Below are 288,358 nucleotides of genomic sequence, written 5' to 3'. Positions count from 1 at the left end.
AATTAGAAATGTTTAAGTATCTGAAGCTAAAAGGGATTTTGGTAAATCCCTTCAGTTCATGGATTACTGACCAACCTGAGCCAGTAGAAAAGGTTGGAGACGAAAGCCAGAGACAAGAAATAGCGTCACCCCAGATTTAATTAGAGGACCTTTGGCATTTTTCCAAAATGAAACAACAGGGAAACAGGAAACCCAATTACACTCTCAGAAATGTGTCAAGCAGGTTGCAAGTTCTGCTACCACGCATTCCCAGTCTTCTAATGAACAGTTCTGGTTGCCAAAGGCACTGATGCTGGCTTCTTTCACAAAAGGTGTGAAGTGAAATCTCTGTGCTGTGAGAGCGAGACAGCAGCGCTCCCCGGGCTTCACAAGAGCAAAATAAGCAGCGAAACGTCATGCTATCTGTGACAAACTTCACCATCTGCGCCTGCGGCGTGGAGAAGAGGCTGACCGCAAATCTACCCCACATGCTGCGGATCATGCTTTCTGTTAATAACGGCTTTAATTAATGTAAACATGTAATTAGGCAGGTGATGAGCGATATTAGCAGCCAATCACAGGGGGTTGCAGCTTAGACAAAAATCACTGTCAGGTCATTGAAAAATCCTCAATAACCTGCTGTGTGCACAGTATAATAGTTCCTTATCTTTTAATGGCACGTTGCATGCTGGGATAATGAGCAGCTGCCATTCGGGGAAGTTCAGTACAAATGTCATACTGATGAATGAAGAGGGCTGGGACTTGATACTGACGCTAATGGGATGTTTGAGCTACATGTGCTCATCGTTGTTGACTTTTCTGTAGCATCGGAACACAGCATCAACACCGCACAACAATCTAGAAACAATAATAGAAACATATAAAAAATATATGCTAATACTCTATAATTTAAAACACATGTGTACAAATAAATATGTTTAAATAGATCCAGACAGATGAAAAATGCAAGAGTGAACAAAAAAACATGCATCCCTCTGAGCATATGGGAATGCAGCCCACTCTTACCTTGACTTGTATGTCCTGATATTTTTGCACAAATCATTACAACTCTTCAAAGGCTACAAAGTCAACAGATCAAATATCAAAGTGTATGAAATTTAAAATGAGCATATTTTTCCCCCAAATGTACTTTTATGTTGCTGGGATTAATGTCCTGATGTTGTCAGTTTGTGCAAACGTAAAGATATCTGACAAATGGTCTCGCCTTTTACTTTATAGTATTTTAGTAAACAGATGAGTTCATGATCAACTTATTGGTACTAACTCATGTGATCATGAGCTAGTAGCCCTCCTGAGTCCTCTCTCTTTGGTATGAGGGATTTATGCAGACATGATGATCTCTATGTTCATTAAGGTCTTTGCTTTAGACTCATCTGTCAGAAACACATGTTCTTCCCAAAGTCTTGTAAAGTTTTTAAAGGCTAAGGCTTGTGTCTAAGAAAGAGATCATGAGTGCTTTGTTATTTCTCTGAGCATTTTATGATCTGACCTTGGTGTACACTTGCTTGCTTGTCCTTTCCTGGGATGATTGGATGCTATCTTAATGACTTTTGCTGATGATCCCTCTCTGTGTGTGTTCTGCAAATCGAGTCCTTGAGTGCCACTGTTCTGCTACTTTTTATATGCATCTCTGCTCTAAAACATCTGAGTCACATGCTACTACTGCTTTGCAAAACTTGCTGACATCCCAAAAAGGTAATTCAGATGGTAATTCAGTTGTCTGCATAGAGATGCAGAGCAGTGGCAGTCAAGTATTAGAGAGGCTGACCCCTGCTGTAAGATAACTGTGTGGTAAATGTCTTCATAACCCATAACTGTATCTAGAAGATAATTGTTGATATTTTTCCTGCTTCCCAAAAATGTGCTGGTAGACACTTGTATGATATGGACCAGAAAACAACTCACCTTCTGCATTTATAAATTTATAAAGACAATCATATCTAGTTCTCTGCTCTTCATTATGTTGCTGTAGATGAGTCATTCTGTTTCAAAAACTTTTTCAATTCTATGTGTTAATATTCTTAAACTTTATGACCACAAGCTGCAGATCCCGACCATCAAAGACCTGCAGCTTCAGGCTGAACTGTAACTTCACTGCAACAGGTTGTTACAGTGTCTTGCATCAACCAACTGGTGTCATTTCCCATCAAACATTCACGCACACACAAAAAAACCTCCTCTCAGATACTTTAGAGTGGCTCCTGAGTCCCAACACAGATTATGTGATTTTGTCACAAATTTAAAAGCAAACTCTGATGATGAAAGTTCTCCTGGAAAGTTTGGCTTTAAATGTTACAACCAAAATTTAGTGATTTGTGTTTTCCTTGAAACCCCTCAGTGTAATAATTGATTAATCATTCCTTTATTAATTACTTTGGTTCAAAACTTTTTTTTTCCCCTTTTGGCAATATTTTCCTCTGTTATTGTTGCTCAAAAACTTCTGTAAATATTTTCAGTTCACACCAGCGTTGGAAAAGCTTCAGTATACACAAATGTGATTGTGTGATTTTTCCGCATGATAAAGTGTTGCAATCACTCATGACGTGCTGCAACTCCATAATGTAGAGCTGGAGACCTGCTTTAATATTTTCCAAATGAGTGGAACTTAGTGTCGGGAGGGCAGCAGCTTACAAGGTTGATTCACAGCCTGTGATAAATGTAATCACTGTACAGATGGATTTACAGGTTACCTCGACGTCACAGTGCCTCTCCCACTCTGTTTGACACCAAAAAACATCTGGAACAGCCATCAGCGAAACGCTGGTTTCAAACAAGGAACCATAGGTCATTAAATAGGCCTATAAGGCTTTTGAAGAAGGAGTTTGATCAAAGGCGTGTGCAGTGGACTGTCTGGTTTCTTCCCCTGTAGGCTTTTCATCACATCACAAGGACGAGGAGAAGCCTTGGATGGGTAGGAACCTAACTTAGGTTAATTAAAGCAGCAAAACAAAGACAACCCTCCCAGGTGACAAAAAAAGAGACATGTTTCTGGTACTCTTGAAACTTCTCACTTTTTGTTGCATCACAACTCCAAAACTCACTGTAACCAAACAGATGAAGAAAATCCATGTATTTTTAAAACCAAAACTTTTAAATGTTTGGCAGAAATGTGACAAACTAGGGGAAATGTAAAGCAATACTCATGCATTTCCTAGTGTCTGTATCAGTAACTTATGCTGGTTAAAAATACCAACCATAAGAATTGATGAATATAAAGAACTTTTCTCATTTTTCTTTTTAATATTATCTCTTACACTTTATCTTATTAAATCTGAAACGGCTTCCTAAGACTGGACGATTTATGTTTGGTTTTTCCTCTTTCTTAATGCTTTCATCACTTTAAAATTGCAGGAGAATACACTTATTTAGCATAGCAAGCCCACACCTTTTTACAACTTTTAATTTTAAAGGATTAATCTGAAGTAAATGATCTGAGCTTCTTGAGTTTCTCTCCTCTCTTTTTCATGCAAACTTGTTATTGTCTCTGGTTTCCTCTAGGGAAACATGAAGCTCAGTCCAGTTGTGATCTTTCAACACAACCTTGACGTTGTAATGAAGCATTTTGTGACAAATATAAATGCATGAACACTTTCCGTGGGAAAGTGTTAAGGTTAAAAACAAATGAATGTAAGATAAGAAGTTTGACCTTTGCAGCTGTTTAATATACCACATGTTGGAAGAGCTTTTCCTTGAACTCAAAACATTATGATGTTTACATGGCTCAGTTTCAAAAGGTTACCTGCCACTCGAGTTATTGCAAGCTGTGGCTGCTGATGGCAAAAACACTGATTACTTCCTGTGCGACACCAGGTAGCGGGGGCCACAAGTATTAATTCTGTGGTTACACTTCACCAGGTATTCATAAAGGAACACTTCAAGTAATATTGTTGCAAATGCATATAATTAATGTGTTTGCAAGAACTACAATGAATGTCAAGCTGGAAATGAAACATCTGAGTAAAAGTAAGAATTAAGTAGTTTCATCTGAGTGAGAAAAAAGCCATTTTTAGATATTGGCACTTGTGAATTTTAAAGACTTCAAAGACAATCAAGCTTCTAAAGTCTGTTTGTGAGATCTGAGCATTTGGAAGTTTACAGCTATGAGAAATCTAAATCAGTGTGCAATATTAATATAACTTTCTGTTAAATAGTTTATTGTATATATGTTTTATTAGATCATTCTTTGCCACAAAGTCTAGGGAAAGAAGAACATTTTCACTTAGACGAAGGAAAACCAGGAATAAACAGTAATTTATAAATGTGACAATTAACAAAAGGCCATCTATGTTGTGATGGTCCTCCTAACCATCAGCCCAATGTAAAACAGAGACGTTTTTAGATACTTACTCCAAATCTACTGCATGTAGCTTGTTGTGCAGACGCCCTTAAGACTCACTCACAAAGTCCTGCACATCCACCGTATGTTTAGCATTCTGACAGATGTGACATTTTAGCAATCAATTCCAGGCTTGTCACCCTGTTTATCTGCAGCCAGAGCACTTCACAGTATTGATGATAAGAATGCAGAGAGCTCTAATCTGCTGCTTTGTCTTGATTGTTCTTAATCATCTTCTGTTGTGAATCTTTTCAGTCACAAAGACAATCAATGTGAATGGCTCATTGTTTTGGAACTTCTACATTAGCATAACCATAGATATAAAATGAAAACAATTATTAAAGATTTAGTTTAGCCTTTTTTCTGATTTTAGTTCCACCTCTGCTGTTAATCATTCTTGTTTGAATTACACAGCATCAGTAAAAAAAAAAACAAAAAAACATTGTCAATAAGAACTTTCCATATTCCCTGTTTCCATCGCTCTTGACCTTCAGAAAACTTAATTTCAATGTTTTGAACCCACTTTAAGAATCGGTTTGAGTTTTTTGATTGCAGCCGCACTTAAGTGTGATAAGGGGGCTTGAATGCATCACCACAAGTCAGACCCCTCTTGGATCTGGCTGAACGGCTTCCAAAAGGATACTGGACTGCTTGAACCATAAGAAAATGCACTTGGAAAAATCTGAAGTGTGCACTGAAGAGACAAGAGGTAAAGGATTTGAGAGGCCAAGCTTTATGTGAACACAGTATAACTTGTACAGTCCTAAAGACACATTGAATTAGTGGAAAAGTTGAGTTTGGTAGCACTAAAATAATCTTATATTAAGAAAATTATTCAGTTTAGTATGTGTGCTCATAAACAAGGCACACCCATCAACCTAACTTACTGGCTATGCATAATTTACCATCTGGTAAAACAAGTATAAAGATAACTTAATGTCAGAAACCCAAAGAACTCAAACATCTAGTGACAATTATGTTAGTAACTTCTTGAGGAACAACAGCAACATTTCATATATTTACTGAGATTGTCTTTGCAATATATTCAAGTTGCTTGGCTAATTTGAATGTAAGTTATAAACAAAGGAAGTGGGGGGTTGTAATTTTCTCAGAGCTTTGTAAATCAGAATATCGAATGCCTGAATTCAAGGTTTCAGTGGTTTTGGCTTCATTGAAATAAAAATGTGCAGGTGCCTTCTGGCAGTATTAGCTTTCTTACACATGAGAACTCAAGACCTGAATACAGCTGTATTGAATGGATAATGCTTGAATTCATATTGTTTCTGCTGTCTGGGGCAGAGCTGTATGTAATTTTTTCCTCAAGCACATGCTGCGGATGTGTCTGCTGAGTTAGGCTCTGAAAGATGTGTCTGATGTTAATGATGGACAATTGTTTCATAGTTGTTCCCCCCATTAGTCAATTCTGCAAAAGTCTTCCCTGCAACAGACCAACATTGTGTTGCTCTGCCCATGAATTTCCAGTGAATGCCTCATTGTTTGCCCTCTCAATACGTTGATTAGTCCAATTTAATTTGGTGGATTTATTATTGGACTCTGCTGAAGCCCAACAGCAAATGGTGGTGACAGGAGTTGGTTCAGAGACATAAGCATCTACAACACACACACACACACACACACACACACACACACACACACACACACACACCCACGCACACCCACACACACACACACACAAACACACACACACACACACACACACACACACACACACACACCACACCCACACACACACGCACACACACACACATGCACACGCCCACTCACATTGATGTACACTACATTAGTGTTCGTCAGTCCATGCAGTATGATTCAACAGCTGCTTGTGTGTTTATTCTTTGTCTGTGTCAGGATAAACACAAAAGTGTCCTATGAATCTTTCTTTCTAAGCCTCAGCAGCATTCAGACTAAGCCCCCTCATTACCTTTACCAGTAATTCTCACAGGCTTCTATGAAATGTAATAGCTGAGTTTATTACTTTTATAGTCATAAATAAATCTTATAATGAAAAGAATCTCTTGTAAGAGAAGGAAAGAACCAACTTTTGACCTCTGGAAGCTGTTCCAGGTATATTTATACTTCATCGTAAATTTTTAAACATTTTAATGCAGCTTATGTAATAATTGTGAAGTGCACAATTCAGAGACTGAGATCTAGACAAAAGTCAGGGAGCAAAATCACACAACAGAAAGTGACCAAACAAACAACCTCACATTTAAGTATGGGGTTGTTTGTCGGTAGAATATCACCGTACTTTTTCCATTTCTAGGTTGGTGGATTACACAGAGCTCTGTAAGATGTTTAAAGCTTGTTTTATAACATAAATTTGTTCTCTAACATTCTTTAACAAACCTCTGAGACCTTGAGAGAACCATTGCATTTACACTAAAATTTAATCTCACTCACAGGTGAGCCTACTTCACTACCATGGGTAGTTGCAGAGTTTTATTTGTGGGTAATAATGTAAAGGTATCAGAAGACAAATACAGACTTATTTAAATGGATAAATTATTTCAAAAACAGTATAAAATGAGTTTTTCCTCTACTAAATCTTTTTGTTACTCAGTCACATCCAATCAAATTAATCATAGTCTGTAAATGTTTCTGGCATTTGGTATATATTGGGACAATGCAAAACCAAAAGAAGAGCAAAACCTTTTACTAAATATCTTGTCAAGGCAATTAAATGATAGTTGTTAATTCCTGTTTTTGTAAATTATTTCTCATTTCACATCCAGCAGAAAAACCTAAAGAAATCAAGTATTTTCTCAGTTTCAATGGAAAAATTTTGAGGAATTGTTTACTCTTCCACACAATGAGGAACCTTTTGTAAAACAGCATTTTTGTTCTCTGTTTTAAAACAAATTTCTACCATAGCAGACCTGGCAACGCAGGCTTGATGCCAAATTTGATTTAAGTATCGTGCTAATCTTTACATTGATTGTGAATGGAAACACATTTCCCCAGTTGTCTATGATCAAAATAACAGGAAAACATATTGCTTTGATAGAATAGAAACATATTTTTTCTCCCACAGTGGTGAAATTCAGCGATACCAACAAGAGTTAAAGTGAAACAGAAGCATGGATATTCCAACTAACCCTAACATTGATGTTGCACATCTTTTGCAATCGAGTCACATTTTGATATATTTTACAGGTTAGAAAGAGTTTTATGCCAGTGATCCATTTTACCTCCACAGTCAAAAAATTAACTGAACAAAACGTGGTATTTTGTATAAAGGCCTGTTATTATCTCTCCCATTTTCCAAATATTCTTGAACTTCTGGAGTTTTGATAATTATTTAACATTGGCTCAGTGGCTTACTGTTTTTAACGAATCAACGACTGATTCATAGCAACACGACTTCAGCAACAAACATTTTGACGCTACATGAAGAACAAATCTAGATTAATGAGACCACAACATACCAGTAGATAGGTTACCAAAGGTCAGGAAAGATGTGACACCATGTGGGAGGAGAACAGTCTTTTGTCTCCTTTGTCATTCCTCCATCATGTTGGCCTTTCCTTTGTAGTTGCCTCCATTGATGATGCTGTAAACAGCTTCATTATGGCTGCAGTTCTCTGTGGCTGCTGTAACACAGAGGCCTGATTTTTATGACTGAATGTAAAACACTCTAATGAGTCTATCTGTGCATCCAAGCTGTTCAAAATGTAATTTGAAATCTGATCACTATCCTAAATTAAATGGAGCAAAATGAGGTTTTTCAGCCCAATTTCTTCCTAGAAAACGTTTTAAAGTTTCCTAACCCAAAAAACATAAGTACTTTGCATTTCAACTCAGTTGTTCAGAGGAAAACAAAAATATTTGGTTGCAGTTAGAAATCTGGCACTGCTTCAGATTCACAACTGCTGTTTCTCTCTACATAAGCAGTGACCTTCAGATGCTTTTTCTGCACTGAGCAGTTATACTTTTATGAACATAAAAATGAAATAATTAGTATCAGCTCCAATGAACTAAAAACTGTCAAAGTGTTAAAGTTCAGTTCAGCTTCTTTTTTTAACTTACTTAAAATCAGACCCATTCGTCAGCACTTCACCTTGACCATGAAAGGCTGGCATTTCAAGCTTAACAAATTCTTGCATCAAACTTTCTTATCGGGACCAGATAAAGGATTTACAGGGTTGTGGGGGGGTTTAAGAAGTCTCCTTACAGGTTGAGGAGAGACGTTGATCTGTTTGATCAGGACACATTCTGAGCTTAGCTTTTTAAGCTGAGAAATTCTTTATTGCTAATGCCTCAGTTTGAAATCTGCAACAAGATAAAGCGTTTCAAATACAGGTTTCAAGTCTTGCCAATTATCTTCCCTACAATGACGGCTCCTCTCTCTGTCCTTGTGTCTTGGACTGCCATCTGTGCCTCCCTGTCTTTTTCTTTGCTGTGAAACAAAATCAGAAAAACATTCAGATGTGAAATGGAACCCAGTGTAATTAACAAGTGGGTGCAGATGCTTAATTAAAAAACAAAACTTAGACCCTAACCCTAACAAATCCAATTGATTCTGAAATGCATGAACACCGTATCAACATCTGTTGCTAATTTTAGCTCCTGAAAATAAGGCAAACTATAAAAAAGAAACATCTTTCCGACACTCACTTATTACCATAACTGTACATTTGCACTGTTTAACCAAAGCTCTTGCTTACCATTAATGGTATTTGGTTGCATGAACTGATTTATGTTCATAGTTAAAACAATATAAAGGAAGATAAAGGAAAATAAAATAACTGAGAAAATGACTAGAACAGATAAATGGATCAATTCATAGAATGATAGGTGGAGAGGATGATTTAATCTTCAATCTAGAGCCCCTTCAGGGATTTTCACCTTAAACCTCAAACATTTCAATCCTTTTACTGTGGTGTTGAATACAGATTCAACACCACAATGAGATCATAATGAGATCTCAGGCCACAATGCAAGATAAAAATGTCCAACTAATATGCGATAAATCAGGGCTGCCTCACAAATGTGCTCCTTGAAAAATGTTAAAAGTTCCATAAAACACATCTAAAGCTTGTGGAAAACCTTCTGCAGAGTTGAAGACGCTGCAGCTGAAAAATAAGTGCCAAGATCTTATTAAATACTTATGGATTAAGATGGATTATAAGACTACACATTTATGCAAATGTGAAGGTCAATTCACCTGTGCAGCTTAGGGCAGTAAAGAGCTGCAAAATAGTTTGTGTGTTTTTTGTTTTTTTTTTCTTCATCAGAAAAACAGCCTGTTAAATCATATTTTATTACTAATATAATCCAATAACTTATACTCATTCACATTTGTATTCATTTTTCAAATTATCTAAACCTTTCCTATACCACTGAGCTTTTTACATCTATATAAACCCCAGAAACTTTCCTAACTAGAAACCAAAAGAAGAGTCCCTCACTACTGAGGCACCACACCCACCTGCTCTGACCAAAGCTAACAGTGCAGGCTGCTAACAAGTCATACCTCCCTTTCATCTTAAGGCCTTGGGCTGTGGGGGTGGGAATACGGTGAGCTTTTTGGATTTGGGGGGGAAACACTTTGGCATGTGTGTGTGGATGGATTGTGAGAGGCTCAGGCACCCTGACTCGCTTCCTCTGACAGTCATGAAATATGTATGGACACCATGACTCAGGCGAGCCATAATTGATCAGGGTTAGCATTAACCATCCCAGTTCGGCTGCACCTGCGATCCCTACCCCCACCCCGTTCACCATCCCAGCCCCCACCTTTAACGAGCGATCAGACAGAGCGAGGAGGACGGAGATGAAGGGGGGAGACACACCCAGGAGCTCAGTGACAGCCACAGTAATTATTTTCTGTCAGCTGTTATGCTTCTGTCATTAGCATACTGTTGGGCTGATTTTCTACATTTAGGCTCCACTTCAGCAGCCTGAATGCGCTAGTAAACATTAAGTACATTACTGCATGAAAACGCCACTGATGCTAAAAATAAAAATTAATGTTGGACTCTTTCTGCAGCCACTCCCTTCTGTCTGCACCTTTTAAGCAAACTGTAGATGACGCAAGTATAATTTTAATTTGAATACATATAAAACGGTTACCTCACAGTTTTCACCCTTGACTGGTTTTAAATTAAACTGAGATTAATCCATAAAAACAGGGAATATTTGCAGCCACATAAAAATAATAGATAAGGCTAGGAAAGCCATAAAGACCAATAAACCCAAATGTACAATGTGCCTCTTAAAATGATTCATTTATGTGTTTGAACATAATGATATACAGTATTGGCATTTAAATGTTAACTTAAAGAATCTCTGACTGTGGTTCAGCTAAGTGATGGAGACAATTTCCCAGTACAGATAGAGCGGTCCAGGACTCCTCAGGAGAGAGTCTGCAAAGGAGAAATCAATGATCAGTGGAGCGCAAGGTTTGGTGATTTCTCTTTGAGTTAACCTGCAGGCTCATCAAATGCTCTATGCAGGATCAGTTATTGTCCCAGAGAGGGGGTGTGACTTGTTGGGCCTGTGGGGTTGTCAAACAGAACAATACTGCACCATTTTGTGAGTTTTCTGTGTACTTTTTCAAAGATGTTTTGTATTTGCAGCTTAAGAAATTTTATTTAACTGGTCTTTTGTGTGGGATGTGAAACAAAAGATGGTGAAATGCATGATGAGGTTTGTATTCAACAGAAAACCAGCAGTGCAATTAGGAGTAAAATAAATCCTTGTCTATTCTTATTCAGTTGTTTCATATTTGTGAAGTGCAGATACTTCAAATGTAATGCTGGTTATGTGGAGACACAGCGGGGGATGGTACAGCCAGTAGAGAGTGCAACATATTTAGACAGCTGCTGGATATTGATCGGTTTAGAAATTATTAAACCCCCAAGAGTCAGGAAAAGCTGTCAGGCTGAATATTAAACATAAATAAGATCCATAATTATTACAGTGTTGAAACTGACAGTGAAAAGTGATTATTTTGAATCATTATTGTAAAAGAAAGGAGGTATTCAACAGAGACCTTTTTTTTTTTTTAAAGATTTTCAATCAAAGGTTTTGATCACAGTGGGTCAAATAAGTCGTAGACTCTGTTTCTGTGCCTTCACCTCCAAGATACAATCTTCTTTCTCTCACACAATCTTTCAATTTTATGTTTTACTTCCACAACTAAATTCCTCAGATGAAGAACCACATTTTAATATCAGACTGATGTAAGATAATCCAAGTAAATATCAGATGCTGTTTTCAAATGAGTATTTTGTGTGTATTAAGGGACAAATCTACCCAACTCAACCTGGTCACAGGAACGTTTTTGGTCGCTAAGCCTAATAACGTGTGTCAGTCAACCAACCTGGGTGTGAAAATGTGGATTAATTCCAATGAGATGAAATGTGTTTGGATTTTTCCTCTCAATAAAGCATCATTTTAAAACTGCTGTTACTTTTGTTTGATGATCTAAAACATTTATGTTTGACAAAAAAGCAAAAGTAGAAAAATCTGGTGCCAAGTACTTTTTTTTAAAGAACTGCACTTGATTGAATAAAAAAGAAAAAAAGAAAAAAAAACAATTGATGGGTGAAAATGACATTGTATGCAAACAAAATAGTCTTCAAAATTTTGTCTTGGTCTGCAACACGAAATCTCATTCAGGTTTATGGTTATTAGAGAATTCAACACTAGACTTTCTTAATTGCTCAAATTGTAATTAATTTTTTGATGTTGACTTAATTCTTCCAAGGCTTCCCAGTGTTAGAGATTGTATTTGTTTGGATTCATGAGTGACCTCAAAGCAGTGTCACAGAGAGTGGGTTCACCTATCTGCCAAATGTTGATAATAACCTTCTGTCCTCTCCATTTTGATGATTTTGAGATGACATGTTGGCTCCTTTAACCCTGGGGAAATTGTTCTTAACTGGATTTCTTTGTCTTTGTCTGGTTGAGCTTCTGCCTGAAGCAGAGGAGCTCATGTATCTTGGTGTGTCAGTGATGAGCTGAGACAGGATGGAGCAGAAAGTTTATGGCAGGCTTGGGTCTTTTTCACAAACAGAATCGGTGCTGCTTGAAAAAAGTGTGCTTGGTCAAAAAGCAGAGCTTTTAAATTACTGATAAGTCCACATCCCAGATTGTCATGGACCACAACGAGTAATGGATAAGCAGCTTGCATGAACTTCTGTCATCCATGGGGACACCTGAGTTGATCCTCTCTTACCAAATTAGGATACACATAGACTCTTCCCTTTGGAGGCTTTGGTTAAACAGCAGAAAAATGAACATGATGGATAAACAACTTACAAATCAAATTCAATGATAATCATCAATTGAAGCAATTTTATTATAAATAAAAGCTGATTGATGGCATCAAGAGTAACCTAAGAGGACAATTGAAACAAGTTTTTCCAAGAACCTGTCAACATGAAACCTCTTGCTCTTCATAATGTTGAGTGGCAGAGTTGATATTATTGTGAGAACATTTTGGAGTTATCTGTAGAGCCCTTGATAACAGCAACAATCAGTTTCAGTCCCAGATCCAAGTCTCCTCTCTCACAGAACCATTTGCTCTCTGACATTGCAGCACTTGGTTGTGTGTTCAGCAAACTAATCCACTGATTTTCTGAGTGAGTTTTTCAGATGTTGTGGTGCACTTCACGGTGCTGTCTGATTGCAAACTGATTACAGGCTCAGTTTTTCTCACTCTTTTTGTTTATTAGTATTCCGGAGATTAGAGGCCATCACCATGTGCATCCAGTCCTCTCATTTCAGCTTCTCATCCGTGAAATAAAACTTATTAAAAGACTGATCGCTGCATACAAATTGCGCGCTTTTTGATGACAAATGGGGTGAAGCTATTAGAGATAAGTTCAGATTTATCCACATGAAGAAGTTGCCGCTGAAAATAATTAGGTGGCAAAATATGTATGAGCTCCAGATAAATAGAATTTAACAGACTGCTTAAAACGTATGGTGTCCCTTTCCTTTCTCTCTGTCGCTGCTGAACCATGCAGGAATGCTAACAGACTTCCAGAGACAGAAAAGAGACCAAAAGTGATGAATAAGTAGAGGTTAAACATGCTAATATCTACCAATGCTGTAAAGAAACACTAGAAGTAATAGTTCAAAAAACACCATTGCAATAATAAGTAAAGCATGGTTTTATGTTGTCAGTATTAAGGCTACATCATACTCGGTCGTACTGTGGACTTTCTGTGAGACTGCATGCACTGTCCATGGATGGATGGATGGTCCTGATACAGTCACGAGACAAATCCTTAATTGCCCACAATCCAAACAAATTCACAAATACAGGCCTGCTAATTATGAGAGTGATCTTTTAAATTGTTCAGAGAAGCCAAATGCTTTGAAGTCAGGAAAAGAACCAAAACCAAGGATCTAGGTGTCAACTCGACTTACCCAAAGACCGCTATCCACACAGTCACGCATGGTGGTGGAAGCATTATGCCTTGGGGCTGTCTTTCTGTTAAAGGACAGAGGCCAACTTCACCTCAATGCTACAAAATGATTGATGATGATTTTATTTGGTAGGTTTTCCATGTATTCATTTATTGAGCATCATCATTTCTAATGTCCTACTTACAAACTCTCACAGGCATCAAAGATTAGGGGTTTATTGACTGTCTGTTAATATTCTCTGCTGGTGACTGATGCACAAACAGGAACCTCTGCTGCATGTTGCTAACACTTGTAAAGGAGTCGCCCTGTTCGGAACAGCCTGCTTGGACAACAGAGTGGTTAGTCTTGTTTCCATGGGACACGGTTTTAAAATTAGCTCAGGCTGTCTCAGGATTATATTCTTCTTCTGTCATTGTTTGTTGAAAACAACGCAAAACTGGTTGATTAGCATGCCACTGCTCTTTTAAACGTACTGTCACATAACAGGAAATGGACACAAATGCTTGAGGCCATCAGTACAGAAACACACAGACGGGCCCATTGTGTTCTGTAATGACTTGATGTGCCACAGCGACGCCATCTGAACGTCATTGTCTCAAAGGATACTGGGCAACCTACTCATCTCTGACCTACATCTCCCCTTTCATGCCAGGAAGATGCACAACAGTGAAGGTGCATTGAATAATGTAGGAACGCATTGTTTGAAAGGCATGATGCTGCTGGAAAGGTCACAGAGGTGAACAAAACAACAAGTGAGTGGTTAAGGTCCGGTGGGTTTTGTGAAGGTAGAAAAAAAGATGGTGGCTGATATTCAGTTAGTTATGGAACTATGAATCACCAAATGTAGAAACAGTTTTCCTGAAATTTCTGTTGCATTCTAGGGCATATTTCCTCTATCCATTGTCCAGATTTGACATTTCATTGACCCATGTCTCATTAAGAATTCACCGTCTTTCACCATTCTTCCTCCCTGCGCGGAGGCTGAGCACTAAATTGCCGTAGGGGCGTTGAAGAGTCGGCGTGTCTTAATGGGGGACATGAGTGGGTGGTCTGCACTCTGAGAGCCTTCTGCAGCCGCTTACCTTCCTGTAATGACTCACTCAGCTCAACGCAGTCTTTCTTCTGCTCTTTGGTGGATTTTAGGCCCGGAAGTGAACAATGCTGGAGAAAAAGGCAAAAATTGGGCTTTTATTTTCCTTTTGCATCAAATATGAACCAATATTATTTTCTCAATGTTCTCATAGCTGCTGGGAGGTGATTCTTAAATAAAGACAGAAATTATGTTTCAAAGTTCATAATACAAGCTTCTCAGTTAAGATAAATAAACATTTTGATGTGAACATTTAAATACAATTCTAAAATTTTGTTCTTAAATCTTTTTTGAGTTGAAGGAAAACACAAGAAAACAAGTGTAGAAATGTTGTAATCTTGATTTTGTAGCTTCCAATTGTTTTGTGTCAGACTCTTTAGGTGTTTCTCAATTTTTAAAACTGTTTTTTTGTATTGCTTTTGCACTTTTTTACATAGAAATCACAATAAAATCCATGGACTTAATTATTTTTAGATATTTATATTTTGTTTATTAACAATATTTTTAGATCTGCTTAGGCCTTTTGTGTTAAAATAAAGTCAAGCACTAAAACCTACATCTAAATCAACAGTAATGTGGTTGAAAAACGTTCAGGTAAGATAATTTTTCAGGGAAATATGGGCTCATACAAGCAAGGAAATGGCATCATTCACTAAACCTCGCTGGTGGAAGAGGCAACAGAGCTTGAGAAGCTCAGTGGTTATGGCCAGACTGAGGAAAACCTTTGTGGTTGGACGAAAATCCAAGCTGATGTAAGACAGATGGAAATCTAAAGCACTGCAGAACTCAAATGCTCAGTTAATCAGTGACCATGATTCAAATGAGACTGGACAAAAATAGAGTTCTAAGGTTATCAAAAAAAAAAAAAAATTAAAATATCTTGATGACTGACAGGACTTTGGAAAAATATGCAGTTGACTGAAAAGATGAACCTTTTTGAAGGGTTATGTCTCATTAAAACTGATGTAAAACTTACAGCATATCAGAAAAATGAGTCAAACATGGTTTTGGGAGTGTAATGCTTTGCTTGGTTAGGACAGAAACGATGCATCAATAATCGCTGGAACCATAAATTATTTTCTTTAGCAGAAAATCCCGAAGGAGAATGTTCTGGTATGAACTCATTACCTTAATCTCATATTCATATAGGCTATGGAGCAGGATAATTGTCCAAAGCACATCAGCAACTTCAGTTCTAAATGAAATAAGAAAGAAAACAGAATGAAGGTTTTCATGAAAATCTGTAAATCTGAAAAACATGTTGCCACATGACCTTAAGCAATCTATTCCTTCTGAAAACCAGTCTATCTGATTTAAATAATTCTGCAAAGACAAGTGGGTCTTAATTTCTCTGCAGCAATGTAAAAAACTCACTGTTGCCACAAGCAGTTATTACATTCAGGGGGTAATTACTTTTCACTTAGAACCAGGTTGAGTTGGATGACGTTTTTCCATCGAGAAATAAAATTTGGAGTTATTTTGGGTTTAGTAGATCTATTGTATTGCGATAAAACATATTTTATCTGAAACAGTTACAAGAGAAAGAGAAGAAATGAGTAAGAAGGCAAATACATTTTCTCTGGACTACAGCATATTTGTCAATTAAAGTGGCAATGATTGTGAATCACCTGTCAGAGAGCCTGTGTTTTACTTAATACGTAACACATCCCTGTTGTTCTGTATGAATGTGCTAAACACTGTTTACTTCCACAAATAGCAACAGCTCATTTCAGGCTAACGTGCAATTACAAAGCAAACTGGTTGGAGAAGCTGGTTGCTTACTGCACTCCATGGGGTTTGGTGAGGTTGCACAGAGAAGTTGTCTTTATATAAATGTTTGTTTTTAGTTTTAAAAGTTGTTTTTGAGATGAACAAAGTCTTGTTTATCACAGCAGAAATCTACAAATTTCTCCTAATTCTGGGTCATATTAATATGCTTTTGAGGTTATTTATCTTCATTTAGATTTAGAATGAAAAATGGTTAACTTGAAAGAAAATATAGGTTTTAAGTATTATATGATTAAATTATCTTTTTATAAGGAAGTTTTTTGAAGCATGTTTTTCCTGTTTTAAATGTTAAAATGTGTGTTAAAACAGGAAATGGTAGCAATAATTTTAGCTTAAGTTTCCTTCCTAAAGCTAATTATTTTGTCTGTTTATGAGAAAAAATTAATTATTGTTCCTATTAACTGCCAATACAAGTTTAATTATTTGTAAGCTTTTAATTTGTAGTATTTTTAATTTTTAGAAAAATCTGAGATTTTCATCCATTTCTGAAACTTTCCCTCTCCTCCCACTCCAGACCTCTTTTGGTGCAGATCAACGACACAAACATGTTGGAAATGAAGGGCAGGCTCTTTCTGTAGTTCCATTTATATGTTAATCTGTCTGTGGACCTTGGCTTGGATTTGAATGATTCCAGCATAAGGTTTGGTGATGTATTCTACTCGACATTTCCTGACAGCGCTTGAAAAACCTATACATCCTCGTGGTGTCAAAGCAATCTATCATTTGCGCGGTTTGGCACTACGTTGGGACTCTTGAATCCATAACTGTTCCATTTAGTTCAAAGTCTAGTGAAATGTCGGTCGAATGTAGAGCAGAAAGGCAAAATGAGGTTACCTTTCATCATAAATCCAGAAGACAAAGTAGGAATTTGACTTTGTATGACCGACTCTCTTTTTGTTCCTTGACTATTTGCAAACTTATGATGGCAAACGTTTGAAGGAGAAAAAAAAAAAACTAGATTTTTCAAACATGAATGATGCACCGTCACAGCTGTTAAAAGTAATAGGGAGAGCTGAGTGATGGATGGAAGCTGGAGTCTTTGTTTTTACAATGTTGCACAAAGAAAAAAAAGCTTTTGTTTGACAGCAACTGTTGTCTGTTCATTCTGATAAAAGGCTTGACTCACCATGATGCATCTTGAAGTTTTTCAAAGTTCTCCACCTTACTTACCACCATTTCAATTCAAAAATATTTTATTAATATATTAAATGTTACATATACAATGTCATTCCAAGACTTGCAATAGAAGCTGATGGCTGTGGGGAGGAAGGATCTCTGGTTCTTGTATGTATTACATTGTTTCAGAAGAAGCTTATGACTGAAGACACACTTGTTGTATGAAGGTTTCATGACTGTAATTTTCTAGATTTTATGTGTATGTAAAATTTTTTCTTTGCATTATCATCTCCTGCAGTCGTCCCCAGAACAGAACAGAACTTTTAATCGGGTTGGTGAACTTTTTTAGTTCCTGGGTCTGATGCTGTTGTCCCAACAGATGATAGCAGAAGAGATTACATTCTCCAAAATAGACTTGTAGAAACTCTGAAGCATCTTCCTGCAAACATGGAAGGACTTAAACTTCCTCAAGAAGTACATCATGCTCTGGGCTTTCTTGTAGACGGCTTCACAGTTTAGACTCCAGTTCAGTCTGTTTTAAAGATGAACACCACAGAGGTATTTATATTCCTCCACCACCTCCACTTCTTCTCCCATTATAGAGTTCTCTTGAATTTCACTATCATCTCCTTTGTTTAGTTCACATTTAAAATAAGATGATTGTTTCCACATCATACCACAAAGTTGTCCACAAGCTCAAAATACACTGATATTTGTCCATCTCTGCTCCAGCTGCTGACTAGAGGCTTCTGAGTATTTCTGCAGATGACACAAGTCTGTTTTGTACTTCAAGTCTGAGGTGTACCGAGTGAAAAGGAAATGGTGAGAGTACAAGCCCCTGTGGTGCTCCTGTGCTGCTGACCACCTTGTTAGATACACAAACTATCTGTCTCTCAAACTATGGTATTTTTGTCAAGTAGTCATGGGTCCAAGTCTCCATCTGTGTCTTGTGGAGTTTCTGGCAAAGAAAATCAGGCTGAATTGCGTTAAATGCACTGGAGAAATCAAACAATATAACGCTGACAGTGTTGTCTGCTTTGTCCAGATTATAGTGTGTTTGTTGAAGCACAACCTTGATGTATTATATCATAGACTAACACAAACAATTCATGGTAGTTAATGGCAGTCATTTGTTTTAGTTTGATGCCCTTGAGGACCTGCCATGTTCCCAAATGAGGTCAGACTCTTTGGTGCTCGGCGGGTTGAATCAGAAGTACGTGAATCCTGGGTGTAACGGACAGACAGAGGAACAGCAAACAAACCTTCAGAGTCTGTATGGCAGAGCCAGCGGGGGTGAAGAAGCTGTGTAAAAACCGTGTGTGTAGGGCGGTTCCTCTTTGTGCCTTTCACATTTAGAGCAGTCCCTATTTCAAATGTCATGCACTGATTGTGCTGAATGGAAGTTACTTTCAAGGTCTTGTGTCACACACAAAAGCATGGCCTCTGCTGTGAATGGCATTAGGTTTAAGTCCCAGAGCAAGAGCCCTGCAGACACCCATACTATTGCTGTAGCAGCTGTGCAGCGGCTTAGTGTCATACAAATTCATCTCCAGAGCAACAAACATGTTTTTGTTTCATGAACCAAAATCATACAGCAGATGTTGAGCATTTGGATAACCATCCCATTTAAGAAATCCCAAAATGGAGACACTTGGGAACACTGCCAACCTTTCATCTGGAAATTTCTCAATTTATATTCTGTTTTTCTGGCGTCATCACACGACCCTCTAATTTGGGAAACACAAATTAAAGGGTCATAAAAATTTTGCTATTGAGATATCAAGCTAACTAGCACCATAATAAGCCCTATGGTCAAAGAAAGCAGGAAAAAAGAGTTGAATTTGATTTTGCTAAAGCAAAGTTATCATTTTAAGCAGAAAAGATCAAATCATGAATGAACAAAATAACAGACAGCACTTGTGTACAGTTTCTTGCCTGGATTCTATTTGGACTTAGAAAGGCTTTTAAATTTCTTTTCTCCTATAACGATGTTGTCTTGATGTATAGCATAACATTTCATTAAAATACATCACAATTTGTGGCAAATGTAAAAAAGTATGAAATTATACTATTGGAGTCAGTTTGACTCCATCTCCAGTAAGACGTGTTGTTTTGTCACGAAAGATCATGCAAAGCTAATGTTTCACAAATGGTATTTTGGAAGAATATTGATATAAAACAGCAGTGATTATTTGTAGAAATAACTCACTTGCTTCTGCACCTAATTATTGTCACTAAATCTGTGCAGACATAGAGTCTGGAGAGAGGTGGTTAATTTAACCATAGCATCAGAAAACTCTTACTGTCATGTTACACATTAAAGCCAAAAATCATAGCAAAATAAAACGTTACCTGTTAAAAATGTCATTTTTGGTTGAGTCAGTGTTCTTGCTGTTGATTCTCAAGTCATTAACTCAGTTGTAAAGGAGTAGCAGATATTTAATATGTCTTATTGAGGTGGCTGCAGTTTGGCGAGCAAAAAATACATCAGTTTCTTTGGTTTGTAGCAAAATCAAAAAAAAAGCAGAATAAATTCCTTTTTGCAGCATAAATTTGATCTTTGAAGTCTTCTTAAAGTAATATTAAAATCTATTTCTCTCTCATTCTCGTGGCTCAATATTGTGAGCTTTATGTATCGTTACACCCCTACTCTGGTGTGTTATTGTCTATCAGCTTTGATTTGTTCCCTCCTTTGTATCCAAGTCTTATGCAATAGCAAATGTTTCGTAATCCTGTGACAACTGTATTCGACTGTATTTTTGATGAACGAGGAGAACTCTGACCTTTTCTCTCTCTAATCTTTCCCATGTTTCCTGTGCTCTCTACATTTCTTCTGATTCGTCATATTGCTAAAGCCTTCTTTTATCAACCAACCAATCTCGTTCTGAGTTTTTACAGTCACCACACTTTATATATGTTTGCACATATTTATGATGGTGCTCCTTGTGTCTGAAATAATAATTTCACAGTCATTTTTCTGCTTTGAAACATTGTAAATTTCTCCAGCGGATTATGAAGGATTATAAAATCTTTGGCCCTAATTTTTTTTTTTGAAATATTTACATTTTATTTCAATAAGTGTTACTGTGAATAATTTGAACAGAAACCAGAAATACCTTGAGAATGCTCACTGACATCTGCCTGCAAAACTCGGATCAGGCCAAATTTGTTAAGCACTCGTGTCAAGACACATGTAGATACAGATGGTGGAAAGATCAAGAAAGCATATGACAAACTCCAGCCTGGAGGTCTTTATTGTGTGCAACAGTTTGCAGCTTCCATGTGGCATGCAATTTTAATGTTTCTCCCCATGCTGTGTGTGGCAGGAAAACTCATAGAATATCTTTGTTCTCCATCTGTCCCCGGGCCCCGTTCCACCCATGCTTTGGACTCATTGGACAAATGATGTGTGTGTAACAACAGCAGCAGCAGCAGCAGAAGGAGCAGAGCAGGGTTTTGTCCTGAGGTGAACTCTGCTGCAGCCGCCGAGAGAGCTACTGGCAGCTCACAGAGCGGAGAAATGAGACAGCGGGAGCAAAATCCCCGAGAAAAACCAGTGGAAAACAAGAGCAAGACACAGAAAAGATGGGCATGGTAAACAAAAAATGACAAACATCCAGCATAAAGAGGAAGACGCAGACGAAGAAAATATAAAGAAAAGGAATGACAGAGAAAAGTCAGTAATTTAGTGACAAACCAAGGGAAAGAATTAAAGGCATGATTGCAGAAGAACATGGAGGAAAAGAACCCACAGATCTGGAGCCATGAAGTGAGGTCAAGGACCTTTGGCAGCAGTGAAACTTCCTTTCCTCTCTCAATTATAGTTCTGCATAATAAAGTGATTTGGTGGCTAATAAAACACCCAGGTAGTGAGCGATCAATTCTCACATCGGCAAATCTGCTTCTCATCATTCTGTTTGTGCTGCACATATGATGTTCATCAGCAGAAAGACTCTGGCAGAAGATAGCATTGTGTCACTGTGTCTCTCAGCTTAGAGGAGCTTAATGCTGCCAGTATTGTCCCACACAGCCATATCGTTCTGCACTTTGCACTTGTCACATCATCTGCACTTTGCCATAATTGGACCTGCTGCTTCTTCTTTAGTGTAGTTGGAATGCCTTTTAATTAATTTTAGTTGTATATATTGTTATTATTGCATGTTTATTTTATTTATTGTATATATTTGACTTTTTGCACGGGAGCTGCAATAGAAATGTTGTTGAATCCTGTTCAATGACAATAAATTCAATCAATCTATCTATCTAAATGTATGTGACAAGCAAGGCCAACTTATTTTTTATACTACTGCTCGTTAACTTGCAAATTTGTTCCTTAGTATTCATTGTTAGCTTTTGTTGCAACAAAAACAATTAGCCTATTACTTGTCAGTCAATCAAAGCAGTTTTCATACACAAAAAGAAGTGTAGGTGACTTTTATCCCTGTCATGCTTTTATATCTGCCATGCAGTCCGAGCCTGAAGATACCCATCAGCGGTATTTATACTGAAACTACAGGTAGGACACCGTTTCTAATAGTGTGATGTAAGCAGCAACGTTTAAGAAACCAAAGTATTTGTGGTTTATGTGAATGTCATTTTGCTATGCTAAAGGAATAGCAGAGTGGCAGCGTAAACAACAAATAATTAAGCTTGGATGAGATTTGAGAATCTTCAACTCAGATCACAATCAAATTTGAATCTCAGAGATTTTCATGATGGAAGTTGTTTCACCTTGTTTGAATCTGCCTTTTTCAGACCATTTCTAGTCTGATATATCACTTGCTCCCCTCCCAGATCCTATCTTCTATTCACTCTAATATAAATGTCCCAAAAAACTGCACAACCTGTGGGCCATTCTGTAGAGTAGGGGTCTGCAACCTGCGGTAGCAAGTGACTCTTTGGATCTTCCACAATGGCTCTTTATAATTTTGGTTAAAAATAATAAGGAACTGAATAATGTTTTTAAATACAGATATAATAATAAATGCAAGTTTAATTTTTTTTCTTGTAATATATGCATTGAATTTTTACAGGGAATGACACTAAAATACTAGTTATATCTTTGAAACTCTTATTGAATTATTTGGTTATTATGCACATGATGTTCTGCATGTGTGTGCAACGTTCATAAGCCTCTCTAGTTCTGAACTCTTGGTTCAGTTGCAGTTGCCTCTTTTTCTAAAATAAAAAAAATTACTTGATTAAAACCTGAAAGCAGAGTGGTTTTTACCTTAATAAGGATCTTCTGATACATGAGAAGTTTGCTTCTCATGTATCAGATGCATAACATTTAATTTAAAAGTGGTGAAGTGAATGACATGCCTAGTGGTTAGAAATAAATCTTTCATCTTCTGATGCTTAAAAACAGCACTTAATGCTTCTGAATCTGGATTTCCTTCATGCTCTAAAAAAATGATGGTTTTCTCGCTTCCTCATAACTCAGGAGCAGAGATAAAAGCAGAGTGTGGAGTCTTCTGGTTTACAGGCAGCTGCACACATTTCATACCAGAGTTTTGTAGCTTGTGGAGCAACAATCCTTTTATTGTGTTGAGCATGAGTCCATTTATTGTCTTTGGCTTCAAGAGCAGTGATTAATGATGGATAGTATGACCCTTTACACAGAGCAGCCTGAAAGCTATTTTTTAAACTCTTTTTAAAGTCTTTGTTTTCTGCCGTGTTATGAATCCCGCTCAGTGTTTAGTAAAAATCGCCCACCTGCATGCATGCTGGGCTGCTGAGTTGAGTTTTTATAAAGAAGAGAGGCTTTTTAAATGTGAACTGATGAAAGCTTTTCATCCACGCTTCTTGATGAGGGACCACAGGGATTATGTAAACAGGCTACAAAGAGGAGTAAAGTATGTCAGTAATCTCTCATTTTCTAGCTTTGTTGGCAGTGAGGTGCTGCATTGTTGTCGAGTGGAGGCTGCGTTCAAAGCCACAGGCTCTTTTCCAGAATTTTAATTCAACTGTATTAGAGCTGCACTGCAACAGATAAAAGCTTCGGTGAAAATTCATGCAGTTTTCCCCAATCTGAGAGCTTTATGTTGTTTTTCACTGTGTTTAATACGCACAGCCTCTAAACGGCTCGTAAATGCTCGGCCGTGTCCCACAGTGGCGACAGAAATCCAGAGCACGACGACTCCCTGAAGGGAGGCCAAGTTAACTTTAGCAGTCAAGCTAACTTTATCAAAGCTCACTGGCAGTCCAAGACTCCAAAGACTTTATAGCAGATGTAATCAAGATTTATCACAACCAACAGCACAACTGGGGGGGAAAGATAATGTCTCAGATCAATGCAAATGGCTTCATCGTTGCCAGTGGAGTTTTAACACTTCCATGCACGCTGGTGGCATCATCTAAAAGTTAGCTGTAACTAAAATCCCACAGTTTCATGAAGCAGAATCAGCAGGTTGAGACTGACAGAAAGGCCATTTGATGACTGCAGAATGCCCAGGTCCTGCAGCTACAGAATAAACCCTAATCATCTTCTTTCCACCACCTTGCTGTGATGATATGTTCTGCTTTTATGCAAACATGCTGCTGTGCAATGCTGCCAACAATCTATGCTTTGGCGTTATCTGTTGAAGGACATTGTTCCTTAAGATGTGAGGTTCATTCAGATACAATTTTGCAAGTCCAAGTCAGTCTAGCATATTTTTGTAAACTAACATAAGTAAAATAAAATTTACCTCCAAACTATTTTGTTTTTGGGAGAGAGAGAATGAAACAATTTTCAGACAGACAAAAAGCTTGTTGAAAGGTCAAAATAATGCAACTCTCCCATGAAGTAACTTTTTTTTTTTTTTCTGATCAGCTTTTGCTCCAAGCAGTTAGAAAGATATGGCTTCAAGAATGGAAATAATGTTTCAGTGCTTGCGTCACTTGAGGCTGAGAAAATCTTCCTCCTCAAGGACATGACAATATTTTTGATTTCAAAATTACCCTGAGCTCCAAGGGCTGAAAATCTGCAGCTGCATTAATGCAAATGAAGCAAAAGCACTAGAGGATGAAACCCGGCATGCAGGGCAAAGCCAGAGGGTCTAAACAAAAAATGTCTCTGGAACAAGTTGACCTCAAAACTGTCGCCAAGTTATGCATTTTGCGTGGGAGCTTGTTAGCTCTGTATCCAAAACAAGGGCATGGGTGGAGAAGAACCAGATGTGGACATTGGCAGTTGGTCTGCAAAGAACTCGGACAGTGAGAACTGCATGACGTCAGCGCCAGATGGTTTACTCATTAACATTCACCCTGGAAGCATGCAGGGAAATGCTGCGCTGATGGCTGACAAGACGAAATGCCACTTAAACCCCTCTGCTTATTTGATGAAATATTGGTGGAAATTCAGTCCACTGAATTTTAATTCCAGGTCAAGGGGTAAATGGGTGCTCGTGAGGTTAAATGATTCTGAAGGTTTTATTTGGGTAATGCGTCACCTGAGCTAAACAAAGCTTTGTTTTTGCTGAAGCTCTTTCTCAGTTTGTGTTCGGCTGCTACGAACTGAATGAACTCTGGGATAAAATGGGGGGCAGCGATAGCACTTTGGCATGCTCGCCTGTTGTTCCGTTTCAGTTTGATCCATGTGTTTGGATGCCTGCGATGTCCTGGTTTGGCCTCTGCATATCAAATGACCAACACTGAAGTTAAGTATTAACAGTGCAGTGGTTTCACAGCCTCAACACGACGGAAGAATCTCCACAGTGAAGAGAGAAAAAAATCTATATTCTGTTATATACTCAGCGAAAAACTGAGTTATTAACAGATTTCTGATGTAAAAATTCTGCTGACGTTGAAACAAAAGCTTTTGTGTGGCAGAGAAGTCAGGTTTCTTCCTGGAATTAGTAAACCTCACAAATCTCAAGGATAAACTTTATTGCTGTAGATTTTACATTTCACTACTTTAACTGTTTTCTCTGGGTCACTTCAAACTGCGTTTGCTCGATTTTTAGTGCTAACCAGTAACACCTAGTTTGTCTTTTTCTGCAATGGGTTGATACATATTTTACAGAAATACAGTGTTCCAAATTATTATACAAGTGATATTTTCTCAGATTTTCTTAAATGGTCAGTGCAAATGATGGTCAGTATAATTTTCAAGTTATGAACTTGGTCCCCAAAGTCAGTCCTCAAGGGCCGGCACCCTGCATGTTTTAGTTCTCTCCCTGATTTAACGCACCTGGATCAAATGATCTCCTTCCTGGTCGCCACTACCAGGAAGGAGAGAAAACATGCAGGATGCTGGCCCTCGAGGACCGACTTTGGGGACCCCTGTATTACAGTATGAATCAAATGCTACTGAACAAAGCTCTGCATAAGAACAGTATTGATTTCAAAAATAAAAAAAACTCAAAATGCACTGATTTTAAAGTAGCCTAATCACACTACATTGCATTCCAGACACATTTTGGTTTTTCATATCTTGGTGTAATTGAGAAATGGGCAGGACTAATTTTTCAGCAGTAAAGCAAATATGTTTATTAAGCACTTTTAATATACATCAGAAAATTCAGCTTTGTATAATACAGAAATTATTTTAATGAAAGTTAAATGTACACAATAAGCTATTTACAATCCAATCACTGAGTCAAATCAAAGTGGACAGACAGAACAGGTTCGAGACCAACAAGAGAACTGTTTAATAACACTATACATCATGATTTCCTGCCTAAAATCCTTCCATTCGCCCTTCGTGGCACACAGAGAGGTTTCACTGGGGGTTTATAAGTGTTTGTGCATGCGATAAGATTTCTTCTTCCCCCAAAATACCAGCTCTTGGCAAAAATATAGCTCACTGTGAACATTTTGAGAAGCCTGCAAAGATGTGACATAGCCTGTAAATGCTAAAGCAGCTCCGCTCAGTTCATGAGAAACAGATGTTTCAGTTCTCTCCAAGTCATTGCTGACCAAACTCCTCCTCCAAGAGGAGGTGGGACAGTGTATGCTGTTTCAACTTTGGCTCTTGAAAGTCTGCATTTCAAACAATATCACTAACAACTAGGGGCTGTCTTATTGGCTGAACCTTTTTGTGTCACGCCCCTGAAAAGTCCAGCAGAATATAATGAAAATGATACAGAAACAAAGCCAGGGTTCTGTTTGCAGAGCTGCTGAGAAATGCTAAATGAAAACAAAAAAAAAACTGCTGCATTTAGCACCAAAACCTTGCTGACGATACACAACGGTTACTTAAATACTCTTGCACATAAAAACACCACACACACATACAATACAAAAACAGAAAAATCCCATAGGGACGAAATCAAATTTGTTTTACATTATAAATGAACCTCCCTCCTGCTCAGATATTTAAAAGGCAAAAAAAAAGTCCCAAAATGTCTGCAGGCATCTTCTGAACACAGCACCATGATAGAATGCAACACAAATAAAAATGCAACAAAAGTGGCTTGTTTTCCTAAAAAATAAATACACTTTATATCCCAGTAAACTGCTTTTAAAATGTTACACGCAACAAAAGGTTTTAGCACTCTGATCAAAGGTAACACAGATTATTTGGGGTCTCTAGAAAGGCAATGAATGACAACCATGACATCAGTTACTGTCTGTTTGGGACAATGCACCCACTGGTACACTGCTGTCAGTGAGACAAATACACCATACTACAAAATAATAATGGAAGAATTGGCATGTTTTTTCTCAAACAGCTCATAAAACATGAAGGGGATACAAAGTGAAGGGGAAAAACATGTATGTCTGTCAGTTTACTATTTTAAAAGTGCATACACTGCTTATTAAATAGTATAACATTAAATTAAAATGATATTTTGAATGAAAACAGAAGGCTGTAACAGATGTAGGCACATATCAGTTCACATACACTACAGGCAGAGAGTTGTTTTATGGCGTCCCACGGAGGGAGGATGGGGGGATTCAATGTAGTTTTGTGATGCAGACGGAAACTGTTGCTTTGGCACATTTTCCCCAATGTCAGCATGATGGATGGTGGTCAGAACATCTAAAACAGCAAAAAAAGAAAATAATAGGGTTAGTTTTTTTGGTTTTGTTTTGAAGGGGGAAAAATTCTTTGCGCTACTGAAGAAAGAGGTGTGAAAATCCTTGAAATAACACCATCTTTCATAGCAGCAACACAATCTCTTATTGTAAAAATGGAGAAAAATCCATCCTCAAAACTGAGAACAATTATTATTGACAAAACCACTGATTGAGAATTCATTGCTACACCTACAAATACCTTCACAATAAATTTAACAGACGCAATTATTTATAGTCAAGCACAACTTTCACCAAAAGGTGTTTCTTATGTTTATCGCAAATTGTTTTGCATTTTCCAGCTTTGATTTTGTTCACAGCATTGTGTAAAAGCAAAGAACACATGCAGTAAAAATATAAAACATCAGTATCCAATGTCTTGCACTCAATTACCTGCAACTGTAGATTTCAAATGTCTGGAAAAACAGTATATAGGGCTCTATTGAGCATTTTCAGGCAAGGCCACAAAGATCATATGTATTTGCATTTGAAAACACAGAGTGACCTATTATGATGAAAACATGGCAAGCCATCTGGTTCATAAACATGGTCTCAGGACTTTTCATTTTGATGGCACTTTCAATGACATGGAAACTTGCTTTTAATGAATGAACTATCCATTTTTAACAAGTGACACTTATCACACAGGTCATCACCATTGTCTTGTAGTTTGTACTGTTTTGAAGAATATAGTAGCTGTTGCGCAAATGTTAATTGCGGTGTTAGAAATGCACTGAAACAACTAAGAAAAATTATAAAAAGGCCACAGGAACCTTGCTAAAGTCCATGGATTTACCAACTCTTTGACAAACCAAGAGGTTTTAAATAAATATCATACAGACACTAATCAACCTTCTTCCACAGTCATCAGTGGTCCTCCTTAAAGAAAGTTTATACCGAATAATAGTTAATGATTCCTCTCAGTTTGCTCCAACCTTGAAAAAAACATGTTCTACTTTTGGCAAAAGGCATTTGTACAAAGTTTTAACAAGGGTATTAATAATTTAGATCCAAGTGATTTTGAAATTGATAAAGGGACTTAAATCAAAGCTTGGATTTTTCTAAAATTTTCATTTTCTGATTATGATCCTGTCATAAATAATGACCTTCCTTCACAGTGGTGATAAATCTATTCACACCACGTCTTCCATTCAGTGCAAAACATACTGTAAGATCTCTTACCAGCTATAACGGAGTCTCCTTTTTGTAGTTAAACCCTGGGTCGGATCCTTCAATCTGCAGCTTCAGGGCTTGTTTAAGGCTCAGCTCTGTTTCCCCAATGGGGTAGTTCTCTAAAACATCCTGGTGGGCCCTGTTCTGGACAGTCCGTGGAACTGACACTCGACCCAAGAAAACCTGGTTGCCCTGTAGGTGATATTTGGGGTTTGTCATAATCCCATTCCTTTTCTTCTCTGAGCAGCTCTGTGGCTGGATGAAGAACGGGTCTTGGCACTGGCCTCTGTCCTGTTGCATGGAACCACCAATCATGATCTTACAGTGAGGATCCTTCACTGCAATATTGGCAACTGACTGGTTGAAAGCCATTCTCTTGTCAAACTGGGTCATCTCGTACTCCAAAACCTGGCCTTGGCTGGATCCACTGTTTTTTGTTTTCTTTTTGTCTCCCAGAGCTGCTTTGCTATTTTGAGTTCCGCTTCCTGTCTTAGTTCCTTTGGCCGACTTCAGACCTGACTTCAGTTGAGACCATTCAAATTCGTTGGATGGAGATGATGGCTGCTGACTGACGGACTTTGTTGTTGAGCAAGGGGACACAATCGACTGTCTGCTTCGGCTCCGAGGCAGTGAGTGCTGCTGAATCTGCTCTGTGAATGTCATTCCATGGAAACTGTCAATAGGTACAGTTTGAGCTGTAGCTGTGGATGACGTGGTTCTTAAAGAGGAGTTTTTTGAACTCTTGAGGGAATTGTTTGATAGGGATGACTTCTGTCTGTCCACAGTGGAGTCGGGAGATTCTGATGGCGAGCTGAAAGCGTGGACAGGTCCGTCGGGGAGACCGCGTCCAGATGACTGAACGTCTCCCACCCCTGTGCTGCCAGAACTGCTCGATTTAATGGTGAGAGAATGCATTTTGCCAGTCACTGCCAAAGGTGTTTTCTCTTCCATGGTATGCACAGGGGAAGGGTTGCAGCCATTTAATGTTGTGGCTCCATATTTTTCTAGTATTTTAATGATCATTGAGTGGCCGCCTTTGGCTGCCACTCTCATTGCCGTACGGCCAAATTGATCAGCGTGGTTGGGGTCCGCACCGTTTTCCAGCAGTATCTGCACGACATCGATGTGTCCCTCTTGGGCAGCTATACCCAGTGCAGTTGCTCCCTGGTTGCATGTATGATCCACATGCGCTCCGTTCTCTATCAAAAACTGAACCACTTTGGGGTGGCCCTGCCATGCTGCAGACTGGAGAGCGGATCGCTTCTCATTATCGCAGGCGTTCACGTCAGTGTGGTAGTTGATGAGCAGCCTCACCATCTCAATATGTCCCTGCCAGCAGGATACATGGAGGGCTGTCCTGCCCTCCGTGTCGCAAGCTTCAACGTTCGCACCGTTTTCAAGAAAATACTCCGTCATGGCCAGCTGATTTTCAAGTGCCATTATGTAGAGTGTCGGGCGACCATCTGCGTCTTTACAATCTATATCAGCACCATGGCTCAGCAGCAGTTCAACAATGTCTCTGTGGCCTTCAAGTGCAGATACCCTGAGTGCATTCCTTCCATCGTACCCCCTCTGGTCAATGTTCGACTTGTTCTCAAGGAGAATTTGCACACAGTCATAATGTCCTTCTTGTGCAGCCAATATCAGTGGTATTCTACCATCATTATCCACCTCTGAGCAGCGAGCACCTTGTTCAATAAGAGCATCACACACTTGCCGGTGGCCCTCAAACGAAGCCATATGTAGCGGGGTCCAGCCTGCGTCATCCCTGTGGTTCTCATCCAGCCCTCTGTCCAGCAGAGTTCGGACTACCTCCACATTTCCCTGAGCCGAGGCGATGCTCAGCACCGTCCTTCCCTCGCTGTCAATGCTATCCACAGCGGCTCCCCAGAAAAGTAGCGTGTTGACCACAGACGCATGACCCATTGATGCAGCTGCCAGGAGAGGGGTGCGCCCGTTCTTGTCTGTGTGATCCACATCAGCGCCGCCTTCCAAGAGCAAATCAACCACATCCACATGTCCTTCATAGCCAGCCACAAGCAGAGGAGTCATGCAGTCTTTGTCACAGTGATCAACCTCTGCTCCCCTGTCAATCAGAAGGCTCACAACAGATGCATGACCTTTACTAGCAGGAATACAGAGAGCAGCCACAGACAGGGCAGTCCTCCCATCAACATCTTCATGATTAACTTCAGCTCCGTGGTCCAGCTCCCATTTCTCTGTGCCCCATATGCCGCAGCTTTCTTCCTTCATTGTCTGCTTTGTTGACTTCGGCTCCGTGCTGAAGAAGATTTAACACAATATCTTCATGGCCTCCCCAAGCTGCCGCCCTCAGTGCAGTTCTACCATCTGCATCAGCACAGTCCACTTTGGCTCCAGCATAAAGAAGAGCAGACACAACCTCAGAGTGTCCGCCCCAAGCTGCAGAGCGGAGCGCGGTCCACCCATCATGATCCGTGTGGTTTATGTCTGCTTCACAACCAATAAGGCAGTTGACCACTTTGGTATGACCCTGCCTTGCAGCCAGAGTAAGCGCCGTTTGTCCATGGTTGTCTTCCAACTCCATGTTCGACCCTCTAGATATTAGCAAATTAACCACATCAAGATTTCCACTGTATGCAGCATTGGCCAGTAGAGTTCTGCCATTAGAGTCACACTGGTTTACAGAAGCCCCGTTGTCAAGTAATGTTCTTATTGAGTCCTCTCGCTCTAGAGCTTGCTGTACAATGCATGAAGCATGATCATCTTCATTGTTCACATGAGCACCAGCTTTGACCAGAAGCTGCAGAACTTCCTGCTCTCTTGGTATGGAGGTGCTCAGAGAGTCTTTAGTGGGAGTTCCATTCCAGACCATCCAAAGAGCAAGATTACAGGGCTCAATCTGCAAGTTAGAGTTGACAAGGTGCAGAGCAAATTCCTGAACTTCCAGAGGCTTCAGCTGCTTTGCTCTACAGGTGTAGCTCATGGCCAACATCCGATGACCCTCTGCTGCATTGCACAGATACTTCTGGGTGCAGTGCTTCACATCCAGCAACCATTCTGCAAAACTGTAGTGGAAAAGGATTTTAGTACTCCCAAGGCCATCGACCAACAACTTGGAGAGAATGTCCATCTTTTTCTGAAACTCCTCCATAGTCAGTGTCATGTTTTTGGTCCAGACTGCGTGGTACAGTTCTTTGACTGTAAGTGGCCTGCAAGTTGCCAAGATTACATTAAGAATGGGCTGAACCTTGGCAAATTGTTTTCTGACGAACAGCCTTTGACAAAGCCACAGGTAGAGGCCATTGAGAGTGCCTGGGATGTCACGGATCTCCCGAAGCATGATGAAGTTCTCCACTACGCCATCCAGAACACGTTCCAGGTAGAGGAAACAGCCGCTGCTTTTGATGTGAAGCTGGTTGAGCATTTCAGCGGTCTCCTTGGTTAGGTGCTGTCTCAAAGCCTCCTCCTGGTCCAGCCGGTGAAGGATGTACTGCTGCACATCCTTGACGATGTAGGCCTTCCGCAGATCATCGAGACTGATTTTGCGGAATCCTGAAAAAAAAACAGAGTGCATTAGATGAGTGGGGTGATAAATAGAAAAATCTAAAAAGAAAAAAAAATGGGAATGAAGATACAAATAACTTATTTTTGAAAAATACATAGTTAAAGAGTCACTTTTCCCACACTGGTTATAACTAATCTTGAATTCATATCCAGTTTCAACCTGTTGGTCATAAACCTTTAGGTGATTAACTGAAGCAAACCTTTAATTTCCAGAGCAGCTATGTTGTTAAAGACGAGCCTTTTATAACCCCTCTGGCTACTTGAAACAGAAAAATCAGCAGGTGTTTGCAATCAGCTCAAAAGATATAGATGAAAACTAAGCCTCGACAAGTGCTGAAACGTTTAGTTTCTGTTGTAGAGAAAATTTGAGCTCTGATCAGTTAATGCCAAACTTTACAATGAATGTGGCCTAAATATTATATTCAAATATATTCCTTTATGATCATTGCCTAAACACCTGGAGAAAAAAAAATGAACATGGAAGCACAAATCCTAACATCAACAGCCAGTAAATGTTTCACACAAGCCTCACTCCCACATGGATCTTTAAAATCCTACTGTAAAAGTTAATTATCACAATGAGTCCCAATGAATGATTTTAATAGGATTCCTCTGTAAGACATGGGAAAATTGCCTCATAATAGACTTGGCTAATGGACATAAAGTGGACTTTCGTTCATGTTGAAACCATCTATAGTCTGTCCAGCCTGCAGCACTCCAGTATTCTTTTATTTACAGTTCCCATGGTCTTTGAGGTCTACTGAGAAAGGAAAAACATGCTACCCGATGGTCCCTTGGCATAGCTAATGTAGTAAATACTTACAGAAGACACAGTTCCCATAAAGGCTCTATATGCTCCAACATTTGACTCAATTTACATTGAAATATTTACATTAAATTTCTTGTGGTTCAAATATTTATATTTTATTATTTTGGAGAGAAAATGCTAAGTTTAAAAATATTGTAAGCAAAGCAGAACTAAGACATTTGCTCCCATTATAAAACCCATTCTATAACATAATTTAGATCAGAAAGGTTGTTGAAGTTCTGTGTTCATCTTACAGAGTTATTTTTCCAGGCAGAAAAAAAAGTCAGTTTACCCCACTGTGCTGAATGGTGACTACACAGCTGCAAGCCTGATAACTCTGGTGTGTTTAACAGCAGCTCCCAAACACTAACTGGCAGTTTAGTAAACAGATCCTGGTAAACAGACGGAGGACAAGGTTGTCTTTATCACCTGCTCCTGGGTTTGTTCAAGATAAGCACACTCCCCCCAGCAGCGACTCACAATAACAGTTTCACTTTGTCCTTGAAACTTTTGCAAGTTTGCAAAATGTTACTACTTTATTAATATGAAAATGGGCAAAAATGGGCGTCTTTGTTCTGGAAGTCACAAGTCAGTCTCAAGTCGAGTCCAACGTTAAAGCAGCCGATTTTTGATTTTCAAGTGCCAAACTTTGAATTTTGAGGCTTCAATACATGTTATAGTATATTTAGTGTTTTAACTGTTAAAATTAATAGCATTTTCAGAGTGGTCTCTTATGTTATGGTCCATAAACTCTAAACACACATCAACTAAGACTTTCTTAGTTGATGTGTGTTTAGAAATTATACTGTATGTATGTATCTGCATGTTTTACGTAAAAAAAAAAAAAAAAAAAAAAATCAAACAAACAAAAAATAAACTTTAGTAAACACAAGATGTTTTCTAGAATATAGATCTGGAATTCCTAGCCTTCTTACAAGAAACATGAGCAAGTATGACAACTTTAATAATTCTTCATTTAAGGAATTATTCTTTTAAAAATACTCTTCAATAGATTACATGTGACAGGGTGATTAATGACAATATTTCACAACTTTCAAACAGGCATGTTAAAAGACATTCCAGCCTAAATAAGTAAAAAGCAAAAACACCCACTCATAAACTCAACATTAAACAGATATTAGTCCCTAGGGCTGACTTATTCTTTTTGCAACTATAAATGTTAAAGTTGGATGCTTTGGGCTTTCCTGCCCATAATGTTTGACCAATAAATGTTACATAATGCAATTATTGTTTTTAAAACCACTTTGTAAATGTTGTAGGCAATAAACTGACTTCTGCCTGAGTGGTGCTTGATAGCTTTTTGTTTTAATGTCTCCAACTCCAAAGCATCAATGATTAAATCAAAAAATATTTTACTGAGTTACTGAATCCATAATAGTGAAAAGAACTCACTGAGATTTTTGATTTTATCAAAGGCAGACTCTCTCTCCAACACCCCACCATCATTTGACTGTCTTCTGTTGTGTATAAATCAGTTATCAGGAGATTTTCTACCAACCTTCTCTACTGACAAAGACCAGCTCAGAGAGATTTACAGAGCTGGAGCCCCAAACAAATGAGCAATAAAGTTACTTCACTATGTTGTCAGTAAATACGAGGCAAACAATTGCTGCATTTATGTTCACTCATCCGTGCTAAGGAACAATAACACAAGCAGACGAGCTTTATGTTTCTGAAGCTGCAAACATGACAGGAACTGAGAATTAAAAAAAAAAAAAAAAAAAAAAAAAAAACTTTGAGGCTTTTACTTTGTCCCAACACAAAAAAGGGCACATTGCCAATGTTTTGAATTCTTGTACCAAAAATTGTCTCTTCGCAAAAATATACTTTATGACTGATCGGACACTAGAAGTGCTTCAGGACCCAAACCTACTTTCAGTCTTGTGTTTTCATGGAGACCACGTTCTTCTTCTCTGACTTTATGACCTCCTGCTCCGGCTCCCACTGCAGTCCTGGAGTTGGATTCATGGGAAGCATGTAAAGTATCTCAGTGTACCAAAACACCCTGAAGCAATTCTTTCTTTGTCTGACTGAAAACTGTTTATTTTTCAAACCTCTGCTTTAAAAACTTGATTTGCTTCTCAGTTTGGCAATTTTTCAAGAAACAAAAAGGAGAACCGACTCATGTATTAATTTAAGATTTATTTAGAAAGATAGTTGGTGATCGAAAGAATCATATGGTGCTGATGTAGATTCTTATAGTCAATGGTTCAATTTTCATACATAAAAGATCAAATCTAAACCCATGAGGGTGTCAGAAGATTTTCCATGCTTTCTCTTATTTGTCCTCTATTCAACTTTTAAGGTGAAGCCAGCTAATGCACATTTTTCCTTCACTTCACTATTCAGGCTAATGCAGAATACCAAGTACCTCAGTTAACCCAGGAACACAAGTGTAGAAGTGAATTTAGAACTTAGTTTCTTGTCATGCATAGGTATGAGAGCCTCATACTTCTTCCTGACCAACTCTTTCTGGTTTTGCTCTAGCTGGGACAGGAAAGTCGCTCAGAATAGCAAAGAGGCCATTAGAAGGGAAAACTGACAAAAAGAGCCTCCAGAAAATCAAGAGACCTAAAACACAGAAATGCTGCACTACCTTCATTATATTCTCTAGGAAACAGCAAAAAAAAAAAAAGAAAAAACTGTTCAGGTATTTAATTTGTGATCCACAGTTTCACCACCTATAGTAATTGTCAACAGTTATGAGATTCAGTGAGAAGTCAAGAGATAAAACTGCACTGTTGGATTGGAACATAAAGGATCCTTTTTATTTAGCAACAAAGAAAATTTCTGGTAGAGAAGTCAAAAGAGACATTTTCTTCTAGTTTTTCTATGTGTTGAAAGGTACTCAATAATTTCTGCTTTGCTGGACATCCATTGTAGGAATTGAGTTTCAAATTCCTTTTCTCAAGTTTAGAGAAAAGAAAAATCTAAATTTTGTGAAGCAGCTTAGCAAAAAAAAAAAAAAGAACTAACAAATGAAAAAAACTGGAACAAAGTGAAATCAACTTGCAAAGATGAAAATCTGATGACAGAATAAATGGCACTCCTACTACACATTAAAATTAAGGCATTAACGAAAAGTGTAAACTTGGAGTGTAGACTCCCCACTTGGGTGGAGTTGGAGCTTTGGCAGCCCAAAATGGAGACAAGCTGAAGGGCATAGTCAAAGCAATCTGAGCTTTTCAAATACTTTTCAAAATCCACAGGTTGATCCCATCCAAGCCAAGTGCTGTTGAGGCAGCAAATAATGCAAAAAGAGCCCCAACCAAGTACTGAGAACATGAACTGCACAATAAGTAAACACCATCCATCCATCCATTTTCTGTTCACCCTTGTCCCTGATGGGGTCTGGAGGTGCTGATGCCTCTCCAGCTACTTTCCGGGCGAGAGGCGGGGTACACGCTGGACAGGTTGCCAGTCTGTCACAGGGCAACACAGAGACAAACAGGACAAACAACCATGCACACACACACTCACACCAAGGGAGAATTTAGAGAGACCAATTAACCAAGCAGTTATGTTTGTAGACTGTGGGAGGAAGCTGGAGTACCCGGAGAGAATCCACGCATGCACAGGGAGAACCTGCAAACTCCGCGCAGAAAGACAGTGAGGCGGGACCTTCTTGCTGCAAGGCAACAATGCTACCAACTGCGCCACTGTGCAATAAGTAAACATATTTTTCAATATTTAAATTTCCCTATTAAATAGTTTTTTGACTTGAGTTATCTGGTTTTCAAAATTTCCTCAACTGTAAGTCATGATCAACATTAAAACACTAAAAAGTCAAAATAATTAGTTCTTGATGATATTCAAATTTCTGCACGTTTGACATGAGTTCTGCAGAACAGAAGGCCTGTGCTGTTTTTATATCATGTAAAAATATGAAAACCTTCATATTTAGCCAAATATTTAACTTTCTAATGTCCTGAGATTGGAATGTAATGGTAAGTCGCACCCCATCATTGCGGCTAGGTATTTCAGCTTAATTAGCTGCATTTATTTATTTCAGATATGTTGAATGAAAAAAAATATCTGCAAATGGAAAAATTTTCCACAAGTGATATAATCGTGGTCCACTATATCTTATTTTGGTTCAGTTAATGAGACTTTTATTTTTCTTTCAACAAAGGATCGGTTCATATTTGCTTTTCTCTTGAATAGACTTGTGAAGTGCTATAGCTCAATAAAGCTGCAAACAACCAAGAGGGAAAGTTGTGAAACTTGTCACTTGCTTAGTTGCGCGAGCCTCAAGAATGCAACAAGTCTCTTCAGCTGCAAACATTCAGGAGCCTTCCAGATGCCATTATTGGCCTTTTTCACTTACATTTGGCACCATTACATCAGGCAACCCAAAAGTTGAGAGTTCTCAACATGTTCTGATCATCTTATGTGTTTTATATGATAGAATAATTCTGTGAACAAAACTGACTGGTAAACAAAAGGCACTTTGATCAGGGTAAGGGATGCAGCTCCGCAGTGCAGGCCTCCGAGCCAGCTGCTGCTCATTATGAGACTGGATATCAGCCACAGGAGACAACCCCACACAACAGATAGCCTGTTTGCTTTCTAGATTAATGTTTTCAGATGACAAACGAGACGGTATGCATGTGCACCAGAGAACTAGAGGTACGTGCTCATCACCAGGATTTTACAGTGACTGCTTCTCTGATAGGACATGTACCTTTCCAAGACACCCTCTTTAGTCACTGGATACACAAAGAAAACAGAAACCTAAGCCTTGCTGCATTCTCCTTAGGCTCTCCAGTAAACCTGTGCTCAACAAATGTCTGTTCGACAGCTGCAGATTCCCCCCGCTCCAAAAAACACCAGAGCGCCAACCTCCTAAACACAAGTATGTGGATGAGAGTCGGTTCCAAAAGTCTGCAAACAGCAGAAAGTGTGCTGCTATGTCGGCTTTGAGAGTCTGATCACACAAACAGCATGAAAAGGACCTCCATAAATATATTAATTTGAACTAAGAAGCTGCAACAAATCATCTTCATTTAATTATTTTTTGTAATAACCAACCAGAAGCAAATGATTACACTTTGGCAATTAATTAGCGTGAAGTGAAGAGAAAGCATATGAAAGCATTCCTGCCCAAACACGCCTTTTGCCGTGCTTTTGTGGGAACTGAATGAGTTTCCAGTCAAACCTGTTGTAGGGCAACTGAACAAAGCTGAAATGGTGATGGGGGTAGGTTAACAGGATTACATCTCTCTGGGCATCACAATCTTACATGGCTAGATTGTAATAAAAACAAAATAAAAATGAGAGAAAATACCTGTATATATATATATATAAAAAAAAATCTGCAATAGTCATATGATCAGTCAAATCGGTATTTCTTCTAATTTTGATTGATAGAATCCCATTAACTTGATGACAAGAGGCTGAGTCAAAGGCAGTGCACCTGGTTACATGTGGGTGCCTTCGTTCCTCTTGTTTCTTGATGAATACAGACAGAGTCGTCACTATACATCACAGCTTCAGGCTGCAGATGGCAGAAAAAATCTCCAGGGAGTGAGGCCTTGTACACTAATATATATGCCACATTGTTTCATAAAATATATCATATTCACAGGACTGATTTCAGAAACGTTTTTATCCTCATGAACCTGCACAAATAGGGGGCAGTGTGGCACAAAACTAAGACCTGTTAGTCAAATCAGATTCCTTCAAAGGAACTATGACTTTCTGTTATGAACGAGACATTGCACCAGGATGCTTGTTGTTTATATAGGCTGAACTACTTTTAAACATATTAAAATATAAAGTTATTAAGACACAAGCCGATGTTGATTGGGAATCCTGTCCAAGCGTGTGGATATATTGGCACTTTATTTGTCTCAGGTTGCAATGTGCATGAGTCTAAATCTTCGTTTTCCCATGTGCATGCAAACACAAATGTGGAGTTTTCTCAAATCTCAACTTTTAAATGATCTTAAAAATAACCTTTAGTGTGGATAAAAGGCCAACGCGCATAAAAATATTTTTCCCATAAATCTGGCTATATGCGGAGTAGACCTGAAACAGAACTATAAAACACATAACCATCATGATCTTCGCTGAATCTTAGCATTTATCAGACCATGTGCAGAGAAAAGAAACTTCAGTGTTAAATGTTATTTTCTTCAATTTAAATTCCTTCTTTAAAACTAAGAGGTTTACAATGTTTATTTTGTTTTTTTTTTCTCTATAATACCTTCTAGAGTTCCCTGCCCCACAAAGGATCTGATTTCCTCAATCTGCTCTCTTGTTTTTTGTTCATCAGTACACTGGCTGACCTGCAAGTGACCCCATTTAGGTTTCCATCCACCTGCACAGAAAATGTTTCCCTCTAGCTCATCCAGAGCCTTTTGTTTGCCATCAAGTTATTATCAACCATCTAACAGCCCTGACAGGAAGGTCTGCAAGCATTTTGGAAAGATTTCACATGTCCATGCAGCCGATCAAGCATTCGGAAAAGCTGGAAATGTTTGCTGTGGAATCAAGTAGTTGCAGAGTCATTCTTGGCACGCAGGCTGTGTGGTATGAGAAATCTTTAGGATGTTTGCGCCCCGCAGCCAAACCAGCCAAAAAACGGCCCAGGAATTCTTATTCCTGCGAAGGTCAAATTAAAACTTAATAACAGACTTCATCTGTATAAAAAAGAAGAAAAAAATCTAGCAAGTCTGCACCATAGTCTTGAAATGAAAAATCATAAGTTCATAGAAGTGGCACAGGCTTGCCACATACCGAAGGGCATCACCTCAGAAAAGGAGGAGGAGGCCAGCCACTTTGTTCACCATGCACCATGTTGAGTTGCTGCAGGGAGTGATCTGAGGTGTTACACATGCAGACACGGTACACCTGTAATTAGCCCGGCTGTCAGACTGCATGGTGGTAAATTACTGTATTCAGCAGGGATTATGGTCTTCAAGTCATCCAAAGTGATGCTCAGCATGCAGCCTCACAGACGACAACTCAAACAAGAATATGGACACAATTCAGCTTGTTAGCTGGTTTAAATAAAGGGCGGGAAAGTGAATTAAAGGTGGCGTCCTTGGCCCTGTTACTCTGAAATTGTGACTAAAGAGGACAATAAGGGCTTTGTGGTAGGAGGGGTTCATCAAATGTGCTCCATGGCTTAGTTCTGAACTGGAGTGTCTCTGCTGAAGCTTCAAGAACGGCCAAAAGATTTGGAGCCAGTCTTTTGGGCTTTTTGTCCCACCTCAGAAAGAAAATTGTCGGCGTCTAACCTCTTGTAAAAAAGTTTAAAATAGTCTGCTACTTTCAAAACCACTTCACATACAACTGTCCAAAATGATGCCATAGAACATCATTTACTGAGGAGTCATCAAGCCAAGCACTTTTTGTCTTTCTATGGGGAGAATTTCTAAGCCCAGAAGAAATAAACTGTCCTCACTGCTTCATGGCAGTGTTTGTGTTGTCAGGCAGCCAGAAGATCTCATGCTCCCTCCTATGAGTGCTTACATTTGACCAAAAAGAAAGCATTGAAAAAGTGAAGAAAACAAAACACATCAAGTCAAGAGTTCTGTTGACCTTCTTGCGGAGGGACCGCTTACACTCGTGTCAGATTCATCCGCAGGACTGCAGAGAGACGGAGGAGGCTGCACTCTTAAAAACAGGGCTGCTCTTTTAATTTATGACAGTCGGTGGTAAATCCCTCCTGTCTCTGTGGCAAGCTGAATTCATAAAGCTCAATTCATGGTGGGCAGAGCTAAGGTGTTAGACGTGTTTCAAGTCCTTGATAGGGTGGGCAAACTAATCCCCAAGCAGACAAACAAACACACTCACAATATCCTGAAAGTGTCTTTTTCATATTGGAGGAATGTGATTTCTACCTTTACTTCCTCCTTTACTTTTAAACATTTTCCCCAACCTAAAATATTTCTAATAATAAAAGCTCTAAATCAGAAGAAATGTCATTTTTCAAGGAAGTGAGTAAAACCAAGATATCAAAAGTTCTTGAAGCGTAAATCTCATCAAAGCAGATCTGTAGTGTGCCCATTTTCCTCAGACTAAAACTGGAATAACACCATCTTAAAGCTATGATTCATCTCCAATGGGAGACTTTATCTTCATGGTTTTTAGGTGGTTAACCTCTTCTTAATGGAGGCCAAGAGCTCCTTTTCAACAACTGGAAGAAAAATCTGATAGTTAAAATGCTGACGTTTCTAATGATGATGCATATCGATTTGAAGTTCCTGAAACTCTGAAGAGGCAGTTTGTGAAGTTGGAGATATTAAATTTCACAGCTTCAGCAGAATATATTTAAGCACTGAAACAGCATCTGATCAATGCACGAACATCTCATTTTCTTGCAGGTTTTCATCTCAAAGTCTTAAGCCTCAGCTTGCGCAATGTTTTGTTTCATTTTCCTTTGAACGACACTGATCATTGTTATCCATCTCTGTCTGCATGAGGGGATAAATCACACTGGTTATTGATGCACCAGCTCCATCTGATTATAACCAATCTTTGTTTTGTTTTTTTAGATCGAGAGAGGAGCATGTGTTTGATAAAACACATGCTTTTGCTCATAGATTTAGGACACAAGTATTCTGTTTTATTTGTATTATTGATCTGATAGCCACAAAAAAAAAACCAAAAAAAACATTAGTGCTAAATGTAGCAGCATTTAGTTAAAATACATCCATTTAATTACACCAGGTACACAAAATTGTCCTACAATTATAAATTCCTACAATTGCAAATTTTTGAATGATTAACTACTGAGTTGCACTTTTTAAATTATTGATATTAGTATCAGCATCTTTTAGCTGAAACTTGGGAAATCTAATGTTAAGTGTACCTAATCTCTTTTGGATGAAACATAACATTAATGTTACATAATCTTCTACCAGAGCATCTGACTATCAAGTACAACTGGAAAGCAGAAAAGCTACATTACGTTACCAGCTATATGAGATTTATTCTGTGATGTTTTAAGAAGAGGACTCGATTAACAAAAGCCAAAGCTTAATTATCTTAATTGTCATTTACGACCTAATTATGAGGGATGCAAAAACAAAACTTGTGAGCTTATATGTTCAGCACAAGGACATCTCATGTTAACACAAAGATCACAGCAAGTACTCTCAGCATCAAAGTATAAATGATTTGAGCAAGAGCAGGATGATATTAATGGTGCTCAATTAAGAAAAAATATTTCAAAACAAGAGATGTATGTGTACCAAAAAGGAGGTTGTTTTTTGTGGGAGCACAGCAACTTAAACCAATCATTAAGTTACAGATTCCCAACTCTACTGTGCCTCAAACTACAACAACTATCACCTGATCTGTTATTGAGTAGTAATACAACCATGGATAGAAAATACTACCATGTAATTTCTTCAACAGACAAGTCAGGGACAACAAATAATTTAAGTTGGGTAAGTCACTGCAAATGCTATGGCAAAGATGGCAGAAATCACCCTACTTCCTCAAAAGGAGCCTAAGAATTAACTGTAAGTTAAATGCTGTTTTCAGTTACAAGCAGAATAGAGCTGAAAAGGCAATTTGAGGTCTGTACAAAAGCAGATGCATGCACAAAAGCAAGAACAAAACACATTTAATTTCTTGGTTTATTTTTATTTTGATGTGTGGCCCACTAGACATAAATGCTTGCAAAACAAAACCACAAACAAAACCCCTAGGTTCTATGTTTTCATGTCTAAGCATGGGTCATGAAAAATGTGCATCATGGTTGGAGTGATTTTCATTATTCTGTTAAGGAACATCATCACAAAGGCAAGTGTTTCACTTTCCATTCCATGCTGTTTCCACATTGTTTGAGAAGGGTTTAATGCCATTGACAAACAGGATGTGCACTACTTAGGGAAAAAAAGGCAGTTTAATTGCCAATTTAGTGTAAATCCAGACCAAAAAGTTCTGTGTAAATTATTTAATTTTCAAAAAGTTGGCACATCTAGACATGAACCCCAGTGCATGAGTTGAGTAAAGTGTTATTAAGCAATTACCAGATCCTCTTACAGTCAGTTCACCAAACACAACAGAGACCCTGTGTATTATAAAGCGCATCCCTGCACTTGAAGAAATACTGTACTCAAATGTGTAATTTGATTTACAAGTAGCTGGCAGGTCAAATGAACACCAGAGGTTTTATTTTTAGTGACTGGATGACATCTATATGTGATCTACAATGTGCTGCAGAGAGTACGCCTTGAATACAGAGGAGTTCTTGTTACAATATTCTAGAGTTGAACTTGCTTTCAATGAGAAAAAACCTTTACCAAAGTAAACCAAGATATCAACCTTTACTTTACCGAGGTAAAGGTTGCAGTGTGCCATCCCAATCACATTGGTTTGATCACTTCCTCTCTTATTCTCCATGCAGTACTCATGCAGATTCTACTTGAGAAACACAGACTTTGACAGGCATGAATTGGGCAGATGGTAGCTATTACAGTTCAGTGATGTCTCTACGCGATAAAAAGATCACACACACTGGGGTGGATCAAACACTGTGAGGAGCCTGTGATTAAAATTAGGTGGTAATTATTCAGATGAGACCATAAGTGACACAATTATTCTGAAAGATAAAGCAAAAAGAGTCTGCAGAAAAATGTTTGTCGGATCATAAAATAGAGACGATTGTGCTCGGTTTTTAGGAAGCGTCACCATTTTTCCCAAAAGGAAATTATTCTGACAGACAGTTAAAAAATAAGGTTTGAGAAGCTTTTTCTATTTAAACACTCAACCCCCCACCAACCTCCTCCTTTCCCTAGCCGTCTCCCTGCCAGAGGCCTTGTTAAATTGGCACAGATTCTCCCCAGCTCCAAAACAAAATCGCTGCCTAAGTGTTTCCACTCTGCTACCCCTATCATGCCCTTACAGTAGCCCGGCTTGCAGAGCGGGGACAGCACAAGAAAATCAAGCTTTCGCCAGATGTGTGCCGCGACAGCGGACCGAGACTCATCCTGAGTTTTAGGATGACTTGCATCCCTGGAATATCGCTCTTTTCCATTAAATGACAGCAGAGGAAGCGTTAGGCCTAATTAAGCTGGCGTATTCATATAATATTAGTCAGACAGCGTGCTAAATTCTTGCTCTGCTCCTCACGGACAAACCGCTCTTTGTTTCCGAGGCATTAGCCGAGCGGATGCGAGCGAGGCATTCTGCTACAGAAAGCCGGTATGACTCCGTCTTCCTGCTTGGTCTCAGAGGTGTTGAAAACTTCCCAAAGCACATTCCACTCGTGGACAGACACAAGGAATAACAGTTCAGCAAGAGCTGAGGAATTCACAGAGTTGCTCTTGGAGGAGGAAGTCATCTCTTCTGTTCACCCCTTTATGCACCAATCCAAAGAAAGAATGAAGTGTTCAGGATTTGCCTTCTGATCTAGAACGTTTCAACAAAATAAGCTTGGAATTTTGGGAAACCCACAGAATGCTTGGCCAGAGACAAAATAGGTCATTTGTGCAACAAAAAAAAAAAAAAAAAAAGAAAAGTAGGCTATGCAAAGAGCATGAGCATTTTTTATTTTTTTTGGCAGGTCACCATCATCTCCTAACTGTAAACATTTGGGAGGGTATTTTTAGTGGACACATGCCCTTAAGTTGATATAGTAGCCTGGACAAAGTAGTCTTTGTCTAGGCTGCTAGTAAACAAACAAGAAACAAAATGAAGACTTAAGTAAAGTCTCTGTATGGTAGAGGGCAATATCTGATATCTGAAGACTGAATCTGGAAAAAATAGCTGAAAATGGTTTTAAAAACCAAACACTTTCTAAATTGTGGCCGTGACAATTGGCATGTAGATTTGGCTCTTTCCCACTTTTCTGAAGAGACCATTACTTTTAAAAGCATTTGCTGCGGAATTACAATAAAAGCCTGACAAAAGCTGTGCAATCAGAAAGGAAGGAAAACAAAGTTTAAACCTATCTATGAGGAAATTTGAGATAACGATAGTTCATCAGATAGTTTTGAGATGAAGATCCTTTTAGCCATGTCAAGATAAAAAACAACCGAAGCTCATCAGGTAAACATGAGATGATCAAAAATCAAGCTGCCAGACACAGAAGGCGCACCGAAGTTCTGAGGCAGAGATAAACATTTCTTAAAACCATTCTGGACTATATATACTCTTGCCAGCTCCTCCGTCTGATTTATTCCCAATGAAAATCCAATTTTAGATAAAAATCTATCTGAAGCCCAACAAGCAAGCATAAACATGGAGTGAAAGTGTTTTAATGCAAAAACAAAGTCAATTTTATCCCCCAACTGCGTTGCAGTGAAACTCAAAGTTTTAGAAAATTGCTTTAATACAGATCCTGAAAATAAACCAAAAGCAATGCCACATTTAAAAACTTTGATTAGAGGGGAAGGAGTGGACCTGCTGCTACTGGAGCTGCCCAAAAAATAAATAATAATATTCACAATGCTATGATATTTTAACATTTAATATTTTAACACCCTCTCACCCTCTGCAATCCAATCTTGTATTTGACCAGGTGAATGAACTTTGAAGCAGAAAGGGCTGAGCTTTTCATATTTTGATGTATTATTTTCACTCCAGTATTCTTTGCTACAAATGATCAAATTGTCACTTAAAGAATGCTATGCTATTGCAATTTAGGCATGAAATGTGCATTTTATTTAAAAAAGGAACTAAATTATGTGTTTATTTGATTTAATGTATTCTTAATATTGCATAAAAGGGGATAGGTGGTTAAATAAAAAAATATGCAGAATTAGAGTTTTTTTATCTAATTAATTGTAATAATCAATAGAATAATTGATTACTAAAATGTTAGCTCTGCTACTATAAACATAGTTGCAAGCAGCACAATTCATGTTACAAACTGATCTTATTTAACCTGCTTTCCAGTGAAATATGTAGCATTGAAGATAAGAGGTGAGATTCCATTTAGCAGTTTTGGGAAAGTAAAGGAGGAACCCGCAGCAATGCGAGGAAAACATCCTCCCACGCAAAGAGCTTCCAGAGTAATGTTATGCCCACTCATCTCCACAGAGTAAAATGCTGCTGGACCTACAAGGAGATAATAGCAGCTGGTATGGCACAGACGCGTTAGAGCACACTAAAGAACACTAAAATATCCACAGTTGTGATCTTGATGCTTGGAGAGTTGGCGGAAAGCTCTGCACAATTTAAAATAAACAGTAAACAAATCATGCTGCAGACACAGCAGTACTAACGAGGGCAAATAAAATCAAACCGTCATTTAAACTTCCTGTTTATGGTAATCAATAGACAGAACTGGGTATTGTACCTGTGAAGAGTTTGGTGATGGCTTTGTTCTGCCTGCGTGCAGAGCAGATGAGCAGCAGCCAAGGAGGCAGAAACTCATGGTGACTGGCGAGGAGTTCGGCAATTGTCCTGGGAGACCCTGGCGACGACCTCTGCTCCACCTCACCCAGCTGGGAGCCTTCATCAATAGAGTCGACAAGCAGGAAGAAGGACTGCGGAGGTGGCTTTACGCTCAGCAGAGGCAGAAGGACACACCTGATGGAGGAGCGGTGAGATGAACAAATGTTACTACATTTCACGTTTTGGCTTTTGTTTGTTCTACACGTTAATCTGCAATTGCATCATGCTTTGCAGAAGTTTTTATCCACCAGCAATATGTTCACATTTTGCTGCATTGAAACAACAAACTAATGTTTTTTAGCATTTTATGTGATAGACCAGAATAAATGTCCATATAATTGTGACGAAGAAGGAAACTGACATAGTTTTCAAATATCTTTCTACAATTACTGAATTAGGGACTTTGACTATGCAATTCTAAAACATAAAAACTTTGATATTGACCATTTCATTCTACATCTGGCTGTATGTTTGCGGTTCCCTGTTGGACAGTGAATATTTTTCAAGAATTTCTATCAATTTACCTCCCTATCAACTTTGACCTTGACCACTGCTGCTTAAGAACTGCATCTCTACAGCATGATCCTCCCACCACCATTTTTCACCTCATGTACAATGTTAGTTTTTTTCATCACATGGTCCTGGGTTGTTAAGTTTCCACCACATACAATATTTTGCATTTAGATCAAAATGTTTAATATACCCTATGTTTCAGTGTTAGAACACTTGAAACACTACTTTGTGGAGGCTAATAATTTAAAATCTCAGTAAATATATTCAGATTTTTGTGGAAAAAGCTTTGGGGGTGTGAGTATTCTTACAGCTGCAAAGCAGTAAAATGACAGTCACAACAGACAACTGATTTCCCCAAAGCAAACCACATCATAGTCCATATGGATGAAAAGGGAAAAAACATAAAAGTAAATGCATCTCTGTCCAACCCAAACTGCCAATAATCTGAGCTCGAAAGAAAAAAAAAAAATACACAATCTTTGGGATTTGATGGGCTTTGATTGAAAACTACACAACATGAAAACAGTTTTATGCATCAAAGTTTAACAATGTTTCCAACAACATTAATACAGACTCCAAAATATCTGCAGCCGCCATGTGAAATCCAGCGATAAAGCAAACATGATGTAAAGCTTTCTGTATCATCTCCACATCAATACAAATCTGAGCACAGCTAAGCGCTGAATTATGCCGTTATCAGCTGATAAATGCAAACCAGACATGTAATTGCAGTTTTCAGAGCCAACAGGCAAGTTCACACATAAATGCTCAGTGAAGCAACCAACAAATTCAGCTTCATTTGATTTTTTTCTGCGCAGCCATGTTTGTGTTGGCATAGACCTCTGATCCACTGCGACACCACAAGATCTCGTTTGGGAAGGTGTCGTTTTCCAACAATCAGAAAATTACTTCCAGCTCGCCTGGCTGTGATGAAGGATCACAGGATTTCCTTTAAGTGACATTTGAATGCGCCCCTTGGTTAATCAGACGTTTAAGAGGATGAACAAATGAATTCAAGAACTTGACTCGGGATTAGACGCAGCTGTGGGGCGTTTGAGGCTCTTCACAAGTGGGTGTCAGAGAGATAAAAATCTGTCACCTTGCCGATGATGGGACACTCTCTTTAACCACCACTCTCTTCTAATGGAACATATGCTGCTTGTGAGGTTTGACATTAAATGCTCAAACGGTGATATATCAAGACGTATCTTGTCGGCCCAACAGACCGTCACTAAATGTTTGGCTCCAAAGTAAGATCCTTTAAAAAAAATAAAAAGCCTTCAGAGCGCAGTGCAACAATTTACTTCTCCTGCTCAGTGATTCAATTCAATGCAAAAGCACTTCAATCCCACAGAGAAATGTAATGTTGTCAGGCCTACAAAGTTCCTTAAACAGTTCTTGTCGATGCCAGAATCTCCAGTAGTAGCCTGTATTACAGTGTATGCGATGAACCCTCTGACTGAAGACACTATTGATGTATATGGTTTCAGAAAGCAGATGTTTATTCAATGAAGAAATTTGAACAGAAACAGTTGTTTTCATTGGCTTCTTTAGGAATTTTAAGTCACCGACTGGTGCTGCCATCCCTACAAATGATGGAAGAACAGATTGCACTCTTCACAACGGACTTATAGAAAATGTTTATAAAACTATCCAATGTATGATTGCATACTATGTTTTTTGTATGTGATCAAATTTACAAATAGGATGTAGTGGTAAATAATTAGTTTATTTTACAAGGACATTCTAGCATTGCATTCAGGTCTGTTGATGTCCGCAAAAAGACTAATAATTCTTGGAAATTACGACATCGAGACAATTAGGATCTCAGGTGGCTTCAAGCTTTAGTAAAAAATAAAAAAATATATTTATATTTTTTTCAAAAATGTAATCCCAGCCCTATAAGCCCATTTCTAATAAGTTGTTGCAATTTATTGAGTCTGACAACAGTCATCGTATCAGTTCAGCATCCTGAACCAATCCATCATACTAACCTCTGACTTCTATAAACATATGCATCAAATATTTTAGCTCAATAAAGTACTGGCTTTCAAAGTCATTCCACATTTTAGCAGTAAGAAATTAGATAAAATGATCAGTTTTAAAATGTAAACCTTGAGCTGCAAATTTTCTCTAAGCAATGTAAACCATCAGCTGGAATGAAAAGCACTGTTAATGCCTTTTCACCGTCACGCTGCACCTCAGTGCTGCTCAGCCTTTTTAGCTGTGCAGTCAATCACTCAGTCTCATTGTCACAGCCCACACAGAACCTGCAGCGCCATCTGGGAGTCCTGCCAAAGGGAATGTCCATCCGCAGGGGTGAGTTGTGAGAGAGTGTGTGAATGGTTGTGTATGAGGCCACGTTGCTACCGAGACAATCAAATCCACAGTGACAGCAAGTGGGCAAAACAAAGCAGCATTCTTCCCTCACAATCCAGCTACTTTCAGGCTGTCAGAGTCAAAAAGGAGAGATTTCAGACAAAGAAAAACTCAACAGGGTGTGGGAGCTGCAGGGAAAAAATAAGCCGATTTCATTTGTCAAAGAAATACGCTGCACACCTGGAAAACTAAAAGCCATTGCCCTGGACCTATGCACTAATTATTCTGGTACTAAACAAAAGCTCAAATTGATTCCAAAAGCAATTTAACATGGAGAAAATTGGGGGAAGGGAGGTCTTACATGAATCAAACACGATCCCCATCTGTCATGTTGTGTTGAGGGCTGCAGCCGCCGTCGCTGCAATCATAATGTACAAAGTGAAGCTTTCAGTGTGATGTTTAGTGAAGACTTCTTGGCTGACAGAGCTGCACTGGGCAGCGATTCAGAGCCTCGCACATTCACGCTCTTCGTTTTATAAGACTGGCAAAGTCACAAAGCACACCCCAAGGCCCACATGCTCACAGAAAGCGGCACTGGAGTCAAAATATGCTCTCAATATAACTTTAACCGTGGAAAAATGGTCAAGATATGTGAAGCTCCAGGCAACGGAATCAAACAGACGAAGCGTTCCTCTTCTTTCATTAAAATAATCACCAATTCATTCAACATGGAGCCAATTTAGAGAAGTTCTGCTGAATGCCTTTCCACAGTCAGGGGAATGCTCAGTGCCACAGAACGGAACCAAACCTGAGTCATGTCCTGACTCACTCAAACCCAACCAAACTACCATCAGGAAGATCGTTCTTCTTCTCCAGATCTGACATTATGCTGGTCAGTATTGCAATCATTCCTCTGAAAAGGAGGGCAATGAGAGACGCATGTTAAATTCTGAGAACAAATGTTCTGAACATCCAGGTGTAGATACTTTGCCTACTTGCACACTAGCACTCTTGTCAGTCTGCTTTTATCTGTGTCAAAGTTTTATTAGGTTTAATGAAGTTCTGCAAAGTTCTGAAATTCTCTAAAACCATTTATTTTGAGAACGACGTTTGAGAAATCTTAGGGATTGACATTACCAACAGCTTGTGCATCATAAACAATCTTAACTGAAAATTTCAACCTACCAGAAGTAATTTAATACTTCAGATTCACTTAAGGTGTATTCATGCCTCCCCTGTGGTGGCGCTACACTAAGAACCACTAAAGAAAATTATCCAAAAACCTCTGAAGACACTGAGCACAACTTTGTTCTTCACAAAATGTAAATAAAATGAAGAAGCATCAGATTTTAGCAGTTTTAGGATTTCTCTTTTGTCTTTGGCAAGAGATTACAAGTCATTTCTCCTGTTGGAGCTAGCCTGTTGCATTTGTTTTTATCATATTTACTCAGAAAGGTCCATGCTATAGTTTGCTTCTTGCTTTTGGAGCCATCTCCAGTCCTATATGAATGCATTTCACTTTAATAATAATAATAATAACAAAAGAAAAAGGAAATCAAAGGTCCTCGACAGGAACAGAAACTGAAGAAACTCAGAAGATCCGCTCGGCCTGTTCCTTTTCTTCAAGACTGAAGGTGTTCAGAGGTTCGTGAGGAGCCTCCAAGACCGCTGTTTTTGTGACAACTTCCCGTATCTTGTTTATAATCGAACCAGAGTTCCCATTTATGATCCGATTATACATTCACACTTCCCAAATGAACCAAACTTTTTGGCAAATGAACTGGAGTGGAATTCAAATGAAGTGGTCTAAATGGCCGGTATGAACACACCCTAAAACTGCAATTACAGAGATTTGATCAACAAAACTGGGTGAAGAAACATTTGAAATGTTTTCATTAAGTTTAACATATTAAAAATAAACACTGAAATTCCTCTGAATTTACCAGGAAATCAACATCCTGAAGTGAAGCATTGGAGTCTCTATCAACTTACACAGCATTTACATCCACAAATGACCCTTAAAGATGGAGCTATGAAAAAACAGTGGAAATAAGGTCAATTTTTATTTTAATTACTAAACCTACTCATTTCTTGACTAAGCGGTGGTATAACTATAGCAATTTGTACATCACCATAAAGAAAAGCAGCATTTTTCTTTAACTGCACAAAGTAAAAACATCAGTTTTGTTTAATGTTTGGGATTCTATGAGTCAAAATATATTATGTTAACCCCTCAAAATCTGACAGGAGTTGTCGCTCAAGTGATCTTGCAGCTAAAGCTGTGAAAATGTAATCTTCTTGAAAAACAGATTAGTTTTTATAACCTCCAAACTCTAAGCTTTTAAACCCCAATTGAGGAAATCCAAAGGATAATAACAGATTCCTAGACATGGATTAAACCTACAAGTCCAAGGAAAGACTTTGTTTTCTATTTAAGACAGATTGTATTGACTCATCAATGTAATCCGCCTGTGCTGACACAGAGTGGTGGTGTCTTCACATGTGGGAAACCTGCCTCTGACCCATCCTTATATTTTGACCATTTTCTTTCTCTAAGGGCATGTATGATTTCTAAAACTTTATGATTATAACTTTACCCAGGCTTCAGGATCATTGTAGTTGCGTTCATAGGCTTTAGGTACCTGATCGTATGCTCTACTGTTTTTGATTCAGATCTGATCACACTGCAGTTCACTCTGCAGTGGGAACGTGAGCTCTTCCGTCGGAGAGAATAAAGGTATGGAAAAGAGGTAAAAATTTGGAAAAACTTTTTACAAGTTATAGCAGTCTGGAAGCGGCAACATGGAGACCTAACAAACTGGAAGACTACGGGAGGATTTAAAAGAGGTATGACCCAAACTCTGTCAGCCTCTAACTAACCACAAATGTCAATAACAGCTTCTGATGAAATCTGCAATTCAAAAAACTAAAATCCCCACATCAGCAGTTCAGGTGTGTCATAGGTGTGTCCAAATGCATTCCTCCTAACATCGAGAGTGACCAATTTTTACATTGGCAAGACATGTAGGAGTCATGCAATCTCTCACCAGTAGCTGTGGTACCAAGTCATCAGAAACCATGTTGGGCTTGAAGACAAGAAAACTCACAAGGTTACGTCTGATTTTGCAACTTTTTTTTTCTCCATCTGTTGCAAAAAATGCGCACATAGTCAGCGAAGCTGAAGTATGCACACAGTCAGACTCAGGTGGCAAATGAAGCATTTTACATAAAATACAATGTGGCATCTTCCAAGAATGAGAGGGAGGCATTTCCTCTTGAGACTCTTAAGTGCCTTATCATTGCTTTTAATTGCCACCCTTTGAAAAACAAAGTGGCTCCTCATTTGATTGATTTTCTGCTCTACTATTGTTAAAGCCGTCTTAAAGTATTACTCCACACTAACATAAATTTGACATAGCTTTCTCAAGATAAATGTAATATCAGTATTAAGTAGCTTGAAAGATAAAAGAAAAAAAAATAATTATGTGCCACAGCAATCAAGAATTACCCATAAATGACTTGTCATGATGAGATAAAACATCAGCAAACACCCCTAATTACAGCCGAATGGTCCAAAAAGCACTTTTTAAAAAAAATGCTTGTATCTGTTCTTCTTTAAATGGCTGAGACAATGCAACAAATCAATTTGGCCTGAATCAATGTCCACTGTCATTGAGCGCCATCCCTAAGCAAACCAAAGCCTCGAGTCAACTGAAAATAAATTATGTCAAGCAGATGACTTGGTGCAAGAAAGATTTAAAAGAAAACTCAACATCCAACTCTGCAAATGCATGCAGAGTCATATTGCAGTAAATCAGATAATCTTCAAGTTATATGAGATTCAAAAGACTGACAGAACTAGTCTAATGGAAAAATTTATGTAAAATTATTCAAATGTGATATTATACTAAATACTTGTCCTCTTTATAATATTTCCTATTAATAATTTATCAGGGTGTAAACACTCTAAGAGAAGCACACATTCCTCCTCGCAACCAAATATTTCCATCACCACCCCCAAGCTTTTCCAGAGCCAGACGAGGTGAGCATTCCTGGATAGCTATCCAATACTGTTAAAGGAATCTGAAATTTCATCCTGTCCTTTCCAACACTTGCCTCCTGTTCTGCTCAAACATAAACGTGCATTAATCTGGATGCAAGTAGAGATGACCAACAAGCTGTTCAGTACAGAGTTGGATTAGATCTGAAAACCACTCTCTCTCTCTAGTTGCTAGCTTTTCAGTAACAGGGCAGCAAAAAAGTGTTTTCTGGCACAAAGACAAGTTTAGAATGTAAAAAATTATTCAATTAAATCTGCTGGAAACATAATTTTCCCCCTGAGTAATATACATTTCTCCTTGTCACTTCAATAAAAAATTTTTCTCCTTTGTTTTTGCATGTGTGCATAGGCCAGGCTAACCTCTGCCCCAGTTTTAAACCTTTTGCAGTGTCAGTTTTTTTTTTTTTCAGGACTGACTGATCTTTAGTTTCACCAATCTTCCCATCAACTTTGACCAGACATCGTGGGTGTATAGTGCTTCAACTGTAGTGCATCACAGCAAGTATGGTATGCTTATGGTGAAACACATGTGAGTTTTTCACCACAAGCGACACTACATGTATGCCATGTCACCCCACTATTGCTTTTACGACCTTTTAGACAAAAAATAAAACATCTGTATCAGCTACAATCAGAGGAGTTAGGTTAGGCTTTTTAAGGAAAACTTCCAACTCCTAGTCCTCCTGTTAACAGATCCCCGACCCGAGGCAGTGGTCTCTACATTTCCTCCAGGAACACCAGCTTCATGTTTCCTGTCAGTTGTTCCTTGGTCTTCTGTTTGTTTACTGATGTTCTCCAACAAACTTCTGAACACTTCCAGGAAAAGCAATATTTATTTTGACAGGTGGACTCTACTGAGCAACCACCAGCTGGGTAAAGGAAGCTGGTTGCATTGAATTTAAGCAACTTACAAATTAATCCATCACTTCTCTTATAATTTTTAAAAAATGTGTTGGTCTGTCATATAAAATCCCAGTGAAACACATTGATGTTTGTCACAGCAACATATGAACACTTTTTCAAGTCAGTGAACACCAACACCAAGTCACCAACATGGGTCTAGCAGTACTTGCTTCCAAAAAGTGATGACTGTTGTGGGATGTGATTGGCTTATGTTGCCAGTCCTCCATCAATCATAGAGGATTTTAAAATAAGGACACCCACGTCACTGAGGAGCCAGGAGGATCAGATTTAAATTTTAAGGCTCCCACAATAACAAATCCTTAAACAAACATGTCTACTTCTTCAAAAAAAGTTTTTTTTTTTGTTTACTTTCAAAGTAAACACGAGTAATTTGAGGTTACATACCATTGAAAAGATCACAACAGTGGCTCTTGATTCAGCAAATGATGGTCAGTTTTCACGATTGATTTCGACCACAGCCATTCTTTGCTTTCATGAATAAACTCACAGCTCCTCTTGCTGTGGTCTTAATAGCTTAAAAGTTGGACAACCATTACATGAATGAGTTATGAGTGCCCACCCGAACACGTAGGCAGAAATGCTCCACACACGCTGCTTGTGGTGTGGAGAGACGATTGCTGAGTCATCGCTGCAGCCACACCAGCACTGTCGTTTCTCCTCATCTGCCCAAACAGAGCTGATGCTTCACACTGGGAGGTTTTTTTTACCCCTTTTGTTTCTGAAACACAGCCCTAATCTCCTGCACATTTTCCACAGCAGTGGACCACATGAAAGCAAAGGAGTCGCGTTCATTTTAACCCCAATAAAATGGCATAGACTCAAAATGCTAAAACAGACATGAGCAGAAATGTTAACCTATTTGGTGTATCAAAAACTGCTTTGAACAAACTAAGATTTGAAGAAAAGCTGTGTAAAAAAATAACTCCAACAAGTGCAAAATTAATTCCTTCCACATATGTCCTCAGAATAAAATACTAGTTGAGAATGTTCCAACCCTTTCACAGATTTAAGCCAAGATCATTCATCACTTCGGAGGCCTATGCCCTTTACAGGAAAATAAAACCTGCACAGCTGCAAATCACATTACTTTACATTCTGATACAACAGATCTACATAAAGACACACAAACATTTGATAGCAGTTTGCTCCATGAACAAAAAATTAAAAAATAATCTAACTTGAAATAATTAATTCCCCTTATTCTCAACATCGAAGGGAAAAAAAAAATTGTATGCCGTCTGACCTGCCTATCAAATCAGTTCTTTCAAACTCAGACACTTGCAAACTGACAAATGTTTGATAAAACATAAGTAGACTTAGTAGAGAGTGATGCGGATGTGAGCAAGACAGACAAATGTGGCAGATAAACCCTTGATGTCTGCAGCCAGACAGACAATGGTTTTAGGTATCACTGATGACCAATCTGAAATGTAAATGAAACAGAAATATCAAGTTTATTGTCTGAACAAGACAGCCAGCACTGGCTGATTCAGATCAGAAGAAAAGCACACTGAAAGGTGAAACTGCCTTTTATCTCTGTGGCAGCTGCCAGCAGGCATTTGACCTGTTAATGCATCACATTACTTCTAAAGATGTGTGAATTCAAAAAGGACCTTGAAAGAAAAAAAAAAAAAAGGTTGTTGGTGTTAATATTTCAGTTACAAGGGATATTTAGTTTCTAAGATAAAACTAAATATGATAATTATTGTGTTTTCAAGCTTAATTCTTTTCTGAAAATGTTGACATCAAATTTGCAAATTAAAATCAGGATTCTTTTAAAACATCTATTTTGTAATAAGATGTGACAAAGTGGGAATTGCATAAATACTAGCGAGCAGTTTACTGTGGAAACATCTAGAAAGAGAAGCCTTTTCTTAAATAATAATAAAAACTAACAATAATAATTGTTTCCAAGAGATGGAACCAGTATGACCTAAATTTCCCCCTTGAGGCACAATAAAGGTTATTTCCATTTCTAATTCTATGAACGCAAGATTACACAAATCAAAAATTTATATAAAAAAAAAAAAAAAAAAAAAAAAACTTAATGAGAAGGAGGAAGCAGTGCAAGTTTGAATGACATTCAAGAAAACTCATTTCAACTGAACAATTGTTTTGGTGGAGGCAGTGGAACATGGCTTGGAGGTGACTGGTGACAATATAGAGAAGCATGTATAGTAATATTTAGTTAAAATCACTTTTCAGTACATGTTTCAAGTCCATGATATGACTCCTTAATATTGATGAAAAAAATAATATTTTCATTGACAGATTATTTCATTTGCAGCATTTACATTTTTCTCATGTCATAAATGAAATAATTTGGCTATGGACTTAGGACTTTATCATCAATATCATTAACCTAAAACAAGCTCTTATATCTTGCTGAAACATTACTTATAAACATTGTTTTGTTTCATTTCAAGTGTACTATTTGCACTAGAAACTAGTCGGAATACTTGGTAAGATTTTGTTATTTTGTAGTTTAGTACGATAAAATTAGCAAATTAATTGCTGGGTTTTTACAAAACATTTGTTTATCTTGGTTTGTTTGGTAAAATTTTAGTCAAAACGAAAATAAATTTTATTCAACTGCACCACTGTTGTCCTCATTTACATGCAAGAGCAAAAACAAAACATAGAAGAAAACATATAAGGGACTCTAGTCTAAACATTAAGAAACAGGCAAAATAATGTTAAAGCATATTAGGAAAACAACAACAAAAAAAGAAACTCTATAAATTGTAACACTCAAGGACTTTGGAATTGTGTTTAAATCCCAAAATCTAGAAAGCTTTTGTTGCAAAAGAAGGCTAGAATCAAATCGCACAGGTGGACATTAACTCATGTCAAAGTGGTTTTATTGTATTAACATAAGAGTGAGGATTACTACCAACAATGTGACTTGTTTACCTTTGACTAGGCTAAAGAATTTGGCAGGGCCTCTTGCACTCACTCACTAGGCAATGTTTAAAAATCACAGCTGGAAAAGGGTTTAGAGAGGGCAGGCCAAAAGTTCTCGCAGCAAAAATGAAAGATTTAAAAAAAAAAGCCCTCCAAATGCTTCTACTAAATAAAACTTCTGACTTTTACTTAAAAATGTGAAACCCGCATCAGTTAAATGGAAACAAGGTATGTACCCCTCTGAATTTTTATTCCTGAAGTAAATTAACAGTCATAATCCTGAACTAACACTAAAGTTTTATGCTTTTCCATGTTCCGCCCTGCTTTTATTTCCTTATGTTTCTGTGCCAGACATCATTCTTGGCTTCTTGAAAGCAGATAGCATCTGGAGCAGAAAGGAGGCCATTCAGATTATTTGTGTTCAGCAGTGCTGGGGAATCTTTTACGCTTTAAATGAAGATAAGGCGCTCAACCAAGAGTCCCTTTGGCCGGCTGACAAACAAAAGGAGGAGTGATAATAAGATTCTGGGCCTGAGGTGTCGACTGCAGGGAGAATATTTGTTTCACGAGGAGAGGCTGACCAAGCGTGCCTGTCCCAACTTCCAGCAAAGCAGAGAGCAGAGTCCTGGTTTGTTTCATAATAAAACCTGCCTTTTATTTGAAGAAAGGTCAACCTCAAGTCAGAGTCATCAGCACCAGCCGTATGATTACGAGCAGATGACAAGAGCGCTGGCTTCCTTAGGAAAGACCAAGTTGATATGAAAAGTGAGGTAAATCATTAAAAAATGATTTACCTCACCTCACTCCCCTGCTTTGTGTGTGTGATGTTGAGATGGTGCTGTAAGTGTCACCAGATGCACTGTAAAATTTCCAGAGTAAATTTTACACAATTTGAAAAAAATTTTACTCTAAAAAAGACAACATTTGGTCCCAGTCTAAATAGAGTAAAATTTACTCTCATGGAAGAGTTGAAATTACAGATTAAAATCAACACAATTTAGTGCAAAAATTTTAATCAATGCCAAGAGAATTTACTCCAAGTTGTTTAAAAGAAAAAATACTCTACCGTATTTTAACTCCAAGTAGAATATAATTTACTCCAAAAAGCATTGCATTCTATTCTAAGTAGAGATAAATTTTAATCTAATTAAAAATGAATTTTACATAAAATAGAATAACATTTTATTCCATATAGTATAAAATTTTAGTCCTAATTTCATTTTATTCCATATTGTGCAGTTAAACATTTAATTAAATTCTAAAGTAGTACCAAATGTAAATGTAATTTCACTGACGAAGCAATTGTTTTACAGCTATAACACACAGCTGTTTGTAAGAGTACAATGCATAGACCAGAAATCAGAATTTGGACAGCCATTTTTTATTGTTCACAGAAAACAGCATGGAACAATTTAAACATTTGCGTCTTCATGACTGTATGACACCTCGAAATGAAAAGCTCTGGAACAGTAAAGCTCTTCTACATAAATAACATGAGGTCCGTCTCTTGTACACATTGACCAGATCATGATCAAATGAAGTGCCAAACATAAAGTGAGCTTTAAAAAGCTCATCAAATCACGCTCCTCTGAGTCCTTACTGCAAGCAGGTATGGTTGACAGCTCTCTGCGATGCCTTCAAGGTGCTCCTTGATGCTGGTTCTTGTCTGTGGCAAAAACAGAATAAAACATTATTAGTCTTAGGTTTCAAAGAAGACAGGGTTCTAATAGATAAGGCAAATTACTTTTCAGGATATCTTAAATGTCACTTGAAATGAAATTGAAGACCAATTTCATAAATGTTTCCTTTACTCTAACCTTACCTTGACAAACTTCACAAGATGTTCACTGGCTTGTCTGGCTGAGAGTTTTCCTGGTCTCTTGTATCCAGGAGGTGACTGTGGCAGGAGGCACACCAGGATCAAAATGGATGACATGTCACTGTCCCATCCTAGAAGAAAAAGTTAAAGAAACATGTTACCAAAACTTCTTATTTGCAACCATGTTAATACTTCTAGAGAAAGCTTACCAAATCTAACTAACAGCAGGAGGAGGTGCACTTATATTGAACCAATTCAAATAAAATTCTGTTACATAAAACACTTTCTTTATAAGTAATTGCAACTTACCATTTCCACTTCTGTTGTGCCTTCAGCATTGTAAAGAAGGTTCTGAAGGTCATCAGACTGTGTGAGACTCCGGCTTTGTTTGAGGACTTTATGCTTGTAGACAGTGGGCCACTTCTCAGGGACTTTGCAGAGATGGCTTCCCCAAACATCAACATAAAATCTTGCTCAACCTGGAGAATAGATGAAGTGAAGGTTTTAAAAATCATTTTGTTAAGTTTTCTTATTTAAACTTTGTTGGTTAAACTGAAGTGAAAATAAACATACCAATCCTCCTATGTCCAGGAATCTTGGGAAGTCCAAAAAGATACTAGATGACTTTGCTGGGTCATGAATCATCTTCTGACGAGAGTTGAAAGTCTGTTTCATGTTCCTCATAACAGTCTCTTCATCAGCTGTGTGCTTCATCAGTGATTGCACTGATGAAGCACACAGCTGATGAAGAGACTGTTATGAACACAAGCGATCTGTCAGAAGATAGTCTTCTTCTCTCAAACAGTCTCTCTTATCAGTTGTTGGTCCCCCTAAAAAAACATATATATGTGAGACTCCATGTTAGGATTCATAAATAACGCTTGGGAACTTATTGTGCAGTTTGGTTGCAGGATGAAATGTGTACAAATATAAATCCATATACCTGTTTGGGTTTGTGACAGTCTGGGGACATTTTTTTGTCCATTAGAAGCTTCCCTCTGTACAAACTTCAGTCTCCAAGCCAAATACCCACTTCCATCTTCTGCATTGTAATAATGCTCCTAAAAGTAGGTGAATGACAAATGTTTTTAAAGTTGTCAAAACAAAGACAACCGTGACAACTTACACAATTTGCATATAAAGCACAACTTGAATTCTGTTTTTTTTTTATTTTATCGTTGCTCTACGAGCTGCAACCCTAGGATTCACTAAAATAATACTATGCTAGTAATTTCAAGAGCAGTTACTAGCATAGCCTTCTCGCGCTTTTTTCTGGGCGGAATACTGACTCCACATGCTAGCAGAGCTAGCTCCGACAGTACAGCTCAGTCTCTCAGCTTAAAAATAGCGACAGCCTCGACTTGTGAAAATATAATAATGGACGAAGCATTGTACAGCACTGATGTTTTTCTGCTTACATTGCTGTAAACTGCTAAATTAAGATAGCTGAAGTACACATGCTAACTAGTTAGCCAACCATGTTAATTCCTCGCTGCATCCCTCCTTCCCCCACAACCATACAGCAGCACCTTATCACACCTTTAGTCTTAATAATATATATATATATATATATATATATATATATATATATATATATATATATATATATATATATATATAAAAAACCCGTTTGGGGACTTACCTGGCACATAGCTAACCGTCGCCTCCGTTTCCACTGCGGGATGACAAGATGGCGGAAGAAACGAAACTTAAGGAACTTCAGTGGGCGTGGTCTTGTTTTACTCCGATATAATTTCCTCTATTTTTTACTCCGATTCTATTGACCAACTGAAATGATTTCACTCTCTAATGTATAAATTTGACTCTTTTTGATGAAAATAATGTTAACTCCGAAAAAATTACTCTCCTATTTTTACTGTGTGGCCACAAAAGCATAAGTGTGTGTGTTCTGTGGTGCATTCCATCCTGCGTTACTCAGACAGCCTGACCCATGCTGTGCAGACAAGTCATCCAAGTCCACTGCATACACTCACTCTCACGTGCAGCTCGCCTTTAAAGCCTCCGTTTGCAATAACAGTCCATCTTGATCGCGTTACATGCCCAGGCAGGGTGCTGCAAGCCCACAAAACCTACTGTACTTCAACTTAACATCTGCACTTCATCCTTTTACAGGAGTCACTCCTCAGGTCTGGGAATCAGTCACAGTTCAAAGTTCTGGCCACCTGAGCTTGGTCACGACTTAAAAACATCTAACCTTTGTTGAATCAGAAAGCCGAGCGGGGACAGTCCCACCCAGCATGCCACACCGGGGGGGAAAACCAACAAAACCATGACAGCAAATAAGAGGGGAGGCTTGTGAGGCGGAGCCTCTGGTTGTGTGTGAGCAAAAAAAAATAAAAAAAAAATGAGGAGGGGGTATCAGGGTCAGAAGGTGGATCATAGGAAGCAGAGGGGGAGGTGCTGAGTTTTAATTTTATTTTTTTTAAATCCCAAGCAAACAAACACTATTTTTACCTCAAAGGACACAAATGAGTTTCTTACATAAATGTATACAGAAGATATTATTTGAGTGAGTTATTCACTTACTACTTTTAACACCAAATATAAATAAAACTATTAGGCATTCATAATTTCTATGATATAAAACAATGGCATTTATGAGATGAAAAGTTATTAGGGCTAGAAGGATTAATTGTGTTGAATCAATTATTGAAGTAATCGTCATCCAATTTAGTAACTAATTTATCATTAACTGGAGAAGACTCAAAAAAGTCAAATGCTGAAAGAACATCTTAAATCAGTAATTAAGTCACAAGTATCCCAAAATATATACATTTTGCATTGAGGAATAAAATTTGCATTTCATGATACAAATTCTGTTAAAAAAAAAAAGACTTTTTAATCACCTTTTGTATTCAATTATAAATTGATGGCGAGGTAAGTCTTATACTGAAGCAGAAAGGTTTGAGCTTTTCACATGTTGATGCCAGAAGTACTTTTTCACTGCAGATATGTCCTTTGCTAAAAATGATCAAGTGTTCATTAAAGAAAAGCTGTTATTACATTTTAGGTGAAAATGTTATTTATAACTGCAAAAGTCTGCAGAATGTGCCTTTTTTTAATCTGATTAATCGATAACTAAATCATTTTTAGTTGCAGCCCTAAAAGCTCCATCAGAAAAGTGATGCTTTCATGTGAATATTCATATTCTTACTTCTTAAAAGCTTCTGCTGGGTTCCTCTCACACTCCCCAGGCTGCAGGGTGCTCTGCACAGCCGGGTCGCAGACCTTTTCCTCGTAACCCGGCACCAGCCCGCCTCGGCATATCTGGGCCACCAGACCCCGGATGAATCCACCGACACACAGCGTGTCCGAGTCATCGGCCCGGCAGAAGTGGAAAGCCAGGCTCTGCTTGTGCAGACTGCGGTACGTTCCCTGGGCTGATGTGGGCCACAGCAGCTCCGTGCACAGCGCAGTTTTCCCACTCCCAGGTCCTCCCACCAGTAACACCCCCCAGGAGCTACCGGACTTGGCCGATCCGGTCGTGATACTGCCGGGGACGGGCACGCCCCCACCGGGAACAGGCAGGGGCTGCTTGCTGGGAGTGCTGCTCACTCCGCTCAGGTTGTTGGTTTTCTCCTGCAGGCAGTGCTGGATCTTGTGGAAGACCCACTCTCGGCAGTAAAAGCGTTTTCCCTGCAGCAAACTGGTTTGGGCCATTTTGAACTGATGCTGCCGTTCCGCCTCTTCCTCCTGCTCATATGGGTCCCTTTATTTTCCCCCATGCATTTTTAATTTAAACAGAAGGCGGCTGTAAATCTGAACATCCATTTTCTCAGCTGTAAATGTTCCCCTACAATCTCAATGTTGGTGCAACTTAGAGTAGAAGTGGAAGAGAATAAAGGAGCTTTTCTTCAGATGGCTACTGTGTGTTACAGGGAATCTAGGTCAAAATAATAATAATAATAAAAAAAACAAGACTGACATTGGGACTCAAACTGTAGATTTTCCACCAACTTTTTCCACAGCTTTCCCACCGGTTGAACTGAGCGCTCCTTGTTATTGTCCATGTGTTGTCTTAGCATGGCGCTGGGCCGGGAAGGGCAGGGCACCCGACTCTTGAGAGGCAAAGCCAAGCCAGCACCACTTCATATGATTAGCCATGGGGGTTCCTCATATATTTCCACTGATGCATTTCAGACGCTGCTGACCAGGAGCACGTTTCCATTACATTAACATGGATGAGGCTGCCAGTGCAAAGTCACTCTCTCCAATAACATGTTGAATCCCTGGAAAAAAGGGGAAAGAGTATCCAGATTAAATCCAAAGTGCAACTTTGCTGCATCTAAAACTCACAAGTAGACATGAGCTGGTTGCAAGTATCAAGACATACAAATGCCTTTTACAGTACAGTTCTAAAATAGCTAAAAATGTTATAAAGTTTCTATGCTTTAAAATAATTTATAACAAGATGCCAAAGGAATTAGTTCTTGTAGCTGTGTGGAGCATAGAATGATGAATAAGTCTGCCACTGTAAGCAATAAACTGCAAAATAAATGAACACAATAACAACAATTTTCTTTTGCATTATTGTTTGTTTATCTTACGTATCTCTTTTCCTTCCATAGACTGGACAAGTGTATTGGTCTTTTTTTTTACAGGGTGTAAAAAAAACAAGATAATGGCACTGTCCATGATTTCTATTAAAGTTAATGCTTTACATCTGATGAACCGAAACAGACATGGCACGTGTAGCTTAACTAACCTGCTCAGATTTGTTTATTACACTCTACTCGAAGCACAGCAGTAAAATAGAATTAAACTCTTGTCAATAGGCACTAAGAAACAAAACAATTTTGGTCTGCACAGCAGAAAATATAATTATAATCCTAATCAATTATTTTTGTTGATAAAATCATGAAGCTGTTCTTTTCAAGGTTCTTATACTTCATTTCATAACTCAGACATGTCATAGAAAAACACAAATAGGATAATTATCCCTTTACAAACACATGAAAACTACAGCAGATTATTTCCAGCCTGTACATAAACGTGGACTCCTCTTACACCCACATAAGGTAGGCAAGCTGGTTTTTCTATGCTTTCATCCTACACAACCCACATCACTGCCTGCCTGCCTTGCAACTAAATTCTTGGTAGGGTTTTTCTTTTTTTGTCCAGTTTCTCCAGTCTCTCCACTGATCCTGTCTTCCTTTCTATGTGGCTTTAAATCCCAAACAGTCCACATCCGTCTTGACATGAGAGGGGGGAAAAGTCCCCATTTCCCTGCACGTAGACAGTGGAAATGAAGGGTTCTTCAGCATTAAAATGTTTTTAAGGCAATACTCAGCGAAAGCGGATCAGAAATTGATATATTTCAGTCTCGTATCAGTTTAGCTGCACGCTGCAGGAACATGAACACGCACAGCCTTCCAGGTTACTTTGTAAGGTTGCCAGATAACTAGACTCTGATACATTTCCACCTTTCTGCTTCTGTGGGGCGCTGAAAGCCTCCAACAAACAATACATCCCTCAATAAAGGCTGAGAATTTCACGGGTCAGCTTTTTTAACGGGAAACAAGCTTTGAACATTTATTTTAGCAAAGCGGCACGAATTCAGAGCACTAACTGAGGAGGCTGCAGAAGTCTTTTGTATGGCCAGAGAAACCTCACCCTGTTTTGGAAAGAGAGACTTTTACCTATGGGGCTTTTAAAATCCCAAGAATAGATTTGCTAACAACTGAATGCATTTAGGGCGACATCTGAATGTTAAATGTAGCTTAGCTTGTCGATGCATTCAACAGCGACTGTTCCTTCAACTCCAACTGAACCAATTGTGGAGCGTTTAGCTATTTTTCGTCTCAGTTTACCGTCTGTACCGAACCACAAACGGGTTTCCTCTCACCTCTCTCAATATCCTCTCTCTATTTTCGGGCTGCGGAGCTTCCTGCGTAGATTTCCTGTAAATCCGCGTTCAAACCAAACGTTGAAATAAACAATTACCCTTTTCTTCCCGTCGCTGGTGTTCAGCATCAGGGTATCACTCGGGTTCTTTCTTTGAATCGGTCTTTTCTGTCGGTGGTCGGCTCCTCCTGCTGTCCAACACAGCTCCACAGCGAGCTGACTGATTCTCCGCCTCCGACCACTCCACATAAATTCAGTGCGCGCACACGCCAACACTCTCCCGCAAAGACCCATGGGATTTGAAGTCTTATCTTCCTTCACCAGAAGTGGATTTTATTCAGGGCTAAAAATAGGAAAAATAACTGGATAACTGGAAAAGCATTAGCAAAATGGGGTACACTATCTATCTATCTATCTATCTATCTATCTATCTATCTATCTATCTATCTATCTATCTATCTATCTACTATCTATCTATCTATCTATCTATCTATCTATCTATCTATCTATCTATCTATCTATCTATCTATCTATCTATCTATCTATCTATCTATCTATCTATCTATCTATCTATCTATCTATCTATCTATCTATCTATCTATCTATCTATCTATCTATCTATCTATCTATCTATCTATCTATCTATCTATCTATCTATCTATCTATCTATCTATCTATCTATCTATCTATCTATCTATCTATCTATCTATCTATCTATCTATCTATCTATCTATCTATCTATCTATCTATCTATCTATCTATCTATCTATCTATCCATCCATCCATCCATCCATCCATCCATCCATCCATCCATCCATCCATCCATCCATCCATCCATCCATCCATCTATCTATCTATATCTATTATTCTTTCATTCAAAATATACATCTAAAAAATTTAGTTGCACAATCTGAAATCTGAAATGTTATATTAACAGTAATTAATTATAATATTAATTACAGTAATAGGAACAGTACAATTTTTTTATTAGATAAAACTTTATGTGATCCTATTTCAAGATAAACATTACTCTATAAAATAGTTTTTTCTTTTCTTATTTGCTATCTTTTTGATGATCAAATCAGTTTTCATCTCTAGAGTCATGAAACAATTAAGTATTTTAGCTCACAGAGCCAACACGATAGTAAAGTCTGAGATGAGAACTTCTTCCTTAAGCCAAAAAACTGAAAATGGGTCGATAAGGTGCCTCCATGTCGACCTTATCAAATGTTTTTGTGAATTTAAAATCATCCCTGTCTCTGAATTGCTATTTTTAAAGTTTGTTTGGATGTTTTGAGCCTTATGATGGCATGGAAACTTATGGGAAACTGATGGAACACTCAGGCCTCATTGGAAACAAATCTGGTTTAAATGTGAAGCATAAAACAACTTGATGGGACCCAGAAACTTACATGAATCATAGCAGCAACATCCAAATGACTGTCAGGTGAAAAGTTAGAAAATTGAGCTGTTGTATTTGGATAAAGTTCAAAGGAGATCCACTCTGATAACTGCAGATCTTCATGTCACTCCGTGGTATTCCTAAATACGTCTGAACATGCATGACATGAAACCCACTTCAGTCTCTTTATTCTTCACTGGTGTCATGTTTCTCCCACCTTAACTTGACCTTTTTGCTTACCCCATTGTTCTCTCTCAGCACAACCTCAGCCTTTTTCCCAAAGCAATTCGATGTGTAATGCTGAACCATGAAATTGGGCTCCTACAGGAAATCAGATCTGAAGTGGAACCTGTCTTCAGTACCAGATTGAATTATCTCTGTGAGCACAGTCAGCATCAGCCGGAAACATACCGCCGGTTATTACAACCTACGGCTGTAGCGCCTTAAAGTTACATCCCCTGAGAAACTTCTTCAAAAAGTGCTCAACAAGATGTAAGATCAGCAGCTTCGGATTAGATCAAAAAACATCAGCCTGAAAAGCCTCAGGTTCAGTCGAAAAGGTATAAACTTTGACAGACACATTCCTGCTCTAAGTTTTTTACAGTTTTTATTTGGAATGGGACTCATGTTGCAAAGTTAATTCAGCTGAAGCAGTAAACCACTGTTTTGAAGCATTACCAAATCTCTCTTGTGTTTAAGAAAGGCAGCAAACATATTCATTACATAAGAGGATGTAACCAAGATTGTACGTCATAAAAACTAATAAATTGGACATAATGAGAATCCAGAGTCTCCTATGGCAACATCTATGTCGTTTTTTATGTTGTTCTGTCTTTGGGGATTATTTGACATTGACAGCAAAAAGAAAGAAGAAGAAATCCTTGAAAATTAATTTAAAAGTAAATTTCCAAAACACACACACCAGGCATCTCACCATCAATGACAACATCTGGTGTGTCATCTGTGAGGTGTGATGCACATCACAATTTGTGGCTTAAACTTTAAGAGGACCACCTGGGATGGTTTTTATCTCCTTTTAAAATTTGGTACATTAATTTTTAGTGGTACAATAAACATACACACAAGCAGCTGCTGTGATGTAATTTAGATAGAAAAGTATCCAGAGACACATCTAAAACAAAAAAAACATCTGCAAACAAAGTCAGAATTCAGTTCATAGTTGTTTGGTAATCTCTTGACCAAACAAAGTGCGAAGGGGAAATGTTTTTAAACTCTATCATAAAGGCTTAAACTTCCCCAGATAAACTACACCCATGAACTTAGTGCTGACAGCAAAAGAAACTTTAATGTGATTACAAAGATAAACCTCAGTGTGTTTTGGACGGATTTTATGTGTTTGCACAATCTGGTAATAGCTTAGCTAATTTTTTGTTCAATGCTTTTACAAACTTTGAAAACATTTAGCAGTCTTAGCTCCCCCAAATTAATTTTACCAGACCATTTCTAGTTGGCTGTTTTATAAACTTTGAGGAGAATATCTTAGTTGGTCTATCATCTTTCCATGTTCAGATGGTGGACTAAACAGAGCTCTATCAACTGTTTTATAACCAAACCAACCCTGTTTTATCAACTTGTCTGCTGTGTTACTTGGTTTTTGTTAAGCTGATTGTTCACTTTTTGTTTTTCAAACAAACTTCTGAGTCCTTCATGTATTTATATTGATTCTAATACTAATCTTTAGATTTTTTTTTTTAAAATAATGTAAAGTATTGTCCTTCTTTTCCACAATAAAACACTACTGCTTGTTGGTTTATCATATAAAATTCTAACATATCTCACTGATGTCTGTAAGAAATTAAAGTATAAAAAGGTTCACAGAATGTGAATACTTTCAAGGAACAATGATGATTGCAAGCTGCTGTGGCTTTAATTTGCACATAGTTTCCATTTTTAAATAGCAGCATACATGACTCATCACTGGAGCAACAACAATATAGCAACAATATTAAAATCAAAGAACAAAACCACTTCAGTAATTGTCTCCAGGATTGCTTGCCTCACAGCAAAAGAACAATAAGCATATCATAAACAACCCCATGACTTTCAAAGCAGTAATTCATGAATGTTTGAAATGGTGATTTAACTATTCTAGCTTCCTGTAGCAGCTAGCAATGCAACCATGTCAAAATTACAAGTACATATATTTCCACTTCTGTTCTTAGCCATTTGTAACAGTTGATGCTTGATAAGAAAAAAAGGCCTCCCACTAAACCCAGACATGAGTTCAATTGTGAAAAAAACTATAAGTAAGAGGGGAGTTTGACTGATAGTTCTTTGTGGTAATGACTCATCTTACAATTAGCTTGTGCAGCTTTGTTGGCAGAGGAAGATATTCCACAAGACGTCTTTCTACAAGCCTGTTTCCAGCATTCCAAATGTGCTAAGATGCTACAAGGAAAAGATTAATCAAACTAAAAACATCTAACAGCAAGAAGTTACTTTAGAAAAAAGGACAAATGCAAAACATCAAAATCTGGTTTGTATTTGTTTGAATTGAATGTTTAGTTCAGAAAAGGACCTCCAGAAACTAAGTTGGAATAAAGGTAATCACTATAGCAACAAAGTAACATGAGCATAAAGCAAAGCAGCAGGAAGGTCACTTCCCAAAGGAGCTCTAGCTTGTAGCTCAAGGTCGATGAAAGGAGGTGAATACTTTTTAACAATACTGTATCTCCAGAATTTCTTAAAGGCTTTAAGTGTTCAGCCTGTTCAAAAACATAATTTTTTTATTGATTGCAATCAAGGAAAATTTCAAAGATACGATTTTAAAAACTACAAATAGGTGTTTTCATTCAGCAAGGTCATTTCTGTAACTTTGGCACAGGCCTACAACAGATGGAAGATGCGTCTGTCAGGTCTTGGCTGCAAAGGAATAGATGAGATGTTTTGAAGCGGAGTTATGCTAATAGGTTATCGGCAGTAAATAACTAACGCTAAAATAGTTTGTACAAAGGAAACATGATGGATATAAAGTGGAAAAAAGATATTAAAAATGAAGCTGATGCAGAGGAGGCATGTGGATATACAGAAGGTTATACATACAGAGGAGGAGGCTACGGAAAGGGGAAGATGGAGGCAGACGAACCAAGACTCCTGAGAGGAGCAGCCATGAGAATAAGAAGAATTGCCAACTTGCTTTACTGGTTTATTTTTGGTGTTGGAGCTGTTTTGTGTTTAGGCGTTGTAAGAAGTTTCTCAACCTACAAAAACATGCTTCTGACAATGAAAAACACATTTACAAAACAGCTGTAATGGAGAAGAATGTAACCCAACAGCAAGCAAGCTCGTCTTATGTTTACCAGCTGTACCAGTTTAGATGTGTAACCTGCTGGTGAGCAGGAAATGTCAAAGTGTCCCTGGTGGATTTGGGGAAGACTTAAACTAATCCATATATTGACCTGCTTTCCAGAAAAAAACATAAGTACTGATTTACTATACATGGTTGGATGCCCATCAGCGAATAAACAAGAGGAAGAAAAATGGAGCTGTTTATTTGACACCACAGGATGTGTAATTTTATATAACACTGCTCAAAAAATTATTCTCACCTTCCATTAACTAATGAATGACCTCGTTCAGCAAAGGTCAACAACCACAGCAGGTTATTGAAATCTTCAAACAAATGTGATTATTTTGGTTGGACCAGAAATAGTGGTCTTTGAGACAAGTTTGAGATTTGGCTCCCAGCACAGTGCCTTACAGCGCTAACAGCATATTTTTAGGCCACATTATGCACACAGACTTCTTGTGCTAACTCTCTGAGAGTCCTCAGTGAAATGCTCTCCAATCTGCCTGCCATTCCAGGATCAGCAGGAGCCAGCTTACAAGTTCGCTCCTCCCCGCAGGAAAACTGCAAAGACGCATGTTTCTGCAGCTATTCATTCTTCTCACACTGAGTTTGATGTGCAGATCCACTCCCAGCAATCTGCCAAATTCACACAATTACAACAATTTTTCTGCCTTTGTGTCGATGAAACACCAAGCACGTCCAAGTCTTTGTCCTCGGGAGACTGGATCAGCTTGAGCTGCCATGTTTGTTCCCCGTTTTGTGAATATGCTGAAACACACTACACCTTGTTATTATGGACATGATGACGCACATTCGGTGATTGGGGTTTGGCTTGAAAACTCAGAAAGTCACACTGTCTCCTAAGTTCTTTGCTCATTTTTTGTTCTGTAAGTGAAACCACTCAATAATGAAACCCTTTAAGTCCAGATGCTGTGGTGTCAGTTTAGTGTTAATATGAAAAAAACTGTAAGTGATATAGTATGGCCTTCATCTTTATGTTTGGAAATGTTCTTTCTGAGTTGGCGATGTTTTACCCCTAAAGCAAAAAGTGTATCAAAAAATTATTTCTGGTAAAATGTTATACATTGTTCTGAAAACTGCTGAGTTTTCAAACAAACCAAGTTAATGTGTAATTTAATTTGTCTAAACATATATTTCATTTTTCTTAAACTGCACACATATAGAGTGATGCTGCTGCAATCAGTGAAAAACTGGAAAAAGAACAGAAACCAAAGCTCTTGATTTTTAAGTTCATCTCCTTTCCCTAAGCAAAAGAACAAGATCATAAACACAAGGGATTAAAGTTAGTTTTATATGAAGGATGGCTGGATTGTGCTTCATAGATAAACCCAGGAGCTGGAAAAATAGATGCTCTTGTCCTCATCAATAGGTGTCAGTTGAAGTGGTTTAGGTGTGTGAACCTCTTATACGGCTCCATTTAGAGGTTTTCCACCAACTACAATATCCACCATGTGGCAGAAGCAGAATTAAAAATTCAACAGTCGAGTGTTGTATTCCAAACCAACAGTTCACAGAAAATATAGCACAGTTTACTTTTACATGTATTATTGTCCTTAGAAAAAAACACCAGAATCAGTCAACTCTGCAGGAGATGCCTCAGAATAATTCAACAAAAAATTTCAACAGACATGACCAAAACTGTAGCTGTTGTTGGAAGTGTTTTGTCACATAAAAGCAAAACAACTCTAACATGCAAAATTGTGGTGATCAGAAACATTTCATTCTGACAAAAAAGCAAAAACTGAAAAAGAAATGACTATTTTATGACAATGCATTTTCTAAAAAATCCATATATCTCTGTGACATAGCTGAAGACACAAGGAGAAGAGCAGGCATCATTGCTTGGAGGGAGGGGATCATCTTTATAAATTCAGGTATCACTGCTCGAGATGTCCACACACGCACTCTTAGAGCAAATACCTGCTATAAGGGGTATGATCCCTCCACAGCTACGTGCAAAAATTTATATTTCACCACAAAGAATGATAATGTGTGAATAATGGACAGTGAGGACAGCAGTGACTTGTGCAATAACACCTTGGAGTCTTTCTGAATAAAGGTTGAGTAAAACATAATTGGCAATCATGGATCCTAAAACCACAGGCCCGAAAGCTCTAATTTGCAATCACAGGACGGGGTAGTGCTGGCACTCTGAGAGGTTTCAGTGGTTCCTCATATATTAGTTCATGAGTCACAAAGAATAGAAATAATTTTGTGAGTGATAATAAGCTATGCAAAAGCAGATTAAGCCCTCCATGTATCTTGGTAGCAAGCACGTCCAATTACTGTGTCCGCTTATTTATCAGATGTCATTTTATTAAAAAGAATTATGGCGGCACACAGAGCATTCAAAACCCAAAGCTCAGACTCACTTTAACACAAACCTTTAAAATTCATCGCAGAAAAATATTGAGTTTAAAAAAGAGCAGAAATAATAATTATCTAGATAGATCATGGTGCACATCCTCCAAGCAGACCTTAAAGTTTTTCATACTTTATTTTCACTTTTCAATCAAATAAAATTTAGCATTCCCCTAAAACATGCAGCTGTACAGCAACTTAATTTGTCACTCCAATGTTGTGCAGCTGGATTCCCAGGATTTTAACCATAATAGACTCAATAAATCATAATAAAAGACGAGCACCATTATGTCAGACCACATCACTCTGCATGATTGAGCTGCAGATGCTGACAGGCTGACAGACTTTTTTGTTAAAAGATAATTTATTTACAAGCAGAAGCACAGTGACCACACAGAAAGCTATATAGACGAAATCATTTAAATATACAATGAATTACACCACTAACCACAAATACTGGCCAGGTTTAAAAAAGGCTTAAAGTAAATACATATTTTACTGGAAAAATATAATTTGGTACTGAAAATTTGTGTGCATTCATTTAGAATGACTGCATTTTAATTCTTGACTTCTTTAATTTTTTTATAACCTGTAGTAGAAATATGAGGTGAAAGAACAACCCCTACCGTTCTTCATGGGAGTGGTTTTAAGCACTTCATCCCCAATTAATCAGATCAGAGATGCATCTTCATTTGCAGTTCCTCCCTGTTCTTGGAACCACTTGAAGTGTGGTCCAAACCGGACCCGACTCGGCAATGCACACAAGCGATTTGATTGGATTGGGTTGCATTTTGTTCACTGATTCAATTGACCTGTGGATTCCTCCTCGAACAAAATTTTAATCAATCCATGACAAAACCATAGTAGTTGGTGATATGGCAAGCTGCACACCGAAAACTCAATGATCAAACATTTTTCTCAATTGTGGTCAAAGAGCACATGCAACATCAACTGGATGGAGAAATCTGCATCAAACAAATACATCAGGAGATTTTAGAGAAACTGGCTGCCCCTGGGCAAAGGCTCAAAATGACATCACCTTAAGAATATTGACCACAGCTCCTGCATGCTTATGGCCTGCCCACATTCCTGCCAATATTCATCCCATAAAGTAAGAAACACACTGTCCACTGACTGCACTGGTTGGGTTTGCTGAAAACCCAACCAGTGTCTCTGTCTAGAGTGACACTTAACAATGGAGAACAGAATCTAGTCACCAGAGAATAAACCATCTAAGAAAACCCAGAAGTATCTACAAGAATTGTTGAAAAGCAATTCTCGGAGTCTTCATGTAACGTAAGGACCGATCTGCAAGAAGTGCGGGATTCCATTCTTCAGCATGCAATAAGTTGACTTGTGGACGCCATGCCACAGTGATGTTACATCCTGAAAATTAGGCATTTAAGTAGAAATATTCAGGGGACATTTTGTCAAGTCAAAGTATTGAAGCAAAATTTAACTAAAAAAATACAGATATCTCAATCTATCATGTGATCTTGAGCATCAAATACAGCTTGACAACAATGTCACAGTGTAAACGTTTGATATTTTCCATATATTTCACCTGAAAGCCAAATATCCCTAACTTTTTGTGAGTAGTGCATGTTGCATTCCTACAACTGCAGCCTAAGTTGTTCAGGGCAAATGGAGATTGTCTGTTTTCAGCACTTAGGACAAGTGTACTCAGCTCAGAGTCCTCAGGCTCTTGGATGAATAGCTGACAGTCAAAGTCTGATTCAAACAAGTGTCCATTCCTGATGGGAGAGAGCATGTCTTGTAGTTTCAAGGTTACAGAGCTGCACATTTTTGAAAGCAGAAAAAAATTTTTAGGATTCAGAGCACAGCTTCCTTCACATCTGAAAGAGGTGGTGATAAATGTGACAGTGGCTGGGAAGCACATTGTGGAGGAAATTACGACGTGTCTGCAAAGAATTAAAATTAAAATGTCATTTTGAGTCTCGTAATAAGCTTTTTAATACTTCATGACTGACAAATTACAATGCAAAAAAGCCTTTCTTCCATCCATCAATTATGTGCTGATGTATGTCAGTTTAAATTGTGGGATGGTTGTGCAAGAAGTTACTCAACTTTATCTAATTTTCAAACTTTGAAAGATCTTTTTTAAGGTAATAGGCTATCTACTTAACAGTGGCCAGACTGAAGAGACTGGAGACAATGAGAAAAATGTTTTCTCAAGATTTCCCTATGTCTTCCACCAAGGCTTATTAAGCATTAAAAATGTTAAACCAAATTTCTCATATTGACTCTATTTTATCTACTGATTCTGGATCATGAACTTGTGTCCCTTTATTCTTGAAACTGTGCTTGCTCTTATCCTGCGGCCTTGTCCAGCTCAACAGACTGAAACTAACAACAATGCTCTGAAATATTTATGTCCCCAGAGAGAATGTGTATGTCAGTCTCAGTGGAGAAGTAGCACAACACAGCAACTGAGCTACCGTGCCCTCTACATTAAAGTAAAGGAGTTTCTCTATGTTCCTCCGGGCTGTTTCCTTCTCTGTCCCTGTCAGGAATGCCCAGAGTTTTCCTATTTCCAAGTCACAAAGCAAAACATCTTACATGTTAGTTCACAAAAGTAAACATATACTGGAGTACGCCAATACTGTTGTATTAATTTTATTCATGGCTTGATTGGTCCATATTTCACCCAATACTTGGTGAGCAAAAATTAACCTCGTAATAAGCGTAAAAGCTGACTGCTTTGTTGTTAACCCAGGCAGTGTGTAGGATGTGCATATGGGCTTTTCTGTATGATTAAACAAATAAAAGTGATTTGTTTATCTCCACTCCCCATGTTTAGAGAGGTGCTGCGCTGCATGAGTTTTACGACCATGATGCTTGTTGTTTAAAGGGTACACACTCACAATGGCTGAAATGGCTTTTTGTGCTTAACAAGGTCATAAATACATTTACCGCAAGGTGTTACCCTGCTTTGGTGTTCACACCCTGCACATTCTATCAAACAGAGTTTGGTATGGTCATTTTCTTAGCAATAAATTATTTTAACATATTATTAAGTTAATTTACAACATCATGTCTACAAAGTTAAGGAAATTAATGTTTTTTTGAACTGATAGCAAAGATAGTCCATAGATTATGTATTCCTACTTTAAAACAAGGAAAAAGAAATAGGATTAAAGGTTTAAGGATTAAATGATTTTGTTTGATCTATGTTTTTTTTTTCTTCTGTTTGTTTTATGTATTAATACAGGCAGTAGTTTATTAAAATGCCAAAAAGTATAATGCCATACCTTCCTTGTTTTTGATCAGATTTGTGTTGTTTTACAGTCTAACTTTAGTTGGAAAATACCTACAGAAAACAATTTCTCACAGCCTACAACCCGAGTGCTGCTTTGGTCTGGGACGTCTAATCTGGAGGGGTGAAGGGGGTTGTTCTGCGGTGACCTTGCGACAAATGGCTTAATTATCCGGGCTACCAGCAGACTTCATGCATTCTCTTGTTAACCCCACGCTGTCACACTCAGTCACACTCACTCTGCTGTGCACTGACCAAGGAGTTCAGAGGTCGCTGCACTCTGAGCAGATGCTCCTGACTTTTCATGTCACACACTGACTGATTTAGTGACTTAATGATCAGTGGCTTGCAGAGGGAGGGAACCTGCTAAAAATTATAGAAGGGGCAGCAGAGGTCATAAGAAGGAAAACTTTTAAGTAATGAAATGCATCATAAACTTGCAGTTAAGTTGAATAAAACAATAACATCTTTATGGGTTTCATTTTGCACAAAAAAGACAGAATCTTATTTCGCCTTAAGTTATCACACAGTAAAAAATCGTTTCTGTTTAAAGCACATCCCAAGTCTGAAGTGTCTCCCTTCAGCTCTCTTTTTCACAGCTCTTTGATCATTTTTAGTTTGCCCTGAAGTGTTTTTTTTTTATCTTGTGCATTATTTTTCTAACTTTTATAGCTGCATTTTTTAAATCACTGATTATTCATGATAATGTCAGTAATGGAGTTATTTCGGAAAGTCCTCCAAATGTTAAATGCGAACATAAAACAAAGCAAAGGAAGAAATTTATATTAGAAAAAATGCAGTAAGTTGAGAATGCATCATAAAGAAGACATAAAAGTGATAAAATAAGATAAATTTTCTTCCAGTTCCTCGCAGAGCAGAAGTTAGAGCTTAAACTATGAACAATTTTATGTTTTTAATCAGTGATGCAACGAACCAGTGAGCAAAAAGAGCTGTTGGAGTTTTTGAATAGTTGCCAGTAGGTTAGAGGAAAAAAATTAATTATGAACTAAATGTCTCATTAAAAAGCACATCTGAAACCCCCATACTGCTGTGTTCAACTTTTGAAAAAAATTTCTCTGTGTATAAATGTAAAATAATCTGGGAGTATTGACATAGCAGGACAATCATCATTGCTGCACCAAAAATGTATGCAGAAAAATAAATCCAGTCTGAACACTTAATGGGTATTTACACTTGGCCCTGGGAAAATTGAAGATATACAGAATTGTGCTGGGTCACCAGTATTATTACTCCTTCTCAAGATTTTGGAGAATTACATTTTGAGTCCTTAAAAAAAATTTAAATCAGTCACTGCATGTCCAATGCAACATGTCAAATTACATAAATGTAAATATGTAATATCATAATTAATCTTACAAGCTATCAAAACATTGAAAATTATCTAAAGGATGAGTCAAATGTCATCAGAAATTCTCAGGTTTATGACTCATTTAGCAGTAAGATATTTCCACTTCACTATCAAACTAAAGATCTATTTCCTCATAAATTAATTAAATGTAACAAAAAGATAAAACAAAGAAGATAACTCTGACTCTACAGTGTACATCAAAAGCTAATAAGGAATATTTTGAACATCAGAATATGATATTTGCATATCAGAATAGTAATATCAGATCAGTTTTGTCTCTTAGGAGTTTGAAGAAAAAGTTTAACAGTGTGCGAACCAAATGAGCAGATGAAACTTGCTCCTCCTGTTTGTTGTAGATTTAACGGTAATCAATGTTTAAAAGTAACCAATAGAAATTATTTGAAAAACTTTCTGAGTTTTTAAATCAACACAATAAGATTCCTAAAGTAGAACTTAAACACATTAACAGACTCTTTGAATATAACACTTTGAGGTTGAGAATTGAGGAGATCTGTGGGAATTTTTACTAGGACTTATCTAAAAGGTCCATCCTGGATATTTTTATGGGATTTAGGATGAAAAAAGTTACTCAGCCTTTTATAATCAACAATTTACCACAGAAATCCTGTGTGCCTAAAGGCAATCTTCACTTCAATTGTCAATCCAACTATAAAAAACCTGATTTTTTTTATCCACATCAAAGCCTGATGCCTAATCTACCTTTTTTATATCAACACTACTGCTTCTTTCAGAGGAAAGACATTGCATGATTGTAGTTGACGGATGATTCATTCACCAACTCTGCCATTCTTACTATTTATTATACATTAATTTCATTGCAGAAGGCACCAGAATTTCTAACTTTAATCAATTGAAATCACGGTTTTTCAATTTTTCTGAGTGAGTGGTTAAGATGTAGTTCAAATGAAAGCAGCGTGTATCATGGTTCCAGTAAATAAAAATCATTTGAAATAGTTTTAAACTGCAACCTGGAAGCAAATTATAAAGATGAAATATACAAATCACCTTCAACATTTGCAAGCTGTTCCTGTCTCTTACTTCCATCTCATCCTCTCTCCACCTCCTTTTTCTCTGTGAGCGTGCCTCAGCGCTCCTCAGATGCATTTCAAATAAGATTGCTCCGTCAACCTCTTTAAAGGTGCAGTTTCACAGCGTGCCACTTCCACCCCCTCCACAACCAATATGCAATTATTGCCTAAAGTGGGCTCTGGTGCTGCACCAGGTGCTGGAAACTGTGTGTTTAGCAGGAATGCTGTAAAGTGGGGGTATATTGAGATTAACTCTTCTCCTGTATGCCGTTGTGGACTTTTACCCGGCTGTGCTGTTGCTTCCCTGCAGCTCTGGAAAATGACACAAATTGAAAAGCAGGGGGAATGGCACAGCTGATGATTTGGGAAAATTTCCTGCTCTTTTCTAAGAACACAGTGCAGCTTGCCTGTCTCCATCATAACTTGTGTGCTGGCACATAGGAATAATAATGAATGAGGAAGAAACAGAAACAACATTGCAGACAGTGTTCTGGAACAACACAGCCTTACAACCACCTACACACAGCTTTTATTCAACGTGTTGCTTCTTTTTAAAATGCAAGTAGAACCTCATCAACTTTCTGTGCCTTCCACAGTTTAAGTGTAGTTATGAAGAAAATGATGTTAACAATCAAAACAATTATAAAGCTGTGTTTTCTTTACCAGCAAAGGCATCACACTGAAACGTTTAGAAGGGCTCGATAGTGTTAACTCTCTGGGACTCTTAACTGGTCACAGTAAACAACGAATACATATGCATCAAGTCCACACACCCTTTTCTTATAGTAATGATTTAAACATAGCTTGTAGGTAATTGTCCTAAAATGCTCAGTGACCAACCAGTTTCAAATTTATGACAGATTTTTATTCAGAAGGTTCTGTTATTTCACTCACTTAATGACACCAGACACTTTAACAAGACTTCAAGAGCCTCTGGAAGAGTAGCAATTCGTCATCTTCAACCTTTAACAGACTTATTATGTCTGAGAACATCTGCATGAAATAACATACTAATAACATGCTAACCTTTAATTCCTTAAAGATTTTTTCTGAGAAAGAAAATGGAACTGATACCTTAGGATAGGGCCCAAAATTGGTCCTCGAGGGCCAGCATCCTGCATGTTTTAGTTCTTTTTCTGTTTTAACGCACCTGGATCAAATGATGGCTCATTTGATCCATCATTTGAGAAGAACGCTCGTTTGCTGAAAAGGTTGTTGGTACCTTCAGAGAGAGAACTTAAACATGCACTAAAACGAGTACCACTGGATACCACTGCCTTAGGATGATCTCCTCGCCTTTTATACTGTGAGGTATAGAACATGTTTTATTCACATTATCAACATTCTGAAGTCTTATTTTTAATGACTGGCATTTTAATAAATTGCATTATATATCCAAGGAAAATGTTGTGTTGTAGCCAAACTGCTCATCCTGCTTTCACTCCCCACACCCAAATGGTAAAGCTGCAGACGCTCATTGTCTTCCTTTCCACAGGCGGCCAGCCAGATCTCTTTCATGTTAGAAAGTCAATAGACTGTGACTCTCATGTGGTGCATTTTCAAATTTTTTTAGACAACTGTTTGTGATTTGCTACTAAATAGTAAACTGACCCCTCAGTTGAGAAAGGGAGGGACAAATGTTTGTGTCACTATATCTTTGCTGCAAAATGAGATGTTTTGCAAGTTTCAGGAACTCTGATGTGTAATTTCTTTCTTTCCACAACTCTACTGCTTGACCTTTTATAAAACAGTCAAGGGCTGTAAGGCAGCTAAATTGGGATTAGCAAACTGGTCTCAGACCAGCCTTGTTTTGAAAATATTTTTAACATTTTACTTTTACTAAAAAACAATTGGATGAGAGGGGCAGAAAAAAAAGGAAATTTAAAAGAAAACATTATTGACTCATGTCAATCCACACATTAGCTAATACTACTATTATTTCTGCTAATACTAATATACTAAGTAATAACTAATTAACTGATTATATACTACATATGTAAAATATAAATCTAAAAATAAATAATTATATACTATGTTTTCTTTACTTTATAAAGATAAACAATTATTATTGTATACAAATAAGTATTTTTTAATAAATTAAATGCTTAGTTTGTTGCACTTTTACCTTGCAGCAAAAAGGTTTTAGGTTTGAATCCCAGTTAGAGCGGCCATACTTTTTTACTTTATTTGACCTTTTAAGTGGTTTTCTTATTGAAATCCAAGATCTCATTTACGAGAGAGAGCTGTTTTGATAAAAACAAACAAGCAAAATTACAAACACAACAACAAAACAACGAATTAAGAAATGTAACTCAATTAAATTAGCTAAAGGAAATATGAGCACAGAACAGGGCACAGTACAGCTTCCTCCCTCAGTCCAAAAACATGACTGTGATGTTGACTGAATTGTCTAAATTTCCCTGAGGAGTGAGTGTTTGCATAGCTGTTTGTTCTGTGTGTTGCCCTGTGATGTACTGGTGACCTGCCCAGGGTGTACCCCACCTCTCGCCCAGTGACTGCTGCAGAGTATATTGTTTTAACATAGGATTCAGAGAAGTATCCTTTGTTTCTTTTACAAGCAGGTTGAACGTTTTCACCACAACCAGGATCATGTTTCAGGGTGACATTTGAGAAACAATAAAATCTAAAAACTACCTTTAATATTTAATTAACATTTTGTTGTTTAACTCTTCACTGTAAAAATGGCTCACTGTGTTACTGTTGTCCAACATACAATACAGTCATTTGTACTGTATCTGTGACATGTACAATGCCTTTCCTTTGTGACCAGTTAGAAACAACACTCCTGTGTTCGGAGACATGGAGCATCTGCAGGGCTTTTAAATCACATGAACATTTTTCTTCTGGTGAGAGTCACCAGCCACCAACACAAGCATTTTGTTTAGCAGACAAACGGTGGCATTGAGATATGTCTTGCATAAAGATTGCTTGTTAAACTGTAAAAAATTATTTTAAAAAAGTTTCTTGCTAGAGGAGAGATGAGATCTTAGTGCCTGTGTGAATGTTGAGCTGCAAGATTGCTCAAAATTTTAACATGAGCTATAAATACAAGTGATGGATTCACTTCAAGCAAGAAATAGGAGCCAAATAAATTTACCGTAACTGGAAAAGGACACCATGTCCTTCCTTTGCTCCTTCGCAATGTGACACAAGCAGTGTCCAGTATCTTTTTGACCATTTTTCTGTGAAATTACAAAAATATTTTTCCTTTCTGGATTTATTCTGCTTTGATGATGTCTACTGCTGCTTCTGTCACTTGAACATATGTTATGAAGTCTTTCCATGCCAATGGGAAAATTGAGTGAGAGCAGATAAATTAGATTTCTGACGTCAACAAAATGCTGAAACGTGATGATCAGGAGACATTATGGGTTTAGAAAAAAATAAAATGGTAATAATGGAGGAAGATTTTTATATAACGTTTCCCTTTGATGGTCATAAGTTAAACAGACAAGACTTTCTCAAAACAACTTAGAAGAAACTCGGCTTCTGAAAAACAGAAGCAAGGTTAGGTTATGAAGCACACATCTTAGAGGACCCTCTGCACAATCCTTCATCTGAAAACAGAAGACTGATGATACAAATGCAATTCCAACAAAGCACAACCATCCATCTAAACTGATGGACAAAGAGAGCATTGGGTTGTTTTAACTCTTGACAGTCCAGTAGACTCAGTTCTTAGCAGTTGTAGGATTTATCTTTTGTCCTTGGCAAATGACCATAAGCCATTTCTCCCAAAAGTGGTACAAACAAATTTGTTTTGGTCCAATTTACCCAGAAAGCCCTGCACTTTTGTCCACTTCCTGCTTTTGGAGTGGTCTCCTGTCCTCTTGGCATTCACTATGCCAAAGTTCACTTTTCTGTTTTTAGACAGACTTGAGTTCACTTTTTGGCATCAGAGTTTGATTGTGTATTCACACCGCCCCAAACTAACCAGTTAATTAAAGTGAATTAAACAGGACTGGTGTGAATGCAAGCTATATTTCAGGAAAGCAACCAAGAGGTCCATAGTTACTTTGAAAAAGCTGTAGGGATTCTCAGCTCAAATAGGAGAGTTAACAAGATAACTATGAATTGTGTTCTCCACAAATAATCTTTAATGGAAGAGTGGCGAGAAGAAAGGTAAACATAAAAAGCCCTGCTTGCTTTGTAGGTGAAACAATAAACGTGGCTTTAGCTGAAGGGAATATTTTTAGAAAACTTCACAATTATATTTTGTTTTATGTTGGGTAATCTCAATAAAACCTATACAATATTGTTGTAATTAAACAAAAAATGCCAAAGAGTTTGAAGAAGTTGGGATATAATTGCAAGGTGCTGCAGCTCTCTATTGAATCATTCTAATAGCTTGTTAAGCAGCAACACATTAAGCTGAATAAGGACAGAATAATGGCGTAATTAGCTGATTACATTTAAATCAGGGAAAAATCAATCATGAAATGAGTCATATCACCTGACTGTTGCCAGTCAGGTGATATGACCTGACTGCAAATCTTTTGTGCATCAACAAAGTGGCAGAGGGCAGAATCAAGCAACCAACATGTTGGTTGCTTGATTGAGTACAGATCATCATCTTGTGTTTTATAGAGTTAAATTAAATTTCTTTTGTCAATGTTATCTTCCTTTCTCATTTCTTCTTCATAACAGCATCATAGTACATCATGTTATATAATTCCAGACTCAAAGTGGCCTGAACTGTCTTCCATCTGCTATGATGGGAAATATCAGAAAACATGGAAATGAGAGTCGGCAAGCTGCCAAGGAGTCAAAACCCACCATGTTCCTCACACCATCTGGCGATTTTTTTATTTTATTTTTTTCTGAAGAGCTGTCGGTAATATCTGTGAGATTTATGTTTGTAAATGTGTGTATTCATGTGTGAATTTGTGCAGGAAGCGTATCCAGGGGCATATGGCCTCTGAACCTTATATCAGAACAGACAGTGGGAGCGGCTGTGAGAAGGGATGGTCCAACTATCCATACCGTCTATATCCGCTTGTTGACCAGTTCATCCATGGCAACATAGAGACGAACAGGTCTAACAATAATTCACAGGAACATGTGTGAACAGATATCCTTGGTGTGCTGTTTGTGGGTTCACCTTTAATCAGATGAAGCTTAACCAGTGGCTTTAGTTGCTGTGTGCTAAAGATGGGCTACTGCCAAGATTGATCAACCGTTTAACAAAACAAATGATCATTAAAATTAAAATTTTAAATAACCAACAGAAGCACAGCATTTATATACAACAATAGAAAATTACAACTTCAGCAAAGTCTAATGCATAACTATAATACCCTATTGGACTATTTACCAGATCTTCCTCCAAATGTTTTATAGCAGCGTTTGCTCTGCAAAAGACCATCTATTTACATGTAAACTGCAGTTTCCAGCAGAATGTGACATCTTTCAATAAGGTAGATAAAAATGTATTGCTATGTCTAAGTTTGACTTTGTAAATTTTTCAGGTTCAGGTAGGCAGATTGTTTTTTCATGTGTCAGACGCACATTTCAGTTGTGTCTGATCGATGGTGTGAAGCCACTTTGATGGCGACGTCCAAACAAGGGGAACATTAGTCCTCTCCAAAGCTAAAATGTCTTGGATAACAAAACACATTTTTATCAGAAGTTTTTTGTAGTTTAGGGAACAACGCTATCCAAATCTATTTAAAAAGATAATTTTAAAACTCCAAGAACTGGTTGTACTGCCCCAGGCTGCAAAAGTCAGAGCATCTGCTGTGAAGATTTTAACTGACAATGAATCTCTTAGATAGGAATTTTTGGTGCAAAATTGTTTCTAACAGGCTTGTTTAAGGTCAGAGTTAACTTCTTACTTTAACTAGAAGGTTTTAGGTCTTTTTTGAAGCCCTTCAGAGGTTGACTTGCTTGTCTACTATGGATCATTATCCTGCTGCAAAACAGATGAGAGTTTAAACTACTTTAGACTGAAGCAAGACGTGTTGCTGTCAGCCAGATTTATGTTGTCAGACAGGTTCTTTTTAAGGGATTCCTTGTTTTTACAATTCTAGCATTAATCAGACCTGGGTATAGCTTATGAAATTAAAATAAAAAATGAGGTTGAACAAGTCAATACATCAAATGTAGTTTTTGAAAACTGCATTTTATACTTTCTTACCCTCTGATCATTGTCATCTGAAATCAGCCCTTTCTGGGGGGATTTTTTCATTCAAGATTCTTTTGTAATATTATTTTGTAATACACTTATATGTGAATTATTCAGGCTATTCTAAGCTACCAGGATGAACCATTCTTATGTAACAGATGACTTAAAACATGATTTAGCCTATAAACTATTCAGGTAAATATATTGACTTTTCTGTGTTCCAGTAAAAAATGTTTGGCTGCATGTGTGACATTAAACTGGCATAAAATGTGATTTTAGTCCTTGTTACATCAGTTTGTCACAAAAGAGATTTGTTTTTTAACATTTTGGAACATCTCAAGCTGTCCCACATGCTTAACGCCTCCACTATGAGCAACCATTGTGGAGAAATTATGTGGGGTTTTTATTATTCGGTGATATGCAGATAATTTCCTCACCTCACAAGTTAGTGGAGCTGGGCCTTAATTATAGATGGATGAGTCATCTGTGAAGCAAATTTCTTCTCTTTTTGGTAACATTTAAACTACAGTGATAGCAGCAAGACGAAAAGACTTGTTTTCTGTTGCGGAAAGTTGTCATTGTGAATTTGCACTGAAATTCTTTGGAAACCCACTTTGATACATTTAGTGTTTCAATTAAATATCTCTGTGTCAGTGATATCAAGGTGTAGCCTACTGGTAAACAACTTTTTTATTTTTTTCACAGATCTTTTTTTATAATAAAAAGATGAAAAAATAGTTTTAGGAAAACTTAATGATCACAACATCTTAATGTCCTTAATATGTTAAAAATTACAGATGCTAGTTCTTTGTTTTACTCACTAATGTCTAATTTTTCCAAGTCTTTTCAGTAGACCAAATATGAGTACTGTCTTTATGTTCAAGTTATGGAAATGTAAAATCATTTAAAATTTTGGTCTGACTGCTTTTCAAACTGTGTGATTAGCTTTTTACTCAACATTTAATTCTTCCTGAATAAATGATTTCAAATCAAAGGTTATAGTTTTTCTCAATTTGTATCAATATTATACATCAGCAATATAAGAACAATTTACTGATGGACAGAGAAAAAGTACAAAAAGGACCTCAGAGTGATAACCCTCTTTTCTGATGTCATCAGAGAAATTAAAGTTTGTATTTGTAGAGAAATCTTATGCGATTTCACTAAAAAGTGCAGCCAGTCTCCTTCAGTACTGAAAAACTTGCAGCTTTAGAAGAGAGCTCATGAGCAATGGGGTGATCTGATTGTGTGAATCCTTTCACAGAACAGCTGAACAGTGATGGAAAGCAAATGAAGCCAGCATTCTGCTGTCCTTCCAACACGTCTCGGTGGCATGTGAAGCATGCGTGGCGCCTCAGAATGCATCTGTTGTGAGGCTGTATCTCGAGAGGCCAAAGACGTCACCGTTACGGTGCAAGTGAGTGCCATGTCACAATCTGTGATCCTGCAAAAGCTGCCAGCGGAGGACAAGATGACAACAAAATGAGAAGCTAAACACAGATCTCACAAATCCTGCACCAAAGATACCAAAATCAGATCTGTTAAGTGTAATACACACTTTTTATTTGTAATAGAGATGATAAACTTGACTCTGTATTTCAGTTACACTCCCACCCCATAAATAGATAAATAAGAATAAAGATACATGTTAACCTGGGCATTTTTTGTTAAATTAATGGTGTTATTCATTAATTTGATCATTAAATTAATTATTCATTCATTTAATTATTTGATTAGTTAAACAATAGTTTGAGCTTTCCTTGCTCAGCCAGAGGTACAATGTTTGATACATCACATCCTTGGAAATTAAGTAAGTTTATATATAGCTGTTATTTGACAGAATGTGGAAAACTTTAAGAAGCATAAATAATCTAGCGGGACACCATGTAACTATACATGATTAATCATTTTTATCCATGATTTTTTTAAAAGTTAAATTCCTCACTGAGTTTCCTCAACTTAAACTGCTGATGGTGCTTTTATGGCATCAGGCTGTGTAGACATGAGTTTAGTAAGGCATCCGAGCTGCTTCAAGCTTTAAAAGTTTGACTTTTAGATAATCATAGCAAAAACATTTTGTTCCTTGTGAAATTTTGATATGTTCTGATTCCGCATCATCCCATGAAGTGGTGTGAAGTTGTTGACAATGTGGGTTTTGTTGTGATTCAAGACAAGAAAATAATCAGAAGCTTCTCTTTAATGCTATAGATTACTTCTTCTGCTGAATGCCTGCAGAGTTCTATAGATGTTGTTTTATTATAATATGATATTTTCAGACTTTGAAATTTAACAAGGAGAAAAATGCATGAGAAACCAAGAGGTTTTTATGAACTACACAGAATAACTTTTGATTTTGCACAGATTCTGCAAAATGAAATCTTTTCCAGAGAAAAACAAGAAAGTAAAAACGTCACAGGTTAACATAATAGTCATATTTCATGTGACAGTCTATGCATGTTAGTCTGGTTTTTGGGGGTCACAATCAATCAGTCTGTCCTCCATTTAAAGAGGAGGGTATGGTCTGAGAATGTGAAGTATTTTAGTTGTAGAGCAGAGTGACTGACAGGCAACAGTTGCTGAGAAATCCTGCAGGTCGATCCAAAGCAAAAAATGTAAAACAAAAATATGAAAATATTCCCTTTGTGAATAAAAACCTGGGCACCTAGAGGTGACAGACAAAATCAAACCTGTGGAGATCACTGTTGTCACAACAAGCAGAGCAATGGGCGACCCATTGAGTCAGGACGCATCGCTGATCCCAGCTGTCTCTGTAAAAACAACTTCCTGCTGTCGATGCAGTCGGGTCATTTACAAACTCACCAAGCAAAGTGGAATCACATGAAGAGAGCTCTGAACTTCAACATAACATCTCCACCCACAGTGCAATATTTTAGTAAAATAATCAGCTGCACTTCCACAGCTGGGATGCATGGGATTTTTTTCCCATGTGCAGATGGTTCAAGCTGCCCAGAATGAGACAGCTTGATAGTAAGATAGTAAAAGACACAAATCAATATTTATTTTTTTATCATTAACAAAGGACACATTCTAACAAAGGATACAACTCTGTTAACAAAAGTCTGTTTTTAAATTCCTGCAGGGAGGTGAGGAGCTCAGACAATTCATGATCAACAACAGCCATCTGCTGCTTTATAATGGTTTGCTTCAGGGTAACGGGGATGAATATTGATCTGCCTGATCCAACTTTCACCCTGGTGTTCAAGTGATTTTACTCCACTGCATGACGTTGAGATTTCTTCTTCTGTAATGCCTGTCCCAGATTGTTATTTAATGCAAAAATGTTTAGAGTATATTAAACATCCATCCAACCATCTTCTAACACCCTTGTCCCTAGTGGGGTCTGGACGGCTGCTGGTGCCTATCTCCAGCTAACAATCTGGGTGAGAGGCGGGGTTCACCCTGGACAGGTCACCAGTCTGTCAGAGGGCAACACAGAGACAGACAGGACAACCAACCATGCACACACACACTCACACTTAGGGAGAATTTAGAGAGACCAATCAACCTGACAGTCATGTTTTTAGAGGAACAACCAAGAATGATTTCATAAAACCATGCTGCTTTAGTGAGAACCTAAATAAATGACATTTGTTACATTAATACACCAGAAAAAAAAACTTTTAAAGATCATTAAACTGTTTGCAAAACTCTCATAGAAATTGAATTTTGAATCTAAGTTTGTTTTGAAAAATGTTAAGTGCAACGTCAATGATTTTATGCAACTTGCCCTTGTCTTTATGTTTCTTTCACAATTGATGGCAGAATAGAAAATGCCTGCTGAAACCTACAACTGCATCCGTTATGGCTCCTAATCAGGAGATTGAAACTGGGAAGTGGGATGTCTTGGTTTTCCATCATTACCCTGATAACATCACCTCACATCGACAGAATGCATTGGATGAATTTATTGTAAGGGATAAATTTATAAGGGTGAGAAAGGTGGGTAATGGTGTGTTTTGGAGACCTTAGGTAATGAAGCACGTCACAGCACCACCAGCTAAGGCTCCAACCAAAAGCATAAAGCCCCTCTCTGGCCTCTCGCCCTCCTGTGGACAGCTTGTCAGCTGTGTCATTGGCCAGCTAATGGGAGAGATCACGCATGGCTGTATAACAAGAACAGGACAAGCTGTCAGCGCTCCTCTGACAGGTGCAGTTTTCCCAGAATGCCTTGCAGTTGTGCAGCAGAGTACCGTTGAAGCCCCTAAACCTCAGGCTGCTCGAAGCTGACGAGCCAAACCCGCCCATCTCCCGGCGAGTCAAGTAATGAGGTTTATCACCGGGGCTTCCACTATTTTAAACCGCAGACCATCTTGCTGCTGCTTCACTGCTCTGGCACCTCCAGCTTGGTTTTAGTTGTTTGCGGTGTCTGTTGGTGAAACACGAAGGAGAAAAACAGTGACAAGGAGCCTCACAGAATGAGTGATGGTTATGCACAAACCTCCCACAGCTAATAATGATTTGTTACAATAACTGCCAAAACATTTCATCCGGTAATGGAGTGTGGGAGTGGAGCCCTTATCATTCAGTCAAGCTTGTGAAGCAGACACATCATCTCACAGCAGCTATTTATTTACATAATACAGTTATATAATGAATATAAATGCCTAATGCAGCACTCTGAAGCCTGGGCTTAGCAGACCATTAAGATAAGAACAGCATGTAAATCTTGAGAGGAGTTTTAGTTTGTGCCAACTAAATCTAACTTTAAAGCAGATATATGTTTCAGACCCTCTGACCTGGCTGTGATTAGCATCTGAATTATGTTTTTATAAAACTCTGCAACGCAGCTGGGCTTTACTGCAGTTTTCTGCACAAAGACACAAAGAAGGTGACTGCATCTCAACCCATATCTTTACAGCACATGTTCATATTGGTTAAAGGAAAACTATGCAAATCAAACATAAATGATCTGTCAGTTTTGAGAGTGTACTCTATGATGCTTGTTTCTCATTTATTTTCCAATTACATTGTCTTAACTGGAATCTTGCAGATTACTTTGAATGAACTTGTGTCAAAACCACAAACACCCCAAAGAATGATTTCTTACTGATCCCCGGTCTTCATGCAGGTCCCTCTGCATGAAGTTTGAGGAAGAGAAGTTTTCTGAGAAGTTTTTTTGTTTCAACCCTGATGGAAACAAAGAGGTCATTGTCAAACTCCAACAGAACTGGTGAACATGATAAAGATTTAATCATTTTGAGGGAAAACAGTATGGAGGTTGATCTGAAATCGGCCGTTGATTGATTATTTGGGTGTGTGAGCCGGTACAGACATTGGGAATTTTTCAAATCCCTTTCAGAGATTCCGCTACACTTTCTCATTGTCCGTCATTTTGACTGCTGCTCGTCCTGGTTCTGAATTGCCCACCTACTTGTGTGTAATCAAATGTCTGAAGGCTTTAATCTGGAAGCTTAATCTACATTCTGATGCCACATTGGCGACTGCAACTCCAAGCACCATTTCAGGCAAAGTTTTGAAATCAGGGAACAGCTCTTCAATTGAAGTGATCAGACATTAGCAAGACTCTCTGGACTAACCTGACCCTGTAATCAGTCATTTCAGCAGGAGCAGCCATGCTGGAGATCAGCCTGCAGGTACAACAGGCTCCAGGTTGTGCTGAGGATGCTAACACAACTCACTGTTGTGTTTTAACTTACTTATTTTATCCAAACAGCAGGACAGGATTTACAGAACCACAGTGTGTGGAGCATTCACTCACTCTTCCACACCTGAACTGCTGGAAACCAAAAATCACAAGCACCAATAATCAGCCTTCATTCAAACTATGCTTAAAGTCCCAAAATCACCTAGGAAATCAAAATACTTCCTGGAAAAACAAAAAGTAAACAAACATTAAATGTAAAAAATAAACACAGATTACAGTTATTTTAAGTTTTCTAACATATCTTTAGCACAGTTTGACGGAACCTGGACACAGTGGGACAGACTCAAAAATATGGTGAGTAGAAAAGAAAGTCTTTGCAATTTTGCTTAAAATAGTAATTAGTTGTAACTGCAAAAACTATAAACAAAAATCTGTGTCCATGTTAGTTTTTATAAATCATTTGTCATCATCTTTGTAGATATGTAAATCTATGTTTCAGAGTCACAAACACTAGATTTTTATGTAGAGTTTATGTATTTAAAATTAAAGATAGAAAAAATTTTCAAGTAGAAATGAAAGACTTCTGAGAACCATCTGTAAATGTTGTTACTTCAGTGTGTTAAAACTGATGATCTGTCCATCATTTTTTAATAAACATAAGTACAGCAAGATTAGAGGAAGCTGCAAATTTGAATTTTAATGGCCAACATAAAGAGGTTACCAGTCATGTTTTTAGTTCACTTGTAGAAAATACTGAAACACTCCATCTTGTTGTGTTTATTCTGTTTCTATGAGTCAAACAGCAGATGCGCAATAGATCTCACTGCTGAAAAGCAACAAATTTATTTTGGCACAAGCTCACAGGTGACAGCAGAACAAGTCCTCACCGACGCAACCAGCTGTCGAGGAGTTGCTGCTCCATGACAAAAGAAGTGATTTTTATCTTGAACGGCGCCTCACACTCTTACATTCTGGTCTGTTTGTGCTGGAATGTGTAAGAATGCAGTGGTGTGAGAAACAGAAAAAAAAATGAACTTGTCAGTTGGTTGAGGTTGTTGTCCTTCCAAACCTGTTAAAGTTTTGTTTGTCTTTCAAAAGTTTGCCTCGGCACTGCATAGCATACTGTAAACTGACATTCAGAAGGTTTAGTTTTTTTTTTCAGGATAAACATGTTCCAGGATTTTTACATTTATGATGGATTCAAAACACTGGACACTTGCAAAACATCCAAGAACTATTATTATTATCACAAGCCAATGATTTCATTGCATCATTTGTGGACTCATTATGAGGCTGTTTCTACGTTGCACCAGACTTGCAATAAGATTTAGTCTCAATGCAACACTAAAATTATGCTGCATTAAGAATAAACCTCGGCAGGGTAATGAGCATGGTACGTGTGAGTCATTAGTCTTTCATGTCTATTTATGCAGATGGAAATCCGTCTCACCCATCTCTGTGATCCATATTTCAATCCCTCAGATAGTATAATTGCAGGCTACACTGTTTCTATTTCTAGGTCCCTCCCTTGACTCCAAGACACAAAGAGACTTGCTTGGATGTAAAGATGTCATGGAAATAAGATGTTTCAAGAAAATAATTATCTTTGCAGGAAATTGTATTTAATTTTATCAGCTCATGCATTAAGTCTTCATCACTGTGAGTTAAGTCTCCAACATGTTTCATCCAAAGTCAAACAGTTGATGCTTAAGTCACAAGTCATGTAGTTTTGGGACATTTGTGTTGGCACACACCTTTCACACAATGCACAGACTACCTGGGTCTTGGATTCGCTCACTTCAGTACATCACGCCCCGACTCACCCGGTGGGTACTAACCTACCTACCGGGGTCCCCTCCCACACTGCATTTTCTGGTTCACTTTTACCAAGGGTAGGGAAAGAGCCAGACTCCTCTGTGAACAACATTACAGTTTCCATCTGTAATGCATGGATTACAGATGGAATCCATCCGTCCACTACCATTAACCATTCACCAGACCAGACATAGAAATAGCCTCATAATGAGTCCACAAGTAAAGACTTACTAATATTCACCACTTATTTTTGTAGACATTATTTAGTGAAGAATTGTACAAATGTACTTAATTCCTCATCAGATAAACGTTCCTCAAAAGTATCCAAATCTTCTGCAGATCCAAAAACCAAATAGGTGAAGCAAACGACTTGAAAAGAAATATCAACATTGCTCATATCCGCATAAAGCAGAGCAACAAACTTCTGATCAATCGGACAACACTTTGCATACACTGTATTGTTTAATTGCTTGCTGTCTAAAATAGTTTGACATGGATATGGAGTCGAGTTTGGCAAGTGGATAACGCAAATTTTCCATCATGCATCTACATCAATGAGAACCAAGAACAGAGAAGCATCGTCGGTTCTTCCTGGATGACAGAGCTTCTCACTCTGTCTCTAAAAGGGACCCCTAAGAGCAGAGGAAACTTGTGTCCTCTGTGCCTGTAACTTCTGATTCTGAAGACACAAGGAGGCTTTCTTTGAAGAAAGGCTGTCATGGAAATAAGATGCTTCAAGAACATGAAGCATCTGGCTGCGATCTTATTCTTTCAGTCACTTTCCAGAGCTCATGAAAATAGATGAGTGTGGGAACGTCAAAATTTTTAATTCAACCTTGTTGCCTATTGGCTCAGCTCTTTATAATTATACACTAATATAAAGATGCATGCCTGCAGGGAATCAATCCGGCAATTGATCTCTTGCTACGTGTTTCCCTCACTCATAAAGAAGATCCCAAACTACTGAAACACACCCTCTGTATATCACCTGGATTATTAATTAAATATTCCAGTAGAAAAAAAAACTGTGATTAAGTTAGGTTATTAAGTTTTAATTGACCAAATTATATTTTGAAGGCAACATTGTGAGGTTGTGTTTGTTGCCTATCTCTTTTCAAATAACTGCTAAGAAATACTCTGGCACCCCAGGACATAGAAAATGGAAGAACAGCAGATCTCAGAGATGTGGGCTGCACGTTCGTCCTATTCAGAAACATATTCTTAGACACAAAAGGTCTAACTTTCATCTTTGTTTGCTTCACGATCGGCTGAAAATCATTCAGCATACTTGTAAGGTCAAAGATGAAACTATGAGGATGCTAAGCAAGAAATCCTGCTTCCTATAAATAACAACCCAATTATATAAGGCGACCCTGACGGAAGTCCGACCAGCACCATAGGCAAGCACAACTCATTCCAGTTTTGGGTATAGTGGGACCAGATGACCTGTACAAGGAACATTCCCGTTAGACTGCTGTGACCCTGTCAGAACCTTATTAGCAAACCGACTCGCTTTGGTTTGTGGCCGTCAGCAGGGTCACGCCACACGCAGAAGCATGTCAGCTTGCTAATAAAGTTGTTTTTTGGTACTTAAAGTGTTGCTAGAGTCCGATCTTTGACTCAATCTGACATCGGCTCAGACTGAACTTCAACCGTTTAACGTTGCCTTAGAAATGTCAGATTTTTTTATAGAATAAGTTTTTTCAACTTTGTCCGTTTCCTCAGAATTTGGTGGCGTCACCTTTAAACGTCTGACCTTCTCACACATCCGTCCAAGCTTCTCAGTCCAGAGTGTTTATTACGCATCTTTAGAAAGTCTTAAATTCATGATAGAAAGTCTTAAATTCATGATAGAAAGTCTTAAATTTGTTTCAGGAAGTCTTAAATTCGTTTCAGAAAGTCTTAAATTCATTTTTAGAAAGTCTTAAATTCATTTGAGAAAGTCTTAAATTCATTTCAGGAAAGTCTTAAATTTATTTGAGAAAGTCTTAAATTCATTTCAGGAAGTCTTAAATTCATTTTAACTGCAGGTCTGGACTGTGGTTGATGTTGGACTGTTTCTCTGGAGTGTGGGAGTCGGCATACAATGTGGCCAACTCCCACATTGTGTGCAATGTGTGAGTTGGCCAAGTTGTGCCTGAAACTTTTGGATGCAGAACTTTCACAAAGGGAAAATAAAAGCCAAACAATTAATCTGAAAAAAAAAAATTTTGACACAATTTGATTTCAGCTGAACTTAAATAAACATGTTGAGCAACTGCTTACTGACCATTTCTTCGTCTTTACGGTTTAAAGGTTTTGTAAATGTAACAATGTGCAACCTCATCTTTTATATCTCATGCAAAAAGAGTGACTTTTTATCCTAGGCTTCTGTTGGTTTTTGCTCTATTTTCAGTCCAATCTGCTTATAAATGTGATGTAATGGAATTAAACATGCCATGATAATCATTATAAAAACAGCCTCTGGAGCTGCTACCACATTTTCTGCCTCACTTTCTTGGAGTAAATGACCAGATGCCAGGAATGATTGTTTCTCCAAAGCCACAGCCTCCTGTGAAGATAAATATCTTCTCCCTTTGCTCTTACTGAGTGTTGGATTTGTTGAGTGTCTGTTTTGACTCCAGAGGGTGAGATTTTATCTGAGCGTAGACACACCTTGTTCTGCATCAACTCACTGTGTGAGAAATCTGGAACTGCCTTTGAAACATCTGTACAGTGTTATTATGGTGAACACTTTAAGTGATAGACATCAAAGTATTTGCATATAATGATTATTGTAGATCTTAAAAACAATCAACCCGATAGACTTAAACAAGATCAAAAAAGATTATTTGTGCAACCTATTGCTTTTATCTGTAAAAACTACAACTTTCAGTTCTGGTACAAAACATCTGTTTTCTAAAATTTGTACCTGCTGGGTTTTAAAGCTGTGAAGAAAGGACGTCTTTTTGTTTTTGTCCACTGTTTTTGCATCTTAGTTCAGGAGAATAGATGAAAGGAAGGTAAACAATCAGCTTAGCTTCTTTAGACAAGGCTTTACAAATTAGTATCATACAATCAACTGACTTTGACTTTACTGTATTAGAACTGCACAGTGGTCCAGTTGGTTTGTATTGTTCGTTGCACCAAGAAGGTCCTGGTTTTAACTCTTGGTCTGTGTTCCTTCTGCATGGAGTTTGCAAGTTCTCCCTGTGCATGTATGGGTTCTCTCCAGGTACTCAAGCTTCTTCCCAAAGTCCAAAAACTTTACTTTTAGATTTGTTGGTATTTACAAACTGTCCTTGGGTGTGAATGTGTGCACCCATCACTTTTTGTTTTGTTTGTCTTTATGTTGCCCTGTAATGGACCACAGACCAAAACGAAGCACAGAATAGTATTTATCTGAAACTGATTTGTCTATATGATTACATTGTGCTGAATACCACATACATACACAGTTTGTCATTTTACTTGACAGAACTGATTCATTTATGCGAGTCATGCTAACCCTAACCCTGGGTCAGGTTTGTAGGCCACCTTGCTCACACACATTTTCAGCGCTATCTGCAAATTTTGTATTGGACTGAGTGAAAATATTGTGATGGTTCTGTGAAATTTAGCACTATGTCCATCTGGAAAATCCATTTCTGAGAAAGCCCTATCTTCTTGGCTGATGTTTGTAGATCTTGCTGTAATGTTTCCGCATAATAGTGAACCGGTGGAAGATGGAGGCAGGATCAAAATATAGACTTGACCTCGGGACAGGTCTTAAATTACAGCAGCTGGACTCCAGTGGCAGATTCAATTTAGGGATATCACAGTGAAACATCTGAGTACTATTGCATGCCACATATTTTTATATATGTATTTATCAATATTTTTAAAAACATTTTTCTTTCACTTCATTGTTTTGCATTCTTTGGTTTACATAAATGCTTTTGGCCCTGCAAGGTAATTTGTTTTTCATAATTCAGGTAATATAATGGATTTTTCTCTAAAGTTTCCACTCCCCTTTTAAATAACAATCTGCAAGTTCACCAACTCTTACAAGAGTAAAGCTACAAATTTTCAGCAAATAAGGCACTTACAAAAATAACAGAAAGGGCTTCAATCAATTTGTGAGTTATAAGGTAAAAATCTGAAAATTATATGCAATGCATAAATTAGTCTAGGAGGAGGCGACATAAATGACCATCAACTAGAATCAGCATTGGACAGTACTTCCTACTGAAGATCTGAGGAAAGAAGAATACATGTAGCCTACATTAGATTTAATGAACCTCGCTGGTTTATGATGAAGTGAAGATGAGAAAGATGGTGTTTTCACACACTGTTTTTAACTTTGCTCTCAGATGGAGCAACACATCCAGTAAAAGAAGGTGAAAGTTCACTCAATTACCACAACTGCAAGTAGTGAAGAGAAAGGCATATCCCATCTGGCATGCAGTCAGCAACTATCAATCATCTTCTGCAGATGGATAAAACCTGAACAGACGTTATCATGATAGATTTGTTCACAAGCTGTTGCACATTACAGACAAATACCTCTGCTTTGCTTTAAAAAATATTCTTCCAGAAATCTTGATTTTCATTCAGATTTACCTTTGTAAACCTGAGTCATGCAGCCTTGTTCATTTGAAGAAGAGGCTTTTAATGAATCCAAACCAAGCCATATTTGTTCTGTCAAGATAATTTGAGTGGAAAGCATGTAAGAGAAATGTTTTCCACTTGTGGAGTTTTTTTCCCTCTCCAGAATGAAGGACTTCAAGTAGTTTGAAAGTGGCCTTAAGACCCTCACCAGATTGATAGGCTGCAAAAGTTGCATTTCTGAAGTCATTGCTGATGACATGAGATGCTTCTACATGCTCCAGAGCAGTAAACTGTAGAAAACAGTAAATCATGTGATCACACATGACTTGCACTATTAATAGTTGAAATAACTACTGCAAATCCATATTCTTCTCATTGCTGCTGCAGAAGAACAGAGCAAATTCTCCCTGTCATTCACTGAGGGAGTACAACAGTTTTAATTGAGTTGTTTAGAGGCTTCAAACTGGCAATTTAATCCCGACGTGTTGGTCTGAGAGAAATTGAAAAGAGACGAGAAACTGATTTGAACTCCGAAAATCAGGCACAGGGAAATTGAGCCAAGCGTTAATTACAAGTGATTATCATTCATAGACTGGCGAATCCCTAGAGATGGGGGTTATTGAATCTGTGCTCCAGAGGAGGTTGTGAATTTTAAATTAACTGCACAGTTTTTAAATAAAGGAAAATGGAGGCTTCATCTGTCAGTGGGGGGAAAATCTCAGTGTTTGAAAAAGAAGCAATAAACAGAGAGAAGAATGAGATAAAACATTTTTATCAAACACCAGAATCAGTGTGTTTCAGTGACATAAAAGTCAAATAAATTGTTTACTTTAGTTAGGCCATTTCAGTGACTGATGTATACTTTATTATTTGGACTGTTGCATGCTGATCCAACCGATCTGTTGTTTTATTTCACAGATGTGGAGTTTTATTGAGCATCTTTTTTTTTAACACATGCAAATAAAATATATTCATATGCTGTGTTAAGTGAATTGCACTGAGACAGAACAGTTAAAACAAGTAATCAGTTATCGGAGACTTTAAAGTCTGCTAATTAAATGTGCAAATGAATATACTACAGCCACATTTTCAAAGTGGAGGTAATGACATATGTTTTTCCTTCATCATATTTTGACTAATCCCTCTCTGTACTCTGAGTTATTCTGTTCCAATTCTTTATTTAGTTTCAATTTTCTATTTTTACCATATTTAAAAAAAATGATACCACTAACATGTATGGCAGTTAGCAAAGAAAGCAGTTTTCTTTCAACCAAGTCAGTTGATTTAAAGAATTTCTCTCTTTCTCTGCCTCTCTCTCTCCAGATACTCCGGTTTCCTCCTGCTGTCCAAAAACATATATTTTAGGTTAATTAGTCTCTCTAATTTGTCCCTAGCCATGAGTGTGTGTTGATGGTTGTTTTCCTGTGTGTCTTGTTTCAACAAGACCCTCATGATGGAACAACTTGAGGAAATATGACACTTCTGCTGTTCGTAGACAAAATGAGCCTTTTCCAGTGAGATGCAGTCAAGCGTGTAGCCTCTCAGTTGTATTTTTAAAACAACTATTATCTTAGTAGGAGTGATAAGAGATGCTTCTTCCCATCTTATTACCATAACTCCTTGGGTTTTTCATGGCTGAAAGTATTTGCTAAAATCCAAATGTTTAAGTATCATCTAAATATTATATCTGTCGTAGAAATAGATCTCAGGTAAATCACATGTCATGTCATCACTGTCATTATTATTTAGCAATACAGTAAATATTCATTTATTATTGAAATTAGGTCTTTCTGAAGGTCTTCATCCTGGAGACCTTCAGAAAAACTAAATAGTCCACGAACATTCATTGGTGCTCTTCCTCCAGCTCTGAAACACATTCACTCTTTCTGTCTGAGAAACAGTAGAGGTCAGGTCTGAGTACACACACCTGACACCCTGCCCTCTGGCAGGCTCCAAGTCATCAGGGAAAGAAAAGAAAGACTAAAGAAAAACTTCTTCCCCAGGGCAGTGGAGCTCTGATGAAGGCCTGAGTTTGGCCTCACACTCTGCACTTTCACTATATTTAATGGACATTCAATTCACCAACAACAATATCGTATTTATTTATTTATTTGCTACTGCTGGTACAACCTTTTTGAGTCTACACTGTTGCAATATGTCCCTTTTCCATATCTTGTTACATCATCGACAGCTGCTTCTCATGCAAGGAAGAAACTTTACAGATAGAACCCCAAACAGAAAATCCCCAGCTGGGATTTGAACCTAAGCATTATATGTGAGGAAACAGTACTATCCACTGATCAACCACCACACCTCAGGCCAATGTGAAATTAACAAACAAGAAGAATGTTCCTAATCTGTTCTGATCCACTAATCTACCAAGGCTTTACTTGAAGCCATGTGGTTTGGCTGTTTGAAACAAACACACCTGGTAATACTGGTGTGAAACAACATGCGGAAAAATACTTCACATGTTTTCAGTATTGTGGAAGATCTATGATACCATGGGCCTGTTTCTCTTGCAAAGACCCTGGGGACCATCTATGGAGGAAGAAGCCATTCAATGGGAAGGCAAAGGCAAGTGAATATTCAGTCCTTATTATGTAATAGCAAGTTAGAGCTTCCACAGAGGTTCTAATGACTGTTGGAGTGGCAACGCTGAGAAACTGCATTCCCTAGACATTTATGGAAACACAAGAAGCTCCTGTCCATTCTACAACACTCACCCAATCACTGTTTCTAATCTGATTAGAAACAATGAAACCCAAATGTAACAAGAAAGACTCACACTAGATGGTAGACAAAAGTCTCGTTCTATGCTCATAAGATCTCAAATATGAAAGCCATAAAATGACAATTATAAACATCTCTCACAACCTTATTTCATTTATCTTTTTTTGCTCCAAGCATTCCACATTTTTCCCAGTCTCCAAGATACCCATCATCCCGATATTAAGTGACTGCAGGCCCGTCATTCTGACGTCTCTTGTCATAAAATCCTTTCAGCTGTTAGCATTGAAGGACATCCCAGACCTCCTGCTGGGCCCCTTGCAGTTTGTGTACCAGGAAAAACAAGTTGGCACATGATGCAGTGAATTTGAGACTATACTTCATCCTAAACCACTTCATCCATCCAAGGACATACACCAGGGTCCTGCTTGTGGATTTCATCTGAGTCTTTAGCACCATCAGCCCAGACATCCGCCATCAAATGACTGTCGTGGGTAAAGCTTGGGAGGATCAGCACTGGTGTCCTCCAAGGCTCTGGATCTCAGGTGGTCCCATCCCCAAACATACAATGTTTGGAAGAAAACACAATTTTGTGACGCAACTCAAGAAGTATAGTTTTCCAAGGGAGCAGCTGGTCATCATCTTCATTACTATTATTCAGTCTCTGCTTTGTTCATTTAACCTTCTTCCCCAGTATTCTCTGTCCAAACATCTAAAATCTTTTCTGAAGAGGTATGGTTTGTTAAAGAGAAGGAAGTCAAGACTCCAATGATCCATCTCTGTATCCTCCAAATTTCTAAAATAGTAGAAGACATAATTAAGACTGTCCTATTAGCAAAAAGGGATCAACAGAATATTAACTCCAGTTTCTGGTGACATGCAACCACAAGCAGGTGTGGAACTGTAGAGCTTGGGTCTTTCTCCATAACTTTTTCAATAGGATCCTGTTGATGTAACAGGATCCTATTTTTGAAGCTAAGCCCATAACATTAAACAGGATTTAGTGTGAATCAGAGGTTTTCAGAAAAACACAATTTTTTTAATAGATGTAAAGCATCCCACAGAAGTAAACTACAAGTGGAGCAACAATGGTGTTGAAAAATGCTGAAAATTTGTTTCAGTTAAAGTTTTTTGGTCGGGAAGATGGAATGGCACAAATATGTATCTTTCTGAATGTACTTTTCTCTCACTGTATTACAATGTAATCAGATTGTCATGGAAATACACATTTCTGTCTCTATGTTATTGAGCCCAGAAATGCACTGGAGGCCCTGAAAGTCGAACTTAAATAGGCAACACAAATGATTGCCCTGTTTTGGACCGAATGTAACATAAAACACATTGATTTCTTGTGAAACTTTGAAACCTTCAGTGATCCCCATTTCTCTAGCAAAGATCATTTATGGGATTTTTTTCTCTTTTGGTGGGTGCAATTTGTGGTGTGACCATGGAAAGTACAATTTAAACGTATTATCTGCCTACTGTAAATACTCATTAGGCTGTCACTCAAAGTGTAGATGTAGGTTGGTTGACCAGCATTTATTTGAAAAAGCTTGAAATACATTTAAAGCAGATGCAAAGTTTTATTAAGGACTGGGTGCCAGTACAAATAAAAAGAAACTGCCAACTAGAAAGTTAATACAGTTTTAACTTAAAACATCTGAATTTTGTTTTGTTCGTGTTTTACAAGAATAAAACCCTATTCACATAAAACACAATGTTATTTTTTTAACAATGCTGCTTCAGTTACTCTTTGGACAGACAGAGGTAGATTGTGACATAAAATTTGTTTGACGCCTGCTCTATAAAGTAAAGGCCCTCCCAATGACGATCGCTGCCTAATTTAGCTGATGTGATGTTATATCAAAGACTGGCTGTTAGTAAAACTGGAAAGAAACAAATGTAAGGAAAGGAAGAAAAAAAAAGTCCACTCATTTAAACAACCTTCTCCCTGAATTACCCCATAAATTTCAATATGGAATACATTTCTTTCAGTAAAAGTAAATTACATTTAGCTGATTTTTTTTTTTTTATCCCAACAAAAAAGCAAAGGGCACATTTTATATGGTTCCATTGTTCTATTATGTTCTAATAATACAGCTGGAAGCATGATATGGTAAAATACTGAAGATGCTAAGGATCTGTGTTTTTTATATAATCACAGGGAATGCAGCACTACTATGCTAACAGCTCTAATCATAAATATAAAATGCAAAACTCCATCAAAAAGTCAACATAATAATCATTTTACAGTAATCCAGGTAATCGGAAATTTGAAAGCAATTAATATAGATTTAAATGCCACTCCCATAGAACATGTCTCTATATAGAATGTGGCTGAACAGTCACCATCTTGTACAGTGGCTAAAGCCATGAAATAGCTTTGATGTCTTTTTTTAGCCTTGTGATAAATTCACAGCAGGAGGGGAGCTACTGCGCCAAGCTTTCAATGATTTGTTCCAACAGCTCAGATGTTTTGGTCAACTTTTGCTTCCAGCTCACACAACTCTTCAGTTGCAGGAAATTGTTTAAAACTACTCTCCTGATCTCCCAAATACAAATAAATATATAAATAAAAGGATGACTCTGGCCAACTACATTGAAATTTTAATGCTAGCCTTTGTTGTAATTTTGGACTGAGCTTTATTCCTCATTGGCTTGCTGGCATCCTTACAATAAAAACTAAACTGCTTATAGACTGGATTGCCATTGAACTAGGTTACAGTGCTGACATTTTAGAGTACAGCCATAGATTTCTTATGGTTTTTAATTCCTGATGTGTAACACAAAACAAAAGGTATAGACAATCCACTACAGCAGCTGTTAAATACACAGTTGTTGTAGTATTCAAGCAGCGGTGCCTTTTTCCAGTCAAAGACATGGAAAAGGGTGTATTCTGGCTTCTTTTTCTATTTTTATTTATACTGCAAAGGTTTTATAAATCATATCATCAATAAGAAAATGCCTTTGAAACATTGTCTTTGATTACCTACCATAGTTTCAGATAACTGAAGAAGTGAAGACCTCAAAAAGTAATCTCAAACTAAAACAAGATGAGTCATGAAAAATTTCTGAGAGATTTTATGGTTTATCCACACCAACAATTCATCCAATCAGAATAAATCGCTGTTTTTATCTTCAGGTGGCAGATTTGTGACATATTGATGAGTTTTCTCACTTCAGATCAGCTCATGAGTTAAACAGTAATTAATATGCACAGTGTACAGTGTGACAGGCTGAAGGATGGTGTCATTTGGCCTTATCTCCATCAGAGACCAAGCAGCTTCACCTTCACAAACCGTCCCTTACCTTACGTCAGGGTAAGATTGATGATTGCATGATAATATACATTATAATAATTACGACATTCAATCAGCCTTTGCAAGACTTGGTTGCAAGATATAATTTCATGTTTATCTAGGATACCAAGGAAGTTTAGGGACTTGGGTTAGGCCTCTAAAAATAGACTCATTTTCTCTGTCAGATGAATTTTTATCTGCTTCCCGATGGGCTGAGCTCAGTCGCAGCCTGAGCTCCTTTATCCCATCAGGATAAATATTTCATCTTGACACATTCAAAGAGCTGATGGAAGAAAGAACAATGAAGATAAAACATTTGTCGTTATTTTTGAAGTGATTATTGTTGTAAGATTGTAAAGACTGTCATCATTATTGCTCATTTAATAGACTTTATTTACCAGTCAATTTTTGTGCAGACAGTAATGTTGACGAAACAAATTGATGTGTTGCTTCTGTGATTAGTTTTTGTAAAATATCAACTGCTACTCATACATACAGAGGTAAATACAGTCAAACTTGTCTTTCATGAACCATTAAAGTAATAAAACAGAATTTATTACCTTTATTAAATCCTTTTTTATTACTTTCACACGTACAACAAATATAGGCCAGACTTTTTATATTTTATTTTAGAAAGAAAAATGTGAAACCATACCTAATTTTCTTGTCACTTCATGATTATGCTCTGCTTTGTGAATTTCTTTGTGTTGTGTGTAAAGTATAATATATGTTTAGTACTCAAACCAGCTTCTTGTGAAGAAAGGAGAAACATAGTTGACTCAGGTTTCTTATTTGGTAAAAATAACTATTCTTTTATATCCATGAGGTCACAAGGCCAGTGCACATGCAACACCCTTACCGCTGCTTTTTCAGGCATTTTTTCAGTTGGATTGTGAGTCTAACCAGCCCAGCATGTCTGGAAGAGGCTCCTTGATCTTTTATTTTTAGTTGTGAACCCAAAAGCATAACCTCAGCGCTGCGCTACGTCCCAGGGGGCTGCTCTCATCTAACCACGCAACCACAGACAGTTTGGATCTGGAGGGGAATGAAAAGTCCAATTAATGGCTGAGATGTCCCCTCTTGAAGAGCAACCTTACTCTGTGCAAACCACCACCCCACCCAAACCGAGTGGTGTGCCAGAGCGTGGTGTCCTTGCCCACTAAGTACAAATGCACTACTCACATAAAAGGGTTTGAAACTGCCCTCATCTTCTTAGATCTGCATTATGTAACAAACGGACTATCAACGGACTAGCTATGAGGAGCTTCATCAGTAGTTGGCTTCAGATTATTTCTCTGTTGTCTGTTCAGCACGCAGCTATCAACATGTGGAAGTCGATGCAGATGAAGTAAGTCTGGTGTTAAATAGGAAAAGCCGAGTAAAGTTGAGCATCCATGTTTTTATATATATTTTACAAAAACCTTTTCAAATAATGCATGAGTTCAAAAATATGTTTGAAATAGCTCATAGAAATGCAGCCCACATTCAGATTGGAGGGAGAGCCTGTGAGTAACACAAATGTTAAAAAGTTTTAGAAAGTTTATGAATACTTTTGCAAGGCTATCCATTTGCCATGTTGGGATTTAATTTCCTGACTCACATGCAAAATCACACTCTGGAGGTGAGTTAAAAAGATCTCTTTTGCTACATAACTGTATAAGTAAGCCCACATTTCTTCAGATTATTTAGATTTAAATTGATTTTCATTCAATTAAGAAGTATGTTTCTGATATAAAATCAAACAGACATTTCTCAAAAGATAAAATATTTTTTGAGAAGTATTTTTAGAAAATAAAAAGCTATTATTTAAAAAAAATATAGCATATGAGAATTATCTATACTGCTCTCAAAAATTAATTTAGAAAATCTTACTGACATTACAGCAATCAAACCCTCCTTGTAAATGCTACCCAGTGTTTTTGCATGTTTGCGCTGGTGTTTTGACCATTTATCTTTGGTAATGAGCTTCAAGTGTTTGTGCTTCCTTCACGGAATCAGAATTGGGGCAGGAGCTGGTCCAAATTATAAAGTTTACTGGTAAAAAGAAAACGTATAAAACTTAAATATGAAATGTGGAGTATGGGTGGAATAGCAGGCATAGAAACAGAAGCAATGAAGAGTCAGGAGTTAAAATACTGAGGTGGAGTTTTTAAAACAACCCAAAAGCAAAAATAATCTGCACACTGAACAAAACAAAAACAAAGAAACAGAGGAGTTGCCATCACCTCCAGTCAAGCAAAACATTCTAGGCAAAATTAAAAGGATACTTCCCAACCTAATTGGTCTGCGGTATGAATAATTCAAGGCTTAACTAAATTTAAGTTCTGTTGGTTGGAGGACAGGACTTAGTGGCTTGTGGATGATTTCAGCTTTTGCTGTATTTTTACCTGTTATCTTTAGATTACTAAGCGTTAAAAATGCAACAAAAATCAAGCAGAATGTTCATAGTGACCATTTTCTGTGTGAAACCTTGATTTCTAAATTCAACTTATTGCTGTGAGTCTGTTTCAGAAGGTTTCTAAGCAGCAAAAATCAATGTTAACTGGACAGTGAAGAAGACTGAGTGTAAATGAAACTGGATAATTTCATGTCTTACATTTGGTATTTCATTAATAAGAAAAAATATAGGTACATATAAGTGGAAACAAAATCCCTAAAACTGTTTCATTGTTTTATTTTCGTGTAAATAAGTGCCATCTTATTGCAACAAACTTCTTGAGGCACATCACTCCCTGACCTTCAAGGCTTCTGATTATCTTGACCACAAGTTTCAAATGTGGTAAGAAGAGGAGTATTAGTGGAAATTAAACCTGGCAGTTGTCAGCATAAAATGAAATAGCACCAATTGGTAGCTGGTACAAGGCAAAAGGAAAAAAGGAGGTCCAGGAAAAGAGAAAATCTAATTTAAACATGAATTAATAAATATATAACATCGTTCCGATTTTTTCTGCACCAACTCTCCACAGTCCTGCTCTCCTTTGTAGCTGTTGGGCTGCCCAGTCAGCCAGTACCTGATACACCCCAAAAAAGAGATTTAACTTAAAAATATTTTCTCTTTTACAATTGATTTCCTTTTATTGTTTCTGGATACACCAGGTACTTTGCAGATTCCCCTTGTAAATACTGATCCAATTCTAAAGAACTTCAAACCCATTCAGATTTGAAATGCCAAATCTGAATGGAGGAGATCTGAAGGACATCTGAAGGAGATAAATTATTGAAAATTTCAACCAAACAAAAAATCAAATTTACCTTAATAATATGGGGGGTTTGATACATTATACACATCATACATCCCATTTATGAGTGAAAGTTAGAATGGGGAGACCAACTGAACCTATTTCTGAACTAACAAGAGAATCTCTGTAAAGGAGAAGAAGCAGTTTAGGCAAAAAACTTGACTAAATCCTCATACAATATCTAGGCATTATATTTTACACTGATTTTTGTTATTCTTACAAATTCTGCTTACATTGTCATGTGAGCATCTCTCTCGCTTTAGTTCCAGTTTAGAAAGGAAGTGTGATCCTGTGTTCACTTTGAATTCACTGTCAGTTGTCCTTTGAAGACGGAAGAGGCAGGACCGCAGGCAAACAGTGCTTAACTTTGTGAGCCATATGTTGGTGAATTTTAATATTGAAAACTATTCTAAACAATTTACTGCGCTCAAACACTGAGCTCAGTTGGGCTGAGGTTTTAATTTGGATGTGCTGGCTTGTTATAATTGTTGTTGTTATTCTTGGCAGATTGCTGAACTCTTTCCATTCTTTTCTACAAAATAATTATTATTTTTTTTTTTTTTGCTCATTACCTTCATCCAGCTAATTCATTTTGCACTCACTTTAGTTCGCACTGCAATCCCATTGAATAAAGCAACTGGTCAATAACTTCTGAGTTAAAATTATTTTCTGAACAAAAGGTTTCACACCTTTTTGTCCAGGTTATATCAATCTAGTTTTTGCTTCTAACACTAAAAGCATACTTAAGTTTGCTTGGAAAATTTTTATTTTTATTTTTGGTTTTTGTTTTTACTAATTATTTTGGCAACTTTTAGACATTAATTTATGAGATTAAGAACGCACTTGTGGTAAGGTGGAGATTTGTTTCTTTGTCAAATGTGGCGAGGAATTTTTTAAATAAATTTTTTTGACCACTTTATGAACTTGTAAACTCAGATAAAATTAGCTTTCATTTATATCAACTTGTAAAACAAATTTTATTATTGTCTATATTTTTGCTAGAAATAATTGACATACTATTAAAGCAATCCAGTCTAAAGTGCTTTCAAGAAACGAGCCACTTACGGTCTTTACTTAGAATAATTTTGGTTTTGGAGAACAGCAGACCATGACACCCTCAGTTCCAATTCGGACAGTAAAAATGATTCGTATACAGAATAAGTCATCTTTTTGCCAGTGGTTGGTCTCTTTTGTTTGTAACAATCCTTAAAATGGACCCCAACTCGTCTCTTTCTACTGTCAGCAATCTGTTGCTGCAACTGCTTGTTGTTTCAGGTTCTTCTGCAGGAACTCTAACTGTTGCTTTTCTACAAATTAGCCAGCAGGTCATGTTGGTTTTGATTCATAGTGTTGTTGCAAATTCAGGACATTTGATGTCATCTGTGAACAAAACAAATCAATCAGTAGATTTGCTGTTTATTCTGAATTTATTCCCGATGCCAAACTTGATACTAAAATCACACTTAAATGGTAAAACATTTATCTATATTCAAAGTACACCAGGGTTAGGCTCAGAAGCAGCCTTTTTCCCCATATCCAATGTTTTGATGGCAGTTTGAATCGCCCAATTCCAATCTTTTCACCAAAGAAATAAATCCAGTCTGTGCCACTTCCATATGTGTTACTAAATGAGATTTTTTTTTTTTATCTGATTGTTTTTAAAGCGTTTATAAGATCATGCAGTGGCTTCTCAATAGACCACCAGAGGTAGGCGATCAACAGGTTTGCTGATAATTATGATAATTATGTTAACTAAAAAAAGTGGAGTAAAGCAGCATCAAATAATTACTGACTCTATTGAGTTCAATGTCAACACAAACACGCTGAAGATTTTATCATGTGAACTTGAAGCTGCAAAAAAAATCCAAAGGTTCAATGGCCGTCAGTGAGATTTACTCTGAACACAGGAGCAGTGTGTATGTAGGTCAAGATCAACGGTGCGTTTAACAGTATCTTAGCCCATATAATCAACTTCAGAAACAATTAAAACAAATAGACACAAAATACCTCAGCATTCAGTGAATACACTGATGCATGTAATCCAAAAGAAAAGGGGAAAACATTTTTCCAAATAATAATAATAAATCCTATCTTCTAAAAGCAGACAGATGTTTATTGTTTTCTGATTGCTGACGGCTGTACTGGATTTTAACGAGGTTGTTTATAGGTTTTTTAAACTGAGACGTTCAGATAATAAGTGATGTCTGCCTAGAGAAGTGTCAGAGCAGTAGGTGGTCCTACAACATGTCTCCAGACGATTCATTTAAGAGGGAAAAAAAATAAGAATGTATGAAAGAAGCCATCAGTATTCTTTGCTGCCTTGCAAAAGATTCCCATCTCATTCATCTTTTTTTACATTTGCTCATGTTACAACTTTCATATATTTAAATTTTATTTTATGTGACCGGCACACATAAGGTAGAGTATATTTGAGAAATGACCCGAGACTAAAATCTGTCAATAGTGACAGTTTTGCCAAACAGCTGTTCTTTTTTAAAATGGATTCATGTTAGAATTTTAACTTGGCCGTTCTAACCCAGGAATAAACTCTGACATTAATTAATTTCATTGTAGCTGGTTCCATTCAGGAGGAAGATCCAAGTGATCTGTTAAAAAAAAATGTGAAAATTCATTAATCATTTTTTCTGTCAACTTCACAATCATGCACCATGATGCACATCATGCACCTGTATTTTACAGAAATTTTATTGCATAAAATACCTGTAAAATATAATGGACAGTCCAGTTTAGATGTAATGTGACTTAAAATGAACATCTTTCAGAGGTGTAAAAACTTTTGAGGAATAAAATATTGTTAGTTGTTAGTGTGTTATCCAGTGGTGGCTGGTGGGGGTGGGTGAATGTAAAGTTATATACTCTGGTTGTATAAAATAAAACTGAGAAGACATTGTGTTTTTTTGTCTGAAGTGTCAGAGGAACATTCATCTTCTCGAACCAATGTTCCCCTTAAGAGTTCTTGTCACACGATTCCAACAGTAAAGCTTCAACTTGCATGGTTTCTCTTGATTTCTTTGAAAGGGAGTGTCAGAAATCACAGGACTCCTCATTCACAGAAAACTCTCCTCTTTCATGCTGTGACAGCAGATAAAGCAGCTGTGACTGCAGAACATGATGCTTCAAATGTGTCTTGTATGCATGGGAGTCACCTTACAAGAATTATTTTTTATTTTTTTCCTAGAGTTTATTTTTAGATACAAAATCATCAAATCACAATAACATGGATACACCAAAGATTTAGGTGATGACTCTTTAATTTTGCTACATGTGTTTCAGAAATTTATGTCAAGGGTCATACATTTTAAGACTTAGAGACTTAGACTTCCTTTATTGTCATTGTACAAAAAAACACAAGGTGAATCTTGACAACGAAATGTCGTTACTTGGCTACCAGTGTAGCAGAGCTAAAACCTTATACTACCCAATAAATAAATAAATACAATACAAGTGCCATAGAATACACAGGTTCAGTGTTGTGAAAAAAACTAAACTAAAGTGCATGTATTGACCATGTCCATGGGGGGGTCATTTGGTTTGTGAGTGTGTGGAGGGGTGTTATGTGGCGTTAAGCAGTCTGATGGCCCGGGGGAAGAAACTGTTCAGTAGTCTGGTTGTTCTGCACAAGATGCTGCGGAACCTTCTTCCAGACGCCAGGGGGAAAACAGTCCATGGTTGGGGTGGGTGGGGTCGGAGAGGATCTGGTGAGCGCGAGATAGGCAGCGCCTCTCTGCGATGTCCTTGATGCAGGGGAGCAGAGCCCCGTGATCTTCTCCCCTGTCCTCACCACCCTCTGTAGAGACTTCCAGTCAGAGGCCCTGCAGCTCCCAGACCAGATGGAGATGTAGCTGGTCAGTTGGCTCTCGATGGTCCCTCTGTAGAAGGTCTGAAGGATGGGGGGCGGAGGGATGCTCTCTTCATCCGACGCAGGAAGTGCATGCGCTGCTGGCCCTTCTTCACCAGTGAGGAGATGTGGGGAGACCAGCTGAGGTTGTCGTTGATGTGCACCCCCAGGAACTTGGTGCTGCTGACGACCTCCACTGCTGAGTCGTTGATGAGGAGTGGTGTGTGGGTGGGTCTGGATTTCCTGAAGTCTACGATGATCTCCTTGGTCTTGTTGACATTCAGGATCAGGTTGTTTCCTCTGCACCAGTCCACCAGATGCCGCACCTCCTCCCTATAGGCCGTCTCGTTGTTGTCCCGGATGAGGCCCACCACTGTGGTGTCGTCCGCATACTTCAGGATGTGGTTGGATCTGAAGTGTGGACGGCAGTCGTGGGTCATCAGGGTGAACAGCAGGGGGCTCAGGACACAGCCCTGAGGGGTGCCGGTGTTCAGGGTGATGACATCGGAGGTGTTGTTCTCCATTCTGACAGCCTGGGTTCTGTCAGTGAGGAAGTCCAGTAGCCAGTTGCAGAGGGGGGTGTTAATTCCTAAGGGGCCCAGTTTGCCCACCAGGTCTTGGGGGATGATGGTGTTGAACGCTTAGCTGAAGTCCAGGAACAGCATCCACACGTGGGTGTTCTTCTCCTCCAGATGCTCCAGGCTCAGGTGGAGAGCAGTGGAGACTGCATCCTCAGCACTGCGCTTGGACTGGTATGCAAACTGGAAAGGGTCGTGTGATGGGGGGAGCGTGGAGATGATGTGGTCCTTAACAAGTCTTTCGAAGCACTTCATGATGGTGGATGTCAGTGGACGGGGCGGAAGTCGTTAAGGCATGTGATGGTGGTTGACTTCGGGACCGAAACGACAGTGGCAGACTTGAAGCACCGTGGGACGACAGCCTGGTCCAGGGACGTGTTGAAGATGTCCGTGAGCACGTGGGCCAGCTGGTCCGAGCATTCCTTGATTAGCAGACCTGGAATGTTGTCCGGACCTGCAGCTTTCTGCGCGTTGACCTTCCTCAGAACCTTCCGCACTGCTGATGTTTCTAGTCTGAGCGCCTGTTCATCGGGAGTGGCGTCGCTTTCCTCGCAGGGTTGTTGTTCAGCTCCTCAAATCTTCCGAAGAAGTTGTTGAGCTCGTTGAGGAAGCCAGTGTTGGTCTGGCAGGATGGGGTGTGGGTTTGTAGTCTGTGATAGACTGGATGCCCTGCCACAGTTTCCTGGTGTTGTTGGAGTCCTGGAAGAGACCCTGGATTTTCCGGCTGTGGGCTCCCTTAGCGTCTCTAATGGCCCGGTTCAGGTTGACCCTCGCAGACCTGAGAGCCGCAGCATCACCAGATCTGAAAGCAGCATTGCGTTCTCTCAGCTTCGTTCACACCTCCTTGGTCATCCAAGGTTTCTGGTTTGCCCGAGTGACTATTGTTTTTGTTGCTGTCTCTTTTTCCATGCACCAACTGATATAGTCGGATACAGATGCAGCGTACTCCTCCACGTTGGTGCGCTGGTTGTCTGTTGCTGCTTCCTTCTGTCGGCTCTGAATGTTGTTAGCCGTCCAGGCTAACTGCGCTATCTGGGACCGATGCACTGAGCCATGTTTCAGTGAGGACAATGGCACAGCAGTTTCTTGTTTCCAGCTTTGAGTGTAGCTCCAGCTTGAGATAGTCCATTTTATTTTCCAGGGAGCGTACGTTGGCGAGCAGCAGTGAAGGAAACGGCGATCTGTACGGGTTAGCTTTTAGCTTAGCTGTTAGTCCTCCGCGACAGCCACGCTTCTGCTTCCTATCGCGCCGTCTACGTTTCCATGGAGGGACCCCTGTTTCGCTAGCCGCTCGGCGAAGCAGTCCGAGGCTAACGAGTACGGTCCGCGTTTCCGTGCAGATGGAGTCTAGAAGCCCTGATTTCTTGAGTCTAACGATATTGTTACGAGTGTACACTGTTCGTACACTACGACGCTGCGTTGTCGGTACGGAAAACTCTGTTTCAGCTGCAGAATGTGGCATAAGGTTTACAATAAATAAATACAATACAAGTTTTTCTTGTGGTTCTTGAAGTCTTCAGTTTGCTGGCTTCAGTTTCTTAACTCATAAAAATCAGCAGCCTTGTGGTGCTTAAAGAAAAAAAAAGGAAATCTTTTAGGTTTGACTTTCATAGGACAAAGCCAATCAGTTTGAAGTTGTATTACATTTTGTAGACATCATTCACTTGCTTTTAGAAAGTTTCTGCTTCATTCAAATAGAAAAAAAGCTGTGCAGAATTGGTAATAGAGAAAAAAAAATCAGACTGACTGAAGATGGGAACAGAAAAGACAAGTTGTCAAAGTTTGACCTGAACAAAGTCGACAGACTGACATATGCACAATTGTCTAACACAAGTATTTTCTGCAGCAACTGCTGCAAGTCATAAATAAAAAATCCTTCATAAACTTTACTTGACTTTTACTGTCAAAGCAATGTTTCTTTGAATTCCATCCTCAAAGCACAAATACTTGAAAAAATATTTATTTATGAAAACTATCTGCTGATTTACTGAAATAAATCAGAAGCTCAAAGTAGCTCCTCTCCATATACTGCAAATAACATCATATATGCTGATATATCAGCGTCATATATTTGCTGGTTCAAAATGTTTGAGGTGTACAGTATTGCCACTATGACATTCATGCAGCAGTAAGAAACGAAAACCCCAAAGACTGTTGCATCTGTCAGTTTTTAGTGACAGAAGGGATTTTTTTGCTGATGTGAGCCAGAAGGAGTTGTAGCAGCTAGCGTTTTGATTTTCTTCACTGCTAAATTAGACAGTGCAGAGAAAAGACAGGCTGTCAGAGTGAGTCTACAACTCCAGCGCTGTGAAAATATCTTGATTCTTCCCTGCATTTCAACCACTCATTGTCATCTCTTTACTTTTGAAAAAAAACATTGTTGGTGTTTATACTTTCTCATGTTTTAGGATGACCTTTGCTGGATGTTTACAGTCCAGCAAAGGTCAAGGGATTGTGGATGAGCTTACACATAGTCACTGTTCCAGTAATCTAACCTAATGAAAAGAAAACCACACACCAGATTTTAGGTATCCTGTTTTGACAAGAAATCCTTTATTTTGACAATGTGGCAATATAGATTGCCAGATTGATAGATATATAATATATTCCAGTCTTTTTTGCTATCTGCCTTGACAATCACTGGCAATTCCTCTGCCAGTGATATTTTATTATCTATACCTGTTGGTCTGTCAAGATTCTCTGGAGATGTCTGTGTGCCCACATTTAAAGATTGTCAGTTACTTTTCCCCTTCTTTAAAAATATTGTGTCTAGTTTACTTTTGAGCTGGTAAAAAAAATAAATAAATAATGAAAAAATCCAAATAGTTTTTTTACTGTTCTTTAAATAGTAATCTGTTTTCCATGATCCACAGGGACTATAAAACTTTATTTCTGGCCGACATGGCAAAACATTTGGACACCATTGGATTAGAGGATGCAAGTGGAAAATGCTTTACAATTTTTGCAGCTATATGTATTTATCTTGGGTTATGAGTAGCTATGAAATTACATTTTCTGGCAGCCATCTAATAAACTTCTTTATTTTCAATGTACACTAAAGAAGTAAAAACTAGTTAGACATCCAAAACACACCAACAGCACATGTTTAGCATATTACAGTATTGTCAAAAAAATGTACAGGTAACAAAAACATTCTGCTTATTTTTTATTTTATTTTGCTGTATTTCATTTATGTAGCACTTGAACTCCTCCTGTGCTTTGGCAAAAATGGCATAACTGTGTTGGCACTTACCAGAATTAATTAAAGATGGCACCCTGTGCCAATGTGCCATAAAATAGAGACATTAAAGCTTCAAGCTGCGCTTTCAAACAGTGAGACAAGCAGCCAAGTAAAAATGACAAATTATTACCAACTGAAAGTCATTTAGATTCACTTTCCCTAATCATTCTGCATACTCTAGGAAGTGAAATATTTTAACCTTGTGTATAAAATACATGTCAGACAAAGGGCAAAGAATGGCAGAATATATCAGTTGAAAGGAGGCATTTCTGTTGGAGTCAAACAAAAAGACTTCATTGTGGTTAAACTTAAGGTTATAAAATGTATTTTAACAACTACTTTTGTTGTACATTCATATTTGTCTATTTGACCAATTGGGTAAGTACTGCTTTCACTTATTTTGTCACATTACATCTACATTCAGCATATTTATTGGAACTCCATATGAGAGACACAAGGCAACACTTTATGGTTAAAAGTGGAATAATAATAAAAATCTGAAAAGTGTGGTTCAGTTGTTTGTAATTCTGTCAAATAAATACAATCTCAGAGGTTTAGAGAGCATTATTGAACAAACTGCAAACTGAAGACCAAAGACAACATTAGAAAGAGTAAGAAAGAGAGTTGTTGAGAAGTTTTAAACTGGGTTGGGTTCTAAAAAATCTCTGAAGCTCACAATCCAATTTCCAGGTAGGGAACACAGCAAACAATAGTTAAATCTGGTCTGATGTTTATGTATACAATTGCTTTCATTTTATTATTATTTTTGTGCACAACAATTATCTTTCAACATCTATTAGATTCTTAAACTTGACACTGGAAAATAACCACATTCCTGGTCGCAATTCATTTTTTTTAACAGAATTTGAAATTTGGTATTTAATTGTGTGAAAGCAGAGGCATAAAATATGATACAGAGCTATCTGAAATAAAACAACTTTGTTTTGTCTGAACTTGCAGAAAAAAGCCTCTTGAACCTAATAAATGAAAGGTGGAGAAGTGAAATTTGAGAAGGAGAAAAAGTGCACTGTTAGCCGACTGAATAGTTACCTCCAACATCGCCTGCAGGTAGAAGAACCTGGCATACTATTACACCTTCTAAAAAACTACAAAGCAGTTGCAGAGATGGGGGTATGTTCTGTGTCTCTCACCTGCAGGTGTTCCCTGAACTGCAGCGAGCAGCTGAAAGTCTGATTCAGCCGTCACACTGCTGCTCTGTTAGATTCCCTTCTCTCAGGCTCTCTGGGACCACACTGGCAGGTTTGCCATATTCCTCAGGCACACAGGTTGAGTTTGACTGACAGCTGTGGCTACTGAGTCACAGGTAGAGACCCATTTTCAACCCCCAGCAGCAGCAGCATTACCATTCTGCTTTCACAAAGACAGAATGGCAGAAAGCTGACACCAAACATTCAACTCCTCTTCCTCTCTTGTAACCCACTCACCTTCTTTCTTCTCTAGAATCATATCTTTTGTTCCTCCTATTTATTTTCCCTCCTTTCTTTAATCACTGCAAGTCCTAACTCATGATTTCTTTTCACTTTTTCTTTTTGTCCATTTGTCCCCTATCTTCTATTCATACAAAATTAGATTTTGTAGGAGGAGGAGGCCAACATCCTTAACCAGCAAAACTCGCCAGCCTATTCTGGGAGATCTTAAGACTGCCATGACTATAGCCTTCGCTTAGACAGTCATAGCTCAAATCAGCTGCAAAAAGTGCAGATAACACCTCTTCAACAATCTCAAAGATCCCAACATCCCAGCCATATCTGGCTTGGAAGTCTGATTTTTTTACATTGCATTCCCTCCAGGAAAGCAAAGCAAACACGCACACACAAGAACCCCCTCACACACACACGCATATATTCCAACCAGTGGTTCGGTGTGGAACCCAGTGGAAAACCTATCAAAACTCTGCATGGCAAACCTGCCCCTGCCAATGCCACTGCAGAATCAACCCTTAAGTGAAGCTTAAAGGGGACATATTATGCAAAATTCACATTTAGCTTTTTTTTTTTTTTTTTTTTTTTTTTTTTTTACTTTCATTTGAGTCTCAACTGCTTTTGCTTAGAAATACCAACCAACCACCCAGCCATTTTTTGGTAATAAGTTAATGTTATTTAGTGTCTGGAAAATGAGGCGTTTTGAATCCTTCTGAATCACTGAAGTCACATTTTAAGTTCACTGCACCGTTTCCTTGCAACTGAAGCTGAGCTCCATGCACATTTGGTCAGTTGGTCATCCTGCTGTATGCGCTGTACAATGTCTGCTGGAAAAGATCAATCTTTTTGTCTATTCCAACAAAAAGACAAAAAACATTTGTCTGCTGATACATTCTAGTTGCAGCAGATAACAAGAATATCTGCTGCATTCTTGTTGGTTGTGCGGGAGGCTTCACTTCTGCTTTTCAAAGATGGATGGTTGTATGTTTGAAAATCATGTTTGCAACAATGTGCAAGTATAACATGTCCAAGAAAGTATAATAGATAATCTTTAACAAAAAGGTTGTTTGCCACATGTTACATGTCCATCTTTTCTTCTTTGTTTAAAACCTGTTGAAATACAGTTACATATCAGACATAAATTATTCTTGATAAATGTCATGAAACAGATTGCGCTCCACTTTCAGTGGGAATCATGCACTCTGTACTTGGGAACATAAACCTGCAGGATTTTTAGCCTCAGCCAAACAGAGGTGGGTGAGTAATGGTGTGTCAGCATCGCTTAGTCAATATTCATCTGTCCACCACCCTCACCATCCTGAGGGAGGTTGGAGGTGGTGTGGGGGGTGGAGGGTTTGGGTGGATGAAGCAGGTGACCTGCCTCCCACACAGTCCATCAACTGTCTGACATGTTGTAAAGACTCGAGGGCAACCTCAATAACCCTACTCATCAACAAGGCCACTGTTCTCAAGAATATGACCGTGTTTTTGTGTAAACACCCTGAAAGCCTCTCCTTTAATTAGATTTTTTAAAAGGCCAGAGATTAGAGCGTTGACAGCTACCTCAGTGGAGCTAATGGTGACTCATTTCACAGAGCAGCAGAGTTGAAAATGATTGTGTTGGCCCACGGCTTACATTTGTCCATTAAAGAAAGCTCTTGGTAATGGGCGAATTGTCTGGAAATAAAGCTGGACTGAAACAATGATCCCAGTTCAGCAGCATTACACTAAAGAGCAGGAAAACCACACCTGTGAGGGATTTTAAAACAAGAGCAGATGATTCTAATCTAATGTAATCTGAATGATTCTGGAACAGATTTGTTAGTAAAAGTTTTTAAAAGACTCCACAAAGGTGTAGTTAGAACTTTAAAAACTTAAAGTGCTGAACAAGTTCATAAAAATCAAATTAACAATAACTGTAAACAAAGCAATGTTGAAAGTGTGCAAGCCAGCAAAGTCCACCTGACTTCAAACCCCCAGTTGGCCAAGGCAGATGGATGCTCACACTGAGCCAAGATCTGCTGAAGGTTTCTTCCTGTTCCCACATTCATGATCAGGAGGAGGGATTACTACAAACTCTGATCTGTTGCAGTCAGCTGGATTTCCTTAGCAGGAAATTTTACAATTTGAAATAATAAGCTAAACTTGATACATTTGGTTTATATTTGGATTGAATTGTGATGTATAATTGACTTTGAATAGTGGGTGTGGGCACGGTTGGCTGTCCTGTGTGTTTCCATGTCGCCTTGTCACGGACTGGAAACCCGTTCACAGTAAATGGCACGCCAACGCATTTGGCAAGACAAATAGGTTTAATTCATTTCCAGCTATATTGACTGAAAATGAATTCCAGTCAATTCATTTCTGGAATAAGACTTGCTGAATAGTTGTGCAGAAAGTTTAAGAGTTTATGCTCTTAAACAGGATGAATCAGAGCTAATGCAATAAGCACTGCATTTCCGTTCGTCTGCTTTCTATTGTCAAATATGCAGGCTTATCATCACCGTATAAATCACAGGGAAACATTGATAAACCACTACTGGTGAACTCTGAGTCAGATAAACCTTCCAAACAAATCGTTCAGTTCTGCTAATAGAAATACCTGAAGAGAAAGAGGAGGATACTGAGGCACTATGCTATTGTTTGCACAGTGATAACAATAGTTTTCTGTGGAGGACATTTATCCTGAGGAATGCAGGAGCGATAAAAGTGGATTTATGTCGAGTTATAAAAGCAAAGATCTGTGTCCCCATATCAACAGAGGCTCACATGGCAGCAACTTAATTTTGAAACAATTTTAATCTTTAGTGCCTGGATTACTGAACATAGATTTGTATCATTTTATCTTTATTCATTTTGTACTCTTAACAGCAGTTGAGTGAAAATCGTCAGTCCAATTTGAATACTGTGTCCATGTGTCCTACCACTCCTCTGAAATATCTGTAAAAAAGGTGGAATGAAGCTACTTTAAAACCAATGATTATTTTTCATCAAATTTAGTTTCTGTGAGTTTTGATGAACACTGAAGTATCAATCTACTCTTGGCTCATCAATTATTGTGGCAAAGCTTAAACTTTAAATGTTGCCAGAATTAAACAGATCCAAAATAATTATCACCCTTCCTCCAAAAAACTCAGGTCTATAGGTCACATTGAATAGAAGAGTGGCATCTCCTTACTAGCACTGCCTTCTGAGTCAGATAAACCTTACAAGTCTCCAAGTCTCTGCCCTGATAATCTTTTTCTTTTATCCTGATGAAGATAAAGTGAAAAGGTAAAATGAGTAAAAGAAGATAACCCTTTCTGAAGAAGGTTCCAGCTATATATTTTACACGCACACACACACGCACACCCACACACACACACACCCACCCACACACACACACACACACACACACATATATATATATATATATATATATATATATATATATATATATATATATATATATATATATATATATATATATATAATATATATATATATATATATATATATTATATATATATATATAGAAATATATTGAACCACTGAAGAAGAAGTATATATATATATATATATATATATATATATATATATATACTTCTTCTTCAGTGGTTCAATATATTTTCTTGTTCTCTTTGTAAAATTACAGGAAATTCTGACTCCTTGGAAGCAAAGGGAAACAAAATCACTGGAAAATGCTAAAGCATAGCCCAGCTTTTAAGCAGAAAATGTTCTACCTACGATTACATGGAAAGAATTTCCTGTTCAGATTATTTTCTTAGATTGAGAGGATTCAACTGCGTAAAAAAATATGTGACATGGTTTGGGCAGATATAATCCTAGGTTGAGTCAAACATTTTACTTTGTGAGCGTAAAGACGGCATGTAATGTCTGTTTTGGGGTTTGTCGCCATGCTGAAAGGCATAACCTAAAACAGCGTGAGTGTAGCGACAGAGAGCGAGGTGGAAGCTCACAAAGCAGGCTTTTTATTACCCAGAACCCCGCTGTCTCCCAGGGAGCACATATTTAATTACAGACACGACAAGGAAGATATGAGGGAGTTCAAATGCAACAAATCCTTCATCTGCCCCCACCCCCGGGTAGAAAAAATCTCACTCTCACCACACAGCATGCTGCACAGATTAGCTCGGGGTCGGAAATTACAGAACATCTCCCGACCTCAGTGGAACTCTGCTGGAGCTTGCCAACTTTCAGCCCCAGTTTCCTGAAGACTAATGGTTTTTAGCCATTTTGCCCTTTCTATCTGAAGGTTATTTGTAGTTTTATTATACTGAATATTTCTTTAGCTTTGAACTGAGGACAGGAATTTAGATTTTTTTAAATACTCCTATTCACAGTTTTTCCACTTGCATATTTCATCAGATTTTGCTTTATTGTTACACTTAAATCAGAGTGGTTTATTAACCAAAAAGCAGATGATTTCATTATTAGGAGGAAATTGCCAACTTGACCGTTTTCATAAACCTAATATATATGAAACACATATTATAAAAACCTGTTTGTATTATTTGATAATGAGTGTTTTACATTGCTGTGAAGGAATTCACACCCCTCCTTTCAGAGTTCATTTCATTCAAACACACTGAAGGCTCCCTGTGTTTAGCAGTGGTTTTCACCTTGTAACTGTCTAATTGAGGTCATTTCTAACCAGTCTCTTTCCTACTGAGGAATTATGAGGTCTGACCTTAACTGATGCGAAAGAGAGCCACACTGCCTTAGATGTTAATTAGTGATCTCCAGGATGAGTCGTTAATTTGCTTTTTGAGTGGAATGAACCTCAGGGACCAGAGCCGCTTGAAAGGAGCTAAAATCCACAAATATTGAGAGCCTTTCTAAAAATGTTTAACTGCCTGTTGAATATATGCATTAATACAGTGGAAACCATCTCAGCACTACAGCAGAAATTTGCATCTACCATCTTCTTTGGCTCAACTCTTAAGGGGTTCAGCCAATTAACACCAGCCAATAGTGGGTCAAGGAACATTACACACATGTATTTCAGATTCCCAGCTGCATTTTATTTATCATATTTTAAACATGCTTTATGTAAAAAGCACAAATATGCAGATTTTCCATGAATAATTTGGGTGCACAGAATACATGAATCCACAAATACTGAACTATGAATAGGCAGGGGTTCATTGCAATTTTGGTAGGATGGACACACTTTGGAAAGTTCACCACTTTTTCATGTCTTCTCCATTTTTGAACAATCTCTGATTGTGGAGATATTGTTCTAATATGCAGCTGAAACCACAGCTGCATATAAGATAGAAGGGAAAAAATGAGGCACAAACATAAAACAAAAAAAATATTCTAGAAAGTTGAAAATTTGCAAGAGAAAAACTCAGAAACTTCTAGGCTAACCTCAGATATTTTCTACCAAAAAGAAAAAGGAAATTTCTGTGTTTCAAGAGTGAAAAATGTTGCACTTTTGAAAATTAGAAATTTCTTTGATTTTTCCAACACATCTCTCAGATTAAGCACAAACATTCAGTGTTTTGGTAGAAATGTATTCTTCCTCTTTTCTATCTACAACGGTTCTAATATGACATTGTATGAGGTCTTATTTTATTAGATTTGTTTATTTTTGCCATTATTTAGTTTCTCCCCCTTGTAGTTTCATCTTTTTTGCTTTAGTTATTCTGAGCCATTGACTCCCCTCTACATATGAATCAAAGAAGACCGAGTGTAGAGATAGGTTTTAATGAGGAACTGAATTTTTAAAATGTGGTTACTCAGGTAATAAAAATAAATCATTTTTCAAATTGTTTTTTGAAAAATACTTTTCTCAGGAGAATTTGAGGAAAGACAATAAGTAGTAAAATCCATGAAATGGCTCGAGCACAACAGTGATGGATGCAAACTGTTGCTAAAAACTAAATAAGAATTTCCTCCTCTTCTCCAGCTGCTAGTCATTTGCCTCATCAAGCTTCACTGTTCCCAACCCAGCTGCCGTTGGTTTTCCTAACTGGTTCTTTTGTCATCTCCACTCCCATCTCTGTTGCTACCTATAAACCTCATGGACTCATTACTTGCCACTGGTTTGTTCCGTTTGCTCCGGTTTCTTTGTTCGCTCCGTGTCACGGTTGATCCTTGCCTCATGTTCTGGATTTCCTAGTTTTTGTAAGTGTTTTAGATATTTGTTCTCCTGTCAACACTTTGACATCATGGCACAGGTCAAACTGATCAATCCATCCATTAATTAATTACACTTCCACCATCAAAACGATTAAGAGGGAGAGCATGTTTTGTGTTTATTTCAGTTGAGGTTTTAAGAAATATGTTTAGTTGTCTTATGGGGTCGTTTTGCAACCTTATCGGACTAACAGACTTTTGTTACTTTTTTTCTTACTGCTCCTTGAGTTCCTTTAGAACAGTTTTTGTGATGTTTTTTGAGACTTTTTTCTTAAGCCTTCTTAAAGTTTTCAGATGATTAACAATTTATGAAAATTGTTAATCACAGTTAATCCATTACTGATGAAGAGGATTAGTTTATTGGATTTTTCCTTTAATACTTAGAATTAATATTTGAAAGCCACTTTTTATATGTTTTCAGGTAATTTTTAAATGGTGTTGTCTTTGTTTGGTTTACTGAAACACTAAAAGTGTGAAAAAAATAAATTTGTGCTGTTGCAAATAGTTTTTAGTCCTGACTTTAAGCTTTATTGTAGCGAACCTTCAGACATGGTGGGAAACAAGTGCATCATAGCAGCTCTTTAGGGAGCATTTGATACCAGTGTAACTTAAGAAATAGAAGCAAACTTTGCCTAATGGGATGCCTGTGGGATCCATCTGCCACTGTGCTCCTATTTCCTCCCACCACAACACCACCTACTGAGTGAAATGACAAATCAAGGGATGCCCTCTTCTTTATGGGAGGTATAGGATACACTCGCCCACAGTCAGCACATTCAAATGAAGCTCTTCTTTTTCACATTCATCTCGGTTGAAAGTAACACTTTCCAGGCTATTATTTTCTGCCGTGACAAACATGAAATCTATGCCCCAGCAATAAAAAAACTGCGGGTGGCATTTTAAAAGAGGTGGCTGGATGTTCAGAGAAAGATTTAAACACTTCTTCACAGAACACAGCTTCAGGTTTTTATCTGTCTGATACACCACTCTCACATGGTGGCAACTGATAACGCACTCAGAGCTGCATGCTTTGCATCTGGGGAAATAGATAAGGTGTGCCTTGTCTGGACTGTGTGATGCATTTGACTCACAATGCATCATGAAAGACTGTTTGCATTCTTCACTTGACACACTAACTATCTACATTTTTCCAGATTAGATGGACAGCTGCTGAGGAATCCAGACTTTTTGAATGTAGAGACACTGGAGATGTTAAATGATCCACGATTAGTTATAAAAAAATAGACCTTTCTTGGGGAATGTTTATCTATGTAAAAACAGTACTGTAGGTTATTTAGTTTTAATAAATTTCAATAAAATATTTTCGCAGTCATGTCACCATGTTAATGCTGATCACCCGTTAGAGCCTTCCTTAGTTTTGTTGGTACAAACGAGTGTTCTGGAGAAAGGTGCAGATTGGGTTCCGCTCCAGCTCTCACACTGCGCTCTGGGAAATTATCCAGATTCGTCTATTTTTTTTATTTATTTTTTTAAATAATAATAATAGTGACACAATGTGACATTTTCTAAAATTACACCAGTCAAACGCAACATGATAAAGAACCAGTCGGGTAAAGTTGGCCTTCCTGTGTTTACTCTGTAGATTCCAGTACAGAATGGACCAAAACGCGTCAACCCATCGGTGAAAAAATGGTGACCTTCATGGGAGAAAAATATACCAAAACATACTTTTTTTTTTTCTTTAACTATGAGTTGGCATATCAAACAGCAATTTCTTGGGTAATTGAAAAATTGTATCATACTTAGGGAAACACGTTCAACTAGTCCAGGAACCTTTTAAACAGTTGAAACCAACATTATTCATATGGAATAGGAAAGAAGCCTCTTGCAAATGAAAAGAAAATAATTTAAAAGGAGGATGACTAGAAAGGAAAATCTCAATTTTATTGGAATTATTTATGCCCTTGTCAATGATCAATGGAAACACCTGGAATATCATCAGTCAAATCGGTTTTATAATGGCAGACCAGCTTTTTACGTTTTCTCAGGTATTTTGATGCCTTATCTTTGGTGATGAGCTCCCACTTTTTGAAATTAGAAGGCCCAATTGCCATTGCCTCAACAAATTATGAGATTTTTAAAAGATTACTTTCAATCTGAATCTGCCAGTTGTCTGAGTAATTTTACTCTCAATAGTACAGATTATCTAAAGATGTGGATTATCTCAATTTTGAATCTTTTTCTATCAAACTCACGATAATAAGTAGCATTTAGTTGGTGCTTTTCATCTTAAACGTTATGGGAGCAGAAACATTTTATTCTCAAAGAACTTTTAAGTTTTTTGGTCCATCTTTGCTTTCTGAATAATCTCTAATATGTGGAATCTGTTTATAGTATTCTGTTTATAATAATCTGTATAGTATACTATACTTCAAATCATATAGTATACGTCTTGAAGTGAAAATATTAATTCTGGAAGAACAGACATTATGTCCTCATATCTTAAAAAATAAGAGGATGCTTTATCTTCTCTACATGATTTTAACTTGAATTCATTTGCAAACAGCTTTTATCCTAAGTGAATTTATACCAGTTTAATGGTAATATTTGTGTTAAATGAAATGTAAAAGTGCTGCTTAAATGTAAATTCTATGATCATGTTTTCAAATGTTTGACTTCTTAATCTGCAAAGTTTGTGTTAAAGCGTACCATAGAATTCCCAACAGTTAATGACTTAACCTGTGTTTCATCAGTTGATGTAATGGTAGGAAATTTTTCTTAGCTCACCATAAATCCTCCCATAGGCCTCCACTGTGATGCAACATTATGTTTGGATGTACGGTTAGAATTTAATTGCAGGAGCTGCTTTTGTGTGATATTTTCTCTCTCTCTCTCTCTTTCTTTTAAAGATGATGATACAATGACCTCTTTCTTTTATATATATATATATATATATATATATATATATATATATATATATATATATATATATATATATATATCCCCCACAGTGGAAAAACTGCAAATTTGACAGTTGAAATAACTTTGTTTGTTTTGCACTGCTTCAGGTTCAGACCAAGTTAAAATAAATTAGGTCAATATTAGAGGCATTACTAATACTACTTAACACAAGCTGTCATCTCAAACTCAGATCTCTCATTAGACTGTGTCATTAAATAAATTTTAAAAGCTCTCCTCAGTACAGTTTCCTGGCATGAAAATTATTTGGTTTTAGAAATTGGTCCCCCTGCTGTTATAATACAAAGCTTTCAATTAAATTATTGCCAAGTCATTCCCTTTATTTGTTGAGAGGTGTCTAGTTTATAATATGAAATATGTCTTAAACTTTCAGAGCTACCAACTGAAAGGCTGATATATTTTATCTAATTGACAATGTGGCTGTGATAAATAAAGACAATATATTAAGGAAAACTTAATATTTTCTGGTGCCTGACTTACAGAGAATATGATAAACTTAGAATATCTGTATGGTTCCAAAAACATCCTATTCAGTGAGAAGTTTAAATTTGGGGACATAATCCCATTGATCCAGCCTTTCTATAAAAATTCCCCCTTAATACTCATCTATACAATAAGCTGCAATCACTGTAGCTCAAAAGTGGAAAAAACATTTCTTTATTTTCTTTCAGATTTCATCCGATTCAGAAAAGCCTAATCCCAGAACATTCTCCAGAGAGGATCCTGAAATGTTCCCAGGACAAAAATTATATTTCCCAGAATGTTCCAAATCTTTGCTGTGGTCTTCTCTAAGTGAAATTTGTACAGAAAACCCCCCACAAAGAGGCACACAGCAGTACAACTTTAACTTCCCTTTGGATGACGAAGGTCCTGGCCTTCATCTCTTAACTGAATGATTTAGGAATGGGAACACTGGTTTAAGATGATGGAGAAGCGTGATTATCTCTAAAAGGAAACACTCAGTACGTCCAAGGTATGTAGAATACCATGTCAGAATATATGGGATATATTTTGACATCCAACAGAGAACAAAAACTTGAGGATACAACTCTCACAAGTCCATTAAAAAAGGCTTTCGACATTGTGGGACTTTCAACACTGTGGGACTTTTGTGGCTGACATTTGCTGTTGGATCACTGGAGGAACACCTGCAGTCTGGCATACCACTTGATTCCATTTTAACCTTGAACCAGTGGACTTTCTCAGGTCCTGTTGGGCTCATAGAAGTCTGGTTTTCTGGTCTATGCGTTTTGTGGCTCCAGAGAAGGTTTCCAACCATGTTCCCGAGGCAGTAATGCACTTAAAGTCTGTATCTGGTCCTTGTGTAACCAAAGCAAGACTTAAGTCTGTTTTTTCAACCTAAAGTCTAACTTTTTCCCAGGGTGTGTTGGAGTCTAGCAGAGCTGTCTATTGTCACTGAGGACTTCAGGGCCCAAGGTTGGAGAGGAAAGTCTATGAATTGAGAACTTTTGAGTGTGAACTTTATTTTTAAAGTTCACACTAAAGTTGGCATTTGTTGGCATCTACAAGTTATGACCTGCAATGTGCAGGTCATAACTGCACTGAAGTGAAACAGTCAAGACAGAAGTGAGAGAGAAGCAGCTTGGTAGAGAGTAATTTTCTTTGAGTTGTAAGCCATGGGGAAAAGCGGATATTCATTTCAGTTCAGATATCAGTCTTGGTCTTGGAAGAGAGAGAATTGAAGGTGTTTTGGTGACCTGTGCTAGATAGTAGGATGGAACAGAGGTGGATGAATCTATCTGTTCTTGTCTACAGCAATGCAGATGCTGCTCTGTTCCTGGTGAACAAATACAAGAGCCAAAAGGCAAACTGATCTCAATCCAATCCATCCTCTGGGATGTGTTGGACAACCAAGTCCAATCATTGGTGCCCTTCTTGCAACCTTTAAGACTTGAAGGATTATTTACCACATCACAGTTTCAGGGATCAAGTTAAGAGTCCATTCGTTGATGGGATAGGTTGGAAATCAAATGGGAACCATCAAATTCCTAGGCAGGTGGTTTTAACTTCATGCCTGATTGGTGTGAGTCTAGACTTGTGCATTGTGACTTTGAAAGGGTATCCAAAGAATGAAGACCAATGAAATATACCACACTCTGCTTTCCTCAATTTGTCTCTGTCTTGTTTTCTGGATCAGTGAACAGTTTCATATCAGTTTCAAAGAGTAGAATGTCTTTTATTCTCTTATCTTTATCCAGGATCAGCAAACAGGTGAGCAAAGCAATTAGCAGAGCAAGAATAAAAGCTCGGATCTCCTTCTGAATCTATCAAAAAATAAACAGTTTAATATATTTACTTACACAAAAGTCTCCCAGGATGAATATCAATAGTGGTTGTTCAATCAAACCTAAAATTGCACCAACAACTGATAGTTTTGTCTGTTTTTCCTTTAAAGATTGTTTTAATTGATATTTTATCTTCGCTCATTCTGTCTATAACAGCATGGCTGGTGGCTCACTGTTCACATATTTCTTAAAAGATAAGATTCTTTGTTTTTATGCCAGCATTGAAGCTTTGTGACTTCAAAGAGACATCATCAGATGAATAGGCAGGAAACTGACCATTGCCTCTCAGTGGAGTTTAAAACAGACGTTTTGTTTTTTCCCAGATTTCTATCAGTGCAGCTCGGCAATAAACAGACTCATCTCTTGAGGAGTAAACAGTTATTGGGGGGGAGGGGTGGGACACGTTTCAAAAATTTAATTTCGTCTTGTGACTGCGGAGATGATAAAATCACGGTTTTTAGTGGTGCAGCAGTGACACCTGCAGGTGAGTTAGAATGTGACATGTTTAATGACTAAACGGCTTTTCTTTTATTTACGTAAACTGCGTAAATACTGAAGGATTGTAAACTTCACAGCTCCTTTATTACCATCGCACTGACGGAGAAAATATAATGTATTACTTCGTATTTGACTCTGTAAACGTTTAACTGACCATTGCACTGAATACCTGTGTACTTTCATTAAAATATGTAAACAAACTGTGACCGTTTAATGACTCATTAAACTATTAAGAAATTATTCTAAGTGCTCTGGTAGTTTTTAACATATATATTTTTTTTTGTGTTTCTGCCACCTCTTCATTACATTCATCTCAAATTATAACAATTAACCCTCAAATAGCCAGGATCACACCAGTCAGATTTTGAAAGCCATAATAATATGTGACCAGTGTGTTCTGTTGGTCAGATATAGCCCCCAGAAACTACAGTCCACTTTGTGTAATTTACAAATTGCACATGTACATAGATTAAAATATTCAATAATAACACATAATAACAGCCCAAACGAGGGAAATATCTGCATAATATTGGAAAAGCAATTTCACTTTCCAGTGCAACTACATCTGCATTCGTATGAAATTTCTAGGTTTTCTGATTGTCGTCTTTTGCAGCTAACATATTTTTTTTTTTCTCTAGAAGCTTCTGTCTTGAGTAAAATGTGAGTTTAACATTTGCTTGTTGTCATTCCAGAGTCTGTGAGGTATTTATCAGTCAGAGGTCCTGCTTTTGTGATGCATAACTCTATGACGGCTGTGTGTGTACTTTACAAGATTTGGAGACATCTAGTGTCTAAACTGAAAACTACAGCAAGTTTGTGTTATTGAAACTTGTGATTTAACAAGGTAAGAAAGCTATAATTATTTGCAAAGCAAAGCATTGTTGTTCCAGGAAGGCAATTTCAGTAACCAGGAAGACCTCCAAAGTTCCTCCAATCAAGACTATGTGTTTCAAGACACCTCGCTCAGTGTTTCCTGAGCGAGGTGTGTGTGTATATATATATATATATATATATATATATATATATATATATATATATATATATATATATATATATAGACTCAACACTTGAGGGATGAGTTCTAGTATTAAAGTTGCAGAATTTCTAACTTCATGAAGACATCATATAACAACTTGCTGCCTCTTGAAAATTCAGAAACTCCAGAGTGCAATAAAATTCTATTTTCTTCTGGAACTTTTAATGAGAAATTATTTAATATCTTTCTGAACTTTTAATTGCAAGATTTGTGAACTAAAAGTCACATTCCTGTACCATATGAACCTCCACCCTGTTCTGAATAACTGTTTCATTTGTTCTGCAAATATTGGAAATGATATCTTGCACAACGCCCATTTAATATACTGAACAGTAGGCTTCAATGATTGATATTTATTTCCCTGCCCTGATATTTCCTCAGTGAGGGCAAACCACGGTGATGGAAAGAGCGAACGTGCATGCACACCAGGAAACAGCAGGCTCTCACATTAGACTCAGAAATGTCAGGTCACTGCAGCAAGAAAAACCAGGCTGAAAATTTAAAACTCAAAAGCATGTTAAATAAATACAGACATGCCATAGATCCACTGTCAGCAATAATGTTTGGCTGTTCACACACTAGTTATTAGAACAGAGGGCAATGTTGTTCTGCTGGATCTCACCTCCCAGAGGCGAACAATAACCTTTTTGTGGCTTGGTTTTTAAAAGCCTGTTTGAGTCGAGTTCTGGTTCGGTTCCCTGAGACTAAAACCAGGACAAAGTCCGAATTTACTCTCCTTTTCAACAGTGATTCTCTGCAGCTTGTTATAAATAAAAAAAAAGACAAAATCTTACTGTGGAGATTGAAAATCTCATCTGTCCCTATTCTCAAATTATCCCCAACTTTAATGTTATTGTATTTTGTCCGTTGGTTCACTCTTTCCTTCACCCAGAGTGAGACTGGAATGGCTGTGGTGGCTTCCAGCAGCCCTTCATCTTCTCATCAAAGTTTGCATTTGATCTTTATGACTGAGCCATGAGTTTCCAATAGATTTAATGAGAATAGGCACTTCAGTTGCACTCAGGTTTTTTCCGACCAACAGATATTTCCTAAAGCCTTTGATGGTTTGGAGTAATCTCATTGAGGGTGGCTTACTTCCCTGATGTATCTGCCTGCTCTTAAAGTTCCACTCTGTAGACTAAAGATTATTTCATCTGACTTTCATTCCATGATTCTTCCTGAGACATTTACAAAGACATATTTCTCTTTGATCTATCCTCAAAATGATTCAGTCTGTCAGTGCTAGTTCATTCAGCTTCAGCAGAACAGTGTCACCCTTGGATTTTCTGAGGTCCCATAGTTTTTTCTAAGCTAGGGTCCTTTCTCTAAACATTACCAACTTCCTTGTCTAACGGAAAATGGGCATAAACTTTCACCACAATATAATCTTAAGAAAATGCATTAAAATTTTTATCCACCCTTTCCCTAAAATCACTGAAGTCAACATCAGTGATCAGCTTATTTAGCACAAGATCAGAGTAGGAAATAGACATTAATTAAGCAAAGTAGGAAATTTAAAAGAGTTTAATAAAAGACCTTTGCATTTATTTTAACTGAGCACTCCAAAACCCAGAGAAAACTTCATTAGAGTAGATCTTTATCAGAAAATCCTATAACAACTTTTAAAGAATCTCTATTTTTTTTTATTTCTTCAGTATCTCAGAGAAACACAGCTGAGGGTAGCAATTTAATCTCTAGCCCTTCACAAATTTATGTTCTTGTTTGTATTAGTTTTTCATTGCATGTTGCATTAGGCAGACAGACTCCCCAAGCTCCCCTTTTTTAACTCCCCTAAAAAGAAGGTAGTCATTTATAGGAGACTAGCTCTCTGATTTAATTCTGATCTGGGTTCATTAAAACACCATACTGGGAAACTGGAGAGAAAATGACGTTCTACACATCAAGAGGAAACCTACTTAGCCTGGAAACAGTCTGCTGTATAAAAATATCCTTCTTCCATTCCCTCTGAACATAATTGTTTCATTACAGCATTGGAGGTAATTAGATCTTGATCTGTGTTTGTACTGTTTTGAATGTTGAGATTTTTAGTTATTAAAAATATTATCTTTCTGTAAACTTTGACTTGTCAAATTTGTTTGTATAGGTTATCATTTTCTGTGTGATTGAACCCAAATTTTTATGTGGACAGAGAAAAGGTTATATAAATAAGGAGCGAAAGACTAACTGCTTTGCAGGTGTGTTGAGTACCAATTTGAACCAGGTGCACTGGAAAGAGCAAAAGAGCAAGTTTTCACAAAAATAACACACTATAAAGTGAACCATAGAGTACCAAACAACACAACTGAAACAAAACAAAATCCTGAGCATAATTGGATGAAAGGAGCTTCCTTTGGTTTCGTATTGAAGTTAAAAGTGAGGAACTCCTTTGCCTTGATGAACTCTGGGAAAATAGTACTCTTATAAAACAAACCATAAAATTAATCATGAAGTTAAATGACTGGCAATCATTGGAAAGGGCAAAAAAAGACTCAATCCAATGAATCCTGTCTCATTTAGATTACAAGAAAGTTGAACATTTTACTCTTTCAATGAGGCAGATTTTTGTGGAAAACTGTTTAAATTGCAATTTTTTTATACTAATGAAGAATTGACTTTGTTGTACTGTCAGAAAATAGAGCAGCTTTGGTTCTCTACAAACAGCTGAGAATAAATCAAGATCAAAAATGTCCTCCGAAGACTGGTGGTGTCAGAATATGTTTACAAAAGTATTCATTAACAAACTGTTAAAATATCAATAAATAGTTCTGTATGCATTTGATGAGTACTTATTGTAATTGAACAATAGCAAACATCTTTTCAAATTAATATAATTTGGAAGAATACATATAAAAACGTTTTGATTTGATTCAACTTTTAATATTTGAGTACCCAACTTTTACATTAAAAGTTCTACTTATGTGGCTTTCTTCAGGCAAAACAGCCATATAAATACTTTTGACGGTCCGAATTTGGTCCCTGGGCCTTGAGTTTGACACATGTGACATAAAGTGTGGTTTGTTTCTCTTTAGATTTTATGAAAATGTAATCCTAAATTATAATTTACAACTACTTGTCAGCAGTGGTTCTGGACCACTGGAATCATATGGACGGCAAACAGCTGAGAATATATCAAGATTCCTTCAAACAATAAGTCTGAGAACCAGTTTTGTATAAATGAAATACTTAGAAATGAAGTAATATGCATTATTCCAAAAATTGGGAACAGCAGGACAAAACAACAAATGGATGTTAAAGAATATTTATCGAAACAGTAAAACATTATCCATCAAACAGCTTTGCAAACTTTCTCTTGCTGCATTTAAACATGTCTTCTCCCCATGCCTCATCCTAAGTAAATTAACTCAAACATAACTTCATGTTGATGTTTGCATCCAAAGCCTCCTGAGAGCTGCTGGTCTTCTCTTATAATCCGTTTAGCTCAGTATCTCCTGTGCAGAGGTAATCTACTTTGATCCTCGGCCCACGACCAGAACACTGAATCTGTGTCAAAGCAGCCAGCGCCTGTGCTGCCCAAACTATGAACGCACATGCACTGCTTGACTCATGTCCTACTTAACATCCAGGCAATAAGTGCTCTGATTACAGAAGCCACAAATTGTCAAATAACAAACCTGAATAAACATTTATGTCGCTCAAAGCCAGGAGGGGTTGTAATTATCCCTCTGTGATGTTATTTCACAGGAGTGCAGAAGTTCAGCAGCAGGAGTAATTTCATTGAAATTTAAACAGTTTCCTCCTTCTTCAGTTACAGTTTTCCTTAAACCTGTCTGACCTGAACTCGACCTCTCATACGTGTAAACAGACATCACACAGCTGTTTCTAGAATCTATCAAGATGTTTGGTTCAATGTGCAAAAAACTTTGAACATCCTCATCCTGCATTAATGTTATACTGCTACCTTGATTCTCTTCGTAAGATCTAGAGCAAAAAAATGACAAAATGGTGTCTTATTACAATTATTTTGCAAGGTTGCCCAAAGAGAGTTCTGGAGGTCATTTGTGGTGCTCAGGACAATTTTATGTAAACCACAGTTCTAAAATTTAGTATATTTGTATTGCCAGCTTGGGCCATTGATGAATACACAAATTTAAATAAAACTGTTAAAATTAGTTTTTTACAAATGGTCAGAATTCATAAAGGCAAGTTAAATTATTTTGGATTCACGTACTGCAACATTGGGGTAAATAGTAAATTATCTTTGAAGCAGGACAGATTAAACGACTGGAAAAATTTGTCACTTTTGTACTTATGTCTGTTAACATGCTTCACACATTTTTATTTAACTATGTTGTTACGAGTAATTATCATGATTCAGTCTGACTTTTTTGGTGCGCCCTCCACCTCCGTGTCTTGCATGAAGTGTATTATGCGCGTGGGCTGACCTTTTTATAAAACTTGGCTAAATAAAGCAAGAGTGAGACAAATTTTGTTCTTGTTGCTGAAATTACCCACATTAAACAAATCTAGACAAAGATAGCTAAGTTGAAAAATTAGAGAGATTGTAAGCTGTGCTTATTTTATTTTTTCACCAGCCAAACCTAAAAGACCCTGTTTATGTTTTGGATCTACAATGATTTACACATCCATTTTCCACAGAAACCACACTACTTTCCTTGTGTTTAGTTCATTATGGAGCATAAAAAAATAAACAATAGTAGTTCTTACAATTTTGCAAAATAGAAAACAAGAAAACTTGCTTGGCCACAGAATACTTTTAACTTGACAGTTTTGAATGCCAATGCAAAACATTCAGACTACTGCTCTACTTGGACTTTAAATGGACCTGTTTGCCAGGCCTTTTTCCTTTGCCTTCTCAGTTTGCTTTCCTTTGCAGACCTCTGGGAGATTTACAGAGATTCTCCAAAAAGTAGTGGGCAAAGATCCAAAGAATGATCTCTGAGCACAGATTAGTAAGATTTAGATTTCTGCTTTACTTTATGAAAAACTACCTTAAATTTCTGCTTAACTTTAGATCGCTGTGACATTCAATTCTTATTTTGCTACTATGTTCCGTTTTTGACAAAGTTGCTGCTGGATGTTAGTCTTATTAATCAGGAGATGCTATCTCCTTATGAACAACATTTTATGTAAAGGGATGTACTTTTTACCTCTCCAAAGAGCTGCCTGGATTATCCCAGAGATGCTTCGACTAATATGTGAACCACTTCTTTGTAATTTTTTTTCATCAAAAACCTAAATCTAGTAATAACTGTGTAAAATCATTCACTGGGCTTTTACACAGTATAAAAGCTCTGTGTAACTGTTGCTTTTGTCTTTAACATAGGAAATTGTAAATCTACATAAAAGAAATCAAATACATGAAAAATAATTTTGAAAGTTATTTCAGTACTCAAAAAACAAAGATAATAACTGTGTTATAAAGAAAAGAAGCCACCTTAAAACTGTGCTTTGCCCCTGAAATGTTTTTTTTTCTTTGCCATCATTGCAATGCATCTTCTTTGTTTCATGCTTTTATGTCATAGTTTTCACCTACAGCTCTATTCAGTTGTTATTGTTGTACTTTTAAAGGCTTGTACTGCTCATACGAGGATGGTAGTAGAAGTGACATGAGTAATAATAATAAGTAGTAATATATGTTTTAACATCATGCAGGTCACCATTTTAAGATGCTGAAACGAATAACCGTCATCAGCAACTCTTACCTACTTTGTTTTGGTAGTATCACAATATGACCACTAGATGGTAGTGTATACTCATATTTGTACACCAAATAACAACGTTTGGCATAAAGCTGTATGAGAATATGACTTATATTAGATAACCAATTTTAAGACATAAAACTGAACTTCTGTTTTTTATGTAAGAGTAGACAATTTAAACTGCTATATTTATTTACCAGTCAATGTACGTAGACTGCAAATGAATGACCACAACCTGACTTTTGCATTTGTAATCTGCAAAATACCCTTTAATAATTAAAGGGTATTTTTCTTTACCTTTAACTTAACTTCTTGTAAAATTTAGTAATATTCTAGATACTTAATATAAGACTTTAAATGTTGAAATTAAACAACATAAAGCGTGAGACTGACATTATAATTTTTACAATGTAAGGCATTTAATGTATCAAAATAACTATCTTTTTTTTTTTTATTAAGATCTTCATTTTGAACACCCCTCTTAAATCTAAATGTGTGGAAAATATTGTCTTCTGGAAATGAATCCAGCTTTAAAACAAATCTCCGGGGGATATCGCTACCTGTACGTTTGATTGACACTTTCCACCACCAGCTGAGCTTCCATAAGCAGGGCCGGCAGAGGGCGGGCAGACAGAAGACAGGGCATCCAATGGGATCAGTGATGGGAGGGAGTTTGTTCCACTCCAGCTTTGTTCTAACTTACTGGGACTCCTGAGCGCAATATGACTGGAGCACCGTTATTCCCCGGGACGGTGCGCGTTTGCTCAGCGCGCCCTAACTTTTTATAAACTTCTTTAGGCATTTCCAAGGATCTGGAAATTTTTTTCTGGCTTTTTCTAGCAGCGCAAAAAAACAAAAAAAAACAAAACAAAACAAAAAAGCAACCAAAAGCAAAGGCAATCAGAGAAGCTGAAATGAAACTTTCCTGATCTGCAGGAATAATTTTCCTCCATCCAAAGGATTTTGTTGCAGCTGGATGAAATAACACTTGTGGAGTACTTCTGGGACACTTCAGTGCGGATAGAGGGGAAGAGCTGCTGCTGCTTTTCTCATTGAGTTTTGGCTGCAGAAAACTTTGTGGAATACAATGCTGTGGAGGCTCTAACTTTTGTAAAGTTGATGCATCATCGGCATGGACTCTGTCTGAGAAAGGTGGACAGGTTGACTGACCATGGCGCTCACAGTTAGAGGCTTTGGCCGGTTTCATTTTGTTCTGCTGATGCTGTGGACTCTGCCGCGGAGCTGCGCGTCCAGCCAAGTCCGCCAAGAGTTCCGTGTCCTGGAGGAGCAGCCTGTCGGAACCTATGTGGGCACGATAGAGACCAAGCCCAGCTTCACGTACCGTTTCAGCGAAAACCACAAACTTTTCGCGATTAACGGCACCACGGGAGTCATTTCCACATCATCGGTGATTGACAGAGAAGTTCTGCAAAGTGATGTCATTAACGTAGTGGTGCTATCCAGCCAGCCGACCTACCCCACGGAGGTCCGAATCGTGGTTTTGGATATTAATGACAACTCTCCGGTGTTTCCTGATGCGTCCATAGTGGTGTCCTTTAAGGAGGACGCCAGCAGTGGGAGACAAGTAATCCTGGACACTGCCACGGATTCTGACATTGGAAGCAACGGAGTTGATCACACCACTTACAGGATAGTGAAGGGGAACGAGCAGAGGAGATTCAGTCTGGATGTTACAGTCAACCCCAGCGGGGAGGGGGCATTCCTGCACCTCGTCCTAACTGCTGGACTGGACAGAGAGGTTACCCCCTTCTACCAGCTCCTGATCGAAGTGGAGGACAAAGGAGAGCCGAAAAAGTTTGGCTACCTGCAAGTAAACGTCACTATTCAGGATATAAATGACAATCCCCCTGTTTTTGAGCTAGATCAGTACCAAGCCAGTGTGTTCGAGGATGCAGCAGTAGGTTCAAGCATCCTGCAGATCACAGCATCAGATCAGGATGAGGGAGCCAATGCTGAAATCAGGTACTATTTAGATGAGGGGACACCTTTTCAAATTGATCCTAAATTAGGTACTATTATTATAAAGGAGGGATTAGACTATGAGATTAAGAAAGAGTACTCACTGACCATTCATGCTGTAGACAATGGTGTTCCCTCTCTGTCAGGCCGGACAGAAGCCACAATAAAACTTTTAGATGTGAATGATAATGACCCCGTCGTGAAGTTCAGGTATTTTCCCACCACTTCTAAATTTGCCTCCGTTGATGAAAATGCACAGATAGGCACAGTTGTAGCTCTGCTCACAGTTTCAGACTCAGACTCACCCACAGCTAATGGCAACATATCTGTTTCAATCTTAGGAGGCAACGAGCAGAGACACTTTGAAGTGCAAACATCTTCTGTGCCCAATCTAAGTTTGATTAAAGTTGCGAGTGTGTTAGACAGAGAGAGGATTTCCTCATACAATCTGACTGTTTCTGTTTCAGATAATGGCAAACCTATGGCCAGGTCCTCCTTTGCCAGTCTGGTTATTTTTGTGAATGATATTAATGATCACCCCCCAATATTTCAGGAAACACTGTACAGAGTAGATGTCAGTGAAGGAACTCCAAAAGGCAGCTACATTAAAGGGGTTTCTGCAACAGATGGTGATTCTGGGCAGAACGCCAACCTGAGATACTCTCTGGTGTCTGGAAACACTTTGGGCTGGTTCTCCATCAGTGAAAACAGTGGCCTGGTTACCAGTGCCACTTTGCTGGATAGAGAAATCGCATCTGAAATTGTGCTCAACATTAGTGCCAAAGACCAGGGGCTGCAGCCCAAGATTTCCTACACTAAACTGATAGTTAACATCACGGATGTGAATGACCAAGTGCCTACATTTACTCAGAGCACATATCACGTTTCTCTGGTGGAGCATGCTCCTGCTGGCACTGAACTGGTGCTGTTGTCTGCCTCAGACGACGACCTCGGGGCCAATGGAACTATCCGGTTCTCATTTGACGCAGAGACCCCTGCCAGCATCCAGGAGTTGTTTCGTCTGGATGCCGTGTCGGGCCGATTAAGCACAAGCGTGGAGCTGGACAGGGAGCAACAGGCCTCATATTTGCTCCATATCCGTGCAGCAGACGGAGGCAGCCCCCCACTGCACTCTGTAGGAAATGTCAACATCACCATTTGGGATATCAATGACAACAGACCAGTGTTCTATCCTGTTCAGTATTTTGCCAATGTGAAAGAAAATGAACCCTCAGGTTCTTATGTGACCACTGTTTCAGCCACAGACCGTGATTTGGGAAAGAATGGAACTGTCAAATACATCATTACAGCAGGAGACACTTCCAAATTCCGTATTAACAGCAATACAGGGAAAATCACTACTCTAGTACCCCTGGACAGAGAGGAAAAAACGGCTTACCAGCTGCAGGTGACAGCAGCAGATGGAGGAGGCGTGCGCTCACACACCCAGGCCATTGTGACTGTAACTGTTATAGACACACAGGATAATCCACCTGTCTTCAATCAGAGGGTGTACAGCTTTGTCATGTTTGAAAACGTAGCACTTGGGACAGTCATAGGCACCGTGTCGGCCACCACACTGGACCTAAACACAAACATTTCCTATCTAATCACCTCAGGTGATCAGAGGGGACTTTTTTCTGTGAGCAATGCAGGCCAGATCACAGCATCCAGTCAGATAGACAGAGAGGAGCAAGAATTTTATCAGCTTAAAATTGTAGCCAGAGCCGGCGAGATCACTGGAGAGGCATTTGTAAACATAACTGTGAAGGACTTAAATGATAATGCTCCTCATTTTATTCACAATATGGAACATGTGAGCGCTGTGGAAAACTGGAGTACAGGACATGTAATATTCCAGGCAAAAGCATCAGACCCTGACGAAGGTCCCAACGGCATGGTGAGCTACAGCCTGAAAGAGAACCCAAAAGGCCTGTTTCACATCCATGAGCGGCATGGTCTGATCACACTGACTGGCCCGCTGGAGGTCACAACAAGCTCTTACGAGATCGAAGTCATGGCTGCAGACATGGGGCTTCCCCGGCTAACCTCCAGCCTCATCCTGATCATCAGCGTTTATGATGTCAATGACAACTCACCTGTGTTTGATCAGCTCTCATACGAAGTCATCATTTTAGAGTCTGAACCTGTCAACAGCCGGTTCTTTAAAGTGCAGGCCACTGACAAAGACTCTGGTCTCAACGGGGAGATTATGTATGACATCACCAGTGGCAACATGGGTGATGTGTTTGGGATTTTTCCAGATGGACAGTTATACATAAAAACAGAGCTGGACAGAGAGATTCAGGACAGATATAACTTGGTGCTTGAAGCCAAAGACAGGGCTGTGGAACCACTGAGCGCCTCAGTAAATGTCACTGTGATCCTGGACGACGTGAACGATAACCGTCCTCTCTTTAATAGTACTAATTATGTGTTTCATTTTGAGGAGGAGCAGACGAGAGGATCGGTTGTTGGGTATGTTTTTGCTGAGGATAAGGACTTTGGCCCTAACAGTGAGGTCAGATACACATTTGAAATCCCGCAGCCCAATTTTGAGCTAAACACCATCACCGGGGAGCTTACCAGCACACTGAAGCTGGACCGTGAGTCACTGATGAGGCAAAGGGGTGCTGCTGTGTTTAGCTTCATTGTCATCTCATCAGATCAGGGTCTCCCAAAACCCCTCAGAGATCAGGCCAAGGTACAGGTTTACATTCAAGATATCAATGACAACCCTCCGAAATTCACCAAAGACGTTTATCAGGCCTCCATCTCTGAGTCAGCTCAAAACATGACTCAGCTGCTGCGGGTCTCTGCCTCAGATGTGGATGAGAACAAAAATGGACTTGTTCATTATCACATTGTTGAGGGAAATGAGGAACATCAGTTCACGATAGATAGCAACTCTGGACAGGTGACTTTAGTTGGAAAGCTGGACTATGAAACCACTTCTTCTTACTCACTTAAAATTATAGCTGCTGATGCTGGAACTGTGCCTTTGTCTTCCTCTTGTCTTCTGAGCATTAGCATTCTGGATGAAAATGATAACTCCCCATCCTTCCCTAAATCCTCCCTGGCTGTGGATGTGCTAGAGAACATGAGGATAGGGGAGCTTGTGGCATCTGTTACTGCCACGGACGCAGATTCGGGTCGGAATGCAGACATAACATACAGCATCACAGCCACAAACAACCACGGCACTTTCAGTATTAGCCCCAACACCGGCAGCATCTTTCTGATTAAAAAACTGGACTTTGAGACACAATCACTTTACAAACTCAACATAACTGCAAAGGACAACGGTAGACCTCCTCGCTCCTCATCCATACCTGTGGTCATTTATGTGCGGGATTTTAATGACAATCCTCCTATATTTGCCCCTGGAGACATTTTCAAATCTATCCCTGAAAATCTTCCTCTCTCAGCCTCGGTCATGACCATTATAGCTCACGACACAGATGCAGACATAAATGGACAGCTACAGTACTCTATTGTTCAGCAGATTCCTCGAGGGAGCCACTTCAACATCGACCCAAGCTCTGGGCTCATTTACACCAATAAGGAAATTGACAGGGAGTTTTCTAACCTGTTTGAGTTGACCATCAAAGCCACAGATCAGGCAGTTCCAGCTGAATTCCGACGATTTGCATTGAAAAATGTCACCATATGGGTTACAGACCTCAATGACAATGTTCCTACTTTTGTATCCCAGAATGCTCTTGTGGCTGAGCCCAACATTGTTATTGGCTCCATCCTGACAACAGTGATGGCCCTAGACCCTGATGATGGGGAAAACGGGGAAGTGGAGTATGAGCTTCTGGAAGGGGATGCAGACACCTTCATTATGGACAGGTACAGCGGGGATATTCGCCTGGCTTCCCAGCTGGTCCCATCTCGACTCATGTACACTCTGGCAGTGTCAGCAACAGACCACGGCACCGACCGTAAGACCTCCAGAACTGAACTGACAATCATCCTTCAAGGGATAGATGGACCCGTTTTCTCTCAGCCCAAATACATAACCATCCTTAAAGAAGGCCAACCGCCGGGAACAAATGTCATCTCCTTGGATGCCTCAAGTCCAAGGAGCTCTTCATCAAAAGTGGAGTATTTCATTGTGGCAGTACGGAGTGGAGGAAAAGCCGTTGGACGCCTTTTCACCATTGGACGCCACACTGGAGTGATACAGACTGCTGCGGAGCTGGACAGGGAACAAGGGTCCGACCTGTACCTGGTGGACGTGTACGCCATTGAGACAGATGCCAGCCAGCCCAGAACACAGCGTGCTGAGGTAAGAACATTGCTGACTGTTTTACTCTTTGAAAGCACCTAACAGGGAACTTAAATTTAGCAAAGGATGGCTTGTTTGATCTGCTTGGCAGGGGAAGGACATGAACTCAACTACTGGCAGTTATTTGACATCAACGCAATATGATTAATAAATTCCAAAGTACTTGTATAATAAACTGCCATTCTAACAGAGATCAGTAAAACAGGCTTTTATTTTGCTATCATGGCCCTGATAAAAAGGTAGTCTTGCATGTCTGCTTTACAAGCTCCTTTGTTACTTTTACGTCACCAACATATTCTTATCAGTGGTTATATGATGTGCTTTCATATAATATATGTTGTAGAAATGAAAAAGAGTCATTCATGTGGTCTTGCCGTGCAGGTATGCAATATCGGAGCCTGAATTTTTCTGTTTGAGCTGCCTGAGGGTGTTTTGGCACTGGGGTGGTCTTAGAGTACCTTTATTCCACCAGGAACTGCTCCACTAGCAATAAGTGACCAAAATTGTCTGACCTCCTCAGACTTTCTAAAAAGATGTTTAGGTATAAGAGAAACTTAAGTTGCCCTGTGAGTTTATTTTTTTTTTTTGATATGTAATGTAGAAACTTTAGGCCTGATTTAGTTAGCTGATGGCTTGCTGCCAGTGAAATCAAAACCAAATGTGATTTTTTAAATTATTTTATAAACCATTAACCAGACCTCATACACCTTGCTATGAGCAGCTACAATAAAAATAATAATAAAAAAAAACACAAAAAGATGCAAGCTGCTTCTTTTCTTGGAGATTGATTTGTGTTAGTTGTAAATATCAGAGACAAAGTGTGATATTATGTTAGCAGATGTAACTAACAGTTTGTGAAGGTCATATTGAAATATCAGATGTTCTCTCATTTTTCTTCCAATTGAGATAGCAATCTGCTTCTCTGCTTACAAGATTGCTGAGTTAAATAGAGAATAAAGAGCTTCACTTTTTCATAATCAAATCTTAAACTTTGGTTTGGTTTCAGTCGAGGCTTGAATTGTGTCATTATAACAATCCATTTGCTGGAAAATATTATTAGTGCCCTAAAAAGTCCTACACAAACAAAGTTCAGTATGTTTTATTGGGATTTCATGTGATAAGCCACTTAACAAAAAAATGGAACATAGCTGTAAGTTAATATTTAATATTTTTAAAAATTAAAATCTGAAAAGTGTGGCATGCATTTGTATTTAGCCTCCTTAGCCCCTGAGGTAATACTATGAATGACACCTGCAAGTCATTTGTGTGTTTGTTACATAGGTCAGGCTTAGTCAGGTTAGGAGTGCATATGTGAACATTCATTATTAAGTCATGACCCTAGTCCTCTGTTGGGTTTAGGTCTGGACTTTGACTGAGCCTTTGGAACATATAAATCTGCTTTGATGTAAATAACTCATTTGTAACTGTTGCTGCATGTTTAGAGTCATTATCTTCTCTCATCGTAAGTCATATGCTGCCTCTAAGAAGTTTTATTTCAAGTTTTTCTTTTAGTTACAGTCGCTTCATCTATCTTCCTATTAACTCTGACCACATTTCCTGTCCCTTTATCAAATAAGCCAAATATTTAACGTACACAATTTGTTGACAGATTTTCCCACCTGAACTGTGCACATGTGCAGCACCTCCAGAGTTGCCATTTACCTCTTGGCTGTATGATGAATGTTCTCTTTGCAAGCCTATCAGTTTGCACAACACAGGAATCCATTTCCTTATTAGGTTACAGCTGTTTTTTTATTTTTTTTTTCGGGCTACCAGCGTTAAATGTGACAGAAAACAAATATATCCCACACTTTTCAAATTGCTATATGTGAAAATTTCAGAATCCATGTGTTGTCCTCCTACTTTCAAATGATGGATTACTGTCTTGGTTTTTTGCAAAAAAGTGAGATGTTTGTTGTAGAGTAATAAAATGGGGATGAGTTCGTTTGAATATGGTTTAGTTTTGCACTGCAGTGAACTCAACATCCAGAATGAATGAGCAGGTCATATCGAAAGTGTTTGATGTCCTCTCTGTCTGCGAGACCTAATAGCACTACAGCATAAACCTACAGACTTAGACTAATGTTTTTCCACTGCCGTGTTTATACACAGGATACCCAGTAGCAACTGGGGGATCATTTCCATCCCTGGGGTTGTGACCCTTTCACGTTCTCAGTTTCTCATTTTCCCCCCATTGATTGGATGGATGAGGGAAAGCTGGCATGTCACGCTATGCTATGCAGCATGAGTGACATTTTAAAAAACAATTCGGACAAAAGGAATTCGGCTGGAGATGCTTTATCGGGAGAAGCGATCTTAAAACACCTCACAAACTTTGTCAGTTTTTGTTCTTTGCACCAGCCCTGCAGAACTGTTTCTTCCTTCTGGATCGCATTTGGGTCATATGCTGCAAACCTCATTTCAGTCTGCATGTATACCAACAGTGGTACACACTGTTAGACAGCCATAATGGGATGTTTCCATTTAGTAGCTTCAAAGTGACAATACTTAATTTCTTCTTGGATGACCTCATTACCCATAAATCTTTCATTTATTTGCAACGTTTGGTAAATACGATGAGAAAAAAAATCTTGGCAGACATTTTATCTATTGTTGTGGAGGAATTTGCAGATTTAAGGAGGATGTTTTTTATTTTGCTCAAAGGTTTTGCCTCATCACATCCTGTGTTGTTCTTGTTTGGAGCAGGGGAGAACCTCCACCCCCTGAACTCCCAGTGGATTCACTCACATCTGAATCCCATCCAGCGCTCTCCGTTCCACTCTGGGCCACGACTGGTGTCACAGCACGTGTTTCTCATCAGGCGTTAAGCAGCCTCAGATCACTGGAATGGGGTTTGTGTGCCACCTTCCTCATATGAATCGCCTTCAGTTTGTTACATTTACAAACAAATGACGGGAGAAGTGATTAGTTTTCACAAAGAGGCTATTTAACCACTGGCATTTGATCGAAATGGTTTGACTCGTGTCAATTAGATGAGCTGATCAAAGAGGAGACTGGCCTGCTCTCCAAATGTTGGAAATTCAGAATAAAATGTGCAATTTATTTTATTGCACCCAGTTCTTATTTTAACAAGTTTTGTTTGTTTACGCGGATGTGGTTGGCTGGACCAAACCTTGGCTGTTGTATCTCTCAGAAGGAGCCAATAAATAAACACTTGGGCCATGATACTTTCTGAAATATTTGAAAGGATACTACAAATGACTGTTCCACCAGCAGTAACTTGATTATTGATAAATAAAAGAAAACATCCTTGATTGCAGATAAGCTGCTCCAAATTAAGCGGAAGATAATGAATGGATGGACAGATGGATTTACTTCAACTAAATGGTTGTGACACCCTGTTTCTTCTCTTGTTCAGCCCTTTTGTGACAGATTAGCTGCTGTGTTTGGGATCATTGTCCTGTTGATGACCAATTTTAGTTGAGAATAATGGGTTATGCTTGTGTCAGTGACCACAAGGTCCCAGAGACCTGCTGCAGCAAAAGAAAGCCCAAACTATGACTCCTCCATCAATGTGTTTGAAAGTTGGTATGAAGAGTTTGTATTGTTTGGTTTTCTCCAAACATGATGCTGTGCAACATGGCCAAATATTTTCAATGGTTTTATGTAAATGTTCCAGAAGTGTTTTGGTTCATTCAAATGCCAACTGAGCCACATTTTACATCCTAACTGAGGCCTGCAGAATTGTTTTCTGTTTTTGACATTTTCACAATTTAAATTGTGCGACTGGATAATTTGATAAGCTTCTTTAAGGTCAATAACTGTTCAGCTAAGAAGAACCTGTAATTCATACTTTGGTGCACATTTAGGTGTTTCTTCTGACTGAAAGAAAAATTAACTTTTTGATGTTGTCCAGGGAGAACCCAACTTCAGCCTGAAATCGAAGAAAGGGATCAGGGTGATGGGAACGAAAGATAAATTGTTTTAAATTGATTTTGGAAAAGTATTTTTGTGATTACACCCAAGTAATTAAAAAAATTAAAGAAAAGCACGTTTTTATAAATCAATTCTCCTTCTGCATTTCTTTGTAATCTTTTCAGAGATGTCAGCCTTGTTGACTGTCTGAATAAAAGACAAGTATCATAATTTTGAGCGAAATTATGTAAAAACCAAAATCAGCAAACCACCAAACACCCATACTTTTATACAGGTGACCACACTTCTTCATGAACAGCTATTGAAGATTGTAGTCAGTTTTTTTTCCATCACTACGCTTATAAAAACTTTTATGTGTTTATCAAGCTACATGTTTAGTATTCCATCAGCCATTTGTTTATTTTCTGACAGAAATAAAAGAACACCTCTTCAGAATAATGCAGATTTCCCTCGTTTCTGTTTATTACCTTTGTTTTATTCCAGTGTCTCTGTAGCCATAAATTGGCAAGCAAGAAAAGCTTTCTGAACTCCCTTCTAATCAAATTGAAGTGCTGTTATTCTCTCAGAGGCCCAAAGTGCCACATCACTTCTTGCCCCCTCCTCTTAAAGGCATTGTTCCCTTGTAAAGTAAACACAGTGGAAGCGTTTCACAGGCCCTCTTTGTTCTGCCTTTTCAGATAAAGTGTTGTGCTGCCCCGTCAGGGACTTTGCTGGACTTTTATTATTCTTTTGTCTGTGCCAACGTCTCACCCTTGCAGATTTAGGAGTGTGCATGGAGTCTCCTGACAGCCAGCTCTCCTCCCCTCTCATCACCTGTAAGAGTTGTACTTGGATTTAAGAAAAGAGTGTGTTCAAGGTTTCTTCTGGAGATGTCAAGTGGCGAGGCTAAGAGCTGTAGAAATGGAGGAAGTGTTGTGGCGACAGGGTTTCTTAAAGGGTGCTTATTGCAACTAGTCATGGGAAGAAAGCAGGGAGGGAACAGTTCAGGGTCTTCAGAAGAAGCTGGGTAATTTTGGAGAAAACACTGGAAAGGCCCAAAGAATTTAACTCTAAACTCTGTTCAGTGGTTGAAATTCCCTTTAAATTTAATATCCTTTACATTTTGTAGCATTACCACTTAAAATCTGAAAAGTGTGGTGTGCTTTTATATTTCTTCTTCTTGAATAAAATCCTCTGTAAACAGACTGGAGGCTTCTCTTTTGTAAAACAAGCCACTGTTTGTGAACATATATTATCAAATCTTGACACATATTTTCAGTTACATTTCAGATAGCCTACATTCAAATCTGGAGAATTTTAATGCGTCAGTCTGCTGATGTTTATGGACATTTTCTGCTGGAAGGTGAACCTCCACCTCAGGGTCAAGTCTTTCGCATCCTCTTAATTTTTCTTCCAGGATTGTGTTCTGTGTTTTCCTCTTTCATTTCTTAAAGCTTAGTTTTGGATTCATCAAGAATTGTTAATTTTGTCTTTAAACATTGTTTTCTTATCACTCCAAATTTGTAAAGTTCATAACTTTTAACTTTTTTTCCTCCTTCTTACTTACTATTCAATAATTATTACATTTATTCCCCAATTAAATTCTGATTTAATTGGGAATAAGTTTAAAAATTATTTATCAGACAATGTGCTATAACTTTATTAATTTGACATTGAATATATTATGAGATAAAAATTCATTTATGTGTTTAAAAAAGTTTAGCATCAAGATCTAAAAATCAATAAATTGTCTTTCTGATTCCATTTTGTGCAGCTTTTATATTTTTGTGATACTAAATTATCCTGAACACAAACCCCAGTGAAAAAGTCATTCAGTCATCAGAGAGCGTGTTAAGGTTTTAGAGAAGCCAGAAAAAGAGACTCGCTGAAACACAAAACCGACACAGCCAGCCAGGTCAGCGAGCCGGCAGAAGAAGGTCATGTACAGCTGGATGATTCGATACGGATGCTGGGTTTTGTGTATTTCTGTCTCTGCGTGAGAGTATTAATATTTTTTTGAAGTGTTGATGACAGCAGTTTCTAGGGAAAGGTCAACCATTGTTACACAGCAGAGCTATGCTCGTCTTTGTTTGGTTCAAACCAAACCTGGGATTCATGAACAGAACTTAATACGCAGACTTCAGGGTTCCCAAAGGAAGGAAGAGGAATGATGCAGAACAAACTACATCCTTGTGCATTGTAATTCACGGTCTGATTGCACTATTTTGTGTATCTAATTGTTCGCATGTACTTTAGCAGAGGCTGTGATGCACTGGCCATGACCGAAGTTGTAATTCACAGGATAATCTGGACGGACAAGCGCTTTTTAAATGGTCATCGACAAGGTGAGGCATCTGCTTGCTGCTCTTCTCGTAGGTGGTCCCAGCAGACATCGGGTCAGCCGGTGCTGAGGAGGGCCGGCTTGTCTCACAACGTTTTTTACGAGACACCATCGCAATAAAAGTCAGATAAACAGTCAGTCGTGCATAGATGCGTGCAGGCAGATGCTGCCAAGAACACATAGAGCCACACAGACAGGCTGGCCACAAGTTCAAACTCTCAATCAGCTGCAGGAACACTTGAATGGTTGTGGCAAGCAAAATAAGTCTGTTTTATGTAGTTTATTATGAAAATGTGGCTATCAAAGACTGTTATTTGTTGTGAGTCTTTTCTTGTTTGCTTGGGTTTGTCTTGCTTCATTTGTTTTACGTTTCTCCATTCAGAAGTGTTGAATACCTTTGGCTGCTCTCCACCTTGTTTGATCCTCAGTGATGAACTTTAACATTTCTTCAGTTCTTTATCAAGACTTCAGCTCATTAAGGGCTTTGGATCTGTTATTGTGGTTGGACAGCAGCTTCTCATGTCTGTCAAGATGATTTTCAAAGGTCAGAAAAATGTTATCCTGCTCAAAACATTAGATGAAAAATCACTTTCACCCTGATAGTGAAAGTGGTTCCATCTTTCCATCTTCCATCCTTTCTTTTTTGCCATTTATATCATAAAATAAATTTTAATATACAACTTGAATACATATAAAGGTGAGCAACATTTTCATTTATTAAAGAAAAAAAAATCACAATCAAAATCAAATTGGCCTCCTTTGTTCAATTTCACCAGTGAGACGCATCCCTGACTTACGTCTGAGCTGCAACATCAAGAAATCTCCTGAATAAAACCTATTTGACAAGAGTTGCTACAACCACATATTAGGTTAATAGGAAAAATTACTTTTTCACATTGAGCCAGGTTGGGGAAGATACATTATTTCCCTTTAGTAAATCAAATCATCTTCTTAAAGCAGCATTTTTTTGTATACTCAGGTTTACACTTAGCCCTTGTGTTGTCTTGTGGGTTAAAAGTGACCCACCAGCATGTTTAGCTGTACAAAAAGTACCTCACACTATCTTTTTCAAACCTGAAATTCTATGGCTTGTCCTAAATTGACTGAATACTCTTCAGTCTTTATGATATGAGGTTTATCCTGTGAGGAGACAATGAAAGAGTCAACACTTAAAGAAGGGATTATATTTGCAGTTTTGCTAAACCGTTAAATAAAACATGTTCAGTGTAAGATTCACATATAAAAAATAAATAAATAAAAACTTTACAATAGAGGTTTCAGAGCTCCAAATTAAACTTTTTGACATTTCTTGAATTGTCATCTGTGGCAAACTCAATTGTCTTGGTGTGGTAGCCCTGCCCTACACTTCTGTAAACAGGTTAAAACAAACATCATTTACATCATCTATTTATAAACACAAAATGTGCTGGTGAAGGGAACATGAATGTGTATTAAAAGAAAAGGTCTGTCTGCTCTGTGGTGGATTGTCCACAGCTTTTCTCTCTTCACTCATGCAAAGTTGACGCAGGACTTCGAGTTACAATAATAAGTGACCGTGGCCTGAACTGTGCACGCGCTCGCTGGTCAGACTTTTGCATCATCTGGTTTATTTTCACATCAGAGATACATTTCTGTTGTAGTGCAACTTTGATTGTCATGCCTCATTTGGGTGGGGGTCATTCCTTAGTCTTATGTGCACAGTTGCCGACCAAATGTGAGACTAAAATAGTCAGAACCTCCGCAGGGCAAGCATTTCTGCTTTGGTCTGCAGAATTAGGCGTGATCAAAAGGGAGCCATTTAGGATTTTGTTAAGTGCAATCAGAAAGGTGCGTCAGAAGCTGTGAAGTTAAGTTTCCAAGCTTTACATCAACTGAACCGAAGAAAGCTTGATTGAGTGCAGTTGAGCTGCAGATTTTCACTGAGAAAATAAGTCTTTCCCTGTTAGGACTTCTTCTCAGAGAAGTCTTCATCCCTTCTTTCTGTTCTGTCGCTGACTGTGAGGAGACCATAAAAAATGCCCAAGTCTCTCCAGCTCAAAAAAAAAAAAAAAATGTTCCACTACTTTCACTTGTAAAACGAATGGAGTTAGAAAGAAAGAAGCAGAGCACTGGGTTGATTTTGGCACAAGTTCTCTGCAGTAATAATGGATCCCAGCTATGGGGTGATTTATTCTTCCACGTGACTCACAGAGCTCCCTAGCATCAACAAATACTACAACTTATCCACATGCAGAAATACACAAAGCCAATTTCCATTGTTTTCAGAGCTGACCTGAATCTGCTTCATGTCTTTCAAAAAAAACCAAAAAGAAGTTAAAGGGATCACTGCTCTCTTGCACATCTCACTTCCAGCCAGCCATCGATCAGCGGCACCCCTGAGTGACTTTAAGTACGACCGGAAATTTTCCAGAGCGTCCCGCCTCTGGGGACATCAGATGAGACAGAGCGGCTGCGTTCTCATGCATGCAGTCAGGGGTGCACATGCGAACACCTCATTGTAGTAAGACAAGAGAGCCACAGGCAGGAAGGGGTATCTCCTGCAGCCTGGACAGATAATTTAGGAGTGATGTGGGGGATGGATGAAGGACAAAGGGCGAGGAGCAACAGGGGAAAGAAAAAGAATGAGCAAAGATAGACAGCGAGAACCTTTCTATGGCAGGGCTGGACAATATGACTGGAAAACATGTCATGATGTTTTATATCAGTCGATACTGATAATCATTGATTTTGTTTTTTGTTTTAAATATCTGAAATACTGCCAAACTGGTGGCAGTACTTTGTCTTTTATCCACAGTTTAATCTCCATGTCGTTTACTGTTAAGCAGTTATGCGGCATGATGGCAAACCTTAAACTGCTGCTGTGCAAGTTAGTGAGGTAACCAAATAATCAGTGAGTTACCAGGTAACCAATGACTGACTTATTTGATGCCAACGTGGCTTAGTTGGCCACAGTAGCTGCCTACAACCCCCATAACGATGTGTGGTTCTCAATCAGAGTTCAGTGAATAGTCTAAATATTGAATGTTTCTGTCAGATTATCTATTACTATTGACCACATCTCAATCGTAATGTATATTATTGTTTTATTGTCTAGGGTAACTGTATAGTTATCAGAATCAGAATTTCTTTTATTGTCATTGTGCAAGAAAAAAAGCACATGTTTTAAATGTATTCCCACTTTTATGTCATGAGTTTCCTAACAGGAAATCTGCTGTTTCTCTTGATCTGCAAGCAGAATAATACAACTTTATTAAGAAAATTAAACATACATTTAAAACCATACTGCTTTTTCTATTTGCTACCTGATTTACTCTTTAACCTTGCAAAATAATTTTCTTGCCCAGTGTGTTGTGTGAGTCTTAGCTGTAAGACTCTGCTGTAAGACTCTGCAAGGCCAAACCACAGCTGATCTGCAGCTGCTTTCAATATTGAAGCTGAAATATTTCACCTCACAGATTGTCCCTGCATGACTTTTTTTCCGGCACTCAATTTCTGTGCATGTTGTATGTTTTTTTTAAATCGTGCAACAGAGTGGTGGTCATAACTCTGTTCATGCTCTTCATTTGACAGGTGCTTGGCCTCCTCGAAAACCTTGAGTATCCACGATTGTCTGCAAAATTCTTCTGGAGGATTTTTTTCCCATTGTAGAAGTTTTTTGTATGTGTTTTATTGCTTTTCAAATTCTTTCCTTCCTGTTCTTATTGAACTATTCAGTGGGAAACATTGAATTGTTGTGTCAGTACTTCTACCCCATTAAGTATTTTGAAAATTGACCAATTGAAATAAAGAAAATGTCAATAACTCTTTGAGTTGTTTAAATGCCAATTGTCATTTGTTTTCTATCCTGCGGGATTAACTTAAGTTCTGATATTGGCACAGACTACCTCCTGTTTTGTGTGATGATGCAGTAGTTTTAATAATCAGAAAAGTACATTGGAATAAGAAAATGAATTTGATGAAGTCAGATTTTCTGACAGAGTATTGCTTTTATTGATTCAAATTCCTATTTGATGCATCTTTTGTTTCATCTGACTTAAGGACAACAGACGAAACTAGTCGCTAAATGAGACAGAAAATTCAGTTTCTTGGTATTAAATAAATAAACTCTAGAAGAGACTTTCAATGAGCAAACAATGGATTTACTGGAGGATATCAATTTGGACTGGAGTCTGGAAAATTTTGAATGCTCAAGCCATTTTTGAGCAGCCTTTGTAAAATGGGAGGAGACAGGAATGTTGGGCTGGTCTGTAAGAATGTTGCATGTCAAAATCACCTCCACCTCAATGACACCAGTCAACATTTTGGCTTGGAACAGTAGATTCACTCAAGATGATCGATTTAGTTCCCTCAGCTGTCATACTGTGGCAGGTTGTCTTTTGCTTTTACAGAATTAGCAGGTGTTTCTTATCAGGTGTTTCCGTGCAGCAAGATGTCAAACACAAAGCCAGCCGTTCTTCACTGGCTAAACTGGCCTTCCATGTTTTTCTGCCAGGGGTCATTTCACTGAAAGTCTGCGGTTTTTGCTGAGAGTCGAACGTCTCAGAAAAAAAAGCTTGTGGTCTCAGAGACAATAACTGCAAAGTATGATCTTCAGTGAGCATGGTTATTATCTCATTCAGGCAGATTCTTGGATTAGTGTTGTGTTTGGCGTTGCTTACTCTGTATTTTAACATTATAATTCTGCAGTCAAGTATCGCAGCGTAGACTGGATGCGAAGATTGCCTGTAAACATTTTCTCTTGCTTCTGCAGGGCATCTAGAGGAGTTTGGTTCTTGGATAACCAACAAAACTCTTTTGTTTACGCAATTTCTGAACAACTTATCTGCTGTCAGGCACAGAGAGCAGTAAGAGCTCCTGGCTTGAAGCAGCTAAGCATTTTTGGGCAAATGCAGGCCTCCTTTCCCCTCTCCATTTGGGTCAGTTTAATTGAAAGCAGCTGGTGAGGGCTCTGGGCAGCGCTGTGCGGGGTCTAGTCAACGTGACTCAGGCTGCTGCTCATGACTGAGGTACCTGAGCTGCAGCGCTACAGGCTTTGTCTGACTAAAATGATATTTTTATTAAAGTTTTTTGCATTCTGAGCTATTTAATGTTTGGGGAAGTTAAAGGACAAAAGGGAAAGCTGTGGTTTCAATTCTGTTTATTGACATTTTGGCTATGTTGGCTCTTTTGTTTCTTTGATTTTTCTGTTCGCCACAATTTTCACCAGGGTCTATTGTGCTGGGATGTCAAGGTGTAATTTAACAAAGTGTTGTTCTAAGAGCAGACTCTACATTCTTCCTTTTCAAACAATGAACCATTTTAAATTGAATTCCTCGTGTTTGTGTCTGTATACCCCTGTTACATGCCTTCAACCATAAACAGCATCGTTACTGTATACTTTCTCAACAACCCACTGAATCTTGGCACCCTTTTCTCATTTCTCTACTGTTATCCTGCTTGGCTTCTCTGGCACTGACACGTAGCTCACAAAGATGGAAAAAAAAATAAAATAAAATAGAACCATCCACTGCAAAATGAATCATGCAAAAACGTCTAAACTTGGCTGGCCTGCTGTTGAGAGGCAGATCGTAATGAATTCCCCCTCCCAGGACATTGCGTTATGGTATTACAAAAGAGGGGGTGACCAGATATAACAGAAGTGTATCTGTATCTCATCCAGGGGGGTGCTGCTGAGCCTTCGCTGACAGTTCCACAGTCTGAATGTGAAAGCTACTGGCTAAATGAAAAAGAGGATTACAGCATAAATATGTCACTTCAAATAACATTTTGTGGGTTATCTGAAAGTTTTCCAAGTCTCCTTTTTGCACTTCTCTTATTCCTGGCTGTGAAAACAAGTCCTTAAATGACATAAGTACACACGAAGATGCAGATGAGTAGTAGCTGAAAGTCTTGTCTTTAACAGATGTAGGAAGTTTGATCTGCACTTGATCAACTCACAGTGAATGGCATTACATCACGCTTCATGACAAGTGCCTATACTTAGCACATTTGACATACACGTGTTTGGGATGTCTCCGCTTGGCCCACCTCTAGCACGAGACTAAAATACATATCCTTGGTTTAACATGACCAAGAAGTTTTTGAAACATGATAAAATATGTGATCACCAAACAAGTGGATGGAGATTTGTGTCAGATAATAAGAACTGTGTAAAACGTAAACGAACAGCATTTTCTCTTGTCACTTGTGGATTTTATTTGCATCAAATCTTGCTCTGCAGTGCTTCTTTTTCCACAGGGATTTTCCCTCCTAGGTCTGCATTACTTTCAGTTTTTTTTCTGCAAGAATTTTTAATCTTATCAAGGTTTTTACTAGTTTATTTTTCTCAAAAGTCTAACACCAAAAAATTGTGTTGATTCAATAAATGCATCATCCTTTATTGATTATCTGTACTGACATAAAGAGATTGTAACAATGGATGTATTGGAGTCAGGATGGTGGCTTCAAAGTGATTAAGCATTTAATAATAGATTGGTTCTTTTCTAGGCTGTCTGTTAAACAACACCACTCTTTTATCCCTTGAGCTTTTTTTATGCTCAATTGCTTCACAGGTCAGAGTTTGTTGTCTTACATGCATAAATGCTTGCAGAAATATTTACAAAGAACTCTTTAACACCTGAAGAGGCATTTATGCCCAAGTGAAGCAAATTATAAAATTTAAGTGATAACTCAGGTGCTGGATATTTGCTGTAAGTTGCCGCAGGTTGACTTTCCAACAAATACCATTGTTTCTTGTACTATTAAGGTGCAATGTGTGCTGAACTGTAGTCCTGTTGTTCTGAAAGTTATTTTTATTTGAGAAAAAAGAATATTCTTTAATGCACTTTTATTTGATGGAAAATAACGTTACTGAAAAGGAACCACAAAGAATCACATTCACAACATTTTTCAGAGTCCAGACATAATTCAAAGTTATGCTAGACCTCTTAATTTGCAAGCTACTTAACACATTCTGGAAATGAAAAGCTCTACTTACAACTTTTACAGGTTCTTCTTTGTGCTCCAATCTTGTCTTAAGAATGAGTCAAGAAATTTTTGTATGAACTTGTTAACAAGAAATAAAATGAACAAACAATACATTCATTGGGAACTCCTGGCTTTGCAGAGCGTAGCTTGTCCAATAAGGTTTAGTATCTTCTGTGGCTTTGGAGAGGTTTCATGGTCATTTCTTAGTGATTGAGGTTTACCAGTATCTGAATCATAAATTTCATTGTTAACAGCTATTTCATTTTTATAATGTCAGCGGACTGACAAGCGTTTTCCTGGAATGCAAAGTGATTTTTATCATAATCCTTCAAAAGGACTCTTTCTGTAAGTGCGGTGCACAGTTGGCATATGTCTTTGCATTCTTTATGTATGTTTACGTCTTCTTGCTGAAAGCCTGCAGACTTCAGGCTCACCAGCTGCCTCAGTGCTAATCCCTCCTCTTGCAGATTTACACATGATCCCGCGGAGTGTTTCGTGCCACTCGATGCAGCTATTTGATAATGAGTGAGCGATCCGATGAGTAGCGAGGCTCTCAGGAGCCGTCTGAGGCGGACCTGTGAACTCTGACCTGACTTGGCAGAACATTAGCGGAAGCAGAGCTGCGGCAGACAGACGAACAGCTATGTGTGTCCAGGCAGATGCACTCTTTCAGAAGGCATGGTTTAGTTTCACCAGGCTGATAAATATTTGTGTATATGTGTCGCAGCATGTCATCGTGGGACCGAGTCCCACAGCGCCATGGAGTGGCAGCTCGAGTGTGAACTCTGCATGCTTTCTTTATTCTTCTGACGCCTGACAAGGCCGAGGCCCTGTTGGTAATGATGTGGTTATTACTTCCCATCATGCCTCGCTGCAGGCCGGACCGTAAAACTTCACGCTGTATTCTCTGTGTCCTTCAGCAGCTGCCTGCAGAGTGCTGGAGTTGGCTCTATTGAAGCCTTTTTTCATTCTGACACAGATGTTGGACCTCAGTTACAAGGCAGCGCTCTAAGATGTTTTTCTTTCAAAGGTGTCACATTTGAGCAGTTTTGTGCAGGGATATATGTTTGGATACAAGAGAGTATTGAGTTGGTTCTACTTTTGCTGTTGAAAAAGCCATGACTTGATACTTAGAGGACTGAGGCCAAGAAAATCAGCAACATCAGATCCTTCTCTTGCCTTCCACCTCTGAGATGAGAGCCTATCAGTTTTCTACCTGCTGTGTAGTGGGACCATATGAACACCTTAATCTCTTTTTTTTTTCTTTTCTCACCATTCCTGAGTTGATGAAGGGTGCTGCCTCTGCAGGGGGGCGTTATTGCCATTGAAGGGACATGATTGGTCTGCAAAATTGCTCAGTTTGCTGGCAAAAGTACCATCCAAGTGAATGAGTCAGTATAAGAGGTTTTTTACCTATCAAAGGTCAAATGTTAAAGCTGATTGGTGTGTTTACTGGCACTGTGAAACATTATAGGAATGGTTGTGATAATATGTAGCACCTAAAGCATTACCAGTCAGTTCATCCTTCCTTAGGTTATGTTCACACGTAGACTTTGTTTGATGGGGGACCCAAATTGCAACATCTGTTACATTTTCAGATGTGTGGTTCGGTTTCACGCTGCACTGGGTCAAATTAACCAAACCTTTTGGAAAGACTGTTCACCCCCTCACCTGCGGGGGCGCTGCACCAAGAACCACTGAAGGAAACGACACAAAAACATCTCACAGTATTTTATGTCTCTGTTTTTTGGGGGTACAGTGAGTCAGCTCCACGGAAATTGATGGGCACCAGATTGGCTGCTTTGCAAACACCAGTAAATGATGTGGCAAGTAGCACCATGTCAGCTTTCCAAGCTCCATTTCCTACTGTAGATTTGTTCTCCGAATGAAATCAGCAGATTTTATTCTGTAAGTTTGTCCTGCAAATAATTACTATTTTCAGTTTAGTAGTAATAATTGTTTCATTTTATGTTATAAATCAAGTTACTTATAGCATACATTTTTGGCTGAATTTTGCATTTGCAAATTGTCTTCTGTCATGATGTCTCAAACAAAACCCCATGCAAAAGCTTTAAATGTTACAGTATGAGTAATTTGATAGTTTTACTATAAATTCTTCATTTGTGCTCCACATTCAAGCAAAAAGGCTAATTGTTTCAAATTCTCGTAAAATTGTTGGCTTTGCTGTCTCAAAAACTCTCAAATTTGGCAATACAAAAGACATAGTAAACTGAATACCCACGATTACTTCAGCTGCAAACCTTGGATAACGACAGATGCTTTAGATCTGGTGGAGGTTTGGCAGATTTTGCCCCTTTTTTATCGTTTGGCTCTTTAATTTTACATATCCACTATGGGAATTCAACTCTGAGCAAGAAAATCAATCAGAAACAGTGCAAGCGCATCAAATTTCAAACTGTCTTTGAAACTCAAGATTCATTTGTTGGCTTTATGCATGACCCCTGCTGCTGAGTTTACATGAGTCCCCTTCTTTGACTCAGAGGAAGCCATCGCTGCCCCGAGGCTGGAATACCGCCAGCTGCTCTCATATGGAACCAGTTTGATTCCCTCGCTGTCAAATGTCCCGTCTGCCCCCAGCAAACACCCCACATGTGAAAGGCTGGGCGGACATGGTGCTGCTTGGTATTAACGCCTGTATTTTCCTTCTTCTCAAAACATTTCGAGATTTGATTGTCAAAGCAAGACTATGAATGTACAGTTATTAGACGGAGTTAACTGAATGTTTTATATTTCATGTGCTCTTCAGTTTTTTTTGTTTTTTTTTTAAAGATGAGCAAGTCAGAAGCCAATAATTATAAAAATATGGTATATACAACCTTAGCAATAAATTACAATCATATTCAATAAGTGAGAATATGTGTTATTTTTAGGATTATTTGTCAGGTAAAATCTTTTAGTTTAAAAATACTTTTCAATAAACCCAAATTTCTATATTAACATTTTTTTGTTTTTTTTTTTGTTTTGATCTTAAACGTCATCATAATTAACAGAAATAAAGGATTGAAAACATCTTTTGGCATTTAATTAATTCATAAAATGTTTTCTCATTGTGGATGGATTTAATGAAACAAATGAACTTTTCAGCAGTTTAATAACTTAAATGTGATTTATTCTTTATGAAACAAATGACTTGAACTTATGATAAAATGCTAATGATTTAAATCTTAACAGCACATTTAGTCAGATTAGATTTTCGTTTTGTCTTCTTGACATAAACTTTATATTTTGTTTTGAAGTGTGCTTGAAATTTTAGGAAAAACATCCAAACAATAGATTTTGTTATAGTTTTATTAGCAACAGTGACAACATACTGTTTATGCAAATGAGGCAGAATAAGTTTTCGATATGTCCAGTGAGTTGACTAACAAGTACTACACGTCATACACACTGATCCAAAATAATCGAAGTTCTCACCACTTTGAAAACATTAATGTGGAGTCTTTTAGTAATCAACTAAAGCTTACCAAAAAGAGTAGAAACAATTACCATCCATAAAAATAAATGTCATTACAGAGGTTTTGGTACTAAATCTAACCACATGCAGTTAAAGCCTTGCAATACTAACACATAATACTCTGAAAATAAAAATAAAAACAATAACAAAAATGCTTCAGAGAAATAGTTATGCTACTGTATGTAAATAATTGCACAGTCATACATTGCATTTCTTGATAATCTTCTATAAGAAAAAGGGACAATCTGAATAATTCTGTCTCCTTCTGGGTTTTTGAAAAAATAGTTTATTTTCTTCATGTTAAAAGTAGAAGCAAGCATTAAGGTTCAAAGCACACCTTGATTAAATTCAGTGTTGAAACCAGCACTGTTCAGAAGACCTGCAGCAATTCTCCCAACGTGTTTTTGACTTCAAACTTAAAATAAAAACAGGGTTTCCCAACCTCCAGCGCATTCTTCAATTCATTATTCATCCTCAGAAGATAAAAAAGTTAAACTTTCCATATCAAAACCTCTGACTTTTAATTGTATTTTCCTCATTAGCTCAGCTTGTCTCAGAAAATCAAATGTATACCATTATGACACAAATTAACTTCATGCAATGATTACGCTGCCTTTTGTTGCTGTTGATGTTTTTTTCTACCGTTCTGCAATTCGCTCCAGCTTTTGATTAATTAATTCTTGCACTGAAATTAACTTGGGAGAAGTCCCAGGATGGTTCATTTAGGGTGTATATGATTAGGAGCGGCCTAGGAGATCAGAGCTTCTCTTTATTCTGTTGCTCTGATGTTAATTTGTTTACCATCATCCCCCTCTCAGCTCCCATGCTCACAGTCGTGTCCTGTTGTTTTGAGGTTTCTATTTCTTCCGATCATAAGGCCTCGTATTCCTTTGCCTGGTTTGTGTCAGATGGAAATGAGGTCTTTCCATTTCCTTTGGGATAAAATGGATAAATCAATGGATGGATGTATAGATGGATGTGCGGTGGAAGAAAACGTTGTGTGGAGCCCGTCTCTCCAGGTCTCCATTGAGCGGAGATTACATCGCTGGTTGGTGGCCGTAAAATGCAGCGCTCTGCTGGCAGACACCAAAAAAGGCTGAAAGAAGTCTTTTCAAACCTCGCTATTGTTTGCGAGGGATTATTCTTTGGGTTGTTATCCCATTATGCTGTAATGGTTGCAATTTTCTGCTTAGGAATTTGGCTTTTTCTAAAGGGAAATACATGCTAGAATGTTCTTAAATCAAGCACTTATTATTTGCAGTTTCTAATAGCTGTATTCAATTTTCACAATTGGTGGTCTTTTAGGTTGTCAATTGTTTACTGAATTAAGCATAATCTATCTTTTTATTGATTGGAGAAAATGTGAATTAAGTTGCCAGCGGGTATTAATTGTTTCCACATGCCTGCTGGCCTGAAATCAGATTCTCTCTTTCAAAATTCTTTGAATGTTTTTGGGAATTAATTTTTTCCTGTCTCGAGCATTGCTTTATTACAAAGCGAGACATCAACAAGGCTTTTCAAAGTAATGCTCTTAACAGGTCATTAAGCCTTTTTTCCCCCCTCAGTTTTCTGTAAGTTAGCACAAACACTAAAACCTTGTGTCTTTCACGTCTGATTAGTGACACTTTAATAAAGTCGTTTAAAGTTCAGCAGACTGAGTTTTCCACCTTTTCTAGTGTTTCTATGGTCACAGAGAAACGACCCGCATTCAGGCGTTGTACGCAATCTTTTAAATGCAAATCCTTTAAAAGTAACTGTGTAATTCGGGCTGTGGAGACTCTCCCGACTTGGCTGAAAGAGAAAGTGTTTTTCTTTTTTTTATATAAGGCAACCATGGATGTTTTTCTCTCTTTTTCTTCTTGATCTGACAGCAATTGACTAAGCAAGTCCTTAAGGCGTGACTAAATCTTGGCATAATCTTTACATTTCTTTTCCTCTTCTATCTTATACTTTTCCTTGGATGGGCCAAGGTGGACAAAGCCTGTCTTCTCTTCCACTTGATTGGGTCAGAAGGCTGAAATTAAATGTTTGGTTCAAAATTCTCTCTGCATTCCCAGCATCTTGTTTTCTCTTTTTTTTTTTTTTGTTTTATGGTGCTCAGGGAACTTCAGAAAACTATGTCGAATTGGCTACAATCAAATCATTTATGGTGCGCTCACAGCGAAGGAATTAATGCATTTTATATGAGGATGCCGAGTCCAAAGCAAAGTATCCTCAGCAACATGAGAAAACTTCTCCCCTCTCTCTCTCTCCTTGTCTGTTTCACTTATTGAAATTATAGCTGTCACCCACTTCACGACAAGGAGAGCCAGGGGAAGCAGGTCATTGACTTGATTTTCATGGGAAGCCTGATTCGGCCATTCAGGGTCTGATAGGTCCAGTATTGACAGCCCCTTTGCGCTAGGGGAGGGGAGCATGCCGCCTTCATTGTGCCCACGGTTTGCTGAGGAAAAACAAGAGAGCACCGGGGAGACAAAGGGCTCAATGGGAACAGTAGCCCCTGTGTCCCTTTGCCTCTGACTGCTGCTGCTGGGAGGCTTGTGTCTTCCATTCTGGCCTCAAGTGCTGCTCCCACCCTCTCTCAAACAGCCCTGCACTTTCTTCTGCCACCCGGTTTTTCAAGCTGTCAAGTGGCGGCAGAGGTGTTGCCGTTTCATTCTCTGACCCCTGACACTGTCTCTCTGAGTCCCGTCGCCTCTCAGTGCAGAGATTGTTTGTCATCTTCATTTGCAGAAGAGCACTCATCGGTTGAGAGAAAGGCCTCATTTCTGCTCTTAAGTAGACGTTGTCCACTCTAAAACTAAATGAGTCTGTATGGATCCTCTCACCAATAAGTTCTTTCATCTGACTGAAGCCAGTTTTCATTTCACTCCATGAAACATTGATGAATTGGTAATTTTCACAATAAATTAGTTTTGAGTAATAATGCCATAATTTCAATTTCGAAAGTAAAATTTAAAACTGAAAAAACATATAGAATAGTACAGAAAAAAATTACTTTGAGCTCAGAATTCTGAGATTAAAGTGAGAAAAAATTTGTGCTGTGAAATTAATTGTATTGTACCACTGTAAATAATCATTATGATTAACTTTGAAAGTTTAAAATTTAAATATGCACACATGTAGATATGTTTAAGAAAATGTTTTATTGTCTCAACCAAACATTTCATATCATGGAAGGTTTAAAAGATGTCACTTTGCTTCCAACGTTAATCTTGAAATGCCAGCTATAAAGAGGTTGTGGTTTGATGGAACAATAAGTAATCGTAGCAATATGTAGGCTACATATGTCCTTGGTTATATCCAAACATGCATCAGGGTAAAATTTGCATTTGTGACAAACGAGAAGTAACGTCGATTCCTCTCCAAGTATTTCCTATAGAATTTGTGTGATGAGCCAAATGATCAGTGGAATTTCGAGCTCATGCAGTTTTCCATGAAGAAAACTGCTGTCGCCCCAAGTGACGTATCCAGTGTGACAACACGCTGTTGTGAATTATATAACCCTCTTTGAGAGAGAAGCTTTCAGGTTAAAGTAAGTAATTTCAATAATATGGATTGTGTAAAATTTGCACATTAAAATTTTCTGATTAAATGCAAGCATTAATGTATCAACATTGACATCCTAGTAAAAATGTAAACCAAATTAAATATTTTAAATCAAATACAGAACTTTATTTTGGTTCGAACAAGTGGATATAATCATAGTCAATGTTCCTGTTCCTCACAGCCAATGACCTGCATACTTTAAGTGTTTTCTATCTGCCACACATTTGAGTTAATAAATGGGTGATAAGCCGTTACACTTAATACTATATACGCTAAGAAGGTAGTGCAGTCAGGTGAATCAGGTGTTCTGGAGCATATTAAACATGAAGCACAGTGGGCCCTGCATTAACTGTGGGTTGAGAAACATTGGTCGTAGAGGTATGGGTCAGACTAAAATATAGGCATTAGGTCTTCTTCTGCTTTAAATAATGCCTGCTGATATTTGATACTGCTGCTATCCAAGACGTACTCTTAAGCACTTTTAGTTTAACAAGTTCATGTCAGCCAAAGAGCTCTGGGCACTGTTCAACAGTGCAGCAGGCTGGTCTAAGTTTAAGGTTATCGGGGCGCTCTTATCGAGGCGTCTCTTTGAAGTGCATTCTGGCTCCGTTTTCCTGCTGATAAATACTGTATGTGGGTTCAGTCTGGGCAGACGTCCAGGATGTGCTTGAAAGATGGAAGAGTTTCTTGATTTGCGTATTTAAGTGTGTTCCAAAATACCAAATAAAACATCACCAAAGTCATCCATTAAAAGCTGACCTAATATGTTTTGGGCCGGAAATGAATTAATTATTACTCTACTCCCTCAGGACGTTGCTTCATTTTTTCAGTATATTTGAAAAAGTTCAACTTTCATCTTAAAAGTATTCTCTTTTTTGGCATCACATAATCACTGCCAATCAGGCTTACTTATATCATTTCAAATTTAATTTAATCTGGAAGATTCACTGGGGGTTAAAACCAAAGCACCTCAAGAAAACTGCATGAACTGAATTGTGGATCTGGCAGTTTTTCTCATCAAACACTGAAAAACTTGGCTGAATGGTAATTTTCTGACCTCACCCTCCCATGACCTTTTGGGCACTTTTTGACCTTTGTAACCTTTTTGCTTAACCCAGGAAATTGCCGTTGCCTTGTCTGACAGTGAGTCCATACCGTTCTTCCGACATTTGGTGAAAGAACCACAATAGGAACACAATGGAGAGCCAAACACTTTGAAATCATGCTGTGTTGACAGAGTGAGATCACAGCTCATGAATTTTAGACCAAAGACGTCAAAACGACGATAAGCCGACTGGTAATCATTATGTCTTTTTTTGTCTTGAAGCTCAGGTCTTCAAAGAATTTCAAGAACACACACACACGTAAATGTCTTGCATTTTCATTTTCCCTTTTTTCTTTCTTTGGTGAGCACATTGGATTGGCTTAGCAGACTTTATAGAGCGACTTTATCCTTCGCACATCCAACACACACACTCCTCCCCCCTCAACCTAAAACTGGCTTCTTTTGAAGTGCGGATTTTCTGCAGTGGCTTCTCAGCCCCTCCCCATCCTGCCGACCCACCACTCAAATCTTTTTATTGATGTATCATGGGCCCCTTAGCTCTCATACTGGGATATGGTCCCTCGATTTTGAGTCGTGAGCTCTTTATCATAATTTACTGTATCAGGATGTGCTCCTCTCCTGGTATGTGGGGATTGAAAGGAATGGTCATGTGCAGACCTGATTAAGAAGTTGGTGGTGACCCAAGGTTAAACCTCCTGGAATGAAAGGAGGGGCAAGAAAAACACAAAAGAAGTTGGAACGGGCACTGTGGACGGATTGGATGGATAGAGGTGGTGAAATGGGTCAGAAGTTAGTTACTGTCCCAGTAGGGAGAAACCAAAGTTTGCCTTAACCTAATTTAGTCAATGCCACTTCTAAGGCCTCCTCTGTAAAAGAGATTGAGATAATTGCTTTAAAACCTTTTACTACCTACCTACCCTCTTTGGATGCTTTATCATTCTCTATTAACTTGACTACACTTTCAAGACTTGAGGCAGACTGTTTTCATAGCTGGCTTGTCTCCTCCGAGTATGCTGACACGTTTCCCTCCTAGACGAATTGTGATGAGTCTTCGCTTGAATGTTTTTTACCCTATTTGATGAGAATCAGACATTTGGCTGACTTTTGCGCGAGCCCGGAGATGGTCCAACTGGGAACACTGATGTTACCATTCCACGAGTCCAAGGAGATGCCTGATCAGTGTTTTCCACCAGTAAATATGGCCCTAAATATCATGGAATAATAAAGGGTGGATAAAGAAAACCGAGTCATGAACTGTAACACATCTGATCAGCCAGTATTTTTTCCCCTTCCTTTTTATTTCACACTCTATGAAGTGACCTAGAAAAAACGTTATTGCATGATTTCCTCTTTTCCCTGACAGTTACTGAGAGCCGCTGTCCTTCCTGGCAGTGAAACAACTGTAGAAATCACTGAACCCTTTTGATGGTTAACTTAACACAGCCGAGCATGATCTCGCTCCAGCAATCAGACGTAAAAGCATATTGTGTCTAATTTGGAAAAAGTGTGTTGGGGAGTCTTTTCTCCAAGCTAACAGGAGGCGGATGGGAAACGTTTTCAGCTTCCAAACTCGTGGTCAAAGTGTCAGTTTCTCAGCTTCAGTTGCACGTCATTAACAATATCAAACCTTAACAATTCAGCCACATTAGTGAAGATGTCTCAATGCTGTCTTTGTAGCAGAGCCTGTCAGTCAGTCAGTGTGTGGTGAAAACCGTGAAAAATCAAGCAAAGTGGAATTAATCAGCATATTTTGCCCTGGGGACCTGGGTCCGCCTCAGTCTTTGTTTGTGAAAGTGGAGGTTTTCACTGCATCCCTGTTTGGCCTGGCATGGGGCTCGCCAAGATCTCTTGGGCCCAACAGGTAATTCCCAGGCATTTCCTCTTGTTAGGCGAAAGGAAAAAGTAGCCATATTGTGTCCATCCATGTGTGCTAAAGTCATCAGGCCTTTGGTAGAAGAAATGGGAAAAAATGTTGATGCTTTATGTAGAACTGTTTTTAATCTTACTTTAATCTTACTTAACGTTAATGTTTAACATTATCTCACATTTGTCTCATCTGTAATAGTGTTTGAAACTCTGGCATGAGGTCGTACCTTATTTTACATCAGGTTTTAGCGATGGAGTTTACTTTTGAGCAAATTTGTATATATTAGTGGTCTGTCTTTCCTTTTAAATGTACGTGTAAGTAAAACTGCACTTATGACGCCACAAGACAAATTTCTACTTAAAGGTCCTAAATGAATATGTCATTAATCTTAAATGTTTTCTTGTGAGACATGTTTGCTTATTTTACACAAACCTTTGATGTTTTGAATGTCTAAAAATGTAGTTTTTATGCATCTTATCTCCATTTTTCTATAAGATTTTTATTACAATGCCTTATTATATAATATATCAGGGAAGATAAGCAGATAGCACATCAAAACATTTTCCAAGAGTATTGACATCAAACTCACTCCTGATATTGGTAACTATCCAAGTGATCTGCAGATAGAAAGAAATAAAAACTAAATACTGCATACCTTTTCTGTAACAAAGTGAAATGGCACAGGGAGGAAGCGATGAATATGCTTGCTGAAATGTATCTAATACAAGGAAAGCTTTTTTAACAAAGACAACTTCTGAAAGCCAATCATGTACAATGAATTTAAACATTTCTTCCACACCAGGTGTTTCACTTTTGTAACTAATGCCATCAGTGTCAGGTCACAGACAGCTATTTGCATTAACTGATCAACAAATTGTCGTGCAATAACTTGGCAATAAGAAGCCTTTTTGTAGAGCCGATACAACTTGCACTAATGGAATTAGGTCTGCTTTCTGAAATGTCTTGGCATTCTTTTCTCTATTTGTTCAGTGCGTAATCCCTTTACAATTTTACTTTTTTTAAACTTAATTTATTGATTAATTTGTGACACATTGTCCCACCACTTTTTTATGAGTAACAATGAAAAAAATACATATATATATTTGGGCTATTTTAATCCACGGTACACAAAAGCATCACAACCTTAGAAGAAAATGGTTCTCTTTCTCTTGAAAAATTAATAATTGTGAGTTCCTGAATGTGGGCGGGCGTGAGGTCGGTGTTCTGCTTTGTGGGTCTTAGTGGGGATCCTCCTGGGCCCCAGTGGGAAAGCGAAAAAAGCTCTATGAGACACTGAATCACTGGCCTTTAGAGGATTTCCACGGCCCTGAAAGCAACTGTGATAATTCAGACACGATCTTCGCCGGTGGTCTTCCCACTGGCATCCCTTAATAACTATATTAGCAATTAAGGAGCCAAGGCCGAGCCATGGCTGGAACGTATAGCTGGCCTGGCTCATTGTCCCCTCTTTCCCTATCTCAGCTGACTGTGGCCAGGCTTAATGAGCTGTGAGAAGACATCATCCATGTATTCTTTAACCCTCATTCATTATGGTCTCACCATAATAGATAACAGGCAAGCGATAACGTTGCTTGTGCTATAACGCCATGTGCAATGTTTATTCTTCCTTGTCCTCTCTTGACAATTGTGCAGGATAATAAATGAGCTGAAATTTAGGCTTGCAGCTTCCAGATACGGGAAATTCAGCCCAGATTTCAACACCTTCAGATATGGTGAATGATGGTGGGTCTTTGTGGGTGAAGGACACTGGGTTGTGTTAAAAGTGTGCAAAGTCAATTTTCATTTCATAATCAGAAAACTCCCTTGTGTTAAATTAAAACCACATTATTGCTCTAAAGATAAAAAGACCTGGTTGTTGTGAAAATGCATGTTGAATTGTTATGAAACATAAGATCTATCAATTTAACTTTTTTTTTTTAAGAGAGTTCAAATGTCGTTGAGTTAGTTTGGAACCAAAATACAAAATACATTTTTGGATTTCGAATTGTGATTAACTTTCAGACCCTCCAAATAATCTGATTGTTTGTCAGATGTCTGGTATGACGGCAGAAGGTTTTATAAATTCATTTTTGAACACTTTTTGAACTTGTGAGTTCAAATTAAGATAACTTTAATTCAAGTTGTATGATAATTTTTGTTGTTGTTTGTATTTTTGTAGAAATAAATTGTTTATTTTTTGTCAAACAATCAAATCTGAATTGTGTTCAAGAAACAAACCACCTGTTTAAACTCTACTTTTTTGTGTCATGTCCTAATTTTATTAAAATGTAACTTGAGCAACCAGTTACACTTACTTCTATAGAAATCAAGAGGAAAAGTATCAGTCAGTTCGAATCTAATCCAGCTGATTAACCGGTCGTCATAGACACTAAATGGAGTTGAAGCTGCTTTGCTTTTTCTTTTCTGGAGCACAGAAGTTTATGACCACAATCCCAGAGTGGAAACACAGGAGCACTGAACTTGTTTGTCAATTGTTTATGCACAACAATCTATGAAGCATCATTTACATCAGACAAAGTTATTCATCTTCTAAAAGGAAATGGAAATTATTTAGGGCAGCTGCCTAAATGTTTCAGTAACTCAGAGGGCTGTTTAATTAATTGTTTGATTTTTATCCTTGCTACAACTGTTAAACAAATTATTCTTAAAACATCAGTAAAAAATTTGATATTTTTTGTGTATGTGAAAGTTGTAGAGCCCTTTGTGAAACATGTTTGGGTTAAAGGCGCCATTTCAGTGCAGACCACTTACCATAATATTTATGTCTGCAGTCCAGCTCCCGAGATTTCACTTGTCACAACCTGTTTAGAGTCTGTGGCATCGATATTTTGACTCTTACTAAGCTCATTTGAACTTATGGGAAGATCATATAGTGAGATCATATTTTGACATGTTTATTTGAAGTTTTAAGGAATCAGATTTCATTTTAATTCATTTATTTTTTTCTGAGTCTTTTCTTTGTGCTTCAGTCTAGACTTTGAGTTAAACCCCACAACACATATATACATAACTTTATGGAGATCTAAACTCCAAAGTATTCAGCCTTTCATGTCACACTCTATGCCTTATTTAGTTTTCTGTGTCTGTAAATTATTTTTCAGTGGCTTCAATTTATTTTGTGGCCTCAATGAAACATTTCTGACCCCAATGCTTGAAAACAAAATCCTGGATTGGTGATTTACAGCTTTTAATGACGCCTGCATGCGGGTTATAACCCACACTATCTGTGAAGAATTGTTTTAACAAATTTTTTTTCACAGACTGTAAATCTCGTGCAACCGCTCCAGAGGGAGAAGACATGATTCACTGTGCAATTCATTTAAAATCCAGCCCAGAAGGTGAATGAGTTTGAAATTAGGCACATCAGCTAGCATTTGTGTTGTTGTTTCCTTCGGACTCTTTTTGGTTGTTGGCACTTGTGTCCTCCTTTTACAGCGTCTCTGTGGTAAGTGAGCGTTAAGAAGTTATGGATGAGCATACTGATTCCTCTGATGAGGATCGCCCCCCTCATAATAGGAAACAAGGGAGATTCATCCTGCAATCTGCACCCCCCCGACCCTCGCTCGGAGGCCCGCGTCCGGGATGTATGGTGGGGAGAAACCAGGGATGACAAATAAAAGCTGAACTCTTGAATGGCAAGGTTCTGCTTCCCGTGGCTCTGTTTGCAGCACGGACCCCGGAGGCCACAGCCCCTCGGCCCAGGGGGTTGTCAGTTACTGATGGGACTGTTGTTGGATGCAGTGTGAAGGGGGCCAAAGAAGGCCCACCACAATCCCACTTGTTAAATAGCATGAATTAATGAAGTGGCAGAGCTGGGAACTTCCTACCCCTGAGCAACTTGGGGTAAAAAAAAAAAAAAGAGCACTTCCTTAGCATTTGTATGGGCCCCCAACTTCTTTTCATCCTGTCGGTTCTCCCCTCTTCTCTCCCTCCCTCCACACCATCAAAAACTTTTCTTTTTTTGTTTTTTGTAAGTCCTTTAATCCTCAGGATTTATGCTGGGCTGAAAACAGCAGCTGATAAGCAGCTTCAATGAGCAAAAAAATGAAGTAGCTTCAGCATAAATGCATGTATATGCAAATGTGAGCAGATACAGATGTGAATGTTTGTTTTGCACATCCAACTCAAATTAATTTTAAATATCCAGTAGATTTTAGAGGGAATCGGCCTCTGGATGGGGTGCAACAGTCTCCACTTTTATTGCTATTCCACCTTTTTAATATGTTATTTATTAGAATTTAATTGCTGATTTACAAGTGTTATGTTACGTATGATGTGTGCACATCTGATTTACTGGTAGCCAAAGATGCAGCAACATTTTTACAGCACTGTAAACCGCAGTGGTGATGCTGATGGATAACAACAGCACAGTGGCTCTGCGCTGCTTGCGATCACTGGGAGTGGTCGATTTAAAATCGCCGCCAACCGCAAACCGGGGACAACATTTATCAACTCTTAAGTGGGAAAAAAAAAATCTTCTTTTTAGGTTTGCGTCTGGCTCAGTGGGAGACTCCTAATGGTCCACGAGGCTCATACTTGTTGATTTAATGCACACAAACAGTGCTTACACTCTGCAGAGGTAGTGAGGCCTCGGCAGCTGGCGTGCATTGATCCAAACACTCCGATGATGCTGATTGCTCGCTCGTTTTGAGCAAACTAGTCAATTTTATGGAGACAGATTGGCCTTTAGACCGCGGCTGCAGCTGGACCTGGCTCATCTCAAAGTTCTCCACAGTGGGTCCCTGCAGTGAATCACAGAGTCAGACTGAGGCCAGCATGCAGATAACACAAACCACTCCGAGGTAAGGGCTGCTTGTCTGCGAGTTCCCTAATGGGAGCGTGTTTATGCTTTGAGTTTTTATCGGCTGTGAAGGGCCCTCCGCCTCATGCGTAGGCTGGAATTTCTCTTGTAAAAGCTGCAAATCATGTAAATAGAAGAAATGAAAGGGATAATCATTCAAGGTGGGTGGAAAGTGAGCAGGACGCCTGTCACATGCATTCAGATTTGGCTGCGATGGTATCTTCTCTGTGGAGCAGACATGCATGCACAGTCCAGTTTGTCCTGCAGGGATCGAGAGAATGATCACAAGCCCAAAGTTTTGGTTCATTTACTCACTTTGGGAGTAAAACTCTTTCAAGACTCCGATCCCAACCTTCGATAAGCAGGTCTCCATTGCATCTGTGTTCCAAGAGAGAAACTTTAGTATGGCGACTGCAGCGGTCAGAGTGACCGATGCAGACGATTCGATGTCTGGCTGCAGACATTTTTTACTATTTGATGAGATTGCTGTTGGCTGTGGTGTGGATAATTACAAGTCATTCACTAAATGTTACTTTAAGCATATTGCATATATTTTCAGCTTCATGGAGAAGCAGCTGGTTCCATTGTTGGCAAATACACAAAGATGAATCAGAAAAGATTTCCTGGAAAAAAATAAATTGATGGACCAGGTAAAACATAAATAACCCGGGATGGTTATGAAGATTTTCTCACAAATATAAGTGGATTTTAAGAAATGTAAATGTATTGTGGAAATGGGAGTCTAATATCATCAACAGTTAAAAGTAGAAGTTTGAGGCCAGATGTGAGTTTTTGTGTTATTCCCTAGAGGATGCAATTATTTTGTATGATATGATTTGTGTTTAACAAAAATAAAAAAATAAAACTACAGGTTGAATTTACTTGGCATTTACATAGTTTTTTTAAAACAAAAACAAATTCCTGGATGGATGTACTGTTGATTTGGTTTTGTAGACAAGTGAAGAAATCAATGAAACGGTAAAAGGATAAAAGTTACTTTATTATAGTTTAAAATGTCAGACCAGATCAGCAGTCTGCAACCAGTAGCAGCAAAATCTATTTTCACCAGGTCTATCTAAATAAAACTCATTCTAAGATACAAGTGTTTCATGACTTTTTGAAAAAAAAAAAAACATCTTCTATAAGGAAATTCTACATTTTAAAGAGCAACCGTCTTTTTTATATATTTTTAGGTTAAAAAAAAACACAAAAAACTTACAACTTTTTCAAAAAGTGGATTGATAGATTTCTGTTTCAATGTAATTCAATGAAAAATTTTGCAAAAAAAGTTGAACATTGTCTGTATTATCACATTACTGCAGGTAATGACAGGCTGTTACCACTGGTGAAACCATTATGCAGTGACAATTTCCAAACTAATTCAAGAACTGGAACAGCAGCCATTGATGTCATTGCACAAGTGACAGCTTGATGCAAACTCCCAAAGTGTATCCCACAGGAGACAAACTGAGATTTAAAAGTTTCATCTAATCAGCCAGAGTGTTCCAGCTGGCAGCCCCAGTGTATTTGTTAATTTGGTGTGGTAACATGAATGCTGTTCAGCTGAAAAAACAGCAACAGCTGTTTGCCTTTCTTTCTCAACAAACTCAATTGAATGTGACTTCTGTCTACTTCTTTAGATGTTAGTGTTCAATCAGCATTTGTGTCTGCTGTCCTTATTGGCCACATTTAGTCGCTGAGGTACAGTCCCAACAGGACTCAGCAGGAAGATTGCCTCTGTGTTGCAGCTCATTGTCACTGCAGAGCTTAATTTTCACTTTTGTGAAATGTTGTAAACTGGAATCACGCAAAGAACCGATAAATCAGGCTTCCCACCGTTTACACAACCAAACTACAGACTGTGTTCTGTTCAAATAAACTTTTTCAGGCATGGCATCAGTTTCGCTAAGTTCCCCGAGCAGCTTGTTAGCGATGATATCACAGCGGTACTCCTCGAGTAAAATAACGAGCGGGTCACGGACTCCTCCCTTTGACAAAACACTGGGAAGTGACCAGTTCAGAACTGGACTCAAAGAAAACTCGATGGCTTGGCTGAGCAGCGTTCTCATTAACTCCCTGGTGTATTTTCCTGTTAAGGGACCTCATAGGGACGCCGACTCTCATCCCTCACAGATGCCAGGTAGTGATGTTTTTTTGTAGTACAATGAAGGGAGAGACTTGGTGAGCACCCTTTTGAGTACTTTATGAAATTATCCAATTAGGAGCTGCAGAGTAGAGAGACAGGAAGAAGAATAGAGAAGAAAGAGCCTTCTCTTATTCTCTCCTCCTTTCTTTCAGACACACAAACAGCCAGCACACCCAGATCCCAGCATGGATTAATCACTCTGTCTGAGCGAATGAATGGCCGCTCACATCTTTGAGGCCTGCTTTTTTTACAATTAAAGCTGTTAGACAATAAAACTCACGCCACAGAGTCTGCACAGGATTCCATAGTTTACTCTGGATTACTTTTACTATTCCCTAAAAAGTATTCTTGACCCTGCCAATTCTTTATATCTCCAACTCTCTTTCCATTTTAGTCCTTCTGTTTTTGTTATATGCCCGTTGTCTTTTTTTTTTCTTGCTAAATCCCTTTGCTTGTTTAATTGTTTTTCCACTTTCTCCTGTGTTCTGGTGAGAAGAAGCAGAACCAGATAATGAGGCGAAGAAAGGTCCCGGCCCATTAGTTACCGATGGAGGAAAGAGTTGGAGATTTTAACGGCCCTCTTGTTCTTGCGGCGTCGAGTCGGTTGAGTCAAATCACACGCGAGTAAACACAGCGACGTGCTGACTCACGCTGCCGAACACAGCAGAGATTCCACACTGCAAATATTTACGCTCACTGAGTTTAGTCAGAACATTACAAGCTGTTTTCTCCTCACCATATCTTGATGTGAGAAATAAACAGTGGGGCAAATAAGTATTTGATCCTTTTATGTGGAGAGTAAAATAATAACACAACAATCAAATAGAAATGTTAAAACTGAAAGTGTGGCTTAGTGTTGTCGCCATACATTGATTTTTATATTGACATTTTCTGTGCTATTTTAAACATATTTTGTTTTATCTTGCAGCAGTAAAATTAGCCCATGGATTAATCTGGTGCATTATTTTGTAAATGGTCTTTAGAAAAGAGTCACAATACTGTGGACCTGAAGAACACCATTCCCACCATGAAGCACAGAGACAGAAGCATTATGCTTTAGGACTGATCTTCTGGTCGAGTTTCATCTCATTTTGATCTGAGTTCTACAAAGAAAAATGTGTGGAGGGATTTTTAAGTAAAAATGATCAACAACCTCTTTTATGGTGTGGAAAAATCTTACTGAAACCAAAGGTGAAATTTTTGAAACATGAAAATACTCAGTTGCTTAACTACTAGACATTTAGATATCATCAATTTTACTGATGGCACTATAAAACCATCAGGGAATGAATCACTTTTGTCCTATTTTCTATGTTTGAGGTAAAATAGACTGCGTTGAAAAATGGTAGTGTTTTTCTGTAACTAAACATATTTCTTCAGATGCCTGGCCTAAAATGTAATCAAAGCTGAAAAAATAACACCAGACTTCATTTAATTCCACAGAAAATAATTAGAGAAAAACTTGAAGTAAAAATATTTACATGTCTATTTTCTGTCACAAGTTGTTCCATCTTCTCTGGTTTGATCCAAATTCTGTCATCTAACTTCATGAAATAGAAACCAGACTTTCTGCTACATGAAGGAGGTTTTCAGCATTTTAGCTTTTAAAATATTTTGATGTGCAGAGTTCAGAGAGTTCATATTCTCTTGTCTTACCCAAAGCTTGGAGAAACAAAGCTAACCATAATAGATAAAGATGCGAGATTTAGATTTAGAGTATGAAGGGCAACTTCCAGGGCTGTGTAGATTAACTCGAGTTCTGATTTGAAGGCAATTGACACAAACACAAGAAACATGCTCTGAGACATGAACAAACAGACAATGGAGCCGGTCACAGGACAAATGGCGACTTGTGTCCCGCAGCAACACGGTCAGTCATATCCCCCAGAGAGTCAGCGTTTACTACCAAACAAATAACAGGAAACTCTGCTGGCGGTGCAGCCAGAACTCCAACAATCCCCACCCCTGTGTCTCATCGGGTACCTTCTTGAGCTGACTTAACTTAACCTTCAGGCTTGTGTCGCCCTAAACAGACGTGGCCCGGGGCTCTGTGACACCAAACAGCGCCGCTGGGTTTTGATCCAGGCACATTGTGACTCAGGATCTGCTTGTTTCTCCACTTCCTTCCTAAAGTAGATGAAAAGATCAAATAATAGGGATGTAGTAAAAGTTGGTTGACTTTTATACGTTTGTCAAGTTCTTGATAGCAAAATAAAGAAGAAGCATGTCTGCTGAGCCTTGGTGCAAAATATTCCATCTTAAGCTGCTCCTCTTCAGCTTTTTGTCTGCTCTTCTTCAGTTCAGTGAGAGGCTTATTTTCTCCACAAATTATTCTTTGGAACAATTTGTAAAAGTGGTTTTCTAAAAGCTCCCTTTTCTTACAAGCTTTTGTTCCAAAGTGTAGATAGACGCCACTTGAGATGTGTCAAACCTCCTCCCCTCGCAGATAGAGGAGATAGTAAATCCTTTTGTTTACCATAAACAGTTCTGTGATTGATAATTGTCACAGCTGTTTCCCCCAAACCTTCAGTTGAGCCTTGTTTGGAATTACGAGCACCATCAAACAGTTTCTTTCTGCTAATCCTCACAGAGATAAGTGCTTCTCATGTGAGTATATAGTGACTAATACTGTGTAGCATGTAAATATTACATCAATTAATTTATATGAATCATAATACAAAGAGGTTGGCTATTCCCAACTCATAAACAACACAAGCTGTTAGCAATACATTTAGACAAAGTACAAGTTTCTGTTTTTATAAATAAAGTTTTTAAAAAATCAGACTGATTAAAAGGGGCCATATTATGCATTTTCCAGCCACAAGGATTAGAGGACTAATGTCTCAGCCAGATCTAGAGAAACTCATTCATGCGTTTGTCTTTAGTCGCATTGATTATTGCAACAGCATCTTCACAGGCCTGTCCAACAAATCAATCAACAGCTGCAACTGATCCAGAATGCTGCTGCTCGCGTTCTCACTAGAACCAGGAAGATAGATCACATAACACCAGTTTTAAAGTCCCTCCACTGGCTCCCTGTAGCTCAAAGAATAGATTTTAAAATACTCTTGTTAGTTTACAAATCACTGAACGGTTTAGCACCACAATACATCAAAGATCTGCTGTTTTGTATCAACCTTCCAGACCTCTCAGGTCTTCTGGTTCTGGTCTGCTCTGCATCCCCAGAACCAGAACCAAGAGAGGAGAAGCAGCTTTCAGCATCTATGCACCAAAACTTTGGAACAAACTTCCAGAAAACTGTAAAACAGCGGAAACCCTGACTTCCTTCAAATCTCAAGTAAAAACGCACCTGTTTAGAGTTGCATTTGAAATGTAATATGTATTCTATGTTGCATGCCTTCGTGTTTTGTGTTTATGATGTAAAGCACTTTGAAATGCCTTGTAGCTGAAATGTGCTATACAAATAAAATTTGATTGATTGATTAAATCCAAAATAAACTTGATTGTGCATTGAAGACAACAACTGTTACCTTCAGATGTTATAAAAATACTATGTATATCACAGGTCCTCTACCAGAGGCCTGGGAGCTTGAGGGTCCTGCAGTATCTTGGCTGTGCCAAGGACTGCACATTTCTGGACTGAGATGTCTGATGTTGTTCCTGGGATCTGTTGTAGCCACTGCTCCAGTTTGGGGGTTACTGCCCCGAGGGCCCCGATGACCACAGGCACCACTGTGGTCTTCACCTTCCAGGCCCTCTCCAGTTCTTCCCTGAGGCCCTGGTATTTCTCCAGTTTCTCCTTTTTCCTGATGTTGCAATCACTTGGTATTGCTACATCTACCACAACGGCTTTCCTCTGATGTTTATCCACTACGACAATGTCTGGTTGGTTCGCCATTACCATTTTGTCTGTCTGGATCTGGAAGTCCCACAGGATCTTAGCTCTGGCGTTCTCCACCACCTTTGGGGGTGTTTCCCACTTTGATCTCGGGGTTTCCAGTCCATATTCTGCACAGATGTTTCTGTACACTATGCCTGCCACTTGGTTATGTCTTCCTTTGCCTCTCTTCCTTTAAAAGTTCTTATTCTTTCTGAAGCCATCACAACATTGCTGCTCTATTTTGACAACTTAAAATGAGCTCATCAAATGAACAGTTCCATCAGGTGTGTGTTAATTGCTGCAGGCTAGTCTGAAGGAGCTAATTGGGGAAGTCGTGGAATAGTGGAGCTCTGCAAGGTGGGAGCTTGGAAACTGCACCTCTGTGAAAGAGCAGCACCTTAAAGTTGGTGCTTCGTTCCTTTGGGCATATTGCACAATTGAATGGTTGCAATGGAGATTAAAGAACATCTCGGTAAAGAATCAAAACAACACCTAGGTTTGTGTTTGATGAAGAAATAACATCACTACATGATGTAAAGGTCAAAAAGGTTGATTTTACAGAGGACTATGTTGTATGATTTGTGTTTAGGCGGCATACGGAAACTTCCATCTCCAGCTAATTATAAATGATCCCAAGGCATTCCCATTGGAATGTAGATGGAGTGGGAAAGAGAGAACTTGAACTTGTTGCCTATCCCCCAACTTCAAATAACCAGAAGAGTATGAGTGGATAGATGGAAAATCCAAACAGATCTTTGACTTGTTTCTTAGAAAACTTAGAAAAGAAAAACTAGAACTTTCAATTTAAACAAATGAATAAAGCTGAATTTTAAGCTAAATGTGCTATGACTCTATTTATCTTCTAAGTCAGAATTGTGGAAAACCCTCTGTATCAACAGTGGGTAAGTTTGTAAACTGACAAAGATGGATTCTGAATTTGTCATGCCTAACCCAGCAGAACCAGCCTGATCACCTATTCTCATGTTCCTTTCTGTGGGATTCCTAACAAATAAAAATCAGCTATCCTGTCAACGTTACAAGCCAAACATGAGTGTGGGCTCAAGACTCCTGATGTTTTATGCTTGATGAACATGAATCAACTTTGGACAATGTCATCAAGTTCGAAATAAACAGCCTGACCGAGCGAAGGCGGAGAGGCTTGGAAAACTGATTACAGGGCTTCGATTTCTAACCCACACTTGACCAAAGAATCAACATATTTGCTGTATAACATTTCAAGAATAGATGAGAAGAGAGGGACAAAGAGAAAAGAGAAGCGTGTTTAACAGAAAATAGCCATACTCTCCTGGATTGCCAGCTATGCGTCATTTGCCAGCAACAGCATTGTGGGGAGTGTGTTGCAAAGAGGAGTGCACTACTTTCAGGATGGATTACATTTACAACCTGAACTCTGCCCAAAAGTTGGAGAGTAAAATAAGCACTGTCACTCTATTGGGAGCCATGGCAGCACGATGCAAACACTCCACCTTATCTCATCTCTTCCAGTATCTCCTAAGAGCAGATTTACCATGTTTAGGGTATTTGGAGTAAAGACTTTATCCTCTGTGCGCTCCCTCAGTTTGACTTATCGAAGACAAACTCCATCTGCAATATGTGTTTGTTTTCATACGCGTGTGTGCGCTCTTAGCCAGTGTGTGAGCGTAGGTGAGATAATGCAGAATACGTCAGCCTGGTCTTAGATTACACTACAGCCATGTTGAATGATTCACTTCAGGGTTATCTTTATTCTTTAAGATAAGGTGGACAGTTCTCAGACTCCCACTCTCTCACTGTTACTCCATCTTCACTGTCTTAAGTCCTACCTGCAGTCTGGATGGTTGCAGATTTATTTCAGTAATGAGAAGTTGGAATAGAAACAGCGAACCTTCAACGTTATGGTTTTATGGAGGTTTTTGACCATCATAAAATCAGATTGAGCCTGGAGGTATTAAAAGTACACTGCAACCTGGGGTTTACAGTGCCTTGTGAAATAATTCACACCATTTCAACTTTTTTTACATTTTCTTAAACTGCTATCACAAGTTTTAAGGTATTTTATTGGAATTTCATGTGAAAGATCAACAAATAACTAGCCTTTAATTGTAGACTTCAGTGAAAAAGTTTTCCTCAGTTTTCTTCAGAATTAACTGGGGTCCCTTTGTTTGTGTAGGTGAAGGATGGAAAGGTTTCTTAAATATAATTTGTGAACAAACAGGATCATGAAGACCAAAGAACACAGAAAGACATGTAGGGCAGAGTTAAGTCATGAAATATCATTCCAAGCTTTTAACATCTTCCAAAGTGCTGATATTACATCATAATACCAAAATTATGGCTCAACTGCAAACCTAGCAAGATACTTAAATTCCTAACCTGGCAAGAAGAGTTTAAATCAAAGAATCAGTCATGTGGTAGCCATGGTGACTCTGGAGGAGCTGCAGAAAAAGACAGGCAGGAAAACAAAACCATAGCATTCTCTGTTTGGTGTTTACAGACATTTGAAAGAAAATTGAACTTACGGGAAACTGTTTGGAGTTGATGGAAAGGAAGGTGGAAAACCAGGGCAATGCTGGAAAAAAAAGAAAACCTATTTAGTGAATGCAGACAGTTTAGATGAAAGCGCACTAATGTCCTAGAAGGGTGAGACTCAGTGACAAGTGTCAAAAATTAATGTTCACAGACACTCTCCAGACAATCAAAGATTGAGCTTTTTTACAAAGAAATACAGAGACATAACCCAAAAGACTGTAAAGTTCTACAAAGTATTATGTCAGATGGGCTAAATACAAATGAACTCTTTCCAGATATTAAGATGGAGACTCTGTAGTGATTTATGTTGGTCTCTCGCATAAAATCCCAATGAAATACCAAAAGGCTTCTTCTGTAACGTGACGAATTGTGAAAAAGTTCAGGAAGTATGAATACTTTTGCAAGGCACTGTGCGCTACAGTGGCTTCAAATGTCTCCTTGTCGACACTTCAGCCAAAACGTTCTTCTCCAAGGACAAATGGTAAAACTGGAAAACCGCTTATTTTCCTAACCATGGCCAAAGTATAATGAACATCTGCAAAAATTACACATCTTAATAAGATTTTCCAAACAGCTCTCCACAGATTATTTGACGTCACTTCTCTTTTCCTTTCTTGTCATTTTGTTCTCTTATTAAGACTTGCCACTTTCCACCCAGCCTTTCCCTCTCTCTCAGAGAGACACCATTCATTAAATCTGCGTATTTGTCCATATTGCTCTGCGTTCTCCAAACAAAGTGGATGAAGCAAACACCCAGGAGTGTCTAATGGCTTCCCCAGCTGTTGATGCACTAATTGCACCGCCCTCAGAGTGCAGCATATCTGTCTCCTTTAGCCGTGATGGATCTTCGAGTCCGATTGCAGATTGAGACGACACACGCAGAGTTATGGTTAGCATATATCACCCCCTGTTTTTGAGAAATAGCTTCCTTTCTCAAACACAGCTGCAACAGTCTGGTTTTATCCCTCTATCTTACTCAGAAAAGGAGAAAAATAACAAAAAGAAAGACTTTGTGGATAAATGTTCGTGTCCAGTCCCACCTGAAACCACTCAGACATGCCTTTGGGATACAATTGGAAAGATCTTTTGGTATCTACCTGTTTGACCTTTAACTTACCAAGCAAAAGTTCCTGTTTAAAATGTTTTTTGTAAAAAAAGATATGTAAGCGAGGTTTTTTTTTTTTTAAATAATTGAGCTTGTTTTAAGTCTTAATGTTTTGGAATGTGCTGATGTGGCATTATTTTCTGACCAGAATTACTCAAAGCAGTAGTATTAACCACATTCTGGAACTGGAGGGAACACTAAATTCTCATTTAAAGCCTGCAGTTTTGCTGAATGTTGATTCTGTGTCACAGTGCTAATGGGGATTTACCTCCACATGTTTAAATTACTCTCCTGCTTGGATCCCTGTGGAATGTGGTAATAGTTGCAGAATATAAAGTACAGCACTTCAATAGGGTTCGTCATTGCTAAGAGATTAATACACAACACCTCATGGTGCAGAAATGCCTTTAAAATCCCAGGAGAATGCATTATGTGTTCTAAACACTGTCCGACAGTTAAAGAGGGATGCAGAATCACCAGAACCAATGCTTATTTATCAATATTGGCATTGATCCTGATTTCAATTTTGCACAATGGTGAGGAATTAAACACCAGTTGAGTTTATTTTGAGAACTGATTGTAGCAGATGGGATTCAGAAACTGGAAGAGGGTGGAAGTGAACTTGCAGGCAGTTCACATTAATTTGTGCAATCCATGTGAGTTAACTCAGTACTGTCAAATGTTTTAAAAAAACAACAACAAAAAAAACAAGCCCAGACAAGACCCATGTACATTACCTTAATATAAAATGCAAGTTTTTAAAAGCTGAAGAAATGTCAAAAAGAAATATCACATTTCTGAGAATCCTGTAAACATTTATTCCAGTTTTGTGGTTCCACAGCTTGCCGACAAAGTATTGAAAAATCCAGCTTGATTTGGTCAGCTGATGTTCTTATCTGGTAAAAGATGGATTCTTCCTCCAAGTTGACAACACATTTATTTCATGGCAAAACAAAATACACCATATTATGTTAATGAAAAGTAGGAGGTTTTAGCAATATGTTTTGGGAAACCCCTTAAAAATTCATTTTTTTCCTAAATAATTTTTATGATCAAAACTTTTACAACAATGTAGATTGGATTAGTCCAATCATGGTGGTATTTATGCTGCTTTCAACCCTAACTCTTTCAATTCTATGTGGTGCTAGTGCATTAATGTGAAAAATCTCCATTGTTTTCTTTCAGAGAGTATATGTCATTAAAATCAAACTATATTTTGACGTTCAGTGTAGCTTTTCCCAGATCACATCTTATTTTATATTTCCAACCAGACACATTTCATTATACTTTAGCTTCTTTACAAGGTTTGAAAAAGCTCTTTAGTTTAACATTCACATGAAATTATGTGCAGATGCTAACTGTAGCATTGTTACCAAATTCCTGTTTCATCCATCATTCTTATTTTTTCCCCCCAGACTCAAAATTAAAAATAGAATTATTCCAAAAATGATTGTAAATAAATTTTATTTGTCACTTTCATCAGTTCGAGACGCAGCAAAAGGTATTTATCTCAGAACTCCCCTGGATCTGAACTTATCTCTGTAAGCTTTTATATCAAACAATATTAAATTAAGCCTATTAACATTTTGAATGCTGCAACTTTTTTAAGATTATTCTTAAACTATTCGTATTTATCATCAATATTTATCGGTATCCATTTAAACTGGTCAACATTTGGCTAGTTTATATGGAGAAATATTGTTTTTTTGTTGTTGTTAGCTTGTTTTGTTTGGTTGAAAGCACCAAAGTATCTCAACTATCCCTTGTGGATGTTTCTGAAGAGCAGTCAGAATTTTGTGTCAGTCTTAAGTCCAAGGTGAAAAGTTCTCATTCCCTCACTAATCTCAATGATTCCTTAATCCTACATTAGTTTTCGGTACATTTGATGCAAAATATCCTGAAATGTGTCAACCAATGTATTGAGAACATTTTCTTTAAGTACAGAAGTGAGTTGAAATATGTTTGTATTGAAAAATCATTGAGAAAATGCTTTAGTCTCCAGACAAAAAAAAGAGGATAGAACAAATTAGACACAGTGTTTTAGAAATGAAACTGATAGGCATGAAAATGGCATCTGTTAATGCTATCAAATAACCATCCGTCTGCTCGCCTCTCACACCTAAAAACTCTCCTGTTAAAATTCCTTTCATGGATCAGACTGGTCACACATTTCTCACACTGATCCTTCCTTGATTCGGATCCTTGATTTGGCAGAAAATAAACAGACCAACAATGAGCTGAGTGAGATTATAGCAGAATCTTCTCACAGAGCAACAAAAACCTTTCAGTCTCTTTGGTGTTTGTTTCACGTGAGCATGTTTGGGCTTTCAAGTAATGAGCCCGATCTGTAAAGGTGCCCAGCAGGCCGGGGAGTGCTTTTGACAATTCCATTCTCCGTCTGGCTGACCCTAATCTGGATTAGTTGATTTTCTTTCCCTGGATTAACATCTTGTGGTTCAATTAAACATCACGCAGCCCAATGAGTTTGAATCGTGGCATTACTGAGTGCTGCAGGGAGGTAGAAGCGTAGCTGAAAAAGATCCAGCCTCAATGTTTCCTCCGTGGGAATCCAATTCTCCACTGTCCGGCCAAACCATCTGGCTCAGACAGATTTTTCTTTTCTTTCCTTCTGCTTCCTTTTATTTTCTTTCCTCTTCTTTTCTTTCTTCTTTCTTTTCCTTTCTGCATAAAGCTTTGCTGAGTTATTTTCTCTGTATTTACTCAAACTTTTAGAAAATTAATTAGAATATTTTAACGCAATTTTGGTGATATCAGTGAGGGATGTTTCTTCAGCTCAATTGCTAACTTTGAAAACTAAATTGAGAAGGTATGTCTTGATTTACTTAAAGGTTTTAGGCATGTTTCTCTGTAGAACTAAATATCATGCATCCTTTTTTAATTTGCCATCAAACCCATGCAATATGTTTCTTTATAACACATTGCACCAATCCAATATTCTTTTTCCCAATATTAAAAAAAAAAAAAAAACTTCTACATTGGTGACAATGTGCATGGTCAATATGGGGAGATCTATTCAGTCTAATTCTATGCTTTGTTTATTTATGTCACTTTGTATTTTGAATTCCTAATTGTACTTTCTAATCTATTTAAAATGAGGTTTCTTGCAATTTTACATGCTTCACAAAGGTAATCAACTTGTCATTTTTGTCAGTTTCAGTTTCTTTATTTTATTTGACATTTTTTGCTCTACTCCTAATTGCACAGACTGAATAAATGGGCGAGAGGTGATACAGAGGTGCACAGGTCCTCTACCAGAGGCCTGGGAGCTTGAGGGTTCTGCGCAGTATCTTGGCTGTGCCAAGGACTGCTGCACATTTCTGGACTGAGATGTCTGATGTTGTAGCCACTGCTCCAGTTTGGGGGTTACTGCCCCGAGGGCCCCGATGACCACAGGCACCACTGTGGTCTTCACCTTCCAGGCCCTCTCCAGTTCTTCCCTGAGGCCCTGGTATTTCTCCAGTTTCTCATGCTCCTTTTTCCTGATGTTGCAATCACTTGGTATTGCTACATCAACCACAACGGCTTTCCTCTGATGTTTATCCACTACGACAATGTCTGGTTGGTTCGCCATTACCATTATATATATATATATATATATATATATATATATATATATATATATATATATATATATATATATATATATATATATACATATATATATATATTTTTTTTTTTAAAGAAATGTTTAAGTCTGTACTGAACTTCAATTGTCTTATATTTTTAGAATATATATATATATATATTTTTTTTTAAAAGAAATGTTTAAGTCTGTACTGAACTTCAATTGTCTTATATTTTTTATATTTATATTTGTGCTCTCATTTCCCCCTTTCTTATGTTTGTTCTTGTTTTATGTGTGAAAATAAAATAATATTAGGACAAGAATCTATTGTTTTGCAATTGCTTCTTACATTTTAACTAATCTGCCAGTCGAGAAGAAGATGTCAGTTGTGTCAAAGCCAATGCAAAAAGAAAAAAATAAACAAATACTTGAGCGACAAGAATGTTTGGGCTGCTGGGATGCCCTGAAGAGGAGGGCTTGAGTAAGAAGTACCTCTCCAATTAATGACGTTTAGATGCTCTTCCGGGAGGCACTTCACTGCTCATTTGGTCTGCAAACTGCTCAAATGAAAGCCCTTGTCAGCAGGACGTGGTGGTGCTTTAAGAGGACATTTCTCAGGTGTGAATGTGTGCAGCCATTGAAACTTGAAGTACACAACTTAAATGTTGTGTACTGACTGTTAGCCGCTACCAATGCTACAGTTAGCATCTATTTCAAACGTCTCCTTGGCCAGAAAGATGAGAATTCAATGGTCCACTGATGTACAGAGCTTTGTGTCAGATGGAAATTATATCACGCTAATAGAAAATAAACCCCTCGCTGTGTCACAGTCTGGTGTGCTAATTTATTTATTTTTTTGCAGAATGGAGCCACGGAGTCCGGTCGCATTTATTTTGTTAGAAATAGTCTGTTATTTTTCTTAACTTTTGGGCCATTGTTTAAACAGGTTGGGATAAACAGTCGCGGCCAAGAGCTGGATTCGCTTGAAACCTGAGATACATGTCAGAGGAATCTCAAATGAAAGAGGAGCTCTGGTTTGTGGTGGAGAAATGGAAACAAGAATTAGGTCTAACAGATGGAGACGATGGAGTGATGTGCAAATGAGAGTGGACAGAAAGAACCTCTGCATAGTTATTGCCAGTAGTTCTTTTAGAATTGAATACTTCTTAAGTAGAAGACATTGAGCATCACATAACTATATTAGTTTCTGAATTATAAAGTATGCATGAATAAAAATGAGAATTTTTTTACCGTCCTGTTTTTGCTGAAACCATTTAGAGAGGAGCTGATCTAACCTTTTACCCACCGCTAACGATAAAGACAGAAGCGGTGTTGAGTTGATTTGCATGAGAATAAGTGTTTCTGGTTTTCATCTTTCTCTCGCAAACAAGAAGATATTAATTTCATGCAAAAAAAAAACAACAAAAGAAAAACTGTTGCTGGTAGCGACCTATGAAATTACGACTTCAGATTAAGTACAAACCTTCAGCACCAAGTAAAGTTGTAGGAACAATAAATTAACTTACAATTCATTTTTACGATATCTCTCAAACTTTCATTGTATCAACATAAATTATTTTGTGTAAATCTGAAGAGAAACATCAAGATGCTTGAATTACACATAGAAAATAGTTTAAAGGAAGATTCATGACAAGCTAAGAGGAGAGAAAAGTGGAAGGTTAAGAACCTGATTGACTCTAGTACCTTCCTCGTCCTCTTGGTCTCTAAATTGTTGCCCTCATTCTTTTTTCCATCCTCTAAGCCTCAGTTTACTCTCTGTGACTTTAAGCCAAGTGGTTGATTTCATCTGTGCATGCCAGCCTGCAGCATTTGGTGGGGGTTGGCCGGATGGAGGTGGAGGTGGTGACTGTTTCTGTCGCTGACTAGATCATATATGACACCGTAAGCCCTTTTTACCCCGCCGCGGTCCGTCTTAAATCCTCTTCTCTGCATTGACTGACAGCAGCCAGACGTCCTTCGGCTTAAACAGCAGCGGCTTTTTTGTTTCACCTCCTGCCCTGGACGACGCAAAAACCATCAAACCAGCATTGACTTTCTGCCGATTTCTCTCTACAGAAAATCATGAGAGTGAGTGGGTCAGATGCTTTGTGGGTAAATTATTTCTTTGTTGCAATGATTTCTCATTGATATTCTGGTAGAACTTTCCCAATCAACGAAGAAAAGCCCATCTGATAGCCCAGGACGGTGCTTGTGTATTTGTGTTATCCGAAGCTGCTTTGTCTCAACACATCACACAGAGGTTTTAGTTGTGAACACAATCGGCTTTTCCTGAGGCTCATTTGTTTAAACTGTTCCATTTAAGGAACTTCTTATGGCTGTTTATGTCTTTGCTTGGCCGTGGACAGAGCTCCGGACATGCTGCTTATCTCATGTGTTTATCTCATGTCTCCATATTTTCTGCCACATGGATTAATAATAACTTTAATTATTTTTTGTCACAGTAAAAAAATGTTCTCTCTAGTGAGAAATAAACTCTTTTGTCCTTAAATGTTTAAAGATGAGTTTTATTTGTGTACTGGTTTTTCTTATGTTTGAAGAAAAAGATAAAACAACTCATTTATCTCAAAATGTCTTGATTCCAACTTCTTCAAAACTGCCATTGTCAACTTTGCATGGACTTGTCACTCCCCGTCATGGAAGAATTTCATAAATGTATCATCACAGCATAATGCTACCACCACCATGCTTCATACTACAGATTTTGTGTTCGTGGCAAGGCTGGTTTTCTTGCACACATGGTTGCATGTAAATCAAAAAAATTCTAATTCTAGTTTTGTATGACTTCCTTCCAATTTTTAATGGCTTTTTCCGTTTAGTAGTATGAATTCAGTTTTAAATAGTGCGATTTCACCATAAATTAAACTTCAATGAAGCTGCTCTACGTGAAGTGCAAAATTTGAAAATAAATTTCATGCACTGATTTGTGTTGGTTTGTCACTTAAAGTCCCAGTTAAATACAATAAAGATGGTTGTTTGAATCGTTTTACAGAGTAATTTTTTAAAACCAGAAGGCGATTGAAATGAACATCAGCAGCCTTTTCTTTTCATCTGTGTCTCCTGAGTCACAATATACATGTCAGATCTGCAGGAAAGGTCAACTTACAAATGACAGCCTTGTACTAAACTGCGCTTTCGACCCCATTGTAGCAAAAATGCTCCCACAATGCAACTGCTCTAAAGAATAAATCATCACCTTCTGACCTCGCGCACTGACCCTGTAAACCCCGGAGAAAACCTAAAGGTGTTATGGATGATAGCAGAAACGGAGATAAAGGAGGAGGAGGGCAGTGAGGAAAAGAAAAGTCCTGGAGTAGGAGCCGTTTCCTTTCTCTCATGGAGCTTTTATGAGTTTGACAATTAATAGTCTCTGTAGGTCTCTTGAAAGCTGAATTGAGCCAAATTGTGTCTTAGCTTTTCAGTTTCGTTCAAGCGTGCCGACCAACAAAAGGAAGAAAAAAAGAGAAAAAAAGAATGGTTGCGATGGCGAATTACCCTTAAAGCTGCTTTTTTGAAACATTTCCTTTTTGTTTTGCACACACATAGGCTCTATAGGCAAGCCTTCCTCATGCAAACACACAAACACTCAGAAAGTTACTATTCTGCAAACTGAAAACACTAAAACAGAGATCTTTCAGCAGCTCTTCTTATGGCGAGAACATTTGGTGAGAGAAAACAGATCATATTGAGGCTGACGTTTGTTTATTTGGGCTTGACATCTGAAGGCAGACATTATTTTCGGCCGTCGCAGTAGCCGCACATCGGCATGCTATACATCAGCGGCTTTCGCCTTACAGACAGCGAGGCATTCATGTTAAAGCCGACCAGTAAATCAAGAAGAGGGTGCCTCAAATTATGTTGAACTTTAAAAGGAGTGGGAAGGGAGGGCTCCTGCCTTTCTATGGAGAAAGTTTTAGCTGACATCTGTAAAAACATGAGGATGAAACTAGAAATAACCAAGAACAGAGGGAGATAATGAGATGTAAAGGCAATATGAGAGAATAGTTGAAGCATTCCTGTTTTTAAGTCCACTAATGATGCCTTACAGGCCTAGAATTCAACTTTGGCCACCAAATTTCTTCCCATGCTATGTTTTTGTCTTGGGGTCTGAAGTGCATACAAATGGCTTGTTAATTAAGATGGATAGTACTTGTAAAAGGCTCATCTTCATGATAATAAGAGAAAGTTAAACATGTGAAGCTTGTAAGACCTCCTTGTAGAGTGGAAGTAGTTGTGGAAGTATGTGTGGGATGGAAAAAAAGGAGAAGTGGGGGAAGGGTGGCTTAACCATCACATATGTCTGAATGAGCATGTAGTCGCCTACCATGTGATTGGTTCATAGTTTTTTATCTGTGTGGATCCATGTGTGAAAAGAGGGAGCACTCTCTCCAGGCCCTGTAGTCGGTTTTCATGAAAGGCCTCAGCGGGGGGAAACTGTCCCTTATTCTCAACTTATGTGGCAGAAATTTATCTTTCTTGTTTTACGCCAACTCATGTTAAATTCATCAAAATTTCTCCTTCCTTTTTGCTTCTTTTGCTCCAGAGAACTCTAGATCTGTTTTCATGCTATACTGTATCCAGCTAAAGCTTAAATGACCACGGCAGATGTACGGCACACTGAGAGAGCACGATATTTTATGACCATCAGTGAAAGTGGAGGAAGGTATTTGTTGGCTATGAAATAACAGGTTTAAAGGACAATGAAGGACAGAAGAAATTGGACCCTGACCACATGGTGCATGATGCTCTATAAAGTACTTTGCTTATCCGAGCTTCTTGGGGATTATTAAAATAGCAAGACTAAACCACCCCATATATGGACCAACGAGAATTTAGGTCGGTTAGCTTGTGAGTCATAAAACTTTAGAATTGTGAAATTATAAAACAAAGAAAAAAAAAATCCTCAGTCAGTCTTGAAGCTGGTTTGCAAAGGAATAGATAAATTTAATGCACTTTTCTGACATTGAAAAAAAAGCCATGGAATAATTAGGGTGTATGACCCAATCTGGAAGGTATAATCAAGGTTTCCACCCTGTTATCTGTGAGTGTAAAGTTTATCCAATGAGAACAGTTTTTCTTTTACCGTGGTTTTTACTTTTTATGTGTCCGATGTCATTACAAAACAAACAAAAGCAGCTCTTACCTGCTTTTGTTACAGGTACTTTTCAGCACTTCAATAACTAGATTTGGTGTCAGGAAATGTCAATATGATATGTTAGCTTACTTAATTGGCAGCAACTTCTTAAATGTTCAGAATTTTATAGAGGAAGATAAAATAATTATTGTTTATCTGCTGATTTCAATTTTAAACTAGTATAATAAATCCTTTTTTACTTTGCAGGTATGCATACTGCTTATAAATGTTCATAGTTTTTTAATGCTGAAGAGTGTAAATGATGGGCACTGAGATTTATTATGAGCACTGGTTTTGTCATCCATCACTGTATGCTTTGCCCTAAAGTAAACTGAAGACCTTTATAAGCTCTTAGCCTCAGTCAGTGGTATGTGTTCATATACAAAACCATGTTTGGTCAAAATTTCAGCTTACTTATCATTTCTTTGTTCATATCTACCATGAACCAGCTAAAGGTAAAAAAAAAGCTTGAAATTCAAAGTGAAAAAAAGAAAAAAATTGGTTATGAAATGGTTGATGGAGTATGTGGATTGCTCTCTTTATACAATCTTACTTCAGCCTTGACCTTACAGGTTATTTTTCAAGTCCACATGCTGATGTTTTAAACTTTGCTTACAATATTGTGGCCGTCATTGTACAAACCACAACCTGATGGTAAAAATAAACAGGGATTCTTGTGGACCGAGTTTAACTAGTTTTTTTTTCTGCGTGTGAACCATCGTTGTTCTCTTTAAACTTTTCTGCATTTTTCACATCTCATAATTCATCCATCCATTATCATACACACATCTCCTCAGTGGGGTCATCAGGGGTTCTGGTGTCTGTCTCCAGGACCCTGGACAGGTCTCCAGTCCATCACAGAGGACACCACTCATAATTTCAAACTTTAAGGTATTTTGTTGAGATTTTATGTGCAACACTAATATAAAATAGTTGAATGTTTTCCAGCACAAATAAAGTGATACATGACTTAGATCAAAATTCTAAATACAGAATTTTTTCCCTGTGGCTTTCCACAAAGTAGCTCAATTTCAGTCTGAATGTAGAAGGTTTGTAAACATCAATATTTAATTCTTGTCAGATTCTCAATTGTGTTTGTATCTGGACTTTGACTGGACCATTTTAACCCAGACGGTCAATCTAAACCATTTTATAGCATCTATCACTCTTTGTGGAGGGTGTTTGTATTTTTAAATATCTAGCATGTTTTCTTCAAGCACTGGTCAATATTTAGCCTGTGATATTGGTCCCCTAAGGTCGCTATGCAGCAGTAGCATATATGCAGACATAAAATTATACACAGGAGTTGTTTTTCTTTATTATACTTGAGTGAAGAGGGATGAGTACTTTTGCATGCTGTGCTTTATAGATTTTAATTTGAAAAAAACAGTGTCTAAAATTGTAATAATTTTCCTTCCACTTAACCTTTCCTTTCACATTTTAACTCTAAATTTAAAAATGTGAAGAAGGTAATCACTTTTTGTTGGTAAATTTAAATATTGCCATTGATATGTTTAAGTACTTGTGAGTTATCATTATGTGGGGTCTTGGGTTGCAGTTAATGTTGACCCTGGATCATAGGTCAGTCAGTCAAGAAGTTTAACTACCACATGCTCTTATCTTACATATACACGTTATCACACACATATGCACCAATGTTGAAAAAACAAATTTTGTTATCATCCCAAACTTCTCTGTATTCTCATAATCTTTAAATAAAAACCTGCAAAGCTAAAGCTTTCTAAATAAACACAGTTTGACTTTCAGTATACTTTAATGCATGGAGAACTACAACCTCCCAATGGGTAGATTCAAATTCTGGAAACACCCATAACACTAACACAAAGTTCTGCGCAGACGGATTGTTTAACCTTTGATTTCAGGTTACAGGGTTAACTTTCTGCAGGAGTTTAGACCAAATTCTAACAGATCTCCTCATGCTGATGTGTGTCTTGTGTCCCCTGAGCTTCTACAAAGCTCATGCATTCATCATTTTTCCTGGCAACTCTGAAATTGAAACCATAATCGTCTCTAAAGCATCTCAGAAGTCGTGGAAGCCAAAGCTGGCTTCAGGAAAAGGATGTGTGATATCTGCTGTGTCTCACTTAGAGTGACGATTCATCAGTGAGAATCCTAAGAAGGGAAAATCTTACTTCATCTGTGAGGATGGTGGCAGCAGATCAAAGCAAAATTCATCCTGGAATAAAAATGATATCGATATCCAAATTTAAGCAAAATTTGCATAGTGCTCTGTTGTTGTAAGTAAGGCAAATAGTATGACATCAGGAATACGTACTGTCTCATTGTAATACATTATATTTGTTTTAACCTGCAGGTGGATGTCTCGTCTCATGATTGCTCCATTGGACTTTGACCTAACACTGTAAAAATGTTCAGATTTATGCAAAAAAACGGAATATTCTTTCTCTCACTGTATATATTTTTTTCATCCTTACATTTTAGGTAATGAATTCTATTATTTCCAGAAAATTGCAAAGTATCTTTATCTTCTTCCATGCATATTAATACTTTTTACTTTCTTTGCCTAGAGTTTCCCCTTAATATAAATTTTCAAAGGAAGATTATACTACTGCAATGAATCATCGTTTCATTTTAAGTCCAACATTTTATCTCAGGCAAATTTTCTGCATTTTGGATGTGGAGTTTTAAAATATACAGTATGCATATTTTCAGACATTAAAGTATATATCTAAAATAACAACAGAAATCTTAACTTTTAATCTGCTTTGGGAGATTTGATAAGCAATTAGTGAGAGCTTTGTTCCCCCAGTTTCTCTCTTTTCCATGGTCTGCATGGTTTGAATGCCGTAATTTCAGGTAATTGCGGAGCGATAAGGCCACAGACTCACGCAGAATCAGTGGCACCAACACCAAGGGAGGCGGCAGACTGCGATTACGGTCTCCTTCCATTTTTAAGAAGCCTTTTAAAAAGGACAGACAACTGATAAAGCAAAAATACAATTCGTTCCTTACATCTTCAAAGCATAGCTTTTCACAAATAGGCTAATTATTTTGTTTTTGAGCTTTCATCTCACACCAAGGAGAGAATGCTTGTTTTGATGTTCTCCTAACCTCTCAGTGCGTGAATTCGCAGCATACTGTGTCTAATAGGCTATGGTAATTTGGATGATGGTTCTGAATAAGCTTCACCTTGAAGGGGAGCTAAATCTTGCCTTGACTACATTAGCTCTACTCTGATCTTGGCGTGGCCTGATTAGATTTCCCATCCCACTCTCTCAGGTAAGACTGAGAGTCAGTTTATAAAGAAAAGAAGAAGTTCTCACAGATACAGGACTCTAAATAGTGTCACCACGTCATGATTTGTTTCCACTCTGCTGTGTGCATGAAGCAATGGTTTGGCCTCTGTGACCTGCTGGTTGTTGATACCATTAGGATTATGTATCCTGTAGGAATGTTTGTAGGGAACCTCGTTTGGCAGGAGCTCACACAGAGCTTGAGGGGAGCCTCCTGTAGACAAACAATCTTTTAGCAGTTGGTGAAGTGGCCGACTGAGAGGAGACTGATCCCCTTTATTGAAAGCACTTGTCTCCTTGTTGGTTGCATGAAGTGAAGGTGCTCTGTGATAATATACAGACTCTTCTTTTGTTTTGTCTGTTTCTAACTTGGTCAGATTTTTTGGCTACAGAAGAGTTTCAGGGGGATATGATCCTATCCTGGTTTCTCTCCTGCACTTTTAAATTCGGTTTGGCAGACGACCAGCTTTGTCTGCTTATTCCCCTGGCACTTTCCCATTGGATTCTTCTTCTTTCATGCACTTTGCTCAGCCTGATGACTGCGGTTGGAAGATGGATTACCCTGCAGGCATTTGTTTGACAGATCGAGCCAGTTGCGACTGTACACGGGCTGAAGAAGCCGTGGAGAAGAGATCGGTTTGACCTTGTCGTAACTGTTTAGATGTGCTTCCTGGTGTTGTTAAAACACAGAATCAGGATTGCACTTTTACCAATGCCCTTGACCTGCAGAACCCTTGAGGTTTTAAGCTTCATAAATCTGGACCAAAGAGCCTGTGACGTTTAGTCTAAACATTTAAAACTACTTTAAGGAGACATGATGGTGGAGGTGGAGATGAAGTGAAATAATAATCATTTTTATCTCCAGAGTTACAGTGTATCACATGTGCAGCGATCCTTCTTTATGTTTTTGAGAGCAAAACAACCAGAAATGTCTCTAGAGATTTCCTAGACAGTTTCTAATCAGTTTCCAATGTGGAGATACTTTCACCTAGTCCAGTGATCCTGGTGTAAGAATTAGGGATGCATGTTTTTACAAGATGTAAGAGGGTTGTTGGAAGGTTCTGGAATTTCATTTGTTGAAGGAGTTTTGTAAATTATTTGGTATGTTTTTAAATAATCTGCATGTCTACAGTTTCTTGAAGTGTTCAAATTTAGTAGTTGGAAGGTATGCACAGTGATAGGATGAAGATAGCCTCCCATCCTTCCTTTCAGTGTTTCTCCAAAGATTCCACCAAAGTATTTCCATATTGATGTCTGTTTGTGGGCAAATGGGCTCAAGGTTAACTGAATGATTGTTGGATGCAAACCAAGTTCAGATCTTGACTCCTCCACCACCATACTCCATGTATGAAGTCTTTTCATTTGATTTTCTCTGTACATATTTGGTGAGATACTGTATCACCAAATACAGTACCTCTACTTTGCTCTCATTTATACTAAACATGCTTTTCCAAATGTCTTTATTTTGCTGTCAAAAAGTTGTGATAGCATTTCTTTTTTTCCCGGCCACATCTTTGATTGAGCAACACTTGTTTATTCTATAATCAAACTATTATAAAATATCTTATTTTCCATGCAAATTGTGGGAATATGCAGATTTTTTGAAGTTCATATGATTTGACTTCTTGATGAAACTGCTGAGATATCCTATCCTCAAACAATTTCCTCTGTGAATAGTCTTTCTCTAGGCAGAACAATGGATTTGAAATTTGTAGTTGGGAGGCTCACTTATTAATTTGTAGCAACAGATCCCTGTCTATGGTCATTAATGATGTTTTTGATATTGTTTTAAATCATAAATCAGTGCAACTCAGCAGTGCCATAACCCTAGATAACAATCATGCCACTGTAAACCAGCCAAGTTCAGTACCTTGAATACTTTTAGTTGTGGATGTTTTACAATCAAATAGTTTGTAGTACTTAGGTGATAATGACAAAAATGATGAAAAAAAAACATCTACTTCTCTTTTAGTTAACTTCCTGCCACAGCATTCAAGATGCCACATACTTAAGGAAATGTGATTTATATTACTAAAGTGCACATAAACATTTCATTTAATCATATTTTTAAATTTATTGATACTTTGTGATGCTCTCGTGGAAAAACAGGACAGGAATAAAAGAAAACATTGCAGTTTATTGTAGCAACAATAAATCAAAATTCTTATGACAAGAAATTTTGCATGGAAAATAAACGATAAGTTAAATACCCATTCCTACTTTCCTGTGCATTCATAGGTTATTCCCAGGTACTCCAGCTTCATCTCGCAGGCCAAAAATATGCATGTGTACATTATTACTTCTCCATAAATTGTATTTATTATGGAGTGTTTTTGTGCATGGTTTATATTGCTCTATCATCCTTCTATTTGAACACATGCATATTTGTTAAAAACAATGAGGCAATGTGAATCTGTTGACTCCTGGAGACAGAGTATAATAAGCAGTGGAAATCAGTCAGACTTTGACTCCAACTAGTCAGCTCCAGCTAATGAGTCTTAATCATTTTGAGATGGCGAGTTCCTGCAGGAGGCGCACACAGCTCTGTTCTGTGTTTTTATGATCTGATGATCTCAACATTTACAGGCCAACTGTTGCATCGGCTGCATTCAGGGCTCTCAATATTTTCCATCAGGCTTGGAGGATATTTTTACTGCTAATAATGATGTGGATTTTACTCAGAGGCTGTTAGTGAGCAGTAGTGCAGGCATGAACTGTGTTACTCATTTATAATGCAAACCATTACTCACCTAATTAATCAGGCTTTCCACTAGTTATTAAAAGCAACTGAGCTGGTAACTGCTAAAATATGTGCACTGCAGTCTGCATAAAATCCTGCTTAAATAAAGGATATCTTGCTGCAGCCGACTGTCATTCTGCTTTGGACTTGGTAGAATTGCAAGTGTGTGATACGTTTGTTGAGAAGGAAAAATGTTCAAACTGGTTCTGCTTTATTTTTTAAGTCATAGGGAAAGTTATTTGCTTGCTTTTCTTGACGCAGGTGACACTTTCCTGTAACCATGAAGTCTGTTGTCTGTTCTTTTTGTCTGGAGCAAAACCACATTTGAGCTCATTTTGTTTCTCTTGTCTGTGCTTTGATTTCTTCTGTTGAACTTCTGCAAGTACAGCTAAGTGATGAAAACCTAAAGGATTAGATTCTCCTGATTCTCATCCAAACAAAAGTATAGATAACCCTTCAACTTTCTCACATTTGGTCACATTACAAACATAAACATCAAAGCACTCCACTGAGACTTTAAAACTGACCTGATGTGCAAAATTCACTTTTTGCATATTTTTGTACTTTCGTTCAGAACTTTAATGCTTTGAAACGGTACAAGTGCTAAAAAAAAAAGCCCCATCCAGTCATTTTCTGTCATTAAGTTAATGTTTATTGGTGTCTGGAAAACAAGCCATGGCAAAACCTCACAATTGTTAGGTCACTATTGATGGGCTCTGTGCGGTTACCTTGCAACTCAACCAGAGCTGGTCAGCTGAATTTACCATTGTATGCGGAGTGCGTTGACTGCTGGAATAGATAAGTGTTTTAATGCTGACATATCCTCCATATACTGCATGCTGCATACTTGGTGATTGTGCAGGAAGCTCTTCTTCTGCTTTACAAAGATGGATGTTTGTATATTGCACATCTTTTTTGCAGCCATTTTCATGTTTATAAAGTGTGAGTGTAAACACTAAGTTGGTCAACAGCAGTTGATTTGCATTTAAAGTGACTAAATCCTAAAACAGCTCATTCCGAAAGGCAGAACTGAGCAGACTAACATTTCATTAGAAATATTTTGTGCTTGAACCTTTGAATTATGTACAGACATATTGTAACTCAGGTTTAAAAGAAAGCATAAAAGGTTATCTTTAACTTGCTCGGCCAGCAAAGTAGTGCACAACTGTGAAACAGAATGAAAACAATACTTGGACACAGATTTTCCACCAAGATTTGCAAATATAAATAATAATAATAAAAAAAACATCTGCAAAGCCATGTGGTTCCAAAGGCTTGAGGAAATAAATGTCTTTCTGTAATATGAGTGAAACAAACCTGTAAATTTAAATTTTATGAGCGAGAACACAGAGCAACATATAGAACTTGAGCTCAGACATCTAAATCATCTCACCTGTCATTCCTACATATATCACACAAGCATTGGGAATTTTTCACTAAGATGAATTCATCACAGCTGAGGTGAAGCTCCGGCCTCAACTTCTTGGACAAATATCCTCCATCACTTACAGTCTCGGCGTGTGAATCATTCATACCTCCCCATAAATAATAAAACCCTGGCAGCCAGTTAGCAGCACCTGCAACTTGAAACAGTAGTTCGTGAAACATAATCTTATAGCTTGTAAACTAATGTGTTTCACCTGCCTGGGCCATGGCGTCGAGGGAGCAAACTCTCTCTTCCCACCTGTCCCCCCCACTTCACTCCCTGTCTTGACCTTGCTTCCTCTTCCTCAGATAAATTCTTCACCAAATTCTCTTTGATATATCTCTGTCCCACAGGGGCCTGGCTAGTGCAAACTGAAAGAGTGAAGTGTAATTATTTCTAAAAACTGCATTTCTACACTAATTAGTTCACTCCTCAGAAGTTGGCCTTGCATTATTTACACATCAAGGGAGATAAATATTCCTTGTTGACTTTGCCCCCGTTCCCTCGGCTCTGGCGCAAGTTGAGTCAAGAGCCGCTGTCATTGTGACTTGTTTATGCGACTTCTGCATCGCTGGTGCCCCGGAACATAATCCGCCTTGTTCTCCTGTAATTATCCCCACTCAAGCTGACAGGCTGACACCGACTCATAGTGGGCTTAATAAGTGGACAACATCCTCTTCCTGCACAGCCCGATCAGATGAATGGCTTCTGAATGAGGTGATTTGTCGTAATTGTGACCTGTGACCTGAATGTGTCACAACACCAAACAGCAGAGGCGCGCTTCATCATGTTAGGCTGTGGCACCATTTCAGCAATCTTCCCCTCCAACTGTTCGATTCTGGGTCGCCTTTAATGAGAGAGGCTGAACTGACTCCAGAGCGAGTCAGTGGCAGCTGTTGTTCCGAGTTTCCTGCATCTGTTGGCTGGAAGGCGGATTTGTAGGACATTTAAAGACAGCTTTTCCTGTTAAAAGCACAACATGAAGTTATTCCTTTGTCTGACCTTCTACTTGGCCTTGAGGGCCATTGTTTGCCTTTTCAGGTCCTAATAGAGAACTGTTGTTTTAGAAACCTTCACCTAGACTGTTGGTGCCTTACAGATGTCTGGTTTTACAACTTTTCATATCAGATGAGGATAACCTGTGTAAATACAAACTGCAGTTGTAAAACAATGATTCATTTGTTGAAGGGCAAAATTGCTTCCCAGACCAACCTGGTCCTGTTAAAATGGTAATTGCCCCATAAACCTAATTACTGGTTGTGCCCAAAAGGGCTCAAGTTTAAGGTCATGGAGTGATGTTCTATTTGGGAATTTTCTGCTAGCGGGCAGAACTTCTGGTTCCTTCCAATTTCGAATTGTATCAATTTTGGTCTGTAGTTTCAACTTGAACCTCTCTTAAAAAAGCAATTTTAGCCCAGTTTTCACCATAGATGCTTTCAGTTCCTTTGTGACCTCCTAGATGACCCATCAATGTTATCTTGCAGTAATTTTAATGGGCCAGGCTTTCTTGGGATGGACCATCATCATTCCATGTTTTCTCCATTTGTAGATGATGGTTCTCACTGTTGTTTCACAATGGCTTTTGGACCCTAACCAGGCAAATATTTGGTATATTGTACTTCATCTTGTCAGAGAGGTTCTTCTTAATGGATGTATTGGTTCTCCAGATCAGGCAGTTTTTTGGCCTGGGTGTGGTTCATGAAAATAAATCACATTTGATTTCTGATTTAAGAAAATAAATCAGTTTTTCTGCTCAGACTTCTGTCTGATTTTAAAATTTGTTAGGCGATTAAACACACTTACGTGCTACAAAAAAGCAAAATTGTTGGAGGAAAATGTTCTTTTCACAACTCTATTGTACATTTTCCAGCTCAATTATTTTTGATATTTCTTCTTAAAAATGCATTTTTTTTTTTCCGAGCATGTGTTATAGGAAGTTGGGCAACAAAGGTTCAAGAATGCTAAAGAAATGATCATAATCACTGTCAACATTAATGAAGAGCTGATCACTGGAACCTTTAAGCAAGGCTTTTCTGTGTTTATAGAAGCAATAAACACGTAAAATACACCAAAATGTCTGTTATGATTCCAGAGCTCGCCATGTTTACTGGCTTTGAAATCTATATTTGTTTTAGAGGATGAAATGGTGGGGACAGGAGTCTAAGTTGTGGTATATGACTGGAAATTTAATATTGCTACTCTAGACTTGGAACTGAAACCATAAATGTCTCATTCTCACTGTCTCAAGAGTTTCCACTTTCACCCAGACTACTGGACACTAAGCCTTGTATAATTGCCTTTTTGCTACTGAGCTATAGCAGGTTGGAACTATAGAAAACATCTTTGATGTAACAAAGATTTTTCCTCCATAATTTGCTTTATTGGCTTTATATTAGATTTGGAGAAAAACATTCATATAGCTGGAGTATGATGCCAGTAAACAAAAGCTCATAACTGAATAGTTATTCCCAGTAATAGAAAAAAAAAAAAGGTTTTGTTTTTTTAGGTTAAGCCATATTTGTGTAACACATCAGATTGTCAACAATACCATCTTCATTATTTCCACCCTTACATCTTGTTCAGATAAATTCATCCAAACCAAACCAAAGATTGCACAACCACCAGCTCCAATGGTGGCAAACCTTCACTAAATGTGAATCTTTAAGGATACTCATGCGGTCCCCATGTGATTCTGAGTGAAATACGGAAAAGATTCAGCAGACTTTGATTAACATGAAATCTCGTAATTTATATAAATAGCAGACCTAATTGCAGGTTTCGCTCACACCACTGCTCCATCTGTATTGAATCTAACTTATCAGAGTGAATCTCTTTGTATGCAGGGCAAAGTTTATCCACATGGGGGGTCTGTGGTCTACTGTAATACATGTTTATTTTGGTTTGGAGGACTTGAAAGTGAAACTCCCTGAGCTGCAGTTAGTTGCTCTGCTGCTACACTCACTGCTTATCCCTGAGGAAATATGCCCGAAATTAATTTTTAAAGGGTTTGATTTGCATAAGCTCCAGAATTAATGTAGTTTTTATATATCAGTTATGATCCACTAGAGTGTTATTGTTTATTTTTATGTGATAATTGAAATCAGTTGATATCCTGCAATAGAAATATGTGTTGTTTTATTGCTGTTTAATTATAGTTATTGAAACAATCTCTAATGAAGTTAATTTCGTTGCAAATGTTTAGGTTTGGCTAAGCAAACATTATTTTGTAAATATTATTTTCATTTTTATAAGTCACAAAATATGTTACTTAAGTGCCATAGTACTCTATTAGCCTCCATTAGATACAGAACCACAGTTTTATTGATTTATTGAGTGTAATAAACTCCTGCTTTATTGGTTGGTTTGAATAGGAATAAATATGAAAACATAGGCTAGTTGGAACTTTAGATAAAACTTAATGAAAAATAAATTTTTAGTGAAGCCAAAACTAAATAAAAAAGTCAGACTCTTTAGCCCAGCTCATTTCACTGTACCACAGCTTTATCTATGCGGTTTAATAAGTTATTTTACTGTCATAGTTGGGTAAAAAAAGAGAAAGACACATGTGACAGCATGCAGCCAAAGTTAAAGTTATCACAAATGTTACTTTGCCAATAGCTAAGGCAGTTCATAGACACAGTGCAATCCTTCTTTAAGCCACATGTTCTGGTTTGAATGGTAACATTTACAGTATTACAAATCAAAACAGAATTTATCAACTGATTATTAAATGTTTTATAGCTTTGTTTTGTCTTTACCAAGCAAAAAACAAACACAAGACTGAGGAATATCTTTAATAAACTCACCTTTCTGTAAAAGCAGTCAGTTCAGTCTGACTGCTTTTGTGCTTTTTCTGTTGATATTGAGTATTTGTACTGTTAAACTTTATTTTATTTTGCATCAAGGTCAGATACTCCTTCATTCAAAATCCACTTTGCAAACCTAATATGTGCAGCCGCACTTTTCTTAACAAGTAAATGCGTTCTCCTTTCAAACCTTGCAAACAAGCAAGTCTTTTTGGCAAGTTGTTTCACCTGACCCTGAAGTGTATTTGGTGTTATACAAACTTCTTGGCTTTGTTTTCTTTTGTAAATGATAGCAATGGGTACTGAATAATAGAAACTGAAAATATTTCATTGTGTGCTCAAACCAAAACTGAACAAAATGTGGATTTTATTTTTCTCATCCCTGTCGGCTTTACTAACTTCTTTTTCACCTTCTCACAACACCTCATAATTTCAGTTTTTTTCTAGAATTAAATAGCAGCACATTTGTTCTGCAAGTGTAGCTCCTTCATCTTATGAAATCCAAGAAGACAGAAAAGGTTACTGCTTTGCTGTGATCTCTGCAGCTGCAGCAGGTAGAATGCAGCCATTTGGCAAAGTTTTAATAAAAAAACTCTGGCGTTTCCTCTTCTTCCTCCTCTGCAGGTGGAGATCACTCTGCAGGACATCAATGACAACCCACCTGTTTTTCCTAATGATATTCTGGATGTGACCATTGAGGAGAATGTTGGAGATGGCTTCAAGATAATGCAGCTAACAGCCACAGATGCAGATGAGGTAATGGCTCCCAAACTTTCTTTTCTGTCTGACTGCTTTTGTGCTTCGCTGTGCCCATTTTCCATTTAGACGCTTCCAGAATGGATGTAAGCAATTTGAAATGAAAATGTGATCCAAATAGTTCTTCAAGCAACACTAAATTCAATTAGGTCACATTTTATTAGCAACAATTTGAAATTGTAAACCAGAAAAGTCATTCAAATAAAATGTTAATTTCCAGAAACCTGTGGCTCAGTTGTAAATATTTAGCCATAAAGATCAGCTTGAGTGATTGGTTTCATTATTATCTATCCAAACCAGGCCTGCACCGTATGAAATCATGGCTTTAGAGCATCGTTGTGATTAACCACATTTTTTGTTGAGTTTTATTGGAATGAACCTGTAGAGCAAATAATTCACTAGAACCCGTAGAGCAAATAATTCACTAGAACCTGCCGATGCAGTAGGCTACAAAGATCTCAAAAGTAGTACCAATCTAAAATTGGCTTTGAAAATGATTTCTAAGCTGAAATTATTTTCTGAAGCTGAAATGTTCTTAACTTAAGTGAAGTACATTGAGAGTGATTATTCATAATTAAAGGGAAGATTAAACAGGGATGAATTTTCTAATAAGGGCCTGGCCTACCAAAATTACTTCAAGAGCACACTGATGACTCATCCTGGAGATTATAAAAGAACATTTCAAGTTCAGCTGAGCTCACATACTTTAGTTAGGATCAGGCTTCATGATTCAGCAAACTGGATAAAAACAGCATGCATGGGACTGATCCACTGATGTTGAAAACTAACACAATTTACAAATTACGCAAATTAGATAACGCAAATTACAATTTCTTTATATACCATCATCGGTAGTCATATTAGTTAGCCTTAGCATTCATGACAGGTGTGAGGAGAGAGTACGTGAAGATGATTGGTTGTTTCTGACAGGGCAGTGTATTTGTTCAGATGACATAAGGAGCTAAAATTTTTTCACAGATTATGTGTTTTATGCCATACTGTCACAACATACTGATAGTTTTAACAACAATGTAATAAAAAAAAACAAAAACGTAAACACATTTTATGAACGTTCCATACCGCTGCTTTAAAGAGAATCTCCAACAATCAGTCCATGACAACAGTGATATGAAACCATATCAACAAAGAATAGCTTAAGGCCGCACAAGGAAGGTTTTGGAATGGCCTAGTCAAAGTCTGGTTTTAATTCAGATTTAAATCCGGCTGCCTGACCATTCATGGTTAAACTAAAGCAACTTTGCAAGGAATGCAGAGTCAAAATTCTTGAACAATGTAAAAAAAAAACTCATTGGCTTGTTAAAGAAACCACATTTTAGCTGTTAATACCGCCAAACCAATGAGGTGTAGCCTACAAGTACCTTTTCACCCTGGGCCAGGTTGGTTCAATTCACTTAAATAACTGTAATACTGGTAAAAACCCTGTTAAGGAGAATTCCAGCCCCCTATTTTGACTGTCCCTTTGTGAAGTCAGTCATTTCCTTTACTTCAACAGCATCCCTCAGAAATCTGAAGCTTTCTTCTTCAGCTGCGTCATGCAGATGTGGATGTTAAATTCTGCAGGAGGTAAAATGCAGGCCTTGTAGCCCCTCAAAATGTCTGCGGTCCCTTCTTCAAACCAAAGAATACATTTTAAGTTAATGGAAAAAGTCAAGTCACAGAGAGGAGAGAGATTAGAAAGAATGCCTATGGACTCAGATTTAACTTACGAGGCCACAGATTTTTATTGCACAGCTGTTGCCTCACTCCCTTCTTCTTGCTCTAAATTTGTGAAAAGTCACACAAAGACCTACAGTCTCTTTTTACCTACAAGATTTAGGTAGGTTATTTGATTTTAAATCAATTATGGCAGCCAAAAAAAAAAAAAAGTTTTAACCATAGATGTTTTAATATAAGGTATTAAATCCATGGTCACTTTTCCCTGTGTGAAGTTTTGAAAACCCTGAGCTGTTTCGAATTAAATACGTTCCCTTAGAGGTCTGCATATAACAAATGATTGAAAAATTATGTAAAATAACCTAGCAGAGAGAAGTCAAACCTGGTTTTGATGTAGAAATTGAAATAAACAAGAATACAACTTCAAGGAGCCTATTTAGGATTTACAGATTATAGTGATGTTTACTCCAAACTCCAGTGCTCCCATGAATAGATTGCTAAATAGAAGCCTGTATTTTATCCAGGCTCCCTTCAGAGCCAGATATGAATCCAGCCAAGTCTTTGCCCACATCCTTACGCAGGAAACTAGAGTTGCGCTGACACTCAGCGTTCAGAGCACAACGTTGGGAAAGCCACATTCGCAAAGCCAGCTCAGAGTAGCCAAGAGTGCAAAACGTTGGCCAGCTAAAGGGCTGAGTTCAGACACCATAATGATCCCATCCCATTTAACAGCGCTACATGTGGGATTCATGTGTGAGGGGATTTAAATATTGGTTCAATGCATCCATTTTTACCACTCACATTTCCAGTTGGGTTTATATAAAATTAATAAAAACAACTGTGTCTATTGAAAATGCTTCTTATTGGCTTTCCTGCTTCTATAAGAGGTCTGATTGCAAGTAGTAACTTGCTGCAATACCCCCTGGTCTGAATATTTCAGAAAGTAGGTATCACTACTTTCTGGTAACTTCTCTTTGGTTAGCAAATAATGATTAAAAAAAATACATTTCCAGTTACTGGCAATTGTGTGGGTGAAAACGCCTTGTTGATGTCAGAGAATTGGCAAATTGGTTGGAGAAAATAAAAAGCAGCAGTTACAACCATGCAAGGTAGAATAGCGTCCGTGGACACACAACTCTTTAAAACCTGAAGCAGATGGATTAGAGCAGCAGAAGACCAGGCACCACTAAAAACAGCAAACTGAGGCTACAATTCACACAGGCAAACCAAAACTGGGAGGCATCAGATTGGAAAAACAATGCCTGGTCCAATGAGTCTTCAGTTCAGCAGTGATATTCAGATAAAGCCAGAATTTGAAAGAAAGAAAAATAAATAAATAAATAAATGATAACATAGATCCATCCTGCCTTTTATTGATATTTTTGGCTGTTGTGATGGTATTTTCATATGATAGAATATGATGATGAAGAACCACACAGCATTCTGGGGGATGTAGAGAGAAGAAAGTCTTTAGCTGCTCAAACTCTCAAGACTAACTAAGGAAGGTTGCTGGTATCAACTAATATACTCAATCTTCGGTTAACTAGCAACAACTTGTTGAGTAACTGTTGCAGCAGTTTCTGGTTTCGGTACTGTGTCTCATAGCAGCTTAAAAATAAATTTAAAAAACTGAGAAAAAACTGGATAAAACATGTAAGGTCAAACCAACAGGTTGGTAGTATTTCAGATATTTAAAACAAACAACTAATAAAAAATTATTAATATTGACTGACATGAAACCCTAATAGTCTGATAACGTTTTTATCCATATAGTCCAGCCCAACATACTAGCAAGATGCAGCTAATGAAACGACCAGTGAGTGTATTTCGAAGACATGAAAAATCATTGACTGAAACACATACACTGCAGCAGCTTGGTCCAATTTTTTCTATCAGCTTCTCTATCCTTGAGCTGTCGGCACTTGTTTTCTAGGAGTTTGTGTTGTGATTGGGTAGGTGTCCCTGCTGGCAGTCCTTGGTTCACACCTTTCACTTCTGTTAGTAGCTAAGAGCCATCATCTGCTAAATGAATTCCCTATGCCCCCGTCTGGTGTAACATATTCGCAAAACACCACAGTTTAACTGGTCAGCAGTGTCCTCCTTTATAACAGCCTTCTCTCTCAAAGGGGCACTATAAAGCAGACAACCAGAGTCAAGGTCAGGGAGCTGAGCAGTGGTGTATTTGTGGGCAAGGAGGATTTTATGGTTGTGAACTCAAAGAAACCAAACTATTTGGAGAAGGTAAATGAATTAAAATGACAGCAGAGATCTTTTTATAGATCTTTGTGCTCAGATGAGCCCCCAGCTCAGCATCTCCCACCTTTTCTTGCTCTGCCTCTGAACCATATCAGAAAATTAATTGGCAAACCATGGGTGTTGGGTTCCGGACCGCGGCGCAGGTGGCTAATGGGATTGCCAGATCTGGAGCAAATGATTGATGACAGCAGGGTCCTTAGATGAGCAGAATTTTGCTCTCCTTCCTTTTTTTTCCATTGGACCTGGAACTTAGACAAAGTTCTGGTAATGCAATGAGGGACAAAGTCAAGAAGACAGTTTTTCAAAAAAGAACTCACTCACAGCACAAAGAAAAAGATAAGAGTAAGTCATGAACTTAGCCTAGCAATTCTCAGTCTGTCTAAAGGTTTTGGCTAAAAGTTGTTAAAAGACTTGGAATGGAAGAACTTTTCATTTGATTTTATGAGAGACAAGCTTTATCTTTTATCCAATCCAGCCAAACTGTTATAACATTAAGTAAATACTAAAAATCTGCTCCACTTGCACGTAACTTTTTATTGTCTCACTGCACAGGGTTCCAGCAGCGGGACGCCAGCAGGACTTTTACAGACTGCTGATATGAAGTTGCTTAGGTTGTGCAACATTTGACCTGTAATATCTATTAGACTTTATTAATGCTCTGTCAAATTGTACAAGTGTTCAGCAGTTAGTATGTAGCTTTGGTAAATATTTTTATTTCAACTTTTTCAGATTCTAATTGCAAAATTCAATTGTTTTTTTGGTGTGTGTTTTTTTTTTTCATTTTATACAATTGCAGTTGTAAAGTGAAAAAAAAAAAGTTTCTTACATAAATAAATTAAAGAAATCAGCCTCCATGGGTCAATACTGTGCACCTTTAGTTGCAAACATAGCTGCAAGTCTTTTGGGTTGCATCTTCACTGGATTTGTAAGTAAAGAGACATAATTTTGACCTTCCTCCTTTGCAAAGTAACCCAAGCTCATAAAGACTGGATATAAATTGTCGATAGGTAAACATTTCCAAGCTGTAAAACTCTATCACATTAAAAAATATCCATTAAATTTAACAAATGGACTTTGGCTGGGCCATTCAAACATGCTTACAGTTCTGGCAGCATGAATATGAACCTCTGCCCCTGTCCAAAGTCCTTTTGCACCCTTGGTCACCCTGTATTTAACTCAATTTATCTTCTATTTGTCTCTGACCAGCTTTCCTGTCCCTGCTAAAAATTTTCCACAGAACATAGCGCATTGCATTTAGGGCAAAACGTAGCTTTTAATTTTCTCAGCTGACCTTCTGACATGTCTGCCTACATGTCCTGCGGCAAACTGCAGTCAGGACTTTTTATGGCTTTCTTGCAAGATTTTTTCTTCTGATTCATCCATAAAGGCCTGATATGTACTATTTGCAAGAAAAAGTTATTCTGTTGAGAAATGCTTCCACTGGAGTTGTCAGTCTCTGCAGCTCCTCCAGGGTTACCTGGGCTTTTGGCTACTTCTCTGATTAAGACCAGGTCCTTGCTTGCCCTGGCAGTTCAAATGGAGGACTGTGTGGCAGTAGGTTTCATTTTGTCATATTCAATTTTTAGATGATTGAAATTATCAAAAGCTTTTCATATTTTTTATAACCTTATTGAGCTTTAAAATTCTCCATAACTTTATCCCTGACCTATCTTTGCCATGAAGCTGATTATTCCCCTCTAACAACCTTTGAAGCACCTTTTAAGTAGGTTCTTCTGGGTTTTATTTACGAGTATCACAGTATAACTTTCCTTCCATTTCACTATAATTTACTACTCTGCTTTGGCCCTTTACATAAATTAAAATAAACTGTGTAGAGGGTTGAGGTTGGGAACTTTTAGCAGTTTCCAGGTTGTGTTGGAAAGAATGAAAATAAATTATGAAAAAACTTATTTTTCCCACACTTTCTTCACAGTTCCATCTTGGAATAGAGAAACTTTGATTTTCCTAAATTAAATGCCTAAAACAAAAATTGTGTTTATATAATACATGTAAACAATGTCTTGTTTTGATACATCTTTCAAGCATTGATTTAATGGGTGAAATATAGATAAATTGGTCAGATAAATGGAACAGAATATAAAAAATGTCAAAATTTAATGTTGAGTAAATATGTTAATAATCCAACATAAAAAAAAAAAACTCTGATTGGACCACTTTATTTAAGAATTAACAGATGCATTTTTACTCATCCAGCTTTGTAAGTAATGGGAAAGATTACATTTGAAAATAAATTAAATGTAGAAAAAATATATACAGAATTAATTGAAAATATGAGTCAGGAATTTTGGAAAGGCATGGAACCCTGGCAAAACTACTATAATGTCTATTTAAAATCCAGATTATCTGAGCATTGTCCAGCAAGCCAATAAATATGTCAATATAAAACAACCTAATGCAACACCTCTCTTTATAAGTCACCTCATTGTTCAGATAGGATCAGACAGCGTTACACAGACATCAGGCAGAGCTGAAAGAGTTTCTTTCAGTTTAACTGTAACTGGAGCCTTTGGTGCTTCTCAGTGAATAGCAATAAGCTTTTTGAAGTCGCATTAGCTTTTTTGGCAGAAGATACAAAAGAGAGACAGTTGTCTGATCTTGCATTGTCCCAACACAAATATAAACGTCAAGCTCTGTCGTCAGGCCCATTCACATGTCATATCACATTTGGTCCTCTTCTCCTGTTCCAAAGCCTCTTACCATGGCCATCGTGTATATCATGGAGCCTCGATCTTTGTGAAGCAATATGGGACCAGGTAATTGATTTTGTAAAGGAAAACTACAAATTCATACGACATGAACAAGGCTTATAGCACAAAATCTAATTTTATATGTTTTTGTTAGTCTTACAAATGTTTTTGTGATTTTTTTTTTTGTGAAACTGTAAATATACATTCTAATGGTGGGTAGACTTCCTCTAATCTGCTAAAGCGGAAATATCATTGTTAATGTTTTTTCAGCACTTTTGCTAGTTCTGACAAAACTAAACTAGCAGTTTTTGTTTAGTTTGGAAAATGTTCAGTACACTTAGATTCCCTGAAATATATTTTTCCAGACAAAATCTACATGGATGTTTTGTAAGCTTTCGGTTGGATAAAGTTTGACATCAGGGTTGAAGTTTTGGTAGCAACTGTTTTCTTCAAGTAGATAGATGTTAATATTCATGCTCTTATTTTGAATTGGGTGAAAAGTGTTTATGCAGCAGACACGTTTCCTCTCTTCGTGTTCTTTTTTTCCCCAAAAAACTTTATTTCAAAGAAGAAACATACATAAAAATAAAATACGGACAGCAAAGAAGACAAAAACAAGAAATATAAATGCAATATCTAATGACATTATGAAACATGTAAATTATGCTATCAAAATTAAATTGGTGCTCAAGCAATGTAGTCTTTCAAAGGAGAACATGGCTTGAATTGGAGTTAGCTCTTTAGCATTAGCTTCTGTTACATAGTGTGCTGGTGTAGTGTTTTAGTGTTAGCACAGCTAACATTTAAGTTACTGGTCCCCATACACATCAGGAACATTTTAATGTTATTTTTTATGCTGTGTTACTGTTAGGAACAACTTACAGTGACCTACATACTTTTGGACACTATGAAGAACCTGGAGTACCTACAACTCAAAGTCTGTGTCTATCTATCTGCTTGAGAACTGTATAATAAAAATTATTAGCAATTTTTGAAAGCATAACTTAAAAAATTAACAGTATTACTTTACCTTAATATGGGGAATTTGCCTAGCCTCCAGTCCTTTTTTTCCAGAAGCTGAACCTCAACAGCCTCATGTTTTTAATCCCAAATCTTGTTTGGATCTTCTCTCTGATGGTCATTTTGATTAAAGCCCTTTAACCTTTCTCCTTGTTTTGGTTTCATTATCCGCATTTGTGATACGTTTCGAAAAATCTAAATCACAAGCTCTTTCCTTCCTGACTGTCTGTGGGAAAAACTACGCAGAGAAAGGTTTTATTCATCCTTGACAAGTCTGGAGTTTGATGTGGAGACATGGAAAGTGAAGAGTCTGGTTTTGCTGGCAGACAGTTTCTTTGATCCTCACCGGTCAGTGCGCTCTGCTTTTCTATTCTCTGAGGACGACATGTTAAAGGAAAGTGTATAAAAACGGGGCTAACGTACTGGCATAGCAAGTTTGAAACCAAAATTTGGTGTTGAAAATATAATAAAAAATATTTGAAAGTAGACACTGTAAATTAAAAGAAAATAAACTTCACCTAATGTGCTTCTATTTCTCCTCTTAGGGTCCCAATGCTCTAGTGACTTACACCATCATCAGTGGGGCAGATGACAGCTTTCGCATTGACCCCGAATCTGGTGACCTGATCGCCACCAAGAAGCTGGACAGGGAAAGGCGCTCAAAATATTCCCTCCTGGTGCGAGCGGACGATGGAAAGCAGTCATCTGACATGAGGTTGAACATCACTGTCCAAGACGTCAACGACCACACGCCCAAGTTCTCCCGCGCGACATACTCATTTGACATCCCCGAGGACATGGCGCCAGGTGAGGTCGCTTAATGGAGCATAGGTTTACAAACTAAACACGCCAGAATGGACGGAGCAGGCAATGTTTTGTCTTCTGGAAAATCTCTCAGAGCAAACTAACACAGCTCAAGGGTAACTTTTTTTCTTGTGCATTTTTTCCAAGCATTTTATGTGTTGTAGCTCTGAAATATTCAGCATTTTTCTCAAGAGGGAAATCAAAAGTTTAGTGGGTCAAATGGGGAATAACTCAGATTTGATTTACAGCCTCTGACAACCGTCTGGCAGACCTCATCCACCCCTCTTAGCACTGAATAAGAGTTGGTAATCAAAGAAAAATGTCTGTTGAAGATGAAATTGAATTATAATCCTTTTAAGCATTCAGAAACTCTTTAATAATGATCTGTTTGTTCAGTCATAGAAGTCCAAAACAGAATTAGCAGCTGGCTCAACAATCAGTCAGTCACTTGTATTAAAAATAATCCTTGAGCAATAATACTTTAAAATAAAGCAGTAAACATTGTGCCTGTGTCATCCTTCAGGCTCCATCGTTGCAGCAATCCTGGCAAGTGACTCTGACTCGGGGGTGAACGGAGAGGTCACCTACTCGCTGGAGGAGGACGATGAAGACGGGACCTTCCTTCTCAACCCAGTGACGGGCGTTTTCAATGTGACGCGTCCATTGGACTATGAGACCCAGCAGTACTATATCTTAACTGCGAAAGCTGAGGACGGTGGTGGACAGGCCAGTACAGTCCGGGTTTATTTCAACGTCCTGGACGTGAACGACAACTCCCCCATCTTCAACACCACTGTGTACAGCGCTTCTGTCTCAGAGAGCCTGCCGCCTGGATCCGGTATCGTCACAGTTCTGGCCAGTGACGCTGATGATGGTATGTCAAAAATGTCATCCTGAAGTAATGAAATGCCAAACACCTTCAGGTCACCGAGTTTTAATTAGTAAAGGAACAGCTAAACAAATTCACTGAACTAAAGTCACAGTTTTTCTAAAGCAAAGTAGATTTGAACCAGATGACCTGAGTGGTCTGGAAGATTGACACAACAGATCCATAACATGTTCAGAGATTTATGAACTAACAGATTTATTTTGAAGTCTATTCTCTAAGCCACGTTGCATGTGTTGTTAGTCCATCATACGACAAAAGTCATGCACACACTCATGCCTTGCATGAATAGGTCAATTCAGAGAGACCAGATAACCAGAGAGTCATGGTTTTGGATAGTGGGAGCAAACCAGAGTACCCAGAGCGAAGGAATTCATGCACTGGGATTCAAAGCCACCAAGTGCTCCACCATGTAACCCAGCACTCGTTGCCCGAGGAGATTGTTTTAATGTCAGATTGTCACATTATTTTGATTGTTGAATACACAGAACCTCCTGACACTACAATAGATTTAGTTATTCTGATTAAACAAACTATGTGATTTATTGGCATGATTTGGTTTTTCCTCCAAAGTGGGGGACTTCTGAGATTCAAAAGTGAGTGCGCTACTTGAATGGTTGGCGGTACTCTCTCCCTTGCTGTAATTACAGCTTTATCCAAGCCTAATGTGGTTATCGTGACCTACATTCCTGGGAAATACGGTGCCTTGCTCTCTTAACCCGGAGCCTGGCTTCTTTCTCCACATAATCTGACCACGTCGTCCTTTCAGATACAAAGCTGCTGTATTTCACTGTCACAATAAAACACTGCCATTGTTAGCACTTCCCAAGCTCTGACCCCTGACCCGAAGACTTTGTCTCTCTACAGAATAGTCTAAACTCAGATGGAAGCAGGTCTCCTGATAATGAATTACTTGTGTACTGTAAATACACATCGAGTGTGGGAAGGTGTCAAAGCTTTCTACTTCAATACCCGCTGAGTTGAATAATCAACGGTCAATTTAAGCTCATTTTATCCTCCACTTCCTGGGGAATGCTATGGATTAGGCCAGATTTCAAAGTTAGGTGATTTACTCTACAAATCCACTCAGATGTCAACCAGTTCTGCCATTAAATAAATGTTGGGCCTATGTTGTTTTTCTTTCTGCTAAATTGCAGAAAGGCATTATCAGTTGTGGAAGTGGCTTACAGTTTGGTTTCCATTTTGATAGCAATCTGTCATGCAACATGAATGGATTGAAATCTTGGAGGTCAAGAGGAGAAGCCAGACGATGCACTTGTACAATTTGTGGAAATGGATGTTGATTATCCACATGAGTGCCCAATGCAAAGTATTTTGCTTTTTATATCATGAACAATAGAAATATCAGAATTTGACCTTCGATACACCATGCTTTCTTTTAGTTATCAGGTTCTCTTTGTTTTCTTTAATCAACTCAAGGTTAAATTGTGACAATGTATTTCATTAAGTTTGTTCTCACATTAATGTCTTTGCAATAGGTCTTATCATTTGTAATTTTTATGTGCCTCCAAACAGTGTTTGTGAAAGTTCTTAGAGTCATAAAAAGTCCCTTTGCATACATTTTTTATCCTACTGAAAATGGCTCACTCAGCCAAATAAAATTTAAATATTCTTGTTAAGTTATCCACCAGCAGCTCCATCGTCATGGAAAAGTGCATACACTACACTGTTGCCCATAAAGTTTAAATAATTTTGTTTTCAGTCACATTCCTCTTTTTTACTGTGGTTTAATTTTCACAGTGATATGCTTGGAAGAGATTGATCAATAAAATTTCAAGTGGATGTAAACTTAATCTGTCAAAAATAAATCACATTGTTGCTATTATTTTATGAAAAGAGGTTATTTCAACTTTATGAGCAACAGTGAATTTAAAGAGGCTTGGCAAGAAAACAAGTTTGCTAAAAACAAAACCATAACCATTATAAAGCTGCTCCAAGTGTATGCTGTACAAAAGTGTTAGTCAGGAACCCAGGTGTAAAGCATTCTGAAATACAAGCTAGAGCTAAATAAACTGAATTTGAGTTGAAAATTGATTTACTTATTTTGTAAAATGTGTGAAATTCTGGGAACAAGAAATGAGTTTAAAAGAACAAGTCTTAAAACAAAAAGTTGGACAAAAGGTCTCAAAAAGCTATAAATCACACCCCAGTCTAAACTCGAGAACAAACTCATTGACACCTATCAGTCTGGATAGAGTAACAACCCGTTTTTACGACTGAGACCACAGCAAACCACTAAATACCAAAATTACTATAACAGAATATAGATTACTCTTCTTAGAGGCCACCAAAAATGCAGAACATCTAAATAGATCACAAAGCATATAGCAATTCCAGATTTGAATGGCTTTGTAAAATTCAAATGCCGCACCAGGACCTAAAAAAGGCCCTTCATGTTCAGACATTCCCCAATGTGGCTGAATGTACGTCTCGCATTTAACATAAAATGAACAAAAACTTTCTCTAATCACCAAAATCTTATGTTTTTCAGGTCCAAATGCTCAGCTTCTCTACAAAATTTCATCTGGTGATCCTCATGGCCACTTTGCCATCACCAAGGAAGGTGTTCTCAAAATCAAGAGGGCACTCGACCGAGAAACCCAGTCCTTCTACAACCTGGCGATCACTGTCAATGACCTGGCACCGCCTCCCGCCACCCGTTTCACCAGCACCACCCAGGTTTCAATCATCCTTCTGGACGTCAACGACTGCCCTCCCACCTTCACATCCCAGAAGATGACGTACATTCAGGAGAACACACCGGTGGACACCGTGGTGTTCACCGCCCAGGCCACAGACGCCGACAGTGGACCCAACAGCTATGTGGAATATTCCCTCAGAGGAACTTTTAGTAATAAGTTTAGTATCGGTGTGATCGCTGGGGATGTCAGATTGGTCGGAGAACTGGACAGGGAGGAACTTTCCAACTACACCCTTACCATTGTGGCTACAGATAAAGGTGAGCCCCCTCTATCCTCCACCATGGACGTGACTATGATGGTTCTGGACGTCAACGACAACACGCCAAGCTTCTCACAAAACATCTATGACATTGAGATCGAGGAGAAGATCTTGACTGGCACTGATGTCATCCAGGTGTTTGCCACTGATGCTGATGATGGTACCAATGGACAGATCCGGTTCTCCATCGCCGGAGGAAACACCAACAATGATTTCCGAATTGATTCAGTCACAGGGGTGATTTCAGTTGCCAGACAGCTTGACCGTGAGACACATTCATCCTATTCATTGGAGGTCCAGGCTTCAGACCGTGGAAGCAGCCCCAGAGTGGACCGCACAACCGTCAACATTGTTTTATTAGATGTTAATGACTGTTCACCAGTGTTTGAGCTCTCTCCTTACACCATCAATGTCAAGGAGAACCTTGAGAACTTACCAAACACCATTCTGCAGGTCAGTTTTCTTCTATTTCTCAGCTTCTATTTGTTTGTTCAGTTTTTACCTTCACAGAAAGCCCTCCTAAATGAGTACTCTAAATGCCAGTTCAAAGCCCTTCAACAAGCTAATGCCTTAACTAAATTTGTTGTAATACCAACCTAATAAGTGCCGGTATGTAAGTAGTATAAGTTCACTGAAGCACTGAGCCCAGTGGTCTTACTTTGCTAAATGACAAATACCTGACTGAAATGATAAAGAAATGATATATGGCAGCAATTTGCTCTGCTCAATTAAGCCTTTATAGGATTTCAACAAAATATGAAACTGCTCTAAACTGCATGACGAGCCAATTAACATCGTAACCACCCTGATGACTAAATGAGGCATGTATAAAATATGGAGCAGGGAAAGCCTTTTTCCAGTAGCACGGCAGCTGCACTCTCCTTCACGTGTATACATTGACAGGAAATGAGGCTACAGTTATGTGGTGGGAAAGGGTCCAGACATGGTGGCTGCGCGCAGGAGCTCACATCTGTGCTAACCTGGCTATAATGGCCATGTCAGGAGGGTATGAGAAACCATACAGTTAAAAATTGGACTTGTAAAATATTTTTATCCAAAGAAAAAAATGAAAAGAAAAAAGTATTTGCAGCTTAAAGTAGGCGAACCCTACTTACCAACTCTCTGAGAAATTCTCTGAGAAAGTCTGATTAGACAAAATGAATAAGTAATGACCTTCCTTGCCTCAACAATTACCTCCATGGTGCCACTGCTGGTAATTACCCCCATCTGTTTTACTAGAATGATTTAGAGAGGACAGTGGTTAAACTGGACTGTCCCCAGTTGGTAGGTTGGTTTTACAACATACACCATAATTATTGCCACCCTTGGTAAAGATGTGTAAAAAGACTTAAAATAAATTCAAATGTTCTTGCAGTAACATCAGCCTTTCACTGGATTACATTTATTATGCAATGTAAGCTTTTCTAAAATGCATCCTTCAATTCTATGGGATAAAAATCCAGATGTTGCCAGTAGAAAATAGAAGGGAACTTACTTTTGATGCTAAAAATGTTTGTTTGGCTTTTCAAGCACCAAACACTTGAGGTGGATTTGGTTTGAACCAATAGATAAAACTGTAAAATACACCCTCATTACTGATGCACTAGGCGAGTTTCTTTCCCAAAGCCTCTTGGAACCTTGTTACTGCGCATAGCATCATGGATTTATTTTTAATACTAGTAATTTTGAATAAAAACACAAGAAAAATGGGTCGCCATAGGGTCTTTTGCAAGAACAGTGAAGCAAAATAAACAGGCAAATCAACACAGAAATGGGTCACCAGACATTAAATCCCCCTCCTTCTATGGCCATCTTAGTGCCGAGTTTAAAATCCTGAAGAAAACATGTAGTGAGCTAAAAAGGAGAATGAGTTTATTCTCAGGCATTAAACAACTCTATACTAGGGATATTAGTAATTACACCATATGTAATATATAGATATTATATTCATTCATGCCTTTCAAGGTCAAGACATCTTTTTCCAGTTGGAATCAATGAGTAGTTATCAGCAAGCAGTGTTTTACCTACAATAAATTCCAGGCAGTAATTTCAGTTAAAGTATGATCTCCAAACTTTAAGTAGTGGAAACACTCCTCATGTTACTCTGTGTACTGCAGGTTAGACAGCTACTACAAACAACCCCACACCAGAAAACCAAACATTCACGTCAAATAAATCAGGTTGATGTAACTTTTTTTCATTTAGCGTCTTTCAGAATGTGATGAAAACGAGTAATCTGTCCATATTTATTCATCTATTGTTTAAACTGTGCATTTAATTTTTACATGTCATTAAAAATGGAAATGTTTCAGAAAATATGATCAAAATTCACTGTCTGGATTTTGAATGTGACCAATAATTATTAGAACTTCAATTTAATGATGACAGAGTAAAATATCGGAATGTAGCCATTTTTATTGAATTTGTAGTATAATAATCTTATTTTCAGGTTGTTGCCAGAGATGATGATCAAGGAGCCAACGGACAGTTGAGCTACATGCTCAGCGGTGGGAACGATGAGGGAGCGTTCACCCTGTCATCCAGCGGACAGCTCAGTGTTACCCAGACTCTGGATCGGGAAACTCGAGGGAAATACACCCTGCTTATTACTGCCACTGACTCAGGTACAACTGCAGCTGAACATCGCTCATCAGACATTTCCTTACATGTTCTAAATCAGCCACAGTATCTTGCATAATCTGTTCTGCTCTAGAGGTCTGAGTTCTGCAACACTTTCTGCTTTATTCCAACATAAAATCATTTTTGGCAATCAGTTTGCAAAATAATGCTGAAGCATCATTTTGAGATTTCCATGAACACCATTGTCAACAAATATCATTTTTATGTTCAGTGTGCACACTGATCTTTTTGTGTGGCATGATAACATAAACATTTTTTGGAGTTTTTAGCTTGCAAAATAGTGGGTGTCTTTTATTTTGTCTTGTTGCACAGAAGTCTTTTCAGCAGCTTCAATTGAATAGCATCCTGTGTTTATTTGGATATGGTGGTGGAGCTTGTTATAGCCAGATAAAAGGTTAACTTGTTATTGCACGGAGGCCAGTTAATGTGCAGTTATAGGACTACGTGCATATCCCTGTTGCAGCCAAATCACATGGTATTCCACTTAAGTATATGTTTCCCCGAGCCTTTCTGGCAGAGCTGTCATGGTCTTAGGGTGGTTCTGTTTCATTCCTGGTCCGGCCATGTGACCGTGCATAAAGCTGTATATTTTTGACTGTTCACAGACTTTGGTGAGATGTGGAACTATGTTGCTGTAATGATGCTGCTGCATGTGGAATAAGATGTATTATTTCATGTATTTCTAATAGTTTAGATAATTTAAATATGAATATTTTTTCACATTAATCACAGCAAAAAGGACCATTTTATATCTTAATGAAGACATATTATTGGTGTTGCTTCATATGGTGTTTAGGAGTTGCCCAACAAGCCAACATACTAATTATGATTCGATCCCGTTTTGTACTCTTCACGGGGACTCCATATTTAGAGCCCTGACAACATTTCCAAAATATTTTGACAGGATACCGAAGCACAATGTTGAGGCAAAAAGAAGGATTTGGGGGTAGAATATCAAAATATCAAAAAGCCCATAATCACAGTGCAGGCTGAATCACCCAGCAGCATTTTCTCACATATTTGAGGCCTGGGCGCAGACGGCCAGGGGAAATGGTTCTCCCAGGCGCTATCTGGCAGGAAATTTCCAAGGTGGACAAAGCAGACATGTCTCCATGGGCTCTGTCTTCCGTGACCCACTCTGAACCGCAGACATTCGTGTTGAAGTCTCTGGTTGTCCCCGCGTGTTTGAGCAGACTGGCAGCCTTTGTCAGAGTGGTTTTGGTTTCTACAAAATGTTTTTTGTAAGAAAAAAAGGCTTTTGCTGTCTGTTAGAAAGATGAAGTGCTGTCATCTTTGGTGCTGTCTGAAAGCAGAGGCTGAGCTGGAACCACAGCGCACAACAAACACTTCAGCTTGACAAAGAGATAAACGACTCCAACTTACAACTGTGTTTGAATTTTAAATAAATCTTCATCTTTTTTAACAACTTTGTCCCTTCACTTTTGGGCTTCAGTGACTTCTCCTCTGAGGCAACCTCCTTTGAAGGTAATCTCATTAATGTAGCTTGAACAGAGTTTTAGCTCCATCTATCTTCAGCATTAGCTCAGTCATCATGAAATTAGTGAATAAAGTTCTTCAACCGTCAGAAAAAGTTATTTATTTTCCTGGTGTGAATCAGTGAGGGAAAAATGTTAAAATAAAATGTGGAAAAAATGTTCCAGGACTTATTCCCTGTCCCAATGCCAATATAAGAGTCTGAATTTTTTTCGTACAAGTCACTCCAGTCAGTGAGACTTTTTCCACTAGTTTTTGATTAAAGATGTCAAGAAAAGTGTCCAATTTGAAGAATTTGCAGAGACATTAACCACTGCATATAAAGAACTGAGTAATATAGTAGCAACTATTTTGCAAAAGCACCATAACTATCAAAACTGGTCGGATCCCCTCAAAGGTGTTTTCCATCTCATTGAGTTACTTTTATTGGTCCATTGTCCTGGTTTAGAGAAATTTGTTTCGCTGCGTTTATGAGTTTAGTGCATCTGCAGACTCACAGAGACACTTGAGAGCTTGCATTGTCCCTGACTGATCTTGCAGCTCAGCCAACATCTGGGATCAGCTGCAGGCAAATCAGATTTTTTAAGCCACTGCTGAGTAATGCACAACTTTGGAGGAATGTGAAGCAATGAGCTCTCCAACAGAGTGAATTGCTTTTCTCAAGCAGTCTTGTTGTAATGGCTTTAACAAAACATCTCCCATTATAGAAAACATATTGTTACACAAATGGAGATTTCTCAGTTAACACAATTATGCTGTTACTCTGCAATTTTTTTTAAACAAACATTGCCCACTGTTTTTTGTTTAAATGTTAAGTGTGTGCTTTATAGCCTGAATTAGACTCTGTTGCTAAAGACAATAGGGTATCAAGTTCACAAAGTAAGAGTTGCTGCAAATGGTCATATTTTTGACTATGAATTGATTTCATATGGACATTGTTAAAAAGTGCTTAAAATCCAGGCAACGTCAGTGATGTTTAGATCATGTTTTGGGTCATGCAGGCATTCCTTACATGTATTTCTCTCTAGTGTAAAGGTTTATCTGAACTGAAGCACTTTGTGTCATCTATCTTAGATCCTGACATCTCAAATCATGATGGAAGTTTGTGTTTCATCGATTCGTTCCCATCATTTTCAGTTTGTTTTGTAGATTCTTACCTTATTCAAAGGTCTCAGGAACATGATGAATGATTGTCTGTGTATAGTTGTACATGTCTTTGCTTTGGTTTGAATCAGTCTGTTTGTGTACTTTTTAACATTTCTAATGTATATCAATGCAGTTTAGTGTGTGGTGAAAAGAAAGTACATCCTCATGATGAAAATAATAAAAAAAACTTCTGGATGTTGCTCAGGTCGCCTCTCGTTTGACTTCAAAATACTTTGGTCTGCAGAAAATGACTCAGTCAGTATAAGATTCCCAGTTCCTTTTAGCTGCAAAATCTACAAAGCCGAGGTGTCCTAATATTTTCCACTTTTAAAATTCTTCCAGTTCAAATGGTTGGAAAAAACCTTTCAAGACTGAATGGAAGCACCGGTTACATCTCTAAGGTCATTGATAATTACTTTCCATTCTGGTGAACTAACAATCGCCTGCATACACTGGAGCAAGCTTGTTAATAAAACAATTATCATACATCAAACTTATATGAATATATTTAGGGCACTTAAAGATGCTTTACAAGAGATTAAAAAAAAATCAGTTGATTTAATTTACAATAATATACAAAAATCCCAAATAAAATAGTATTACTATTAGCAATAATAACCTAGTCTACCTGTGTGATAGAATAAAGATGACCAACCCCATTTAAATGTATATATTGTACATTGTCCTTCTAAAATAATTCTTTTTTATAGTATAGTGTCCCATAAATAGGGTTTCAAATGTAATTCTACACCAGTAACTGAAAATACACATTTGCATTAATATAGTTTATGAATTTTAAGTTATCTTCATAATTCAATTTGTGAGCAAAGTTTCTGCGATTTTTTTGGGATGCACAGTGAGCATACAAGTTCACAATGGGCTCATAATAATCATAGCACAATATAACTATAATAAAACATGAACAAAGAAAAATAATGTACTGATCAGTAAATACATTTTTATTTTCAATAAACGGTGACATGGTGGAAACTGATTTGATCCATTTTGACATGCAGGATATTTAACTGCTTTTATTCAAGAGAAAGCTCAATAAATCTGCAGTTTTCCTTCCAGCACATCTGTCCATAGCACCTCCGTGTTCGTTCATGGCCAATTGATGTCGGGTGAAGGGACGTTTTAGAAGCCTAAGAGACCGCTTAGGAGATAAAGAATTTTAATTACCTTCTCTGTTTAAAAACAAGATCTTTTGTTGTCTTTATGGGCTGCCATGAATCTGCAACCTACAAACTTTCCAAGCTTGATTAAATGACCAGAAATCTGTCATTCTCCAGGCTGAAATCAAGTTTGAACACACACGTAGCAAACAGAAATAAAACAAACGTAGAACAAACACTGATAGCGTAAAATCATCCAACATTCATGATAATAAATCATTAATGGAGTCCATTTCTGCAAGTTTCAGGCGGTTTGCAGCCTAGTGGCAACATGAAGAGTAAGCCAAAGAAAATATCAGGTTCCTGAAATGAACTTTAACAGAGCAGTAACATTCTGGATCAGCTCTTAAAACGCTTTGCAGTAACAATGTGGCCTCCGAGGACTTTTTCCTATCGTCTCTTTTCCAGCCTTTAACAATTGCTGGATTGGAATGTTTTTGAAAATAGCTTTGCAAGCACTAGTGGTGTTGGTGGTGCGGTATTAAAAAAGTGGTGTAGCTTGGATGATTAGTGCTTCAGCCTGGCAAAATTTATGCAGTAATAATGTTTATTAGCTCTATTTTCTTGAGGCAAGTTTGTCAGAAAATAACTTGCTTTATTTTTGAGTGCATGAGTTTAAACATGTATGACTTTAAAGATGGTCTCAGTCCATCTTTATGCAGTCCATATATAAACATTATAGTCATGTTATGAGCGACCTACGCTGCCAGCGTGAGTTTTCCATGTCTCATGCTGGCTATGACCTGCTGGTTTGGGTCCATGGGGAACAATGCTGCATTTTTTGGGATTGTCAAATATTCAACAACACAGCAAATAAAAGCTGCAAAACAATAAAATGACAAAAGTTCCCACCAGGCCCTAAAATATGAAAAAAAACAAATGTTTTTCTGCTTGTGTGCAAACCACGGAAACCCTTTTAGTTTCATATGTGGAAGAAATTATGTAAAAGCATTCAGACACAACACTATAAATAACTACTAGACTGTACAGTAAAGCTTTATTCTGGCTTCACAGTGAGTTTATTTGATTGATGCCTCTAAAATTGTCAAACGCTGCCTCACAAAAGTGTTCATACCCCTTCACCCACAAATTTCAAAGCATTTAATTGCAATTTTATGTGATAGACTCACAGAGAGCTGTATATAATTGTCAAGTGGAAAGTAAGTGTATTTTCACACCTGATAATCTAGTAGACCTGGTGTGATTAAGGACCAAAATTATAGCATCTGTTACATTTTCAGCTGTTTACTCCTCACCTGTGGTGGCACGCCATAAGAACCACTGAAGGAAAGGAAACAAAAACCTCTGAAAAAGACACTGCATCTTCCTTCTTTATAAAATGTAGTGTGAGAGTTTAGCAGTTGTAGTATTTTTCTTTTGTTTTTGTCAAAAGACCACAAATCATTTTTCTTGCAAGTTTGTTTTGATCGTATTTAGTCAGAATGCCCTCTGCTTTAGTCCACCTCCTGATTTTGGTGAGGTCTCCGGTCCGCTTGGCGCTCACATATGCATTCAAATCAAACCAGAGTTCCCTTCAACCAAACTGAGACCTGGGTTTGGAGACAGAGCAGTTTGCTTTTTGGTCTGCATCAAAGTTTTATTGCACTTTCACACCTTCCCAAACAAGCTAGAGTTTGATTAAACCAGACTGAACAGGACTGGTGTGAATCCATCCTTAGTGGGCTAAATATAAATTCAAACTTTTAAGATTTTCACAATGTTGCACTACTTTGTGTTGTGATCAGTCACATGAAATTTGTAATAAAATAAAATGAATTTTTTTTATGCAACGTGACGAATTGTGAAAAAGTTCAGTACGCAGTATTAATGTAAATATTCAGCTCTTTAGTGCTAGAGCAAAGCTTTGGAAACTCTTCTGAGATATCCCTTTCACTGTTTTGCTTGTTAACTGTGAGAAAACCTCTGTTTACTCTGTTTGGCAAACTGTGCAGTGGGACAGCTCGCACCCTGCACTCAGCACCACGAGGCCTTTCATGGCTCTTCATGAGGGCTGCATTAAAAAGAGCTTTGTCGCAAAGCAACAGGTTCTCAGAGGCAAAAAAATGTCAATTTTCCCTCGTTGGCACCCGATTCTCTCCTTTCTGCAAGTAATGATGTGTTTTATTTACATCGTCCCTTCACAGCACAATCTAACCGTAGTCCATAAAGCGTAATTAACCGTTTAGCCTTAAGCTTCAGGCTACAGATGGGCTGTCTCATAAATTCCCACGTTCATCCGTCTTCCCTCAGTCAACCTGTCCTGCACTTCCAGGTTTAATAAATTCGGCTTGTTTGGACACCACAGCTTTACCCTTCCTGTGTGAAGCTTAGCGAATTTCTATTTTTGATCAAGCATCAGTCACTCATTCATTAAAGGAGGAGATTATCTCTTGTGCCAGCACAGACACTCAAACTTGCTTCTCAACACAGCTTAGACTGAAAGACTCAGGGTAACTGGAGGTCTTTCCCAGGAGGTGGGTGCTGCTGCTGTTTGCTGCAGATCGACCCCCTGTGGAGCTCTCACAGCGCCATCCACAATCATGGCAGCTGCAGCAGTCAGAAAACACAGAGCTTAGTTGTTATTAACACATGTCTCTGTACCCCCTCCGGCTCTGGAAGCATGGCCGCATCACCTTGTTCGAGGTTAATGTGATTTGTCCAGTGGTAATGTACACTGATAAGGTGCTTAGACCCTGCCATATGTTTATGCTAGACAATGGTTTATGGGTTGAGAGGCTTACAGAGGAAACTGTCCGTGGATCATTTCAGTGGAAGAGGAGGTAACAGATGGTCAGCTGCTCTCCTTTGGTCTCGGATTGTTATTCTGGAAGTGGAGGTTATTCTTGGTTCTGCTATTTTTTTCACAGAAGAGATCTTAGATCTATGCTGCTGCAGTGAAGTATTAGCAAATAAGTTTTCCCAGATTGAATTAAGTTGTTGCTACATGGACTGTCCTGCTTGTAATTGTTTCTCCAAATTGAATTAAAGCAGGGAGGGACTCTTATGTTGTTTGAGAGCTTTGAGGTCCCTGATGGATCAGGTCGCCTTGCATGATTGGAGATTCTCTGACGCCAGCATCTATTTACCTTATCCCTCTCTGTAATGGTGGCTCATAGGATCAAATGTTTATCTGAGTATGATCAGTCAGATATCTTTCTCAGGATAAAAGTCATGGAGACAGAGTTATCACAGCAGTTTAGCATTTGTACCATATCAGATCTGTGATGCTAAGAAAATTTAACAACACATCCTGGTTGAACCACTTTATGAAACAACAGTTCCTTGAAGTAGATGTTACCTTATAGAGTGGACACATGGTATTCACCGGGCTTAGCTGTGGCCAAAATCCATGATTACTTGAGAATGTGTCTTAAAACATATATAACTATCTATTTTAATAGTTTAGCATCCAAAAATACCTTAGTATGTATTGATAGACTCTGTGGAAACTGTCTTAGCACCAAAGCAGAAGCTAATATCTACTGACTTCCTTCTCTCCATTCTGGGGATTTAGCAAATTAGCACCAAGGAAAATCCAAATTCAGGACTGACTTCTTTGCAAACAGCATATCAAGTAGCATTGTTCATAGGTAATTCACCTTCCCACGCTGCATTCCCTGTCAAATAGTTGAGATTTGCTATATCTGAACCAACAAATAGGGAAGTTGGTTTTGGGTTTTTGCTGTTTCTCTCAGCACTTAATTGTCTAACTTCTGTTATTTTGCAGAGACAAGTCAACATCCTAAATGTGCTCCAGTTTTGTGTAATTTCTCTCTTTCTGTTGGAAATGATGATAGTTGCCTTAAAAACCTCCCCAGGATGATTAACAGCAACACTTCAGCAATCTGCCTTAACACTGTTCTAACACACACCAATATTCTCCTAACCATAAAACTTGTCACACTTTTTTTGATCTTGATGAGGATCAATTAATTTACAAAATTTGCATATCACCATCTTGCTATAGGACTATTGCTCAAGGGTGTAGATGGTTTCTCTTATACATTGACCAGGTTGACTATCATTCAGCCCTGACTGTAAGTGAAAGTCTGTTCTTTTGGTTCTGTTAGACGCCTGCCCCTCAAGACCTTCAACATGTGCAAGATGTATTACATCAGATGGATTTGGAGCATTTGTCCCACAATGGCCCCTTCCTATCTACATCTTAATCTGTCATGTCGAAATTCAGATAGACTGGATACTTTTGTCTTAATCAGGGTATTTTTAAGTTCTTGGCTCAAGGTAAAAGCAGTGATGATGGGGTGTAATCACCATCACAGTGTAAGATTGTGGCAATTTACTGACCTGGGATTAACCTCTGAAATAAGATTATCATCTCAGTACAAACTTCAGAAGTTGACTGCTCGATCTGTAACCACAAGTTAGGATTATAAAACCGCTGATTGACATTTTGCTAAATTAATTTTATTCCTGGAGATTATTTATATGAAAGATATTCTATTAAATATCTTCAGGTACAATAATTTAAACAAGTAAAAGGGGAAGGAATAAAGAGTCTGGGGACTGGATTTGCCAATGGAAACATACTTGCCTAACCACAGTGAATGGCTGTCACCGGTAGGCAGCTGACTTCCTTCTGCAAATTTCCAATAGCTCTTTTTCCTGGCTAAATGATGTCATTTATTCTGCAACCACCTTCCAGTTCATACGCTGCCAGATATAGACATATGTTGCTGCCATATTCCTACCGTGCTTTAGGTGTGACACCCAACTCGACTGCAGTTATCTCTCATTTATCCTGACAGTATTCCTCAAGCTTTGCTTGATTCCAGTAAATCTGGAGGAGATGCTGACGTTTCTTTGCACTCTTGGAGCACATTCCTCTCCCGTTGAGTCACTGCCTCCATAAAAAGAAGAAGGGGATGGGGGTATAGTTTGTTCATGAAGAAAATGCTGCAGGATTGCAGCATTTTCTTTTCTTCTTTTTTTTAGCCGATTCAGATCTCTGTAAAAAATAAAATTAAATTAAGAAACGGAAACTTTCAACACTCTTAGTTGCAATGTTGTCCCTGTTATTTAGCAGCCGCTGTCCCATAAAATCACAAAAATGTACCACCTTAACTTTAACTGCTTGAAACAACTGACATTTACATGCCTTTCGCGTACCTGCCAAGATATAGTATTCCTCGACTAAATCTGTCGACCCACGCAATGTAAGCAGATATATCTGAACTATTTGCACTTGGACAACGAGGATTGGAGAGGCTAAAGCAACAGCTGCCAGGTGTTATGTGATATGTGCAAGCGTCAGGAGGCTAAGAAGACGCGTCATGAAGCTGCATGGAGACGTATGACGCTTGGAGAGTCGATGCCCGAGATTGGAAAAACTCCTTCGACTGGTTTCTAACCAAAGCACTGGGGTCAGAAGAGTGTCAAAGGGATCATTTGTGTATAGTTTAGGTGTCTGTTTTGTGTTTTCTAAGGATTAACTGGAGTCTCCGTGATGAGTTCAGGGGACTGAGGTAAAGGTCAAAAGTTGTGAACAACGGAGGTTGTTGATTTTCCCAAGACAGTAAACAGGTTGTGACATCACATCCTGCACAAAAGCGAAACGTCGAGGAGGAAGGTGCACACACACACACAACCAGAGGTCTAGCCTTGTAGCCTGCTTCCGTCCTGAGTATGGAAACAATAGTATTGAAATGCAGCCACAGCGCTCTCTGTGTGGCAGAAGGCAGCTACAGTTCAGAAAAATACAGCAGCTGGCTTCATATCAAAACCAAATATTTTCTCCATGCTCTCAGTCCCTCTGCTGGAGCTAATGGCTTTTGTAGACAAAGCGACTTATAGCACCCCAAGCCACTTATCGGCCCGGCAGTTCCAGCAGCCTGTTCACAGCGGCTCTGATCAACAGCCGTATTAGCTGCTTGTTGACTGTCACACACACTTTGCCTGGATTAATTTAATTTGAAGTGATACAGACAGCTCGCTCACTTGGATTGCTCCTCGGAAGGAGGATCAGCTGAGGACGAGGTGTTTTAATCTGTTGCCATGGCGACCAGCCTAATGATGACTCGTGTTGCTGAAGAAGCTTTTCCTGGAACTGACATCATTTATGACAGTAGATAATTGTTTGTGTCAATCAATACTGTTATCAATCAACAATAGCAATCATACTCAAATTCCAAACTTCCATTTACCAAAATCTCAAACATTAAAACAAAGCAAAAATAAATAAATAAATATTTATTTGCAATGTTGAGTTTCCATTTTAGAGTTTCCATAGATGCTTTTTATGTTATGCAGACCTCAGATCATGAGGAAAACATCTGTGTTGCCAAATATTATGCTTTAGTTTGACCAGTGCCTTAATATCACATTAATTAATATATTAATAAAACTGGTGTGTTTTGAATGAACATAACAAACCAATATGGTTGGTCTCTTACCTGAATTTATAAGCAGCACATACTGATTATAGCAACATTTAGAAACAACCAGATATTAAATGACCTCACTGAATTTATAACTCCGCCGTGTGATCTACAAACACTGGCTGGTGATATTAAAAGAAAGATCTTATTTAAACAGCTTTATATAAATTCAGTTCCAACATCCAGTTCAACATTCTCAACAAGAGAAGTAATAATAAAATCATTGTTTTTCCTGTGTGAATCTTAATTTTTCTGTATAAGGAATTCAGGCATGAAACTAACTTTCGACATGGAGCTCATTTGATCTGGTTTTTGATCCCTGTAATGCCATCCCTAGCTCTGGTCTCAGCTGAAATATTTCATTTCTTTTTAAAATGTTTTTCACCAGTAAAAACAGAAATGTTTGATACTAAGCTTGCACTGGCATCAGTTTAGGACTGGAATATGTTTGTTATTAGAAAAACCTGTATAGAAATTTGGAAACATCAACATGTTATATTAATCAACTAATCCTGCTGACCACATGGATTCAAGCACTTTTGTGTCATCAGGTGTCCTGCTATTATTTATTTTGAACTACACAATATTATACTTGTGCAGATAATTACTTTCACTAATTTAGCAGCTAGGTTTCACTGTATAAATTGGCAATGATTTCATAATATTTGCTTTGCAAGCTAAATTCTAGAATCCATGAACTCTTTTAGGAATTGCATAATCACTTCGATTTCAACATTGAGTATGAATGGTTATAAACATGGCAACCTTAAAAAGTCAGAAAAGTCTTAGATAGGTGACTCACTGTGGTGATGAGTCACTTAAGATTAGTGTTATGGTTTCTGGTTCTCTTTTTGGGATGAAGAATGTTTTACTGATCGCTCTGTTTGTGTCATTTGTTTTGCTTCTGGAATTCAGCTGTGTTTATTCTCGATGCGCATGTTAGCCACTTCTGTTCTGACCAGAAAAACCCTGGATGCATTACAAGCTTCAGGTCAAATTTCTGTTTATTATCATAAAGCCAGGCTGTTATGCGAGGTTCCAGTAAACTACCTCAAATCCCATTTTCTGAGGAATCCCCTTTCTCTTCCTGAAAGAGACTCCGGGGGTCTCCAAACCCAATGATAATCTTAAGTTTTGTTGACGTTCGTTGGGAAAGTTTCCTTTTGCTTTTTGATCACAGGGAAGTCAGAATTAGTGTATACAGCTTAACAGCAGCCATAGCACTCGCAGTAGATTTTCTTTGCTTTTGCCCTGGAGCTTTATTTAACAACTATTACTGAGTTTTGTATATCATTCCATTTAGCTTTATTCTACATAATTTTTTTGCTGTACTTTTTTTATAACAAGATTATGTTAATATTTGTTTGAACAGAAATTTTTGAAACAGAGGTTGATAGGCCACAGAAAACCCAATGATTGCACTCATGAAAGCAGCTCTTCCTTTGTCACGGACTTATTTTTTCGGGGAAAAAAATCCTATTCTTGAAATCAATGCAACATATAATCACAACTAATGGATCTGAAAATGATTCAAGATGACATTAGTTTTCTGTTATTTCATTTTTAGCAACATTTTCTCAAACTCATTGGAAATAATTAGCATATTACACTTAAATGGCCATTTTTCAATACCAAAATATTTGGCCATGTATCCACATCATGTTTTCATTTTGAATTATTTTGTTTGTTGTTAAGAAAGTCGATTTTGTGGTGCGACTGACTGACTGACTGACGGACAAGTCTTCTGTTTTTTCAATTATCTTTTTCAGCGTTGATATTCACCAGATATTCAACAGATGCTTGAATCTGGCTTTTACCAGCTGATGCTGATTTCCCGTTTTCTTCAAGGTCCAACCGGCTGATTTGGATTTTCTTTGTAAGGACTATAACACAAACAAAAACAAGCTCATCTGTGTTCCCGTTGTCTTCGTTCAACTGTGAAATGTAACAAACATCGACTACAAAGGAAAACAGTGATCAAAATTGTTTTGATCCAAAGGAAAATGAAAAGATTGTAAAATCATTCACAGTTGTGCACCAAAGCATTAAATTCATAACTCTCGTGTGATTTTTAACTCAAAACAAAGATGATATCCACTTTTAAGCATGTTTTCCCTTCATGATCTTCCAGTAACAATTGTGATAAAGAGACTAAGTTCTCTCTTCTAAAGTAAAGTTTTACAAGCCAGTGCAAGAATGTTACCCTTATTTTCTGAAATTTATTCATCTATGCGGACTGAATAATATTTAATTCACTTTCACTCTGACCTCCCACTTTTTCCTCTCTCTTCTCTGATTCTTTTTGTTTGGAATTTCCAACACAAGAAAAAGAGACTTTCTGTGGCCACTGTCTAAATGTTGTTGTTTTTTTAATCTCCTTTTAATAAAGACCCCCAACAGTACAGTTTTTCAAGCAGCTGATGTTTTCCACAGCTGTGTACACACGGGTTGTTTATGGTTTTATCTTTGCTCTTCATAATTTATGTATTCACACAGATTCCTGTGGAGAGTTGGAAGAGATGAACTTTATGTTTACAGGAGGTGAAAATGCCTCTCAAGGCTTTCAGATCTCAGCCTGCTCTCCCTCCTCAGGTGCTCAGTATTTACTCTACAAGCCATATGCGCATCATTAAGAAGTGAAAATACCTCCAGGCTTTCAGAGATGTCCCCAAATCCCACAGAGCAACTCTCCGTAACGAGGCTGAACTTGTGTTTATGTTTGGAATATAGATTAGGCAGTTTAGTGTGCCATTCGAGGAAGGATTATAAAAGGCCAGCTCAAGCAAGGCAGATGTATGAAATGCTTTTTTTTTTTTTTTTCCTGCATTGCAGTTCATTTTCATCTGCTATTGATTAAAATCCAACCCCACAGGGCCTAGCTTGGCCTGTTTCATCACCCGTTCTGGGAGGAAAAAAATGTTTGGATTTCTGCTGAAAATAGCACTTCTCCTCGCTCAAATTCCACTGACTGACTGCCTGACTGCTGCGCACCTTAAAATAGATCCCTCAGTGTGGAGATTAAATCTATAGGTGTCCAAATCCCCAGGAAGGACGACTAAGAGATCGGGTTTCAGAGACATCAAGCTATTTCATGTGTTCTCCTCTGAAGTGGGTTGATGTGACAGAACCAAAGGAAATGCAAAACATTTTTTGAACACATTGGCTTGAATTAAATGAAGCAGGAAAAGTGTGGACAAACTCTCATGATACCAATTGGCCCAGTGTAGATGTTCCACTACATGTTGAGTCTGACACAATAAATCACTGGATTGCATCAGAAAACTGGAGCCATAATGCCATTCAGATGTTTCTATTTCCAGCTCGTGGTGGCACAACGCGTACTTTAAAGCAATTCTAATGAAATAAGTGTATCTTTTACTTCCTCCCTTTCCAGGCTCTCCATCCCTCAGTGGGACGGGAACGGTAACCATCCTAGTGGATGATGTCAACGATAACATCCCTGTTTTTACCGCCTCCACCTTCCACACTACCATCATGGAGGACGCCCCAACAGGAACGGACGTGCTTCTGGTCAACAGCTCTGATGCAGATGTGGGCAACAATGGCGTTATAAGGTAGACCAATAAAAAATGCACTTATATTGTGACTATACAGCCCAGCTATGGGGAATAGTAAGTACACGCCTGACATCAGTGATGACTTCAAAAAAGCCATTGTGTCTACACATCAAACTACTAGTGGTTTTGAGGTCATGTCCAGAATAGTAGACGTTATTGAAGATTATTCAGAAGTGTAAAATATTTAAGAAAGCATCATATATTGTAATGAAATTCAATTTGAGGTCAGTCAGTTCAATGTTCTGAGAAACAGCATGACTTGTTTGGAATAGACTAGGAAGATAAAATAAGTACAGCTGCATATCTTTGGTTTTCATAATTTTATCTGAATGAACCACAGGAAGGACAAAAATGGAAAAATTTCCTTTGGACGCAAAAGAGCGAAGTAAAGATGATCAACCATTATTTTGCCCCATATTTTGAGAAAATCTAAAGTTTCGTGAAGCACAGTGGTGAATGGACTCATGGTTTGGCCTTGTTTCACAAACAGAGTAGTTGAACTTTCCTACATAAAAAAATATTATACAGTCAAATGTAACATAACCTCTGCAAGTTGAAGTTTAGTTTAAAGAATAAGAGCTCCCAATACAACATCGAGTCAATAATAGAATGACAGAAAATGCTAAGAATCAAGGTGTTGAAATGCTCCAGTCAAAGGCTTGACCTTGGGATGTACATAGTTTTTTTCATGACTGGAAACCTTTTCTTACTTTCAATGAATCAGCACAGACACTGTTTAGATTTGACAATGATGTGCTTGTTGCAGTAACGTTACCGTCATTCTGAAAGACAACTATATTACATGGCCATAGATTACAAGGAATCGTTTTCAGTTTGATTTTATTGCAAACAGATTGCCTCTGGAATTTATGTTTCCAAACTTCTTTTATTATGTCATCTTAGTCCAGATCATGACTCAGTTTTACCTTTTTTTTGTTAGGTTTATGACACTCTGGGGTGACTGCAGTTCATGACAGTGGTTCAGTTTTCAGAGTTCTAGTGAAAAAACAATGTTTTTGTTTAGGCTGTTATTTCCAAGCTTGGATGAAAATTGTGTTTATAATCATAGCTTCTGCCATGTGGGGGGAGACTTCTAAGAGTCTTTGGCTTGATCTCTCTAAAGACGGACGCTGACTCAGGTCCAGCCCCTCCTCTTTCCTCAGCAACCCCACTGAGTGCACATTGGGGGTACCACAGCGTGTTCCAGTTTCCCAAAACACAGTAATGAGGATGTTAATTGTTGATGACAGTAGGAGATGGTGCCCATCAGGGGTTCGAGGCCTTTTATAGAGTCCAGAACCGGTTACCTTCACTTGTTAGTTTCCATTCTCACAACTCATCTACACATAAAACTTGAACTCAAACACATGCATCTGTGGACAGCTTATATTGGTGAGAATATCTAAATAAGCTTTTCATGAAGCTCACACGTTGTCCTGCCATTTGTAGTGCTAGCTCTGTAGGGAGAGCACTTTTCAAAATATGTTCCAGTGTGAACATGTATGTGTCAGTTTACATTTAAGGTTGGGATCCTGATGGAGATTCAAGAGCTAAAGGATGAAACACCATATTTATTTGAAAACAGAAATGAATGCCCCTCCTTGGTTCACCCTTTATGTCATAAAGGAACCATATTTTGGTTGCATTGTAGTACAATTTTCATTGGATTTTCTTTGTAAATTTTTCAACCATGTCTCACTCTTTCATACAAAAATACTGAGACAGGTATTTGTTCCCTTACAGATTTATTTTCTACTTCAGAGAAATCAAATTCTACAATTAGATACAGCTAACCAGAATAAATTCAAAATGATTTTATATATCCAAATTGAGCTGGAAGTATTTGCTTTCTAAACCTATTAATTTGTGAAGGCAGCTGGAATACAGTGTAATAACTATGAATGAGCAATGAGATGGTTTTTAAGCATTAATGGTCAAATTAAACTCACACCAATATGCCTCAATTAGATCTAAGTCCTGTCTTTGACTAGGCCACTCTGAACCTTTATTTTATTTTAGCCATTGCTGAAAAACTTGCTGTTTTGTTTTGCAGTGGTTTTAGATCAAACTTCCAATTAGTTCCTCTTTTGTCTGTATTTTGCCAAATCTTGTGGGTCATCATAGTTCGGGGGGGTTGGCAATGTGGTTTGCACTTGGAAACTTTCCCAAGATGCTATTTTCCATTAACTCTTACCTAAGGCAGATGAGGTTTGTTGCGGTTAAAAATGTTGTTCTAGTTTCTTCCACAACCTTCTTGGCGAGTTGTTAATGTGCTTTTTGAGTAATTTTAGTTGCCTGGCAACTCCTGGCATGATTCATCAATGTTTCCACTGTGGTTTGCTGGAATACCAATGCCTTAGTAGGCTTTGTAACCCTTACTACTGACAGATATCCATGATTTTTTTTCTCATTTGTTTTTGAATTTCTTCATTACAAAGCATAAGATGTTACTTTTTGAGCCTTTGAGGCTACTTTATGTTGACAGACATGTTAACTTCTACAGGACAGTAACTGAGCCTTGGTATGGCTAGTGAAGTAGTCTCAAAATGTGATCGATAACTGTTAATTCATGATATAGGAAGGGCAGCATAGGGCCTGGTTCGGATAGTTTTTTCCCATAATATGGGGAATCATTATATAAAAACTATTTTCTGTTTACTCAGGTTACATTTGTACTAAAATTTATTTTGAGATTCAAGAAGATTTAGGTATGACATAAAAACATGAGAACTTTGTCATGGGGCAAGTGCTTTTCACAATAGATTTGTTCAAAAAAACACTCTGAACTTATTGTGACTCCTTGAACAATAAATCAGAAACTGTATCTGTATCTGATGTGACTGGATGCTTATGTATAGTATTTAACTTGATTCAGTCAACCGGTTATACATAATATCTCTTTTAATTGAAATATTTGACCTGTCATAACTCATTTTAACACATAATTAAAACCCAAAGCAACTCCACAATTCAGAAGCGAATAGGTGTTTTGCTAGTAAACATGATACTATTACAGCTGATATCTGATATTTTTGTTTTCTACAGCTACAGTCTAAGTGGGGGACATGGCCAGTTCTCTATCAACCCTGCAACAGGGCAGATTATTACCAGCTCTCTCCTGGACCGAGAGGAGAGGGACAATTACCAGCTGCTGGTTGTTGCGACAGATGGAGGGCAGCCCCAGGGCTTGTCGAGCTCCGCCACCGTGTCCGTGACGGTGGCCGACATCAATGACAATCCTCCACGCTTCCATCATCACCCCTACGTGACCCACATCCCTGCCTCCACTGCAACAGGTTAGTTAGGGGCTCTAAAATATTACACTGTTCACCTGGTACATCTGTTTGCTCCTCAAATCTGGTTGACATGGTTATAAAAATAATCTATCACTAAAAATATAATATATTTCAGAAATTTAAGTCAAAAGATTGTAGCTGAAAATGAAAATGTGAAATTCAGTTTCTCAAAACATTAGACCAAAACAAAGATATTTACTACATAAATCTTATATACACAATCACGAGGGAGATTGCTATATTTCCAGTCGTCCTGTAGTCATGGATGACCTTCACATGGAGGGTAAAAGGTCTTTGTTATGCGACATGTTCATTGCATAGACGCACATTAACATGTCTGTTGATGTTTATCTGAGAACATTAACAGAAAGTTAGAGGAACCCTAAGTGGCAAATGCTTCTAGTGGCCATGCATGCAAACTTTGAAGCTTTTATTGCGTTTTGTAAATGAGCTACAATCAGACCCTATAATTGCAAGTTTAAAGGAGAAAAAAAATGCTGAAACACAAAGGGAGTGAATTACTTTAGTTTGGTTTAATGCATTCTTCCCACAAGATTTAAACGAAGCCTGGAAGTCTTTTTGCATTGAATACAATGAGTGAAAGTGGACAATAGTCCCTCTATTTTTATGTATAAACTGCACATGTAGAGAAGAACCTGTGAACATTTGAACATTTTAAAATAAGAAGTTTCAGAATGTTTTGGAATATGTTTCAAGCTAAACATTCTGTGGGGAAATCATAAATATTCAAGTACTGTAACAACATAATAGGTTTTAAATGCTTATTCAGCAATATACAGTCCAACTTTCCTCGGCTCGTTTAAACTTTCAATGACATTTCTAATCCCAGGTAAGACTGAGCAATGGAATTCCAAGAACTTTATTTCTTCAGTCTTATTGCTAAATAACAAATAACTATGTAGAATGTATTTAATTGTATTTTTTATGAGATTAATTACATCTATTTTGTATTATTTTTAAATAAACTGTTGGAGAGGGTGAGACATGAAAATTATGTTAAAGAATTTTCAACAATGATCAAGTGGCTGTATTGCTTATGCATTGGTACCCATATTTACAAGAATTTAAACTTTCATTCTCCTCTGTTGATGTTTCATTTGTTTGTTAGGGTTAAACATATATATTTATATATTTTTTTCTTTTTTTTGTCTTCAGGGTCCCTGGTTTTTGCTGTTACCGTCACTGATGAGGACTCCGGCTCTAATGCCCAGCTGCACTATTCCTTGATGGTCGGAACTCAGAGAAGTTCAAGATCGATCCAGTAAGAGGCGCCATCACTGCCAATGAGAGGCTATCTGGAAGTTCAGAGGTTACCCTGACAGTTCGCGTAAAGGACGGTGGAGCTAACCCAAAAATGGATACGACCACAGTGACAGTGCGATTTGTTACGGGAGGAAACTTTCCCATCATCAAGCTGAAGGAGCGGGCGTTTACTTTTCTGGAGAATCAACCTACCAACCACATTGTCACAACAGTGACAGGGTCTTCTATGAGGGGTGGACCATTGTCATACTACATAGCAAGTGGCAACCTTGATTATGCCTTTCACATAGATCAGCTCTCAGGCGAGTTATCCATCAGACATCCGCTGGATTACGAGCACATTTCCAAATACGTTTTATGGATTGAAGCCAGAGATCAGGGTTTCCCCCCTTATTCTTCATATGAGAAAGTAGAAATAAATGTTCTGGATGTGAATGACAACCACCCAGTGTTTGATAAGGATCCCTTTCATGCTGAGATACTGGAGAACCTATCACCACAGCGTGTCCTGATGGTCACCGCCGTTGACTTGGACAGTGGCAATAATGGACAGCTGGAATATGCTATAATCGAGGGCAACAAGGAGAACAGTTTCAGCATCAACCGAGCCACTGGTGAAATACGAACCACTAGGCCACTGGACCGAGAGAAAGTAGCGCTTTATGCACTAAAAGTGAAAGCCACTGATCGAGGTTCACCACCAAAAAACACAGCAGTTAAGGTGCTAATTAATGTGCTGGATGTGAACGATAATGCTCCCAGGTTTTCCAAGATATTCAGTGCAACAGTGGCTGAAAATGCCCCTGTTGGCTTCACCGTTACCAGAGTCACAACCACAGACGAAGATGCAGGTTCAAACGCCGTTAGCCGCTACTCTGTTACAGATGGCAGCCTTCCATTCAGTATTAATCCAAGCACAGGGGACATAACTATCAGCAGGCCACTTAATAGAGAAGACACAGATCACTACATCATTAAAGTGTCTGCTCATGACTCTGGCTGGACAGTAAGCACAGACGTAACAATATTTATAACAGACATTAACGACAACGCTCCCAGGTTCAGCCGTCCATCTTATTACTTGGACTACCCGGAGCTCACAGAGGTTGGTTCTCTGGTCACACAGGTCTTGGCCACAGATCCAGACGAGGGAGTCAATGGCAAAATTTTCTACTTCATTCGATCCCAGTCAGAGTACTTCAGAATCAATGCCAGCTCTGGAGATGTGTTCATCAAGCAGCAGTTAAAGTATCAGAACTCAACTGGTGCTGCCAGTGTAAATATAAACCGGCACAGCTTCATTGTGACAGCCTCAGACCGAGCAGTGAAGCCTTTAATGAGTGAAACAACAGTGATTGTAAATATAGTAGACAGTAATGATAACCCTCCTGAGTTTGATTCAACCACTTACTTCACTCCCGTCACTAAAAGTGTCAAAGTTGGCACCAGACTAATAAAAATCACAGCTTATGATAAGAAAGATTTTGGCCTTAACTCTGAGGTTGAGTACCTGATAACAGGAGGGAACAGCTCCAGTAAATTCAAACTAGACAAAATAAGTGGGTGGATTACAGTTGCTGCTTCCCTCACGTCTGATATAAATAAGATTTTCCTCATTGACATCACTGCGAGGGACAAAGGAAATCCTCCCTTGTCTGCACAAACAACAGCGAGAATTGTAGTGACAGAAGAAAACCATCACACACCAGAGTTCTCACAAAGCCAAATTTCAGCCACAGTACCTGAAAGCCTCGCTGTGGGAACAGCAATCAGAACTCTCTCTGCCAGAGACAAAGACAAAGAAATGAACGGCCTTATCACTTACAGTATAACCTCAGGCAATGATAAGGGTTTGTTTACATTGAACAGTAAAACTGGTGTGTTATCCTTAGCTAATTCTTTAGACTATGAAGAGCAGCACCAACATGAACTAAGAGTTTCAGCTACTGATGGTGGCTGGATTGCAAAATCAAGTTATGTCTCAGTCACAGTACAAGTTACTGATGTAAACGACAACCCTCCTGTTTTCGATCCCGATGAGTATTTCCCATCTGTGCAGGAGAACGTCCCCAGTGGCACCACTGTGCTCAAAATGAATGCTACAGATCGGGATTCAGGATTAAACGCTGTCATGGCGTATGTGATTCAGTCATCAGATAGCGATCTGTTTGTTATCGACCCAAACACGGGCACTATCACCACCCAGGGATTTTTGGACTACGAGGCAAAGCAGGTTTACCATTTAACAGTGAAGGCTTTCAATGTCCCTGATGAGGAGCGCTGCAGCTTCGCCAACATCAACATCCAGCTTAAGGGAGCCAACGAATACGTTCCTCGCTTTGTTTCCAAACAGTACTACTTTGAGATCTCAGAAGCTGCTCCAAGAGGCACAGTTGTCGGGGAAGTGTTCGCCAGTGATCGGGACCAGGGAGAGGATGGAGTGGTTTATTATCTCATATTTGGAAGAAGCAGAAAGAAAGGTTTTGGCATCAACAAGAAGACTGGTCAGATTTATGTCACAGGTTCTCTGGACCGTGAGAAAGAAGAAAAGGTTTCCCTGAAAGTGTTGGCAAAGAATGCAGGAAGCATCCATGGGGCAGATATTGATGAAGTGTTTGTTAATATCACTATTCTTGATGCCAATGATCCCCCTGTTTTTACCCAAGACCTGTACGACGTGCAGGTCAGTGAAGGTCTACCCCCTGGTGGGCTTGTCACCTTTGTAAGTGCTGAGGATTCAGACTCTGTCCCCAGTTGGAGCAGGTTTTCTTACTCCATTGATCCTGAGCTCAACAAAAATGTGTTTACAATAAATCCAAAAACAGGTCAGGTGTCTGTAGCTGCGCAGCTGGACAGAGAAACAACTCCTGTCTATAATCTGACAGTTCTTGCAGTTGACACGGGCACACCTCCTGCCACCGGAAGCGCGACCATCATTGTGAATTTGGAAGACATCAATGACAACGGTCCAACATTGATGACCACCTACACTGAGGTGATGGAGAACCAGAGAGCAGGCTCTTCAGTCACAACCCTGACATCCTCAGATCTGGATCTACCTCCCAACCAGGGCCCTTTCCTCTACAGTCTTCTGAGTTCTGGCTCTGCCAACAGCTACTTCAGTCTCAGTTCAGCTGGTATCCTGACCACCAGCCGGGAGATTGACAGAGAACAGATTAGTGACTTCTATCTCTATGTGGTGATCAAGGACTCTGGTGTGCCTCAGATGTCCTCCACTGGAACGGTTCATGTTAAGATAAATGATCAGAATGACAACCCTTCAGAGTCACGGTCCATGGAAATCTATGTCCACTATTTCGGAAACACATTTTCTGGAGGTTCTTTGGGAGATGTTAGACCTCAAGATCCTGACATCCATGATCGGTTCCACTGCTCCCTTATTCCTCCATCATCTGGTCTGTTTGCTATCCCAACAGGAACATGTAACCTCAACTCTAAAGCCCGCTCAACAGACGGAACATTTGAACTAACCATTCGCAGCAGTGATGGTGTCCATGGATCGGTTAGTAGCACAGCCAAAGTTTTCTTTATGGGTTTCAACAATGCCACTGTAGACAATAGCATCCTCATCAGACTGCACTCTGATGGAGTCAAAAGCTTTCTCACCAATCACTACCTCAGCTTCTTACGCATTGCCAACTCTCAGCTAGCAGGACTAGGCACAGGGGTGCTGCTTTATGGAGCATTTGAGCTCAACAATCAGACTTTCCTGATGGCAGCTGTGAAACGGGGCCATGGACAATACGTGAACCCCAGCGGCGTGGCCACATTCTTTCAGAGTATCAAAGACATTTTATACAGACAGAGTGGGGTGCAAATAGATGCAGTAGACCATGATCCATGCACGCACAATCCATGCCAGAACGGAGGCAGCTGCAAGCGGCGTCTCAGTGTCGGGCCTGATATGAAGACAGAAGAAAGTGTCCCTGTGATCCTCGTTTCCAACCACCCCCTGCAGCCGTATGCCTGCGGCTGCAGGCCGGGATACGCAGGAGCCCTGTGTGAGATGGACATTGACGAGTGCCAGCCATCGCCTTGCCACAATGGTGGCACCTGCCACAATCTGGTTGGGGGGTTTTCCTGCACCTGTCCTGAGGGATTCACCGGTATGGCCTGTGAGAGGGATGTCAACGAATGCCTTTCCAATCCCTGCAAGAATGGGGCGCTGTGCCAGAACTTCCCCGGTGGCTTCAACTGCCTCTGCAAGTCTGGGTTTGCAGGTATTAATCACACAGAGGTCACTTTTTGTGTCTTTTCCAGCTGTTTACAGAAGTATTCGTACCCTTTGACTGTTTTCACATTTATACGTCAAAACAATATCACTCTTTATATGTTATTCCAATTTTATGTCCCATAGAAAATACAGCATTATGGTGAAATAAAAGAAAAAAATATGTATGATTTAAAGTAAGACTTTTTTCTTTCCCTACCTATTTCAGTCTGATACTCAGAAAAGTATATTTGAATATGAAGATATACAAAACTGAGTGAGGGATACCAAAAACGATTTGCAGTTGTAATTGTAGCATTGTAAATGAAAATCCATGCCACACTTTTCAGATTTTGATTTGTCAAAAATAAGGCTTAATATTTGTGTTGAAAGATGTTGATTTTTATTTCAAGTCAATTTGTAAACCAATTTTAATGAACACAATGAGACAACTAATGAATTGTTAATACATTACTAGAGCAGTCATCCTATAAAGAAACCATAGCTGTCAAAAGGAACAATTTATTTCACAAAATAAAATGTAACCACAAATTATTCAAACAACACAAAGTGAATAGTCATAATGTCCTTTAAAATAAACAACTTTATTGTGATCTGTGATATAGAAAATAAATAAAATGTACTGGAGTAGGTGGCTAGGCTATGATAGTGCGAAAAACATACAAAGGTGTGGATACTTTTGCAAAGCACTGTATATCTTTAGTATGGTCACCCACATTCAAAATATTTGCTTCTTATTGTTTCCAGTAGATGTCGTAGTCACTTATTTTGGTTTCTAGTTGGGGAGTATCAGCTGTGATTCATATCAGCCTGCAGTGTTTGCTTTAATAAAAAAGGATGATACAAAGCTGACCTTTGTCAGAGATCCAGTCTTCGCCACAAATACAGTTTGCTGGTGTTTCATTTCCATTTGTGCCTTCATGCACTGGCAGTTCTGACCACACACAGACACAAGGATTTCTTCTCTGACCAAATTACACAAAGAGAGATTTTCTCATCATGGATTTTTTATTTGGCTTCATTATGAGTTATTTGACAAATGAGAAGCTTTATAAAAGATCCAATCAGGCTTCTTAATTTGGAAATGTAATGAACACAGTGCATTATTGGCCTGAATTAAAGGGGAGTGGATTTTAAGTGGAAATAGTTTGAACAGCCATTTGGATCCTGTGTGATGTTTAACCTCTTGCTGCAGCATCTGAAAGACATTTTGAAAGCATTCTGTGCAGGCGCTTTGCCCAAAGTGAAGTCATTACTGTCCCTTTTTATTATGACGATAAAAAATGGCCACAAATCTAGAAGTTTTATCAAGATGGACTACTCTCATTCAGAAATGAACTTAGTGACCTACAGTAGTTTTGTGCCCTCCCTTTGAACTCTTAACTTCCTGTACTCCACAACTGGATTTTGGCAGCTAAATCCATCTCCATTAAGCAACATGTCTCAGGATTTACAGCATTAAATTTACTCCCAGAGTTCACAGTCAGTTTGTTTCTTTTGTACCATGTGCCACGCATCATTTCTGTCTATTGTTTTTATTATCACTGTCACATTCCTTATCAAGATGTTAAACCTTTGCTTGCATCTGTGGCAGCCATCCATGTACATTTCAGCCGTTTGTCTGTCTGCACTGCAATAAATAGCCAAAAAAACAGCTTGCACTAGGTTGTTAAGCCTGAGTGTTCTCCACTCAATGAGATCATTTGGCTTTCCCTAATGAAGTTTGTTGTTTATGAAATTACATTAACAATTTCATAAATAATTGAAATTCCACCTTAGAGGTGAAATTCAGCCTTAGAAACATTAGAACAAGGGTTTTATTAAGCAGGGCGTTTTAAAATGTGCTGATCATTAAACCTCAACTTGTGTTGTACAAAACATGCAACAGATTCCCCATTAACCTTTTAAACAATGGTGAAGCCAAAATGGGAAAGCAGTGTATGTAAAACTAAGTACACCTTTGCTGTTAAAAGCAAAAGTAACAGTGATGTGTTGCCAATCAGTCAGCTTGATTTATTATTGTGAACAATTCTAAAAGCAAGCATTTACATGTACAACTCTATTGCTGATTTGCGGCACACAGGTATGTGTTAGCACAATGCCAAGACAGAAAGACATTAGCAATGACACGTCACTTTTTCTGTAAGGAAGAGCATTTTCATTTTGTCTTCAACTTTGTTTTCCAATTGTATGGTTAGTGCCATTGTAACTTTCCTAGAAATTAAGGCCTTGTAACTTTCCTAGAGAAATTAAGGCCTTGTAACTTTTCTAGAAATTAAGGTGGACATACTTTCTTTTACTTTCCCATTACAATAGACAGCAACATAAGGGTGACTAAATGGTAAAAATATATTTGTGTTGCAGAGCAGTTCTCAGCTGTGCTGTCATGAAGGATATGATAAGATGAAGAACACAGCAACACTTTAAGTGCTTAGAAACAACTTTATTAGACCTGCACATTTCAGCTTGTGGCCTTCGTCAGGGTCATTGAAGGCCACGTTGGTCTACTAAAGTTGTTTCTTAGCACTTCAAGTCTTACTGGAGTCTTCTCTTCATCAGATCTTTGAACTTCTCCATGCATCTTGGAAGTCAGTGAAGCTGTGCCAGAAACATTTTTGGTGTCATGAAAGGCCTCCATAACTCAGTTTTCTGCATTTGTATTGTGTTGTTCACCACACCATCCATTTTAATTTGTGTTGTTCTGTGAACTCAGGCAAAACGTGTGACTCCATCATCAATCACTGTGAGTGTAACCCTTGTTTTAATGGCGGCTCCTGTCAGAATCGGTTGGATGGATATTACTGTCACTGTCCGTTTGGTAAGTAATGAAAGGAAAGCTACAGGAAAAACAAAAGAAAGCAAGATAAATGTTGTTCTAAAACCCTAGATTCCTAAGCAAATGCTGCCACCATCTTCATTTTTCATGCTCTGTACTTTTTGTTTTCCTTAAAAGCCAAAACATCTTGGAAGATGATGATTTGCTTAATGTAGTGTAAGCACAACATTTTGGTCTGTAAATTTCTGTAGATTTTGAATTTGAACCAGTCATCTGTTGTCTATGTTTTCCTCAGGTGTTTTTGGCAAACACTGTGAACTGAACAGCTATGGTTTTGAGGAGCTCTCCTACATGGAGTTTCCCACTCTGGATCCCAACAATAACTATATCTACATCAAGTTTGCCACTCTGATGAGCAACGCCCTGCTGATGTACAACCACGACAATCAGACGGGTGACAAGGCTGAGTTCCTGGCGTTGGAGATCTTTGAGGGCAGATTGCGTTTTTCCTTCAACCTGGGCAGTGGGACCTACAAACTTATGACCATGATTAAAGTTTCAGACGGCCAGTTCCACACAGTCATCGCCAGGAGAGCTGGGATGGTAAGAGGCATTTCTTAGTGCAGCTTTATGATCACTATTAGCTTCGAGTCACCAAAACAGTGATAAAACTGAAAGAACTGTAGTCAACAATGTCAATGTCCTGATCTTTTACAGCTTAAACCTGTACTCACATTTGGCTTTACTCTCTGAAAATGATAATTGAAGCCCCAAACCAGTGATGGCTCAGCTTATAGTTTTTATAGCATGTTATTACATATTACTGGTTGCTGAGATTTATAATACCAGGATTCAAAATGGCCCTGAAAAATGAAAATTGTCTCCTGGGCTCTGAATGAGTGTCTTCTCAATGCCAACAGCACAGTGGCAAAAAGAGGGTAAAGAAGTCAAAGTGGGTTCTGTCAGGTTTCTCCTAACGTTTGCTGCTGCTGGACTTTAGATCTGTCGTTTCCAGCAGTGCAGTGGGGTTTCATAGGAAGCCGGTAAAATCGTTAAATTGTCAGTTTTGAAATGTTGCAGAGTGATGGCCTGGAAAGGAATACGGCCCATATTGAGAACTGTGAGTCTGTGAAAATTGAGGTGTTTGTTCTCTTGAAGAGTGAGTGAGAAATGTCAGGATTGTAACGCCGGGTCTCCAAGGCACCGTAAAGTGATGCTGATGGCCATGTTTGCAGAAGTTGATGCGGGTCGTTTCTGTGGTCGGGCATCAGGTTAGTTTCCAGTTCCTGTTCCTGAGTTATGATGTCAAAAACAGGCAGAAATCACAGACTTCTCTTTGAAGTTTCAGAGTGATCAGACAGAGCTCAGAGGTCATATACGGTGTTGAAATCAAGACTATAAGCATCATGTCTGCAAGCAGAAATGTTTTCAAATTCTCCTGAAACGCATAAAATCATATAAAATAATAAAAGATGTGTTTAAATTTGATTTCAAATGATGCATCAGCAATTTTATTTCTTGCATTGAAAAAAGGTGAAGCTGGTGGAGAAATTTCTTACCATAATTTTAGAATGTGGTTCTCAACTTTTAAAAAATATTAACATTTCTGGTTGTCTATTAACGCATCTCAGCTTCTTAGTGAAGATACAAAAAAATTTTAACTCTTAGCTAGATGTTTCCTCAAAATGATCAGATTTGTCTGTTAATTATAATCTAAGTCATTATTCACAACGTGTTCACAATGAATACCAGTTTAAATATCTAATGAAAGTCTTTGGAAAAAGTAGAAAGATAACAGGCAAAGTTTGGATAGAATTACAAATGTAAAAACGCTGACTGGCTGATTACTTGACAGTAGGGGGGACAGAAACAAGTTGATAAAAGCAAGAACAGTTTGTTTTCAGTTCAAGAAAACTTAAAATGTTTTTTAAGGCCGATTGAAAATGAAGTGTGACAGTTTAGTTTTGGAAACTGTCAAAAAGCATGAACAACAAGCTTTTGATTAAGTGAATTATTTGTCCTAATAAAAGTGGGAAAGCAGATGTAGAACAGCAAAGGCACAATACTAAACTGTGGTTGCTCTGTTAAATTTGGCAGAGGAAAACAATACAACTTTGTCAGCAGTTTTAAATCAGTGTCAGCAGAACACAAAAAACAGCCTTCATATTTTTATCTGCATTTGCTCCTAATTTCAAATGTTGTTTATTTTTTATTATTTTGAAGAAAAAGCATCCATGAATGTTCTTTTACCTCTCTGCAGACTGACTGTGTCCATGTGTGTGTTTGATTGAATAGACATTTTGCGTGTGTGTATGTTTGCCCTGCGGGGATGATTTGTGTCAGAGATCCGGGCCGGTGCGGTCCGTGTTTACTTAAACTCCAGGAGAGGTGGAGCGTGATTGCTCCAGTTTTTCAACACTTTCACACACTTTTCCGGACAGTTTCCTCACCGGCACATTTCGTTTCTTCCTCCTGGGCTCGTTCCCGACATCAGAACGCAGAAACAACAACACACATCTGGGCGAATGCTTTACTGGCATTGACAGGAAAACAGGAAACTGTAGGGAAACAGAAAAATGTTTGGCATTTTTGTGCCACTCTTATCACATGTATGAATCAAATCATAAAATGTTTTTGTTGGTCTATGTGCATTGTGAAGGACTGAGGTCATACTCAGACCTCAACATGCAGAATTAAAGACATTTATAGCAGTAGAACAAATAATTAGTTTATAAAACCTGAAGTTAATCTACTGAAATAAGTAGTCAGAAACACAGATGTTTAAGCGTTATGAAATAATTTTGTCCTTGGATTTTATTGTGACTATTGAGAATCCCTCCAAATTAATGGAAGGCTGTTCCAATCACTTCCACATTCACAGGTGAATAGGGGTTGTATGATGTTGTGCACACAAAGGACTTGGGATGTTTTACACTAATGTTTCAGGGAGAGATAACACATCAGAAAACCAAATAGGATTGTGTTTGTGGAAATGTTTGATGTCAACTTTGCTCCAACAATCTGGCATTATGAGTGGAGGAAGATGGATTGATGGAGAACCTGCCTCTGACTTACGGATGGGTTGTTTTATCATCCATCCATCTTTGAGATGAAGTCAAACCAGGTTTGAAAGGCAGTAAGGTAGTTACACTAACCTTAACCCTTTAATTGGTTCTGGTGCATCTGTATGCCGCAATTTGTTGTTATTGTATTTCAGGTTATGCCAAACTCATGCCTAATCTGTGGTTGTTTTAAGGCAAATTTGAAGGAGCATTTATTTTTAATTTTTTTTAGAAGAAGAGTTGATATTGCTCTTAGGTTTTTCTCCCAACAGCAGTTCTGCTTCTCATCTGCCTACCAAACTAAAATAAACCACTTCTGTCTGCAATCAGATGGTGTATTTTTACAACATAGAGCTCAGAAGTAATTTTGGATCTTCTCACCTAACTCTTTACAAAACATTAAATAATCACTTTGTTGAAAAATGTTAACAGCTGTTTAAGCAGCACAAGTTTTGTTTGTTTAGTGAATCATTTTTAAAAGTTAATCACAATAAAGAGGGGAATAAATCTGCTTATTCTTGTACTGAATATTTTGATTGGCCTGTAGAAATAAGTAAGGTAATTGGGCACAGAGGACATGTTACATCTAATCAGTTAACACTGGAGTATGTTCTGCATCTATCCTGTTAGCGGCACCTTATCAATCCTGTGGAGGTTAGCAGGGGGTCTTGGACCCCCATCCCAGATGCCTCTTGGTGAGAGGAGAGCTACTCCCTGAACAGCCAATTTGTCCATCAGTGGACAAAAAAAAAAAAATAAAAGATGGACGACCAGGAATGCTCAAGCTAACGTCTACGGCCAATTTAAAAACTCCAATTAATCTTAACATGCATGCTGTTGAACTGGAGGAAGAAATCTAACTGCATGAGAACATACACACCAAAGTTGCATGTTATTGAACTATTCTAAAGAAGTGTGCTTCATTGTATTTCCTACCAATTTATTGCAACATTGTACTTATATATTTTCCCCCCGAACAGATTTCAGCTGAATTGTTTGGATAAATACATATCAAAAGAGGGAAAGATTTTAAATTGTTTGTCATGGTGCCATTGTTTTCTTCACAAAAGCCTGTATTTTTATCTAAAGATCATATTTATATCTACTTGATCTGCAGAAAGGATGACAGAAAAAAAAAATCTTTCTTCAGTAATAGCAGGGAAGCTGGTCAGAACTGATAGAAAATTGAAAGGAGCTAAATAAAAAATGTATCTTCATGTTGAAGTGAAAAGCTAAATCCAATTTGGGATCTCTTGCAGGACTTAAAAACTGATGTTCACAGATGCTTTATATCTGGTCTGACTGAGCTTGAGCTATTTTATAATAAATAATGGACAACAATCTAAAAACTGACAGATACCCTTAGCACTTCAGCTGTAATTGCAGCAAAATATGGGCTCTGCAAAGCATTGATACAGGGAGGGTGATTACAAATGTTTGCCATAGTTTTGTAAGATTTTCACTTTACAAGTTTGGCTATTTTTCCCCCTTTTTTAAAGAAAAACTATAAAAATCATGCTGAAGTTTGTGTTTTTGGGGACAAAATGTGAGAAACAGAGGAATAAATACTTTTACAAGACTTTTATTGGGTGGATTGGCTCCCCCAGGGAATACTTAAGTGAAGCTGGGAAAGATAAAGTTGTGTGTCAGGAATAGTTTGTAGGAATATTTAGGTTCATCCTTGGTCATAATTCTTTCAATGTTTTAGCTTCTTTTTGTTTCTTGTCATTTTACAGGCAGCATCGCTTACTGTGGATCTGTGCGGTGAGGATCAGGAACCAGGATATTGTGCCGTTAGCAACGTGGCTGTTCACACTGACTGGTATGAGAATCACACACACACACATGCGTACAGCAGCTGATTATTTAACTGATCTAAATGTAAATAAGAAAATGTTGCTCATAATTTATGTGCTGTGGCAAAAAAATGTTGTATTTTTTAAAGCTGTTGTGGTGATTGTTGGTTCTTTTCTGTGCTCCAGCAGTCAAACAATCCTAAGATTTTATTTGTTGTCTTTAGCAGTGGTTTGCATGGCTCTTTCTTTGTAGAACCATTGCATGACTTATAATAAATTTGTGGTTTTCCACAGTTAAACAGAGAGAACACTATGACAACACCTTACAAAATAGAAAAAACTGATGTATCAATTAATGCAGAACTAAATAAAAGTAGATTGATCTTCCTTCTTATTGTATTTGCTTAGTGGGATCTGAAATTTGCACGTATGAGCCTCATTGCAGAAAAACTCAGGAAATATGAAATTGCTGCGAGATGAAAAGTTTTGGTTTTTCTGTTATTTCTGAGCCACATTTTTGAGACTGCATGTTTTTTTTTGTTTTTGTTTGTGTTTGTGTGGAAGTGAGTATAAAAAAGTCAACATATTATTTGAAACTCTCTGACTCAAAGCATCTTTTTATGAAAGTGTTGTGCATGTGAAAACCTTCACTACAATGCATCTGACTGTGAGCATGTTCGTGTGCCTGTATTTTCAGGATTTTGGACGTGCAGCCCAACCGGCTCTCGGTCGGCGGCGTCAGGTCGATAGAACCCATCCTTCATCGCCGGGGTCAGATCGCCACCCATGACTTTGTCGGCTGCATCATGGAGCTTGCCGTCAATGGTCGCCCGCTGGAGCCCAGTCAGGCCCTGGCATCGCGTGGCATCCTTGACAGGTTCGCAGCACAAATCCTCCGGCTCCCACATATCTTCACTGTCTCCATTTTTCTATCTATTCTCCATCCAACCATCTTCTCTAACCTACTCAGCTCCCGCTGTGGGACATCTGTTCACACTTTCAAATCCTCCCAAGAGTTTCTAAAAAGATGGGTTTTTTTAAACCACAAATGGCAGACCTTTGACTAAGGAAAGGCAATTGCTGAATATTTTCTCTTCTATCTCAGCAGTGAATGGTGAGGCAAAAGCAGATCTTTTAATATGCTAATCCACCGGGGTTCTTTAATAGTTTTTGTACTGCTGCTTTGGGAGACAAATCAAAGCTCATCTGCTCCTGTTTTTGGAGTTTCTTTTCCAGCAGAGCCCCAGGCTTCTTACTGTGAGGCTGAGTTGTCAAAGTGCCCGTCTGATTGTAGGGATTTTGCATGGCTGTGTGTCTATAGATGCCCAAGACTGGAAGGAGCCTGCACCGCCAGCCCCTGCAGACATGGGGGCACCTGTTTGGACCACTGGTCTTGGCAGCAGTGTCAGTGTGTGGATGGTTTTACAGGAAAATTCTGCGAAAAGTGTAAGTATCTGTCTTTTGAAAATTTAATTTTCTCAATTCTATATGATCGATCCTCCATGACTCATAAAAATGCCCACCAATAAAACTGCCTTCATTTTCCTGTATATTTCCGTAAAGTCAAATTGGTGAAGCAATAGTACACATCAGTTCTGTGGATTACATATTCTTACTGGAAACAAATAGTAACGTTACTGAGAAAACTGGAAACAATTGTGTGTTTGCCATCAGGTTCAATTTGGTGGGAAATCTGCTGGTTCACTTTACAGCGTGCAAAAACAGAGCCATGTTTTTCTAATCCAAGCGCAGTCATGTGCAAAAAAATGCTGTAGAGGAGATCTAGAGTCTGCAATGACAGATTAGGAGAAAAATTATACCACTAATCAGAACCAGAACAGTTCCTCCTCCGGTCATCGTAGAATGAGAAGCGACTCACTGAGGCCTTTTGTGGCCTCATGGAGGTTTTTATTAGTGTAAAACATGAAGCACCTTTTATGCTGTAGCCCCATTTAGGGAAGAAAGACTTCCAGTCCTCTCTACCCCCATCCAAAACTTTAGAAAACCCTCAAAACCAGGATATTCTCTGACATTGTAAGTCATAAATTTTAATGGAAAACACTTTGAAGTTTAGTAAGATTATAAAATCAAACATTTGCAACAAAAAAAAATGGGAAAAATACTCTAATATTGAAATAAATTTATAAGACACACATCTAGACATTTTCCTCTTTAGTTCTAGTTTGACTTGACCATTTTGACACATCAAAACCATTGTGGGCCTGGCTGTATGTTCATGGTTGTTGTCAATCTCCTCCAAACATATCCCAGTGAGAACTAAAACACATTTTTGTTGTTTTAAATGACAAAAAAGAAAAGGTCATTAGGTCAAAGTAAAACATTTTGAATGACAACTGATTGCACTTTACATTTCAATCCTTGTCATATACAGACATGTAGTTTTGAGTTTTAATTTCTCAGATTGTCAGCTGCACATGCTGACCATATGAGCGCTTCAAGGTTTATATTGTGTTTGTTAAACTCATATTTGGCTGAAGTACAGGTATTAGAGGGCTTTGGAATATGAAATCATACCATACACTTAATGGTTTAAAATGTTAGTAAACACATACATTATTTGTATTGCATTAGGTTTTGGGGATTCTATTCACATTTCAGGCCTTTTGGTACGGTTCTTTCTATAAGCCCCGGTTCTATGTGAGGATTTAATATGTTACTCAAAGACAAATTGTCTGTTCTGGGGATTCCCTCACATACTAGAAGGATATTCGAAATGGCTGGTGAGAGTATGGGGATAAATATGTGGCTGTAGCTGAGGAATTGGGAAAATAATTCGTTACCCACAGCCTGCCGAGAGCAAAGAGGAAATTTTCACTTGGCATATGAAACGTCTGTAATGTCAGCAGAGACTCTTCAGTAATTTATGTCTTTTTCCTGCAGACATGACAGCAGACACTGCACTGTCTCTGGATGGCACTGGCCGCCTCGACTACACACTGAAGCAGGGACCCAAACGTGACGTCCTGCTCAGACAGTCGCTCCAGGGCGTGGCGTCCAACTGGATCAGCCCGAGCAGCCTGGAAGTGAAGTTTAGGACACGGAGCAAGACTGGCACTCTGTTGCACATTCAGGAAAGCAGCAACTACACCACTGTTAAGGTAAGGAAAGAAGCAATAAAAAGGTCTGTTTTTCATAAGCCTAGATGTCATTTTGTACTTCTCAACTCTGTTGTACCTCTAAGTTCAGATTTTCACCCAGTTGAGGCAATGAATGGTAGAAATCTAGGAGTATATCTCCAGATAAAAGTTTGCATGCTTCACCAGTCCTCTCATCCCCGCACCTCATCAAAAAAGTGATCTCACACTCAATAGCTTTGCAATACAAAGCAGAGATAAAGCACATTTTTACCAGTAAAATCCCAGTTCTGGCTCCTACAAATTGACGTTTCAGCCTGTGTGTTCCAACGATGAGCTAAAAGTTTTAAATCCTGAACCAGCAGTCTTTTATTGTTACGACCAGGCTTGTGGGATGCAGCATAAAACGGAAAGCGATCACAGACTGTAGAAAAATACTGGGTTTATTGAGCTGGGAAAGTACTGAAAGGTAAAGTCTTGGTGATGCTATGCCAAACCAAGCACAGCGAGCCCTAAAGCTCACATGTATCCTCATCAATTCAGCCAGTGAAGACAGTTCATCAGCCAAGAACCATGACAAAAAACATAACACCTTTGATACTTGGGTCTGACATCTGTTGGTTATTTATCTGTGGGATAGAAGTATAGCAAAAGCGGCACAGTTACACCTTTCTGGAAATACTTTTTATTTAAAATGTGCCCAGTGGCCACACAGAAAACTGTGAAAGTTGCTGGGTGCAGCATTTTTCTGCTAAGAGCACAAACATGCTGACTTTGTTCACTAAATTTGAGAACAAATATGGCACTAGGATGAGGGGGAAGTATAAGGCCTCCAAGGCACAAAATTAAAATTGCACTAAAGTTGCTCTATTATCAGAGTGAATTACAAAGTAGGTACACAACAAATTCCATGCTGTAATTTTTTTAATAAACCAAAGCAAAAATTATCCCTTTTGCTTCTACAGCATTGGCTAAAAACCACATTTTTCAAATCAAATGTACTTGAATAAGTGATCATCACCGTCACCACCTTTTCAAAGGCAGGTTTAGCAGAGTAGCTTAGATGGATGGAAAAAAACTGCCCAGTCTGCTCTTTTGTGGGTCATTGCTTTCCTAAAAAATAAAACAACAAAACATTAAAACTAAGGAAGTATTAAAGAAAGAACACTGTAAGCATTTTATTTCAAATCAAAATCTTGTTAAGATTGTTTTCCATGAAGGTTCTGCAGAAATACAAAGGACTTCCTGATTCTAAAAGAATGTGGCTGTCTAGACTTACTAGGAAAATTGTTGACACTGTGTTGAGGTTAATTGTTTCTAACCAGAAATATATTCAAACATCAGCAGACATCAGCAGAGACTGAGCTTAGGAAAGGTCCACCAGTCTTTCTCAGACAGCTCCCCTTCAGCCCTCTCCTCTTCCCCTCTGTCCCTCTCTGACTGATCTTGGGCTGCTGCCCAAAGAGGCCCGAACGTTCATTCAACGCCTTCAATTTTCCTTTCAGACATCTCAGCCCAATCGACCACTTCCCACTGCAACATGAGGCTTTCTCAGCTCTGATTTGGTCTTCCGGCTCAGAATGGCTTCTGGTGCTCATCAAATCTCAGCTTTCTAAAGTATTAAAACAACTACGAAACAAACAAAAAAAAAACTTTCTGTGGGAATGCATACTGTGCAGGTATATAAGTTAAGAGAACTACATAAACAGTGATGTGAAAAAAACAAGATGTTTAATAGATAAGTCTCATGATCGGTTTTCCAGCTTCAGAGAACTCTGTATTCTTTGGCTTGGTGTGCTTTTCCCATTTTAAATCAATTTTTCCGGAAGCTACTTATCATGGGTGACTTTTGGGTTCTTTGTAAAGGGAGGAGAACAAGATTACTTTTCCATCGAAGTGAGGAGAACACGAGATTACCATTCGCAGAGAAAGCCACAAACTCGTAGTCAATGCCAAAGGAGGCTTATTAATTTTGCTTAAAGACACATTGTGTGCTTTTTTCCCTCAAGTCAGAGAATGAAGCATTGCACTTTCTGTGAATTCATTTGTTTTCAGGCTTTTGATAGTCCTGCAGATGAACGGCATGAGTAAAAAGCATGAAAGTCGTGAGAACATGATAGAGCGTAGCGTGTCCTGGCAAGAGAAAGATTAATGAGCATTTATGAAGCTGCATTTTTGTTTCTCATCTCTGAAAAACAGAGATGAGAGAAGTAACATTCATTTTTCACTGCATTTTTCAGGAATTAATATTCCTGAAAAATTAACGTTCCTGAGTCAGTTTGGTAAAGACTCAGGAAAGACTTCGTGCCATCAGTCCTGATAAATGTTGGCATAACAACGCATTGCATTAATCTGAGAAGCTGCAGTTTTGTTGTTTATGTAGCTGCCTCTTTCTAAATTTTATCTGACAGTGAACAAAATGTGGGAGTAAGCATTTTGTTGACTATCTTGCTCTGTGTTATCTTTGGTATTTTTAAATGTTTATATTCACATGTTGATAAAACTGTCATTTAGCTTATTTCCTTTACAGTAACAAGAGCAAATACAGCCTTAAAATAAATGTGCTTTTATTTATTTTTATTTTTGCAGTGGCATAGTCATACATTAAAAAAGATTAAGAAATACAATCTTTGTTTTGAGGACTTTGGGAAACAAAAATCCTCATATGCCAGGAGAAAAAAAATACTTTTCCTGATATATGAGCAAACAGGGAGAAATAATTCCTGTTTGTACATAAGCTCTATATTTTTATCTGATTCTACAACAGATATTTACTAAAATCTCCTCCCCATGAAGCTTAACGATACACATGTGGGCCTTTTTTAATAATTCTTGGAGAAACTTTCTGACCTTTTAAGAACTCCACAAATCTGCCTTTTATGCTCTCTTATCAACTTTTCTTACCTTTTGATAAGAAAATATAAAACAAATTCAATAAATTAATGTATTAAAAACATCTTCAATTATGTTTTATTGTGTTAAGTTTTGTACACAAAAATTGAAAAAAACAATTTTATTCTCATATATTTTTTACAATATAAAGAAAAAGTACAATATTCTGCCTAGTAAGCTCATGAATACTAAATATAAATCTAGTGAATGTTTGCAATGAGTTCTTCATTTTTTCATAATTCAACTTTCATTATGTTTGTAAAATTAACCCCTAAATTTTACATTAAAAAGATATAATTGTCTCCCATTTTCTGTAATTATTATTATTTTTAAACATTGTACAATGTTAATGAGCTGAAAGGAACCTGGAACTTTCCCTTTAGCTGACTAACAATCCACTTAAAAAAAAAGTGTAACATTCTGCACTAGCTCGCTGGGTGGGCTGTCACAATAAAAGTAGAAATAAACTAAATTTTTTCATTTTACTAGGGGAACATTTGCAATCAAGAAACACATAAGCAAACTTTATTTCTGTTCTCTTGCTCAGTTGAGGAATGGCAACATCAACTACATCTCGGATGCTGGTGTTGGTGGAAAGGTGGAGAGGACTCTGGGAGACGCTGTATTATCGGACGGCCAGTGGCACATCCTCCGGATGTTTAAGAACGGCTCGTCCACTGTCCTCCAGGTGGACGGTGGACTCCCCAGACCCATCCAACACGCCACCCAAGACTTCGGAGGTCTCAGTGTTCTGACCTTCTCGTTAGGTGGGATCCCACCTGGACCCGCTCAGCAGAAAACTGGAGCAGGTATAAACTTTCTTCTGTTAGTTTTTCCCCTGATCATTTATAGTTTTGTGTTACTTTAGGTTTAGTCACTGATGGCCCCAAGTTGTGTTTTGTGAAGCAAACTTTTATCTGTCAAACTATCCATGCAGTAAATAAGAGTTTCCCCACCAGGTTGATATGACCACCCCTTCTTTCACCCGAGCATCAAAATGCTGATGTCAGCCACTCAGTAGCAAGATTAAAAATACTTTCAAACTCAAAACAAGAGCATAGGGAGTTACTTAATGATGCATAAAAGCTTATTCTGCAGCAACAACAAGATGTTGCTTTGTCCTCTTGAGAAGGAGATGAACCAAAAACGGAGTCTCATAACTAAATTGTCCACATTTCAAACATGAAACTGCCTTCAAAAACGATTTACTCTGAACAGCAGTGACTGCATCAAGTCAGTTTCTACACATTTGGGTCTTTGAAACAAGCAGCCAAAGTGAAGGAGGTCAAACTTCTTAATTAAAATAATTGTTGCAAATGTTAAAATGTGTTTTGGTTATTAAATTGGAATAATTTCTAGGTTCTTCACCAGTTTTTCCAAAAATGGCCCTTACATGATGTTTCAGGAAAGATAAATATATATAAAACACTAAAAGGAATTCTTGAATTGGATGGATACATTGATCTAAGAAAAAATAAATCAATTGAAACGTGGCATTGTTGAAGATACTCCCAAAACATCTGTAGCTCATGTTTTCTTTAACAAAGTTGATCATCTCATCAGAATCGAAAGACATACAAAAAAATGCTCATGCTTGTTACATTTGTACACAAAGATAGAGGCCATCTGCAAATCTTGATTTATTTTTAAAATATGGTCTTTAAGTTATGGAAAACTGTAGGTTTATAAAAGCATTTGCATCATTCCTGTTATTCTGCAAAACAAAACTTTAGTCAGATAAGGGCAAAGGTATAAAAATACAAGGCAAACTAGCCTGTGGCAGTTGTATCTAAAACTGAGCTGCTATCCTGCAAAAGTTTGACAAAGTGAAGTTTCTACCAATTACACAGACCAGAACCAACATTAGTTTAACTTTACTTCATTTCGGAAAATGTTGATTTTTCATGCTAAACTTCTTCCCAGTTTAGCTTTTCTTTGCTGGGTTTTTAAATCCCAGATCAGATGTCCTTGAGTATAAGTTTGGAAAAGGTGAAGCAGAGGGTTTCCAGGAGGAGGTAATGCAACACAGTAAATTTTAGGATTTTAAGGGGAGGGAAAAACAAGGCTTATACTATGTACTAATATGGTAAAAAATTAGCCATTTGAATGATTTGTTGAAGTCTTTTACAAAGGGACCGTTTCAAAACAAACACACTCTCAGCACGCAGACCTGTGGCAGGCTGCCTGTTAACCAGCCTTTACCTCAGTGTGTGTCTGAACATTTGGGTTCTATTGTGCTCTCGCTGCTCCTAAGCTAATGAAAAGACACAAATGGATTTAATCTGCACTGGGATAAATTCAATAAAAACCTGTTTACATCTGTGAGGCAGCGCTGTTAGGCAACAGGCTGAATTAGACACAAAGACATTCATCCAACCCAGATGCATGTCTTGAAGCCATAATGGGCCCGACGATGGATTCTCTGTTAGAAAACATTTCATGTCTTCCTTCAAATTGGCCAGTGATGGATGCATTTTTAAAATGTTTTTTTTTTTTGTTACAGTAGAAGCTTTCCATGAGAAATTACAAGTTTTATTGTTTTTGTCCTAAGCTTGAACTTATTACCCATCCAAACAAAATTCCTTTTACCTCTGATTATAGCTTGAAGTTCCTGCTGTTTATGAGGAACTGATCCAGGCCCAATGATTCTTCTTTATACCTCTGTTGTGTACCTGCTGCTGGCTGTTCTTGTTGACAAGTTCAGTTTGTTTTTCCCATATTTTTCTGCAGGTTTTGACGGCTGCCTGGCATACGTAAAGTACAATGGGGAGAACCTGCCATTTACTGGAGAGCACAGCCTTGTGGCGTTAACCAAGACCAGTTCATCTGTAAAGATCGGCTGCAGAGGGCCCAACTTGTGCGAGAGCAACCCGTGTTTAGATGGCTTGATGTGTGTCAACCAGTGGTACACATATCAATGTGTCCCGCCCGGCGACTGTGCCTCTAATCCCTGCCAGAACCACGGCAGCTGCATCCCAGACCCCCACTCCGGGTTCACCTGTATCTGCTCTGAATTCTACACTGGCAAGATTTGCGAAACTCTGGTGGCCTGTCTGGGAGTCCAGTGCCCTCAAGGTACCGTCTGCACCACAGCCGACAATGGTGGCTTTGTCTGCAGTCCCAGTCCTACAGTAGAAGCCATGGTTCTACCCATCTGGGCTGTGCCGGCTATTGTCGGCAGCTGTGCTACCGTCCTTGCGTTGGTGGTGCTCAGCCTGATCCTGTGCAACCACTGCAAAGACCGCAACAAGACCAAAGTGCCAAAGGAACCTAAGGAGAAGAAACCTAGTGAGAAGAAAAAGAAGAAAAAGAAGAAGGGTAGTGAGAATGTCGCTTTTGATGATCCAGACAACATCCCACCATATGGAGATGACATGACAGTCCGAAAACAACCAGAAGGGAACCCTAAACCAGACATTATTGAGAGGGAGAACCCATACTTGATATATGACGAAACAGATATTCCCCACAACAATGAGACTGTTCCCAGTGCTCCCTGTGCACCTTGTAACGGGCCAGAGGCAGATATTGAACATTATGACATTGACAATGCCAGCAGTATTGCACCATCAGATGCAGACATCATCCAACACTACAAGCAGTTCCGTAGCCACACTCCCAAGTTTTCTATCCAGAGACACAGCCCTCTGGGCTTTGCTAGACAGTCGCCGTTACCACTAGGGGCAACAAGCTACACTTATCAGCCTCAGTACACGCAAGCCCTGAGGTCCACTCCACTCAGCCACTCCCACTCTGCCTGTCCGACCCCCAACCCGCTTTCCAGACATTCCCCAGCTCCATTCACCAAACCTTCTTCCTTCTACCGCAACACTCCCACCAGAGACCTCAACCTGGCTCGCCGTGAAGGCAGCCCACTGGACATGCACAATGACATGTGCCAACCCCCGCCCATGTTCAACTACGCCACCCGGCTGGGGAGGCGCAGCAAAAGTCCACAGACGATGGCCGGCCATGGCCACACCTCCAGGCCGGGTAGCCGGCTGAAGCAGCCAATCGAACAGATCCCTCTAGAGACAGGGCCTCCAGTGGGGCTGTCCATTGAAGAGGTGGAGAGGCTTAACACACCACGTCCACGCAACCCCAGCATCTGCAGCGCTGACCACGGGCGCTCCAGTTCAGAGGAGGACTGCCGCAGGCCGCTGTCAAGGGTCCGCAACCCAGCTGATGGTATTCCTGCTCCAGAGTCCTCGTCTGAAAGTGACTCACATGACTCCTTCACCTGTTCGGAGATGGAGTACGACAGGGAAAAGCCCGTCTCCTACAGCTCCAGAGTTCCCAAGCTCTCGCAAGTCAACGAGTCAGATGCTGACGATGAGGACTATGGTGGGAGGCTCAAGCAGAGGCGATATTCTAGCCGGCGGGCAGAAGGCGGGCCTGGCATTGCCCAGACACCTTCTGCTGAGCAGCACTACACACTGCCCCACAAACTGGGCCAGCAAGCTGGGGGCTTCAACTGGGACAATCTTTTGAACTGGGGGCCCGGCTTTGGACATTATGTTGATGTTTTTAAGGACTTAGCTTCGCTTCCTGAGAATGCTGCAGCGAAAGACATTGAAATGAATAGCGGGGATGGCTCAGTAACCATTCTTAATGAAGGAGAAGCTGAGCAATATGTATGAGACTATTTATTACAGTGTTGTAGAATTTTGTCAATCGTCATTCTAAAAAAAGAAAGGCTGTATATTTTGTGAGTAAATTCAAGTGTATGTTTTTATTGATATTCAACAGAAAAAGACGAATTTTAATGCAGTAAGGCAGAAAACCGAGGAACGATTTCATCAATGCCACCTTGGAATAGTTTACCAGTCTTTTCTAGGTTGAAATTGTACAAACTGTGCACTCATCTCTCTGAGACCTCATTAAGTATATCCATCGATAATGGATGGCTTTTGGAAGAAAACCCTCACCTGAGTTCAATTTAGGAGCTTATGTTATCTCGATCAAGCATTTTTGTCCTTTATTACCAATAATATTCCCCCTCCTGAAATATTCTGTCAAGAGATAAGAAAATGGCTGAATAGAAAGTCACAGAAGTTCATGACTACATTTATGAAAGGAGTCTATTTTTAGGGATGCATTATTCATTTTTTAAAAAGAAGCATGTGTTTAATCAAAAAGCACCTGACACAGCCCTCCTGTGTGAAAACAATCACTTTCAATGTTTTTCAGACCCCACCATTGATCTGATCTTTATTTTTTTGCCTTACTCCGGTTCCTCCTCTAAGACTGGCTAAAATGTCCCAAGAGTGAAAGGTAATCACGTCTGCTGCCTTACAGACATTTGAGGATTCAGTTTTATTGGCCTGAGGAGATAGTCTTTTTGGGAAAAAGTGTTTGTTAAGAAAAAATTGCATTAACACTCTCTGACCAGCCAATATTCTCCCTGGCACTTATGAAAATAAAAATGTTGATTCTGTAAACATGACCTGAACTAAAACTTAATGAACTTATGTACATTTTTTCTTATTTTATAAAAAATCACAGTCATTTGTCATGTTGGTGGTGTTCTTGTTCATTATGTTGACATGTATGGTTTCTACATTTTTTGTACTGTTTATTAACTTAAATTACTTTAGCAGTGTTTTTATGCAAATTTTCATATGCTGAAATGTTATGTTCTTACTTTCAGGGAAAGTAAGATCGATTACTTATTTTTTACATTTGTTACATATGTAACATCAGTATTTTCCACTTTTGATAAAACTATAACATGCTGTATGCTTTGTACCTGTAAAAAGCCAATAACAGAATAAAAAAAGGTATTTATTTAAAAAAAAATTCTCATTCTTTCTGCTCATTAGGATGCATTTGAGCATCTGCAGTTTTTAAAAATAGATAAAAACCATTTGGGAGTCGAGTTATTCTCCATCTGTGCAGGATTTTAAATGATACAGAGTCTTAACAAAACATTTAAGAAAGCATTTCAGGACCCAAATGAAACCGAGCTACGCCGCTCACAGCCAAACCAAACATGGAGCGGACTCCATGACACAGACCTCCCTATTGCTTTGAGCACCTATTTACATGTGGTTTATTTAACAGAACCTTCATTTTTTTTATCATAGCTCAGTGATTTTGCATGCTTATCTGTTTTATAATATAAAGAGGGGTCCTGAGAGGATAGAGAAGATTGACAGCTCAGATCTGGACAAATGAAATGCTCTGAAGCTGTGAAAGTGGCAACACTTAGCATTAATGAAAGTCTGGGTCAACGGAGCGGGCAAAAAGGAAGAGGTTTTGCTTCTTTCGTCCAAATAAAATTTTTCACATCATTAAACTTCAAAATAATGATGATAAAAAAAACATTGTAAGTTCTATTTTCGAATGTTTCTGTAATATGTTCAACGACAGAACCATCCACAAACTTACCCTTTTTTGTTGGGAAGTAGCAATGCCGGATCGTCTTACTCTAAACACCGTGTGAGAAGGTCCAGTAAGTTTGTCTCATGGCAGTGCTTCAACATTGATGCCTTCATTAGGGAACCAGAGTTTCTAATAAGTTTGATATTAGTGTGACCATACGATTGGGATGTTAAACATTTCTCTTTAAGCTGAAACTCACCGCGATCCCAAAACTTGTGCACAAGTGGAAAATTGTCTCACCTGCAGCTGCATCCAATTTCAAGTCGCACCTTTTCCTCTTCCTGACAGAGAAAAGTAGATTAGGCTATTAATACTACAGTGTCAGTATTTATTTTTAAAACTTCTCCCCATGTAAATAAATAATGACCAACCGCTCTGCTGTCTTTCATGCCAGCTTCCATGTTCACCACCATGCAGAGACTGACCCGATCAAAGTGTTGAATGAAATCCACAGAAATACAGAGGGTGAAAAAACCCACAATGCTGACGTTATTGAACCTCAATTGACCAATCTGAGTCTTACTTAAAAAACAGGCATTTCTTTGTGTCAACAGGTAAGGTTATATGAGAGTTAACAGTAAAAGAGATTAAGTAAGGGGTTCCCCATGGCTCTGTCTTGGGGCCCCACCAAAGGAGGGACACTTAAACTTTCATAGACACATAAAGAGAATTACAAAGTCAGCTTTCTCCTGCCTGAAGATCATTTCCAGGCTCAAGAGACATGTCTCAGTACGATCTATAACATTTATTAATGCATTCATCTCTGGTTGAATTGATTATTTCAACAGTGTCTTCACAGGTTTGCCTAAAAAAAATAATCAGCCAGCTGCAGCTGACCCAGAACTCCCCCCTACAGGTATAGTACCCATTTTCTGGCAGGAATATCAGGATGGGGAGCAAAGCAGAATAATTTGGCATAACTCTCCCCCAACAGGGTTTGAACAGAAATTTATATCAGGTATGTGGCAGAAGGAAAAACCGTAAAACCTGCAGGACAGCGGGCATCGAGGACCAGGGTCAAGAGCCCCCTCGTCATCCTCTCTGTAGGTGTCGCAGAGGGGCCTCCAGCAACAAAGAGCACATTGTTTGGCACAGTGTGGTAGCATGTAAAACATCAATGAGGACAGAAGGGAATTTGTCTTCCTGATTGTCCTTGAGGCCAGCATGCTGGTGATCCCTTCAGGGGTGTTCTTGCTTTCTTTACCACAAATGCCGTTTTTAGATGTTTTCCAGACGTCTGCTTGACTTCACCAGCTTGTAGAGGAGGTTATGATGTGTTAAGGATTAATTGCAACATATATCTTTAAGAGCAAACATTGCATGTTACATAATGGGACATGGCCCTGAAGAACTTTGAACATGTGTTATTCCTGTCAGCGTAAATGTGGTTTTATTTCACAGAGCTGTGAGCTCTCTGTGTTAAAAATGACTGCTGAGTTCTCATTTTGAAATGTCAGCTGTGATGTGTTTCACAGCGGTGGGAAGCAACTTATTCATCCTGAATTGAAGGTGTGAAAGAAATGAGATTGAGTTTCCCATGATGGAGTGTTGTCTAGTAGATTTTTTCTTTGCTGAGGTTGTCTAAGTCATCAAAACTTGCCTTGTGTTGATGATTTCCAAACTGACTCAAGAGTTTTCTCTGAACTCATGGAAGGAGGGAGCAATCTTTGTCTTGCAAGATGAGAAAGATTTATTTTCCTGATTTCTAGCATGGCCTGTAGCTTCATCCAAAGCATTTTATAGATTAAAAAACATTGTTTTCCCTCTAATTAAGTTTTGGTTGTTTATTGGTCAACTGAGTAATCTGCCTTGTACAGTTGGGGCCCCACTAAAGGGGCCTCAACAATTTTTTGTCAAAGCATTTTGACAAAAACTGCTTTAAAAACACATTTGCAGACAAATGTATTGCCTCTCATGGTGCTGGCTTGTGTGTTGCTTATTGTCTATGTTTTTTTTTCTAATTTTTTTTATTAAATATGAATTTATTTTTTAAGTGAACACTGAAGAGCGGAGCTCAACTGGTCAGCAGTCCAACAAAATAAGACAGTAATACAATCATCCAATTTGAAATTTAGTTTTCTTTTTTTTTCAGTTTGCTCGCAGTTTTGTTCTTTGATTTTATCAGTAGGAATGTTTAGATATTGAAACATGGGAGACTTGATTGTATGACAGTGTCATAGCTAACATTACATTAATAAAGGACATGTTGCACCAGTTTTCTTATTTTTAGACTATAAACTTCATTAAAAATGTTTTAAACTACCCCTAGGTTTGTGGCTTTCTAAATTGTTGAGTCAGACTTTATTTTACCCTTTTTTTAAAAAATATCTACAGGATTGTTCATGTTGTGACAACTTCATGCATTATAATATGCATCAAAGCATGTTTTAACTCAAATATTATTCTCTGCACTGTCAATACCCAGCATGAGGCAGAACATATTATAATTGATGAGAACATAGTGAAGACTTAAACATTTGAACAACTATCCCTCTTTTCGTGCTTTGTTGTCACCATATTATTTCTCTCTTTGGTGCTGCTTTGTCCTGTCCCTAAGATGGCATCTCAAAAACGTTTTAATGTGTGCAGGACTGGAGCCTTGGTTTCTGTCACCATTTTCAGAGGAATGTTTTACTCCGTATGGAAGCTCATGGTCGGCACAAGACGTTTTGTGACACTTAGAGAACAAGTGTGTTACTTGTTCTCTGAAATTGTGCTCCTGTCAGAGGACAACAAAACCCTGCAGATTTCCAGCATGAAACATTTAATGATTTGCAGAAAGTATTTTACTGATTAAACATGTCTGCAGCTTTCAAAACAAGTTAAAGATGAAAGAAATAATCTTTTTGGCCTTTTGTTCCCCATATGCTTCAATGAAACAGAATTAGTAACTGTTAACATTCATCCTCTCTCAATGAGTAGAATATTGTTGTGAATTAGCTTTTTCTGAAGTGCTGCTCACTCGGCCACATATGGATGGCATTTAAATTAATCAGAAAACCTCGCTATCTCAGGTTGTGTTGCATAGATTCAGCTATCTTCATCAATGTACTGGAGCGGGTCTCCCAAAAAGACAGGAATTTGTTTGTTAAGGGAGGTGCGTGGCTCTATATATCCCTTTGCGTAAAAATGCACAGTATTTCATCCCTGTCTAAAAAGGTGTTCAATAAAAATGTCAAAATAATTGCAGGATGAGAAATAGGATGTTGGAAAAAACTGTATTTTATTAAGCTTTGAATTACCTCTAAAAGAAAATTTATATTTACTGAAATTGCTTGTAAAAAAATAAAATAAACCATGTTTTCAACTTTCTGAGTTTTAAGTTGGGCCAAACCTGCTTTTTTGCATAACATATTATGAAAAACATTTTATATTGTCCATCACTCTTGAATCTAGGCAGTCTGCCACAGATTCAAATAGGAATAAATGCCGTAGTGCATTCAAAGTTTCATATTTATTCAGGCAACTTCTCTCCCGGCAGCTTGTTTTAGTGGTTGCCACAGTGACTCAGGTTGTCGATGGCTTTTGATTTGGTCTTTTTAACATGCTTAACTCATGCATGTTCTGGCACTGAAAACTTGGTTTCCCTGCAGAAAGTATTAAATATTCAGTTGCAATCATGTCTGTGCACAACTTGATGATGAACTTCGGAGGTAGTTCAGCTGTGTTAGAGTTGGTTTATCCACAATGGTTTCTTGTTGTTTAGGCTGTGTGTCCACATGGATTAAGATTTTTGGGAGACTAAAAATGATTATTTTTGAAACCAGTTCCCAGAGTACATCGATTCCAGTGTGTACATTCAGATTGCATCTGTTTTTGAAACAATGATGGAGCTCCATCTCTCTCTCTATCCTGCATTAGACTTCACTCTAACAAATAACAAAAATGGTGCTGGCCTGCGTTGTTCTGTGGTAGTGTTACAGTGTTTTCAGTGCTGCAACCAGTCGGATAGATAAACATTCACTTTCGTCACTATTCGTCACTAATTTCCTTTTGTGTTGTATTTATATTCTTTGTTTTGTATTTAATTTGTATTTTTTTGTATTTTGTGTATGCTTACTGTGTGCCACATTTTTGCCTGTGAGCTGCTGGTAACTATAATTTCCTGAGGAGTCTTCCCAAGGGATCAATAAAGTCAAGTCTAAGTCTAAGTCTAAGTCTAAGTCTGAACAGACAAGGCTTAGGTATTTGTTTGAATCTTATCTGAATTTATATTTTGATTAATTATTCCAGCCCTCCTCATGCGTCTCCTACTTTCTCTGCAATTAGTTCCAGTTATTCCTCGTCCCCTTGATTAGTGTTATGTTTTCACCTGAGTGAGAAGGATCCTCGTTGGCTCCTTGCGTCGATCCAGATGTTTTTCTGAGTTGGCTGTAAGTGTTTTTTTTAAATGTAATTAATCTATTTTCATTATCACTTCACCATACCTGCTGTTGTTGCACTTTGGATGCTCCGCAACAATCACCAAATCATGATGGTAACATCCAAACATGCGGGACGCTGTTTACTGAGAACTAACTCCTGATGTAGTCTTTTACCAGTTCATGTTTTCATGTTAAGCTAAACAGCAAATGCAACTTTAACGTTTGTGAGGTCTTGCAGTTTCTGCCCCCTCATTAGCAGAATCTGCATATGGCTTTGCTGTGAGATAAACAAAACACAGCTCCATCCTCATGTGGCAAATAATTAACCCACTATGAAATTAGCCTAAAGTCCTGAGAGTCTTCTTCAGGTCACAACTGCATCAAAGCTATGAATTTCTCCTTTGATAAGGGTTTTAATTCTGAGTGTTCTGCAGCCAGAGGTTCCTTTAAACAACATTAAAGCCTCCATGAGGACTGAAGCTGTTTGGAAATGAAAAGGAAACATAGATGAATGCGAGTCTGAGTGAGGAAGACGATGGCTATCCAATCTCTGGAAAAGTTGCAGTCTAACTCTGCAAAACTGCGGTCTGACTACAGCTCAGATGGGTTTGGACTGACCCAGGCTTTGGTTGCCGCAAGCTTGAGAACATTTACGGAGGCGTATGATTGATGTTAACCAGACAGTATTGTCATCTTGAGATCTTTGGCTCATGTGTCGCCATGAAGAACTGCTCTGGGATGTTCTGCAGAGGCAACACATCTGCTTTAGATCCACTTTGTGACGCTCTGCTCGCTCAGCAACTTTCCTTTTCTTTATTTTGTTTTACAACACATTGGATAACGCTGACTTAAGTGCTGGCTTAATAACACATCATTGTCAATCACTATAAACATTTAAGAAAAGGGGTACTTTGGCTGTTTTTCCGTTAACTTATTTGAGAATGTTGCACCTTGGTTCCATGCATCATCAAACTTCTGGCATATTTCTGACCTTTGTATTTAATCCTCGTTTGACATAAATAGTAGAGTTCATTTAAACTGGTTGTTTGGTTCAGACCCAGTTTCTAAACTTCGCCCAAAAGTGTTTAATAAGATTGGCGTGCTTTATCCATTTAAAATGCACATTCACTTGTAAGACTATGTTTATGCTGCAGGACTTAATGCACAAATAGAAGTTGATTTCTCCTTTTTTCTTAAAAATATTTTTATTAGAGCCAACCTTATATTAAATATCTAATCTTTATTGAACAAATTCACCTATTGACACACAATACAAAACTGACAAAATAGTGCATCAAAATATGCAATACAAGGCTCTAGTTTAAAGTTTTTTGCCTTACAAAAATAAAAAAAATATGACTTAAAACAAAACCAACCACACTTCACATCGCAGCTCACTGAAGTCAACACACACAAAAAAACTTATCAGATGTAAAAACACATATACATAAGCGAAACAAAAGATAACAGTGAGAATAAATACATTTTTATTTTATAACTTTTTGTGATCATTTTTATGTAATCACAATCAGTCTTCAGTGTAAACTGAGAAAATTATAATTAGCTCCACCAATAGTGTGTTTGATGCCTGCTTGTCACATCCTTTGGATTACTGTCACAATTCAGTGACATAAAATACAGCAGTTCAGACTGAAGCTGCTTTCAAAAACCTCAGAGGTTTCAGATTTAGGATCCCAGATGGAAGTGGACTTGATCTAATTTGTGTTGCTCAAATCAAATCACAAATGGTCAAACAAGTTGGATTTGGGTCACTTTTACCAGTCAGTTTACTAAAAATATTACACAAGTCAGAGTTGTAACACTCCTGTGAAAATGAACTGTTCAAAAATGAAGTGGAAAAACAGTAAAAGTCCAAATAATAATGTAGTCTGCTTTCTTGAAATCAAATAAGAAGAATGTTTCGACATCTATAGAGAACCTCTGGTAGTTCTCGCTTACCTGAGTGAAACCTGTTTTCACTTGATTTTTATGAAGTCTTTGTACCTCAAGAAGGATCAGTCACAATCTCAAAGACTGCATGCATGAATATAAATCACACTTCCAGAGGTTTCAGGTCCTGCAGTTTTTTAAAAAAATTCCCATGATTAATTAAGATCTGCCCTCAACAAAACTAGAGCAGAGATATCTATCAGTTAAGCCCTGCCCACTGAGAACTCGAGCAGACAAGTTTTACTGATGGACACTCTTTAGTAAAGACATTTTAAAATCTCTGATGACATCTAATAAGGAGAAATCTGACAACTGATTATCTCATTGCTGGAATAACAGTAATGTAAAATGTGTTGGATATTTTTAGTTTTTTTTTTTAGCTTTTAGAAACCAAACCTTTCTCCTTGTGTGTGCTGCAGGTTAGGTCAGAGCAATTTCTCTCATTGTGCTTAAGCGAGAAGATTTAAGCAGGAAACAATGCCTGCTCCACTGCCAAGGTCTGAGCAGAACAAAACAAACAGCCTTAATGGGCTGAGGGAGGTTGTTGTTTCTGAGTCCAAACCACAATCACAGAAAAACCATCATCAAGCAAGCCAAAAGGAGACATTCATTTCTTCATAGCAGCAGTAAAATAATACCTCACTTCAAGTTTAGATTTTATAAAAACAAGCCAGCTGACATGTCACTACAACACATACATTCATAGATTATGTTCAGAGTCTCTGTTGGTGTCCAGAATCTGAATGTAGCTTTGCAGATGATGCAGTCATGTTGCCTTGTGATGACTGATTGTTTATCTTATTATCCACACTTCAAAACAATTTAAACAACTTTACTCAAAAGGTACAGGCAGAAGCACAAGACTTATATTTATGCTTGTCCTAAATTTAATAATTAAGCTGAACTAAACTTTATTTTGCTCTTTTTTGCATTATTATAGAAAGCCTTATGGTTTAATACATTTCTAGAAACATACAGAATTGTAATTTGTTTTTTGATCTGTTTTTTTATTTTATTTTGTTGCATACTGAGAGATAAATTATTTAAATGTATTTGAGTTTAGAAAAGAACAGCAGGGACGTTTGTTTTGGCTCCCAGTGAAAAATGCCCAGAGCTGTTTTCATTATGAAGACACAACTTTAAAGACACAGTTTGGATGCTTCAGGTGAAAAAAATAAAGGAACTGAATGAATTTATTTACCTGATAAAACTTTTAAGTATTTGATTATCATTTTTTTCAATTAGACAGTTTTCTCTGCTTCTCAATAGATATTCTGACAGCTTTTAAAGCACTGACTGACCATTTATTTACAAATTACCATATTTTAGAAAACAAATATGCACATTTATGTATTTTTTTACATGTACAAGTATGAAAAAACAGTTTATTCATCCATTTCTCCATTCATATCCTGGTAAGAAAGTGTTAAAAGCCTTAGAATGAGCAGAAATTAAAGAACTAGTTGCTCTAAAGTGAATGCACTTACCATATTTTCTCTGCTGTTTCCTGTTGTGATTTTTATGAAAACATGTGTTTCTCTATAAACACTGTGGTGGAAGGATGTGAAGCTTTATAAAATATGGACAGCCAATCTTTCTCTATCACATACACAGGTGTGGAAGTAGCAAACAATTTACAATCTGTATACAAAAGCAGTTTCAATCCCTCCCTTTGACCTCTGTGCTTCTTCTCTTTCACTGCTGAAGACGCAGCAAGTTATTAGTTATGATGTCTGCAGGAAATGGGAAAGGGCTAAATGTCACAATCCACAGCACCAGCGTGGAGAATCTGTTTCCTGCATTACAAAAAAATAAAAAATACAAAAACGGTCGGCCCAGGAGTTGGCAGCATTTCGATGGAGCTGTGCCTGAAGTTTTACAGCAGAACTACACAGACTGCATTCGTCCAAACTGGAATTCCAGAAACAAAATGCAGCAACATGTGAAAGGCAGGCACTCTCATTAAAACCATTAGGCCATTATGAGCTTCTCACTGGCAAATGACAGGTATTTAACCACAGTCCGGTGACAGATCCACCACTCTGCTAACACCTGGTGGAATTTTGAAGCTGAATAGTCTGCAAAAAGACTCCAGTCGTCTTTCACCCTCCTGACAGGCACGCTTTAAATGCAGATTGGATATAACAGTCACGTACAAATAAAAGGCACCTTTTTAAATATGGAGGAATGTACACACTTGGCAGCTGAAGGAAGTGTGACATTTTTCAGCAAAAGACGGAAAAAAAATGCTTATTGCCTCATTGTCCCGATGCTGCTCATTGGCTACTTCAATCGCTAGTTTCCCTTTGGATTTTCCCATGCCCCCACTATCTTTTCTCAAGTCTTAATCTTTTCATTCTGTCAGGCCTGCTCTCGGCAGCCTCCGCGCCTTTTCCAAAGGTCTGGGCTTCATGCTAATTGTCTCTCAATGGCACGGTCACCTCCCACCTACATAATGCACCTTGTTTCCTCCACTCAGTCTGGGCTGTGCCGTTTTTCTCGCACATTTAAATTCTGGAGGGAGGCGGACTGTAAAACGCTGTGCCTCGGGCTACGGTGAGGCCGAGCAGAACAACCGCACTCAAAGAAATATTTACTTCCCTTTCTTTTCTATTAAAAGTTCTGGGTGGGATTGTGGGCGGGGCGTTTTGAAAGATGACTTGAATGTGAGATCTTTAATTTCTCTTCAACATTCATTGCAGCACTACTGAATCCAAGGACTTGCAAAAGTATTCACAATCCATGACCTTTTGCAGATTTAATCACTCTACGACCACAAACATGTGCATCTTTTATTGTGATTTTATGTCATAGAAAAACACAATTGTGCATAAGTTTGATGTTAAAAAATAATAATACTTTATTTGAGTCACTAATAAAAGTTTGAATATATTGTTAATGTTAGTCTGGTTGACTAATATTTGTGCAACTTAATTTTACATAATTCTGTGAAGGTATCATGGGTCGTTAGAGGACATTAGTCAATTAACTGGTCAAATCAGATCAAGATTTAATAATTTCACCAGCATGTGAAATGCTCTGTGAAGAGAAAGCTAACACGGCACATCATCTTGAACACATCAGGTGCATTATAAAACTTGGTAGTGGACGTATCATTCTGTGTGGATGCTTTTTTAGGAGGAAATGATTACAAGACAATCCTGGAAGGAAAACTGTTCGAAGCTCACTAACAGCAAACACTGAGGTCCACCTTCTAGCAGGGCATCCACCATGAACCTACAACCAGACCTACATCACCTAATTTGTTCGAATGGCCCAGTCAAAGTTTAGACCTAAATCCAATTTAGATTCAAAATTATAAAATCTGTCAAAGTTCGAAGACGGATGCTACCAACTCTTTCCATCATGTAAAGCTTTAGTAATATCACCACAACAACAGTAGTTGCAACAAAAGATTGGTCTAGAAAGTTTTATGATTATGAAGAAAATGTATACTTTGAAGATTTAACTTGTAAAAAAGTAAACAAAAAAATAATTAAAATAGGCTCAGGGTTTGCTTGTCACAGTGATTTCCACCCTTTAGAATCAAAAGAAGTATTTTTACTCTAAGTCCAGCAAAATTAAATTTGCTTGGAGTCAATGATGTTATGTGGCTATCTGAAAATATTCACTCTTGGAATTGTGTTATTTTTAAAGAGCCAACATTTTATTTCTGTTTAAGTTTTTAAAATGAAGACAAAACATTCTTTTTTGCAAAATGGATGGATGCATTTTCTTTTATGGGATGTTGATATCTGCATATATTTTCCAACCTAAGAGGAAAAATATCTAAAATAAAATAAAAAAATGACTTATTTTACATATTTGGTCCATTCTGTTGTGGAAATAAAATGCACTTATTCATTTATTCAATCATGTTCTTATGTCATCGTATCTTTATAAAAGCCGTTGAAGACGGTCAAAAGAGCCACTTTTGCATATGGAGCCACAGGCTGCAGGTCCCTGGTCTATCACACAGAATCTGAATGAAACCCATTTTGGTTTTGGTTCCAAGGTGACAAAATGTGATTTTATTCAATTAGACTTTGCATCTGCTGACAGTTTCACACATAGTTCTCAAAAGCAGTGAAAAGGCAAAGGAAGGTGAAGATTAAGAAAATCAACAACGACGTGAATGCAGAGGATTTCTCGTGTGTTAAACAAGAGTGCTTTTGTGAAAGGAAGGCAGATTTGCTGCTAATTGTGTCCATGAAGACCCAAATACGCTCTTTTTGTCTTTGTTTTTCTCCCTCCTGAGGGATCTCAACTGCTCAGGACTAAAATGACAGCCTTGCACCATTAGCATCTATTCAAGTGCACAGGCTTTGATCTTCTCTCAGAAGGAGAGCAAAGAGGGAATGCAAGAAGGAGGGGGGGGAATAAGGAGAAAAAACATCATCAACAATTCAAATGCACCCAATTATTGGACCATAAATAAAGGCCTAATTAGCATAAATTGCTTCCACATTGTTGCTATTTTTACTTCATTTTTTTCTCATTTTCTGCCCTTTTTCTTCCCTGGATTTTGTGTGCACAAGCTTCTGCATTACAGGGCATGAGTTATGATTGAGATGCTTAATTTCATTGCAAAATTGCTGTGCTAATTAAAACTTGAGCATAAATATTTGCTTTTGGCGCAGCTTTCGCATGTGTTTTTATTTGGAAACACAAAAAAGCACAGCGGCATTTCAATCCACATCACAAAACTGTCAATGCAGCATATGTCACTTTTCAGACGAATGGTCCTCCTTCACCTTTGGTGTCACACAATCAGCAGTTGCCGTGCCAGTTTAAAAAATTCCAATTGTAATGTTTTCTAAAATTGGTAGCAGAAAGAAGGAAAACTACTCAACACGGCAGCCAGATTCACACGTTGGGCTTGAGAAGCTTTTGCTTCCAGCCGCCAGTTCTCGTAAGGAACAGCCTGTCTGCACCGTCTGGTTTGGGTTATGAAGTCACTCCTCAATGCAGAAACAAGGTGCTCAGAATCAGGTCGGTTGTAGCCTCCTCCAAAACACTGTTCCTGTTCAAAAAAGGCAGAACTACTTCCCACTTTTAAACCTTTAACACAGTCTAGTTATGACTCAGCTGTCTGCAAAACCCAAGATGGAGCCTGCTGCTTCCTGGGAATCAAAACCTGCATACAACAGCACTCAGTAATCATAACAAGGTTTGAAGATGCATTCCCACGCTGAAAATGATGCTAGCAGGCTCGGGGTTTAAACCTCTATACTCTCCCACACACTTTCAACACATCTGCTCAGAGGTTCTGTTTGCAGTTTGACTTTGACGTCTTTTGTTCTCCTGTGGCCTTGAGTTGAGCTTTTATTACACTCTAATTCATGTAAATCCTATTTATGATTTCCAGTCCAGAGAGGTGGAAGGTTACCAAAACAAATCTATCAGGTTTAAATGCTTCACTTGGTCACTGCTGATGGCATTCGGCTTTAGCGCCAAATTAAAGTCAAAAAAATTATTTGAATTTTATCCGAGCAGCGGAAGGAAAACAAACTGATTCAAATAAGTGTCCTGACCGATTAGGGAACAGAGAAACACTTATGAGTTCAAGAATTTGAAGTAAGGCTTGAAAAAAGTTTGGATCTTTTGAATTACTGGTTTGGTTTCACTGAAAAATTACAGAAGGTTTTGCAAAACAAGATGAGCAAAAACTTATATTTTAAGAGATACTTGTTTTTTCACCCTCATCACTGGTGGACGGTCAGAGCTGCGAGCCAGATAATGTAAAAATAAAACAAACAAAAACAAAAAAAACATTGTAAAGCATCGGTTGGTTGATTACTGTTTTCTGTATGGTCACTGTCTATTTACATGATTTGATCTTAAAGCAAGTTTGATGACAAAAGATTTGTTCCATTATCATTACCATTATCATTATCATTTTCATTAAGTTTCAACAGGTCCAACATCTGGTTATGTAGAACACAATCATGCCAGAATTCAGATCACTCTGGTTAATTCTTGCAGATCCTCTGCAGTATCATGTCATTTCCTCTGAGAGAAAAACTTTTAGAAGTTCTGAGAAATTAATGTAAAAGGTTGAAATCCCAAAACGCTGTACATTTAAATGCAGATGGAAGTTTATCAGAAAATCATGCACAATTTTTTTATTGTGTTTACATTTTTTCAGTGGAGAATATGAAATAAAGATATCCATGTTTTACCACTGACACTTATAGGAAGGGTGTAAGCAGCATGTACATGAGAATAATTAACTAAGACCCTCTTCTTGGCTCTGATTGGTTGTTTCGGATGTATATGTGCAGATGGCCCAAAGAGGAGGCATAGAAGCGAGATGTTTTTTTTTTCACAGAGTATCTGAATCGACTTAAACTAACACAAAAAGGGACAGTTTTAAGAAATATGTTGAAAACAGCTTTTTATAAATGTTACATACTGCAACTTTAATGCGATTCAAAAATCTTTAACCATTTAGATCACCAAACCAATTCAACTGTCTTTATTACTTTATTTTTGTCTGCCTCCCATCCCAGTGTGTGATGTTCCAAGTGATGACCCCAGACCACTTCTATGTTGATCAGTTTAAGAAAACCAAACACTTCCTTTGGTTCCCATCTGACACCATGAAATCAAACGGGAGACGACTTCCTCGTCCACAAATGCTGAAGTTCACTCCTACTGCAGCTGACCTGCTTCTGAACTTCCCAGCTCGGTCTCGTCGTCTCAGCCAATGTAAGCAGATGCCTCTTTGGAGTTTGCTTTCAGCCTCTTACTAATGCATGCAACGATAGCACTATCCTGCATGTGATACTTCAGGAGAGGGAAGAGTTCGCTGCCGATGGAACCAGCACTCTTTTTCCTTCCAGCGTACCACCCAGGTTTTCCCCTGATATGCTCAGTTCTGCAGACCCTCACCTTGGAGGCCACACAGTTTGTTACAGCACCATTAGCTCAATTACTTTTGGTCTTTCCGTATGAAATCCATTTGGAGCTTAGATGAGTGAGCCTTACCAGCTGAAGACACAAACATAAGGAAAAGTTTGGAGAGATTAAAAATGATGCTGAAAATAAAAATAACAGAAGGTTTCACCGTGTGAATAAAACCATCTTTACACTGGATTCATGATAAAAACATAAATTCAAAGCTGGACCAATCTTGGAATCAAAGTTAATATAGTTTAAAAAGTGACCTATTTCCACATGTACACCGACATCCTGCTGTGAAACCTTCTACCAGCTGGTACACAAGGTGAAGCAGAAATCCACGCAGCTTCTTTGTTACAGTGCTAAAATCTTAATACATTTTTTACCCTGTTGCAATTATATTATAGACCAAACAAAAATAAAGAAAGAGTAAAAACACAAAATACATTTTCAAATGATTACTTTATTTATGATATTAAAAAGCTGCTCAAACTAACTTAACTCCAAGAAATGACCTTTTCATGAGTCTGTGGTGACAGAAAGTGAGTCCTTTTTTAGTTATTGATGAAATTGGTGCAGTCTTCTTACAAAATTGTTTTAAAGGTTACATTAAAAAAGAAGTGCAACTAAAATCCCGTGAATACGTTTGTTCACAGAATAAGTCATTCAAAACATCAGCCTCCTAACACTTCAGATTCTTTTTCTATTTTGGCGATATTAGCATCCAATTGTTGATCACATGACTCGTTCAATGCGAAAAAAAAATGTTTCCATTTTAGTTTAGTAAGTTAATACACAAATTTTGAAAACCACATCATTCTACCACATCATTTTTTTTTCTCAAAATTGCCGTGTTTCCATGAAGCAAATTTATTTTTAGAATTCCAATTTATGCAATTATATGGAAATGGAGATATTGACTTTATTTTTTGTGTGTGTGTGTTTGTCACTTTCTTTAAATCAGAGCATGATGTGTTGCTGTTTGAGATATTTTATCCTACTTCAAGCTGTCAGAGAGGTTCCATTAAGGGGATTTTATGTTTCAGACAGTCATCAAGCCTGCTGTTGCTTCTGAATTGAAGCAGATAAACATGGCTGATTACAGTTAATTTATAATCTTACAAGGAAGAGATTTATGTTAATACGGGATCAGGTTCCTTTGGAATTGTTTTTCCTCTTTGGTAACAAATCATCCATTTGAAATTTCTTGTTGGTTTTATTCAGACTATTTTTAATATTAAGATCAGTTTCTTGGTCTAAAACAACAACTCTGACAAAAATTTAAAAGAACGTAAGGAAGTTGATGCTTTTTTAAACTAGTGTATATTACTGAGCTAGCTATCCAAAATGTTTAATAACTTTAAAAAGTGACCAAAGAATAAGAGATCTTGGAGTTCATGAAGTCAACAAAAAGAGGCTTTGCATAAATATTTCCATGCGATTAGATTCAAAAGTGAGCGGCTTGTGAACATCCTTCAAACTGCACCTGGTCCGAATTCAAGCCTTCCAATCTGCTTTCCTTGGACAAAGCATCTTCCTCTTATTTGAGTTTGGCTTTTTGAGATATGAAGCAGTGCGCGCTAATACTTCAAAACTGTCTTCAGGGAGCAGCAGGGTGAGGTGCAGAGACAGGCCTTCTGAGGAAAAGGGATTTATTGAGGTTTGGCAGTCAGGCGAGGAGACAAAAAGCTAAACAGTCTATACAGTAACAATTATGAGACCGTATTAATGCCTTTTTTTGTACCAGTGGTTTGAAAAAGTCAGTCTTAAAGTCTGTCAGGTATTTTCATGAGGGAGTTCAAAGGATTTATGGTACCAATTTTTCTTCATATGGATTCCCTTCTGAACAGTGTCGGCATAGATGACTCGTGATCACAAAGTTTAGATAGCGGTCTGGATTTCCATCTGTCCAAAAGTCAGGATGGCCTACATTTAGGGTTTTACTGCTTAGTAAACGGAGGTGCTTCCAAGGTTAACAGATAGCAGTAAATTCCTCTGTGTCATGCTATTATCTTTAGTAAGGGCAAATGTAAAATTGTGATAGCTTTACTGGTCCTGCAAAGTCCTTTCTGGCTATAAGTCTGGAAATCTACATCTGCTGGCAAAAACAAAAGTATCCATCAGAGACATGAAGGCATTTAAGTAATCAAATGACACTCTAGAAATAGAGTGCCTGTAGGTTTTGCAGAATGTTCTAAAAGGAGCCATAATCTGAAGTGATCCAAAACAGGATTTTGGTTAGCGTGCATGGTCTTCACTCACAGCGACTGTCTGACTCCATCCACTTTGAAACGAAACCTGGTTTTATTACTTTCCACTCATTCAACCAGACTTCAAAATATACCAATAACAATGGCTAGGAGATTCATTCAGGAGCCAAATCAGAAACTTTGATTTCATTCATTGTTTATTTTTTTAATGTTGAATGTTATTGCGGGACATCAGACACCTAAACCTCCTCCATAAATATTTCTTCTGGCTTTGAAAAAGCTTTATTTTTTTTTTCCTTGAGACAAGAGAAAGATTATTCATGAGTGAAAAAGCATTTAAGACAGCTTCCGATCTTCTCAGGAGTGGACATTTCAGGAAATTCACCCTGAGGTCAGACTGTGCAAGGCACAGAGAAATAGAAAATGAGATCTCCAACAAGAGTTGGAGTACAAAATAATTTCTCTGTGAAAAGAATATGGCAGCACCTTTGCCAAGTTGCATTTAAACAGATCACAAGACGTCTGGTGCTTCAGACAGATGAAACCTGACTAGAGAAGTCTGGCCATAAAGGACAGATAAACAAGCACTTTCACACAAAGTCTAAAGCACAGTGGCGGAGGTATGATGATGGGGGCATCTGTTGGAGCCGAAGTAGGCCTGGCAGTTATTTAATCATCTATGGATTAACAATTTTTTTCTCCCCCCATGTTACTTCTCACAGTAGTAATTTTATTTTGTCCGTTTAGAATAAATGTATTGTAAAGTTGACTGAATTCTCTACATTAGAATAGAATAGAATAGAATAGAATAGAATAGAATAGAATAGAATAGAATAGAATATTATTTATTGTCCCACATTGGTGACATTTCTGTGCAACGGCAACAAAGTGACAGGCAATAATAGCAAAATCTCAAATGATACAATATAAAAAATACACAAAAAACAAGATACATAATAAATATTACACTTCATTTGAAAATTTGAAAATCTTGAATCTCATATATTTTCCTTCAAGACATTCAAAATGTCTGAAAGAAGAAAAGATTTACAAATTATTTATGTTAATGCATTTTTATGCAAAAATGTATCAGATGTTTGATTTTTAGACGGTTTCACTCACAAGTTGTCATTAGCTGTGTGTGAAAACGATTAAATAAACTCACATCTAGCTGAGAGACTCAGACTTACACTTTGACAACAAAGATGTTAAAAGACATGTAAAGTTTGAGGTCAACCACAACTGTGTTCTGCAGGGATGTGGTCCAGTAATTGAAGAGGCTTTGGCTGACATTCAGGCCCAGAAATGATTTACGGTGTCCTGATGGGTTTCCCAACTCCCAGACCCGGGCGCTGGAAACAAAGCCAGCCTGCCCAGCCAGAGGTTCAGATGAAGGAGAGGCGAATAAACCTGAAAGCGAGCAAAGTCTGGAGTCTAAATCTCTAATCTGTGCAGCCTGTTGCTCATTGATGAGGTGCCGCAATGATATGCTTCCTTTGTAGTTTCTCTGACAGAACAGTCTGTGATATCCACAAGTTTTTTTTTTTTTTTTCCAAATCAGAAATATTCCTTCCTAATTATAGTCCTTAGTGACTTTTAGGAATCCAGTCTTTCTGATGGGGCACCAGGGCAGCTGGTTTGATTTCAAATAATGTCGACTTGAAAAGCACTTTGTTAGGGGTGTTCAAGCAAAAGCCACATTCACTAATCTGGTTAGTGGGTTGGGACTCAATCCCAGGAGAGGTTATGTGTGGGTGTATCAATGTGTGGTATTTTTTCGGGCTGGATAAGAGGGAGGACATCAGAGAGCAGCCGGGAAGGTCTGGGTTTTCCTGGCACACAATGGCAGGAAGTGTTGCCATGCTATAAATGGAAGCTGAAAGAGTTGCTTTTCTGTTACTAACCTGCAAGATTTATGTCTTCATTCTTTTTTCCACCTTGAAACTGTGAGAATTGAAGTAAATAAATTTGAGTGTGGATTGTATTTGTCCCCCATTTTTTAATTAGCATTTCTGATTCATTTTAGTGGTCTCATAAAAGTTATAGCTATTTAGCAACTGGATAAAAGGAAAATGAATGAAAGCAAATAATTTACTCTATTATTGAAACCATTTTTTAAACAAAGTCCAGAAAAATGCTGTTCATATACATTTTTAGTTCCAAGAAAGCTGCTGCTAACCACACCCCCTAACTCAACATTTACAATCACATGTGAAAATGGCTGTAAACAAATTAGTAATTTGCATAAGCCTCCTACACAACCAACAAGAATGCAGCAAGTAGTTTCTGAATGGTAAGTCGACAACAAAACATTTGTCTTTTCCAGCAGCCATTGTGCAGCACATAAGGTGGTAAAACCAGCTGACCAAACATGCTGGAGCTTAGCTAGGGTTGCTAGGTAATGGGCTCAATAATCAGGAGATTTTTGAAATTGTTTATTTTCTATTGTGAAGTCTCTTATATCGTTTGTTTGTTTGTTTTGAATTTGTGCTTGTTTGAAACTAATTGCACCCCACAGCTTTCAATGATTATGGTGAACAACTTTCAAGATATTTTTCCAGGCACTAAAATACATTAACTCATTGTTTAAAAAAAGGCTTAGTGGCTTTTTAAGCGCTTCTGTTCTTTCTTTTTTTTTTTTTAAGGAGTTGAAACTCAAATGAAAATATAAAATCATTAAAAAAATTAAATTCCCATAATAGGTCTCTTAAAATGTTAAAGCTTTTCAACATTGCCCTTTCTCAGTGAGTCAAACAGAACACACCTGGACTCAATCCTTCATCAAGAGAACAACTGTAGCCTCGACCAGGTTAAAAATGTAACACAACAACCAGCACCACAGGAAAAGATATATAAGAAAGATTTCCAAAATTCACAGAAATGTAGATTTTTTTTGTGCTGAGAATTTTGCAGCTTCCACTTTCTAAATTTAAAAAATGTTCCATTTGGTTCAATGTTGTTTCTCAGTTTCCAATAGGAGAGGAACGCAACCAGTCCCATGACTTTAGCGGTCATTATTCTGTTGAGGGTTAATTAATATTACTGATGTAAATCAGAATTGCTTTAATTGTTCATGCACCAATAGGCAAATCTTGTCCTGAAACTAAAATCTACTAAACAAAAAATTGGGACAAGCTTTCAGTGTGGATAAAGAGAAGGTTTACAAATCACATAACAAGTAAAGAGCAGTTATTATTTTCATATACTAACAGAATAGCTGACATAGACCCAAGAATTATTGGTTATTTATTTGGATTTTGACATATATTGACCCACTGTGTCACTTCCTGTGTCAGTCATGACATTTCCTGTCAAATTTCTGTGTGGCTCAAATTAAAGATGGATAGCAGTCTGCGAGTCCCCTTCGACTTCAATGTATTTTAATTCCTAAAAACATAACTCCTGTCAATTTGCATTTTACAACTGCAAGACATGTTGAGTCAAAAACTTTGTGAATCTGATCAAAATAAAAACTTCTTAACTGTTTCTTTATGGCAGATAATTCATCTAAAAAAAAGCAGCAGCACTGTCGTTTTCAAAGCATAGATATTTTCTTTTCCTTTAAGGCTTGTCAATGTCTTTTTTTGTGTTAAAGAAATCAGCTCTGGAGAACGCATTACATCCCTCACTGGCTTGTGTTTTCCCTAAGGCTCCATGGAAAACTCCCCTGTTAACATTCAAACATCAAGGCCAACATTAGTAAGAAGAACAGAAGCTGCTGAAACATCTTCTATCCGTAGAGAAAAGTGTAGACGTCAGCTTGAAAAACATACCTTCACCAGACTGCAGCAGTGTAACAGCATAAATATTGTTAGCAATTTGAAGTTAGCGTCAGCTCATTGTTAAAATATACAACATATCATGAGATGATTATTTTTAGAAGCAGACTGAGAGAGAAAATAAATGAAAATATTAAGAAATACTCCTGAGTTTTATTTTGGGGTTAAAACTTTTGAACAATATTCTGTGGAATGACCTTCTGCCCTCTGAACCAGACAGATATGATGTAGTCTCTGGCTGCAAACACACTCTTTCCTCACTTCAGCCTTTAAACCTACAATAAATCATTATAACCACCTTAATTTCATGCATTTTACTGTTTATTCTCCCTCCTGTGGAGTTAAATGGTACACTTGCAAGATAAAATGAGTAAATCTTCCAAAGAGCTCATTTTACAGTGCTCCATTTCAGAGGCATATTTTATCAAACTGCTGCCTGACAGCCGAGTAATCGTGCATTAAAACTGCATCCTCAACTCGGCTTTTTCACAGGAAAAAGTGATACCAGTCCAAGTCTGCAGGGAATTTGTGCTTCAAGTGGTAGAAACAGATTTTACAGCTGTTCTGAAAGACACTGGCATGATAGAAAAAGTCAAAAGTCAAAAGAATGGATGAGAGTGTTTTTAATTTTCTTACATTTCTACTGGTATCTGTGCTTTTACCATTTGCATTTTTTTCAATTTTTTTTTTTTGCAAATCTGCAAAACTTCAACAGGTTTTTGGTTCCTTTCTGTACAACAGAACACAACAGCTTAAAGATACTCATCTTTTAGGAGTAACCCGCTCACATATCTTCTCACCCATAAATTGTTGCCCTCTCTTTAAGCTGAGCTCTCGGTCCAGTTTCTGGATGAAATAAATCTCACCAGCAGCTGAGATGTGAGCCAAGGGCGGATGCTGTTTTTGTGGGTTAGTCTGCCAAGAGCTCGACTGTGATAGTCAAGCTGCTCTGAGAAGATGTAAATTCTTAGAAAAGCAACGGGCGACCAAATACCTATTAGAGCAGAGTCTAAAATCTTTTCTGGTTTTCATGGCTTCAGATGTGACTCAACCCGAACTTTTTTCTGACTCTTTCCTTTTCCAACTTATGCTGCAGTACATCAGAGGGGGTGTGTGAATTCATAAAATCTATATTGCAGAAAGAAATTATAATACAAAGTCATGTGCAACTGGTTTCTTTTAAACTAAACATAATACTATAGTAACTACAACTTTTCTAAATGATGTAAAAGACAATTAATAGAAAAATGTGTGCAAGTAATTGCAGGCATTATGCACCTAAACCAAGGTTAAATAGTAGGATGAGAAGAAATTGCGTGCACAGATTTTCTCTCAGTTTGCAGCATCTGGAATCAACATGTCCTGCTGCTATTCAAACAAGCTGATTGGATATCAACACAAATCCTGGGATTGTGATTGTTAATGTTGCTAATACAGCACGAGGAATGTTGGACAGGTTGTGGAATGATAATCATTATGCCCGCCGTGACTCACTCAGCATAAACATTAGCTTAGCTCGTGGATACTTCAGGCCGCCTGCACCTGTTTGCATGTCACAAGCTAATTCATAACTCTGAGCGCTGCGTAGGGAACACATGTCCACCCTAAATGAGTCCATATGGACAAATATGGTTGTAGAGAAGATTTGGGTGGATTTCACGCTCACTGTTGTAAATTAGCTCTTCATCACTCAGGATGTAATAAACCGTGGATCTAATTTGAGCCATAAATTTTACTCACAACAGCTTGTACCAAGGCTGACCGTTTAACTACGGACTTAGTTACTGCACTGCCACATGCGGCTTGGTTTGTGAAGACAAATATTCAGTGTTTTACTCTGTATAAATCCCTAGTTTAATCAGCATAATCTTCTCAGGACTTTAAAAATGACCACAGTTACTACACCACATGGGAAGAGTCTCGTTCCATTCTGAAGCATCTTATATTGTTTATCTTGAACTTGTGCTTGTGTTGAAGTAAATGCACCTCACAACATTCAGCCATTGTGGCGACAAACGACTTTTAAATAACTCCACTTTGATTTCATTTGTCCAAAGGACAATATTTCAAAAACCTTGTGGAACTTTGCAAGCCAAATATTCACTTCTTCTTTCTTCATACCATAACAAATAACCCGCGCTCTCTTTCTGCCAAAGCTCGTGGTTTTGTTGAGGTGGTCACACTTGATGGTGGAAATCAACTGGAAATCATAAGATTTTCTTCCTTCAAAAATAGATTCTTTGAAAGGCAGTGTTTTTAATTTTACCCACTAGATTTGCCATCTGCTAAAAATGCATTTTTATATCAACAAGTAGCATGATTATATTTTTAATAAACACATTCTAAAATGGATCAAAATCTTATTCCATGATTCTGCTCTACATAACTACTCAACTGCATCATAACGTTCTTCATTGTTAATGATAGAGAAAATACAGCAGCTTTTATTTTCACAGATGACTGAACTCGTCATGGTGAAGCTTTTCACTCCTTTCAGAGTGATTAAAGGCTGAACAAAGAGCCCTCCTCCTCTCAATGACTTTGAACTTTCCTCTAAACAACTCCTAGATGCAGGTTCTCACGAACGAACTCCCCCAGAGGTGAAATTTGTGAATCAAGCTACACATTAAGAATGCAAACCTCCCTGCCGTCGCCCCCTCCATCCCTGAATAAAAGCGTTAATTAGCTCCGATGCCCGGGCAAATATTCATACCGATGTTCTCCTGAATGTGAGGAAATTAGTTGCTTAGATAAATTTTCCTCCAGTTAGTTTGAAATATCATAAGAACAATTAGAATATATTACCTGCTTTTTGATGTAGCTTCATCTAAACAGTAAATCAAGAGGTTTCTACATGTTTTAATTTCAAACATGGGAAACCCGTCGCTTTCACAGTGGAGGTGAAGCCATGCAGAAACTTCTCTTCCTGGATGGGACTCGGCGCAGCAGGGACCAGTTCAGAGTTGATTCTGATTGCACTGATCAAAAGAATCACCCCATCTTAATATTTCACCACAGGGAAAGAACATACAACTTCAAAGACACACCATGCTAATCCCATTTGGATTAACAAGAAAATATTACAGGAATATCGGGCACATACCACTATAACAGGAGTTAGTGCTGTGCTTGATAAGACAACGAAGGATGCAGGTGTATTTTATTCATCGGGATCACTTCATACTCTCAAACATAATTTTTTTTTACTGAGGATAAAATTATAGATTTTGGCAGCAGCTTGCTTTTCCCATTTGCTTTGGTTCATTGCACAGGTTGCTCTTTGTTCAGTTTAATTGTCATTCCAGGGCACATTCCCCAGCTTGGTGTAGATTGGTTCATGATGGTCAACACCGTGGAAAAGGAGCAAGATATGATCACAATGAACCCGCAGCCACGTTTTGTTAACTATGAGGCTGAAACATTTTCTGATCAAAACTTAGAGGTGACGTCTTTTACACAAAAGTATTTATCGCTTGGAAGGATCTAACATTAGTGTGACAGCCTATATGGTGCCTTGTAAAAGTATTAAACTTTTCCACATTTTCTCATATAGCAACCAAAAACCTCAGTGGTGCTAGATCAACACAAGGTAGTGCATAATTGCAAAGTGGAAAAAGGATATTATATGGTTTTACGAACGTTTACAAATAAAATTTGAAAAACTGTGGAACATATATGTATTGAGAAATTAAGAGTAAATAATTTATAGTGTCATATTTGGCCAAAGTTACAGCTGCAAGTCTTTGGGGGTCTGTCGCTACCTGTTTTCTGCATTTACAAACATTTGGACGTGACTGAGCAGCCTATGCCAACTGGCCCAGATTTCATTTGTAGGAGATGAGTTTCATTTTATATTCCAATGTTGATTTTAGAAATAATCTGTTCATCAAAAATAAACAGAAAAAACCTGATTTTTGTTCAGTCCAAAGCATATTATGTGTAGTTAGGCATTGATAAAAATAATTTTGTGTTGATATTTATTGAACAAACTTGGCAATGAAGACTGAGGGTTTTGTAAGCACAATAGGATATCATTTTATCATAGAATTTAATATTTAGTAAAAGTTTCATAATTTCTGGGAAACTTGATTGGCGGCTTTGACATCCTTTAAGACGTGTATCATATGTATATTGTCTAAAGTGCATGACACAAAAATAAAATCAAAAGTATGATCACAAAAAACATTTCAAATATGATTTTTTAAAAATAATTTCTTGTTATTTTAAATGATCTTTTTTATGGACATAGCTACTGTAAATGTACAGAAGTTCCTCGCTGTAATTCTGCTTCAACATATGGAAGTTTGTCAAAGCAGGCCTCTTGTTCTACACTTTTCTTCTTTCAGTGTGTCTGGACCTTCAGCTCCCAATCAATCAATCAATCAAATTTCATTTGTATAGCACATTTCAGCAGCAAGGCATCTCAAAGTGATTTACATCATAAACACAAAAACACAAAGTCATGCATCATGGAATAAACAATACATTGTTACATATTACATTTCAAATACAATTCTAAACAGGTGTGTTTTTAGTTCAGATTTAAAGGAAGTCAGGGTTTCCGCTGTTTTACAGTTTTCTGGAAGTTTGTTCCAAATTTTTGGTACATAGATGCTGAAAGCTGCTTCTCCTCTCTTGGTTCTGGTTCTGGGGATGCAAAGCAGACCAGAACCAGAAGACCTGAGAGTCTGGAAGGTTGATACAACAACAGCAGATCTTTGATGTATTGTGGTGCTAAATCGTTCAGTGATTTGCAAACTACCAACACTGTTTACTGATTGGTCCGATTGAAATTCTACTAGAGAAATCAAGGTCAATGAAAGAAATCCCAGATGGAACATGAAAAGGAGATGAGAATCAAACGGATTTGCATTGGCCAGGCTAAGTATACTTTGATATAGCCAAAAACCTTTGACATTTTGGCACATTTCCAACAAAAAACAAAACAAAACAAACAAGTCTACTATTAAATATGCTTTTAGAGAGTAGCAGTGATTAATTTTAGCACCATGTGAAGACTGGTCAATTTCTGAAAGTTAAAAAAAACAAAAAACTTTTTTCTCAATAAACAGCTAAAAACTAAAATAAAAGTTTAATATATTTATCAGCTTTACTGGCACATATCAGTTTTCTTTTAAAGAAAACACTGCTTTTGCATTTTTGTTAATGATTGCTGAGATCATTGAGTAGTCCAAAGAGATAATTTTTGAATTAAATTCTCCATTTTATTTTCACCAAGACGGCTGATAGATGTTGCAGTAAAATGCCTGGATAGAAAAAAAACATGTATTATCTTGCAGTTAATAAGAGTTCTATCATCACTCTTTGCTCCTCTTGGATTTCCACACATTCACATCTCAACTCCTTTTATGTTGGTGATAAGACTCGGCGCAAGAACGGCAGTCAATCCTCTGCAGGCTTGGTGGGTGTTCAGATTTTATACATATAAGGACATTAAGACAAAAACAAAGGGCTACATTCCATTATTTGATAATTTATACATAATTTATAGACCCTAAGTTATTTGAATGTCTTACAGGGTCAGATGTATCTTGTTGAACTCCAGAGCCCAAAATCTGTGACAATTCGAAGCTCTGACCTCTTCCAGAAGACTTTTACATCTGTAGCTTTTTACACCACCAAATATTCAACCGGAATGCCAATTACATCAGACACAAACCTCTATTCGACTCTTTATTTTGAATTTAAAACATTCTCCAGAGTGAGCATGTGGCTGCTAGTGGGCACAATGTTGATATATGAAAAACACTCCAGTAAAGGAATCTGTTGTTAGTTATTGTGGTTTTGGTAAAGAAACAAATTCCTGTATTTGAGACTAAACAATGAATATTATAGACCCACTGCAAAAACCTACAATACGACTGCAAATCCAAAACCAACCAGAGTGTGTTGCACAAAATACGCATATTTTACCTTTATTTCATAGTTTAATGCAGTTTTTGGCATGTTTTGAACATAAATATTCATCTTCTTATGTAAATGATTAAATCCAGGATTATTTGTAACACTCCTGCAGAAACAGAGCTTTAAATGTTACATTTGGGGTAGAATCCATGTCAATTAGGCTTCCTTCTCACGTGCCACAAGCCTCACTATATGGATCAAGGGGGATGCCTCTCTTTATGGGACGAAAGATACTTTTTTTTGTTATTGTTGTTTTTGTTTTTTTTTAAATAGACATCCTCATATATCTCCAGAGTTTTCTCACTTTTTCCACAGTTCACCATACGTTATATTCAATTAAATAGCTTATTCTTTCTGGCAACATAACTGATTTTGTTTGTGTATTCACTATCAATCACTTGAATTGCAGATTAATCGCATTAGTGTTGTGAATAATCACAATTAAAGTCTACGTTTCTGTGAGACTCAGAAAAATGCTTAAGAAGATGTTTTATGTTTCACTTGTGTTTGCAACTCTGGATTGTTGAATGCAGCAGAAGACAGTGTAATGGGCTGGTGTGAACTAAATAACCCTCCACCAGTGACATTTATGTCAAAATAGAAAAAGCAGTACAATTAATCTGCTTTGTGCCATATTAATGCATTAAACTTTGTAACTTAATTGCATGCATTGACAGCAAAAGTCCAAAATATTCTTACTCCATCATTCAGCAGGAGCTCAAAGTAGATCTTCTGCTTCTCCCCCACACTGGGAGGAATCGGTTGAGATGGTCCGGGTATCTGGTCATGTTGCCAGCCAGAAATCTTCATTTGGAGTCGATTCATGCATGCCTTCTTGGTGCCTATCCAGAACTCACCAGAGGAACTATGTATTCCTTCTGATCTCAGAAAAAATATGCAGTAAATGGATGGATGGATGAAGTACTTTAGCTTTGAAAGTAGTCTGAACTACTCCTGTACCCAGTTTCATACATAAAAATACAAGATAATTATATTTTAATAGCATGGAAGTAATAAAGAGCAATCTTCCTACGATTCTTGTTTTCCTTTTTATGTCCTAGTTTCCACTCACAGTATATCTTATACTTGACACACAGATGATTTATGCATATGTCCTCACCTGCTTTTTAAGTTAGGAACCATTAGCTATATGGAAAATCTTATGGAAAAGAGTGCATGTAACCCTAATATTTATATGTTCACATGCATTTTACACTCCTTTCAAACTGAACTGAATATACATTCATAGCATAAACATGCTTGAATGAAATACGTTTGTGATGGCTTGCTTTTCACTTGCCAATTTTCCTTTTTGCCAGACTTTCATTGAAAGTGCTTTTAGCAGTGCTTCAGGATATAAACGAAGCTTAAGAGTAAGATGAACAACTTTGAAGTCTTCAAGATGAAAAGTTTTGGTTCTTAATCATTAATCATGCCCTTGAAGCTGGAAAGTTTCTCAGCTGAAATGCAAAAAGGTTATTTATAGTATGAATGATAATGTGGATTAATCTGGGCCAGCCCCCCTGTGGGATTTCCAAAAAACAAAGACGGTACATGGAGACGCTGCTTGTAGTCCAGCATCAGCAGAGAGGCTCCTTTGTGAAAACTCAGTGAGGTAATTGGACCCCAATCACTATAAACAAACTGGTGGGATAATAAAGGTTATATACACAGAGAAACTGTGACAAATAGCCTCATTTTTTAGTATCTCATGCAATATATTTTTTTTTTAATTACAGAATTTGCAGACTGCTCCTTTTTGTAGATCTTTAATAGGGCTGCAGAATGTGCTGCATTGTGTGCTTCCTGAAATGCTGTCTGTTTTGTTGCACAGCAACTTTCATTTGGTTTTATAGTTATTGAAACAGCAAGAACGGACACCAGATGTTGAACTATACAAACCAAATAATAATGGGAATCCATTGAGAGACTACTATTTTGAATCTTTTAGGTTAACTTCTACAACTCCTTATATTTCCCAGTTTCTGAAAGCTGTAAAAATGTTAAACAAACCCAAAGACATGAAGGAACAAAAGCCTGTAGGGAATATTTTATCTGTCTCCTTACTCACACTGCTAGAAGGTCATTATCCCCTTGAATTAAATTTATTGTTGCTTAATTTAGATGATGTTTTTGGAGTCAACCATGGGTGTTATCTGATAAAAATATTAGCTGCTTTTGAAGTCTGAAAATGATAAATTGATTATGGGGGATGAACCAATTTATTTCTTTGTTTCTAGAGAAGCAAAGCCATTCGCTTCATTTTAACTGTGTCAGTAGTCTGTGATTAATTAGCCATGGTGCAGACACACACATCCCTGAAAGTCTCCAAAACGCCTTACAGCTTGTTATCCCAACCTGCCAACTGCTGTTAATGTTTCCACCTGTTCCTCTGATGACAAAAGCAGTTCCTTTCTCTTTCATCTATGCGAGCTTCATCATGCCAAGCTGACTATTGCAGACAGCCTGTTTGCTTCCCAGACCTGTCAAATCACCACATATCAAGCCAGTTTAACTACGCAGCTCCAAAAAGATTGATTATTAGAGCAGTAACACAAAGCCTGGGAAGTGGGAGAACTGTTCTTCTTCTCCTAATGTTTTCCAGTCTTATCAAAATTAAATTAGTGAGTTTTTTCCACCTGTTTCAACTCATCCTATAAAATGGCAACCATCTTCCTTTTCTCTGCCGCACCTTACTTCACTGGGAGTGAACGCTTTGTTTTATGTCACCCAATTGAAAGTGTGAACATTAATCCACAGCTGCAGGCCCGCTGACATAGTTTGTTAAACTGTGGCTGAATAATTTAGGAAAGTAAAAGTGAGGTACAGCAGATAGACAGATATATAACAAAGATCTTGAGCTGCTGAGTTAGCATGACTACAAATCAAAACCCCGTAGAAGATACTACACAATGTGACAAATTTACAGCAACAGAGAAACAACGTTCAAGGAGGACTAGTTTTATGGGACCAACCACTTCAAAAGCACAAAGTGCAGACATGAGGACTATCAGTATTACTTGTTTTTTTCTGCATAAACTACAACATTGTTTATGTTTTTCTTTTTTTTTTTTTCCTGTTCGTGTACTTTTGATATTTCATGCAATTCAGAACAAAAGCCAAAAAACTACTTTCTACCACCAACTGGTTTTAGTTAATTAAAACCAGTTGAGTAATGGTTCATGACTAGAAGCTCCTGAAAACAAAACATTTTGGTGGTTTGGTGGTATGGCTTCGTGTTAAATCTGGCTCTGGTGGAGGAGGTTATTTTAAGTCAATAATTCTTTAACATCAATGAAAAAGTACTAGTTCTACTGATGGATTATTTCATTTATAGCAAGACATTTAAGTCATTTAAATATTTAAATAATCTGGCATGAAACTAACATAATGAAGTAAAATAAGCTCCTATATCTTCCTTAAAAGTTACTTGTGTGCTTGATTTGTCTTTTGGAAAGTATTATAAGATATTTGCATTACAGTTTATGCAAAAATTCTTGGTAAGATTTTGTTTTCTCAGTATACAGATGGCAGATGGTTGTTTTTACAGTGTGAATAACTATGCAATCAGTTATTTTATGTTTTGATTAAAATGGCAGTCAAGAGACCCACACAACAGATGCTAACTTTAAAGTGGAAGGTGAAGTGTGGGCTTGTTTGGCAGCCACAGGACCTGGGGAATCTTGTACTTATTGAACCAATCATGAACTGGGGTTAACTTGCTGCTGTGACACTCAAATTTCCCCACTGTGGGGCAATAAAAGAATATTTAATATTTATTCAATTCTAGAATGGGGAGCCATCTGTCTGACAGCTGAAGCTTAGCCTTGGCTATAAAACTATCATTGGTTTAAGTGGTGTTGGACCAAATACATGGATAGGAGGTGATGTAGTTTAAAACACGAGAACATCCGAGTAACATCTGATAAGTACAGCAAGGAATTAATGCAAAGAAGGGCATGAATACTGGAAGGAGCAAGTGGTTGAACAGTGAACAAATTATCTTGAGGTGCAGCAGTAGAAAGAGAGAGGATAGAGTTGACACAGAACTCAAATAAACAATACTGAAGAACACAGAGAAAATAAGTGAGGAAATTGGACTCGGGAACAAATGGAGCTATAAAGAAACACAGAGAGCTAAGAAGCAAAACACAGCAGTAACTCAAGGCACGAGAACCAGAGCAGCCACAAAACTAAATGTGCCGTCCAACAGCTCATGACAGACATGGTCCAGTGATCTAACAGATATCAAATAATACTGGGCTTATTATTTTCCTTTAAATTATTGTGGATAAACATTCAAACTCTGGAATAAATAAAATACAAAAAAGTCAAATGCCTCTTTGGGTTTTCATCATGGAGACCAGCTTGGGTCTATTTTTGGTTGCCTTCCAATTTCCTTTTGTTGGGGCAACATAAAAATTGGTCCTGCACAGCAACAGGAAGAGTCGAGGCTCAGAGACATTAACCTGTAACTTTCTGGGGTTCAACAATTAACTGCCATCATGTCCACACACAAAAACCTCTTCACAGCCACTCATACAGACTTTCAACGGTTATGACTCTGATTAAACAACTTTAATCTCTGAAATAGACAGGGATTAGTGTTAAAGATCACTGCCATCAATCCTTCATTTTCACCCCCCATCTGTGTCATCTGAACTGTTTCAAATCCTCTCAAAGGCTGCGCTCTGTTGTAGCAGGAATCTTCCTGCTGGGATCGTTCTGTGAACATCTAACTCGAGCAGACGAGTTAACGTGGGCAAAGAGTTTAATTATGCACCACAGAAAGTTATAAACGACACTCTTTCCGTTTCTAATTTGTGTGGGATTTTGCTGGGGATGAGTCAAGTTTGAATGCTTTCCATGGTGGTTACTTTGTGACACTAAAACATGTGAACAACGGAAGAGGATACTGTGAAAGTTCACATCACCTGGTTTTAAACATTTTCTTATTGCATTTAAAAGAGCATCAAACAAATGGACACATAAAGATGAGACACCTTAAGTCATGGGCAGGGGCGCTGCCAGGAATCTTGGGCATCCTGACAAAAAATGGAATTGCCCCCCCACCATTTATGGTAACTGCTGTTACCATTTTTTGAGTCTATCTGACCAATCAAAAGCATCACAATTTTAAAGGCTTGCAACTTCCTTGCTTTCTTTGGCCCAATACTGATAACTAGCACACTATTCACTGCTCATGAATTTTACATTCATGTGTGACTACATCCTGTTGTCATTTGTCAACAAGAGAATAAGTTAAACTTCTATTGCCATAGACAAGGAGGCAATAGAAGCAAAGGACCCTGATATCTTCTTGTCAGGTACTACACCTACCTCCCAATTCTTGGGTCAATGTACTGTTACCTTGCAACCAATGCTAAGCTCCAGCATATTTATTCAGCTGGTTTTATCACTGTATGTGCTGTGCAACAGCTGTGAGAAAAGACAATCCAGAAACCACTTGCTGTATTCTTCTTGGTTATGCAGGAGGCTCTTCTTCTGTTTATTAAAGATGTACGATTGTATAATTGCACAAGTGTTTGCAGTCATTGTCACATACAAGTGTAAATGTTGAGTTGGGGGTTGTGGCCAGCAGCAGCAGCTTAGATGGATTTAAAGCAGGGGCCCCCAAAGTTGGTCCTCGAGGGCCGGCATCTTGCATGTTTTAGTTCTCTCCCTAATTTAACGCACCTGGATCAAATGATGGCTCGTTAGAGGCCTAAGAAGAACATTGACATTCTGAAAAGGTTGTCACTACCACCAAGGAGAGACCTTAAACATGTAGGATGGCGGCCCTCGAGGACCAACTTTGAGGACCCCTGATATAGAATTACAAGATCCTCTATGATTGTTCATTCTGAAAAGAGCTCAAAATAGGCAGAACTAACTAGACTAAACTCTCACAATCTAAGAATGATATTTTGCAAAAAATTTGTTTTGTGTAGCCCACAGACCTATCCAAACCTGACCTAACCTGTTAATGGAAGCTTAATAGGTCTCCTTTAAGATTCTGTCGATGAACACCACAAGCCAAATCCTGAGCAAAGGGGCAAAGGACTTCAACCCATGCCAGAAGAAAGCTCAACTTTGTCCTAATAATCTTGACTGAGGTTTGCCTTTTTATCATGCAAGTATTGAATAGAACTAATAAATATTCTGGAATCCCTCGCTGCTCTCCCCTGAAAATGCTGTTGGGGACTTATGACCTATATGACTTCTTGACAGCTGTAATCCTTCAACTTTACCTACACAAGTGAATCAAATAAATGACTAGTTAACAGGCCAAAGCTGTCAGTTATTTAGGAAACTTACAAAGCAGTGACAAGCATTTTTAGAGCGGGTATCTGATTTCATTTATTTCAGATATATAATCCCTAACCCCTGCAAAAACTGAGGTTCCACTGTACAGTTAAAGCTCCTGGAAGTATCTTATTTAAAGCTGTGTGTCTGTAACATGACAGCTGCAAAACAAAAATACTATTATAAAATTCTAATGGAAAAAAGCTAAACATCAAGAATCCAGCATAGATACAAGTCATCTGCTTTGTTGTAAACCAGAATTATCACATAAAACTGTGGGATGGGTTCAGGGTAGTTGCCTCATTTTATTATTTGGACAGGTTGCTATAGTTAAAAGATTACGTTATCTAATGTTAAATTGTTTGGAACAAAGCAGTTTTGAGTTTCACCAAAATAAATTCCTGAATGTTTATTGAGCTTATCACAAGTAACAAACACAAGTATATGTGGACTGCTCATGGTTACTATTGTTTTGTAAGTAATCTAAGGTTTCCGTTATGCTTTTTCTAAAAAATGTTCATGCTTTGTTAAAATGTTCAGTTTTTTCCAAAGTCCAAGCTGAGCATCTGAAACAGATTTTCAATATCATGTTCTTGGAACAGTCAGCTCTGCTGGACCAGAGGCTTAGAGGTTGGTTTTCTGCATCTTTTCATGTTAGGAACATGAAATTAGTATGTCACCCTGAGAATATACTCTCCGGACAACTTGCAATGATGTGTAATTTTTCACTTACAGGAATCTGACATCATCCTAGGGTTGATTTCTGCCATTTGTTCCCACTGCAAAGGGACCAGATCTCACATTACTTATGTTACAGCACATCATGCTCATCTGGACATCAATTGTTCACATAACACCTCAATGTTTTTCTTAACTATTAAAAAAACATCTTTCCTTTTAATGCATTTACTCAGACGTGTTACACATTCCTTTTAAGACCTGCTTTTCTATCCTTTGTTACTATCAGAACCTTAAAGCAGAACTTTTTTAATACTTGTAGCAATAACAAATATCTATATCGTCTAACACAGTAATTGGGCTTTAACATACCTCTTGATCAGAGGTCTCCAATTCCAGTGCTTGAGTTACTTTCCTTAAAATTACAATGCATCCCCACCCAAATACACCTAAATTAAATTGACTAAATTAGATCTTTTACGTATCATCATACCAAATAAACCAACAAATCAGTAATTTATGGGTTTCAGGTGTTTTGGACCAAGGATCCATCTAAAAGTTGCAGGATGGTAGCAGACTGCCGCTCTTGTGGTTTGTAATACCTTACTTTCATACATAAGGACTGTGTTATGATTCTTTGAAGTGGTTTTGATCAATATAAGATTTCCCTAATTTGACTTTAGCTGCTTCTCCTCTGAATGCATATTGTTCATTGTGTGCCTTACAAAATTAGAGAAAAAAAAAGCAAGAGAAGAAATCTTCTGCCAAGGAAATACATAAAACATTGCCTGAGTTAGTCATTGATCAGAGTTAAATCTCTTTAGAACAAAACCTTAATAAATTAAAATAGTCTGGATGTTCTCAGCTGAAAATGGTTGGAAAGAGTGCCAGAAATCTGAATAAAAACACTCCTGAATGAAAGCCTGGAAAAGTTCTTTAAAAGAACAGAGATTTAGAGTAATTAAAAACCAAAAATGTGGACAGGAGGACTTACTCCATTTACACCCACATTTATTTATAACTACCTCTTAATTTTTTTTCTGATGTCATTTAAAAGTTTTTAGT

At 38.1% G+C, this 288,358-nt stretch overlaps 2 protein-coding genes and 1 long non-coding RNA gene across 3 annotated transcripts; 1 reads left to right on the top strand and 2 right to left on the bottom strand.

Annotated features, from left to right (window-relative positions):
* Nucleotides 1-26,180: 26,180 nt before the first annotated feature.
* LOC129360772 (ankyrin repeat domain-containing protein 50-like) lies at nt 26,181-65,256 on the bottom strand. Its single transcript, XM_055031174.1, is given in 6 exon segments — nt 26,181-27,702; nt 28,920-31,122; nt 31,124-32,444; nt 46,547-46,779; nt 62,359-63,433; nt 65,050-65,256. Coding segments are annotated over 4 exon segments (4,260 nt in total). The 5' UTR covers nt 62,865-63,433; nt 65,050-65,256; the 3' UTR covers nt 26,181-27,702; nt 28,920-28,922.
* LOC129360773 (uncharacterized) lies at nt 58,724-59,403 on the bottom strand. Its single transcript, XR_008606090.1, has 2 exons — nt 59,187-59,403; nt 58,724-59,030 (listed from the first exon to the last, which is right to left on the bottom strand). It is a non-coding gene; the product is annotated as an uncharacterized LOC129360773 (long non-coding RNA).
* A 68,470-nt stretch (nt 65,257-133,726) lies between the features above and the next one.
* LOC129360770 (protocadherin Fat 4-like) lies at nt 133,727-254,583 on the top strand. Its single transcript, XM_055031173.1, is given in 18 exon segments — nt 133,727-139,259; nt 197,452-197,583; nt 205,787-206,048; nt 206,569-206,919; nt 209,444-210,366; nt 212,363-212,537; nt 226,158-226,338; nt 229,387-229,637; nt 230,814-230,882; nt 230,885-235,162; nt 237,887-237,991; nt 238,245-238,552; nt 242,748-242,833; nt 243,505-243,684; nt 244,129-244,253; nt 245,709-245,926; nt 249,342-249,603; nt 251,525-254,583. Coding segments are annotated over 18 exon segments (14,919 nt in total). The 5' UTR covers nt 133,727-134,156; the 3' UTR covers nt 253,435-254,583.
* Nucleotides 254,584-288,358: the final 33,775 nt, after the last annotated feature.

The sequence above is a fragment of the Poeciliopsis prolifica genome, unplaced genomic scaffold (assembly GCF_027474105.1).
Source record: "Poeciliopsis prolifica strain line A6 unplaced genomic scaffold, Auburn_PproV2 SCAFFOLD006, whole genome shotgun sequence".
NCBI classification, from domain to species: Eukaryota; Metazoa; Chordata; class Actinopteri; order Cyprinodontiformes; family Poeciliidae; genus Poeciliopsis; species Poeciliopsis prolifica.
This window is presented reverse-complemented; position numbering and strand designations above follow the sequence as displayed.